This window comes from Eschrichtius robustus, chromosome 21 (genome assembly GCF_028021215.1).
Source record: "Eschrichtius robustus isolate mEscRob2 chromosome 21, mEscRob2.pri, whole genome shotgun sequence".
NCBI lineage: Eukaryota > Metazoa > Chordata > Mammalia > Artiodactyla > Eschrichtiidae > Eschrichtius > Eschrichtius robustus.
The window spans coordinates 12823525-13109227 of NC_090844.1; the positions used below are offsets into that span (position 1 = coordinate 12823525).

Consider the following 285703-nt stretch of genomic DNA (forward strand, 5'->3'; position numbering starts at 1 on the left):
GCATCTCATGGACTACCATTATTTGTTTTTATTAATAATTCTGGATCATTAATACCTTTAAATTGAATCAGATCAGAGGACTAATTTCAGATAGCCTAGAACTGGATCCGAGAACACATTCTCTGGAACCATTTCTGGTACTAATTTCCATATAATCTGGGTTCGGTTAGAGAAGCAGGATCACTTTAAGTGATGCAGAATAATGGATTTGTTTTAGGAATTAGAGCTTCCCCGAGCTGCTGGAGAGTCCATGCAAGGCTGTTGCCTCTGCATCTAGTGATGAGCCTGAAGTCTTTACAGGTTACCTAGGTAACCTAGGTTACCAACAGGGGGTCAGGAAAGCTAGACAGGAAATGGGATCAGCACAGGCAGATTATGACCCATGAGAACAAACCAGAATCTGTGTATCTCTACTGCCCCCAACCCTGCTAGCACAGGTAACCTGCTGGAGAAGCGGGTGGTCTTCACCACGGAGCTGCGCACGTGCCTGGCCCGGGACTCAGAGAAGCTGAGCAGAGAGGTCTGTGGGGAAATGCACAAGCACGAGGCTGGCTACTGCCCCCGGCACCAGGCGTGCCAGTGACAACACGTGCGAGCTGACTTGATGCCTGGGCCCTGCACCTGACCTTCAGAGCCTGAAAATATGGCAGAGGATTCATTTTTGACGTCCAAATATCATGCAAATTTCTCTTGTGGTCAAACCCACCCCAGAAACATGCAGGGAAGAGGATGCTGGGAAAGCCATTCCAGCCTAGCTAAGCTGACACGGTACAGTCACCCAAGCAACAAATGATCAGTACTCCCTGTTGTCATGGAGCTTACATTCTAGTAAGAAAACAGATTTAAAAATAAATACATATACAGGGCTTCCCTGGTGGCGCAGTGGTTGAGAATCTGCCTGCCAATGCAGGGGACACGGGTTCGAGCCCTGGTCTGGGAAGATCCCACATGCCGCGGAGCAACTAGGCCCGTGAGCCACAACTACTGAGCCTGCGCGTCTGGAGCCTGTGCTCCGCAACAAGAGAGGCCGCGATAGTGAGAGGCCCGCGCACCGCGATGAAGAGTGGCCCCTGCTTGCCACAACTAGAAAAAGCCCTCGCACAGAAACAAACACCCAACACAGCCATAAATAAATAAATAAGTAAAATTTAAAAAAAAATATATATATATACATAGATAGTATAAATATGTGTGTGCATTATTTATTACAACCTTCTGAGAAAAGTACTTTATTATCACCATTTTACAGATGAAGAAACTAAGGTAGAAAGAGGTGAAGTATTTTTCCCTGGGTCTCACAGCTAGTAAGTACCAAACCCAAGCTCCTGAGAAGCCCACAGCATTAACTGCTCCTCTGCTTTGTTTATTTTGCATAAAGCCTTCCCCAAACACTCACCTCAAACCGAACGCCCCTTTTGGGTGATATCACAGATTTTAGCAGTTCATGGCATTCACATTCTTTTAACTGTGTCATTCTTATTGATAATTATCTCCTCCAGTTGAATATAAAACTCCCTGATAGCTGGTACGCATTTTCTTTTGGCAGGCTTGCCTCCACTGTTAATAGTGCCCACTCAGCTGGCCCCTTGGAACCTCTTGTTGTACTGACTTAACGCCTCTGTCAGAGCAAGGTGTGTGGACCCGGGGCCCAAGCAGCACTCAGTCGGAAAGAAAGCTTTTCTAAATTGCTTGTGTCCTTTCTTGGAAATGTGCTGAAGCAAAGAGAAAGCAGTCAGGGTGCCTTCAAAGATTCCCCGGGGGGCTGGTCTCATGATAATCACATAATCCAGACAAGTCAGGGCAGGGGAACAGTCAGGGAAGAAAGAGGGGTCAGAGCTGGAGCTGGTCGGATGGTGCCTGGCGTTTACATCTGCTCTGAAGAAGGATCATTGCAAAGGATTATTACACAGATTCCTGTAGTTCATTCAGCCGATGGAAGAGACAAAAACTCCAGGTCTAAATCCTGCGTTTTCCTTTGTCCCCAGAATGAAAAGGACCTTTGTTGTTTCTCATTTAGATTTATTTAACATTCAGCCCAAAGAAAACCGAAGGGGGGGGTTTGACCTGGAGGGGAAAGAGGCCGCCACCCATCTCCCATCATTTTGGCTTTAACTGTTATAGGCTCCCATGAAAATGCTGGAAAGGGATTTGTTTTGTGGTTGGGTTTCCTTTTTTTTTTTTTTAAAAAAAAAAAAAAAAAAAAACATCATGACTAGATCTGCAGTATTTCCTCAAATATGTGAGGGGAAGGGAGCGGTGACTTCCTAAAGGAAAGTATTTATATTTTTAGACTGAAATGTGCTTTGACAAAGCTTTTCTCAAAAAATACATAAAAAAGATAGTTCTGAACAAAGGAAAATACCTCTTAAACCACAGTTAAGGCAGTTTGGCTTATAAAGTATATTTTAATGTCATGAGAGAGAGAGATGAGCAATTTTGTTTTATTTTCAAGGATGACCAAAAAAAAAAAAAAAGCTTCTGGATTTTAGACTCTCTGCCTTGATTCCACTTTTCTTCTGAACTTTCTTGCTTTAGGCTCACACATCAGCGGGGTCCAGGAGAGCCATCCCTTTGGGATGATAGGATCAGGATTGCGTCCACACTGTGAATAATGAACTGGGGATGAGGGAGTGGGGTGGGGGGAGAAAGGGGAGCAGGCCTGGGAAAGATGCTCCTACGAGGACACAACCCACTCTGCTTTGTCATGAACTTACGGTGTATCACAGGTCAAGGGAGTGCTGGAGGTCACCCAGTCCGGTGTTTCTGACCTCGCAGACCATGTGCACCAGGGCGTGGGGCGCAGGAATCCACATGCTTAATATGAAGCCCCGGAGGGTCAGCCCCGTCCGCAGCTGGTGCAATGGCCTTACTTCCCAAAGGAGCGGTGCGTGGTGCAGAGAGGTGACGGACGGGGCTCAGAACAGCAGCCAGTTTAAAGCAGAACCCACTTTGAGACACGTGGCTGAAGCAGGGACGCTGCTGTGCCAACCTGGGTGTAGACAGGTGGACCTGGCCTCTGTGATATGCTTTCTGGGCTCCGGGAAGACACCCCCCTTCCTCTCTCACGTGCTCATCCTGAAATCCATGAAGGAAGTCACAAAACCTTTCCGTCACAGTGGGAGATAAAACATGAATGCTCTTTGAAAAGGTAAGAAGGTAGCATAAACATGTCGACAGTGAAGGCAACATGGAAATGGGCAGATGGTCACATGGGAGGAAGAGGTGGTGTGAAAATACACAGGACCCGAAAGGGAGGCTTGAACAAAGGGAAGGCCACAGATCACAGATTAAAGGCCGGCTAGAAGATTAAATGTTTTCAAATTTTGCATTATCAAAGTTTGCAAACATTCAGGAAAATTAAAAGGATAGTATACTGATTACCTAGACAATGGCCATTTATATTTAAAAAGTTTTTTAACATACCTCCACATTTGCATCAGCTATCTGTATATATATCTGTGTGTGTGTGTGTGTGTGTGTGTAGTCAGGGATGAACGTTTCCTTAAGAATACAGAGTGCAAGACAGGGAAAAATGACAAGGTGCACTGCAGAGAGGTTGTCGAATTTACTTCAGGTCACAGAAGTCAGAGAAGAGGGACTACACCCAAGATTTCAGACTCCGCTCCTTCCACCGGGCAACGTAGCCTATTATTAATTGTGACTATTCATCCTTCACCCTTGGATCATACTTCTGAGTGTTCAAGTTGCTTTCACATAATGCATATTATTTTCAGTGTTGTTCTAGTGAAGGAAAGAAGAAAATCACAGGGAAATGGAGAAGACATCCGGTATCAGTGTCCTGAAAGCAGAGTATCTTCCAGGAGTTAAGCTCAAAAGATGAGGTGTGGTCTTTCTCATGCTGATATTTAAGGTTCTTTTGAAATTTTGAACAGGAAAAGCTGGAAAAATTAATTTGGGGCTGTCATCTCCTAAGGAAGGGCCATACCACTTCATAGGGAAGCCAAAGAGGCAGTTCTATCCAGAACCTGCATTTCCTATTCTGCACACCCATGCTAGAATCTTGAGGAATACTTACCTGCTTACACCCCCTGTTTTAGCCGCCTCCTGCTGCTCTAGGCTACTCACATGCTGTTCCCTCTTTCCAAAATACCTTTCTTCCCATCTTTTCAGCTGGGTTGTGTGCCCCTCACCCCACCCAGTGCTTACCCCTCTGGTTGCATTTTTACTCTGGTTGTAATTTCCTGTTCATTTATTTGTTTCCTCCACTGGACCACAGACTTCACAAGGACTGAAATTGTGTCTTAATTGCTTTTACAGTCTCAGTGCTAAACTCAATCCCTGCCACTAGCAGACATGCAGTAAGATTTGTTGAATGAAACCATGAACTCACAAAGATTTGAACTTTAACTTGGTGTAGTAAGGTTTCAACGCAAGTGGAATAAAGTGTAGCAGGGTTTGTTTTTATTTTATTTTGTGGTTTGTTTTCAAGGGCGAGATGCAAGTGAGGGATTTGGCAAGTGTCTGAGGAAGGGAGGAAACAGACTTCAATGCAATTAAGACAGAGGCTTAAGCAGGTTGGACGGTAGGTGCAAGAGAATACTTGCAGAGCTAATGACCCAGTCTTGGGGGCAGAAAATATAGAGGTTTTCAAACAAAGAGTTTCTTGAGCTCTGTGCTATAGTCAGCTTGGATGGAGGGTATAAGAGAGTAGGTGGACGAAAGCACCAGGGGCAAGAGGAGAATCTGGGCGTGGCCACAGCACTTCCCGGGGAGCCACTGCCTTGCTGGGTTTTAACAAAGGGCAAATGGGATTCGTTCAAAATAAGCTAAAACTCTATGGATAGCCTGATCAGGACCTTTCCAGTTTCCAAAGGAAGAGACTTAAGTTTCCAAAAATTTTTTTAAATGTATATTTTAATTAAAAATGTACATAACATAAAATTCACCATTTTAAGCAATTTAAAAGTATATAGCTTAGTGGCTTTAGTACATTCACATTGTTGTGCAACCACCATTGCCATCTGTCTTCAGAACTTTTTCATCTTCCCAAACTCTGTACCCATTGAACAATCACCACCATTCTGTTTTCTGTCTCTGTGAATAAGTTCTATATTAGGTTAGCAGTATTATAATGGTCACATTAAAGGAACTGATGTATAACTATATTGTGGTCAACAAGGTCAGCACCAAAATGATTAGAAAAATGTAGGTATGTTTGTAATGAATAAGGATTTTTTTAAGTCAAAATAATCAGTTCTTTTCTCCAAAAGAAGATTCATATTAGGTGAATGTTTTGGTAACTCTGAACATAGGCAGCAACTCATTTCTGCTCAGTCCAGTAGGAGAATATTGATTTGAGGATTTTACAACACTAACGTGCAAGTGTGTGACAATTTTTGTTTTGGCTCTTCTGGCCACTGTCTAGACTGGACTTCTTGCTCCTTCCTTTATATGATGCAAGGAAGGTCTTTCCAGAACCAGTTTCTTTTGTAATGACACGTACTTGAGACTCTCCTGGTCCCTTGTCTGTCTTGTGGTTGTGTGTTATGGACTGACTTTCCCCAAAGAGCATTTTGTAGTTACAGAACACCATCCGTCCCCAGTTAAGACATTTATTTAGTCATTTCCTTTAGAATCAGGTCCAAATTCCACTACCTGGTTTTCAAGAAGGTCTGTAGTATAGCACCCAATGCAATTCCTGGTCTTGAGTTACATTTTGGAAAACATTAGCCAAGACCTGTTAACTGCCAGGTGCTGGTGGATGGTGGGTGGATATATAGGTCGTAGAGATGCAGAGAAGATGCACTACTCTCCAAGATCAACTGGGCTCACCTCCTCACCGATCCAGCTGCAAGCTGTGTTCTTATCACGTTTCTTTCACCAGAAATATCTTGCCCTGTCCACGCAAGGCTAGCCATGTTCCTTAGGACCTAGCAAACATTCCTTTTCGTCACAAAACTTTCTCTGACCCTTTCAGTCCTCACTGATCTCTTGTTCTGAAATTTCAGAGCAACCATACTCTCTTCCATACAATTAGGCAAGGTAATATCATCATCTTTAATGTTTGCTTTTTTCAGATATATTGGTCTTCTATCTCCAATATAGTGTAAAGCTCTTTTTCCAACAGTGCTGCAAGCTCATTAAACATTTGTTTGGTGACTGATAATGAAAGACTCCTCCCTAAAATGAACAAATGAACAAACAAGAACAATGCTTTCTCCCCTGTGTAAAAAGAGTATTGATTCTTCTTCTTTACTGAAGTTTAGTGGGATTTGGGGAAGATGTGTTCAGTCAGCTATCTTTGTCCCTAAGTCCAGGTAACTTTTCCAACATCACCAGCTCTTAAGTGGTGGAGCCAGGACCCAACCTTAGATATTCTGACTCCAAGTTCAGTGTTCTTTCCAACACAGCAGAGCCCTTTGGTAAGAGAACAGAAATCCAGTTGCCCACAGCCAGTGGTAGTTACTGAGGACATAAATGGGAATCCAGAAAGGATGACATTATTTTTTCCGGAGGGTAGGAGTTTGCCAACTGTCCAGTATTCTTCTCAAAGGGATGGAGACATTCAAATATCTATCCTAGAAGATCTGTGACTGGACAAAGGAGGAGAGTAACCAATGGCTTGTCTAGAGATAGAGACAGAGCTGTGAGCTAAGCAGGGCAGCATCTGTTTCAGCTTTTCCTAATCCTGGGGCCAACATCTGGCTTCTTCAGAGTCGCAGGAGGCCGTGACATTAGGAGCAGAGACTATGGTGTCTGACCACCTTGATTTGGATCCCAGTGTCTTCTACAAGCTTTGTGACCTTGTGCAAGTAACTCAACCTCTCTGGGCCTCAATTTCCTCATTTGTAGGAAATCTGTAATATTAGAGCCTCCCTGGTAGGGCTGCTCTGAAAAACAAATGAGTAAATATTTGTCAAGTGCTTAACATAGTGCCTGGCTCACAATAAATAATAAATAGGTGTTTTCTGAAAAACAAAACAAAGTACACAGTATTGTTTGTGGATTTTGTTTTTCAGAAATGGCACAATAAGCCATTATGGAATTCGCTTTTTTCATTCAACATGTGTTTTGAGATGCGTTCACTATGATACACATAGATCTAGTTTTCTATTTATTATTAGTGAGAAAGAACATTAACTTGGGAAAGTGTTGCTATATCACTTTCAAAATATAGACATATTTTATAGCACAGGGAGTTCAGCTCAGTGCTTTGTGACCATCTAGAGGGGTGGGATAGGGAGGGTGGGAGGGAGACACATGAGGAAGGAGATATGGGGATATATGTGTATGTGTAGCTGATTCACTTTGTTATAAAGCAGAAACTAACACACCATTGTAAAGCAATTATACTCCAGTAAAGATGTTAAAAAAAAAAAAGAAATCGTTTTGGGGAGAATATCTCATTTAGCTGCACCTGAATATCAATGCTTCACTAATACCCTAGCAAATGCATCTTTCTGGATTTTTTTCAATTTTTCAAGGTAAATTTTTAAAGAGTAAATAGTATGATATTACATCATTTAAACGCAGTGTTGTGATTCTTTGTTCCTCAACAGCTATTTTAAAGTTTTCCTTTTGCTCATGAGTCCATACTTGGTGATGAATTCCATTTCTTAGAGACTTAAAAAAACAGATTTTTATCAATATAACACAACGACACACACGTATAGGCAAATCTTGACATCATTTAGAACAAACCTACTGTATATATCTTTGAACTTCTTCTCATAGTGACAAGAAATAGGTACAACTCCTACGTGTTTTCTGTTATGAATAATATTATTTATTTAATTTTAGCTTAGTTTTCCTTTTTTTTTTTGAGAGTGTGTGTTTAATTATCAAAGTAACACCTACTCATTTTTTTGCACCCCTTTCCCATTAGTCCCCTCATTTTTAAATATAAAAAACAAATACAGGGCTTCCCGACAAATACAGCGCTTCCCTGGTGGCGCAGTGGTTGAGAATCTGCCTGCCAATGCAGGGCACACGGGTTCGAGCCCTGGTCTGGGAAGATCCCACATGCCGCGGAGCAACTAAGCCCGTGAGCCACGACTACTGAGGCTGCGCGTCTGGAGCTTGTGCCCCGCAACAAGAGAGGCCGCGACAGTGAAAGGCCCGCGCACCGCGATGAAGAGTGGCCCCCGCTTGCCGCAACTAGAAAACGCCCTAGCACAGAAACGAAGACCCAACACAGCCAAAAATAAATAAATAAATAAAAAATAAATAAATTTATTAAAAAAAAAAAACAAATACAGAGCAGGATAAAATAAAATGTTAAACCCTTTATCACTTCTTCCCAGTTCCACTCACCAATGGTAACTCCTTGGATCTTGGAAAGAAATGGATGGCATTCTCAAAAGGGGTAAGTGAAGAAAGTTTTATGCAGGAGTATTTGCAAAGGAGGGGGCAGCGTTAAGAGAATCTAACGAGGGGTAGTGAAGCATCCCGGGGGTAGCAGCTGCAGAGAGTCCTGTACTACCCTCTGAAGCATCAAGGAGCAAGGGAAGGGAGTGGTCACCAACCCAGCAAGACCTGCCATTGTAGAAAAGGGCCCTGGAGGGGGGCCGTGGCCTTGGGGAGGGGAACACACTACTACCCACCCCGAAGCCTGACTGGGAATTGTTGGGGGAATAAATACCCCATTCTCTCTCTCCTCCTGGCCTCCCCTGTCTTGCCAATTTCTGGGCCAGATCTAACTGGAAGCAAGAGGGCAAGTCAGCTGTTGGTGCAGCCCATGGCAGTCAGGCTCTTGGGTGGAGAGCAGGATAGAGGAGGATGGAGAAGGAGTTTGGGGGAGAAATGGAGACAATCCATCAGGTCACCTACCCACAGCCTCAGTGACCCCCAGTCTCTGAGAATCTCTCCATGGCCTGTGCATTTGCAGGTTTCCCTGTGTGTCCTTTTAGGGCAGAGGCAACCTCTGTGAAGGATAATCCCTTAAAGAGGAGGGCTGACAGGGTGGATAGGAGCCTGGGGATCTGAGTCTCCCAAATGGTTCAACTCTCTAGCCACAGAAGGGCAGATCTGAGAAACAGATGTTGCCTGTGGGGACATTTTTAATATTTAGAGTCTGACTCATCAAATCCAGGTGGTAATCACTTAGATCCCTGGGCCACCAAGCAAAACTCTGAAAGAGCACTTAGCTTTTAATTAATGCATGGTAAAGCATAGAAGCATTTTCCCTTTCTGGGACTACAATGTTTGGACTGGTCTGACCATACTCAGAACCACGGCATTGTTTTTTTTAGCTGCAATACTTTCCCCAACTCGAACCATGTAGTAATATTAGTGTAGGTATTAGGTGATTTGTAAAGATGCTGAATTATACCAAAATCATGACCAAGTTAGTTTATTTTTATTTTCAATATATTGTTCTTTAATTTTACCCATGGAATTGATTAGGACAGACTTAAAGGGGTTAGTGATTTAGAAAATGGATGACAAATCTCTGTTGTTAAGTTCTCCGAGTTAGGAGGAAAACAGAGCACCAACAGAGAAATCAGATTTTCGTAGAAAGCATTAATTCTAGCTATGGCTGGAGTAACACTTGTCTGTGATCTTCACTGAAAAAATAAGTCAAAGCCTGGGGTATGAGAGGATTAGGGATAGTGATGGGAATATTCTGGAGGAAATGTGGAAGTAGATTAATTGTAATATGTTCTGAGCTTGGAGTCTATACGCTCAGCTGTGCAGAACTCCTAAGGAAAAGGCAACCTTAAGCCCTTCGTGGTAGTAGGTGTAACACAGTTTCCATCAGTATGATTAGAACTTTCCAAACCCTGTGCATTTTTCTCTCTTTCCTTGTCACGGTTCTCAAGCCAATCACCCACTTCTCGGTGCTTGGTTCCTAATGTGAACCTAGTAATCTGTGTGTGGCCCCACCAGCGACAATGACAGACACGCTGTCCCTAATACAAATGGAGATCCACATACCACATGTTTACATATTCCACAGTTGTAAATCACGTGAACAAACTATTAAAATATACTCTGAGAACATACTTTACTGGATTATTTGATCATTTTTATTTGGTTTTAACTGTTTTAACTGCATTATTGAGATATAATTTATACAGCATAACATTCACCTCTGTTAAGTATACAATTCAAAGAATTTTAGTGTGTCTACAGAGTTGTGCAACAGAATTTTAGTGTGTCTACAGAGTTGTGCAATCATAACCACAATCTAATTTTAGAACATTTCCTTCATTCTGAAAAGAAACCTCTTCTCCGTTAGCAATCACCCCCATTTCCACCCCAGCCCTCGGCAACCACTAATCCTCCTTTTTGTCTCTATAAATTTGCCTTTTCTGGACATTTCATACAATCAAAAACATTTTTGATCTGTGGTTGGTTGAATCCACAAATGTGGAATCGGCAAATACGGAGGATCCACTATACTATAGAATCTGGAACCCATCCCCCATGGGTATTGAGGGTTGACTTCATTCCATGGCATGGATGTTCAACATTTTGTGTTCCATTCATCAGTTCATGAACATTTTGGTTGTTTCCACTTTTTGGCTATTGTGAATAATGCTGCTATGACCATTGTGGACAAGTCTTTGTGGGGATATACATTTTCATTTCATTTCTGTCTGGTAGATTACTAGAAGTGGAATTGCTGGGTTTTATGTGGTTCTGTTTCGTTTTCTGAGAACTGCTAAACTGTGTTCCAAAGTGGCCACGCCATTTGAGAGTCCCACCAGCACTGTATGAGGGCTCCAGTTTTTCCATCCTTAACAACCCTTGTTATCTTTTTTATTATAACCACGCTAGTAGGTAAAAAATGGTATATTGTCTGGGCATAGGCTCATGTACTGAGTTCTAATTTTAACGATTTTACTTTCCGTTTTTAAAAAATATTTCCGTTCTCTGCTAAAATTCTCTATTGTTTTTCTGCATCTTTTCCTCTATTTTCTTTAACATATTATAATTATGTTGAAATTCTTGTCTGCTATGGGTTTGTTTATAGTGTATTTTTTCCTCCAGGACTCAACAGACTCAAAATAGTCCTTTTCCTTGGCATGCCTTGGAATTTTTTAACTGAATGCTGGCCATTGTATATAAAATATTGTAGAGGCTCCAGGTAATACTATCTTCCTCCAGAGAAAGTTCACTCTTTTCCTTGTTAAGCAGATAGAGTGGGAGCTGATCGTTTTCGTTCAATAAGGGATTGAGCAGACTCTATTTTGGATTGCAGTGTACCTTTGTCTCATCCATCTTCATGCTGATGCTTTCAACTGAGAGCCTGATGTACATCCTGGAACTCCACCCGGCATATCGTGAGCTCCAATCCTTGTCTCATCATTACTGAAGCCGACAAAAGCTTTGTTCTAGTTTTCTGAGGGTTTCAGCTCGGCTTTTTATCCTCCCGTCCTCTGCAGCTATTTTGAACAGAAAACTGCCATGTTTGAGGCCTTGCAATTATATCACTCCAACTGCATAAAACTGCCAGAAAGTCTACTGGCTTCTCTGTCTATAGGAAGCAGCTCTCTACTACTCAGAAGTCTACTCAGGGAAAGAGGGGATTGGGGGGACTTCCCTGCTGGTCCAGTGGTTAAGGCTCTGCGCTTCCACTGCGGCAAGCACGGGTTCGATTCCTGGTAGGGGGACTAAAATAAATAAATAAAAGACTGGATGTCCGGCCTCTTGTTCATAGCCAGGAGTTGGATTAACCCATTTCCTTAGGGAAAATTGTCTGCAGAAGGTCAGATCACCGCTTCACGGGCCTCCCTCAGAAATTTTTTTTTTTTTTTTAACTTTTGGGTTTATTTATTTATTTATTTATGGCTGTGTTGGGTCTTCGTTGCTGTGCGAGGGCTTTCTCTAGTTGCGGCAAGCGGGGGCCACTCTTCATCGCGGTGCGCGGGCCTCTCACCATCGCGGCCTCTCTTGCTGCGGAGCACAGGCTCCAGACGCGCAGGCTCAGTAGTTGTGGCTCACGGGCCCAGTCGCTCCGCGGCACGTGGGATCTTCCCAGACCAGGGCTCGAACCCGTGTCCCCTGCATTGGCAGGCAGATTCTCAACCACTGCGCCACCAGGGAAGCCCCTTCAGAAATTTTATTACTGTTTTTTTCCTTGCTGCTTCAGCAACCATGTGATGCCTTTAAGCGGACAATGTTTATATGTTATCCAGCTTTTCTAGCTGTTCCCGGCAGAATCACTGGTCTGACATAAGCGACTCCATCCTACCTGAAAGCATAAGGTGAGTGCAAGAGGTGTTATTATATACATGTATCATTTTTAAGGGCTTGTACTGAGAAATTTTTAGGCTATCTAGTGGGCTCTATTGCCAGAAATGGAAGACCTAAATGTACTTTTTTCTTGATAATATGTTTTCTAATAAAATATGTTGTCTTTACTGTATGTATATATTTAATTCTAATACGAAATACAATTTTTAGACATGGAGTGCTTATCTAATTACTTGTTCAATTTACATTTACACCCTTTAAAATATTTAAGTAGGATAAAAAGAACAAAGTAAAAGTGGTGTGCTGAAAAGATACTAAGATTCACAATAACTGTCACAGATGGTAGACAAGTCTTGTTGATTTGCCACTTATTTTGCATTTCTAAATTATCAGGACAATCCCCATTAATAGTATAAAGGAAATATGAACAAATTACAAATAAAACTACTTCAACTTTTTTTTGGAAACAGAGTACATTTATTCATCTAGAATAAATGGGATAAATCCTTAGAAGGTAATGACTTTATCTTGAATCACCAAGAATGACTAACTATGTATAATATGTTTTCTAAACTCTGGTGAGTCATATTGCTAAAGTAACTAAGTGGAAAACACCATAGGAATCGAATTCCATTTATAACTGAATGCCCAATACAGATGATTTTGAAGTTCCACTTTAACAAATACAACATGAATAAGATCATTAAACTTTCTCTTGTGAATGACTGTGTTTCTGTCTTTTAAAATGCTTTGGTATCTGCTTGTTTCAGATAGCAGTTATCTGATTAACCAGAGCATTTTCCTAAAACTGTCTATTTTTAGTCGGCCCTTCTCTTGCCTTTGGAGATCTGCCATCTGCAGTGATCTCAGAGAAGGGAGGGTCTGTTTACTGGAGAATGCGTACTTTGGGCAAGATGGCAGGGTCCTGGCAGGTTATAATTTCCACTGTTGGAGATCTCAGACTCTGAGCATTCACTTCCTTATTTGGAGGAGACAAAATCAGGGGTAGAACTTGGCAATTAGATTTTTTTAAAAAAAATCAACAGATAATGAACTGATTCTATTCCAGTTAGTAGGAGAAAATATATAAAAATTGTGTGTATCATGTTGCTTTGTTATTAATATCGGCGATTGTTATTTCACATGAAATAGTAACAAGGTGTTATATATGCTCATCCACATACTTAGGAAATTAATGACAGTACAGTATGCATTACGGCAGCAGTTTGCCATGTCTTTTTTCCCCACCACAGCCTACATGGAAGATGCCATTTACATGAGGGACCCAACCTCATGGGAACACTAGTGAAATGCACAAACCCAGGCAGGGTAGTTGTAACTCCAGCCCTTTTCTTTCGTATCTAAGAAAGCTCAGCAGTATGCAAAGGATTGAGTACACTCACTACTAGAGGAAATTTGAATCTACCTTAATTTAAAAATAAATCAAAAGGAATCAATCCCAAACGGGTACTCCATTGCTAATAACCGTTTTCTTGGACACACTGCCCAGTGACAGAGACTCGCCAGTGGCTCACATCCCCTAGGCTGGAAAGAGCTGCATGTAAGACGTCAACCTCGTATAATAAGTACTTATCTTTCAAGTCTTAGTTCAATATTACCCAGCGTATGAAGTCTTATCTCATTCTCAATGTCACCTATTTAAGGAACCTCTCCTTCCTTTTATCTCCCTCCCCCTTTTGTACTCCCATATAGTATGTACATGCTTCTACTACTGCACTAAGAAGGCCTAATTCCATTTTGGGGGGATTATTTGTCTGTCTCCTCTCGCAAACTGTAAGACCCCCCCCAAATAAGGATTATGTCTTATTTATTTCTCTATGTGTCATACTCAGAACACTGCCTAGAGTACGACAGTTGTTTGATATATGATTCTTAATGAACGGGAGCAAGATTTAGTAACTGCTAACCATTCAGAGTTAAAGCCTGAGGCATGCATTCTAAGGACATGGACATCCAATATTTAAAATATTTCATTAAGAAATGCATGATAACTTGATGTGGCCAATGAAATTTTTGTTCAAATAAAATGGAATTTTGGCATAAAATTTGGGGTACGTGGAGTTGGGTTTACCATTACAGGCAGGAAAATTGTAAACTATTTTCATAGGGAAAAGTAGACTGGTTTCTACCCTTAACTGCTCCCATGCTCAGCTATAGGAATCCAACAAGAACAAACCATGAATAGAAACAGAAGACAAAGAAAAATATATTTTGCACACTGGGATAGGCTTCTGCCTTTGTAATGAGATGCCAGGGCTGGTGCCATATGAAGGCCAGCGTTCAGAAGGGTCCTGGCTGTGTTATTGTCAACAGAAGCATTATGCAGAAGCATCCAAGAACCAGCCAGAGTTCATTTTTAGGCTACATGAAGCTCTCAATTATGGTGGCAATATTAAATTTTGTCTTAGAAGAGATTCATTCTTTGGGGGGAAAACGAGTGAGGAATCAGGGTAGCATTTAGGAGCACTTTGAGCTATTTTGAGAAAGTGTCTCAAGGCCATCAAAAAGTCTTCCCTGTAAGGAAGATCGATATAGGTCTTGACTAAGGTAAGTGTCTTTGGTATGTTGTGGGGAGAAGTGAAGCATGTGATGTACTTTTGCAGTCTTTTCAATATCAAATTCATTCTCAACCACTGCATCGAGCCAATATCCTCAAGTAAGTGATTCATACATGTGTGGCTTTGATAACAAGACCATCACTAACTCTTTGAAGAAGAGTGGAGGGGGTCTTCAGTGTGGTTGGAACCAGACTGCCTGGATTTGAATCCTGGCTTGAGGACTTTATACCAAGTCACCAAGACCCTGAGCATGTGGCTTAAGGTCTCTGTGGATCAGTTTCTCATCTATAAAGTTAGGATGACAATAGTAACTACCCCATAGGGTTTCCGCATGGATTAAATGAATGAGTATACATCAAGTGCTTACCATGGTACATGACACATTGGAAGCACCATATAAATGTTAGCTATTTTTTATTATTAACCTGGTATAAACAGTGATAGACATTTAATTGAGAGCATCTTTCCAGCTAGTAGGTGAGCACGTAGTCATAAGCAGCAAACAAAATCAATAATACTGCGTAAATTGTGTGCTACAATGAAGGGTGTTGGTGGATTACCCTTGAAGGAATCCTTTAGGGGGCTTTTAATTAGAACAAGCGGTAACCCCATCGTTATAGGAGCTCTGTGGAAACTCTGGACTCCTATTGCAGTGAGGCTTTATCGAGTGGTTTGTGCAGATGTCATTCTTTCTGACACATTAATCAATTGGTGCCTTGAATTATGGACTTAGGAGTCTAAATCCACCTATCACACTTGTGAGATAAAAATAACGTAGGAGGACTTCCTTTTTGCTTTAGAAAAGTTGACTTTCCAGAGATGCCACAATCAGGACGTCACTGAAATCTCGTTTCCTGCTGGGATTCTTATCCATTAGACTTCCCCAAGATGCATGCAAACAATACGAGAGCAACAGCGGTCCAATTATCTATTGTTTTGTAACCAAGCACCTCAAAACTCGGTGATGAAAAACGGCTGCCACTTTATTACGCTCATAGTTGTGTGGGTCAAGAATTGAGACGAGACACAGTGGGGATGGCTCACCTCGGTTATACAAAGTTGGAAGCTTTAGTTGGGTTGACTTGAATGCCCGGAGGTGCCTGGGACGGCTCGATTGGGGGTTACTAGTACGGGGTCTCGGGTCTTCCACATTTGGTGTCTGCTGGGGCTAGAATGTCTCCTTCACTCACGTGTCGGTGCCTGAGCTGGGCTGGTGAGAACGGCTGGGAGTTGGCCAGCACTGCTCTCTCTCCACACCCTCTCCTTGTGGCTAGCTTGGGCTTCCTCACAACATGACGATCTCAGCGTAGCTGTACTTGTTACATAGTGGCTGCTTCCAAGAAGCAGAAGTGAGAACGAAGAAGCTAATCAGTCTATTCCCAGAACTGGCACAGCATCAGTTCAGCTCTACTCTATTGGTCAAAGCAACCACGGGGCCTGACCAGAGTCAAGGGGGTGGAGAGAGAGATGCTACCTCCTGATGGGGGAGTCACACTACCGAAATGGGTCACATTACGGAATTGCACAAACGTGGGAAGTGTTGTGGCAGCCATCTTTCAAAAACACAATCTGCCACAAACAGAAATTCCAAACTGTCGGCCCTTAGGCTGGAATGCGCCTCCCTGAGTGATGACTGTCTTGAGAGTCTGTTATATCCTGGTGGACAACCAGTAACTGATAAGCCTGGACCAGAGTAGGTTTAGCAAAGCCCTCTTTCCCTGCAGGGATGGCAGGCAGTTGACGGCAGGCAGTGGGGAGAAGGGCTGATAAAGCATTTCATTCACAGTGCTCTTTCATTCTGCACAACATCCCACTTGATCTTGAACTTCACTATGGAGAAAACTGAGGCAAGCGTTCTCCCCAGGGGGTTTGAGGGTTTCTTATTTGATGAGCTACCCAAGCAGTTCTTCCTGAACATTTTCAAGTTAATTGGTGCAATAATTCCTTCGGAATGAAGTAATACTAGTTTATTTTGCAGGTTCTTAGTTCCTTTGGAGGCTGTAGTGTAGGCTGAGGAAACTTGGGTTCTGGAGTCATAAGTCTGGTTCAAATTTTTGGTTTATCAACTAGTAGTTGTGTGACCTTGGCCAAATTCCTTAACATCTGTGAACTTCGTTTTCTCATTGGAAAAATTAGAATAATAATTGTTCCTCCACATTGAGTTTTGCAAAAATAAGGCATTTGATAAATGTTAAATATTTTTCCTTGGAAAATAACCAGGAAATCTTACCACTACTTGGGTCAATATAAAGGTCTTGGATACTGAACGTAGGGAAGGAAATAGTTCCTTGCCAAGAAACATTTGCACCTTCTTTCGTGATGATACACGCAAGTGCCTCTCTGAAGGGGATAAAAGACAGGGTACAACTTCTCCAGTGACATCAGCAGTGTGGCCTATGCAGCCTTGGCAAGTTAGGCTACTTCTCATCCTTTGGGCAGGAGTAAATGCCCATCTCCTCCTAGAGACCTCAGTATCCTATCTAATGTAGGTCCTCCTGTTTCTTTCTGGCACTTCTCTGTTTGACACTTTCAAGGCATGCATCTCATGCTATAATTATACTTATGGTTGTTTCCTTGGTTATTGCTCCCGCTGTATCTTTTTATTTTTCCTTGACTGGTTTTTATTATTTAGCATTTGAAGGAATGCCCAATGCATCCCTGTCCTAGCTTCCTGCTGCTGTAGCCGCTGGAGACGGGGGGCTGCAAGAAGAGAGACTGTGGACGGGTGGGGAAGCAAAGAGAGGGAAAGATTGAGGAAGAAAAGAAAGCTATATTTACAGGCAAATTTTGGTGAAACTGACATGGAGTAGAAACGTGCGTGACCCTGAGTCCATGCATGGAGGGTACTGTGGGCCAAATGGGAACTGAGGGTTATTGAAAATGAAAATATGTTGGGTTATGTATCTCAAAAATATTATTGCCATCGTATCTATCTTGTGAAAAAAATCATAATGATTTCACCATATGTGAAAAGTTCTTAACACACTGCCTGGCATTTCGCAAGCAAGCATTAAGGGGCAATGATGATGATAGTGAGGTTGATAAGACAGGTGATGACAGTGGTAAGAATCGATAAAGTAGCTCCTCATCTTCATTCCACTGAGTTCTGATGGTATATACTCTAAATGGCCCTTCCGGTTCAGAGGATCAAATAGTTTTTCTGACATCTTGTCTGTGTGTGTGTGTCTGTGAAGAGCTTGCTATCTCTATGTGAGAGAGAGCTCTTATATTAGAAGTTGCTCTTTTAATTTGTCGCTTTTTTGCAAACATCTAAAAATGGGACCTTTTCATGGTTCATTATAAAAACTGTAGTAGGTAGCCTGTAAGATGACCCCTAAAGATCCCTACTTCCTGATCCTCATACCTTTGAGGATAAAAGGATACTTTCATAGTCTCAAAGTATCTCTCAAAAACATATTTATTAATTACAACGGATAAAATAGTAACTTTATAGTGGAGAGAGTTAAATAGTTTAGAAATGTGTAAATATCATGTATACTTCTATATACACTTTATGGGGGGGGGTATGTAGAAAGAGATAAAGGAACAAACCAAGTGTAGTAAAATGCTAACACTTGGGGAATCTGGGTGAAGATATTCAATACATGGGTATTCTTTGCACTATTCTTGCAACTCTTCACAAAGTCTGAAATTATGTCATAATACAAAAATTTTTAAAATTGCAAAGTAAAAAAAAAATGTCACAAGTATAATATCTTTCCTTCTTCCATTTTTCCAGCCACTACCACTTCCTCTCTTCCTGAGGCCCAGGCACTGAGAAGGGAGGGCGAAGAATGTTGCATCACTGGTGCCAAATTGAGGCTTAGTGCCAAAGCACTAAAAGCCCAGCAAGAAATGATCAGGTCTCACCACTCCGTGGGTGCCTGGGAAATTCCAAGGGCAGGATGCATTCATACGACCACGGCTGCCTCCCTCATGTCAAACCCAGTCCTTGGCTCTCTAAGGCCTGAGGAGCCCCTGGCTTCTGTGACTAGTGGCAACACACATTCTCATGCTGACTGCAAATTTTATCATCTGAGGCGACTTCTCAAACATTTCCTTCCTTGATGCTCTCTCCGGTCCAGAGAAGTGGGCTGAGTGGGGCTTTATCAACTCCCATTTTGCAAATGGGAGGAAATGGGGTTCAGTGACTTGTCCAAGGTCACCTTCAGTAAGATTAAAACCCAGGTCTTCGGACTTGGGTTTAGTAACTTTTTCATGGTAATAGAATCTCAGGATGCCAGCAGCAAACACTTCAGCGATCCCTCCCACCACGTAACATTTTTTCTAGTTCAAGGGTTTTCAAAGTACGGTCCAGCACCAGCAGCAGCTGCAGCAGAGAATTTGTTCGAAAGAAAAAATATTAGGTTCCACAGCAGGCCTACGGAATCAGAGACCCACATCCAGATACCTGTGTTTTGACAAAAGCTGCAGGTGACTCTGTGAAACACCGAAGTCTGAGAAACGCTCCTCTAGGGAAATGTAGCATGAAGACTTGGCGTTAATTAATTAGGGCTCTAAATATACAACTAACCTTTCTCAATGAAAAATAAGCCAAACAGAGTTTGTACAGAAAGAAGCTTAACGAAGTGGGTGTTTTTGGTTGGTTTGTTTCTTGTTTTCTTTTTTTAAAAAGCAAAATCATTACCTTTCCAGGTAAATTTCCGTATCCTCTTCCTAAACGGAGGGTTGGGTAGGTAACGCTGGGAATGACTAGGTTTCTTCTATCTCAGGCCCACAGTACGTGATGGAGATACGGGAGGAGAGTTCCACGAGAGCGTGAGAGGAGGGACGGATGACAATTTTTCGTTGTTGACTAAGTTTTTTAAAAAGCCACTTCCAAGGGCACATCAACCAGTCAGCGAAGCCACTTGTTCCAGCAGGAGGTGGGAGGCGAGGGCGGAGTGGAGCGTGGGGAGGAGCGACACTCACCGCTCCGGACTCGGTGTCTTCCATGTGTCGCCGTGCGTCCCTGGCCCCGCCACCTAAACGCACCCCCCATCCCCCGGCCATCCGCACCCCGTCGACCACCTCCCGCAGCGGACTCTCGGCGATTCCTCCGGCCGAGTCCAGCCAGGAGGGTTCCCCGGACTCGGAGCGAACTGCCCGCCCCCTCCGGCGTCTCCGCCCCGCGCCGGGGCCGCCGGGCGCCGAGGGAGGCGAGGGTGCAGCGGCTGGAAAATGAGCGGTGCAGGGAGGGTGGCCCGGAGCTGCAGGTAACGCGCGCCAGCCCTCGGCCCGAGCGGGCTCCGCACCCCCTCCCGTTCCCCACGTGGCGACCCGCTGCGCCCGCCGGCGGGCTGCGCGCAGGGCCTGCGCGGGGCGTCCCCGGCATCGGGGCGCGGGATGTCGGGGGAAGCGGCCGGCCCGGGTGGGGGGGGCACTAACGCTCTTCATTTGTCGCGCAGCGCCCTTCGCGCTGCTGTTCCCGGGAGCGGCGGGAGGCGGCGGCTGCGGTGAGCGGGGTCGCGCGCGGACGCCGGATGCCTCCGAAGATGGAGAAGTTTCTGCAGATCGCGCCTCACTCTCTGGCCATCGTCCTGGGCCCCGCCGAGGGGCCGGCGGGTGAGAGGTCCGAGGCCGCCCGACCCGCGTCGCCGGCCCAGCCCCGGCAGCTCGCCCGGCACCACATCGGCTACGAGATCTTCGCCGACTTCAAAGCCGAGAACATGCAGCACTTCTGGAACAAGAAGGTCACGGCCGCGGTGGCCGAGACGTTCTTCCTGGGCTGGATCGACGAGCAGGTCCTGCTGATCCAGGGCAAGGAGGAGCATCTGGAGGCGCTGCGCGAGGGCTGGTCGCGCCGGGCGCTGCGGCCGCCCTCGGGCTTCCACATCCGCTGCCTGGGTGAGTCCGGCCGCCCCCCGCCCTGTCCCGTCTTGTCGCGCCGCGGGAACCCCCCCACCCCCACCCCCACCCCCCGCTGCCCCGCCCGAGCCGGCGCGCCGGCCCTGCTCCCCCCGGGCGCCCGCGCCTCTCTCCACCCCCGCGCCGCGCCCGGGGAGGGGCCGGCAGCCTGGGCGAGTGCGGGACTGGGGAGCTTCCTGGCACCTAAACCGCGGATCTGCACCTTGGCGAGCACGCCGCCCCCGGCCGGCCGGCGGGGGCCTCCCTGGCGGCCCCGGCGGGGCGGTGCCTGGGGCCTGCCGGGTGGGCGGCGGCGCGGGAGGCTCGGCGGGGCCGCGGCCGCTCCGGTCTGCGGGTCTCACCTTCTGCGCTCGGCTGGGGCCGGGGGCGCGTGTGAAGACGCGGGAGAAGTGGAGAGACAGCGCTCAGGTAGCTTCGGGTGGCAGCGGGCTCGGCCGCGGGGGGCGGCGGCGAGCGGGCCAGGTGCGCGGGCGCCCCCGGCGCGTCCTTTCCGGGGACGGCGACCCGGCCCGGCCGCGTTTGCCTCGGGCGACGCGTCCCTCCGCCCCCTCCGTGTGGGTTGACTTTTAAGCGCCGGTGTGTCCTTGCAAGACTGCGCTGTTGGTTTCGTTGCCTCCGGTACATGTTTCTTCAAGTCATTTTGTGAGTTTGAAGGAAGGAAGGGACACGAGGAGGACAGAGGAAAGCCTGATCCTCAACAAAAGAGAAAACCGTGTCCGGGGAAGAGAGCCCGAAAGGTGATATTCGCTGCCGCACTTCCAGTGCTGTCTCGACCTGCTGTTTTGTTTTTTTTTTTTAAATTGCATTACTTCATATGTATTTTTCTTCAGTTTGCATCTCTTTTAGACTTTACTTTTTAGTTTTGTACTTTGGGCCCGGTGGGCTCAAGGCGTATATAGTAAATAGCAATGTTTTGTGAAACGATTCGAGGAAAGAAAGCGTTCTTTCTAGTCCCACGGTTTAGAAATTCTTTCGTGACATTTTGGGAAGAGGTCAAAAGTTCAAACGCTAAAAGACTGTAGAGCCGCCTTTTTCGTTCGCCAGGGTTGCTACTCTACCTTCCGCCGAAGGAATAGCTTTTACCTGCTAAAGTGCCCTCCTCTATGCATATGGCAAATTTATAGCATCTTTTTTGTTTTGTGGTGTTTTGTCTATTTTCACATAGCAGAAATCCTTATAAAGCTTCCTTTGAATCGAGTAGATAAAAAGCTAGTAAAGCTTGCATCTTGTATGTTTTATAACCTGTGCTGAAGCTGAGAAGGTGTCTTAACTTTCTTTTTTGACGTTAGCAAAACCCTCAGTGGAGTCCCTGTAATTAAGCTGCCTTAGTAAAGGGCCAAGATCTGCTCTCCTACTGTAGAACTGCAACACACTAGGAAGTAAGAATATATGTCATCACTTGTATGCACTGTAGAGAGTGCATTTTAATAGTTTTAAACTTGACTTCATGCTTATTTTTTACTTTTTATTTTGTAAAATTTCAGGCAATTTGCAAAACTCGTACGGGGGTTCCCCTCCCCACCCTTGTTTGCGAGGTTAAGAGGTTAGGATTCCAAGACCCGGAGTGGATGCCTGAAACCCCGGGTGAACCCTTGTCTATACTATGTTTTTTTCCTATACCTCCACACTTATGATGAAATTTAATGTTAAAATTAGGCACAGTAAGAGAATATCTGAATTGCTAGCGTCATTTCTCTCGCGCTTTGGAGCCATTGTTAAGTAAAGTAATGGTTACTTGAACACAAACACTGCGATACCACCCCTGTTGAAGTGATGCTGGCGGGAGTGGCTGCAAAGTGACCAATGGGCAGGCAGGTAACCTACACGGCATGGATTCGCTCGACAAAGGGACGATTCACACCCCAGGACGGGGTAGAGAGGATGGGGAGAGAGTTCATGAAGCTACTCAGAATGGCACCCAATTTAAAATGTATGAATTGTTTATTTCTGGAATTTTCCATTTAATGTTTTGGGACCTCAGTGGACTGCGGGTAACTGAAACTGCAACTGCGGAAGCAAAACCACAGATAAGGGGGGTGTCCTGTATAATCCAAAATACTATATTGAATCCCCATGAATCCATCATCTAACTTCAAAATTTATCAGCACATGGACAATCTTATTCCATCTATAAATCTCCCCCACCATTTGAAATCCCAGACATTGTATCAATAGCATTTGATTTGTAAATATTTCAGTTCATGTATTGTTTTCATTTTAGCAGAATGTGTGAACTTATAGGAACTGGTGATCTGTCATGTTAAGCAAAGAGAACTGTTTTGGCAATTTTAAAGGTTCGAGATTGCTGTAGTTGATTGACTATTGCCTGTTCCCTTGGCGGCTTGAACTGTCTCAAGCTGACTGGCAGCTGGTGGGTTTAGCAGCTGCACTGGCTCAGCCCTTAACTCAGTACCGTGATGACAAGCAAGGGGGCTACCTCCCGAAACCAGCATCAGATAAAGGGGCATGGGTGATGCCTTCTGGGATCCAAGTGGTTAACTTTTCTGAACTGTCTTGGGGGTTCAGAATTCCTCAGAATTCCGGTTTTGCTTCAGTAATGATGGTAAAATGCTGAATTGTGTGCGACAGTTTATCTCCTATAAAAATTCTCTTAGGGAACCTCAGTGTCTGCTGCAAAGCTTCCTAAGTTTTTGTTGCAAGATCTTTTATAGAGCCTTGAAACTCCGAAGTCTGGGAGCCCCTGATGACTGGCTCACAACCTTTTATTCCAAGTCACAATATATGTGTGGACAAGTTCGTGTGCTCAAAAATACAAGAAACAAAATCCAAACCACGAAGGTGTACTTAGAGGGAGCCTAGCTGTAAATCTGTAAAGACTGAGTGCCATTATCATAGGAATCCCTTGACTGCATCTAATTTATACACAAAAGCAGGAGCTGGTCACTATCTGTGGGACTTTATCATTAGTAATGCATTTCTTGCAGGATAACTTTCAACTGATCCCTCAGACTGTGGTACCTATATTATCAGTTACTTTCATGTGGTTTTGTGATTTTCCCTAATTATTTCATGGGTGTAAAACAGCCACAAAACCAGACACATAGATGAGCATTACAGAAGGCATTATATTTCCTCTTGTTGAACCTGAATTAAATTCATCAATCACAAGTAGTCCTCTTAAATAACTGGTAGGCAAATGCTAGTTTACATTTTATTATATTTATGGTAAATAATTATTCATGAAATTTGCTTGTTTTCCAGGTGGTCTCTGAGAGCCCATCTTAGAGCGTGGTAATAAAATTGTTCTGTTAGATCCTCCCAGTGAGGAAAAGGGAGGAATGGCTTTGCTCCATCTTGAGTTCGCATTCTCCTGTGTGTGCGTGTGCGTGTGCGTGTGCGTGCGTGTGTGTGTGTGTGTGTACTAACCCACCCCGGAGTGGAGAGAGAGGGATGGACAAGAGGTTTGCCCAGACCCCCTTTTCTGGCTGTGCCCCAGCGCAGTTGAGGCAAGCCTACACTTTCACAGCAGGATTGAAAACAAGTTAGTGTTTTGCTTTGTAACTTGAAACGTGCGTCTTGAAGTTGCCAGCAATCCGGATTACTTTTGCCCGTAATTCCAAAAGTATGTGGTTCTAACCACACACATTTCAGGTGGGGATTGGACAACGAGGAGATGACTGTGGATCCAACAAGAAGCAGGGAATTAAGCAACTCAAAGGAAAAATGGTTTTGACTTGGGATATTCAAATCCACTACTTAGAAATAACCTACTCTGGGCATGTAGAAAAAAAAGTTCAGGCATTTTCTTTCCAGGACCCTCAAAAGGGATGTGTGTGTGCAGGAAACTAGGAATGTTTTAAAATTATGCTGCGTATTCTGATTAAACACTAAATTAAATCCCATACGTGTTCATTGAGTGCCCACTAGTGCCCGGCTCTGTGCCCCTCCCGAGATTATAAAGATTGATGAGGCACGCAGTCTTTTCGGAGGTGCTGACGCAAGAGTTGAGAGTGTGGGGAGGGCTCTGAGGACAGGGAGTAAGGAGCAGTTACTTCTGCCTGGTGGGCTGGGAGAGGGGTTCCCAGCAGAGAGGATTGCGCTAAGCCTTGTGCAGATGCCGGCCGCCAGGGCCTCCTCCAGAACAGGAGTGCTTTCCCACCTGGGCAGGAGCACGAGCATTCACGGCGTTGGGGAGGTCCTGACACGTTTGGGAACTGGCTGGCTGGGGCTGGGGGCGGGCAGTGGTGTGATAAGACAGTGGGAAGGGAAGCTTGGGCCACAGGTGATGACTGGGAAGCCCCTGGTAGCTTTTGAGCAGGGGGAGGGGTGACACGGTTTGATCTTAGGTAGAATGAGAATTCTGGGGCCGGTGAGGGCGTTGGATGGGACCGGGAGGGGGTTGGATACAGGTGCACCAGCTAAAGGTCTATTGAAAGCGTTGTGGGGAGAGACGGTGGGTGCTGTGTGAGTGCATTTGTTCTCTTATGGTACCTTCCCACGGTCAAGTCTCTACGTGCTACGGAAGGTATCGCATTAGCCTGCTTGAGTCTAGAGGGCCTTCAAGTCCCAGCCCCAGACCCAGAGGCCCTTGAGCAGAGCCTAGATGCTCCTCCCTCCTGGGCCTTCTGGGGTTTCCCCACCCGCCAGCCTTATTCGGATCCGTCAATCTCCATAGATTCTCCTAATTTCAGACCTCAGGGAGCATGGCTCAGTGTCTCTGTCTTCTCCAGTGACTCTTTATACTTTCCCCATTTATCCTTAGATATTAACATAGGACCAAACATGCTTTTTAGCCTTTAAATCAGGACTTATATTTTAAATTATAAAAATTTTTAGCTGGAGTATCCCTGAAACTCACATAATATTATATGTCAGCTATATGTCAATAAAAAGAAAATTGTTTAGAACATATGGGCATCAAGCCTTTATTCTATTCCAACATCTTTATTGGTTTTCTCAAAAAGTTGCTCTCTTAAAGTGGTTTCTCCAAGTAGTAAATTTTTAAGACAATTGTTTTAAAAATGTATACTCCAAAAGAATTTGTATATATCCCAACCAAAAGTTGACTTATTTAAGTCAACTTAAAATTGAATAAGTGTCCTAAGCTCATGGCTAGGATTGCTTAATGAGTGTTGTAAAGATTTTGGAATTGGAGATACTGTGTCATTCAACAATTGGAGAACCTTCTGTCTTCTAGGATTTGTTCTGGGAACTGAAGTGGAGAACAAGTGAGACACAGCCCTTGTACTTTTGCAGATTCCGTTCTAGGGGGTGCAACAGACATCTCAGAAATTAAACAAAGAAATTAGAATTTCAGAGAGTTTTAAGTGCTGTAAAAATTGAGCAGGTGATAGAGAGTGACGAGAAGACATGAGATGATAGCTAACACTTATTGATCGTTTACTATTTCCTAAGTGCTATCTTTTTGTTAACCAACCTTTACAACTATTTAGGTATCATTATTTTGCCCATTTTGCAAATGAAGACATTGAGGAAAAGAGTGACAAGTACTTCTCCAAAGGTACCTAGTTAGTAAGCAAGAGAGAGGGGGTCTGGACCCAGGCAGCGTTATTTTTGTTTGCTTGTTTCTTTTTTGTCATACAGATAGGATTCAAGTTCAGGTTGTCCTGGCCAAAATTTCCTTCCCAGCCCCCAGTACATACAACCTCCCAACAGTTTAGGGTGCCAGGTAGGCCAATGGCAGCCGGTTTGCTTGGAGGCGGCTAGGTTCTTCTTTTCCATTAGATAACACAAGGGAAAAGGGAAACCAGTGCTGGGTCCAGGATCAGCACGCCTGAGACCATCGTGCTTGAGCTTCCTTTAGGCCAAACAGGTCAGTCCATTGCTTTGTGTGGCTTAATAATCTTTCTGCAGGGCTTACTCACAGGAGGGCGGGTTCTTCATTTTCTGCCCCAAAGCCACATTCCCTGCCAGTGCTTTGAGTGAGAGCCCTATAATGCCCCTTGTTTCGCGTAGCACCTGACTGATGGTGAGCTGTCGGCCAGCAGTGGAGGAGCAGATGGAAATCAGCTTGAACGCTGGAGGAACAGAAAGGAAAGCCCATGAGGCTGGGGCTTGTTAAGCCTGCCAGAGAATGGAAGGTGTGACAGGAGGTGAGGTCAGAGGGGCTGGCCAACTCCAGGCCATGTGGAGCCTCCTGGAGTTTTATTCTGTGCTGACAAGGCATTAAGCATCCAATAAACATAGAGCATTGGGTTGGGGTCTGTAGAATATCCAGAAAAGTGTCAGACGTGGGCCTCCCTCTTAGAGAAGCTTACCTCTCATATTAAAATCTCAGGGTTAAGTTTAAACAGTGAACAGCGATGCATTTCAAGTTTTGTTAATTTCTAGCTAGTCATAAAGATTTTTTTTTTTTAAACAACTGTTAGGTGATAGATGTGTTAATTAGCTTTATTGTGGTAATCTTTTCACAATGTATGCATATATCAAACCATCACATGTACATCTTTAATATATACAATTTTAAATTTATTAATTAATTTATTTATTTTTGGCTGTGTTGGGTCTTCGTTTCTGTGCGAGGGCTTTCTCCAGTTGCGGCAAGCGGGGGCCACTCTTCATCGCGGTGCGCGGGCCTCTCACTCTCGCGGCCTCTCTTGCTGCGGAGCACAGGCTCCAGACGCGCAGGCTCAGTAGTTGTGGCTCACGGGCCTAGTTGCTCCGCGGCACGTGGGATCTTCCCAGACCGGGGCTCGAACCCGTGTCCCCTGCATTGGCAGGCAGATTCTCAACCACTGCGCCACCAGGGAAGCCCCATAAAGATATTTTTATGAATTACCTCACTCTGGCTCAAAGAAATTTTCAGTAAAGGTGTGTCGGTTTCACCGTAATAAAGCGTTTAGAATAAACTTCTGAGACTCAAGGCCTTGTTGTGATAACTGAGAGTCTTTTCAAAAATTTATCTGTTTCACCTCTTACTGCTGAATGCTGGCCTTGAGCATGTATTTCCCCCTTGCGTTAAGAGGTGAATTTACAGGTTATCCCAAGTTCTTTCCAAAGGGGCATAAAACTGAAAGGCACACCTGTGTTTCTTTTTTTTTTTTTCCACACACACACACTGTATTTTATTTTTACAAGAGATAAATAGACTGACACCAAGCATTGTACATGGATGACCACAACAAAAGCAACGATGATTGCACTTACCAAACATGAAACACACTCATACTATGTCATAATATTGACATTCAGTCCAGTAATCCTCCACTGTAACAGCTCCTTTACTTTGCAGTGAAAATTGATTTGTATATTCTTTGCCTCTGAGTCCTTGTGGGATTTTTTTTTTTTTTTTAAATTCAGACAGAAAGTCACAAAAATTATACTCATCCTCATCAGTTCACTCAGTCCCATGTAATTAATTTTTTTTTTTCATCTTGATCTTTTGTTAGCACTTTTATGAGTTCATCAGTTTTTCATTAGAGTTCTGAAAATGCTTATTCATTCAGTTCAGCAGTACAGTCAGTTACCAGAAACCTGTACTTGTCAGAGTCTTTTCCATGAATTTCTTGAAGATGGAACCCTTTTATAGGAACATATTTGCAAAATCATCAGAGTACACCCAGAACTGTCTGTAAATGACAAAAGACTTAAAAATGACCACGGTTAAAGATTTGATGAAAGTTCATAATAATGCAGTTGACAAGAAAATTAATTATTTCTGAGATATACATTTTAAAGTAATAACTAGGATTATTACTTATAACATTATACCAGAACATATAAGATTTTTAGAAATTTCATGTAATGTCTGAAACATTTATATTAACATATTTCCCTACATATTTCCATACAAATATAAGATTTTTAGAAATTTCATGTAATGTCTGAAACATTTATATTAACATATTTCCATACATATTTCCATACAAATATAAGATTTTTAGAAATTTCATGTAGTGTCTGAAACATTTATATTAACATATTTCCATACAAATAACCCAATGAAAGTTTAGTATTAGTTGTTTTGTTTGTTTTTTTATACTGCAGGTTCTTATTAGGCATCAATTTGATACACATCGCTGTATACATGTCAATCCCAATCGCCCAATTCAGCACACCACCATCCCCACCTCACCGCAGTTTTCCCCCCTTGGTGTCCATATGTCCATTCTCTACATCTGTGTCTCAACTTCTGCCCTGCAAACTGGCTCATCTGTACCATTTTTCTAGGTTCCACATACATGCATTAATATACGATATTTGTTTTTCTCTTTCTGACTTACTTCACTCTGTATGACAGTCTCTAGATCCATCCACGTCTCAACAAATGACTCAATTTCGTTCCTTTTTATGGCTGAGTAATATTCCATTGTATATATGTACCACATCTTCTGTATCCATTCGTCTGCTGATGGGCATTTAGGTTGCTTCCATGACCTGGCTATTGTAAATAGTGCTGCAATGAACATTCGGGTGCATGTGTCTTTTTGAATTACGGTTTTCTCTGGGTATATGCCCAGTAGTGGGATTGCTGGGTCATATGGTAATTCTATTTTTAGTTTTTTAAGGAACCTCCATATTGTTCTCCATAGTGGCTGTATCAATTTACATTCCCACCAACAGTGCAAGAGGGTTCCCTTTTCTCCACACCCTCTCCAGCATTTGTTGTTTGTAGATTTTCTGATGATGCCCATTCTAACAGGAGTGAGGTGATACCTCATTGTAGTTTTGATTTGCATTTCTCTAATAATTAGTGATGTTGAGCATCTTTTCATGTGCTTCGTGGCCGTCTGTATGTCTTCTTTGGAGAAATGTCTACTTAGGTCTTCTGCCCATTTTTGGATTGGGGTGTTTGTTTCTTTGATATTGAGCTGAATGAGCTGTTTATATATTTTGGAGATTAATCCTTTGTCCGTTGATTCATTTGCAAATATTTTCTCCCATTCTGAGGGTTGTCTTTTTGTCTTGTTTATGGTTTCCTTTGCTGTGCAAAAGCTTTGAAGTTTCATTAGGTCCCACTTGTTTATTTTTGTTTTTATTTCCATTACTCTAGGAGGTGGATCAAAAAAGATCTTGCTGTGATTTATGTCAAAGAGTGTTCTTCCTATGTTTTCCTCTAAGAGTTTTATAGTGTCCAGTCTTATATTTAGGTCTCTAATCCATTTTGAGTTTATTTTTGTGTATGGTGTTAGGGAGTATTCTAATTTCATTCTTTTACATGTAGCTGTCCAGTTTTCCCAGCACCACTTATTGAAGAGACTGTCTTTTCTCCATTGTATATCTTTGCCTCCTTTGTCATAGATTAGTTGACCATAGGTTCGTGGGTTAATCTCTGGGCTTTCTATCTTGTTCCATTGATCTATGTTTCTGTTTTTGTGCCAGTACCATATTGTCTTGATTACTGTAGCTTTGTAGTATAGTCTGAAGTCAGGGAGTCTGATTCCTCCAGCTCCATTTTTTTGCCTCAAGACTGCTTTGGCTATTCGGGGTCTTTTGTGTCTCCATACAAATTTTAAGATGATTTGTTCTAGCTCCGTAAAAAATGCCATTGGTAATTTGATAGGGATTGCATTGAATCTGTAGATTGCTTTGGGTAGTATACTCATTTTCACAATGTTGATTCTTCCAATCCAAGAACATGGTATATCTCTCCATCTGTTGGTATCAGCTTTAATTTCTTTCATCAGTGTCTTATAGTTTTCTGCATACAGGTCTTTTGTCTCCCTAGGTAGGTTTATTCCCAGGTATTTTATTCTTTTTGTTGCAATGGTAAATGGGAGTGTTTCCATAATTTCTCTTTCAGATTTTTCAGCATTAGTGTATAGGAATGCAAGAGATTTCTGTGCATTAATTTTGTATCCTGCAGCTTTACCATATTCATTAATTAGCTCTAGCAGTTTTCTGGTGGCAGTTTTAGGATTCTCTATGTATAGTATCATGTCATCCGCAAACAGTGACAGTTTTACTTCTTCTTTTCCACTTTGTATTCCTTTTATTTCTTTTTCTTCTCTGATTGCCGTGGCTAGGACTTCCAGAACTATGTTGAATAATAGTGGTGAGAGTGGACATCCTTGTCTCGTTCCTGATCTTAGAGGAAATGCTTTCAGTTTTTCACCATTGAGAATGATGTTTGCTGTGGGTTTGTCATAGATGGCCTTCATTATGTTGAGGTAGGTTCCCTCTATGCCCACTTTCTGGAGAGTTTTTATCAGAAATGGGTGTTGAATTTTGTCAAAAGCTTTTTCTGCATCTATTGAGATGATCATATGGTTTTTATTCTTCAATTTGTTAATATGGTGTATCACATTGATTGATTTGCGTATATTGAAGAATCCTTGCATCCCTGGGATAAATCCCACTTGATCGTGGTGTATGATCCTTTTAATGTGTTGTTGGATTCTGTTTGCTAGTATTTTGTTGAGGATTTTTGCATCTATATTCATCAGTGATATTGGTCTGTAATTTTCTTTTTTTGTAGTGTCTTTGTCTGGTTTTGGTATCAGGGTGATGGTGGCCTCATAGAATGAGTTTGGGAGTGTTCCTCCCTCTGCAATTTTTTGGAAGAGTTTGAGAAGGATGGGTGTTAGCTCTTCTCTAAATGTTTGATAGAATTCACCTGTGAAGCCATCTGGTCCTGGACTTTTGTTTGTTGGAAGATTTTTAATCACAGTTTCAATTTCATTACTTGTGATTGGTCTGTTCATATTTTCTATTTCTTCCTGGTTCAGTCTTGGAAGGTTATACCTTTCTAATAATTTGTCCATTTCTTCCAGGTTGTCCATTTTGTTGGCATAAAGTTGCTTGTAGTAGTCTCTTAGGATGCTTTGTATTTCTGCGGTGTCTGTTGTAACTTCTCCTTTTTCATTTCTGATTTTATTGATTTGAGTCCTCTCCCTCTTTTTCTTGATGAGTCTGGCTAATGGCTTATCAATTTTGTTTATCTTCTCAAAGAACCAGCTTTTAGTTTTATTGATCTTTGCTATTGTTTTCTTTGTTTCTATTTCATTTATTTCTGCTCTGATCTTTATGATTTCTTTCCTTCTGCTAACTTTGGGTTTGGTTTGTTCTTCTTTCTCTAGTTTCTTTAGGTGTAAGGTTAGATTGTTTACTTGAGATTTTTCTTGTTTCTTTAGGTAGGCTTGTATAGCTATAAACTTCCCTCTTAGAACCGCTTTTGCTGCATCCCATAGGTTTTGGGTCGTCGTGTTTTCATTGTCATTTGTCTCTAGGTATTTTTTTATTTCCTCTTTGATTTCTGCAGTGATCTCTTGGTTATTTAGTAACGTATTGTTTAGCCTCCATGTGTTTGTCTTTTTTACGTTTTTTTCCCTGTAATTCATTTCTAATCTCATAGCGTTGTGGTCAGAAAAGATGCTTGATATGATTTCAATTTTCTTAAATTTACTGAGGCTTGATTTGTGACCCAAGATGTGATCTATCCTGGAGAATGTTCCGTGCGCACTTGAGAAGAACGTGTAATCTGCTGTTTTTGGATGGAATGTCCTATATATATCAATTAAATCTATCTGGTCTATTGTGTCATTTAAAGCTTCTGTTTCCTTATTTATTTTCATTTTGGATGATCTGTCCATTGGTGTAAGTGAAGTGTTAAAGTCCCCCACTATTATTGTGTTACTGTCGATTTCCTCTTTTATAGCTGTTAGCAGTTGCCTTATCTATTGAGGTGCTCCTATGTTGGGTGCATATATATTTATAATTGTTATATCTTCTTCTTGGATTGATCCCTGGATCATTATGTAGTGTCCTTCCTTGTCTCTTGTAACATTCTTTATTTTAAAGTCTATTTTATCTGATATGAGTATAGCTACTCCAGCTTTCTTTTGATTTCCATTTGCATGGAACATCTTTTTCCATCCCCTCACTTTCAGTCTGTATGTGTCCCTAGGTCTAAAGTGGGTCTCTTGTAGACAGCATATATATGGGTCTTGTTTTTGTATCCACTCAGCCAGTCTATGTCTTTTGGTTGGGGCATTTAATCCATTCACGTTTAAGGTAATTATCGATATGTATGTTTCTATGACCATTTTCTTAATTGTTTTGGGTTTGTTTTTGTAGGTCCTTTTCTTCTCTTGTGTTTCCCACTTAGAGAAGTTCCTTTAGCATTTGTTGTAGAGCTGGTTTGGTGGTGCTGAATTCTCTTAGCTTTTGCTTGTCTGTAAAGCTTTTGATTTCTCCATCAAATCTAAATGAGATCCTTGCCGGGTAGAGTAATCTTGGTTGTAGGTTCTTCCCTTTCATCACTTTAAGTATATCATGCCACTCCCTTCTGGCTTGCAGAGTTTCTGCTGAGAAATCAGCTGTTAACCTTATGGGAGTTCCCTTGTATGTTATTTGTCGTTTTTCCCTTGCTGCTTTCAATAATTTTTCTTTGTCTTTAATTTTTGCCACTTTGATTACTATGTGTCTCGGCGTGTTTCTCCTTGGGTTTATTCTGTATGGGACTCTCTGCGCTTCCTGGACTTGGGTGGCTATTTCCTTTCCCATGTTAGGGAAGTTTTCGACTATAATCTCTTCAAATATTTTCTCTGGTCCTTTCTCTCTCTCTTCTCCTTCTGGGACCCCTATAATGCGAATGTTGTTGCGTTTAATGTTGTCCCAGAGGTCTCTTAGGCTGTCTTCATTTCTTTTCATTCTTTTTTCTTTAGTCTGTTCCGCAGCAGTGAATTCCACCAGTCTGTCTTCCAGGTCACTTATCCGTTCTTCTGCCTCACTTATTCTGCTATTGATTCCTTCTAGTGTAGTTTTCATTTCAGTTATTGTATTGGTCATCTCTGTTTGTTTGTTCTTTAATTCTTCTAGGTCTTTGTTAATCATTTCTTGCACCTTCTCAATCTTTGCCTCCATTCTTATTCAGAGTTCCTGGATCATCTTCACTATCATTATTCTGAATTCTTTTTCTGGAAGGTTGCCTATCTCCACTTCATTTAGTTGTTTTCCTGGGGTTTTTTCTTGTTCCTTCATCTGGTACATAGCCCTCTGCCTTTTCATCTTCTCTATCTTTCTGTAACTGTGGTTTTTGGTCCACAGGCTGCAGGATTGTAGTTTTTCTTGCTTCTGCTGCCTGCCCTCTGGTGGTTGAGGCTATCTAAGAGGCTTGATGGGAGGCTCTGGTGGTGGGTAGAGCTGACTGTTGCTGTGGCGGTCAGAGCTCAGTAAAACCTTAATCCACTTGACTGTTGATGGGTGGGGCTGGGTTCCCTCCCTGTTGCTGTGGCGGTCAGAGCTCAGTAAAACCTTAATCCACTTGACTGTTGATGGGTGGGGCTGGGTTCCCTCCCTGATGGTTGTTTTGCCTGAGGCAACCCAACACTGGAGCCTACCCGTGCTCTTTGGTGGGGTTAATGGCAGACTCTGGGAGGGCTCACGCCAAGGAGAACTTCCCAGAACCTCTGCTGCCAGTGTCCTTATCCCCACAGTGAAACAGAGCCACCACTCGCCTCTGCAGGAGACCCCCCCAACACCAGCAGGTAGGTCTGGTTCAGTCTCCCCCAGGGTCACTGCTCCTTCCCCTGGGTCCCGATGCACACATTACTTTGTGTGTGCCCTCCAAGAGTGGGGTCTCTGTTTCCCCCAGTCCTGTCAAAGTCCTGCAATCAATTCCCACTAGGCTTCAAAGTCTGATTCTCTAGGAATTCCTCCTCCCGTAGCCGGACCCCCAGGTTGGGAAGCCTGACGTGGGGCTCAGAACCTTCACTCCAGTGGGTGGACTTCTGTGGTATAAGTGTTCGCCAGTCTGTGAGCCACCCACCCAGCAGTTATGGGATTTGATTTTACTCTGATTGCGCCCCTCCTACCGTCTCACTGTGGCTTCTCCTCTGTCCTTGGACGTGGGGTATCCTCCTTGGTGAAGTCCAGGGTCTTCCTGTCAATGATTGTCCAGCAGCCAGTTGTGATTCCGGTGCTCTCGCAAGAGGGAGTGAGAGCACGTCCTTCTACTCCGCCATCTTGGTTAATCCTCCCACACCTGTGTTTCTTGTGCTGGAGTGAAAGCACTCGGGTGCTTTCCTTCCGTTCCTGAGGTCACCACAGATTTGGGGGTAAAAAACCCAGAGAGGTTTGTTGTATCCAAAGTACTTGCTACAAATAATTTCAAACGTTTCATTCGGCTTAAAATATCCCACACAAAGATGTGTGCTCACCTTAAAAATAGAATTTTCAGTGTATGGGGTGGGTTTTAACATAGTCACTTGGATTGTACTTGTATCATTATTCTACTCATTATACATGGGTAAAAACACGTTTTGAACTCCTCCATTCTGTATTACGGCTGTAGACTTAATATAATCACAGGCATTCCTTAATTGGTGGGAACTAATTATCTGATGTATAGTTTATCTCAATGAGGAGGTTAAATAGATGTATTGATAAAGTACAAGCTATCAATACAAGAATATAATCTATTAGTATATATTATATATGCACACACATTTATCCTTGAGAAGGGCCAATGCCAAGAGCTTTGTAGTAAACTTAAGTCACACTGGCATTGGAGGATGCAGCTCTTGATATTTTGATATGTCTCTCTTGATAGAGAAGAGTAAACTTGGACACTGTCAAGGGTCAGGTATCTCTTTAAAGAATTTGGCAAATGATTTGGATAAAGAGGTAAAGAGGATTCATCAGAGTCTTCGGGGGTGAAGATCTCCTAGGGGGGCAGACCCAAGTAATGTGAAAGTCCACAAGATGGTGGTGGACACCATGTGGAACGGCCCCCAGGGCTTGAGATGTTCTTGTGCTGTTAACGCCATGAAAGCATACCTCTGTGCTGGCGATTCTACTCTTAAGGCTCAAACACACACAGTAAAATTCCTCCATTTTCTCAATTTCTTGTGAAGACCCTATAATAGAATTTTCTATAACGAGAGCCCATCTGTCGATGTAAAATGACGTGTCTCTGAAACCGGGATGTCACCTCCTTCTTCCCAATACCAAACACGTGGGGAACCTCTAAAGCCCCCCGGTCTGCATGGATGCTGGCTGATTAATAGTACATCCAAAATAACCTTCTTATGAATCTGTGGGTCCCCGGCGGTCCCCAAAGGCATCCCGGCGTCTCTAAGCGGTGGGCTCAGTCTGGCGGGATTGCACCTTATTACCACCTGAGATCGCTGCGGACTCTGTCTTTAAGATGAGCCCGCCGGTGCTCAGAGGATGCAGCTGGAAGATGGCCGTGGCTGCATCCTTTCTTAGCATTTCCTTCCATCGCTGCCACCCTTCCCCCAGTGCTGTGTCAGACACCCTCCGCCCCGTGTCGTCTACTTTCCCTCTCGGGTTTGGGCAATTTTTCCTCTTAAATCTTGCAACAAAAGATGATGATTTCATCTCTGCCCTTCTGCTTCTAAGTAAAGTCTTCCCTGCCCTGAATTTTTTAGAAACTGAAGTTCTCCTTATGTGTCCATTTCCAGGACACTGGAGCTCAGCACCTGCTCTTCTAAGGAACATTATCTTCGGAGATTCCAGGCTACGCACACCTTTGGAAGTGACCTTCATGAGTCCAAGATAGTGTCCAATGACACTTTCATTCTGAAAAAGAGGGGAGAACCTTCTACATGTTTAATGCCTTAGAGGGGATTGATTTTCAAAACAAAATTTTATTTATTTACAGATATTCCCAAACCTGTGGCTCTTGCCCCTTTAGGCTGCTTTCTGCTCTTGGGAAGGTCCTGCAGCTCCCAGCCACCTGTCAGCCGAGGCTGCCCGCAGCCTGGCCTGAGGCTGGAAGTGTTTGCAGCCACTCCTGCATGAGTCCCATTTCCTCCCCTCTTTGAATTCTCTCTTTCTCTCTTTATTTTAATAGAATAGCTGGGCAAGTGCCCATATCTTTATTATTATTATTATTTTTAGTATTTATTTTTATTTATTTATTTTTATTTTTTAGTCTGCGCCAGGTCTTACTTGCAGCATGCGTGCTTCTTAATTGTGGCATGTGGACTCTTAGTTGTGGCATGCATATGGGATCTAGTTCCCTGACCACGGATCGAAACCGGGCCCCCTGCATTGGGTGTGCAGAGTGTTACCTACTGGACCACCAGGGAGGTGGTCTCTTTCAATTCCCTCTTTGAATTCTTAAAATGACTTAGAGTGACACCTTCTCAAGGCGGCAGTTGTGCTTTATCCACACGGTCACAGACCCACCAACCCTCCAGCTCAATTTCTTAATACTTCTGCTTGTCTGGCCGGGGCCCCTGTGGGTGGGTTGAGCCGGGAGGCTATGCCTGGGCGAGTTGGGATGGACCCTGTGGGAAACGGAAGGGGAAACGACAGGAGGGTGGGCAGGATACAAGTCCATGACTGCACGTGAAAAATGGCAACTGGATACAGAAGAAGAGAAATAAAGGGTGGAAACCGCGTGCTTTATGTGAGGTGCAGGACGATTTCAAGTTGGAAAGAGTCTTGCCAGGAATCAGGTCCTCTTCTCGGCAGTTTGATATACCTGTCAGGGCTGTGGGTCGGGGCTGAGCGCTCTGCATTTTTTCTGCCCATCCTGCCAAGGCTAGGAGGAGCGTTACAGGATCTGATCCGTGGTCCTGCAGGAGAGGGGTTTCTCCCTGCCGTGTGGAAAGATCTGTCCAGTCTGGACAGTTCACGTTAGCTTCTTTATCTCTGCTTCTGGCCAAAAACCAGACACTTCTGGACTCCTCCAGAGGAGAGGAAAGGATGACACAGTTCAGTGAACACTGCCATCCTTCCGGAAAGAAATTCCAACTCTTTTTCTCATTGATTATAGTCATGTTTATGCCATAATCTCATTCTGTTGTCACCGTTTACCCAGATCCTCAAACCGTCTTCTTCCAAGACCACCTCTTGCCCTCTAGGTTCTTATGGCTAGTCCTTCCCCCCTTGGTTCATTCTGTTTGGGTCTTGATAATATCAGCTTGGGAAGACTTGGAAAGCCTGCTGACTTTGCAGTTAATACAGAATCGCAGGAGCCATGAATGCTTCTTTTTGTTGTTGTTGTTATGCGGGACTTTCTAACCAGCATAATTTGTCTAGGTTGATCGCTTTCCTTTCATCAGAGTCTGGTTATTAATTTGTAAAAAAAAAGGCTTTAAGTTAGTAGACTGAAGCCCTAACGTAGAAAATGAAAGCAGTACTTTAGAACCCACATCTCTGAATGCGCCAGATGATGGTGGTTACTCTAGCATCTTTCTTCTACTCTTCCCTGTATTTTTAACATTTCCCCTTATAGTAAAGAAGGAACATTCTAGAGGGCAATCTTTATGCCATTTGCTCCTTCATTTTATTAAATGTTTACTGACTCTATTTCAGATTTGGGGGAAGGGGTGAGTGGGGTAGGGAGAGGAGGAAGAAGAAGAATGAACTTTTATTAATGTTCACTGTGGGTCAGGAATTGTTCTAAGCACTTTCATATATTGTCTCAGTTAATCCTTACAGAGGTCATGCTAACATTCTATAGAAGAGGAAACTGAGGTTCAGAGAGTAACCTTATACGAGCAAGAGATCTCATATTTCAGTCCAGCAATCTGACTCCAGAGTCGGAGCTGTTAGCCCTTTTAAAACTGCTTGTCATTTCCGCTGGAAGAAGATTTTGGCTTTGATCACGATCACTGATAAGTTTTTCTTCTTGTACTGTAATTTCTTCTGAATGTTAAACACAGTAGACTGATTTATATTATGATTTATGAAGCTTGCTTAAAACACACAGCTTTATGTCACCAAATAAATGAAGCAGAGTTTTAAAGACAGTACTGTGGTCTTGATATTTAAAATGCAGAATCAGCAGGTGGTTGCAGGATAGTGGCTGTGCCGGATGTTTATTCAAATGTTGCCAAACAGGAGCCTTAGAAAGTAATTAATGATACAATTTTTGCTACCAACTGAAGTATTCCTTTTTATATAAATAAAGGGGCAGTGTAAAGTATACTGAGAAAATTGTTTTAATGAGAAAATGGGATATGGTGCTATAAGGCAAATTCATCACATTGTTCTTCACTGTTTAATTTTTCTTCTTTTTTGAGGTTTCAGGATTAAATGTCATTTATGTTTTTACATTCTATGAGTAAGCAAATTATCAGCTCTATTTTACTGAATCTAATTTAAAGTCTTTGCTACTCTTAGTAAGGTGTTCCTATTTTCCTAGCCAGGTATTTTTATTTTCTGCATTAAAAGTTACATTAAGAGTGTTAATGTAAGTCTTGAATTGTCCTAACTTAAAAAAAATTAATTTGGTGTGATAAAGTGTATTTCAATTACTTTTGGTTATGATGCTAGAAGAAGTTTTTCTTTTTTTTAAAAATTAACAAAGATGTAGATTTGGGGGATGAAGTATTGGGTAATATGATTTACAGAGTCCACGTGTGATTGTTAAAATATAAAGTCATGAAGGCTATAAAATTGCTTTTGAATACAGCTTTGGCTATATCCCATAAGTTTAATATATAATATTCTCATTGCTGTGATCATTTCAGCAGTCTATAATTAGTATTTTGATTTCTCTTTGGCCTAGTAACTATTTTGGAGAAGTTTCTTTCTCTCCTTTTCCCCATAGAAATTGTGAATTAAAAAAAAAAAGTTGTCATTGATTTCTTATGCTATTTTGCAACTGTCAGAGTGTCAACTCTGTAATACGTATTTTTTTCAAATTTACTGATTTTTTTTACCTAATATAGAACAAGATCTATTTTTCATAGAAATTTGAAACAAGGAATTTTAAAAAATAACTTCTGTTATTAAATTTATATTATATTGTTTAACTCTTCTATGTTCTCATTTTTTGGTATGCTTTATTTGTCAAAGACTGTGATAAGTGTGCTAATGTCACCTTTCCAAAATTATGTGATTTCTTTCACTGTATTACAATAGCTTTAACTTTATGTATCTTGATATTTTGATATCCAACACTTATCTTTACTATTGATATTTGTCTTTTATATACATATAAATATACATAGTTGTATATCTGTGTAAATTATACATATTCATATAAATGTATGTACATTTATATAACATATAAGTACACACTAAACACAATCCTCTCTCATCCCTTTTACCTTGAAATCTTTTTCCAAAATTAATATTGCCATCTCTGCTTTTTGCTTGGTATATCACTGCCACCTTTTTCTTTTTAATCTTTTGTATCTTTTTGTTTCAGTATGTGTTTTATAAGCAGGATATAGAGTTTGCATTTTAACCCAATATGAAGAGTATTTGTCTTTTTAGGACTATTGAACCACTAAGTGTATTATAATAACTGATATGTTTGCTCTTGTTTGAAACTTTTATATTTCACCTGGAAGGCCCTACAGTATCAGCTTTTTACAAATAATTTATGTTGAACTGAAGTAGCGTACCATTTTTACAAAGGAGTTAAGTACCTTCTTTGGTGCTTTGCTTTTGACCTTGTAACTAGAGCAATAGTTTGCAACCTGGTTATTCTATAGATAAGTGAACCCCAAATTGTCTACCACCGATCCTAAGGAAGTGAAGCAGAGAGAGAGACAACCACAGCTGCTAACTTGCAGTTCCAGGAAGGAGCCAGCGTAGACCTAAGTTAGTAAAACATCCACTTCCTGGCCTAGAAACCCCCTTTGGACAGTGTTGGGCTAGAGGCTTGGAGGGTGCTTCTGCTTGACCAGGCCTCCAAGGGCAGGGAGGGCATGGGCATGGCACCCAGTTAGCACTTGGTCCTGTCCAAAACGTCCATAAGACATTTGGTCCATGCCCAAAGGTCCTTGATATTTGGTCCTGTCCAAAACCATTTGTCATGGACCAAATATGCTCATGAAAGTTTTGGACAGGACCAAATGTCCTGCAAGGGTGGAGGCTACATCAGTGTCATTTGGAAACTGGATTTATTCTAAGGAGGCTACATCAATGTCATTTGGAAACTGGATTTTTTGTTTTGTTTTATTTTTGCCTGTCAGTGTATACTGTGCAAGAGTCTTAGATCCAGGATCAAAAGCAGAAAGGTGAGGGATGTTGGCATTGCTGCTGAGTTAAACTGGCTCACAAAGCAAGCAGCATTCTCAGGCAGTTCTAGAAAGAAGTTTTCAGATAGTACAAGCACCAGACTGTCCCTTTGGGTGACAGTTTTGGAAATTGTCACTCTCCCCTTGTGTTAAATCTTCCATCTCTTCCATGTGGAGGAGATTCATTTATGTTTGAAACTACTTATACCAAATCAAGGAATAAATAAAGACAAGAAAGAGAATAGAAGCTTCTTGTAACAGAGGCACATCTTCAGTTTGAGGAAGTCCGTGAAGACAGAATCAGATGGAAATTGCTGATGGCAATAACTCAGCAACATGTGACTAATTACTGTAGGAAAAAGGTTTAATTTGATGAATTATTTTCCTCCTCTTTCTTCTTTGAGAAATGAACACTTTATGGGAATTCCCTGGCGGTCCAGTGGTTAGGACTTGGCACTTTCACTGCTAGGGCCCGGGTTCAATCCCTGGCCGGAGAACTAAGATCCTGCAAGCCATGTGGTGCAGCCAAAAAAAAAAAAAAAAGACCAAAAAACGAACAAATAAAAAACAGCAACAAAAAAACACTTTATATGTCTCTTTGGCACTATGGAAGAAACAAGGCTTAGAAAACTCTGAAGTTTCTTTGTTTTCTTTTCTTTTCATTGTATTTAATTGAGTATAGCTGATTTACAATGTAGTGTGTTTTCTTAAAATAGTATCAGTTTCTTTTGTTCTCAAGTACGTGACTACTCCTTATAATGTGACCAAAAGTAAGAAGCCTGGATTCCATAAAATCCAGCAGTATGTAGGTATATTTGTAGTGAAAATGTAAAAGCAAATTTAGTCAACAAATTTTACATGTAATTTATATGTAACTAAATGGGATTTTAAATTTATATGTACTCAAACTGATGATTAGTTGGTAAAGTCTTATGGTGCATAATACCTTTTAATGTGCCTAAACTATTTAAGTGACCTTAGATTTGTTTAAAAAAAAAATAAAGTGCTGTGCTGAAATAAGTATTACTTAAAAAAATTCTTTTTCTCTCCTCCTCTATTAAAAATTCTGGAACTTTATTAGTAGGAGAGGGAAGGATCGGTTAAATCCTAACAGAATGTAAGTTATTTATGAAGGTCATGTGAATTGGTGAGTTCACATCATTTCAGTGACCGTTTGTAAGATGGGCTGTAAGAATGTAAATCTGGACTGGCCAATCTGAGGGTCAAGAGTGTAATCTATTCAACAAATGCTTTTACTTTCAAGGAGAGGGATTTCGAGTATGCACAACTGTGCAAAGAGAGGGAATGTGGGTAATTTTCTCTGAGCCCTGACCCTGTGTACTCAGAACTTCCGAGGACTTAAGCATGTGGACTTGAATGAGTGAATGTAGTCCTTTGTAATATTGCCAACATGTTTAATTTTCCAAGTAGGTAGGTCATTGTGTCGACTTTGTCCTCATGCCAAAGCGATTATCCAGGCATTTCAGTTAAGCTATTGCCTTCTCAAGTCACAGAAGTTGAAAACGATTACCAGTTATATGCTCACCTATTTTAAAATAACTGGCATTTATATTCTACTTGCTTATATTAGCAGTTCACATTGAATGTGTCTTTCCCATTAGACTGTAAGTTTTTTGAGGATGGAGACTGTAAACTCCAGTTTATATGTCCTAGTCCAATTCTCTATGTGATGTGGATTTATAAGTATAGCATAAGTATACTTGCAAGTATAGTTCATGCTAACTGGCGGCTGGTGGTAATTTCTAAACTACCTTTTGTTAAAGTAGTTAGACAAGGAGGCCATTAGACTGGGGTAGCCCTAGCGTCTTTGGTAGCTTATGTAAGCAAATTGAATCCAGAGTCAACTAGATTTTTCTCGAATCTGAGAATATGAAACTGAAGCACAGCTATTCATAAATATTATAGTTGTCTAGATTTTCTTGAAGCTGAGAAAATGAAACTCAAGAGCAACTACTCATGACAGCTGAATGACTAAAGTTTCTCACATAAGGCAAACATTTAGGTTATAGCCAAATAAATAATTGCTTTGCTTCCCTCTCTTCTCCTTAAACACCTCTGCCCTAGCCCCCCACCAGGGAGCCTCCTAAACGCCTTTTGGTTTTGGCAGTGCCTGATTGGAATCGTTGTTTGCTCAAATAAACAATTAACGTGCCACAGTTTACCATTTTACACATTTTAACATGGGGGCAGGAAAACTACTCCGTGCTGGTGGTGTTGTGGTAAATCTGGTTATTTACTTACTTATTTGGTTGTGCTGAGTCTTAGTTGCAGCAGGCATGCTCCTTCGTTGCGGCTTGCCAGCTCTTTAGTTGTGGCATGCGAACTCTTAGTTGTGGCATGCATGCGGGATCTAGTTCCCTGACCAGGGATCGAACCCTGGCCCCCTGCATTGGGAGCGTGGAGTCTTAACCACTGCACCACCAGGGAAGTCCCAAATCTGATATCTTAATACATTGCCAGTGGTATTGTAAATTGAAAAAAAATTTTTTGGAAAGCATCTTGGCAATATTTATCAAAAAGCCATCTAAATACTCACATAGTTTCATGTAGTAATTCTAGCTTTAGGACTATAGCTAGGATAGTAACCCACAATTACAGAGCACTATATATAGGAAGCTACTCATTACACAGTTGTTAAGAGAGACTGCAAGTAACCTAAAAAGCATGAGTAGAAAATAATTAGGTAAATATGGTTTTATATACTAGATGGAATGCTATACAGCCATTAAGATGTCTATAAAGGTTAGGAAGCAACATGGAAAAATGCTTATGATATATAATGTTAATTGAAAGCATATGTAGTATTTCATAGCAATCCAAATCAGAAGAAAATCTCACACCAGGTGCATAGAGAAAAGTGGGAAAGAATAACTTATCATTATTCTTGGTACATGGTAATTATTTTATGTAAAATATTTTATGTAAAATAATTACAATGTACTGAATAATTACTATATTTTGGGCACTGTGCCAAGTACATTTTTTCACTTAATTTTTTTTTTTTTTTTACCATTTTTAAAGTCTTTGTTGAATTTGTTGCAGTATTGCTTCTGTTTTACGTTTTGGCTTTTTGGCCACAAGGCATGTGGGAACTTAGCTCCCTGACCACGGATCGAACCCGCACCCCACTGGACCGCCAGGGAAGCCCCTCTCGCTTAATTTTTATAAATGGCTCTCGGTGTGCCCATTTTGTGGATGAAGAAACTGAGCTCATAGAGGTTGGATAACCTTGTTCAACCATATTAAGTGATAGGACCAGGTCTGGACCCAGGTCTGTGGGATTCAAAATCTGTGCTTGAAACTGGTGATTCACAAAGTTGACTGTGCATCAGAATAACCTGTGGAACTTTCAATAAATTAATTAATTAATAAGTGAATAAATACTATATGGCTTACCCCAGATCTCCTGAGTCAGAATCGCTAGTGAGACAGTCAGGAGCCTGGGTTTTTAACACATAAGGCAGGTTCTGTGGTGAGTCTGTGACTAGTATTTAGGACCCTCTGCAAATTCCATTTGTTGTATTAAAAAAACACTAAATATTAATATTGTGAATATTAATAGTGGTTGTATTTGGGTAATAAGATTATGGGTGATTTTATTTTTTTCCTTCCAAAAATGTTTCAGATTTTCTTCAGTGAGAAGTGATGTTACTTTGAGTGTAAAAATTTAATGAAGAGAAAAGTTGAATAAAATACTCTATTTAAAGAGTCTCCCTTTTGGGGGGGGAACTATTATGTGCTACTTCTTTTAAAAAGTCCATTCTGAAGGGCATAAGTGGGAGAGATGTAATTATATCCAAAAGAGGCATAATTTTAGCAAAATTCAGAAAATATATCAGTCTAATGGTGATTACAGTTAACAGCCTATATTAAATTTGTTTGAGTTACAACACTGCTTTTGGAAATAAGACTTGGGATATAGATTTTACAAAATAGGTTAGATGGCATGTTAATTATATTTCAGTTAAAAAGAAAATAAATAAATTGGGTAATTGAGAAAAACCACAGAGAAACTGGTCTCTTCAGCTCTTTGAAAAGCAAGCGGGGAAACCACAATCACTGAATATTTTTGTTTTCAAGGAAGGGGAAAAGAGTTCTTTTTCTCATAGTTTGAGAGGAAAGGGTGTGAAATGAGATCATAATTGGAAATAATGGACTTTATTGTTAATGTGCAGCCATGTGACCCCCGTGTGGGGAGGTAAACACAGGAACTTTCAAATCAGGTCACTGCAAGTTACCATGTTGGGTCACCCAGCAGGAGCAACAGTTCAGAACCTGAAATAAATTAAAAGCTTTTGCACAGCAAAGGAAACCATAAACAAGATGAAAAGACAACCTTCAGAATGGGAGAAAATATTTGCAAACGAAGCAACTGAAAAAGGATTAATCTCCAAAATATACAAGCAGCTCAATATCAAAAAAACAAACAACCCAATCCAAAAATGGACAGAAGACCTAAATAGACATTTCTCCAAAGAAGATATACAGATTGCCAACAAACACATGAAAGGATGCTCAACATCACTAGTCATTAGAGAAATGCAAATCAAAACTACAATGAGGTATCACCTCACACCAGTCAGAATGGCCATCATCCAAAAAATCTACAAACAATAAATGCTGGAGAGGGTGTGGAGAAACGGGAACCCTCTTGCACTGTTGGTGGGAATGTAAATTGATACAGCCACTATGGAGAACAGTAAGGAGGTTCCTTAAAAAACTAAAAATAGAACTACCATATGACCCAGCAACTCCACTACTGGGCATATACCCTGAGAAAACCATAATTCAAAAAGAGTCATGTACCACAATGTTCATTGCAGCTCTATTTACAATAGCCAGGACATGGAAGCAACCTAAGTGTCCATCGACAGATGAATGGATAAAGAAGATGTGGCATATATATACAATGGAATATTACTCAGCCATAAAAAGAAACGAAATTGAGTTATTTGCAGTGAGGTGGATGGACCTAGAGACTGTAATACAGAGTGAAGTAAGTCGGAAAGAGAAAAACAAATACCATATGCTAACACATATATATGGAATCTAAAAACAAAAATGGTTCTGAAGAACCTAGGGGCAGGACAGGAATAAAGATGCAGATGTAGGGAATGGACTTGAGGACACAGGGAGGGGGAAGGGTAAGCTGGGACGAAGTGGGAGAGTGGCATGGACATATATACACTACCAAATGTAAAATAGATAGCTAGTGGGAAGCAGCCGCATAGCACAGGGAGATCAGCTCGGTGCTTTGTGACCACCTAGAGAGGTGGGATAGGGAGGGTGGGAGGGAGAAGCAAGAGGGAGGGGATATGGGGATATAAGTATACGTATAGCTGATTCACCTTGTTATACAGCAGAAACTAACACACCATTGTAAAGCAATTATACTCCAATAAAGATGTTAAAAAAAAAAAAGTGTTGCTAAGTTCCTGTTTTTTAGGAGGACAGAGGAAATTGTCAAATTTAAACCAGTTGTATGTGCATTAAAATGTTGAAAAAGTTGTATTTATATTTTTGTACATAATAGGCTGCACGAAATTATCAAAAAGTTTGCTTCCATGATTGGATGCCTGGGCAGCCTTAGCCTCCAGTGTCCAACTTCAACATCTTTTTCACTTTGCAGGCCTGACCGAACAATCTTCAGAATTCCTGGGTGAATTTGGAAGATAATAAATAATTTCATGAGGCGTTAGTCACGTATGGATTCACGAGTGTATGTTTTAAAGAATAGAACACATATTGTATAGCTTTTAAAAGCTGAGTAATGATGTCATTTAGCCTTAGTCATGAAAACCTTATTTAGAAAATGGTGAAGTTTTTTTCCTTCCGGAAAATTCACTTTTCTCCAACACACGAGATTGGATGAAACTGGAACATGTTACCAGGAATCCAATAAAGCTGTGAAAGGTTTAAATTAGGTAATCTCTTAGTTGAAAAGAAAGAAGTTTTCATGAAAGTTATTCTCTTGAAAACTGGGTTTTTACAGCCTCAAGACTTCTTTGGAGAGGAAGTGGAGAAGAATTCCAGATGGTGTCTTTGTCCAACTCTAAGACAAGTCTGAATTGCAGTTGAAGCTACTGAATTTCCAGTGTAGCCCTAGATCACTTTTGCTGTCTGCTGTGATCATTGAAATTGGGTTCCTGGTCTGGGTGCCATATATACCTGAAGTCATGACAGAAGAAAAAAAGGACTGCTATCTTCTTAAGGGAGGAGACCACCGACCACTACAGCTTTGAAATGGTGTCAACATCCTTGGAAGCCTGTGAGCTGAGTCAAAACAAAGAAAACCCTCTGGCTATTTTGGGTCCGACTTAGAAAACACTGGCTTCCAAAACTGCTCAGTAATCTAAGAGAAGACCTCAGTCCTTACTAACTTGGTCGTTAATCGTGTCCAGAAGAGTGTGCTAAACACCAGTGATGTACCTTGCTTGGTAAACCTTTGAATGCTGATTACAGGGTCCATCCTTTGATGGGTTATCACAGGGAAATATACTTGCCAGGTTTGTGAGTAAAAAGACATAATACCTCTATTTTGGAAACTCCAGGGAAAAGACCAACTTCTTTGCGCATATGAACAGTTTTCATCTGGAGCATTGTGTATTTTGTAGAAAAAAATTGAAACTCTGAACACACAGAAACTGATGCTTCAAGGGGTAAAGACCAACATTATACTTCACAGATTTATAGCTAATTTAAAAAATTAAAACCACCTCTTTATTTTTTAAATTTGGTAACACTCTCAAGGCTTCCTGTAAGTAATTTTTAGGAAGTTACATCTTATACACATACACACACACATATGTATTTTTTCAGATTATTTTCCATTATAAGTTATTATAAGATATTGCATATAGTTCCCTGTGCTATACAGTAAATCATTGTTGCTTATCTATTTTATATATAGTAGTGTGTATATGTTAATCCCATACTCCTAATTTATCTCTCCCGCCCCCTTTCCCCTTTGGTAACCATATGTTTGCTTTCTGTCTGTGAGTCTGTTTCTGTTTTGTAGATGAATTCATTTGTATTATTTTTTAGATTCCACATATAAGTGATATCATATAATAATTTGTCTTTCTCTGTCTGGCTTACTTCACTTAGTATGATATTCTCTAGGTCCATCCATGTTGCTGCAAATGGCAATATTTCATTCTTTTTTTATGGCTGAGTAATATTCCATTATATATATATATATATATACACATATATATACATATATATGTGTATATATATATATATGTATATACCACATCTTCTTAAACCAATTGTCCACTGATGGACACTTGGGTTGTTTCATGTCTTGGCTATTGTAAACAGTGCTACTATGAACATTGGGGTACATGTATCTTTTTGAATTAAAGTTTTTGTCTTTTCCGGATATATGCCCAGGAGTGAGATTGCTGGATCATATGGTAGCTCTATTTTTAGTTTTTTAAGGAACCTCCAAACTGTTCTCCATAGTGGCTGTATCAATTTACATTCCCACCAACAGTGTAGGAGGGTTCTCTTTTCTCCATCCCCTCTCCAACATTCAGGCAATCTACTCTTGACACTGGTGGAAAGTTGCATTTGTGAGCTTATTGGGGAGAGATTTTTTCTCCTTGATGTTCCCGAAAAGAGAACTCCAAGAGGAGATTTGGAGAAGGGATTTGATTCAGGAGTCAGACATACTTTTCAGATGACTGTGGTGATCTTCTTATTTGCATTTTAAAAACAAGCAAACATGCTTTTCCTGGTATTACCTTATTTCTTTCATTCACATGCATCAGCTAGCCTGTTTTTTTTCCTTTGCTTCTGACAATGAAAAGAAGCAGCAGTACACTTGATGAAGAAATGACTCATCCTTTTGGCGAGCACACATCCTCAGTATTCTTTAAAAATAGTATGTGATGAAGGAAAAAGATTTATATTTCAAGGTTACTGTAAATATTTTTCTTTGAAAACATTATCCCTCTGATATTTTTCATGGATATATTTCATTGATATATTTAATTTTGAAACTTAAAGTAAAACTAAAGGAAAGCAAGTAATTTTTATGTTTACCAAAACGAGGCATGGTTGAGAAAGCCTGAAAAATACTGCCAGAGTAAATCACGAGTGGGAAGATACATTTCTTCCTCCATTTGACTTGCTAGCTTTAGGGCTGCAGATTTTCCCCTGCGAACGGCTCCTGGAAGAGAAGGCAGGGTGATGCTCTTAAAAAGGATGAACGAATGTTCTAGAAAATACTTCTATAACACGGTTGAGTTTGGGAGGGCTTAGGGAATACGACTTACGGCATGATCAGTATCAGAATTAAAGTAAAACCCTAATCGATATTAGTGGTTATAAAATGATTTTGCATAGTTCCCTCATTATTCTGTTCTTGAGGTGTGTTCTAGTTGCACAGTGAAGAAAATCTGAAAACTCCAGATTATTTTCATTTCCGTAATAAAATGTTCTGTGTCCATGATAACCTGCTTGTGTTTATGCCTCTCACTTTCTGTTTCTCTCTTTTTTTTTTTCACTGTTTGTCCTCATCATGAGGGTCTTACCTCATGTAAGGAGGTCCATTACTTAGCACCCTTTCTGCCCTCTGTGGAAGGCTTCGGGATACCTGAGCGGTAGCTCGCTGGGCTGGTGGACATAAGCCTTTGTCAGACGATTAGCCGGGTTGTGGCGTCAGGAGCTCTAGATGGATTAGCGTTCTCATTTCTGCTCTGAATTTAACAGCTGTGGGACTCGGACCAGTCCCTGTTCTATTGGACCAAAGAAATACATGAAGTAAAAAAAAAAAAATACAAATATAGCCACTTAGCCTGTTTTATGTATTTTTTTTTTTTTTTGGTCTGTCTGCTTATTTATACATAACAATATATTATTAGTTTATATTGTATCTTGTATCTTGCAAAGGACTGAATTTTTCATACTTGGTCTCCAAGTAGGCTGATTGAATACCAAGCTGTTGGGCGAGTGAAATTTGGCTGATTCCAGTTGTGGTTTTTGAGATGTTCAGAGTAACCTTGAAACTAGACGTGAAAACAAGCCGAAGAGTTTTTCCTGCTCACAGCTCTGTTGCCCCGGCCCTCCTTCCCTGATGCTAATCCAATACGCTAATCCAATGTAGCGTAACGACATTATTTTGCTTTTGAACTGTACACAGAGTCTTGGATAGAACCCTGCCTTGGCCGGGTGCCGTCGTGTAGCCATATGGTACTTCACGGAATGCAGATAATGGCCTCATTTTCCTCTCTGAATAGGTGGGAACCTGTGCTAGCAGGTAGGAGAGCATTTATATAAAGCACAAGTGAAAGCATGACACCGGTGTTACTCATGCCAGAGCATCGAGGACTGTTCATCTGTTTAGAAGATTGTAATTCTCTCCCCACTACTTTCTGGGTGTTTTCAGCTGTGACTCTGAAGAGAATTGAGGGTGACCCAGACCCTGGCTTAAAGGTCAGGGGTCGCAGCTTCACACGTTTCTGTGTTCTCTGCTTTGATGTCACAGGTGTCGGCCAGGGGCCTCTCGGGGAGGCTGGTAGGCAGGCGGGTCACCAGGGTGAGGCTGGCAGTGCCGCCCCGTCGGAGCTGCCAGGCCCTGGGCTCCTCTCAGGCCCTGCCTGGCGGGAAGGGAGGGCCCAGCTCTCTCAGGCAGCCTGCCCCCAGCACCCCTGTCCTGTCCCTGTCAAGCTGGACCCCAACTCTAGCCTCAGGGGTCTGTTAGTGAGTAGCGGGGGGCCTGGGTCTCAGAGTTGGAGGTTAGGAAATTGGACCCTAGGACTCCGTGTGCGTCCTGCAGTGGCCCTTCACTCAGCGGGAACTGAAGTGGGGAGAGGTGACGGGATTTGTGTCAAGTCTCACAACCAGGGCGTCCCAGAACCAAGGCCAGTGCCCAGGGCCACCCCGGCTTCTGCTTTGCTCTCCTCACACCCCCTGCCTTCCGGGTGCTGTCAGCCTTTCAGGCTCTGGCCTGGAGTGTCTGTCACCTGCACCCCACACACCTGCATGCTGGTAGTGAAATGGCCCGGCAGGGTCAACGCATCACTGTGAGCCTGGACGGGACTCCTGTGCCCTTCCAGAGGTGGCAGGCCCCTTTGCTGTTTAAGCGTGACCTTGAAAAAAGCTATTATTTACTGGACCCTAGCTATATGGTAGATTCTGAGGTGGCCCATGTGTATCCATGAACACATTTAATCTTCACAGAAACTCAATGAGTTTCTTCTTCTTATCTCCATTTTACAAGAGGCTGAAGTTCAGAGAGGGTACATGTCTCACCTGATGTCAGATAGGTAGAGGGGGCAGTGCTGAGGCTTCCGCCCAGATGTGCCAGCCTCCACAGGGCCTCCCCGGGGCATCCTGCTTCCCACACACTCCCCTGCCTCTGCCCAGCCCACTGTGGTTCCCCTGGAAATTTAATTACGATAATCTAATAGGGGTCCCCTTTCTTGTTAAAATGATCGTCAGGAAGCCACGGCTGTCCAGAAGGAGACTGTCAAAGGCAGACTGTGCAATGAAAGGCTTTCCTTCCCACCAGCCTCTGCTATTCCTCTTTCCTGCCCAATCATGTTGTCAGATGTGTGGCCCACAAGAGGTTACAGCAAAGCATATGGTCATAGTTCTCAACCCAATGCCCACAGGTATCTTATGCTCCCGAGTCCATCTGGTGGACGGTTTCAGCAGGTCTGAAAACTTGCCTGATGAGCAGGACTTCAATGCCTGTGATTACTAGGGCTTTCCTACAGTTTTACTGGGCTCTTTCCATCTGTGCCCCTAGACTGTAAATGACCCCCAGGCGACGGTTTTGTTCTTTGGCACATTTGAAATATTGTAAAGGGTGGTGTACACCGTACATTAAAAAAGCTATAACAACAATACAACTTTGTCCTTCACATGCAGCCTCGGGCCTCCATCTTTTCCCCAGATCTGCAGACGTGTATAGCCCTGTACTTTGTAAACCCGGCTGCCACGCTTTCCAGGAGAAGTGGGTTTTAGCTGTGAGGAGACATAAAGCGTTCAAGTAATTTGACGGTTTTAAGTTACAGTTTCATTGAGCTTCATCCCATAAACTGTCACCTACTTGAAAATTATTTGGGGTTAAAATAATCCTATAATAAATTCAGACTGGCCAGAATGGGAGAATTTAAGCAGGGATACCCCCCTATTAAACTTTACTTTTTTTTTCTGGGTCATAAAGCTAATAAAATATTCTCACCACCTCCCGATGTTCCCCACGTTTTAATATAAATTATTTCTCACCTACATTCTACTTTCCTTTAAGCCAATTTTATTTTCCTAGGCCACGGGCCTTGGGTAATTTCCTTAGATAAATGTCATTACCTCTGATATGAAAAAGCGTACTAGAGAGAGTTAAACAGAGCAGCCAGCCATCTCAGTAAACTTGCACAGCTCTCAAATAAACAACCACAAAAATATTATTGTGTGATCGTTTAAAAAAAAAAAAGACAACCCAAAAAACAAAAAAAAACTTACTTTTTGACAAACTGGTTAACAAAAGCTCTATTTATTTGACTTGTGGGATAAACTCCAGAGGGAAGCAAAGAGAAAAATGTACATTTCATGAAAATAACAGTATGTTAACTGACGGAGCATTTCGTGCTTATTATAGGATGCACGGATACCAGGCACCGTAGGAGAAACAAAGACATCATGCGTTTGACCCCAGCTCCCCTGGGGTTTCTGGCTTCACTGGGAACATGTGGAAGAGTAGACTGCCGGGTGGTGAAGGGTTAAAGCTTATGCAAGCTCCCTGGGTTCCTCAACAGGGATAGGTCCGTGCAGCCAGTCTGTGTTCCTACCCTGGACCAAGTGTGGAGCCCCGAGTTGGCTTTCTTCCTGGCCTGCGTGAGCGGAGTGCCCTCCATCTCCCCTCCCTCCCACATGGCCTTGAGCTTGGGGACGGGGGAGAAACATGGTGGATGATCCTTGGCTCTTAGAGACCAAGCAGGCTGCCCATCTAAGACACTTGCTAAAAAGGGGCCAACTTAGAACTGAGAGTCCGGGCTCACTCCCCTGTGTCGGGAGGTCAGTGATGGATATCTGTCTGATGTAGCTGAGACACTCTTTGCCACCTGCTGATGCTTTGAAGATCTTGAGCTAATTTTTCATGGAGGAGATGGAACGGGTCCTGCAGGGTTTGGTGAGATAATTCACAGGAAGGGACTTAGCTTAGTGCTTAGTACATAGAACGTGTTTATTCCAAAGTTCTCTCTCCTTCTTTTCCTTATGAGTCACGAATCCCCAGCTGGACCAAAAAACCCTCAAGAGATAAAGAACGTGCTTTACGTTCCCCTCTATTCTCAGCATCGAGCTTAGTTGGCTCGATAGGTAACAATAATACAAAAAGTCGTCATAGTAGTAGTGATAGTGATGGTAACAGTAATAGCAAATATATAAAGTATTTGTAATATGCCAGACATTACATATAGCATTACTCATTTCATCTTCTCAACAAAGCTTTGAGGTAGGTGCTGTTGTTGACACAAGATGAGGAAACTGAAGCACAGAGTGATTAAGTGACTTGCCCAAGGTCACCCAGATGCTATGTAGCAGAGCCAGAATTTGAACTCGGAAAGTCTGGCTACAGCCTCTGTACTCTTATAGCACTTGAATAAGAAAAAAAGCCCATTTTATTAATGTGAAAAATGTTGATCATATGCAGAAATAGAGGGAACCATATAATGAATTCCTATTTAGGCACCTTCAATGATTATCAGTACATTTCTTGTCCTGTCTCATCTGTATCCCCACCTCCTCCTCCATCTCCACTTTGGATTATTTTGAAGAAAATCCCAGACATATAACCTCCGTGTTAATACTTATGTATATATCTCTAAATGATGGATTTTCAGTATAATCACAATGCCATTATCGCACTTAAAAATGTTACCGGTTGTTCGTAATCTCAACTATCCAGTTTGTCTTTAAATTATTTTGATGGTTGCATTAACATTTTTTTTTACAGTTCATTGGTTCAAACCAGGACCCAAACAAAAGATAGCCTATTTTTCATAATGATTTTTAAAGCAGAATACCTGAAAATATCTACTTATTGAACTTAATTCAGCAAATATTTATCACGTGTCTGCATTTTGCAAGGCACAGCGTGAGGATGATGAAAGGTATGTCCCAAGAGCTGTCAACTGGCTGTGGTGACTGACTGGATTCAGAAAATGGCAGAGGGCATTGGCTTGTTTTGCCTCCAAGGTTACAAGCTTGGGGTGAATGATGCAGGAGTAGAGGACCTGATGGAGAAAGGGAAGGTGGAAGGAAGAAACAGCCCCCGGAAAATGTGATGGGTATGGCTTGTGGTTTGTATTTAGAATCTGGAATCATATTCTGTCCTACATGTATATTTTCTGCATTCCATTCTTCATCTCTGCCTTTCCACTTGATTCTTCTTTCAGTGGCAACTGGGAAGTCGTGATGTTGGCTTTTTTTTCCTTGAAAAAATCTTGATAGAAATTTGGGAGTAAGCTTAATGATGATCCTGTCTTTGAGTAAAGGAGATAAATGTGTTTGGGGGGAGGAGGGTAAATCCGTGGCATAATCCCAGTGGTGACAGATTTAAGTTTTTAGGTATATGCTTTTATTGTTCAGTCTGGCTCTAATGGACTGGAAAATGTCTTCATCTAACGAGAAAGCATTCAGAGAATGGGAAAAATGAAATTCTGTGAAATATTTCTGTTTGCTTTGAAATTACTCATCCCTTTGTTTTGAGGGCCTTCCTAACTTCAAAGTAAAGTATTGTGATTTACCTTGAGTTTGATGGAATTGGACTTTAAAACTAGACTGAGAATCATGTGTATGCTATAAAATCTACTGCTGAAACTTGCTGCTGCAGACATATGAGTTTCATCAAGTAGGTTTAAGTTGGAACAGGCATAAGAAAGAAAACAATTTGGTTTGGGTGCCAACCGGGAGATTAGAACAGCAATTTGCTTATTTCAGCTGTTTTATTCAGTAGCATTTATAAAGTTGACTAATTTCCTCCACAGATATTTTGCCAACTAGCATTAAGAAACAAGAGATTTTAGGAATAAACTTTTACTCTTTTCCTATCCGAAGAGGTGGTTTTCAGTGTTTTTAAGAATCTATCATTTTTTTCTTTGGTTAGAGAAATTGTATTTGTTTTATGTCCCAATCATTTTTCATACTCATTAAAAGTTATTCTTAAAACTGAATCATGAAACTACAGGATTTTTGGTGAGACATTTAATCTGCTGTGGTTTTTTTTGAATATAAGTATAGCTGATTTGCAGTTTGCATTAGTTTCAGGTGTACAGCAAAATGATTCAGTTACATATATGTTTATATATATATATTTCAGATTATTTTCCATTATAGGTTATTACAAGATATTGAATATAGTTCCCTGTGTTATACAGTAAGTCGTTATTGATTATCGATTTTATGTATAGTAGTTTGTATCTGATACTCCCAATTTATGCCCCCCCTGCTTCTCCTTTGGTAACCATAAGTTTGTTTTCTATGTCTGTGAGTCTGTTTCTGTTTTGTACATGGATTCATTTGTATTATTTTTTAGATTCCACACGTAAGAGGTATCATATAATATTTGTCTTTCTTTGCCTGACTTACCTAGTTTGATATTCTCTAGGTCCATCCATGTTGCAGCAAATGGTAATATTTCATTCTTTTTTATGGCTGAGCAATACTCCACATTCCCACACCACGTCTTCTTAAACCAATCGCCTGTTGATGGACACTTGGGTTGTTTCCATGTCTTGGCTATTGTAGATAGTGCTGCTGTGAACATTGGGGTACATGCATCTTTTTAAGTTAGAATTTTGGTCTTTTCTGGATATATGCCCAGGAATGGAATTGCTGGATCATATGGTAGTTCTGTTTTTAGTCTTTTAAGGACCCTCCATACTGTTTTCCATAGTGACTGCGCCAATTTACCTTCCCACCAATAGTGTAGGAGGGTTCCCTTTCTCCACACCCTCTCCTAATCTGCTGTGAGTTGAACTTAACTTCAGGTCCACAAGTTCTTATTTTTGAAATATTAAAAATATTAATCTCTATATTCAGTATTCTCTAAGACTGCTGTGGGATTGAGTTATAGAAGTATCGGAGAGGAAAAAGAGAAAACATGGAAAAAGCCTGTTTCTGTACCCTTTCTATTAAAACTCTTAGTCTGTTGTCATTTTGTTGCCTATCTTTCTCTTTGTTGTAGCTCTTTCCAACCTCAAGAACCCACCAGTACTTATACAACTAGAAAATTATACATAATTAGAAAATTTCTGTAAGCAGGAAGACTATTTATTGTTCCTTATTTTCTTGTGTTTTTTTAAAAACTGCAAGTCACTAGGATAAGTAGTAACACAACACCTTCTAAATTTCGTATGGAAATCGGTCTCTGGTCCTTGTCTGAGCCCCTGGGCCATGCCCTTCCTGATTCCAGCCCTTTCTCTGGAGTTTGCAGTCACGTGAGCCAATATATATCCTCTGCAATTTTTAGCCAGCTTGACTTGGGGTTTCTGTTACTTACAGCCCAAAGCACCTAACTAACCCTAATTTCATGCACTTTATAAACAGATCTGTTTCCTGTCGGAAGTGAAACCGAGTAATTCTCTTCTCTGGGTCAATGAATTTATGCTCCCAAAGAGACATGAAGAAAAGGGAACAATTATTGAACACCTGCTATGTGTCAGGCCCAAAGGTGTCTTCACAGATATAGTCTAAGTTCGTCCTGAAGATGGGCATTATTGTGCCTCTGTAGCTGTTCATGCAGTGATGAGGCATGTGGGTGCTATTAGTGAGCCCTGTGGACCACTTCTCCGCGGCTGCTGGAGTTAGGCTGATTGGCCTGTTTCCAGGCTGTCCCTGGGTTTTTACCCGGCTCTGGGCACAGTGCCTCAGGGGGCGGTGCTGTTTCCAGTGTCTGTCTGACAAGAACTGATCTCACTTCTGCCCCGAATAAAGCCGTGTCAGATCACCCGGTGCCTTCTCATTTGCTTTATGCCAACTTGTTGTCTTTGCACGTGGTAGAAAATTGGGCCACGTGTAACTTAATGTTCTGACTATAATTAAAAGATTTCCCTCCCAGTGGCCAAATGCAAGCAGAAGTGGTTTATTAAATTCTCAAATGGCTGGAGGACGTTCCAGATGCACTGAGAGATGACATTATGGGTCATGATATTGTTTTCTAAATTCCGCAGAGCAATGAAATGAAGCTGCGGTTGAATACATCTTCCTCTGGGAGAAAAGAAGATGTCGAATGAAGTCCTAAGTGCTGGGTCGGGAGAGGTGGTTGTGACCGTCTTTGTACCCTGACCTGGGAACGGGCTTCACCTTTGACCCTGCCGTCTCAGTGTGCGCCGGGCTGCTCTGGCCTGGCTGCTTGTCGTGCCTCATGTGGAGGTTAGATGAAGTATTTGAGGGTGATAGGGGGCATATCTGTTGGTTGAAATTAGCCGGGGTGGGAAAACATATCTTTTCATCATAGGCCAGTGGCTCATTGACAAGAAATGAGTCATGTGCTTCACTCACAACTGAAGGGCAATAGTTAAGGATCCTCTTCCAAGAATAGGAAATTCGTTATGGCTTCAGTGTCACCTTCCACCATCAACACATTTGGGAAAGTCAAAGTAATAGAGGACTGTTGAATGAGAGTGCTATGTGCAATGTTTAAAAGGTCCTTGTAACAGGCAGGTCTGCATTTTTAGAAAATAAATATTTTTTTGTTAGCTGCCTGTAATTAAATCATTAATGAAGTAAAGTTGTTCTCAGTTCAAACGTACCCTCTCAAGTTTAGATCATTCCTGGACGGGCCTTAGGAGGTATGGGATTCTGGGTCAGTCCCTCTCAGTGGAGAGGCCCCCGAAACTAGGCTGATCTTCAGGCCTGAGTAGCCTGAGGTTGCTGGAGGGCATGGGGTTCTTTCTCCTGGTGGGGCTGAGGGGTGGCAGATTTCAGTGGAAGTTGCTAGAGGCCTACAGGAGAGGAGGAGCTACGAGAGGCAGGGTACAGACAGTAAGAAGGTTGCCCGTGAAAACACACGCACAGAAAACTGGACACATGTAGGGAAAAGCTGGGCGGGAAGGAAGCTCGGCTCTTTGGCCTGTCCTCAGTTCTGCCCCCGGCTCTGCCTTGAACTTGGACTCTCTTTTTACTGGTGCTGCCACGCTGCAGCTCCTGTCAGGAAACAGGGTTAGAGCGTTCCTGAAAGCGCCAATAATTATGTCATAGTGAAAATTAGTTTTGGATGACCCTGATGGAAAACTGAGAAATGTGTAAATGTTTGGTGACTATCAGACTTCAATTATGGGGGAAAGGATGGTCTAGAAATATTTTGTTAGATGTTGGAATTTTGTGGTGAAGCGTTGATTGACCGTCACATAAAAACTCTACTGTGCTGTAAAAAACCAAAACTTTTCATCAATTTTGTTAATCCAGTTTTTGTCGCTTTCTCTCTCTGTGGCCCCAAGCACACTGTTCCCACTTCTGAGTCTTTGCCTGATTTTTTTTCACTACTCTCCCCCAATCCTCCCGATTCCCCAAGTTTAACCACCTTCTCATTACCTCCCTGAGGTCAACTCTAGCAATTCTAGAGCCTATTACTAGTTTCTTACCTTACCGTCATTATACTTTTTGTCTGAATCTTTTCTTGATTAAAATGAAGAGGAGGTAAACTTCAGACATAGTACCCTTATATATATTTAAGGGGTAATACTGAGTGTCTTTTTACCTTCACCTCTGCAGACCAAACACTGCAGTTTCAGTTACTTTAAAACTTCCTGCTACGCCATGCTGCCTTCTTCCAATCTTACATGACTTTGGAAGACTAGTCCATTATTAAGAATATTTTGCAAAAAAAAAAGAATATTTTGCTGCTTTGTTACCAGATTTAGATGATCCAGGGTGATGGTGTACCTAAACTTCCTTCCCTGAGATAGATATGGTTCAGTAAGTTTTAACCTGGATAAGTTTAATTCTTAATAATATTTCTAATTTAACTTATTTTTGGTGCATCTAATAACTGCCTGCAAAAAGTCAGGTCCAGACTAAAGGACCAAAATCTCCTTCTGCTTTTTATGGGAGCTTTTGGTGTTTTGCAACGGATCCGTGTTTATAATGTGACGTATCAGAACTCTCTTCGTGGTTCCTCATCAGAGGACTCAGGACTGGAATCATCAAAAACTGTCAAACTCAGTTTCGGTGATGATGAAGGTGCTGGGGTTAGTTGAGATGCTCCTTAAAAAGTTGTTTCCCCAGCTAAGTTCACAGCATGGGTATTTCTTCCACAGAATAAGATTATTCGTCAGATGTTCCTTTAGCTGTGTAATCCACCCTGCAAGACCTTCAGGTTACGTAGGGAATATCCTGAAGAAATCCAACTTGAGGCCGTGGTACATGAGAAAAAATTGTTACAGGTTGCCACAGCAGAGAAGTAGCCAGTGGACAAAGAACCAATGAAAACATTGTAGGCAGAAGAGAACCTTGGAATGTCTTTCTTTCTTTCTTTCTTTTTTTTTAAATTGGGGTATGGTTGTTTTACAATGTTGTGTTAGTTTCTACTGTACAGCAAAGTGAAGTAGAGTTCCCTGTGCTATACAGCAGGGAGAACCTTGGAATTTCTACAGTATTTTTTTCATTCCAGGCTGACAGCAGTTTGGCCGAAGCAGATAGAAAGAACGTGAGAGTGTGTTGTTGTCACAAGGTCCAGACATGAATGTACTTCCTCTGCTTATAACCAGCTGAGCCTCCTGGGGCAAGCCATGTGATGGCTTCAGGTCTCAGTGTTGCCATCTGTAGAATGGCTTCAATAGCGTTATTTGTTTCATAGGAGAGTAGCATTTCGTAAGCAGTAAAGCATTCACTAGCCTGTGTTTTATTTCCCTGTCACAGCCTAGTATGATACCAAAATATTGCCGTCCTCAATGGGTATTGAACCAATGGGTTTCTGAATACTTTGCACGTTTCCTGTGAACCGTTTTGAGTTCCGAAGTTTGATACAGGGAAAGCTGTTGGGTGGCTGATCAGCTTGTGACTACCTTGTCTGTGGTTTATTCCCTCTGAGCTGGGAGCAGGCTGGGTGTACTGGTGATCTCTGGGGTGAGAGGTTGGCTTCCTACAGTCTGTAGGGTGGAGCCGGGAGCATGGCTGGGCTGCTGTCTCGGCCCGTGTGAATTAGCTGCATGGGGCGTCCAGGTCCTGTGCGCTCACACAAGTGAACGAAGCCGGCGGCTGTAGAATTCCTTACATTCCCCGTCGTCTCGCAAATCATAGTGAAGATCCTGCCTGTATCCCACGTTCTTTTCATCTTCCGATGATATTCGTATAAGGCAAGGAGATACAAAGCCTCTCCTTGAGCATTAGCTGCTTGCTTTGAATTTCTCTTTATTATTATTATTATTATTATTATTATTTTAATTTTTGGCTGCGTGGGTCTTAGTTGAGGTACGTGGGATCTTTAGTTGCGGCATGAGGGATCTAGTTCCCCGACCAAGAATGGAACTCCGGCCCCCTGCATTGGGAGCATGGAGTCTTATCCACTGGACCACCAGGGAAGTCCCTGCTTGCTTTGAATTTCAGTTTGAGACGTTCATTCAACAAACCATAGTTCGCTCTAGGGGTGAGGGCCCTGCCTCAAGGAGCTTTGGGTATGTGGTGGAAGAGACAAGCGGTCTTTACGATCCAGGGCTCCAGGGGCGGTGGAGAGCCCGGGGATGAACCGGTGCTGGGCCTGGGGTGGGCAGGCAGCACACACAGAGCAAGCGACCTTTAGAGTTTGGTGCCCACGGTGGCGTGGAGGGAAACGTGCATCTTGAAGTAGAGAATCTCGGAGCTTGAATTCCAGTTTCTCCTCTTAACTGTGTGACATTCAGGCAAGTTAGTTTGTTTTGAACCTTAGCCTTTCATCTGGAAATGGGCAAAGAAGGTAATAATGTCCAAAGACCTTAACGCAGGGTTGGCAACCAATAGGTTTTAATATATTAAAAATTATTAATCAGCATCTATTTGCTCTCACTCCTTTCCTCTTACTGCCCTTCGTGTCATTCGTTACTGGAGGAAAATTACTGTAGTAAAAACAGCACTGGCATTGGTAGATTTGGTAGTCCTGGCTCTGCTACCAAACTACTGTGTGACCCGAGGGGTATAGAGCTGGTCTGCAGACCTCTGTGGTTCCTGTGAGGGAAAGGATCTGCTTTGTTTCCTCTTTTTCACTATAATGAGTAACGCCGTTATGAACATTTACGTGAGCTTGTGTGGACATACGTTTTCATGTCTCTGGGCTGTATCCCTAGGAGTGGAACTGCTGGGTCCTATAGTAAGTATGTTTACTATGTTTCCATCTTGAGGAACTGCCAGACTGTTTGCCAGCGTGGTTGCCCCATTTTACAATCTCATCAGTAGTATTTAAGGGTTCTGATCTCTCCACATACTCACCAACGTTTATTATTGTCTGTCCTTTTAATTTTAGCCATCTTAGCAGGTGTGGAGTGCTACCTCTTTGTGGTTTTGATTTGCGTTTCCCTGATACCTGATGATACTGAGCATCTTTTCATGTGCCTGTTGGCCATGTGTGTGTCATCCTTGGAGAAATGTCTGTTCAAATCCTTGGCCCATTTTGAGAGTCAGTGACTTTTCATATTTGTTGTCTGGACTGCTCTTAGCTTGTTGGGATTGGCTTGTATCCTCTGAAGAGGCACAGCAGATCCTGCTCTGCTGGTTGGTTGGATCTGGTAGCTGAACAGGGCATCCCAGGAGCAGCAATACCCGAGGACCACCAGAAATCAGAGTCTCTATGCCAGTCAATAGGCTATTTTATGCTGAAGTGACAAGCAATCCCAACATCTCAGTGGCTGAACACCTTTAGCATTATTTCATCCTCATACAAAGTCTGTGACCCAGGCTGCTTCAATCTTATGGTGCAACTCCGGGAACAACCAGAAAGTTGATCAGGGACTGTTCATTCCCTCATCCCGGAAGTGATCTACATCTGTTCTGTTCACAAGCCCTTGGCGAGACCTCCCCACACGGCTCCATCCCGTGGAGAGGGCCCTTGGAGGTGTGGTCCTCGTGTCCTGGGGAGGGGAGACCTGACATCAGTGAGCACCAGTGATGTCTATCCCAGTCACCAACTCTTTCTATGCAGGAGTCCGTGACCTCTTGTGACAGCCTCATGAAATTGGAAAAGGGGGAATGATTTTATATTCTAAAGCTTTCTGAAGCTATTCTAGTTGGCTCCATGAAAGTGTGAAGCTTTACTTGGGGACATTACAGTTGATCTGGAATGTGTGCTTCTAATTTGATTAATGGTAAGGAGGTTCAGTAAATCGTTGAATGGGCTGTCTTTTCTGTCTTTCATATAATCATTTCTGGCAAATGTTTCTTCGTGCACCTACTACGTGCCAGTTACCCTGCTGTGTGCAGGAGGTACAGGGATTAACTGGAGTCCATCCCTGTCTGTTAGGACTCATAGTGAAAAAGTGGAGACAACTATATAGATAAGTAATTACGCCGTTGGGTGAAGGGATATGTACTTCAGTAGCAGGAGGAAAGGACTCTGAGAGCAGAGAAGAAGGAACCCCTGGAGTTGCCTCAGGGAGCAGGAAAAAGCATCCCAGGGCATTCCCTTTTTGTTTATTGTGGTAAAATATACCTAATATAATATTCATCGTTTAATACATTCACAATGTCGTGTAACCGTCACCACAATGTGTACCTAAAACTTGTTACCATTCCCTGCAAAAAACTGTACCTGTTAGACACTAACTTCCCAGCCCAGCCCAGCCCAGCCCCTGTAATCCTTATTCTACTTTCTATTAATTTGCCTCTTCTTGGTACCTCACATACGTGGAATCATAGGTATTTATCCTTCTGTGTCTGTCTGATTTCACTAAGCATACTGTTGTCAAGGTTCATCCATGTTGTAGCAAGTATTAGAATTTCATTCCTTTATGAGGCTGAATAGTGTTCCATTATATGAATATATACCACGGTTTGTTTATCCATTCATCTGTTGATGAACACCTGGGCTGCTTCCACCTTTTGGCTACTGTGAATAATGCTGCTATGAGCATGGGTGTACAAATATCTGTTCAAGCACCATTCACTGTATAAAAACATTTTATTTTAAATTATTAGATAACACATTCACTGTGGATCATTTAGAAAATACAGGAAATTAAAATCACATATAATGCCACTACTCAGAAATATATTTAGTGACATTTAGTGATATTTTTTACATTAAAGAACTAATTATTAAATTTCATACCCTGCTTTTTTTCTCTGAACACAATTTTGTGATCATTAGAATTATATAAAATATTTTTAATGACTAAAAGATAATTTTGTGGGTGTGTCATAGTTCATTTTTCTTACAGATCACTTTGAGATTTAATGTGACTTACATTGAGATGAACATATCTGTACAAATCTTGACTAACTCTGTTATTTACTGAGACGTGAAATGACTGCATCAAAAGATACCAAGACTTCAAGGAGCTTCTCATAAATGGCCAGATTGCTTTGTCCGAAGTTTTCCATGGCGACAGCAGTGTGTGAAGAGACCCTGTCTCTTCAAGGCCAGCACAGGGATACTCTTACTTAAAATTGTGCTACGGTTTTCAGAGAGTTTGGTCTCTTTCTGTGCTGCCCTCACTTGGGGCAGCTCATTGTTCACGGTGATGGATGATGGGACCTGCTTGCTTGTAGACAGAGTAGCTCTCACCACTTTGCCCCACCCCCTCACATGAGTCACAGACTCTCACCACCACCACGTCTCAACTTGCAGAAATTTTCACTTTGGAGACAGAAGTACACGCGCATTTTCTGGGAAGTGCCTAAGGATCACTGATTGTATCAGTCAGGGTTCTCCAGAGAATCAACCAATAGGGTGTGTGGGTATGTCTCTGTGTATATATGTGTTTATAAAAATATGGCGAGTGGTTGATTGAGATTTAATTTTAGAAATTGGCTCACACTGTGGGGGGGCTGGCGAGTTGGGATTTTGCAGGGTGGGCTGGCAGGCTGGAGACCCAGAGAAGAGTGGATGTTGCAGTCTTGAGTCCAAAGGCAGTCTGGAAATTCCTTCTTCCTTGGGCGGCCTCAGTCATTTTCTCTTGAGGCTTCTAGTGATTGGATGAGGCCCACCCACATTATGGAGGGACATCTTAAAATCTATGGACAAAATGTTAATCACATCTAAAAAGTGCCATCACAACATTTAGACTGGCGTTTGACCAAATATCTGGGTACCGTGGCCTAGCCAAGCTGACATATAAAATTAACCATCACACCTATCCAAAAAAGTTGGTGTACCACGGGATTTAGCACTCTCCTATATATATGCAAAAATAGTTTAAAAATGATGTAATTTTTCCTGATAGCCACTAGAGGGCACTCTGATCAAGGGAAATGGAAGATGTGGCTCATCTGCTGTTTCCTTCTAGAACAACCAACGTCAACACTGCAGAGACCCTAGGGGACTTCTCCACTCAAGGCCCTAATTTTACAGTTGAGAAACTTACTTTCACTGCCCGGAAGTTTACACTGTAAGATGACAGAGTAAATTAATGTTAGAGGCTAGAGTTAGAACTGTGGCTTTTTGACTTTACATTTCATATTTTTTCCATTTTAGGGCATTCTAGTAATTTATATTAATTGTCTGATAATTAATATAAATTAATAGGTAATGATCATTAATAATTTAAGGGAAGTAAGTTGAATATGAGTTATTTTGGTTCTTATAAGTTACCTGTGGTGATGAAATGGCACACATATATTTTGTGTATTGCTGAACTAAGAATACATATAACTTGTAAGTATGAATTATGAAGTTATTAACTTTCAAAATACCCAAATTAGTTGATACTGGGTCCATAGCTAGTTTTGGTGAACATTCTAAGGGTTTTGTTTGTTTTTCTTTTTATAAAATACTCCCTTTGAAGGACACAGAGAGGCTTGTGGCCCATGAAGACTCAGCCTGCAAAGCTCCCTTTCTTTTTCCTGAGTGTTTGTGTGTGTGTGTGTGTGTGTGTGTGTGTGTGTTGGGAGTGGAGTGATTAGGGGAGAGGGGATGCAAGTCATGACTTTACTTTTTGGAATCAAGTTTTTTGGACCTAGATTGGAATGTTTGAATACCTTATTGTTAGCAGTAGGCAGTGGGCATGAAAGGCTGAGTTTTTGGAGGATGGATGGGTGACAGAAAATAATGATTCCTAGCTTATTTGGAAAATTCTGTGTTTGTTTCAAGTGTCTTTTCTTTGTCCTTGTAGTTTTACAGCCGAACTCTTGTTATCTGAAGGATGAATTCTTTTGACTCTTTTTGTCTCCTTTTCATTCGAGTGTATTACAGTTATCTCCCCACCAGGGGGCAAGCGAAGAAAAGCAAAATCAGTCTGACATTGACTTTGTCGCTGCAAATCCACTGCAGTGATGCTTTCTTATAGCATATATATATATAGCAAAGAGGGATTTTACGTGTGTGGGGGCCGTGTGTGTGTGTGTATTTGCTATATTTGACTGTATAGAATTGCCACAATTCAACTTTGCCTCTTAGAAATCCTTTCTAAATGACTGTAGCACAAGTAACAGCTTCACTGGGAGTTCTAATACTTTGGGGCTTGTCCCGCATGCATATTTCAGACTTGCCAGATCCCCTCTTCCATGCCTGAGATTTGGTCTTAGTCTATTTATTTGGCCACAGAAGTGCTCAGGAATGTGGTTACAATATGTTCTTAGAGACACTGCAGGCTGTAGGTCTGAGGGAGAGCATTTTCAACCTACTGTTATTAAAGAATCAGAACCCTCCTTAGCATGCGGGTAGGTCCCGTCCCTGCCTCTTACTGCCCAGACTGCTTATTTTAAAGTGAGGTTCATTTGGAAGTTGTCTCACTTGCTATTTTAGAATATTTAGAACAACTTAAAATATATATTTTTTCAGTTTTATTGAGATGTAATTGACATACAGCACTGTACAAGTTTGAGGTATACAGCATGATGACTGGATACCCATGTAGTGCAAAATATAGGACAACTTTTTAGAATAGGTAAGAAGTTCAGAAAACAGAGGCAGGAAAAATAAGCAACTCATTAAGGATTTGCTATTGGATGAACAATGAAAACAAATACAGAATTGACCTTGCCTGAATCAAGATATTGAAAAATAGCAGGTAAGAGAAATATTTACGTTGGGAGTTTGATTTTCCAATGGATGCACACGATTTTGGGGAGTCATTTGTATGGAAAAAGATTTGACTTTGGAATGATGAGTCCTGGCCTGGCTTTCAGCAAGTGCTCTGTTCTTGCCGGTGAGTGGCTTATGTAATTAATTTCCTCGTTTAATCCCTGTAAAAAAAATTTGGTGGATAATGAAGGCACTTGATCTTTTTATGCTCATTACAACACATATTTATTAAAATATAACACACAGATGATTCCTCATTTCCCTAGTAGTTCTTACTGCCTTTCTTGATTTGAGTATTTAAGAAGTATTGACTGCCCCAGGCGTTCTGCAAGACTCAGTCTCAGTATATATGTACCAGGGATTTCCCTGCTGGTCCAGTGGTTAAGACTCCGCGCTCCCAAAGCAGGGGGCCCGGGTTCGATCCCTGGTTGGGGAACTAAATCCCGCATGCATGCCGCAACTGAAAGGAGCCCGCATGCCGCAAAGAAGATCCTGCGTGCTGCCACTAAGACTCGGCACAGCCAAATAAATAAATATTTTTTTAAAAATAAACAAATAAATTAATATGTACCAGAGCTGCTTTTTTATTTTTATTTTTTAAATTTATTTTTTAAAATTAATTAATTTGTTTATTTTTGTGGTGCAGTGTCTGGTGTATTTCGAGTGTGAGACTATTAGGACACAAGTGTTCCCATATTATCATACACAACCACAGTCACATACACGTGGCGAGTTACATATTTACACCAAGCTGTGGTCATTGCAGACCCACACATTCAAGTTCAGACAGTCACACACACGATCACATACAGTCCCATAAGCATATCAAGTTACGAAGTCAGTTACCTCTCCCTCATTCACCCAGGCACCTGGACAGATCCAGCTAATAAATACAGTGCCACCCTCAGCAGCACTCACGTGCTGGGGCATGTGGCTGACTTACCATGTTGGATCTCCTAGGCCCAAAACCACCCTTTCGCCAAGGTTAGGAAGGAGAATCCACGCCAACGTTCACACTGGAAACCTTGCTAGGTTAGAGTTCGGGAGATCTGGAATACTCCCTTCAGCCAGAAACACTATCAAATCATAAGCTCTCAGGCCTGAAAGTCTCCTGGGAACATCCTATCCCACCCTCAAGGCAGGAAGCCTCTTGCAATCTCCCCAACAGATCATTCAGCTCCTGCTTGCACATCTAGTGACACGGCACAGCTGCTTTTTCAGATGGAGCCTAGTGTGTATCAGTTTACTAGTTCCATACTACACGACTAAACTAATTTTTCAGACTCTAAATGGCATAAAGAAGACTATGGCTTTACTAACAAGGCAAACAGGAAAACTCCAAGCCTTACAGTCTGCTGCTATTAGTTTTCCTTTAATTACCTCCCGAAGTACCTGTTAATGACTCATTACTTATAAAAATAAGTTATAGGTGCTCTGCAACACTGTAGTTTCTTTAAGGTTTTTGATTGGGCTGCCATGAGGAAAATGGGCGTGTGACCCTCATACGGGCCTGTGAATCAAATTGCTTTGTGATTTTATATACTTAATGAAGGGTGCTCCAGGGCTGTGTGCAGAGTGGGTTAAGCCGAGGTGGAAGGAAGTGCCTTATGACAAAGATCATGTCTTCTTAGAACCTACCACGTTGGCTGCCTGCGTTCTGTTCTTAGCAAATTGAGCCGGTTGCATTTTAGTCCTGGTTTGTGTGGTTTTCCATGCATAATGGTCCCTTTTCATTCACTGCCTTTGAAGCGTGCTTGAGTTTGCAATCCTCTCTCCTAGATAAAATAAGTCACAGCGAGTTTCAAACTTCTTTATTTGTTTTGGAAAGAAAACCCTTTTTTCAAATAAAATTACACATGGCATCCCAATATATAAGGATGAAAGCAGGAGGACTCCTTTGGGGAGGAGGGATGCACTGCTCAGAACCTTGCCCAGATTTCTCCCAGGGGGACCTCGCCCTGGCTTCTAGAACTCCTCAGAACTCAGTGACGTAGAAGATGAAATTGCTTTTGTACCCTATGTTTTCCACTTACTTTTTTTATACTTGCTCGGCCATGTCTGTGTACAGAAGCTTTTGTCTACCTTCATGGGAACTGAACTTTAGATCAGGGATTGGCAGACTTCTTTAAAGGGCAAGGTAGTAAATATCTTCAGCTTTATGGGCCATATGGTCTCTGTCATAACTAGCCAGCTCTGCCTTTGTCACACAAAAGCAGCCTAGACATATGTAAATGGATGAGCATGGCTGGGTCCCAATAAAACTCTATTTACGGACACTCAAATTTGAATTTCCTGTAATTTTCACATGTGATGAAGTACTGTCTTTTTTTCAACCATTTAAAAATGGACAAACAGTTCTTAGCTCACGGGCCATAGAACTGCAAGCTGGATTTGGTGTGTGGGTCCTAGTTTGCTGATTCCTGCTTTAGTTATTCTATGGGGATTACTTAAAAGAGATTGTGTGTGTTTAGCTGAAGTTCACATTGAGGCATCCGTAGTTTAGTTCAGCTTCTCTGACAACCTCTTTTCTCTTTCTGAGGCTACCACCATATATGCCTGCTTTGTGCCGCGCAGGCTGCTATTTCCTGACGCAAAGGTTCTCTCGAATACTCTGTGCTCAGATGCAGTGAAATACCTTCACACCGGGGGTCAGGGCACCAACTTGTGCACTTTGAGGGTGGCAGGAGGGACACAAACGTTCAGTCCGTCACACTCTCCAGTTTCCTTATTTCCCTTTTCATCAGAAGAGCAAAATGGAAATGAATGCTCTCAGAGGGCTAGTGAGTTCCTGTATTTGCTATTGCCAAGACCGCACATCCTCGGCACCAAAAAGTCACATCCCAATTTGTGACTGAGCTGAGCAGCAGGTTTTAAAGACTGGAAGGGAGTAGGGGTTGAAAAGAAGAAGACACAGAAACCAGGAGAAAAGCTCAGTTGATTGACATGCAGGCTGAAATGTACTTCTTCCAGTAAATACCCATGCGGAACTTTGCATCTTATGACTTGTCACATATTCCTCCTACCCGGCCACCGTGCTAGATTCCCATAATGGTGCAGTTGTGTAGTGTGTGTGTGTGTGTGTGTGTGTGTGTGTGTGTGTTATAATTGCTATGTTATTTGCTATTCATAACAACCCTGTCAAGTCAATTGGCCAGTGTTGTTATGGTGTGACCCCGCTGGCTGTAGAGATCAAGACCAGAAGTGTGGGGAGTTGGACAGGCTTGCCCAAGAGCACATCACAAGTTAGTGACAGAGCTGAGATTGAAACTAGGCCTGAAACTCATGTCCTGTGTAATTGTCACATCATGCTACTTCCTACAACCTCCTGGTGGTTGAAAAATGCTTGTCTAAACCTTATCTTTGAGGCTGGATACAGGGTTTCCTGTTTCAGCTTCAGGTGTCCTGCCAGCTCTGTCATCTTTGATTGTCTTGCTATTTTGTGTCTCAAATTAAGTGTTGGAGAAATTAAGGGGGTGGTAAAGCCTTTTTCCTACTAGGATAAAGTCACCATTCTGTTGCAGTCATTTAAGGCTCAGTCCCCTAGGACATTACGGATAAGCACAAATTGGTTAGGAAATTAAAACTGATTCTTTATTGCACTGGCCAGATTTGTCTAAAATAAAGCATTTTAAAATTTAAATTTTGCTTTTTTGAAATGCTGTTTGAAGCAGAAACTTATGTTCAAGAGAGAAAAAAACAAAACAAAACACAACATGGCTGATAGAAACACAATTTTTAAAAAAGCAAGACATGAAGAAGTCATTTTCTAATGATAGCAAATATTCAGGATAAGTATCCAGTTCTCTCAGGACTCGTATCTCAAGGATATCTTCCCATTTAGGAATAGAAGAATGATTTTACTAGGCTAGGACTTCTTACAGTGTTTGGAGTTTGGGAATTGCATCTGTAGAACTGCTTCCTTCGGGTTGAGTGTGTTTATCTCATCAAGGCTTGGAATGGAGGTGTCTGAACCTTGGGATGGCCAGCTGGTTCCTGAAGCTCGCGTCGTTGTGGGGAAAGACAGAGGGACATGCTGGTCTCCTTGATTTTCATGAGCTGTGCAGCAGGGCTGTGTGCAGCCTTCCATTCTCCTAGATGTTCTGGGTCCGTAAAAAGTGTTGACAGGGGTCCCCGAGAGTTGCTTGAACATCTGGAAGGAGAAACTCTTGGGGCAGCCCCAGTCCTGGTCCCCAGACCTGGATTTCAGTCTCAGCCTTGTCACTCATGGCTATTTATCGTCTGTCACCTTCACTTTCCTTATACATGAAATGAGGATGACAGAATCGGACAAAAGTCTGAGGGTTTGTGGGAAGAATTGACACATTGTTTAGTGCGATAACTGGCACAGAGTCGGTGTTCAGTGAAAGGTAATTCACTTTCCCCCTCCTTCGCATCCTCCTGTTTCAGGGGGCACCAGGAGAAAGGGACCCTTAAGGACAAAGGAGGCCCAAAGGCCCCAGAACTGGCTGGTGAGCCAGGAGTGAGGGACCAAGGGACCCTGGGCAGCTGAGTCCATACTTGTCCTTCTGAAGGGGTGCTGCTTTTTTGCTGGATCCAGATGGAGTCACGAGGTGGGCAGGGAACTGAGTGACTGCCTGTACCTGAATCTGGGCGTCTCCATTTACATTGTGAAAACTTGCATTTAAATGTCTACACATCATAAAATTAGATGCTGGCATGACTGTACAGGTTTAGTGCATGTTTATCCTTCTCGACTACAATTGCTTATTTAATTGTTTATCCTCCTCACATGACTTTAAACTCTGTGAGGGTAAAGACCATGTTATCTCATAGTGTACAGTCACTGGTGAATGAATGTGGAACGCAGTACCTTGCCCAGAGCCAGGAATATAATAGGGACTCAATTCATGCTTGTTGAGAAAATGCGTTTTTTCTTACTTTTTAATTGTGTGTATTTATTTAAAAATTGAGGGCTAACCTAATACAGTAAAGCACATAAAAAGTGCACTAACTTTAAGTGTACAGTTCAATGATATTGTATATATAAAATATATATATATTTATATATACACATAGATACATACCCCTATAACAACCAACCACACTGAGATATAGAGATTCCTGGTACCCCATAAAGTTCATCTCTAGAGGAGGGGTGTCTCTATGATATATTCTAATTTTAACATTAAAATTCATTTACTCAGCTATATTTTCTAGAACACTTACCATGTTACCTAGCATTATACTACATACCAAGGGTGATACCTACAAAAAATAAGATACATTCTGCCCTTCAAAAGCCTCTTGATTTGGTTTGCAAGATAGGACTAAACCTTAAATAATCCAGTAACCAATTGTTTACCAAGATTAGCACTGCAAACCAATGGTTTCTGGATTTTATTTTTATTTTATTTTCTTAGTGACAGAATTCTTTATTCAACGAACACTTACCTGGAGCCTTATATGTAAAACAAACAAGCAAGGGAATGTTTTGGTTGAAGCTGAAATAAGCACTCACCATTCCCACCCAGGGGCATTTTGCTGCCACTGTTAAGGGAGCTCAGAGAGGGAAAAGATTAGGGTGTCTGGAGCAGCTAGGGTCAAGCCTAGACCTGATATTGGATGTGAATGGTGTATATACCCCAGGGTGGGAAGGTGAGGGTAGTTAGAGGGCCTTCCAGCCTGGGAGAGATGCTTGAGGAAAAGGAGCCTGCGGTCTGAATGGTCATGGGGGCACGTGCGTGGGCAGGGGGTTAGTGAGGACCAAGGGGGACACGCCTGGAACAGCCAGTGCAAAAGGGTAAAGGGTCTCCAGGAAGAGAGTTCTTCCTCTCCCAACATTACATTAGATTTCCTCATGCCTTTTGTTTAAATTTTACTCCAAACAAAGAGACATCATCTATTTCCCTTTAGATAGCCAGATCACCCCTAGAAAGTACCTAAGGAAGGGGAGTTGCATTTGTGGACCACTGGGGTCATGGGTGGAGAATCTACAATGCCAGGTGATACCATTTCTGTGAGCCATTGGAAGACTTCAGGACTCTGAACAGACGTCTTAGGACTGTTCGAAATGGAAGTTGCAAAGAAAGAGTGCAGAGACCAAAAAGAAAGAAGCACTAGAGATGCATTTATATTTATAGAATCTAATGACACAAGTGACGGCGTGAGTACTGAGAGTACTCCTAATTATAAATAGGGAGGCTGTTAAAAGACTCAAATGTACTGAGTCTATTTCTTCCAAGGCAAAGAGAGCTATTTGTTCACCTCTCGGAGAGGCAGCTGCTCCCACAGGTGAATAGGTTGTCGCTAAGTGTAGTTAAATGACAGCTTACTAAATGGATCCTACTACCTAAAGCAGTTCTGCTTTGCAACGACCCTGTGTGTCAGCAAGGTGAGCTGTCCCACACTGATTAAATGATGCTCTATCTGGTTCTATAAAAGAACCTCAGAGTTCAAGAGATTGAACTTTAAAAAGTAATCATGAAAAATAACTGTTGTTTTTGACAGCAAAACTGTTCATCGCAAAGAATATTTGCAATTCTTTGACTACTGAATTCAATTTTTTTGTGATTTAGTTCTACAAATTCAACAAATGTGGGACAAACATTTATTGAGAGCCAACTGTGTACCAGGTACTATATGGTGATGAAGAGAAACAGTCAGTGAACAGAACTGTGGAAGTTCTTGCCCTCATGGAGCTTATATTCTCATGTAGTAATTCCAAACTGCTTCCACATTCTCACTGACAAGATGAAATAACTACTAAAAAAGTGTAAGCAATTCATTTGGCTGAAGTATCAGTGGATTTTCAAGTACATAAAATTGGGGAAAGGTAAAGATTTTAAGAAAGAAGTGTATATGAAAGTGAATTCTAGCTCATCATATTCATACACATGTCCACTATTTAATAGCATTATAGAACTTTTTCTCTGCCTTAATATTTCAGGAGAATTCTTTCAGAATTATTAACAGATAGTTTTAAATATCTCATTTCATCTGGAGACTAAATAGAATTTGACAGCCAATAGCCAAAGTCAAGTTAAATGGACAAAGTGTATAAATATCAATGATGTAAAAGTGTGTAATCCGTAGACTAAGAAGGTCTTGGGTAGCTTTCAGATTAAAAAAAAAATGTATCTGTAAACACTTTAGCCATTTCTTTTATGTTTAGCTATTAGAGTAAAGAGGTATCTGAAACCACTGAACATTAAGTGACACAAAGAAATATTGCAGGGTAATAATGCTGTGGTCCAGTGGCTAAAATATTCTTACTTTTTCTGATTTCTTGTGGATTGTAAGGGAGCGGAAGCTGAGAAGCAAATGAGAAGGAAGAGATTAGGGAGTGTTTTGTGAGGATTGCCTACCTGAAAATCAAACAAAGCAAACGTGTTAAAAATAATCAGCACACATGCTCCTCTCTTATTTATAAGAAGTAAATGCTGCTTAGAGAGGGTTTTTTTTAAATTATAATATTTTCCTTAAATAGAAAAGCACCAATATTAAAAAAAGAGAAAAGATTAATTACCCAGCGTTTTGTTTGGAGTTTTACTTTCAAACCCACGAATTCTTGCTTGTTTCCAAACTTGGTGCTAAGGAATTTTTCTGTTCCAGATTCAAAAATACAGAACATGAGTTGTCAGTTATTTTCACATTTCTTAAATTTAAAATTTAAAGACAATTTAGCAAATAACGGTGCAAAGAAACTGGATACTGTTCTTACAGTATATAAGAAACAGGGATGACTCTCTGACAATCTAAAAGGGACAATAAGAAATGTCCACCACAGCTAAATACAAAATAGAAAGTAACACTTACAGAGAAGTACAGCAAAAGTGATACAGGAGTCCAGAAGAGGGAGAGACGGCTTCCGGGAGGGAGAATGGACAAAGGAATATTACTGGAATTTGGCTGGATGGACTTTACACCTACAAAGCTGGGGAAGGTCATTCCATCCAGTCCTGGAAAAGCTTCAGTAAAGCTTAAACCGGGTAGGGAATGGGTTTAGGGAGATTGGAAATAGGAAGAGTCAACAGTTCAATTTTTCTGGATTGTTGAATGTGCCACACAGACTTCTTAGAAATGAGGCCAAAAAGATGGGAAAGAGACACATTCCAGGTCTTTGATGCCAGACCAAGTAGATTGAATTTTATTTGCTAGGAAATCAACAACCGTTTGGGGTTTCTAAGCAGAAGCATGATTAATCGGGAAGCATTTTTAAACAGAGGAGTTGCAAAGTCAAATGCCTGTAAAGATCAAGCAGGTAACTAGCAAAGTGGAGAGGATGTGGCAGGGAGGCTGTCTTTTCTAGGGGGTTGTGGCTGTTCAGTGCTTTAGGAGTGCAGCCTCTCACTGTTTACTGTTCTCTTGTGCATATGTGCTTTGTTGTCCCAAATTACATTTTGATACCATGTGTGCCCATTGACATAGATTTGTAATTATTGTTTTATATAGTTGCCTTTTAAATCACATAAAAAAGGAAATAAGTAAATATACGTGGATATTGACTTTTATATTTACCTATGTAGTTACCTTTGCTAGTGTTTTAATTTCTTCTTGTGGATCAAGCTATTGCTGGTGTCCTTTCATTTCCGCATGAAGAGCTCCTTGTAGCATTTCTTGTAGGGCAGTGCCTGCCCTACTAGGGACAGACTCTCCCAGTTTTTTAAATAGGGGAGTGTCTTAATTTCTCTTTCATTTTTGAAGGATAGTTTTGCTGAATATAGAATTCTTAGTTGACAGTTTTTTTTAAGCATTTAGAATGTCATCACATTGCCTGCCCTCCATGATTCCTGACAAGAAATCAACTGTTAAGCTTATGGTGACTCCCTTGTATGTGACAAGTCTCTTATTTCTTGCTATTTTTGGGATTCTCTCTTCATTTTTCAATACTTTGATTACAATGTGTCTCAATGTGGATCTCTTTGAATTTATCGTACTTGGAGTTTGTTGAGGTTCTTGGATATACAGATTAAATGTTTTGGTCACTATTTCTTCATGTGTTCTTTCTGCCTTTTTCCTCTCCTCTCTTTTGGGGACTCCCGTTATGTGTATGTTGGTATTCTTGATGATATCCCATAGATCTCTTAGGTTATGTTCATTTTTTTGTTTTTGTATTCTTATTTTTAGTCTGCTAAGACTGGGTAATCTCAATTAATCTATCTTCAAGTTCCCTGATTCTTCTCTCTGCTCAAATCTGATGTTGAACTCTTCAGTTCAACTATTGTACTTCTCAACTCCAGAATTTCTATTTGGTTTCATTTTACAAAGTATCTGTTTATTGATATTCTCTGTTTGATGAGACATTATTTTTATGGTTTCCTTTGGTTCTGTGTATATGGTTTCCTTTAGCTTTTTGAGCATATTTAAAATGATAGATTTAAAGTCTGTCTAGTTTAATATTGGGCTTAATATTAAGTTTAATGTTTGCGCTTCTTCAGAAACCATTTCTATTATTTTCTTTTTTCCCCCATATATGGCCATACTTTCTTGTGTCTTTACACGCCTTGTAATTTTGTTTTGGTTGAAGACTGGATGTTTTGAATACTGTAATGTGGCTACACTGGAAATCAGATTCCCCCTCCTTCTCAGGCCTTGTTACTCTTGATTTTTGTGGTTGCTGATCTTTGTTTAGTGATTTTTCTGAAACAATTTTGTGAAGCCTATATTCTTTGTCATATAAAGCCATTGATGTCTTTGGTTAGTGTAGTGTTCAGTTAGCAATTTTGACAGAGATTTCCTTAAACTTCTCAAACCAAAAAAAAAAAGGAAAGAGAGGAAAAGAAAAGAAAAGAAAAAAGGAGGGGGAGGGGGAGGAGGAGGAGGAAGAAGAGGGGAGAGAGAGAAAAAAGAAAAAATTAAATAGCTAATAGCTAGTAGGCTGTGTGTGTTTGGAGCATGCCTTCAATACTCAGCCATGCCATTTACAACTCTGCCCTAGTCTTCACTTCCTGCTTGCACAGAGCCTGAAAGTCAGTTTGAAATGCAACATTAGGACCTTCTCTGATCTTTTCTGTGGTTATACCATGCATATGAACTTTTAGATTCCCAGGAACATGTAGGAGCTTTCAAAATTTTTATTTCCCAAAGTATCTCACTCTTACCAGGCTTTTTGGTACGTCTGTTGTTTGTCCCAAACAGTATCCTTTGCCCCAAGTGACAGCAGATAATTCATTTGCCTTTAAACATTTTTGACAAATGCCTCTTGGGTACTCACCTCTTCACTCAGGGGGAGTTCTGAATTAGATGAAATAAACGTAAGACCTTTGCATCTGTCCTTCAGGGAGTCACCAGGCAGGTCAAACATAACCATAATTATTTGAAAACAACGTCTGCTCTGATCCTTCCAGCACCAGTAACCCACACCAGGGAAGTGGGTTGTGTCTTCAAAACCACCATTGAGCTGGGTAAGGGGGCATGGGGCTAGGGAAGTTAAAATGCCACATATCCCTCTTACTGATATTTAGCCACTTTTTTCTTGATTATGTGTTCCCCTGGTTGCTGTAAAGCTTTAGAGCAGATAAAGTTGATTCTGACAGTTTTTATTAGCTGTTTTGTGGAGGAACTGGCCCATGGAATTCCCTCCTCCACTGTTTTCACTGTTGTCACTCATGTACTTTAAAAATATTATATATATAAAACAAAACATGTGTGTGAGCTAAGTGCCAATACCTTTGGTATAGAGCAAATTGGAGAGGAGAAAGATTGAATGAGAAGAAGGGAAAAGGAAACTGGGGGGATATTGACCAACCCAACCTCAGGCACCAAACACAGCACAGTCTTCCTAGAAAGTTATGCAGTCCATGTGTCTGTTCTATTAGAGGAACAGAGTTTGGTTGCCTGTAATAGAAACTTGGCTAATACTGGGTCAAACAGATAGGACTTTATTTGAATCACATAACGAGAAACCTGGGATGGATAGGCAAGGGCTAGGGAAGTAACCCAATGATGCTGTCAAGAACACAGGCCCTCTTGGTCTTTCTCTTCACTGTCATTAGAATATTGGCTTGCACATCCTCTGTTGTTGCCTTTTGATCTCAAGATGGCTGCTGCAGCTCCAGATATCTCCTGTGCATTCAAGGCAGAGAATTGGCACGAGCCCTTTTCCTGGTGTTTTTGTTTGTTTGTTTGTTTGGTTGGTTTTAAGTTGGGACAGAAAGCTGTCCTCAGAAGACGTCTTATGTTTAATTAGCCATGAATAGGTCACATGCATATTCCTTTCAGTTACTGGCCAAATTGCCATGACAAGGTATGATTCTTTCCTTAGGGCTGAGGAAGGGCCTGTGCTTCAAGAGATCAAAGGATCAGGGTTCTGTAAGCCAGGAAGAAAGAGGGAGGGTAGCTGTCAGGTAGGCAATGGACAGTGGTGGCCATGGGCAGAAACTAGGAGGGGTGGCAGATAATGGTGGGAGGTGGCTGCTTGGAAGGTCCGTACTGGAGCAAGCTGTCATCTTTACTGGGGGAGCAAGGGGGCTAGAAATGAAGATCAGGAAAACAAAATGTCCAAATAGTTATTTAATGGGGGTAAAACCAGAAGGGTCGACTCAGCCGAAGAAAGCCGAAGCCCGTGGCATTTCCAAAGCTGGAACAGGGGCCCGGAGCCCGCGTCAGGGCCCAGATGGAGCAAATAGAATTCTGTTGAGTGCCTTGTTTCTGGCTCTGGTTTTCGCCTGGTGGGAGTTTACGTTACATTTAGAGCTGGCAAGCAGTTTCTGGCAGGTGTGGCAATCTCCGGGCCCTTAGACAACCAGTCAACTCTGGGTATAAACACAGTGTGCCGGGGCTAGCAGATTCCAGCATTGAACTGGAGATTGGGGAAGGGTTTTTCGGGGCCAACTTGGGAAACTGGCAAGAGTCCCAAACTCAGGAGGAGCCAGACTTACTGGGCACTTACCAGGACGAGAGCTTGGGAGCAAAGCTTAGGGGTGAAGCCCTGTTATTTGAGGGAGTGGAGGCAGGCCGGGGTTAGGGAACTAGGAGCCCTTTGATTAAAGCTGGGACTTTAGGGAGGGACTGGCAACTAGCGCTACCTGATGTAAGGCCCCAGGGTGGAGCTGGCTCGGGTTAAATGCAAGGTCTCACATCTCAGGGTGCGATTGGGGTGGGAATTGAAGATTTGGCTGAGGCTACTGCAGACAGGGATCAAGTGGTCCCACCTGGGGAGGGAGAAGAAAAGATGTAGCTTCATAGAGGATAGATACAAGAATATTTTGGAGATAGCACTTATGGGACTTGGCAAGAGGAAGACACGTTGGCGTTTGAGCCTTGGTGGCTGGCTTTATCAAAAATATGGAATGTCAAAGCAGCAATCATTTTTGGTGCTAAAACCCCTTGAGGTGGGGACATTAGAAATTGATTATGTGAGACTGGGCTTGGGAGAGAGAGTACATCTGAAATAAAGGCTGGAGTCATCCACATCAAGGTAGTGATGGAATTGAGACAGGATAGGAGAGGGCATGGAGAAGGAGTTCAGCTTCTATGACATGAGGAGAAATCATTTCCTCAAATGGTTGTCTTTGTTTCCTATTTATTTGATTTCCCCATGAATTCTTTTTCCAGATCTCTCATATTTCCGGTTGATTCTTCTTTCTTAATTTTTTCAGTTACACCCAATTTTCCCAGATATCTACATTTTCTTATGCCTAAAAGGCTTATTTAAATTCTTCAAGGATTAAAAAAAAAAATCAGAGGATACCAACTTTCCCATCCCTCAGACAAGGATTTGTGTTTATTCTTTATGATTTCCCTTAATAGTAATTGTTATTTATGGATAACTCTCAAGATTCTTTAATGATAGTTCTTTAAAAAATGGCCAGAGAAGAATGTGTTGCTGCTTTCTTCTTCATTCTGTAATCATGCAGCAAATGGGAGGAAGGGAGATGCAGTCTTATCACACCCATATCAAAATACTTCTATAGCTTCAACCTTCTGACCACACCCTGTAGCTTGGAAGGAGTGTTCCTTTAAGCCATGAAGGATTCTTTTTTCTGTACTAAGTTAGAGGTGGGATTTTCAAGATTTATATTAATAAGGAAAAAGAAAAATAATTAAAATCAATATCATAAAATAGATGGTTTCATAAGTTGGTGTAAGAGTGCCTAAGTACAAGCAATACATAGGAGAAAGGTGTATGGTCTCAACAGTCAGAATGGCTAAATCTTTATTTGAACCTGTGATTTTGGGGGTAGAGGTGTCCACTAGTTTTTCAAACACACATGGCAAATGTAAAGAACTTTCCAGAACTGAAGTCAAAGCTATAGGTAAGGTAACCAAGTGTTGATGAGATCAGGACACTTTTGAGAGCAAAAGTCAGTGTTGGGAATAATTACACACCGGAACTGTTCGGCACAAAAAATAGGACTTATGGTCACCTGAGTTCTAGACCTCAATAGTTTGTTCACAGGTCACATAATTTAAGGTGCAATGAAATGAAAGTCAGGCATTTCCTCCTGTTCTGGCCTCTAAGTTGAAGTGCTGTTTCGTTATGTAAAATACAGGTGGTTCAAGGGCCTGGAAATGCCAAAATGAGATTGTCGTAGTCGTTAGGCTTTTCCTGTTGCTTTTCAAGTCAAGGTGACGGTGTTTGGAGACCATGCTGAGTGGATTCAGGGCCCAGCCCTGTAGGTACTTAATGACTTCAGTGTGGGCTTTTAATCTCCTGCCCAAGTGTTATCTTACTTGCCCAGACAAGCCTTCCCCATTCTAGGAGAGTGTGGGAAAATTAACACTGCCAGAGCGACCGGGGAAGGAAAGAAATGTCTGAAGCTAGTTATGAATTGCATTAGTATTTATTTTAATGCGGTCTGGAAACGTACAGCTTGAAATCTCTGTGCTGCTTAAGGAGAGACCAGCACCCTTCCATGGAGGTAAAAAAAGAAAAAGAGGATTGAAAAATATACAGAGCATGGCAATCTTTACTGCTGGAGCTAGCTCTCAGGAAACCTGAAGTGCTGAATGTAATAAAATGTTGACAGCAGTTTCACTTAACATGCGGGAACTCTGGACCAGAACGACATCTTTGGCACCAAAGGAAATCAGGAGAATAAAAGCAGTCGTCAGGATTTGAAGTAAAGCCACAGATTATTACCATCTGTACATTTTCCAGACCCCGTGCAAAACCAGAAAGCCAGGACCCAGACCGGAGAGTAAGTATATTGAACTCTGGGGTATGTTGTTACAGGGAAGGAACTCAGAAATTGGTCTGAATTTTAAGTACAATGCTTCATAAAACCTGACAATTTTTTTTTTGTCTGGTGACCGTGTCCTAATAATTCATTTGTGGAAAATCTGGAACATCAGGAGGAGTTATTTGTGTGTTTCTTGTGGGAGCTACCATTGTTATAAACCTTTATTATACCAGGCCTTCGTACTTTCATGGTTTCTCTGTAAATGTAGCGTTATTTGTAAATTGCTCTCCAATTTCAGATTGTTCTTATACAGTGTGTTTTCGTGTTCTTTCCAGAAACTTGTGGAAAGATCATCATGGGACACATTTCAGTGTTTGGATAAATGATTGGTTCATCACTGTCACATATCACTTAGCTAGTATTTTTCTGTTTTTTATCCAAAAGAAGGTACTTTCAGATGAGCCTGCATTAAACATCTTTAGATTAATTTTCTGCCTCATGTTGACTGACATTATAATTTCAGCCAACAGCTACCTTCCCTACAGTTGAGACTTGTATAGAGACTAAGCATAAAACACAAAACTTTTAGACTGTGTGTGCTTTAATCAGGGCTGATGTTTGTTCAGAGATCTTAGACCTCAACTTGTAAACGCCAGCCCTTGAAAAGCTAGATTCACTGAGGGGGGCTGGGGATGGGAGTGGGAAGAGGGGAGATGAGCTTATTCTTTTTCTATAAAAAGAGAATGTATATTTTAAAATAACAAGTAGTGAATAAGAGAGGCCAGTGTATCTAAAATGTTTACATAAAAGAGTTAAATCCTATGGCAATGGGACCATTAGGTAAACTATTTGACATCTCATTGAGAAATAGAAACTTTCTTATAAATGGGTTTGATATAAAGCTCTGAGAATAAAATTTAATGGGATGGTTTTAACTTGGAAATAGCAATTAATGACAGATTGCAGAAGTCAGCCAATTAATTGTCACTTAGTGCTTTTCTATCCAACACATATGAAAGATTGTTTATAAACAGGGAGTATTTTTTTTAATGTGCATACGAATTTCGTATAATACTTGGCAGCTCTTGGCTAGTTTGGCAGCATTAAAATCTTAGCTCTTAGACTAGTCTTCTGGATATGAAATGTTCCATGGATAGATTTGTTCTTTCCTTGCAAGCCTGTAAATCTTAATGTTTAGCAAGACATTCTTCTCTGCAATGTTTTTCTTCAGTCAACTTAAATTCTCAGCATAATTTAATATGAAGTGTTTGGCCAAATTAAAATGAGGGAAGGGTCCCACACCTGTTGAACCCTAGGTTAGCAACTACGTTGAATCACACACATTGTGCTTAATTCTGAAAACTACTCTTCCCAATGTTCATTTTGCAATTAAGGTGTGTATATGAGTCTCTCTTACTGCAGGGTGTGCTTTTGTGTTAGGACAGCCCAATCCATTTCTTTAATTAATGATGCAGATTCTTAGTTCATAGACCAGTCTCAGGGGAGTAATTTAACATATGTGAAAGGGCTCATGAAGCTTTCTGGACTCTTGGGTCCTATTTGATAGATTATTGCTTCAGTATATTAAATGGACCCCAGTGTTCTAAAAACAGTCATATAATTTCCACATGTTCATTTTTTCTTGCTGGAAGGTGTAACTTACAGCAAGAGTAGCTTAGAAATCCAAGCTTATTCTTGAAGAAAAACTAATAGGCATGTTTAGCAAACTTTTAAAAATATCTCAGTGTGTGAAAATCTTCAGTGAAGTTTATGAATATGTTTCTAACATGTTTTTAAATGTCTATGTAAGCATCTTAAAGCTTAAGGGAAGAAGTGCTAAATTGGCATAGTTGATTTCCCCTCTTGCAAAATACTTGTGAGCAGCAAGGTCATATTCAGCAGAAGATATAGTTGGAATGACGGGTTGAGGAATGTTAGTGATTTGTCTGGAGGTGTGCGAGTGTGTGCGAGCCCTTCTCGTCCATCCTGGCTTCTTCTTTTTTTTTTTTTAATATTTATTTATTTATTTGGCTGCGTCAGGAATTAGTTGCGGCATGCGGGCTCTTCCATGTGGCGTGCGGGCTTAGTTGCCCGGTGGCATGTGGGATCTTAGTTCCCCGACCAGGCATCGAACCTGCGTTCCCTGCATTGGAAGGTGTATTCTTAACCACTGGACCACCAGGGAAGTCCCCATCCTGCCTTCTTTTTGAAGTGACAGTTGGCATTTTAGCTGCTTAGTGATGCCAGCTCGATAGGAACCTTGAGTTCATCACGCAAATTCTGGGACCGCTCGGGTCCCAGCTGCTCCAGTGTGGGTCAGGAGCAGGGCAAGCCTCGCCGAAGCTGGCAGCTGCCTTGGCAGGTCTGTTCTGAGTCAGCTTCCCGTCTAGAGTTTCATTCCTGGCCTGGCTGGGGGCTCCCTGATTGGTTTGCGTGGAGTCTTGCTGCAGGGTTGTACCTCTCACAGAAACGTGCTAGGTGTGCACCCTGGGACCCAAGCAGGCCAGCCCTAGGAGATCCGTCTCCAACCAAACCAAGGGGCCACCCAGGGATCTGCCTCCCTGGAAGCCGCCGCGACTCTCAGCCACTTGTCCCCGGCTGACTCGCAGCGAATGGCAGGGTGGTCCAGAATCATAAAAATGTCATCTTGCAAGTAGCTGGCAAGGACCCTGGGGCATGGTAACGCCCTTGCCTAAGATAATGGGGGTGTTTTGCTCTTAGGGAAAAAGGGGAGGAAGGTGTCACGTTGCTACTTTAAAAACAGTTTTTTTTTGCAGTGGTGTCTGTTGAAAAGTTACCGCATATGTATTCATGTCGGTAGCTCTATTCTCTTTGGCACTTATCCTATGGGATTTAAGCCGTCGACTACCAACTCTCATCGAGAATTTGCTATGGAAAGTCCTGAAGGTTTGGTCCGTGCCATCTAAATGAGGAGAGAAGGCACATGAACAGCAGCGAATAATATGAGTGTATAATCAGAGCCAAGTTGTGTGGTGCCGGCCCGAGTGCTGCAGGGGTTCAGAGGACAGAGATGCAGCCAGCCTTCCTCGTCCGTCTCAGCGGTAATCCTCCTGCCTCCTGCGAGGTCATCCCAGCCCAGCCACCTCCCGCTGCAGCCTAGACCCTTTGCTTCCCGTGTACTAACATGTCAGGATCCCGCCTCTGTGAGTTTGAAGTCCTGCCCTGACTCAGCTGCTCCTCGAGCTCTGTTCTTTTACCTCTGCACCACACTACCTAAAAGACTGTGGTGCTTTCGTTCATTCTTTTGTCTTTGTGAAATTATCCTCCCCCGAATCACCAGTAACCTTGGGATGGATGAACTTTTTTCCAGCCCTGCTCCTCTAGCTCTCAGCCATGGCGGTTGTTGTTGGTCTCCTTTTCTCTTTTGCTCGTCTTGCTTTCTGGAAAGTGGCTTTGTTTCTGTTTGGCATCCATTCTGCATCCGTTTGATTGGCAAAACTGCTCCCGCCCACACTTAGGTGAGAATTTCCCAAGTTTCAGGCCCGCCTGTCTCCCTGTTTTCGCCGTCGGATTTGTCCACTCACCTCCTTGAGCTGTCACCGTAGAGGATTCGCTCATCCACTTCTCCAACATGTATTAAGTGCCTCGGCACCAGGCGTGCATCTAGGCGTTGAGGGCGGCACGGTGACACCACATGTGGGTGCCCGCCTCCTGGAGCCTGTGGCCCAGGGAGGAGGAGAGACAGGTACCTAGCTCACGTCAGTACAGTCGGGAAGCCACCCCGTGGGGAGGCATACTGGTCCTATGAGAACCCCTGGGGGCACCTGACCTGACCCGGAGCCCTAACCTCTCTCTTGAACTGCAGGCTCTCCTGGGTGACCTGTCGCCACCTCAAACACACCGTGTCTAAGAGGAAAGGATCTTTTCCTCCAAGTTATGTACCCCCCATACTGTTCTGTTTCTGGCAAGGGAACCAGCTCGTCCCCCACCTACTTAGGCTGGAAACCTGGGCATCACACAGATTTCTGATTGCCCTTCAGTTCCTCACCCAGTCTCTCACCCACTTCTGTCGGCAACTCCTCCGTAATTGCTCTCAATTCTGCTCCCTACTTTCTATTCTCATTGCCGCTGCCAGCGGCCAAATCCTCACCACTGCCTTTCTGCCCTCTTTAATATTTATAAATGGGCCATTTACTGATTCAGAGGAGGTTTACCAAAATTACCCAAGTAGTTCATGTTCATGGTGGAAACATTTTAGAAAATACAGAAAAACAAAGAGAACGAAGGAAAGAAAGAAGGAAAAGTCACGTTTCACCACTCAGATAACATTCCTATTAAAGCTCTGATATTTAACCTCCTAAACTTTTCTCCACGGTATCCACATATCAAAATATTCTCATATGTAAAACTGTGAAAAATATCTTACAAACTGTGATTCTATTCTCTGTATTGTTTTGGAGCCTACATTTTTTTTGGTATTTATATATGTTCGTTCTCCGACGTCTGTAAATATAATTATTTGTAATAATTTTTCATGGTTGAAATAATTTGTACTTTAATCTGTACACCATTTCAATCATTGGTACACCACTGCTAGGTCATCTTCTTAAAACATTTTTCAGTCTTGCTATTCTTCCGTGCAGAAAACCATCAGTGGCTTCCTATTGCCTGCACACACATACACACACACACACACACACACACACCTTCCTCTTTATATAGGGCGGTTTTTCTGACTTTCTTCGTCTTCAGTATTCCTTCCCTCATCAGGAATAAGATTAAACCACATTTTGGTGGTTATCATACAAGAACCCCTTATATGGTACATCTTGCAGGACGGAGGGACCTCCAGAATGATGGAGGGACGGTCATTGGCATGTCCCCAGCACTCGCTCAGCACCTTGCTTCTCCCCCCGTCCATTCTCTCTTCTCCTTCACTGCTGTCCAGTGTCCTGGGGCTACCGATGTGACCAAGGCCCCTCCGAGCCCCGGCTCCTGTGCAGTGAGAGTGGGAGACAGCTGTGTCAACACACGGATGCAATAGGGCAGGACCATGGTGCCACGGCGGCAAAGGGCTCTGATGGGGTGACTTCGGAGCTAGTCTTGAAGTGCGCCAGGAACTTAAGAAGTTAAGCTGGTGATCAAAGAGGATGGGGGAGAGAAGTCTGCAAAATGGGGCGCCATGGGCAGTCCTTGGAAGGAAGGTGGGGAGCCGGAGTACGGGTGTGGGTATGGCCGTGGTGAAAAAGAGATGGCAGGTCCAGGCGGGGAAGGGCCTCTGCAGGGAGCTCTCAATCCACCCAGACAGTCTTCATCAGGCCAATTAAATGGTGAAGCACAGAGAAGCAGCCTGGCCCTTGCTCCCCAGGAAGTCATGATAGAAACCAAGATCAAGTTCTGTGTTTTTATGATTTTGATATTATAAGTCAAATCTGGAAACCCAGATGTTACTGGGCAATCCAGCTTATTTTATTGAACTGACTGGATTTGTTTTTTTCTAGGCTAGCAAGAGACTAGAAAGCCTTTATGATGTCTTAGACTTCCTTTTCTTCGTCTCAATATTTCTTTTATTAGGATTAGTTCATGTCAGTTTTATTCACTCATATAAAGGCAGTTTAGAGTGTGTGTGTGTGTGTGTGTGTGTGTGTGTTTACACATTTGTCAACACATTAAAGCTAGGCAAAACTATAACTATACCTCTTTGAGGAAGAAGCGAAAACCCTTTTTGCTGTTCAAAGGTAACACATAATTCTACAATTAGATATCTGTGTTTTTAAAATCACATCCCTTTTTGCTGATGTCTGTACCCATTTTGTATTTAGTTCACTGTGAATTTTTAACTCAAAGAAAATAACTCACTCCAGCTTTTGAATAAGGAGACAAGGAATTATTCAAGCTTCACAAATAGAATCACAGTGTTTTAAATTGTGAGGGATTTTCCATTTGGTCCAACCTCTTCATTTTACAGAAAAGGAAATTGAGGCTGTCATAGGTGAAGCAATTTGCCCAATGTGATGCAACTAATCAGCAGCTCAGCCAAAATCAGAATCCAGGATTTCTGACTTCCAAGTCCTATGACCTTTCCTTTGCCCAATGCCTCCATCCTACTTAAAAAAACAAAAGGAAAGGAAAAAAAAAAAAAAAAGAAATGGAGAATTGAGCTGACACATTGCTTTAATTCTCCTGCCTCTTTACAGAGTGTGAAAAATCTTGATGTACTTTAAAAGAAACATTTAAAAATGTATCCGGACTTGTAAAGAAGGTCAGGAATATTTGTGATATGCTAATTAGAACGTATCTCATTATGCAGGAAACAGGAAACTTGGCAGAGGGGGATGCTTTTCAGAGTAACTTAAGAAAACTTCAAAGGTAGGACAAAAGAGTGTTCTTTTTATTTATTTGGTAATGTGTGGCTGCCATCAAATTTCTGATAGGGTCTGACACCTTTATAATAAGCCCCATAGAAACTGGGGGATCTGTCAGACACATGGAAGGAAAAGTAAACAATTTCATTTCCATGTGAGTTTCCTCAGATGTAAGTGAGGGCCTTTCCCGCAGGGCTCACCTGCCAGGCTTCTTCCTGTAGAGACTTGTCTGTGCTACCATTAGTCATTTGCCGAGGGATTGTATTTTGGCAGCCACGCTAATCACTCCAAGGTGACCCACTAGTTGGAGAAACAGATCCTTCTCCATTGTTACGGAACACGAATCCAATGATGCGAGTTGTTATTTGGGGAAAAAAAACGACCAAAGCGTATTTTCTCCCCAGGCTGCCAATTTCCCCAGATCTCTCCTAACTAGAAGCACCGTTTCTTCCAAAGAAGTTCTAAGTGCCATGAGGAGAAACACCAGAACTTGGTCAGATTTCAAGTTCAGGAGTAGACCTGAGCTCCTGGATGAGAGAAGAAGCTGCCCCCCGCCCCTGGGGAGTCCAGAGAACCACCCCCCCCCCCCCCACCATGGGAGTGGGTCATCCTGTCACCTTGGCAGGGCCTCACCCTGCTGCTCTGGGGCAAACAGTGCCCCTCCTGCCCACTGTCTGCCGCTGCACCCGACTAGACCATTTCTGGTGTGTTTGATGCAAAGGTGAAGTTGGCCTGGCTGTGAAGTTCATAGGTACCCGAGAAGGTGAGGGGGAAGGAGAGTACTCAGCTACTCTTGGCCTGTGACAGCCTCTAGGTAGAAAAGGTCCCGGGGAAAGATAAGGACACCTCAAGATACCAGTCCTGATTTTAGAAGTGTCTTCCAAGCAGGGTTTAGTAGAACACATGTGAATTTTACAATTCGAACAAACTGGTTTGGGATCCCAGTTTTGCTCGCTGCCTGTGTGACCATGAACAAGTTACTCATTCTCTCTCTGCGCCTCAGTTTCTTCATCTGCGAAGTGAGTCATGGTGATTACTTGAGGGTTTTTTTTTTCTGAGGCTTTGATGCGATGACATAGATGAAGTGCCTAGCAGATTGTAGGGCTCCTTGTGGGCCCTCAAAAATAGGGACAATTATCAGTATTCCTGTATTCATGATGATATAAACACCAGTACGTCAAAAAACAGTTTAAATCAAGACCCCAAAGAGAGCCAAAATATAAACTGGCAGCTCGAGGAATTATCACAAAGTGGAGACATACTCAGGGAACGACCAACCAAGTGAAAACGAGAATGTTAGCAGTGTCCCAGAGGCCTCCTCCTCCCTCCCCATCTGCCTGACTCCCCCTTCCCTTCTCTCCAAGTAGCCACTTCCCTAAGCTTCTAACACTCAACAGATATTTAGGGAGAGTCTCCTGGATTCCGGGCACTAAACCACGGTGGACAAGGTAGACAGGGTTCTTGTCCTCAGGGAGCTTACACTCTAGAGGCAGGAGCCAGACAGCAAAAAGATACATGAATAAATTAATGTGATGTTTTCTGATACTGCAAAGTGTTGTGAAGAAAATAAGACAGGTTAAGGGGCTGGAGAATGGCCACCAGAGGATCCTTCTGAAAGGGGGGGTCAGGGAAGGCCCTTCCTGAAAAGTGACGTTTGGGAAGACCTGGGGAGGAGTAGCCCCCGCGGAGGGAGAAGCCTGGGGTCTGGAGGATGTCTGAAGAGCAGGAAGAAGGCCAGCGTGGAATGAGAAAGCGGTCCTTGAGGAGGCAGAGTCCACATCGTGAGGGCCTGATAGACTATGGGAGGGAATTGGGTTTTGTTCTAACTGAAATGGGTCTTAAGGTCCACTGTCGTCAGTGCCGTGAAATGAAGCGTGGATTGCTTCCACGCTGTACCCCCAACACCGTCTTGCTGAACGCTGGGTAACGCGTTCTCCTTTTGTAAAGCATGTTCACATGTAGGGTCTCTTTTGATCCTCATGACCACCGTGTAAGGTCCACCAAAAGATCTGATCATGTCCTGTGATCGAAACTGTGAGGCCTTAAGCCTTGTTGCAGAACTCCTTACCGCACAAGGAGCACAGCCATCTTCCTGTTTGCATTGGTAATGTCATAATGGCTCAGAATCTTCCTGCCTAAGAATCCAGTTAACACCTGCAGGGGCCAGGTGCTCTCGTGTCTCCCAAAAGGTTATCTGTGGAACATCAATCACAGACAGTGCTCATGAAAGAAGGGGTCCCTGTCGAGTAAATGTGGACATGGGGCACAGTGCCCCCTCCCCCGGAGAGTCCCAGTGTAAAATGTTGTAAAGGCTCTGAGAAGTTCTGCAGTAATGAAATACTTTAACCCAGCCATTTCCCACCCGTGGCCACAGAACCGCTTTTTATACGCAGCATCCATTGACATCTGGATCAGTTCTCGGAATGCCTTTTGGAAAATACCAGCCCGAAGAGTTGCTATTTAGTGTTTACTAAATGGTCTCTTGAAAGAGTTCAATTATTTCGTGAGCCTAAAACTCCTCTCTATGTGAAAGGATTAGAAATCACATTCGTAAAGCACTTCCATATGCTTAGCACGAAGAACCTGGACAAACGGAGATCCAAAGTGTTGAAAACCATAAATCCACTCCTGTTTTGAACACTCCTGTTAATTACTTTGTCCTTTGAACTCACAGCATTTCCATTACTATGGTGCCGTGATGGGCTTGTACTTCTGGATACTAGAATGTCAAAGCCGGAACCAGTCTTATCTGGTTTAAGAGATAAATATTCTGAACCACGCATGGCTTTGATTTTGGATTATTATCTACGAGGATGTATATGTACATAGAAAAGAGTCCATTTATAGATCCCTTGCAATCTTCTGTACCTGTTGCCATACAGATTCCTCTTCTTTTAATTTTTTTCTTGCTCTTACCTAGGGATTTACACAACTATATCTGAAGTTGCAGGAAATGTTTTTGATAGATGGTCACAGAAACCTTCCTGAATTCTGGCAGAGTTTGTGGGAAAGTGCCTGATTCACTTCTAGCTTCAACTTTATAATTCCTCACAGATTTTCATGTCTGCTAACACTTGTGTTTCTCCCCGTTTCCTAGCTCGAGCTCCATCTGTGTTGTCTTCTTCATTTCTTAACTCTGTGGTCCACACTTTTTAAAAATGTTACTTTATTTTAATACTCTGCCTGGAGTTCAGCACTTCTTAAATTAGGTTCTCAAAACAAAAAGTTTTGAAATATGAAGAAACACAGAGGTAAATGGGGCTTTTTACTGCAGGACTTCTCAGTGCCTTTAATATTCTAATACACATTGTTAATCTCCAGAAGGGAGGTAGAACAGTATTTAACTAACTTATTTAACTACTGAACCTCTACCTCAACCCCTTTAATAGCATCTTGTAAGAATGTTATTCTGCAAATCCCTCTTTGCACCAAATCCAAACCTCTCGACCTATATTTTCGTTAACCATTTCTCCAGCATTATGTCCCATTACCCCTTTGATTATCTGTCCCAGTAAAACCAATTGTTTTATAATCCTCCTGAAAAACGTTGCATTTCCCTGGGTTTAATCTCTTCTCATGATATTCTCTCTGTCTTCCCCGTGGATCCAATGATCTTTCCTAGCAAATCTGGAATGCTTTATTTTCTTTCTTCTGCACCTATATCAAAGATCACAGTTCTTCAAATCCCAGCTCCTCTGGGAAGACTTTACTGACCAAACAATCCACTAAGAATCTCTCTTGGAGCTATTATGATCTGTACCGCACCTTTAGCCAGTACAGGCTTTCCTCGGAGATACTGCGAGTTCGGTTCCAAATATTGCAATAAGGCGAGTCACAGGAATTTTTTGGTTTCCCAGTGCATGTGAGAGTAATGTTTACACTATACTGTAGTCTATTAAGTGTGCAATAGCATTGTGTCTAAAAAACAATGTCCATACCTTTGTTGAAAAATACTTTATTGTTAAAAAATGCTGACCATCATCTGAGCCTTCAGCGAGTAATAATCATTTTGCAATAGTAGCATCAAAGATCACCATCACAAATATTAATAATGAAAGAGTTGGAAATATTGCGAGAATTACCAAAATGTGACACAGAGACGAGGTGAGCAAATACTGTTGGAAAAATGGCACTGATAGACTTGCTCGACACAGGGTTGCCGCAAACCTTCAATTTGTAAAACACGCAGTATCTGTGAAGGGCAAGAAAACGAGGCCTGCCTGTATTATGAATATTTACTGACTTGTGGTTTATCACATATATGCTCTCTCTGCTCCTTGGGGCTAAAACCTGTGTGTGTGTGTGTGTGTGTGTGTGTGTGTGTGTGTGTGTGTAAAATCTCTCGCTGAGCTTTGCACACAGTGGAAACTCCATATCCAAAAGGATAGTTTGTATTTTGTTTAGAAGACTGGTTATTCATCTCTCTTACTGGATACTAGGAGTAGGATGGGGCAGGATTGTTGGGTTACCTACCTCTTGGTCAATGAGGTGGGCAGAGTCTTTAGAAAAGGAACGAACAACTGCTGTAGAAATCACAACAAGCAAACATATTAAGCACATAGAAGGGTGAATACAGAACACTGTTATTTTCCCTAAATGAGCTTGCAGTCTGTTGGGGAGATATACACAATTTAATAAAAAGGCCATGCTAGTTGTACCTAAAATCATGATAGGAATATAGAATTGAGGATGGTTAATGTAGGGTGGCATGGGGGGCTATAGGAAGGCAGATACAAGGCACGTAAGGGATGCGAAGAACAAGAGTCACCAAAGAAGAAACAGTGATTTAGGCTAAGAAGAAAGGCGAATTATGAATTCGGAAGGCAGAGAGGAGGGAAAGGAAATTCCAAGCAGAGGGAAAAAATCCTGTAACTGACGCCTAGAAACAAGAAACCTTGGCGTGTAGGCTGCATGGGGAGACATTGTGGAGACCAAGGTGGGGTTTGGGGGAGTCCTGTTGTGAAGGCTTTGAACCACATGGGCACGGAACGGCCATTGGAACAAAGTTTAAACTGGGGAGTGATGCGATCCCTTTGGGAAAAATGGAGGTCGGAGCTGACTGCAGATGAGAAAAATGAGATTGCCACGGGTCCAGCTTTCTTTGTTATTCCCAGCAGACCTGGGTGCTGTATCAGGAGTCGAGAAAACTTGCAGCCTAGTTGTGGGGAGAGAAAGATGTGCGTGCAGGGGACCATTTCAGCTCCTCGTGGGTGGTGCAGGTGCCTTCAGCTCCCCACCCACCTTCCAGGGGCCACACCTTGGCTCGCTCTCTGATAACAAGAGCTCAGCCCCTTCAAGAAGATGAGCTGGCCCTGAACTTGAACACCTGATTGCCGATTCCCCTCGCGGTCTCTCTCTCCAGTGTCTCTAACTGGCAGCCTCCAAGATATCATATTACACCGAGTGAGGAAAGAATGTTCTCCACGGTGAACCTGCTCTGACACTCTTAAGATCCTGTTCCCCCTGGTGTTCTGATTGGGATGGTTCAGACTTCAGAGCTTCCAGGCATGGTGTAAGAGCCATCTGTTTTAATCAGGCATGTTGTATGATTTATGGAGAGAAAGATGATGTCGGGGGAGGGGGCTGGTATATATGATACTCTCCTAATTAGACCCGAGTTATTGTCTAAGTGCAGGGGCCCAGGCAATGATGTGTTTGTATTTTTTTTTAAATATTTATTTATTTATTTGTGTGTTTATTTATTTTGGCTGCACCGGGTCTTAGTTGCGGCATGCATGTGGGATCTAGTTCCCCGACCGGGGATCGAACCCGGGCCCCCTGCATTGGGAGCGCAGAGTCTTACCCACTGGACCACCATTGTTGCTTTTCGTTTAACTGCTCTTTCGCTTAAAGTTTCAAAGCCCCTTGCTAGTGTTTCTAAAACAGCAACAATTTGTATTCTGGGAACTCTCAGGCTTTTGCTTTTTTTACATAAAAACTATTGGGTCGTCCTTACAGTATTTATTTTATGCCTATACCACCTCCCTTCAAGATAAAAATAGTTAACAGTTTCATAACACTTACTAATGCTCTGTATGCCAGACATATGTCAATACAAACTCATCTAATTCTCCTAGTAAAGCCCTGAAGTAGACCCTGGTGTTCTTATCCCCAGAGCGTAGATGAGGGAATTGAAAGAGAGAGAGGTCACGGTGATAGGAATGGTACAGCTGAGATTTGAACCCAGGCACCCAAGATCTACAGTCTGTGCATGTAGACACTCCATCATATTACCTTTCCTCAGATAATTTTCACATTACTATAGTGTAGAAAGATGCTGCTAGTGCCATCTTTTTCTAAAAGAAAGATATATATGTATTTTAACTAATATTCCAGATAGGAATGATGCATTTCCCACTAAGTTTATCTCTTTCCTTCCCAAAAATCCTTGTGGAAAATACAAATGACATCAAAGGTTGCCAGGTGGACTTGTTTGTAGGATGTGGTACAGGAAGTGGAGTGACTTGGAAACTGGGGGAAGTGAGTTTCAGTTTTGGCATCGACTCAGATGAGCTCTGGGACCTTGTACATGTTACTGGACTTTTTTGACCCTGTTTCTTACGAGTACAAGGATTTCAGCCTTAAATTTCCAGGAAGCCATCACACAGGACAGTAAGAGAAAGGGTTTTGGCTGCAGGATCAAACTCTTGAGAGAGTTGCAGGACCAGGGCTGGTTCCTCTCAGGATGACCCGACCTCACAGAACTTTGCTGGAAGTTGTGGAGTCACAAAGAGCAGGGACAGGCCGATCTCCCAAAGAAATGTTACCTTTAGATTAGATTCACCTTTGTATTTTTTCTGGTGTGCTATTTGTCATTTTCATAGAATGATGGGTTTTTTCCAGATTATAAGCTACTACCGTTTGGAACTTTGTCACTGTTTCCTGTTAGCACAAGCATATGCATCGCTAACAGAGGAACAAAGGGTAAAGGAGCTTACATTTCTTCCCCCTGTTGTTAGTTTTGTCTATGAATCAGATTTAACCTGAGCCCAACATCTTGACAACACTTCAGGTGTGACTAGTGGCCTTTGTGCTCAATGGTGATAACGTTAGAGCAACTGCGAGTTTTGAATCAGATTGTTATTCTCATTCTGAATTTAATATCTGATTTGTAAGATTTCTCTTTGGTTTCTCATAGTGTTTTTTTAAATAGATCTTTATTGGAGTATAATTGCGTCACAATACTGTGTTAGTCTCTGTTGTACAACAAAGTGAATCAGCCATATGCATACATATATACCCATATCCCCTCCCTCTTGCGTCTCCCTCCCACCCTCCCTATCCCACCCCTCTAGGTCATCGCAAAGCACCAAGCTGATCTCCCTGTGCTATGCGGCTGCTTCCCACTAGCTAACTATTTTACATTCCATAGTGTATATATGTCGATGCTACTCTCACTTCGCCCCAGCTTCCCCCTCCCATCCCATGTCCTCAAGTCCATTCTCTATGTCTACGTCTTTATTCCTGCCCTGCCACTAGGTTAATCAGTACCTTTTTTTTTTTTTTTTAGATTCCATATATATGTGTTAGCATACGGTATTTGTTTTTCTCTTTTTGTATTGTTGAATGAAACATTTTCCTGTTCAAAAGGGGGTTGAGAATCTAACAGATTATTTGCACCAAGAGAGACATTATTTCATTCTATGGCATTTTGCACCTTTGGGATCCCCTTCTTATTGCTCTTTCTAAGTTTTACATTTAACTTTTCTTTAATATTATTGTACTTAAGAAATCTAGGAATAGAGCAAAATTTAGGCACATGTAAACACTTAATCACCTGGGCCTTCTGGTTGTCAGTAGTAGAAATCTTTGAAGTTTGTTTTCTTATAACTCGTATATTTGGACTGCTGATTTGGCTGTAAATTAGACTTTATTGCAGTCTTGATCGACTGAGACTCTGCACTCACTTTAAAGGGTATAACATATTAGCTCATGGATAGTTAGGGGCAGGTAATATAAGTCTACGTAAAGTATATGAAATGATCAGTGTATTTTATTTTGTAAATCATGATGTCTAGAGTTGAAGCAATTCGTCCTCACGTTTGCTATCTGTGGTACAAACTAGAGGAGAGAACGAAAAGCTATCTTTTGCTTCTAGCTCTTTTTTTCCATGAGCGGGGGCTATTTTATGTGTCAAGGAATCAGTGGCTAAACTTTCTGTCACTGTGTTTCAGTTCTACAGCTGCCTGTAAACAACTTTATCAATCTTAGAGTAAATCAAGGTAGGAATGTGTTCACTCCATACATATTCCAAAGGTGGGTCCCTCAAGTGTTTAGAAAACAGTTTTTCTCTAAACCTCCCGTTTTAATTTCCAGATAGCACTTTTTTAGGAAACTCCACCAAAACTCTGATTGATTTTGAAACTCCCAGATTGCCTTTAAAACTTACCGAGACTGTTTACCGAGCGTTTAAAGAGTGATTTCAAAAATATGACATAGGAAGAGAGGGTGAAAGAATAGAACTTATTAAGCCCAAGAGCCCAAGGAGCAAAGGGCAGCATGGTGAAGGGTGGACATGCCTCTTCCTGGGCTGGGGGACTGAGGGCAGTGGTGCCAAGTGAGCTTTCAGAGAATAAGTCTAATTCCTTCTTGATCAGATCACCATTAAAAGCATAGAAAAAGGTCATAGTCTCTCAGAACAGTGGCCCATCCAACCATGATCCTGCATTACAGTGGGACTGGCCATTACCTGTCCTTTGTCATCCTGAGAACAGATTTCCCTTTAGGAACTTGGGGTATGTTTCCCATCCAGGCTCTTGTCCCATATAGTTAATGCTTGGCCTGTGCCATTACTTTTGGTCCATTGATGTTCACTGAGCCCCTTTGCTGGTCCAGGTTCTGTGCTGAGCTCAGGAGATACAGAGGGAAATAGCTTCTCCTCTGGATATCTCACAGCCCCACAGAGGGTAATAGATGGGGATTTATCTATTACCCTCTGTGGGGTAAATAAGCAATTTATCACAAAGTGCCACGTGTCACTAGAGCGCCCACGGAGAGGTAGGGATGCAGAAGGAGAAGTCAGAGCTCCTTCAGCTTTTCATTCGTGTCATTTGAAATTTGTAGGGAATGAAATTAATATGCCTCTCAAACACTGGAGTATATCCGATGTCTGGGATGTGGGTACTTGCTCGGCAAGTCTGTATTTACCCTAAATGCGTCTCTTTAGCATTATCTCCGTGACTGCAGCCTCTCAGTGGCATCTGGGGTGAAACGTTAAGAAAACATTTGGACATCAGGCGAATAAATCACAGAGACTATTTTGCTAGTCAAGTGTAGTGACATTTTTAGGGAAGACGCTAGAATCCCAGATAGCCATGGACGATCACTTCTTTAAGTCCTTCCTATACACACGGGTTGGTTAACAAAGGATAGATCTGAATCTTACTAGGGCGTCCGGGTGTGCTGGTGAGGTGGCAGAACCTTCTCCAAAGACGAATGTCCTCCCTGAGGTGAAGGGGGCCCAGGTGCACATGAAAAGCTTAGGGAAATAAGGAACTGATAATTAAACTAGAGGGAGGCGTGTCACAGCCGTGCTGTGGTCCTGATGGCTGAGAAGCACTCAGATGCTCAGTTTCTCTCCTGGATGCAGCAATGCTAGTCCTTTCCTCCAATTCAAGACCTTATGGAATGTAGCAAAACCTCAAAAGAGCAGAAATAAGGTGCCTGGCTTAACTGAATTTTCTGGTTTATTAAGAGTAAACCTTTTTGTTAAAGTAAACCCATTTATTAAAAGTAAGCCATTTTTCCCCCTTCTCTGCTCTTGGCCATGAAAATGTCTTTAATACAATACAGTGAATACCCTTGAATCTTCTGGGGTTTATTTGGGGTTTGAGGGATTTCCCCAGGTTCATTTGACTTTGGTATTATTCCTCATGGTAACAGATGAAATTCAGATGATTTTCTATAACTTTAAACAAGTAAATAAACACTGATTATGTATTTATTTGCTATGTGAAGGTTCTGGTTAGTGAAATTAAAGTTTACCAGTACAGTGTGATGCAGGCTGTTTTTAATATCGATGACAAATACAAGAAAGCAAGCTCTTCTGCTGTCTTTCAACAGTTTTGCCACCAAAAAGAAAGAAAATAAACAATAAAGACAGAATCCACTACTTAAAAATACTGTCAAAGTTATTAAAAGTGGCTAGAAACTGACTATTATTGAAAGCTATTCCTAATCCATGTCTGTTATCCGTGGCGCATATAGATTGATGGGTAGAAACAGATGTTCCTAAGGTAGGTATTTCTAAGCTCTTTTTTACTGTAGCCATAGGAATCCCATGAAAGGTTAAAAACTATAATGTATCGCCTTTTCAACTTGCTAAGTTATATTTTCATCGCTGGAGGTAATTTGTATTACTGTATCTATATACCACCTGATTCTACAGTTTGAAAATAGGAAATGTTTTCATTCCTTAGATTAAATCAGTAGAGGTGAAATTCGGCATGAATAAGTCTGAATACTTAGAACAGTAATTTATCATGCTGTTAATTTGCTAACTCAGAATCAATCTTTATTAATTTTGGCTTTACTAATTTTAAATTTTGTGATTAGTTGGATAAAAGTTGGACTAGGGTTATTTTTTCGGATTTGTGAACAGGCTTATTAGATTATATAATTGTATAAATAGAAACAATCAGTGACTATTTAAAGCTACTTAAGAGACCATTCTTTGGAAGTTTTCCTGAACTTGAAAAACATTGATAAGCCATTTAAAAATCACTCCTCTCCGTCTAAAGGAATCCTGGAGACGGTTTGCTTTTCCTTGCTTCTTTTATTTGTGATGTATTAATTCCAGGCGTTATTATGTCAGGACCAAGGAATGGGTTTCTAATTAACAGAGGACAACTTTAAACAGACAATCCAGAACGTGACACGGGAATCTTTACCAACATTTGTTTATGAGTTGATTTGGGGCAGCTCAGAACTCATATTTCCAAAGGAAAAAATCATTTAAAATAGTGAATACATTTTTAGATGAAACTACCCACACCTATTTCATTCTTCAAGCAGCTGTGATGTTATAGTACTAGTATCTTCAAACCATAATGGTATTATATAACTTACTAGAACTCGAGTGCTAGAGCCATAGTATGATTAAAATGCCTATGGTGGGCTGGCTCACCAAAGTAGTACATTAATACTCTCATCATATTAGTAATTTCTTCACCTATATGAGGGGTAACGTTGGCTTTTTGTACTCTCGACGTGCATCACCGTTTACAACCTTGTTTCTTAGGACAGTGCATTCTACGGCAGATTGTGGTTTATAAATTTGAAGTCAAAGAACACCTGTGTGCATATTTGATTTATAAGAATGAGAGTAAACTGTTTAATAATAAGAATCTTTAGAGATTGAAGACTCTTTCTTTGAATAGTCGTGTATCCCACGATTATGATCCCCATGGCATTTCCATCGTGCTAAGACTTTCAACATAATAATTATGAATTTCAGTTGTTTCACTGAGCAGGGAGGGTTTCAGTTATTACCACATGAAGAGTGGAATTGCTGATTAATAGGACCTTGTTTGTTGATAGAACTTTACTCTTAAAAATATAAAAGTGTACTTTCTAAGAGGTTTCTTTTTAAAAAAATTTTAATAGCACCATACTTGTTTCTCTTCTTTTTTTTCAACTGAGGTGTAGTTGATTTACAGTCTTATATAAGAGTATCCTTTATTTCACAGTTTTTATTAATTCCAGCTAGTCTTCCCCTGGCAAGCCCACATTCATGGAGTTTGTTGAATGTAAAAATGTTCTTGCTTGAAAGCTTACATGATTCTATCCTGAAAGTTAAACTTCAGACCTAGAAACAAGGCAGATACTGGTTTTACCTGGCATGTTTAATGCTTGCCTAAGGTTATTTATGAGCTTTGTATTTGATTCCTTATGTGTTTTATCTAATGTGAGGCCGCAGTGATTCTCATTCTGGTGAGTGGGCACCATTCCTGCCCGGGTTTAGGAGGAGGTGCCACCCTTACACAGGAACCATGGTCTCTAGTCCTCGGGGTCAGATCTGGTGCTCCAGGTGTGCCCACGGTTTGTTGGGTTTTGTTTTTATTTTCTTTTTCAATTCTCTTTTTCCCTTTAAGGACTGTGAAATCCCTTCAGGGCATAAGAATTGTTTGCCCTCTTCTTGGCTGCCCTTCAGAGGGCATGTCTTTTTTTCAGTACTTCTGATAGGCGTTTCCTGCTCTTTTTTCAAATTGCTAAACTGGAAAAAGTTTTTGAACCTTGAAAACTGTGTATCCTGATCTACTTTCAGGACCCATGCCAGGGAGTTAAATTACGCTAATTGCTTTTAATCTCCTAGTCACTTCAGTTTTGGTGTGAGAACATTGTGGTATGTGTGAACAGGTTTTTGTGCCAGAAAAATAATCGAAAACCCTTGCTCGGAAAAATAGTGCCATTAGGAGCCAGCAGCAGCACATAATGGTGGCAATTAATGACAATCAGGGACCAACTTACTGCCTGCCGTAGCTGACATTTTTTTAAAGGAGTGAAACATATGAAGTTTATTTTATTATTATTATTTTTTTACTTTGTGCAAGTATTTTTACATCTGCTTGTGATTATTCTGCCTTGTAACTACCACCTCAGGCCCAGTTCTTTTTAGGGGGAAAAAAAATGAATTCCTTATGTAATAAGTTATCATTTGGAAAATTTCTCTGACAGACCGTGAGCTCTTCTTATGAAACATTCGATACAAAAAAAGAAAAAAAAAAAGTGCAGCTGTAATTCACTACAGGAATAGGGGTTTGTAATAGAAAGATAGTGGATCTTATGTATCCAAGTTAGTTACTTTTGTGAGGATGAAAATTTGTGCCTCGTATCTGAATGCAATAATGTAATACGAAGGGTTGCAGCTTAAAAAACCCTATCATATGGATAAACTAGAACTTATACCAAGACAGCAAGGCATCAAGGGGAGCCATTTGGATCTTGCTCAAGATCACTTATTTACTAGAAATATCTTCAGTTTAAGCTCATACTGAAGCGTACACCCTAAAGGCAGAGTAATCGTCAGATTCCAGAATATGTATAAACATTATATGTACTTAAAAAAAAAAACACAAGTGCATTAAAAAAATTTAAATATAAGGAAGAAATACAAAAGCTATGCATCAGAGACCTGAAAGGCATATTTAACATTAATAACAAAAGGGGCCTCTTGCAGATTCTGAAGTGGTGGTTTTTAAAATTAGAAGCTGGGTATGCTGTAACCTAAGAAGCATATGATGTGGCTGTTGCTAGGGTACGGGGACTGCTTTTGCCAAAAGCTGAGTAAACAAACAAGATAAACCCACGTAAATTGATGGCTCTGGTCCTGACAACTCAATGATCATCTGCTTATTTTTTTTTAATTCTGTGTTTTCTCCCCCTCCAATGTCTATGTATCTGACACTTTGGAATTCAGATCTGCTGTCATGAGATTAGTCAGTCATCTTTGTGGTTCTGCTGTTGGCTTTTTCAGTGAAAGTTTGAAGAACGCTGAAAACCCTGGAAACAACCCTAAGACCTAAAAATTTCAGAACAGCTCGTTCCGAGACTTGTGCGTAAGCTGTGAATGTTACTGCTCAGAGTTTTAAAGTGTTACTTATTTTTCAGACGCTGTCTCTTTATTTTGAATATGAAGGGAGTCTTAAGTCTTTTCCCTACATGTCACATCCTGTTGGCGCATTTAGATCTGTCCGTAAGTGTTTTTGTATTGCGCCCATATAAAAATGGGGAGGTCTGGTTTGTTTCTTGGAGTGTTCTTGATTTTAGGAGGGTGTTGAAGACTGCCTTGTCAACTATGAAAGGGTTGTGCTAGCAGCACACGGCATGTAACCTTGCTTCTGAAACACAGTGATTTGGGATTGTTTTCATAGATACTGTGGGTATAATAATACCACCCTTTACCGTCTCGCAGGTACGTTGAAAGGCTAAGTGGGGCAATGTATGCGCACAGGCTTTGAGCTCTTTGGAAGAGAGCTATTTCAATCAGGCGTATAATTAGATTCATCCCATTATTATTGTGCTTCTAAAAATTGCGCAGGGAAGCTCCATGGCAATGCGGTGTTGTGGTTGTATCAGCTCGAAGCTTCCAAGGCTGCCCTCCTTGGAATGGCTTGTGGCTTGTGTAAGTACGTGATGAGTGGACCATCATTCCATCTTCCTTCGAGAAGGGGTGCTCTGACTCAGATGCGGTTCTACCAGCATCCTAGCAGATGGCAAGAAACAGATTGCAGAGACTTGGAGAAAAAAAAAAAAATGGCCTGGGTGCATGCCACCCATGCTTGGAGCTGCAACTTCAGTTGGGATATTGTCTTATCGATGACATTGTGGGAAAGTCTTCATCCCCTGGGAAAAGTGAGCCTTTTGGAAGTCATTTTTCTTTAGGGGTGCCTGCTTTTCTCTGCAACCTCAGGCCTCCCTGCAGTCAGAACTGAAGAAGAAAGTCTTTTGTATGAGAACCATGTGGCCAGAGCTTGGATTTACAGAATTCTCCTGAAGCAGCGGTAGTCTCAGATTGACTCCTGGAAAGCTCAGAGTCTCAGGAGGACTGAGATTATTAATAAGCTTGTATCACTTTTTTGAGTGTTTTAACTTATCATTTTAAGTAATTGTACAGAACTCTTTTTACCAGTATTTTCTCTCGATTTATAGAACTGTGCACAAATACACACAGAGACTCTACAAATATCGTATAGATTTCCACTAGAATTAAATTTGCGTGTTGTGGGAAACTTTTGGTTTCTGTGCACACTTAGGAATAGAGCCACATACGTGTCAAAAGCTCCCATTCCTCGGGCGCCAAGTGGTTCTCTGCTGCCTCGTTCACTGGTCAACATTCTTCCCCAAGTGGTCTTCAGCAAAGCCTGTCATTAGGGGCCTGAGGCGATGGGGATTGTGGAGAAACTAAACTCCAATTCTTTTCGTTATTACTCTCTTTAAAACGGAGGTTCTTCCCTTCTTTCTCTTTCACTCCTCCTCTTCCTACAGGCTTTGATCTTAGACAGGTGATGGTGGATGCCACGGTCAGGGCCTTAGAAGATGGGGCAGAAGGAAGAGGCATTGGGTTCTGTTTTCTCCTCCTTGTTGATAGCACTTCCCGAGGCCGAATCGCTTTTCTAGGGAGTCTGCGCGTGTGCCCCAGAGCAGGTCTTCTTTTGAGGAGAAGAGCCGGGGACTGGGTACCACGGGGCTGTGTGACCCGGGGTGTCCTCCCTCACATGCCCTGGGAGCCTGGCTTCCAGCCTCCGCATCCGTTGGCTCGTCCCTTGCCTTTCACGCAGCGGTAGTTGGTGCCTCTTTGCAAAGCCCTCTGAGAAACTTGAGTGACAGTATGTGTCTTGTCAAAAGAGGGATGAAGAGGAGGGTCAACTTTAAGACCTGACTCTTGAGAGGGATGTCGATGTGCTTATTTTAATCTTGCATCAGTACCTTGGATGCTCTTGCCCCATAGACCCCCAGTTAGCTAGCATGTTTACAGGACCATTTTGCTGATGCTTGAACCCCCATGTGCTCCTCCAGAGGACCACATCTCCTGTTGACCCAAGTTCTGTTTCTTGGGGACACCTGAACCCTGTCCCTGACACACAGGCTTTTTTGACAGTGACCATGTCTATCATCTGAACTTGAAGGGGAGACTCCAAGCAGTCTAAGCTGTTACCCCCGACTTGGCCAGGCTCCAGGCTCTTGGCAGCCTCCCAGATGGGCCGGCCTTCCAGGGGGTGGGCGGCGGGTCCAGGAGCCCGGGCTTCGTTTCCTCTGGGGGCAGTGCCAGCCCTGGCTCAGCTACTTACCTGTTTGGCTCTGATCAGTGAGGGCATGACCAATAGGCTTCTTGGTGTTCCTTGTCTATAACCAGAAAGGGAGCTCCACCAGAGAGGAGTTTTTTACAAATGAGAGTAGCCAGTCAAGTTAAGCGGGGCCAGGAGGAGAGGCTGCCACCTGAAATGATATGAGAGGTGCTAAAGGGCCCCAGCTGTGCAGAGGCCACCCCTCGGGCCGCCTGCCCAGGGGAGGACCTGGGCCCTGCCCTTCTCTCCTACGCCTGGCTACGGCCTGAGCCATGTTGCTTAGCTGCTGGGTCCTCCCTCTCCTGTCTGCAGAGTGAGCAGGGCCGATCAGGGGTTGGCCCGTAGGTGATGTAAACGGGTGAAGTGGGCCGAGGGCACATTCTCGTCCATTGTGGCTTGACACACGTGGCCCTCTGAGTACCACTGTGACTTGGGAATTGAGAATTAGATCTCGGTGTGAGAAAAGTTTCCAACAGTGCATGCACCGTGATACACAGCCACTGATATTTTTGCCCTTCGTGTGGGGGAAGGACCCTGGAGCCGTGGAGTCCTGGAGGGCATGTGGTCCATACAAAGGGTCACGACTCAGCTCCATTCAGGAGTAAAGGCCCTGGGCTATGCCAGTGTCAGCCTGAAACAAACAGATGGCCAGATGTTTCTCCAGCAAAGATGGGTTTATTTGGGATCAGCAGAGAATTGCAATTCAGGATCTACAGCCGTGGGGAGCCACGGGCAAATCCCCACACAGCAAGGGGAGGAGAAAACTTTTATAGAGGGGAAAAGGAAGTTTGAAGGGCCACGGGAAACAGAGTCCCTGGCTTTCCATTGGCTGAATCCTGGCCAGGAAAGAAGGGGAGTCTTACTTCTTCCTGTTGGGCTCATCACAGGGTGTGAGAGCTCCCCCTTCTGGTCTCCCAACTCTATTTAATTGAGGTTTCTGTTTATTAATTTTTTACAGTATCTTCAGATTTTTTTTTGGATGCTGTAAATATGTGAAAATTCCCCCAATTTGTTTCTTTTTTTTTTTTTTTTTTAAGATTTATTTATTTTTGGCTGCGTTGGGTCTTTGTTTCTGCTTGCCGGCTTTCTCTAGTTGGGGCGAGCGGGGGCTACTCTTCGTTGCGGTGAGTGGGCTTCTTGTTGCGTTGGCTTCTCTTGTTGCGGAGCATGGGCTCTAGAGCACAGGCTCAGTAGTTGTGGCACACGGACTTAGTTGCTCCACAGCATGTGGGATCTTCCTGGACCAGGGCTCCAACCCGTGTCCGCCTGCATCTGCAGGCGGATTCTTAACCATTGCGCCACCAGGGAAGTCCCTCCCCCAATTTCTAAAAACACTATACGGATTAAAAATGAAAAAAATAAATGTGTGAGTTGAATTTGACCAATTTTCCATCTTTGGGATAAAAACCAATCCCTAAGTTCTCTTTTAGCTCAGAATTTTATGGGTCTTGGCTTCCTGTTCTCTCTGAACGAGGACCCTGCTGTTCCAAGTGTGTTCTGTGGTCCAACACATCAGCCTCTCCTGGGAGCTCGAGAGAAATGGAGAATCTCAGACCCCATCCCAGACCTACGGGATCTGCATTTTAATACAATCCCAAAGATTACAGTTTGAGAAGCACTGGACTAGAATATCATTTCAGGAAAAGTTCTGCTAAATTATTTTGGAGTGGGGGGAAAACATGAACAGTATGTGAGAACAAATCCAGCCTTTAGATTAATTCACTGATGGAAAGAATGAATGGGTCCAAATATATGAAGAATAGTGTGGATGAAAGAAGGAAACAGACCTGTAACTTTGGTTGGAATATTGTTTTGCATCCTATGGGCACCGGGGTGGGATTCATGGAAGCTTTGAGCTTCTGGTTGAGGATAAAGGTTTTTTTTTTTAAACTCTGTTAAGAATTCTAAACACCTACCTGATGCCACACTGTGCTTAACTCTTTCACATAATTTATCCCATTAAATCCTGACAACAGTATTTTGCATTAAGAATGATCACTGGAATATTTTAGACTAGGAAACTGAGCTCCAGGCAGCTTAGGAAGTCATCCAAGGCCACCTGCTAGCCGCAGAAAGAGCTGTGATTTGCACCCAGGAGAGCTGGATCCCCACCCAGAGAGCTGTCCAGCTCAAGCTCCTTTTCTATAACTTTGCCAAGGCCGGGCCTTGCTGAAGATAGTAAACAGTTTTTGATTGCTTTTGGGAAAGGTTTTCTCTTAGGTCTTCAATGGAGGGTTTGCCCCATAAAAAGTGAGAGCAGTTCCAAAGTAAGAAATATTTGTCACTCCGTAAGGACCGACTATTCTGTTTTAACAATTGTTTCCTGCTCTTAATCCTGGAAGTTGGTTCCTGATTTTGATTTTGAATTCCAATTGCAGACAATAGCGAATCGGGAACATGCATGCAGTTTTGGTGTTGAAAGAAAAGTGAATGAGTGTGAATTTAAAAAGGATGTTCATTGTGCACCTTTTATGAAAAATCTTCCTCTATAACGACTTCTTCAATTTAGTATTTAACATTTCAAAGGATTTTGAAGGACTCTGCCTTCTCAAAAGTTGCCAAAGATTTCAGCTATTGTCATCATTAGACTTCAAAGCGGGGACTGCAGGCGATTTTAATGCCACTGCTTTTAATCCTAACCTTTGTATTGAGATTAGGAACACAAAGCATAGCCTGTAAGGGGTAAACCTAATTTTTTTTGGGGGGGGGGTTTGCTTTGTTTTTCTTTTACCGAAAGAATTACAATGAAAGCCCCACTCTCTGGAATTGTTCTTTACTCATTGATAGCTTTTTTTTGAAGTTGTAAGCTGTGATGAAATCTGCACAATGGTATCTGTCATGTAAAAAATAGCTGGAGTAATGAAAGGACTTGGCACTTAACAACAGTCAACTTCAAGTGCTCACAGCCTGTTTCCACAAAAGATAAAGAGCCACAAATCTCTCTCAAATTAACTTGTATGTGTCATTAGTTTCGTGTTTGAAGGGTATGTATGTGTGTGGGGAAGTTGGTATAAATTAGCTGCAGTGACCTCAGACAGCCTCATCCCACCCTCCACTGACCCATTGCCCATGGGACCCTGCCCGCCTATTATAGCTGCTCTCCCCACTCCCTCTCCTCGTCCCGTCCTTCCCCACCTCCCTGGACCCTGCATGCACCATTCACACACCTTCCTACTCTTAGCCAATACATCAAATGCAGGTATATGTACAGTGTTCCCAGAGAATAAAAATTCCCAGAAGCGTACTATGGAGGCAGCCACAGAACTCCCTCAGTGGGTGGTTTCACCAGCAACTGAACATCTTACATGGGTTGAGAATGCGACAGGCCAGTGGGATACGGTTAGTAACTTCTCTTCCGATGTTGGTTCTGTCGGTAAGGCTTGTGTAGCCGTAAGTTAAAGTAAGGTACATCTCAACGACGTCATTTATCATTAGCAATGTTGGATCCCTAGCATTTGTGTTGCACATTTCCCCATTTTGCAATGGACAGCTGTGTATATTAGCTTCTTGGAGAAATCTGGAGCAGAGTTTTATTTTTTTATTTTATTTTATTGAAGTATAGATGATTTACAATGTTGTGTTAGTTTCAGGTGTACAGCAAAGTGATTCAGTTACACATATTTATTTATTTTTTTCTTTTTCAGATTCTTTTCTATTATAGGTTATTACAAGATACTGAATACAGTTCCCTGTGCTATACAGTAGGTCCTTGTTGTTTATCTCTTTTATATATAGTAGTGTTATCTGTTAATCCCAAACTCCTAATGGAGCACAGTTTTAGGAGTTGCAAGTGGCATAGTTGGTTTGCTGCTGCTGAGTCGAGGGAGAGGGGAGTGGGAACTGTTTGAGGTGTGTGGCTGGCTTCACAGGAGGCTTAGGGAGTGAGATAATAAATAGATGATAAATAGAAGAGGGATCAGTTATACTTGGGAAGAATGGAAATGAGGAATATGAAAAGGTGAGAGCGTGTTATGGTACAAAGAGTACTGAATCAGAGTCAGAGACCTGGGGCTTCCTCCACTTTGGGCTGCCAGCTTGCTGCATGGCCTTGGTAAAGTCACTCCGTGCCTCATTTTCTTGACCATACAATGCAGGTGTAGGAGCAGATGGCCTTAAAAGTCTTCTTTGCCAGCTGTCAGACCATTTGATTCCAATCTAACATATCCAGGCATAAACCAGTCAACCAGCCAACCAACCAAACGAGCCAAAAGACATGATGGGGAAGATAAAGCATTGTGCTAATTTTGCAGAGGAATTGAAAGATACTGTTAGAATTTTAAAAAGACAATGGCATGGCCAGATCAGAGACACAGGTAATTTTTGTCATCTACACGAACTATACCAGAAAAAGTGTGTTTGGATGCCAGGAAGATGGAAAAGATAAGACTGAAATGTTTAGGTTGGGATCAATGTGGGATTTGTGCCCATAAAGATGAGAGATGGAGAGAGATAGACCCAGAAAAGGTAGTGAAAGAGACAGCAGAAAGATTAGACATTATTTTATTATCTTCCTCTCATTTTAAAATTTGAACAACCAAAGTGTGAAATTTTAGCATCTTACCTCTGACACATAAAGAACACTGTAGGGTAGTAGATTTGACTGTTTGGTAATTTATTTCTGAATAGGATTTAGTGATTTTTTTCCCATCTGTGTACACTCTCAGGAGGAAATTTTCCCAAGGAATACATATTACTGTTGGATGTTTAAAACTTAGACCACTGTATAGATAGCAGTTAGTTTTGTCTCATTGGTTGGGTTTTCTTGTTTCAGGTACCAAGTGAAAGAATGAGGGTGAAAATTTCTTTAAATATGACAAACAGTACAGTAGGGTGGTGCCAACCTCTTAAAGATCCTTTTCACCTTCAATGAGATTGAAGTAAAATTATCTTATCTGAGCTCCAAGGGCTGCTGAAGTTACCTATAAGCTCAGAGATTGTCCAGGCAAGAAGTACAACCTCAGGCACCAGGAGGGAGAGGAAATCTTAAGCCAAATCATGGAGAACAAGAAAAGGCTTGTTCGGTGAATTGAAAGGACATCACTGTGGCACATTTTAGGCTCTTAAGTATTTGTTAAATGACTAAATCAAAGTGTTGTTTTTTGAAAACCTGAATTCAACATGGGTGTATATAGAAAAACCTAATAAAAATATTGCAATCTCTGTGTAGGATGCTGTTTAGTCAGAAATGCACAGAGTAATTTTTCTATGTTTAATTGTGTTATTCTCATCCTCACTCAAGCCTATTTCATACCACGATTTAAATTTTCCATCTGATTTTATTCTCTCTCTGGCATGTGAGCCATTACCCATGTAGCTTCATAATACCGGCAGATAATGACCAAAATTATTATAGATAGATATATCTTTAGGCATCTCCATTTGGGAGGTGGAAACTAATTTGAACCAACAACTTTAAAATAACTGATTTCGACTGGTTCGAGCTTGAACTGACCTAGAACTGAATTAATTACATGTAATGAGGGCCCCAGCTAAAGTACCATTCTGCAATATGCTTTATGAGAAGTATGGGTAAGTGCCAGATATTAGGGCTTCAGATCTAATGTACATAAATACCCAACTCACTGTTCTGAAAAATTACAGTGGAATTGTTTGTTCTAAAACAGATTCCAGTCTATTCTCTCTTTATGAGGACTTCCAAATGGAATTTGGGAAACTGAATCCCTGAGATGAAATGCCATTCCCTTGATCCACGTCAGACCTGGCTTTGTTTTTCTGTATATGGAGTTTTCTGTTCTTTGACCCTTTACTCTCCATTTATATCGATCTTTATGGGTTCTTGAGTTCTGGGTTCCCACTTTTTTTTTTAGCAATTACAAAAGTGAAAACAGGGCATTTCCCAGACATAAAACTCTTTCCCATTTCCCAGTAGGTCAGTTAATCCTGGGCCATTGCAAGAGTTCAGAGAAACTTAATTCAGTTAAATTCTATCACTTCATTCCATCCCAGTTCTGGAGTTTACCTCTGGCTGCATAAAGAGGAAACAAAGCCAAGACTTTGGCCAACGTCAGAAAAATATCTTTCTCCCAACATTTAGGTTGAATGCTTAGTTCTTGTAGTTGGACAAATGTGTTGTAGAGTTTTAGCAGCTGTTAGGATTTACTGTGCCTGAGTTGCCCTTTAAACTGCTTGTCTGTATATTTTGCTGCTTATTTTTAAGTGGGCTTCATATTTCATAGTATCTTATAGCTGGAAGAGATCTTGGGAAACTTCTGGTCTGACCCATTTGCTTTAGAAATGAAGCAACGAAGCCCACAGAAGTCAAAGGACTTGTTTTAAGGTCACAAAGCCAGAAAGTGGCAAAACCCAGGCTAGAACCCCAGTTGCCTAACTCCTGTTCCAGTGTCTTGGTCACTGATTTCAGAATAGGATGTAGTGACAGTTTTCACCTCTCTTCAGACTCAGGAGGAAAATTTTCCAAAGAATGTATGTTATTGTTGGAGATTTTAAAAACTTAGACCACTTTATATAGCTGTTACTTTTTTTCCTTTTATTTTGCACAGTTTGTAATGTGCAGAAAAGTAGAGAGAGTAGAAACACAAGCCCAATAGCCAGCTTCGACAATGTTCAATTCATGATTCATCTTGTTTCATCTATATCCCTACCTACTCTCCCACCCCAGATTATTTTGAAGCAATCCAGACATCGTATTATGTCACCCATAAATATATCAGTATGCACCGCCAAAAGATCAGCACTTAAAAAGCATAACCACAATACTATTATTAACTGAAATAAATTAGCAGTAATTCCATAATGTTATCAAATATCCTATAGTTTGTTTAAAAAAATCTGTTATAAATATTGTATGACCATTTTATTTCAAATATATTTTTCCTTTCAAAGGCGAAACACATGCAGTTAAGAATGGTGGGCATTTTAGGTCAATGAAAAGAGAGAGGGGCTATAAAGGACTGTCAAAATCACTGATAAAAACATGCCACGAGTTTACAATCACCAAGGAATTTACTAGATATTCACTTGATTTTGCAGTGTTTTAATTCTCCTTTCTACCTAAACTAGTAAATTTTAATGTGATGTTTTCCAAAGACATTGCAGCTGTTGTCTCTGTATCCCCTCAAGTCAAGTATCAGTGTATGAAAGAAACTTGTTACCACGGAAAAGGAGAAAGTCGTGGCTATTTTTGGTGGCAGGTTCGTGACAGATTTTTCCTTTGTGTCAGCGTATGTGAATACCTTCAGCTCCTAGAGCTCTAGTTTCCTAGCATGGGATATAAAATATTTTATGGTTGGGGACGCATTCTCTTCACTACAAGTTAGGGGAGACATGTTGATTCTTTTGGGAGACATGGTTGATAGTGCATTTCTTATTACTTCAACTCCTTCTGTTAAATGTCTTCAGTGATGGAAGCCAAGAGCCGGTTTTGAATGACGACCCCATCTCATTAACACATTTCAGATGGGCGTGGAATTTGAGTTGCAGGATATAAAGTCCAAAACAAAAAATCTCCTGAATGCTTGTCTGCAGTAATGAGAAAGTTAGGAATTTTGGCAAGCTGGCTAACGCCAGAAATGTTTACAGGAGGCTTTTTCTTCCTTAGAGAAAAATTAGGAAAAGTTGGATCCTGGGGATGAGGAGCAGGAAGCAAGATTTTCCTGCAGGCAGCAGTCATGAAAGTGAACACCCCAGTGTATAAACCAGCTGGTAGAAAAGAAAAAAATTAGCCGTGGAAGTACAGCTGCGTGCTTGGTGTTGTGTTCCTGTCATCACACACCCGAAACTAACAGTGGAGAGAAGTGTGATCTGAAACGCGCCGGAGACTCGCTCTATCTAGGTCAGAGTCATTTCCGGGACATAATACACCTGTGTCATGTGGTTACTGGGGCCACAGCCAGCCTGGAGATTTGCTGAAAGTTTTTCCTCCCACCCCCATCACAGTCATCAGTTGGCCCCGCACCACCTTTCCAGATCTGAACGAAGTCCTCCCTCCTCATCTTTTGCAGTGTTTGTTGTTGTTGTATGTTTGTTTTACCTCTTCTCTCTGCCATTGCATTTGGCTGGTCTAAGAAGGACACGTGTTTCAGAAAAAAAAGAGAGAGAGGGATTACATCACTGAAAAATCCTATAGTTGGAGCAGCTGTTTTGTGACCACCGGGGTCTCCGAAGGCCTGCCTTGTGCCATCCTCCCCTCCTGTGTGCGGCCTCCTCGCCGGGCTTGAGCTACGGTGATTCTCCTGCAGCTGTGGGACTGCGCCGGGGCTGGCTGCCTCTTCTTTGCTGTGCTAGTGGTGCCCAGGAGGGAAGAGGAGATGCCCCAGCTTCTGGAAGCTAAAGACGTGGACGTCCAGCCCGGTGGCTGAATAGCATCTCTGTGTCTCCCTCACTGATAGGCCATCTTCCCGAGGTCCTCCTCTTTCATCCTTTTGCTGTGTAACTCTCTGACGGTGGGATTTGTAGGAAACCCTCCTTTAAAAATGCAAATGTCTTGGGCTTCCCTGGTGGCGCAGTGGTTGAGAATCTGCCTGCCAATGCAGGGGACACGGGTTCGAGCCCTGGTCTGGGAGGATCCCACGTGCCAGGGAGCAACTAGGCCCGTGAGCCACAACTACTGAGCCTGCGCGTCTGGAGCCTGTGCTCCGCAACAAGAGAGGCCGCGACAGTGAGAGGCCCGTGCACCGCAATAAAGAGTGGCCCCCGCTCGCCGCAACTAGAGAAAGCCCTCGCACAGAAACGCAGACCCAACACAGCCAAAAATAAATAAATAAATTAATTAATTAATTTTTAAAAAATGCATATGTCTTTAAAGTTCATTTATTACATTTGGCCAATAGCTCAAGGCCCCAGCCAACAGAAAGTCCCCTACACAGGGGCACTGTAGCCCCCTCTATGCCAGTGTTTGCATGGAAAAGGACTTTGAGTCCAGTGTCCTCTGAGGCTGCTGGCCAGAGGGAGTGAACTTCTCTGGCCCCAGAGATTAGGGCCCAAGTGACAGGGTGGGCACAGAGGATTGTGGAAGGGAATAAAGAGCAGGGGGCAGAAGGAGGGGGCCCTGCAGGGTATGAAAGCCAGAGGCCGTGGCAGCGTTTCAGATGGTTGCCAGAAGGTGTAGACAGATGCCAGATAAGGGTCGTTCAGGTTGGTTCTTGCAAAGCAGAAAGGATGGGCATTGGGAAGGCGTCCTTGGAGATGGGTCTTGTACCCAAGAGATGCTTTGTAAATGGGATGTTTCTAACTGTGGGACTCCCTGGATGTTTCAGCAACACACACGTTGAGAATAAATCCTGCCTGCGTGTCTGTGAGCCCATTAGGGATACTTGGGTACACAAAAGAAGTGGGGAAAGAGCTGGCGCTTGGGCAGCTGCTCTGTGTCTGCAGCTCTTGGCACGCTGTCACAGGGCTTCCCAGGTGTGAATGAAGAGAGAACCAGGCTGGAATTAGGCAGGTATTAGTAGGGCAAGATACATAGCAAAGGAGGGGCAACAACTAAGTCTTTTTCCTCTAACCATCTTTCTCTCAACTACCTGTTTACCCTCTGAAAAGCACTTCCCCAAACACTGACATCCCTCTGCTTGAACATAGAACAAACAATCCTTGATGACAACTCCCATCACCTCCTTTCTTCTCCACCTCCCTCCCTCCTACAAATACTCGTTAAAAGCCTTCTACGCATGAAGAATCATGCGAGGTCCTTGAACAACACGTTCCTCTCCATGTTGTGAGCCTTTTCTATGGCACATCAGCTCAGGACCATTATGCGATGGTCCTGATTCAAGGCTGTGCAGCCCTGCCCTGCACGAGGATGTCTTAGCTGGAGAACATCATTCACATCAGGGTTTTTTGGTTTGTTTTTAAAATTTATTTATTTATTTTTGGCTGTGTTGGGTCTTCGTTTCTGTGCGAGGGCTTTCTCTAGTTGCGGCAAGCAGGGGCCACTCTTCATCGCGGTGCGCGGGCCTCTCACTGTTGCGGCCTCTCTTGTTGCGGAGCACAGGCTCCAGACGCGCAGGCTCAGTAGTTGTGGCTCACGGGCCCAGTTGCTCCGCGGCATGTGGGATCTTCCCAGACCAGGGCTCGAACCCGTGTCCCCTGCATTGGCAGGCAGATTCTCAACCACTGCGCCACCAGGGAAGCCCCACATCAGGGGTTTATACAGTGAGAGAGATAAAGTAATATGTCCTTAGAAAGGAAACTCCCCCCCTACCACCACAGTTGTCACTAAGGCAGTGTAAAGGCTTCTAGAGGCCCAGAATCGACCTTCCTTTCCCCGTTTATAATCAGACGTGTTGCCACTCACGACCAAACCCTTCACCAGTCGTTAGCAGTTACTCTGCTGAGCGCACTACATACATTTTCATATTTATTCTTCACACACGTTAAGAGAAAGCCACTTTTCCCATTTTACCTTGGAGGAAACGATGGCCTAGCAGAGATTTTTGGACTTTGCTCAAGGTTATGCATCTGATAAGTGTTAGATCCAGGATCTTTTTAATACCTGAGGATGGAGGCAAGTATCTTAGACGCATCTGTAACCTCTTTCACCGTGGGAGAAAAATAGGGTGCTGGAGATCTCCATTTTCTTTTTATTTATGAGACAAGTTCATTTTTCAAAGGATGGGGATTCAAGGCTCCAAGCAAGAACGCCCCCCCCAAGCCTATGCCCCCCAAGCAGTACTAATAGTGGCTAACATTTGCAGTGCCTTCTCTGTACCAGGCATTGTCTAAGCAGTTCATGTGGATTAATTGATTTGAATCTTACAGCAGCCCTGAGTTCTATTATTATCTCCATTTTCCAGTTGAGGAAATTGAGACTCGGGGTGATCATACGGGGATGGTCAGTGGCCCAGTGCATTTACCTGGGCAGGTGGCCTCTAGACCCTGTACGCCCCGCCTCTCTGTTGTGCCCTCCAGATCCCAGGTATATCAAGGCCCCGTCCTGCTTGTTTCCTCCTGGCCTTGAAGGAGCGCGGAGGAGGAAGCCTCTGTGAGGTCTGGCGGAGACAGCAGTGCCTAGCTGGGATCTGGATGTGTGCTCCTGCCTGCTCTTTGCCAATCCCGTGGTTACTTCTTATTCTGACTTGCTTATTTATGGGTCCTGGGGCTTGGCAAGGAAGAAGCTAGAGGTTCACACAGTCTGCACAGGAATGAGACAGATTCTTGCTCCTGTTAATGAGAGTTAAACATCTCAAGTGTTGCTTTTCCCCCACCTCTTTCTCCCACTTCATTCTTTTGGAAAGTGTTCAAACCCCGCAATTATGCAGGTGGCCATAGGGCAGAGCTGATTTACCCCTTATTTCTTGGGCTAATTTGGCTTTGGACGAGGGAAAGGGGCAAATGCTCCCTTTCTCTCAAGCACAGAAAACCAGTTGGCTTCTTTCCTGTGTAAGTGATATGCACAGGTTTTCTCAAAAGGGAAGTTTTGCTTTTATAAGCTGCCGAAAAAGTTCTTGAAGCATTATTGGGCCATCTCGCTTGGTTTACTTATTTATTTTTCTGAATGAATCCAGCTTTGGTTTAGGAGTTTGAAGGAGTCCAAGGATTGTCATCAACAACACTGTTACAGGTTGAATTGTGTGCCCCCCCAGATTCCTATGTTGAAGTCCTAACCCCCGGGACCTCAGAATCTGACCTTATTTGGAAATAGGGTTGTTACTGATGCAGTTAGTTAAGATGAGGTCATACTCGAGTAGCGTGGCCCCTAATCCAATGTGACTGGTGTCCTTATAAAACAGTGAAATTTGGACACAGATATGCACACGGTGAAATGCCGTGTGAAGACAGGGGTGATGCAGCAGAAGCCAAGCAATGCCAAGATGGCCACTGAAGCGCCAGAAGCTAGGAGTGAGGCCTGGAGCAGATCCTACCTCCCAGCTCTCAGAAGGAGCCCACCCTGCGCACACCTTGATCTTGGATTTCTCCAGAACTGTGGGACGGTTTCTGTTGTTGAAGCTGCCCAGTTTGTGGTATTTTGTTCTGGCAGCCCTAGCAAACGAATGCACACGAATTCTCACCTTAAACAAACAATAAAAATGAAAACATTAAGTTAGTAAAGTTTGATGGGCCTGAGCCTTTGAGCAAGGTGAACTTTCTTTTTTCCAGCATTGCAGCAACTAAGAATCAGAGGACCTTGGCACTGGAGGGCCCTGGCTGGGGACGGGCACGAGGTCTGCAGGGGCACCTGCCGGGCGCAGCCTGAGTCCAGGGTCACTGGCTCACTTCTGCTTCTCTCCACCGACACTTCCTCTCCATTCATTCTTGACTTCCGGTCCCCTGCACAAGCTCCATGTCCCAGGCTGGTCTCCTCTCAGCATGTTAATTTCTCTCTCCCTTCCTACCTTCCTACCTCTTCCTTTAAGTCTTCCTAGTTTGATAAAGATATGCCAACTGCTTCCTTTCAGCTCTCCCGATCCGGAAGTGAAATCCCCAATGCCCTCTTGCAGAAGAAAGACCCCCCTAGTTTTCGATTCATACCTATCCTCCACCCCTCCAGTGCCCTTACCCTTTGCCTGTATATTTGGATGCCATATTTTATGCCTCCCTGGCTTGTGTCTGCCCCACTTCCGCCATCCATTAGGTCAGGTCGGAGCTGAGGTGGGACCAGCGTGGGTGGGGAAGCCAGCGACAGGTAGGCCGAAGTTGAAGGTGGTACCTTCATTTGGTGGGAGGAGAGCCTGGGTGGCATGCCCACACTGTGAAGGGGAGATAGACCACAGTTAGAAACACAGGTCAACACATAGAAGACTTCAAAACGGGGAGATCTGGCCAAGAATCAGAGATTGGCGAGGAGATAGAAAACCAGGCAGACTGATCACATGGGCCCGGGAGCCAGGGTGAACTCAGAGCAGTGTGTATGGTCTCTGGCAGCGCCTGATGTGTGCGTGCATGCCATTGGGGGACTGAGTAGGATCAGAAAGGGTGGAGGCTTTACCTCTTAGGAGGTGCAGAGGCCGTGAGACCATGCCATTGTGTCATCTGAGGTTAAAATCCCTGGGATTTAAGGCCCCAGTCTATGGAGGGCTTTGAGTGTTGTGCTTTCTACAATATAATGCTTCATCGATGGTACCAATTTTTACTAAAATTTTACTCATCTTCTCTTTGGAACTTTAAAGGTTTCCAAATCTGCTCTGTGTTGGAGGATGGCCACGAGCTGTGCCAAAGGGGATGGGAGAGGTGCCCTGCATGGCGGGCCGGCCCCCTGGAGGGTCCGAGGTGCTGGCTTAGGCAGTGTTGTTGAACAGACACAGCTGCTGGTGATCTGTACACGGGTGGAGGGTCCCAGATCAGTGGGGAAGATGAGGGAGTACCTGGGCATCTCATTTGGTGGGTGTTTTCTACCCAGACCGCAATCCTTTGTTTTTTGCCCAGCAAACACCAAGTAGAGCTGCGTTGCTACTTCTATTTTTCTTTAGTCTTCGGGAAACAAAACAAGCTTTTCTCCCCCAGATAAGACTTTAAGTCTTAATCAGGTAAATACTTACTGAAAATCCTTGACTTTACTAAGTTTTAGCCCACTTGCTCATCTTTGATGGCAGGGACTTCCTGGATATAAGACTGAGCCAAGAGCTCTACATATATTATTTAAGTTGACCACTATATATTTTTACCGTTCTTATTTTAAAGATGAGAAGACGCAGGCTTATAGAGGTTAAATAATTTGTTCAGGGACACAGAGGAGGTAAGAAGCTGAGCCAGGACTTAAACTGGGGCCTAACTTCAAATTCTGTGTTTAGCATTGAACTGGCATAACCAATAGTGTCAAATTCTGAGTTCCTAAGAATTTCTTTTTACTCTTCCTGTTGTTCCAAAGTAAAATTTTACCATGACTTGCTTTATTATCATCTCAAAGTCACAAAGAAATAGAACAATGACTTACCATGTATTTATTGTTACTCTGGCCCTAATCAACTCTTCTAAGTATCAATAAAAGTGAGATGTAGTGCTTTGCATAGCCTTCAGAATGTCTGCATATTTCTCATCATTTTATAATAGCACGTCATGGTGTTTGAACCAGGAAAGGGACACGGCAGCTGTTGAGTGCAGTTCTCACCTTTTCTAAATGAAGATATTGAGTCATAGAGGTTTGGTGAGTTGACTACTGGGAATTATTAAAGGCTGGCATAGAACTTCCGTGCTGGCGTTCTTCCTCCTTACTTAAGTGTTCTTCACAGAGCTCTTATCTTCTCCAGTACCTCGTTGAGGTTGGTGGGTAAAACAATACAGGAGCAGAGAAGTTACGCGACACTTGCTCAAGATGCCAGAGGAAGTTCGTAGTGGAAGGAAGACATGAGCTTAAGAACCCTGGGACCAGCCTGGTGTGCTTTCCATCACCCCCACCCCGTCTCCCTGAGCCTTGCTGTACTGTGCTGCCTCTTAGGGGTTGCCCTCTCAGCAGGTCTCTGAATGGCCTCATGGCCACGTTGCCTTAAGCCCACTGATGAGGGAGGAAGGGAGGGAGGGGAGGGAGGGAGGGGGAGAGAAAGAGAGAGAGGGGACCATCACCATATCATGCATGACTGATTGTGAAAATGGTAAAGGATGTCTGGGAACTTTTGTTTCATGAGTGTGTGTGTGTTTCTTTTAATGGTCTCTATTTTTCTCTTTTTTTTGGTGAAAAACTCAGACTTTATAATTATTAAGAAATTCTTCCTGTCAGAGACAAAAGAAAAAGTGAGCTGCTTGATTCCATTTCCAGCAATATAGCAGACCGTATATCCTCAAAAGCCCCCGGATTAAAAAAAAAAACCACTATAAATTTCCAGGTGAAATATTTCATAGCATTTCTTGGCTCTTCAATCTCGTAAAACGCAAATCTAGCTCCATCCACATTTCTGTACCGTTAAGCTAGCAACTCAGCCCCAAGGGAACTGACCTGTTCATGCTGAGCAAAGAAACTGGTAAACAGGGTAAACTGCAACAAGGTTTGACTATTTAAAACAGTAAAAGAAAGGGGGGGGGACAGAGAAAGGAGAGGGGGAGAGGGAGGGAGGAGGGGGGCAGGAAGGGAGGAGTGGGGAGGGAGGGAGGAGGGGGGAGGGAAGGAGGAGTGGGGAGGGAGGGAGGAGGGGGGAGGGAGGGAGGGAGGAGATGGGGGAGGGAGGGAGGAGAGGGAGGGAAAAGAAGCAGGAGATGGAGGAAGAAAGAAAGGAAGAAGGAAGGAAATGAAACAATAACCTGGGAGCCAATATATGTTTGTACAGAGTTGAATCATTGTCAGGTATTTGTATTGTTTGGGAGAATATGGAGATGGTGATTTATTTTAGATTTTTTTCAAGTTCAAGAATACCTGTTGAAATATCTGGGTAATCACTGAAAGAACAGAAGAAGAGAAGACATTAAGAGAGAAAGAGACTACTTAAATGATTTAGCAGGGCACAATAAAGAACTTTCTGAGCTTCCCAGGGGGCGCACCACCTGACTTGGCAGCCAGGGTGTGTTCAGCCCTGGACCCGGTCGAGGGTGTTAACTAAAATGAATTAAATTAACATTTACTGAGCACTAACTGATTGCCAGGCACATATTTCATTTAATCCTCAGAACAACCCCATTAAATTGGCACTTTTGTCTTCCCCATGTTACAGAGGAAGAACTGAGGGATAGAGCTGTTTATATGACATGTCTGAGGTTGCCCGGCTGGGAAGTAGAGAGGCTGGGATTCAGGCACCGAGAGATGTGCTCCAGAGTAATCACTTTTAACTCCTAAACTCTTCCGCCTTAGCAAAATCCTTGCAGGGAAATCCTTGCCTTAGCAAGATTCTGGGCGGGGGATGGAGAGAACTGTGCCCCTCCAAGATGGCTCAAGGCCTCTCCCCTCTGTTCTCCTGTTCTACGGCCTGTGAGCCACCTCCCAGAAGCCTGCAGGTGCACACGGCTGGAGGAACCTTTTGCCTTGATTTCATGGGTACAGTGCAGTGCTGCAGCTCTTGAACTTGGTCATTTGTGAACTCTGACAAGTGCATAAAATCACTTCCTTTTAAGCTTTTCTGTTTTAGTTGCTGAGGTTATGGTGTTGATTATAATGGTCTGTCATGACACGTGAAAGCAAATTGGATGTTCTCATAATTGATGCATACTTAAGACGTATTTAGCCTCTCATCTAAGCAAGTTATATTTCAATTGGTACAGGATCTAAATTTCAAATATCCCATTTGCCATGCCACCCATTCAGTAGCATATAGGTGCTGGCTCCATGAATACATTTATCTGTCAACACCAAACATGGATGGATTTCTTTAGGTCTGAAACTGAAATAATTTAGGTCTAAAAATGTGTCCTGGCTCTGGAAAACTCTGTAGGAGGCTCACCTCCAAGAATTTGGAGATGTTTAAACACGCAGTGTCTGGAGCCAGGAAGCCAGATCAGATATTCTCTGGAAATCAGCTTCCCTCTAAGATTTTGGAAGAAAACTGTGTCGCAAAACAGTGTCTCCATCCTATCTCTGGATTCAACTTTCTCTTTCCTTTATTGCCTTCTGTCTCTTTCTCGTAGCTTCTTATTTGGGTTTGGCCTTTTCCCATTTCTAGGATATCTTACTCCTTTCTTCTGAGAAGCCACGAAGACAGAGAGGTAGCAGTTTCCTGACTGGCACAAAGGTGTGTCCACACGAAACCCACCTGTAGGCTGAAATGAGGGCGGGCGCTCACCTCTAGTCTAGTCTGTGTTACAAAGCGCAGCCCACGTGCAAAATGTTAGGACTTGGCACTTGTCCCTTCCCCCTGCTGCCAGCACTCAGCTTGGTGGCCTGGAGGGAGCCCCCGCTGGTCTCTTAAGAAGGTAGTCCCTCGTTCTTTGTGGGAACTGGGAAAACAAGGCGGGGGAAAGGCTGGGGACTGCAGGTTATGCTGTATTGTGTATTCTCCTTACAGGAAGCATTTGCCATCAGATGGAATTATCTCAGCCAATTTTTGGTTTGGGTAAATGGGATCATAGCAGAACCAATGCAATATATGTCTTGCCAAAAATTAAACTTTGGCCACAGGTCTTTGCGCCTCTACCCCCATTAGTCAGGGGACAAAGAAGAGTATATGGTGACACCCCCAAATGCTACTATTTTACATTTTAAAATATCTGATCATACTGGCAGTTTTTCTTGTCTCCCCACTTACATTTTTTGTTCCTCTTATAAAGCCAAAATTATACTTTTTGACCAGACTTCTTTCACTAAAAGTAGAGTGATCATATGTCCCTGTTGGACCAGGAGGGTTCTGGTCAAGCGTTTTGTCCTAGTGTAATTAATAGCATCCTTTTTACTTGAAAAAAATGTCCTAGTTGAATAATAAATAACATGGTAACTAATGAAAGCTACTGCAAATGATTATTAGGTTATAGTTAACCCTCTCTGTTTGAAATAGAAGTCTCATAGCACCTTTAAAGTATCAAATGAATAATAATAGGAAGACTAAAGATTATTAACCAGAAGACTAATTACTTAAATTTTGAAATATTGAAGGAAAGTTGGAAAAAATCTCTCCAATGGACTTAGTAGAAATTATTAATCTCATCTATGTATTTTTTATTCTATATTAAAGTTAAAATGTTACTAGTAATTATTAAATGATATCACATAAAAGTCCTATAATTTGCTGGGAGTTAAAGTAGTTATTCTTAAATAGAGTCAGGAATTTAAATATCTTTTAAAAAATTATTGTAATTTGATAGAACAGGAAACTATTGGAGCTTTGCTTATTTTTTCATATATGATTTTAATTGTTCACGTATAACATTTCTTTGAATCACAGGAAGCGACATGTTGAAAAAAAGATTCCTCCTTTAAAATCCATCTGTGTTGTCGTGTGGTTTTTCACTGGCTTGGGAAGCAGCTCTGTGGTGACCTGCAAACAGAATTGAGAAAAGAAAACTTTCAAGATTGATTAGCCTGAAGGAGGTGTGAGGATTTAAGTCTAAATCCCATGCACCATCTGTATAAACCAACCGAGGGAGTCATTTGAGTCATCCAGAGAAATTTGTCTTCTCTTTCACACACACATATATTCATAAAAACTTATAATAACTTAGAAATTGGAGGACTATTCTAGCAATATAAAGATTTCTGTGAACTTCATTCAGACTACCCAAAAGCAGTTAACATATAACCCTAAATCTAGTAACTACCCCCATCCGTCATTATGGGGGCAACAGGGTAGGGCAGGAAAAATCCTAGACTGGGAATCTCAAGAGAGGAATTCTGGTTTTTCAACCTCTGTATGACTTGGGGCAAGTCACTTACTGCCTTTGAGCCTTCGTTTTTTCATCTTTAATTACGATAACAAATGTTACCTTGCTGACCTCAGACCTTACGAGACTCAATAAACTGTAAGGTCCTATACAAACATAAGGCATTATTTATTATTCCTTAGCTACTAGTGGATCTGAGGGAAAACAAAGTAGGTATAATATTCCTTTACGACCCTGAAACCACTTTATAAATCCATGGGCATTTGTTGGGCTTCTGCGAGGAACACAACACTGCAGAGGGCCAAAAATCAACATATCCTGGCACCTGCTTATAGAGGACCCACTTTTAAAAGGCACGAGGTTTCAAAAGATGAACGAAGTGAAGTCTTCCCTGGCCTCTCCATCTTAAGTCGAAAACCTTCATCTTAGCCTTCCTCCCCGGCGTTATTTTCCTCCACTCCACTCATTGCTATTTCGTATTCTGTATAATTTACTCACTTGTTTACCGTTATCTCCCCCCATGAGCATGGAGACTCCTTAATGACAGTTTTGCTCTTATTGCTGCTATTTTGTTTTTAAACTTTGAATCCCAGAATTTGTAGCCGTCTTGAGCACATAGCAAGTGCTCAATGAACATTTGTTCAATGGACAAAACAGTCATTGGTCTCAAGGAACCGGAAAGCCAGGGAGGCAGGGGATATCTCTGTACGGTACCGCATTCTATTACAGCATTGTAAGCACCATCGTGGAAGCCCACAGATTGCTGTATAGATGGGACCAGGGCTTCCAACTCTGCAGGAGACGGGGTGGGAGGCAAAGAGAGGGAGAAGATGGAAAGTTTGTCAGAGCACTGACTGCAATTTGAATCTTGAAGGATGAATGAGAGTTTTCCAGGAGGGCAAGGAGGTGATAGTCATCTTAGGCAAACAGGGCAGCTTCCGAGAAGGTCTGCAGACGGACATTGACATTGCTGAGGAACAGTGAGAACTCGTATTTATATCGATCTTTTAAGGAAAAAGTACAAAAGAAACGAAGGCTTACAGATTGATGCCACGTGTCACTCGGGGACGTGTGAGGGTCCACGAGGTGGGGGCCATTTCTGTGTGGCCCTGTGTGTGCTGTGTTTTACTTTTAGGATGATACTCCTGATAACTGTTTGTCTGTGCTCAGTGAGTGGATTTACAGATCACATGATCTTCATGATTTTGTCATGAGATGAGGAGGAATCATGAAATATCTTCTACCTCACAAAAGTCTACTGGTTCTCTCATGGCAAAATACTTCAAGGAATTGTTCAATGTGAAGATAAGGTATTTTTCTCCATAAAATGATGAGAGTTACAATTTTGCTGACCTTTTCTGACCACACCGAGGCTGAGACCAGTCACTACAATCAGAGGAACCCACTGATACTGTGATTTTAGCTCGTCTTTTGTGATTAGTCAATTATGAGCTGAACAAAGTTCACGGAGACACCACGTTCAGTTGTGCTGAAGTCTCGGGTGGTCCAGGAGGACCTGTGTTGCCTCTGAAGGTTGGCAGTAGAAGCAAAGTTGCTCACTGTTGTCTACACAGGGCAAGTCTGAGATGCATTCAGAAAATGGAAAGATTTACTTAATGAATTGTCACAACTGTCAGTCATGTCAGTCAGGCAACTAAGTTTCTCCTTTTTTCCCCTCAACTTGTGAAGAGGTGTGGTGACTCCAATGGACCATTGTTTCATTCTGAAGCTTGTTGGCTTTCAGTGAGAAGGTCCACTATTCATCTCTTAGGGTTTGAGAAAAATATTAGGTCTTTCTAGAGGAAGCTTGCTCTGTATGAGAGCGTGCCTAGTGGCTCCTGGCTTTGTAAATGCTGGCATTTCGGGGCTCGCTTTAATTCCCTGAAGCTTATGAGTATAACTGCAGGTCCTTCAAATGAACAAATATAGCTGCAACACATGCTAATTTGCCAAGACAGGTTTCTAGTATGAGGTAGATTGAAAGAGGCCACTGGATGTAGAGGCTGCACAGGGAGAACGTGGTGAAATGGGCTCCTTTAGTTGACTGAACAACTTGTTTAAAACTCTTATCCTTTTACTGAGAATATTTTAACCATTCTGAAGAGAGATGCGAAACCCTGACAAAAGAGCCTCATGGGTATTTTCTCAAAGAAGAGGGCAGCGGATATTACTATATACGTGGCATATGCAGAAAAAAACAGATCCCGACGTTTACCTCAGGTAACAAAGTTTGTTGAACAGGAGTCAGGTGCTTTACCATCAGTGTCAAAATCTTGTATCAGAGAAGATGGTTAAATATTTTTATGATTTCCAGCTGCATTCACATGTGAACTGAGGCTTCTCCGTGCAAGTTAACATAAGACTGAAACACATAATTGTCTTATTATTGTGCAGTCTGATTTTTGCCTTAAACTATTTAATATTGATTACTGATTACAAATTGCTTATTATCAAGTTTCAGTTTTGAATGGATAAACTTATTTTTAAGTATGTATTTAAACAAATAAATTAGATATTTGATTACATATATTTAATTTTAATTTTTAATATTCAAATTTTATAACAGTCTTACTTCACTGAATTTTTTAGGGTACCCTTTCTGTATCTCAGGCACATGACACTGGCTTTCTGTGTCTGGCCTCCCTCTCCTTCCCCAGTGCGTTGACTCAGGCCTTCAGGATATAGGAAGGCAGTAGAAACACAAGAATTTGGTGACGGATTGAGTGTAGTGACAGTCATGGGATGGATGGGAGGAGAGCAGTGAGAGATAGGAAGCAGTTGATGCATCCCAGGTCCTCGCTTTGGGAGATTGAATGGCTGGGAGTGCCGTTCACCATGTCCAGAAATGTATTCCAAGAAGCCAGAGGTAGGGAGAACTCGGATGAAGATGGTTAATTGTGTGTAATGAGCAGCTTGAGTTTGATTGTCCATGGAGTATCCGGGCAAGATACTCACTTGGCCGTAGGAAATAAGGATTTGGAGATCAGGAGAGAGGTCTGATGGAGAATTTTTGGAAATCAGTCACTTCTAGGGGTTAAGACAGAGCAGTGGATGTTGAGCTCAGCTGGTGAGACTGAAGGTAGAGAAGGGTGATGGGGGACGGAATCCAGGGAACACCAGTGTTTAATGGGTGGAGGTGGACTTGAGAGGTAGGAGGAGAGCCAGTGGAGAGGGACAGTAAGAAAGACAAAGGAGGGAAACATTTTAAGAGGAGAGACTAGACAATAGCGCCAAGCAAGAAGCCAGATAAGGGCGAAATTTGTCAGCGGACTGGGTAATGGAGAGATTGCCAGTTATATTAGCAAGAAGAAAAATGTGTGTATGTATAATATTTTGGAACTATTTAACAGTGGAAAGTATGAGAATAAGGACCCAAATCAGTAGCATAAATAATAAATACTTCAAAGCTCAAGAAAGGGGAGGATCCAAAATTAAAATGATTTCCCAGTGTCTGTGTGTGGAAGGATCACAATCCATAAACATTGGAGATACCCGTGACCCTGTCTCCTCTGTTTGCCCTCCGCTGCCCTGTCTGTCCTACACTCCCCAGCCTCTCACAGATCAACTGTGCAGGTCGGCAGGTTTGAACCTGGCAATGTTCCCTGTTCTCCATTCCTTCTGTTAGAAATCAAATTCTGACTAGCATCCTCTCAAATGTGCTGTGGCAACCTCCTCCTGACTGGTTTTCTAGCTCAAGTCTGTAAGTTTTCCAGGTTATCCTCCACTCTATGGCTGGGTTAATTCTTTTTAAACAGTATCATTGAGGTATAATTGTATACCACAAAATCCAACCATTTTTAAGTGTGCTATGTGTTTTTATAAATTTATACAATTGTGCAGCCATCACCACCATTCAGTTTTTTTGTTTGTTTTTTTAAAATTTTATTTATTTTATTATTTTATTTTATTTATTTATTGTTTCTGGCTGTGTTGGGTCTTCGTTGCTGCGCACGGGCTTTCTCTAGTTGCGGCGAATGGGGGCTACTCTTTGTTGCGGTGTGCGGGCTTCTCATTGCGGTGGCTTCTCTTGTTGTGGAGCACAGGCCCTAGAGCTTGTGGGCTTCAGTAGTTGTGGCATGCAGGCTCAGTAGTTGTGGCTCACAGGCTCTAGAGCGCAGGCTCAGTAGTTGTGGCGCACAGGCTTAGTTGCTCCATGGCATGTGGGATCTTCCCGGACCAGGGCTCGAACCCGTGTCCCCTGCATTGGCAGGCGGATTCTCAACCACTGCGCCACCAGGGAAGTCCCCACAATTCAGTTTTAACAACATTCTTGTCACCTTGGAAAGTTCCCTCAAGCTTGCAGCCAATTCCCACTGGATTAAAATTTCAAGTCCAAACCCAGCTATGTCTCTCCTTTGCCCAGGATTCAACGCGCCCCTTTCCCTTTTTACTTATGCACAGACTAATTGGCCTCAAATCCCAAACACTCCACCAACTGTCCCGATATACCCTTCCAGCTTAGTGGCTCACGAGTCCCTGACATTTTCCTGCCTTTCAGACAAACAAGACTATTTAGGGTTCCCTCCATCGATTTCTGACCATTGTGACTTTGCTCAGGCTCCTTTCTCCAGCTGGTAGAAATGGAGTATTAAAATGGAGTGTTTGTTAATATAAATTTTAAAGAGCAAAAATTTTGGTGTCTCTAAACTTAAAAGAGTCTTTTAAAAAATGTCTCTAGATCTTGACAAATTCAAATGCACCCTTGAAAGAATCATTTTCCAGTTATATTTGGGTGGAACCTGACCCTGCCAGTTTACTTTTGAGCTTGTTTTATATTCTCGGTCTACCTGATATCAGCTTTTGTTTTCAAACATTAAAAAAGGCGAGGCTGTGTGCCCCCCATGTGTGCAGGTGAAAGGACCAGCTCACAGCAGCTTTTCTTCCACCCTGTACACACAGAGCCACTTCCTGGCTGTGCCTTTGCTTCTCGGACTCTATTCTTTTTTATCTTTTAAATTGCATAAACTATACGTTACATTTACTCCTTTAATTCTTTCTGTACAGTTCAGTGGCCTTAAGTACATTTCACGTTGTTGTGCAACTATCACCACCATCCATCTCCAGAACTTTATCACCGTCCCAAACTGAAACGCGATACCCATTAAACCCTAACTTCCCCTCCCCTTCCCCCGGGCCCTGACAACGGTGATTGTACTGTCTCTGAATCTGACTGCTCTAAGGACCTCATCTAAGAGGCATCATGCAGTATTTGTTCTTTTGTGTCTAGCCGATTTAGCATAAGACCTTCAAGATTCATCCATGTTGTAGCCTGTGTCAGAATTTCCTCACATCTGCTCTTCCCATTTGTTGACGGACACAGGTTGTTTCTACCTTCTCTGGACTCTGTTCGTGACCCTGGGTAACTGCTCCAGTTTGAGCAGGGTGTGCTGGGCACCACTGAATGCTGCAGCTCTTGAATACACGCTAGCTGTGCCTGGGTGTTGTCTTCTTTCTTTTTTCCTAAACCCAGTTTGTGGATGCTCTGTATTTCAGCTGTTTAACTCAGTAGCACCCACGGTATGGTATCAGTGTTCCTTGCTGGCCCCCACTGGAATTCAGCTTGTTTTGTTATTTGATGCAAAGCAGGATGCATAGGTGAACAAAAGGATCTAGACAGGATTCAGGTTTTTTAAGTGCCCCCCCCCGTTAGTGATCAAGCATAATAATAAAATTGGCTATTTTTTTCTTGATGCCTTCCGCTTGCCAGCAGTGAAATGGAACATTTATATATTTACCTCAGGTCTTCACTTTGAGAGCTTATCACCGTGACAATTGAAACAATGGAACTCAAAGATGAACTTTTCCCAGGCCCCCAGCAAAGCCGTGAATGCCTGCTCACCTTGGCATCACCGCGCCGCACCGCCCTCTATTACTCTGACTTCGCTTAGTCTGGCCTGGAGACGGATGTCATCATCCTGCCAGCCTACTCCAGCCTCTCCGTCCTCCCAAACCCTCAGGCCCCCCTTGAGTTACTTCTCCTCGGTGAGTTCCTCCATCCCCAAATAATTGCTTTCTTTGGGAGTAGAATTCATTGACCACCATTATTCATTATAGCCCTGTCGGCAGTGGGTTATAGGTGACGATGTACCTGAGTGGAGAGACTAAGGGAAATTCAGCTTAGATTTTGATAGGGGTGCAAAGACCAATATATACTCAGTCTCATCATTCTTAGGACTTCTCCGAAACATGTTTTACGCCATGGCTTTATCACCTCCCACCACCTGTCTAGATCTGTTTGCCAAAATGTGCTCCAGCAACAGGTGGTCCTATGATTAGAGCTTGATGAGCAGTTGTTTTTTGTTTTTTGGTTTTTTGTTTTGGTAGATTTACAAGGTGCGTTTGCACATGAAAGGCTCTGAGAAGTCCAGCAGGCCTGTTGTAACGTTAACACATCTTCTGAATCTATAATGGAACCCTCTTTCCAAGTCACATTTGTTAATGTATCTCAGGACAAGGGTTCCCCAGAGCACATTGTTTATTGGGAGCTGCAGACCTGCATGCCAGCAGCGTGACCACCGCCCTGGCAACCACACTGGTGGTCCACATAAGAAGAGAGCATCTTCTAAGAAAGACAGTAAATGCTCAAGCTTTCTGATAAAATTATAACTAGCAGTTTGGAGCCTGGGCAAAGGAGGACAAAGATGTATCTACCAAGTACATGGTCAGCTACCTTATTAGCTGCTTTTGGAGGCCCAGGTCATATGAATGTGCATACGTACATACATGCAAATATATGAGTGTATATATGCGTCACATAAGAAATACTCCCAATCTTCCAGCTCGAAAGCCTCTGAAAAAGCCCTCGTCCTTTTGGGACACATTCATTTCCAGATTCCATTTAGCTTCTTAACCTGGGCCACACAACCGCCCAATTTTAAGGTGTGTATATGTATTTTTTTTGACTAAAAGCACATTTGTCAAATGAAACTGTTAATATCTTTTTCAAATTATGTTTCAGGACGCAGCAGCAAGATAAATGACTGTCAGACTCAGAATTTTGATTTTTATTTAACAAATATTTTAATCACAAACTTCGATGCATATATCACAGACGTACGTAAATACATAAACACCTATTTCCTTTCTGCGGACTTAGCTCTCTTACCATACCAAAGTGGGGCTTTCTGTGCACAGCAAAGATCACTTATATTTAGGCCTTTAATGAATGTTCAGTATACCAGAGATACAAATTCAAAATATCAAATTTTCCTTGATTAGAGATACAAATGGGAAAATCAAATTTCCTTCAGTTTTTAGATTCAATGTATTCAGTTTGTAAATTTGGTATTTTAAAAATAATAAAATTAAAACTGTAACTCTCAGGGGGCCTTTGAAAAACATTTGATCAACTCAGATTGAAGACTAAAGTCGTTTTACTCAATAATTAGCCCCATTTAGAAACACGGTTATGGAAAATTTCAAACCAGATTCTTCAGAGTACTTAATCAGGCTTCATTAGTCATCACATCTGGGCCAGTTACTGTGAGCCACTGGACACAGCTATGAACAAAGCAGAACAATGAACTGCAATGAGTAAAACAGAAAACATCCCTTGCCTTCATGGAGTTTACATACTGGTAACTACTAAATTCATTCAACTCTTGTAAATCTAATAAACCAAAGTTTTAAATGAAGAGCACGTCAAAGTCAAAATTCTTCTACCTTTCAACTTAAAATTACAAGTCTAAAATCAGTTACAGTTGACCTTTGAACGACACAGGTTTGAACTACCCATTTCCACTTATACGTGGGTATTTTTCAATAGTAAATACCACATGGTCCATCTGTGCTTGATTGAATCAGAGGAACCGTGGATGGGATGGCTGCTATAAATTATACTTGAATTAACCTGGTTGTTCAAGGGCCAACTGTATACATTTGAATTAGAATCACAAAGCAAATGTGTGTCTAATTAGTATCTCTATCTGATGTGTAAATACCAAATGTACAAATTATTCTTAAGCCTGATTAAAAAATTACAAGTACTGTGAAAGTGATTTGCTGTATCATTTTGCTATTTAATTCTAAACTTTCCTACTAGGAAAAACTGGGATTACACAACTGAGCTTGCTTGATGGACAGTTCAAGATCCAGATACTTGATTGTCTCAAGTAGGTTGAGAGATTTGAAACTAGGACTAGGGACCTAGGGGTTGAGTATGACCAGAGTGAATCTTTCCATAGGACAGATGGACACACTGAGTCTGATTTTAACAGTGGCTGTAATAACAGGATTCCACTTTCTTTACATAGGGTTGGTTTCACAGTATGTTGTTTGCTAGATTCAAGTCTTACCTTCATAACTTCTTTTGATGTTGCCACTTAATTTGGATGGATAAATTACTTAACTGTCTCTACCTCTCCTACTTTACTATCTGATTCGATTCAGCTAACCCAGCCTATTTACCGCCAGATTCTTCTGTGCCTGGCTATTTGGCTTTGGCTCCAAGAGCATTCTGTTGCGTATGGACACTGGGTGATATCGCTGCTCTGCAAAGGCCAGCATTCAGAGGCAGCTGAGTGGGGCTGTAGCTCTCCTCCCAAAATATCCATCAACCCACCCCCATTCCTTCAGATGAACAATGAATATTTTCTCAGTTTTAAGTCAAGTGCGATTCAAATTTACAGTCTGGAAAAGTCCTGGATGACCCCTCCCCTAAACAGAATCCCTCTTCTAAGCCCCTTTTATATAGAAATTCTAAAACTATCATTGCTTCTTTGCTTAAAACCCTTCAGTGGCTCCCATAATACAATAGAATACAAAACCCTTAACATGGCCTGCAAGTCCTTGCGTGATCCAGCTCTTGGCTTCATCCATGATCTCATCACACGCCTTCCTCTTATGCTCCAATTCCAGCCACACTGGCCGCCTTTCACTTCTTCCAACAGAAGCCAAGATTCTTTCCCACCTCAGGGCCTTTGCATGCACTGTTCCCACTTTCTGAAACATCACTCTTCCCACTCTTTGCTTGGATGCCTCCACATACTGTAGGTCTCAGATTAACTGTCGTTTTTCGTAGAGGTGATTCTTCTTTGTAGACCTTAACACAATCCGTGCATTTATTTGCTTATTACCTAGACCGTAAGTTACGTGGGGCCATGTGTGATGTCCTGTTTGCCCAGCACCCATCACAGCATATACTAGGCAGTCAAAAATCATTTGCTAAATGAATGAGTATCACAGTTGTCACAGCAATCACCATTAGCCTTCAGTCGTTAGTAACCATTATAATCATTCATATAACCACTTTTGGCTCATGGGATGTAGGGTAATTGTTGAATTGGATTGAGATATGTAAATGTCACTATCTCATGCATTCATTAATACAATTATTTTTTATTACCTTTATGGTTCTTTACACATTTAGTCTTCTTTAGCTTCTAAAGCTGGAGGCTTTCTGTTCTTAGCAGTCCTCTTACAGTAAGAAGACATTTTAGCAAAATGTGCCTTTTGGGAGACTGTCCTTTTCTAACTTTTAAAAAATGTCACTGAATATTAGCTAACTGGTTTACGGTTAGTAATAAATTTTGATTAATGTAAATACAAGGTGCTTAGTGATTTTTGTTTGTTTACCCCCGGTTTCCCGGGAGATACATCAGTTACACTGGCCTCAGGTTACAGAGGGCAGCCCTGAGATATTGAATGGAAGTTCTAGATTCTATAATGTTTGTTGCTGAAACCTCGCCCCACTCTGTGTTGTTCTTCGAGAACCTTGCCCCCCCCACCCCCCCACAAAGAATTAAAGCCTTGGAAGAGCACCAAATTGTGCTAAAACTCCTGAATCTTAACCAGTTAGAACCCAGTGTGGTTTTTTTGGGGGGGTTGTTTTTGCAGTATCAGCCTGAAAAAATCATAGCTTCATAAAGATTTCGTATCCCTGTCTCTGTACCTTGGCACCTGCGAATATGTAGAACGGCATAAAACATGATTTTGAACGTTGCATCGTCACAAATGGAAAAAAGCGCAAAGACGTAAGAAGAATCGGGTTTATTTTTGTTTACAACACCTAAGCGTTATTGGAAACCCAAACGAGAAACCAAGCTGAAAAAACGGCCGCAGCGCAGCGCGGTCGGGGTTCTCCGCAGTGTGGCCGCGCGCCTTTAACTCGCGGTGACCTCCGCGTCCCGGCCCGGCATCCCGGGCCCGGCGCCTCGGCCGGGGCGGCGCATCGCCCCCTCCTCCCCTCCCGCGCCGCGCGCATTGTTGTCCTTTAGCGATTGGTTGTTGGACCAGAAACAGCTGTGCAGAGCCGAGCCGGGTAGTGGGGCTGTGGACCTGAATGCAGGTTAGCGGGCTGGTAGTGACTGACACCGGGGGCTCGGGGGACAGCGAGGAAGAGCCGGAGCCGCCCTCGCTGCGTTCTCCAGGCGGCGTGGACCAGGTGCCCGGGCGTTTGCGGCTGTCGGCGGAGCTGCGGGTGGCGCCCCCTCCCCCGGATCTAGCTGCCTCCGGGATTGGCGCAGGTGGGCAAGGCAGGGCACCGCAGACTGCCCTGTTCCCACCGAGCGGTTTCTCTCCCTTTCTGCAAGCGGGAGGCGCCATCCTAAAAATATGTAAATATCCGAGCGCGGACTCCTGGCTGGGGCACCAGCCAAGTCCCAGAGCCGCCGCAGGGTGTTTTACATGAAAATGAGAAGCCTGACAGGATCCGTGCTCTAACTTAAGGCAGCTCGGTGATTAGCATGAGGCTGAGCGGCTTCCCGGCTTCCTGTCCTTCAATAGCCATTCTGCGCGCTCGCGACTGAGCAGCGGTGCCGCCGTGCGGGGGGCGATCGGCAGGCTCAGCATCCTTGGCAACCATGGCTCCCGTCGCCGCCGCGGCCAGTAAGTAGGAGCATGCCCGTGTAGGGGGGCACATGCGTGTCGGCGCGCGCGCGCACACGCACACACGCACGCACACCACCCTGAGCCTTGGAAGGAGGAAGATCGACGAGGCGCTGCAGTCGCGAGGACTCTTCCTGGATTCGGCAGGAGCCCGCCGCCGCAGCTGCTGACTGCAGAGCCTGCTCGGATCCTGTGCAAACGCGCCCCCCATCCGAGCCTCTGTAATGAAGACTGCCTCCCGAGGACTGCAGGGGAGGCAGAGCCCGCCCGCGCCCGGGACTGCGGGCCGCGCGGCTGAAAGGCCCAGGGGGACACGACTTGGACGCTGTCATCCCCACGCCTCGCTCTGAGCCGCCCGGTGCGGAGAGGGTCTGCCGCCGCCCCTCCGGCTTCCCGGGCGCCCGATCCCGGGTCACCCCCGGAGGCCTGGGCTTCCTCATTTGTTTGGGTCTTTTGTGCCGTGGCTCACAGTTGGCTAAGCACTCCTGCGCTGAATCGGGCCATTGTCTGCGCTCCCATTGCTTTCACGCTGCAAGTCTCGGCGCCCTCACCCCGCCCGCCCCCTCCCCGCCTCCTCCTGGCCGGGGAGCCTCCTAACGTGCCTTTCCCCCCAGGAATCTGGAAGCTATAAGCCGGCCGGATTGCAAATGAAGTGTAATGCATTGTGGGACGTGTGTAAAATCGGAGCCTTCGCCGTGGGGGGGTGTGGGGGCGTGGGGAGGGCCGGACCCGCCGCTGGCGGTGTAGACGCCGACGAGGAGGGGCTGGGAAAATGCGCGCAGAGTCCGCCCGGGTCGTGCCCGCCGTAGACGGATGAAGCCGCGCGCTGCGCCCCGGCGCTGAGGCCCCGAGGATCGGGGCAGCGGGTCGCCCTCCCCACCATGAAGAAGACCCGGAGCACAACCTTGCGGCGAGCCTGGCCTAGCTCGGATTTCTCGGACCGGGCCTCGGACCGCATGAGGTCCCGCAGCGAGAAGGACTACCGCCTGCACAAGCGCTTCCCCGCGGCCTTCGCGCCCCAGGCTTCGCGGGGCTACATGACATCAGGTTGGTAACCGCGTTCCTGCCCCCAGGCCGGGGCCGCGGGACGTGCTGCGGGCGCCGTGGCCGGGGTGCTTCCCCGGGAGGACGGGCGGTGATGGATGCGATAAGTTATGGGGAAAGCAGAAAAAAAATTAGCTCACATCCACCATTTTGTACCTCCGCAAGATCCACAGCAGGCCCTCTCAATATGGGGTTGGAGAGCTATTAGTTAGGTGAAATCTGGGAGGGGGACGTGCCGGGCGTTTTGGCTGCACAGATAAATGACCGCCAGCTCGGGCGCCCAGCCTCCCTGAGCTTGTGGAAGAGCCTGCGTCCGCCGTTGCCCGCAGTATCGGGCTTGCTCGCTCCCGCATTGTGGCCAGTTATTATCCTAGTGGGTATTTAAACAGCCTTTCTTTCTTAAACGGGAACAGGTTCCATGCACAGTTCTGGATGGTTTGAGTCAGGGAAGAGGTCTCAGGCTGGTCTGCTTGCACGCAGGGAACTGTGTTGCAGCTCATTGAATGCATTCGGTGGGGTAATGGTGTGTATGCGGATTGAAGGCTCACATGATTTTGTGTGGATTTAACATATGTTGCTTTGAATCAGGTTGTATGGAAAGAATGGAGGCTGTGTCATGTATTTGCATGTCAGACAGGAAGGACAAACAAAACGGTAAACGGGAATGAAGGATTTCATCTTAAAAGGCATAGAAGAATTTCTGAAGGCGCCAGTTAGTTCCCTTTGGAAATACAGCGGATGGCTTTGCTGTGTGACTTGGAAACCCAGGGATAAAATACTTGAAACGCTGAAGGAGGAAAATCCTGAAACTCTTCTCGTTTTTTCCTTACTTACTGTTGACCACTTGTATGTAATGATGTGTAAGACACCAATTTTGGTTTGTTTGTTTTTCATTCTGAATGAATTCATTTTCTTCTAAACAAAATGTCATGGGAAAACCGAGATGATATTTGAAAACACATCCTATACCAAATCACTCTAAATCCTGGGAAGATTGCTTTAAGCTTGCAGTTGGTACTCAAAGTCTAGCTCTACTATCTTTCTCCTAAAACAGCAAGGTTTAAAAAAAAAAAAAAAAAAAAACTGGGACCGGTATCTCATGCTTTAAAAATGTCTTGTGAGCGCATTTCCGTGAGTATAAAACCTAAATAAAATAACCGTCTTTTTTACTGCAAAATCTGGTGACATAAGGATGTACTGTTTTGGCAATAAGCCTCCCTTGATTTTCCCTGTCATGAAAAGCCAGATTTGTAAAGGAAGTGACAACTACAGTTTATACTTCAGTAATTGAAGTCAGTCACTGCTGTGGTCGCTTTATTCTTCAGGCTGGTGGCAGTAAATTTTGAAATACACCTAAATCCAAGTGTAACCTCAAAACACGTATGTCCATAAACCCATGTCTACACTGAGTGTTCAGATAATCTCAGGTTTCATATCCTTGGGGTTTGAATGTCTTCATTCCACACTGAATAGTTTCGCCTCTTTTTTGCCCCTCTTCAGGAATCAGTACTGATACCAAGAGTGAGGCTGTAGGAGGGCAGGTGGCCATAATGTCTTCAACAGACCTGCAAGACTCTGTAATGATTTCAGGCACGTTCCCATGGAGCCTGTTTTCACCTATCTTGTCATAGCATCATTATGATCACATTTTTATTCATTGCTAAAGAACTTCTCTGCTATTGCCAGTTTTTCAAGGCATTTTTGAGGGCTTGAGGTAGTAGCTTTTCATTTTCTTTGATTCTCTTATTTCTTGACTTGTAAATAGTAAGCTGGTCCTATGGGGATAGTGAAGGATCAGCTCTTTCAGGTTGGTGGTTGTCTGTGCAGATTTCATGTTAGGTTACTACTGAGAAAAGAAAACCAGAAGGTGGGGGAAGAAGAGCTGTGTTATTCATTCAGCATTTTATGGAGTCTCCCCCCACCACAAGCAAAGTGCCTTGCGAGATTCTCATGGGGCTGCAGGGTTGGATATAATATGGTTTTGTCCAAGGATGGAAGCTGTTATTTATTCTTTATTTTAATTATTAGCCAATATGTATAATAAAAAGGGTTGGGGCTTATGGAAGGATAAAATAAATATTAAGACAAACACCTACAATGAACACTGGGAGAGTAGGTGGAATCTTTCTCATACACATCTTTTTGGGGGAGATTGAGAGTAGCTTGTCAATTTCCTTTTCAAATATGGTTCCTTTCCAAATACCAGTGTTGATAGTAATAGATGGTATATTGAGGCACTTTGAGATCATTTGGGAGAAGTTGTCTTGCCCTTAACAAATGTAAGAAAGCCCACTTATATCAAGTTGGTGACTCTGGATACAAACAGAGCCTTTGTCACATAAAATGAAATAGAAAATGAAGCAGCTTAGAAACACATGAAGCTTTTCATACTTCTTCTTTCTGTTTGTCCAGTCGTTTTGCCATAATAGCTACTAGTATTTATCATACTTATTCTCAGTAAAAAGAGTTTTTTGTTGTTGGGTTCAAAGGACAAGATAAGCTTCTTCAGAGAAATACTAAATGACTTAAGATAACTTCAGTTGAGACTGTTTTTAGAAATCCCCTCCAACAAATATTCCTTAAAAATATGGTGAAAGAGAAATCCCCTCCAACAAATATTCCTTAAAAATATGGTGAAAATCACTTTTTTTTTAAACTTTAGGAAAGGAGAGGTCCTTGGAAATTTGAATAGCTGTCCTTTTGATCTGGCCTACTATCGCACAGTAGGTATTTCAAGTTTAACTCTGTTTATTTAAGCCAAAATTATAGGCATTCCATAATCGCTTTCTAATGAGACAGAACCTTTTCAAACAGTCTTTTTTCACTAATAAGTAACTACCAGTTTGAAATGTGATTTATAGCAACAGGCTTGACATTTAGCCTTGGCTTTTTCACGTACCTTTGGGATAAACTACACTTAAGCTCAAGAGGTTAGAATAGACACATATCAAACTTAAAGAGATCCTACAAACGGACAGTTAGATAGAGAATTCTGAAACTTTAAATTTTGAAGACCATGCCTTATATGACTATTTAAGCCCCTGATTCATGCTACCAAATCGAAAATAATCCTAAGAATTCACAGGCCTCCTGGCAACCAGCAAGTTCACAGGCCATGAGATGAGTTCATTGTTCATCTTGAATATTAATTGCCCAAAGGTAGTTTCTGAGCAGAAGGGGGGAAAATCTTGCCTTTTGTTCAAATCAAGATGAATAATAAAATGTGCATCCATGAGCTGAATAAGAAAAGGGGTTAGGCCAAATGCACGTGGGATTATTCTTCCACAGTTTCTAAAAATTTCTAGAAATTATGATATTAATTAACTAGAGAGAAAAGAAAACTCCCCACAAAGAGGGAAATAGCTGTATAATCCTTAGGGCTTTATATATGAAAATATGCTCACCTACCTTCATGAAATGATTTTCAAGGCACCAAACCTTTGTTAATGAAGGTGTTAGAACCTTCTCTGTCAGGACCTTGTGAACTGTGACCTCTTTATACAAATGATGCTACTTCACTTTCCTCTCCCCAAGCCCTGGGGATGGCCGCTTCTTTATATTTCACATGGCATGCCACCAAGTTTGGGGACATTTCATTGATCAAGATTGGAAAGTGATTTTTTTTTCCACTATAAAGGTCCTACGGAGCATGTGCATAAAAGGTGTCCCCTGTGAACGAGACACCCCCAAAGTCATGGTACTTTTAGATGGATGTTTGTCATTTTAAGGAACAATAAGGCAGACAGTTTTAAAGGATTTGAAAAGAAAGAAAACACAAGCCGCAAACTGACATCTTAAGAAAATATAAACCAGTTTTGTCTGCCGATCTAACTAACATAAATCAGCGGGGAGGAATGGCCAGGACGCCACCTTGATGAGTTATTAGTTTTCATTTTATAGAAACTGATTCTGGGGCACAGTGGATGGTGTGTCCCAGTTCCTTACGTTCTGTTATTTTGAGAGTTTTCTGGGAGCGGTGGATGGGCACCTGAGGTTCTAATCTGGGCCTGCCCCAAACCAGCTGTGTCCCTGGCGGGTAACATGACCTCTCCCCGTCTGGAACGGGCCCTCCTCGCCCGCATTTCCATTACAGAATTGGGCTCCGCAGCGCCTCTGTAATGGGCAAGCCCAGGATTTCTCAGCACTTACACAGAAATCGTTAGAAATAACCTTTACCCTTTCTGCTTATTGGAGTCATGTGCTTCCGTATGTGGGGTGTGTGGGAATAGCGCTCATTTTGCAATGGAGTCTTATTTCCTGTCATCCCCAGATGTTACATTAAGTGGCTGCATTAGGGCTTGTCCCGGTGACCAAACTATTGGGGGTGGGGAGACAGGGATGAAGCCCTGGCAGGTTCTGATCACATGCAAGTTTTCATAAACAGCATCCTGTTGCCTCCTTATACCTCCTTGCAGAGATACATTTCCAGCCTCGCTGCTCCAACTGTGCTTTAATTTGAAACTACCTGTGTTGACTCCTTTCATCAGGCCTGTGGAAGTGAGGAATATTACACTTGGTGGTGAATGACTTTATTCTTTATTTCCCAGGAGAACGTGAATGTGCTTACAAAAGGTCACCTCTCTTGGTATTTCAACATCTTTTACACTCTTGCGAACGTTTTTATTTGAAAAAAGGAATATGAGTATATTGTATAAAAACCTTAGCATTTTTACACCTCCAGAGCAATTGTGGCTTAAATTCTCTATAGCCCCAGAGAGTTAGGGCAATTCAGACAATTGTATGTTCTCTGGTACAAGATTGCTTATGCTGAGTGCAGATATAACCAAGGAGCAGAGTCTGGTTGGATCCTTGCCGGTGGGATCAGATGCCGACTTTTGCATCTAGGACAGGCTTTGTAGATCAGTCATAGAAACTGCGTGATGCCTGGTCTATCAGGTTTAGAGTAGAGGTTCTTGTCGTTCGTAAGACTATAGACTATAGTCAGTGCTAACTTAACCTTCACCACAGTAACATGGGAGAGAAATGACATGGGTAATTTTTTTTTAAGTAGATAGTAAACTTTTCCTTAAGTAGTTAATCCCCAGACTATTTTTATTTGACATCGGAATGCACAACCAGTTGGCCAGAAAATCCCATTGATTTCTACCACCTAAATATTTCTAAAATCTACCCCTCCCTTTTCATCTCTGTTGTTGAAATCCTTCTGTTCTATTACAGTGTCTTCCAAACTGACCATGTCCAATTCTTGCTCTACGTGTCCCCAGAGGGGTTTTGTTTTTTATTTTTTTAATGCCTCCTAAAACAAAACTGGTCATGTTACTTTCCAACTCTTTTCAATGTTTCTCATGCCTATGGATGAAGTCTGAGACCAAGGCTCTTCATGGCGTGACCTCCCCTGCTTTTCCCACCCTTCCTTCCATTCCTCCCCCACCACCCTACACTCTAGGCTCTGGAAACTCTTTACCTTCTGCAATATCTTGTTGCCATTGTGTGCCTTTTGTGATTTATGTTACATCTCTGAGAGTGTGCTCCCCATCTTTAAAGGTCTGATATTTAGCTAATATATAAGGCTCATCCTGTTTAGCCTTCCAGAACAAGCTCATACACCCCTTCTCTTTCTAGAGAGAATCACTCGTATGACAGTTGTTTTGTACTGGTGTTGCAACAACATGGTGACATTGTGTTGTACCTCGGGTTTACTAGCCAGTGAGTTCCTCACTTACAGTATGTGTTTTATTCACATCTCTATTTTGCCAGCAACCACAGAGCTTGACACCTATCAGGGACTCAGGAAATATTTATTGGATAAATGAATAAAACATGGCTTCTCTTAAAAAACTTGGTTGAAGAAATGTCTTGAACTCCTAATGTGAGTCATCCTTTTGTAACAGAAGATTCTACTCTTCAAGGACTTCCTATTGTGGTTGGTAGGACCAGCTCTCAATGAGTCGACCATTAGAAAGCAGGAACACTGGAATATAATCAAGAGTTAAGTGGGGCTGGTTGATAGGGTTGGTGCACGTGGAATAGGAGTTCAGAGGAGAGATGTCAATAAAAAAGGCTGCCTGGAGGGAGGACTTACTTGCTTCTCGAAGGACTGGGTAGGATTTGAAGAGCAGAGAAGGAGGACTGGGGGAAGGTTGTAGAAGCAGTATGAACCAAGGCATTCAGCTGGCAAGGAAAGCATCAATGTGAAATTTGCCATACTGTAACTTTGGGATGTAACTAGAAATAACGTGTAGCTAGAGCCGGTGGGCTCTTGAAATGTAGGTGGAGTTTATGGGGGTAGGAATCAGATTTGTGAGTTTGGGAGAGAAATAATGAAAGGAGCATCTTAGGAAGAGGTGTCTGGCCGTGGCTTACAGGATAGATGGAAGAGATGGGAGTTGGGAGGCTAGGAGACCAGCTGGGAGGTGGTTGAGGGAACAGAGGTGATCAAGCAGTAAGGTGATGAGGGACCACCCCAGAGCAGTGTTTCACAACACTGCTAGGCATTAGCGCACCACCCTTAAGAATTTGTAAACCATGTCCATATACTATCTGTGCTATTATTTACTTAATATTTTTCTTTAACTCTACCCACTTCTATATTTAAATGGATGAAAGAGAAAAATGTTTAATTTTATATGAAATTATGGGTTTCATTTGACAATTATTTTTCTAACCCCCATTACAGTTCATATATTACTATTTCAGTGAAAAATGATTCAACCAGGTGCCACCTGAAATGCCCTCACATACCTGAGTGGTACTCATGCCTCATAGTGAAAACCCGTATCCAAGGAAGGAGGGATGGGCATGAAGGGCAAAGGGAGCATCTATGAGGACCAAGGGCCTGGCTGTCCCTCTAAGTGACTGGGTTGAAGAGGGGAGAGAAAATCAAAGGTGAATCAGAGATTTTTGTTGGAAGAATGCAGTAAGTGACCAGGAGGCTGGGGGAAATGGAGCAGATGATGAGTTCCGTGTTGGACGTAATGGGTTGGTTGTCCAAGCAGAGAGGTAGGCACTCACGTGACCAGTAGAGGCTCCAGGTATAGTTTGGGGGTCAACCACTTAGCAGTGTTAGTGAGAACACGGGAATAGTTTAGCTTTTGTACTTTATGTTCCGCTTCTTAGAGGGGAACAGGTGACTTGCTTATTTTTATTTCCAGCAGATGGAGGGTCAGTTGGATTCCATTAACATTGAGTCCTACTTAGGTTTCTGAAAACCTGGAGACTCAAGGTTAGGATTGCTTGGAGATCATCTGCTCTCTTTTCCTAAAAGTAAAGAGCTTTTTAATGCTTGGATGTTTTTGATTAGTGTTTGCATTTATTCAGAAGCTATTGTAGTGTTGATAAAAGGGATGTGCTTTTGGTATCTCTAGCTCTGGTTTGAAAAGAGTTCAGAGCTATGCAAGCAGCAGCACAGAAGACTAGACCAGCTATGTAAATAATGTATATTTCAAACATCTGTCATATACCGATCTAGTTGAAAATTTATGGCTTAGGTAACTCATATACACAGTTAAAATCTCCATTTATCTTCCTGCTTAAATCCATGATGGCCCCTCCAGGCCAAGTTTTCTCTTTTTGAAGATAAAAGAGAAATATCTGGCAGGTGCCTGTGGGCATTAGAGGTAGCAGGGCTTAAGCCTGGCCGTCTCCTTCTGATGGCCACAGTTTCAGAGGGAGGAACCTTCTAGCTTTGTAATTAACACCCTCACCTCACCCCTACTGCAAGTTCCTGTCTAGTTGATTCCCCTAAGAGAGCTCATAGACCAATTTATTGCTTTCGGCACATCCAACTTTTGCTTTGAAGTCATTTATTTCGTTATTAGATGAAATGAAGGCCCCCACAGCAATTGAGGTTCCGTGGATATTTGTCATTTTTTTTGGCTGTCCAGCATCTGAACCCCCTTCCCCTGTCTGTGTATGTCCCCACTGTTGTGGGTTGAACGTGTCCCCCCGAAAACCCCTGGTAACCCTGAATATGACCTTATTTGGAAATAGGGACTTTGTAGATGGAATTAATACGTGGTCGTACTGGAGTCGGGTGGGTCCTGAATGCAATGTGACTGATGCCCTTATAAGAAGAAGAAAAGAGACACAGACACAGGGGAGACGTCCATGTGAGGATGGGGGTAGAGATTTGAGTGAGAGGTCTACAAGCCAAGGCAGTACAGGGATTGTTGGCAACTGCCAGAAGCCAGTGGAAAGGCATGGAAGGGATTCTCCCCCAGAACCTCCAGATGGAAACAATCCTGCTTCTGACTCTTGGCCTCCAGAGCTGTGAGAGAATACATTTCTCTTGTTTTAAGCCACCCAGTGTGTGGTACTTTGTTTCAGCGTCTTAGGAAACCACTACACTCACCTTATGGACCTTGGGGGGAGGCAGAACCTCATTTCTCTATGTGGAGGCCGAACTTGGCCATGGAATTGCTGTCCTGGCCCGCCTGCCTCACGGTCATGGTTTCACCAATTACACACTGCTTTCCAGACTCTGCATCTGGTGCTTGTGGGGCAGGGTAGGGGGGCTCTGGGGCACGTTCCTTGGCTGGCAGTGGTGTGGCAGCAAGATGGCGTTCTGCAGGCAGCGTCTCGTGTGTGGCAGTGTAGGTGGGTGCCAGCTGCAGGGTTTGTGCTTGGCGTGGCTGCTGAGTTCCAAGCCTGGATCTCCAGGCCTCCCCGCAATCCTGAGTTACTCAATACTTTTCAGTAAATTCCTTTTTGGAGAGGCCGTGTAGCAGAGTGATTTAGAGCAGACATGTAGTCCAGATGGCTTCATAATCCAGCCTTTCCAGTACTGAGCGGGTAAATTTGAATAAATTACCTATTTATTCAGGGCCTCAGTTTCCTTACCTGCAAAATGGGAATAATAATTGTATGTGTCTATGAGGTTTGGGGTGAATTATGTGAATTAATATACGTAAAGCACTGCATTGGTTTCCGTGCATAAGAATGGAAGAACCCCAAAGGAAGCAAACAGACTCTCAACAGGATCTCAAAGTTGTCACTTCAAAATATGCTGTCAAGAATAAATTGCATATAAGCTACACAAAGAAGTATAGTTGAGTTTTACTTTGCAACCACGTTGGCCTCATTTTGTAAAAGCTTCCAGGGTCCTTGTTTCCATCTCTCCAATAACACCCAGTTTCCCTCTTCCTTGCATCTAGCTACTTAGTGTTTAAAACTCAGTTCCAGGGAACTCCCTGGTGGTCCAGTGGTCAGGACTCGGCGCTTTCACTGCCGAGGGCCGGGGTTCGATCCCTGGTCGGGGAACTAAGATCCCGCAAGCCGTGCAGCGCGGCCAAAAATAAAATAAAATAAAATAATAAAATAAAACCCAGCTCCAGTCTTAGCTCTCCAGGAAGCCTCTCTGGCCTGGTGGACTGTTGATTGAGCTGCTCCTTGTCGGTGGTGCTCCCGTAGCACCCTTGTCCGCCTCTGACATTATTTACATACCTGTCCTCATCTTCTTGTCGGATCTTCCCTCTAGACTGTAAGCTCTTTGTGAACTTGGCTCTAGTCTCACTTGGTTTTGTTCCAGCAAGTGCTAGGAATGTAGTAGGCATACAGTAGGAATTTAAGTGTACAGCTACGGGGACCCGTTGTCTTGCTAACATTTCTGATAATTTCAGTGAAATCTCTGACCTCTTTATTTCGCTTCTTTCTTTGACCATTCGTAGTTAGTCCCCTGGGGATTGATGACAAGAGGCCTCCAGGCTCCTTGTGCCCTATCAGGAGTCCTGATCCATTCACACTGGGCCAAAGGAGTAAACGCTGGGGCGTTTCACATATCCACTGGGTTGTACATATCCAAGCTTCTATCTTGGGATTCTAAAAATTCCAGCATGAATCTTCCATGAAATTTTAAAACAATATAGCTTTTTGGAATCCACCAAACTTCTAAGATAAAAAACATCGCTCTAGATTAGATGCTGGAGCTTGTAATTATAGTGGGGCTTCCTGTGAACCTAATGAACTCATTTGAATTTTCATTTTGATTGGTTTTAAAATAATTGAAAGGAGTATTTGGGCCATCTTTCCCCCCCACACTTGCTAAGTGGTTATTTATAATGAAGGCAATGGACAGCTGTTGATCATCTTAAAAAAAATAAAAAGTTTTGGAAAGTCCGCTTAGCCGAGGACTTGAACATGCCCGGAAGAGCCGAACAATGAAGATGGTTGTAGTGTCAGGTGGATTTTTCCACGTTTGTAATAGTGGCTTCTTAGGTTCATAAAGTGCCTTTATGTAGTGGCAGAGCTTTTTGATTTAGGGCTTTGAAGTCAGACGGGACATCGGTGTCCTGGCACCCACCTGCTGCCTGTGTAATCTTGGCGATGTATCCTCTGTTTCTCATTTATAAAATGAGGATACAGTAGTATCTAATTTATAGTTGCTATGTGGATTAAATGAGCAAATGCATGTAAAATAATTAGCAGAGTGCCTGACGCATAGTAAGAACTTAGTACATTTTTGCTACTGTATTATTATTTCTTTGGGGACATAACTCTACGAGAGTGAACCGCTCCTAAATATTTTACACCTGAGGCTGTAGAAGAAGGGAGATGACAGGCGACTTGTCCAGGGTCGGGTAGAGTTAAAAAAATCAGAGTTCAATCTGATTCTTATACTTTGGTCCTCATTTAATCACAAATCAAATATTCCATTACCTATTGATTTGGGTATGTGGTCTTCTAAGAAATCCACAGAATTATTCATTTACCTAAGTGGGCTCACTTGTCCTGGAGTTTCCATCTTAGGAAACATGGTGGAGAATCATTGTATATTCAGTATTCCTGTGAGTTAGAAATCTAAGAGAACTTGGCTTCACATAAAATCAGGGAAATGGTGCCCCGTCTAATCAGAGATATTGATTTGGACTTTTCCAAATAAGGTAAAGAGAAAAAGCCTCTTCCAAGGTGATGGTTGAGCGGTGTGTATGCGTTTGCGTTTGCAATAAAACGAGTATTGCAGAAACGCAACATGAGGAAGGAAAGCTGGGAGGCTAAGGTACATCTTTCAAGGGCAGCCCAGTGCCTCCTCTCTTCCAAATCAAGTGCATGTTCCTCCCTTGGTGAGTTTTAGGTAGTAGTGATGGTCCCCCGGAATCTCAGGTCAGCACGTCCCCCTGGGTTGCGGAAAGGGAGAGCCACACTTTGGGATCCGCTTTTCACGTGTTAAGGTTTCAGCAGCTTTCCTTCTAGCAGATGGTTTGGCAGCAGGGCTCGGGGCTCTGGGATGACAGCCTGAGCTGGGGGAGGAGAGAGGGTTTTCCCTCCTCCGAAGCTTTCAAAGCTGCCACCACCTCCGCTTCACCTCACTGTAGAGACAGACGCGCCGACCCTGGCCGGCCGGGATTTGGGAATCCAAAGCTTCCCATCTTCAACACGTTGCCCCTCCCCAGTTCTCCCTGCCCGCAAGTCCGGGGAAAATAGCTCAAGAAGAACCTCAAGTATTGATATATTAAGTAGCTTGCCTTATATGGTTGCGGCCGACTAATTGAACTTCAAAAGCCTCCCCTAATTGTAGAGCCACGGTATGACAAAAGCCTTGGCTTTTGCTGGTAAAAGCATGGTTTTGGGAGATTGCAGATCTTGTTTTCCCGTATGTTGTACCCTGCTTGGTGTGGGTGGTTTCAACATGTGGAGAATTTCAAAGGACATTTGTTCAGGATGCCAAAGGCAGAGTACGTGATGGTGTATGGTCCTGAGCTAAAGGGCCAGAAATGGAGGTTTGCACTGTCAAGTGCCGCCGGAGGTGGGAAAGTACGTTCTCTCCAGTGAAGCCGTGCAGAGTGTCACTGGGCTGGGGCTGTGCTGAGGGCCTAGGAGAGGTGTGGTTAATCCTTACACAGTGTTGTGTAGACAGGCCCTGGAAGGTTTCTGTTGAGCCTGGTGGTGGGAAGCCGGAGGTCAAAGGTCCTGGGCCATGAGCACAGCCTTCCTCTGTTGGTCTGAGGACATGCTTCCTATCAAGATAACAGAGTTCCCGTGTGCTCCTGAAATGTAGACATGAAGAGGGAGCCTTTTTACCCCCAGTTCACTTCCCCCACAAGGAAGGGAACCGGTGTCTCTTGAGCATGTACTTGGTACCAGCCAGCGCGTGAGAATGACCTCATGTAGTCTCAGAACAACCATTAGTGGAGGCAGCCACTAATGAATATTTGAAGCATCACAGACGACAGCACTGAGATTTTATATGTGCATACACACTCACACACACATACGCTTTAAATCTTGTATGTACTCGGCTCTTAGTCTATATGCCACCTGTTAGTAAAATTAACTTCTTATTTTTATGTAAACATTAAATATTTTCTTTCACTACCCCAGTGGTTCATCTTGCACTTGCCCTAAGGAGCTCGCTTGAGAGGCCTGGCTTGTACTAAGAGGAAAGATTTCAGAGTTCCCTGCCTAGTCTAACGAGTCTCACCTCAAATATTTGAGTATGTTATCGGAAAAGAATCTCTACTCTGCCAGCTGATGTTCTGAGAGTTACCTTGCTTTGCCCAAAGAGCAGTAGAGGCTCCTAAAACCTGACAGGGCGTTGGGGGGCGCGGGGGGCTATTGCTGGAATAGTTCTGTGCTGCTGTTTCTTACCTTTCCTCTTCTTATCACGCTGGAGGGGGTGTCTCATCCGTCCGCTGTGAGTTCCTCGCTGTCTTAATTGGCCCGGTGTTATCGGGAACTGTCCGTCCTGCAGTGAACACCCCTGATTCTTGGAGGAGATGAAATCGTTGGGATTGCACAATTCCTAGGCACAAAAGGCACCGGACAAGAACGTTTGAAACTTCAAATGGAAAGAAGTGCCCCCACGTAAACATAATTTCATTCATTTGTAAACCATTTTCTTCTGCTGACTCATTCTCTTCTGTACTTTTTCTGTTAGGAAAAACTGAAGAAACATGAGATTTCGTGCCGTCTAACTTTTGCCATCTGTCGTAAGAGTTTACACTGAGCAGTCATTCTGAGCATCCCAATAGGCCAGGGTCCAAATAATGGAATAATTTGACAGTACCCAGCACAATAATTTAAAATAATGCTATCAGGGGTCAAAAAAGGAGGAGTTATATGGGTCTGAATGGTATAAGATAGGATTAAGTCCAAGGTAGTCAAGACAATAATAAACTAGGAATTTTGGTGGATATGACTTAAAAAAAGTATCGATGGTTAAAATTGAGTAAATGAACTATATCTTTGATAAGAGTCAGTTAACTGGTTTAGAACACATCAGATGTGTTTTATAAAATCTTCGATTTGGGGGAAAAGAAAAAAACTGTCCTTGTGATTTCCCCATAGGAGGGTCACTGAGAAAGTCCTTTACAGTTTCTCCTAGTTTTTCAGTGGTCAAGGAGGGTGAGTTCAGTAACCCATGGCAACGGAATGAATGTGAATAATATGAATGCATAATCTCCATTTAGTACTTCTGCTAGTAGGAGGACTTGCAGAATTTAGCACCTGCATAATCCTTGGAGTATGTAATATTTAAAGTAATACAAATACAGGAGCAAACTCCCATTCTTTAGAATATTTAAGAACAGTCCCAAAGCTTTATGATATACTGTGTATTTTCAAAAAAACAAAAATTGCTTTTAGACACTACGTAATAGTTAAAAATTATATCTCTTCTTAACCCACCCCCCATTTTATGGCTAGTTAACTAGTGAACGCTAAAATTCTCTATATACTAGACTTTAAAATACCAAACAAATATAACACAAAGTTGTCAGCTCTTAAATTAAAAGATGTAATTTATGGTTTCTCTGTATTTTTAACTTTAGAATCAAGGCACCAAAATAAACTCACAGAACGGAAAAGGTCAAATTTACTTGTATTCAATTTCCTAGGATTAGAATTTCTTAATATTTGTGTAACTATTGTTTTAACTTCTTGTTGCCAAGAAGGCAATCTGGGAGAGATTTGATTAGTAAACCGCTTCCTTAAAGAAAAGGGTTTTAGCACTATGCAGTAAATGAAATGTATGGAAATTACATTCATCTGAGCTAGAACTTGCACAAATTCACTGTGCTCTGCTGCTGCGGGGAGATGACCCCTCAGGTACAAGAATATTTAACTCTATAGGCTCATTCTTAGTCATGTATTTTTTTAATCTTGTTTTTTCACTGTGGTAAGATGCACTTAACACAAAATTCACCATCTTAATCATTTTTAAGTGTGTAGTTCAGTGGCATTAACTACATTCATGTTGTTGGGCAACCAGCATCACCGCCATGCATCTCCAGAGCTCTTTTCATCTTGCAGAAGTGAAACTCTGCGCCCATCGAACAATAACTCCCCGTTCCCTCCTCCCCCAACCCCCAGCGACCACCATTCTATTTTTTGTCTCTGCGAATTTGACTACACTAGGTACCTCACATAAGCAGAATCATACTGTATTTGTCCTTTCGTGACTGTATTATTTCACTTAGCATCATGTCCTTAAGATTCATCCACGTTGTAGCATGTGTCAGAATTTCCTTCCTTTTAAAAGCTGACTAATATTTCATTGCACTGGTGGACTACATTTTGTTTATCCATCAGTTCATGGACACTTGAGTTGCCTCCACCTTTTTGTGAATTGTGAATAATGCTGCTATGGATATTGGTGTATACAAATAATCTGTTCAGTTCCTGCTTTCAGTTCCTTTGGATGTATACCCAGAAGTGGAATTGCTGGATAACGTGATAATTTTATGTTTAATTTTTTGAGGACTCATCACGCTGTTTTCCACAGCAGTTGCATCATTTTACGTTCTCACCAACAGTGCATAAGAGTTCTGATTTCTCCACATCCTTGCCAACACTTGTTCTTCTCTGTTTTTTCTTTTCTCTTCTCTTCTTTTCCCTCCCTCCCTTCCTTTCTTCCTTCCTTCCGGCCATCCTAATGGATGTGAGATAGTCTTAGTCATGGAGTTTAGGAGGTGTAGATATTCATAGCTTCACTGGGCTCCAGACGATCTTTCTTTTTGGGAAAATGAAAGGAAATTGGAGTGATCTCTGTGTAGTTGTCTCTCACACAGAGAAACAGGATGAGTGTTGGAGGCTTTCTTTATAGGAAGGTCTCAATCCCCTGGTTAATAAGCACAGTGGAAGGTAAAGGATGAGCTAATACAACAAAAGGGTTCCTGTTTTTTATGTTTTTTATTTGAATACAGTGTTCTTATTTTTTCCCCCAAATGAGAGACAGCCTTCAGTATGGGTGAAGTTAACCACTAATTCAAATGCTATTCCTGTTTGCAGCATGTGACAGGAGACCCTGCTGTGAGATGTAAAGATATGAGCCCTTCCCCTTGGGTTGCTTAAAACCTAGTTGAGAGCCTGGCATCTCCTTGGTGGGAAGCTGCAGAAAGCAAATGTGGGACTTGCGAAAAGTCACAAGTTCCCACCAGGAGCTAATGAGGGGGCGGCATGAAGTTGTGGTGCATTTGGCAGTATCGGCCCTGAGTTGCTACTGTCCTTGCCTTCTAGATATCCTCACCTGATGCAGCCACGGCAGGAACAGTCTGTGTAGACTGAGGCTCCCAGACACCGCCTGTGGACCAGCGTTGAGCTGGTTCCTTCTGCAGAATCATCCAGGGAGCTTGTTAAGCGGATACATGTCTTGGCCTCATTCCTCCAGTATTCAGATTTGTAGGTGTGAGATGAGGTCCAGAGTTCTGTGTTTTTAAAAACCTCCCTAGGCAGTTCTGATGGACAGTTAGGTGTCGTAGCCACTGATGTTGCATTCCTCGCCCAGGACAGTGGGCCTTTCTGCTCATTCATTGACTTATGCACGCACTTCCTCTCAGGTATAACAAACACTACCCAGTGCTTGTGTGAGGGCCTGAACACGTGGACTTGGCTTTAGAGAATGACCATCAGTTCTTGCCTTCGAGAAGCCCACAGTTCCCTGGAGACACCTGGGAAGCAGTGGCAGGATGCTGTAACACAAGGTGGTGGAGCTGAGTCAGGGGTGCTGGGGCCCCGCAAAGCGGGAGCGCCTAATGGAAACCTAGGGCCCAGGAAAGGACTTCAGGAGAGCTGCACTCAGCCCTGAGTCCCCTTAAAGGTTTGGTGGGAGTCAGCCACTCGGGGAGTGCAGCTGGGAGGAGAGAGGCTGAAGAGAGGAGGCCTCACGCAGGCAAACCTCTCCCTTCGGAGGCTAGTTGGGGGTGGTAGGAGATGACGGCAAATGGGAGTAGAGGCCACGATCTAGAAGGATCTTAAATTTCAAACTGAGGAGCTGTAGTTTCATTCTGAAGATAATGAGTCACAGAATTATTTTGGGGACGCTGGGACTTGCATTAGAGAGAGATCATCCCGGCTCAGGGGGGAGGATGGACTGAGGGACCTAGAGAAAGAAGTTGATCGGAGGAGAGTGGATACAGGTATGCTCATAAGGGTAACAGGGTTAGAATAGTGAGGACCCTCAGGCTGATGGCGTCTGTCTCCTTCTGGAAGCGGGAAGTCGGCCATTGGCTATGAGAGGTGGAGGAAGTGATGGGCAAGATGGTGAAGAGTTATAATAGCTGTGTTGGTACTGGAAGAGGGTTGTGTTGGGTGGACTGATGAGCAGCTTGAAGAGGCCACCTGAGGCCGAAGACCATGAGTTTGTGATGGCATTTAGTTTTAAAGTTAATTTAATTTGATTGAGTATATTTTCATGACTAGTGTTCTTTAATCTGAGTGCAGAAGTGGAAAAACCAGATATTCGGATTTTTCTAGGCTTGGCACTTTGCCAAGGAGAAGGATCAAGAGTGATAAGGAAGTTGATCCTTCTCTCCCTTTGAGTGAAGCTGGAGCCAACGTGTCATTTGGAGGTGTGGTCTTGATGGTGTTCAGGAAGGTGATCCATGGATTCTGCTTTATCTTCTGGATAGTTGTCTGATGATGGTATTCTAAATACTCAAAAGGTGAACTCAAATTAGGCAGAAATACGATAGGCAAAAATTTGAATCTTGTTCTCAAGCTAAGTTGTCCAAAACTCACTTTTAAAGTTGTTTCAAGAATAACTGAAATCTGAGTATGGTATCACTAGGAATTTTTTCTTAAGAACCGTTGGTGTTCTTTTCTAGCTCTAGTCAAGAAAAATTGATCATCTAATTAGGCCTTTGTCAGATGGAACTTGCCATGTATATAATGTTCCACACTAGACAATGTAATAAATATAACTAGGACTAGAATTGCACTAATTTGGGATAATTAGGAGGAAAACTTGTCTAAATAAGTGAAAGACTTAAATTTTATAGAATGTTTAATGAAATGGAGTCATTACTTTCATGTCCTTAGGCTATCTAACGAATGGATAAATTATTTATAATTAGCATATCAATTGTTGCCATATAAGAGATTGCTCCTTTAGTATTTGAAAGCAGGTTATTTTTCCCTTCTTCAGAAATTATATGGTCCCTTGAAACCTTATTTATGCCACTTATTTGTACAAACTAAAGATGACCTTCAGCCTAACTCTATTCCATAATCCCCAAATTCCAAATTTGTAGATTTCAAATTAAAATGAAATTTTGTCTTATGGGAGGATGAGATAATTTTGCATCCTTAAAGACATCTTTGGTCTTTTGCTTTCTTTTCAAAAAGAACTATTTCTTTTTATTTTTTTTTAACATCTTTATTAGAGTATAATTGCTTTACAATGATGTGTTAGTTTCTGCTGTATAACAAAGTGAATCAGCTATACATAAACATATATCCCCATATCTCCTCCCTTTTATGTCTCCCTCACAGAAGTTCTAAAAATTCATAAATAGTACATCATAATACATACATATGACATAAATAGATGTTCAAGATTAATTATTCAAGATAAATTTTAAAAAATAAAATTAAAAAAGTGATATCCAAATAAAAATAAATGAACAATAAAAGTTAAAAATAAGTAAAACAAAAATGATAAGTAAATAAATATCGCAGAAGAAATAAATAATAAACATATTGTTTTCCCTAAAGAATACTTTAGAATTTGTGATGATAATGTCCTTCATTTATTGAGGGCCTCTTAGATGCCAATTATATTCTTCCATTTAATACGACAACCCATCCTATGAGGTTGGTACTATTATTATGTCAATTTACTGATGAGGAATCTGGGGTTGAACGTTTCACGGCTGATAAGCGTCCAAGCTAAGTTTCAAATCCAGATCTAAGTTTTCTTAGTAAAAACCTTTCCTATGTTATCCTCCACCTTACAGTTAGAATAAAGCAAATGATGTTTTTAACCAGATCTGTAAGAGAATTAGGAGACGGAAACTGGGCAGTGAGTAAAATGTCAGCGTACTATGAACAGAAAGGGGAAAAGTGGTGTTAGTGCAAAAATGGCAGCGTGGCATGAGGACCAGAACAGTACATCATGAGGAGTATTATTCATTTGACCTTGATCTTTCTTTTTTTTCTGGCCAGTTATCGATTCTTTGCACGCTGGACTTTTCAGTTTTTCTGAATGTAGAGTCGACATCAGGTACTGACTCCGGGCCCAGGTTTGGGGGAAAGCTGCCCGGCTTTGGATACAGGCTCTGCACGTAGCCAGCTGTGCAGCCTGGCCTCTCGGTGCCCCATGTGTAACATGGGGTCGTAATAGCACCTACTCATTGAATTGTTCTGAGGATTAAATGCCTTAATACATGTAAAACCTTGAGAGTAGCGCCCGGCATGTAATTTGTGCTCAGTCATAGTTAATAGTTATTATTATTAATAATAAATATATGGTCTGCGTATAGCAATAAGGAGCTTTGGGTCTCTAAAAAGGGGTCATTTATTTCTTAGAACTATACCCTTTTTCTTAGAGGTAGGAAAGGCTGCACTGCCTTACTAGAATCCTGCTGACCCATGGGGAGCAGCAGTGTAACATAGTGGGTCTCGAATAGATTGGCTTTGCAGGATAGATGTGGTGTTTTTTCCAGTACATGTGTTACTGATCTGGAAGCAGCAACTAGGACTTAATAGTCATGAGGTTGCCAGCTGACATTTTTGACGAGAGGCAGGAGGGTGCGTGTGCACTGGTGCCACATCCTAATTCATTGCCTTGTTTTGCCCTTTCTGGGACTTACCCAAGACGGTGAGGAGCTGCCATCAGTCTGTTCTCTCTGCTCCCTTTGGAGAGACCCTCCCTCCTCTCTGCAGGTGAGTGAGCAGACCCCCCAGCAGGCCACGGGCTTCCCTCCACGTCGCTTAGAATCTCACTGGCCTCTGTGCCCCTCCCTGCTGTTGACGACGGTCTCGCAGAGGCTGTGATGGGGCCGGCGTGGCGGTCATGGTCCTCCACAGAGAAGACGCAGTTGCAGGTGTGCTCCCAGTTGGCTAGAGGCCCTACGGAGCCGCGGTGCATTATTTCAGTGCTTCTGTTCTGCATTGTTTGCTGACCGGCTCTGTGGCAGCTTCTTTCTCCTAGATTCGTTTTCAGTTCAGGACATCTGTCTTAAGTGCATTTGTTTCTTTTACCTCGGTTAGGAAGGGGAGCAGCTCTGACCCTGGGACACTTTTGTGTCTGGTGTTGTCTCCTGTTCATCGCTGCGTCTTCCCAGAGGCGGCCACTAAATGCTCATAGCCCCAGTTGCTGCTTTTATTTGCAGAAGAGAAGCTTCTTGGGGTGAAAAACAACAGTAATAAAGCACATTCACAAGGTTACTTACTTCAGTGCCTAAAGGAGTTTGTATTTTGCCCTCTTAAGATCCTTGAGAAATTTGTATTTCGGGTGGAGAATACTATGGGGAGGAAAGCCTTGTGTTCAGAGACTTATTAGAGATTTCAGTTATTAATGGGTGATCGGGAAGGAGGTCTAGATTAAACTTGTAATTTTGCTCAGCACAAACTGTACTCATGTGTCCTGTCGATGTGGATGTGGGCCACTAACACCATGATGACCACTAAGCCTGTCACCAGCATCCAGCCCCCTGGGGCTCTTTGGTTCTATTCGCAAAGTTTCTGAGACAAGAGAGAATTAAAAACTTGGCTTCCTTTTGGAAATGGTCCTGAAAAGAACCCCAGCCACTACTTTGGGTGATAGGAATTAGGAGGAAATGAAGATGTCTGAGAAAGCCATAGTTCTTATCCAGAGAAAAACAAGCTTTGGATAAAGTGTAAAATACAAACTTTGGTGATGGTTTGGATCTGTGATGTAACTTAAGGCCAGAAAAAATAACTCCTATAACCATCTCGAGAGTGTACTCAGATGAATATATTTTAATTGCTGTCTTCAGTTTCATACACACGATCTTTGAAGACATAAAGAAGTAACTTAACGTTTTTAGTTACTGGAAAAATTCCATGGAGTATAGTCATATTCAAAAATGTAGAGGTTTGCTGAAGTCTTTGGACCTATTTATTACTAACGATTAGTTTCTTTTGTACAGCATATAGGGTGAGACCAAAAGACTATAGAACTGTACCCTGTATATCAAGTAACTAGCTATAATTAAATTCAATACTTCGTGCTATTTTTTGATTCTGTGGTGACATTTGCCTTCCCTCGAAAAACCCAGTACATATTTAGGTACAAATGTTTTAGGAATTCAAGGAAAAGAATGGCCCTTGGTCTGGTGGGTTTAGAAGAAGTACGTATTCTCTCCTTATACAACGTTAAGTGCAAATATGTTGGGTCATTACCTATCTGAGCGTAACTTTGAGGTGGAATTTCTGTCGATAACCGATTGTTGCGTGTATTTCAAGTATACTAAGTGAGACTGAGACAGTGATAGAATCTCTGTTCATAGTCACACCTGGTTCTTCTGAGTCTTTTGGAAGCATTAAAACCAAATGAACAAAGAGGCTCTTTCTAAGGATTCATAACTCTCACTTCACCCCCCTCATGTACTCCAGAAAAGGCCATTTAGCAGCGCTGGATGGTGGAGGGCCGAGGCATTGATGAGCTTGTAGAGAAATGCATTTCTGAGATAACAGCACCGGTCTTGTTTGCATTATGGCCACTGATTATTTGTGTACATCTATTACAACTAATTATCCTAGCTACATAACTTTTGTTTTTAAGAAGGAAATTGGTTTTCAGTATTCACTTTTAAAGCTTAATAGAATAATAGAAGCTATATTTCTTTCTTTTTTCTTTTTTTGGAGGAAGAAGCTACATTTTTTATGCCATCCATCAGTATTTCTGAAAACCTGGTTCAAATATTGACCCAGATCTACAATGTTTTCTTTCTTTCTTGCATGATAATCCAAGAAACATTTGTGGCTTCTGTGGACGCCTTCAAATCAGAGAGCCTGAGCTAAAGCCACAATAGAATTTTCTATTGGGGGATAACGAAAATGTCTTTATTAGGATCAAAATAGCCTTTAAGATATTCAATCTAGAAACTAGAGTTTGTTGTTGAAGTGACTGTATTAAAACCAAACCCTAGCTTGTTGAATAACCTTTTCTTTTAATTTCCTAAAAGATCTTCATTTATCATCTACTACAATATATTCCTTAGGAAGCTACCTTATTCCTGGTACTCTTCTCTTGATTTACTCAATGATCTAGTGTCTATATACAAGCAATATTTTAGGTGCCAGGAGTCTAAGGACGGTAAAAGACACAGGCTCCTGTTCTCATAGAGTCCGCAGACTATTGGGAAGGAAAGGAACTGAAAGAAATTCACTATTCCTTGGAAGGTAGTGTCCAAGGTAAGGAGAAGCAGGTACTGAGTCTGAACAGTCAGACAAATCAGAAGGGCATTGTACGATACAATTTATCATCCAAACTGGAATGCTTGGGCCAGGGAAAGGGGCACTATTAATAAATACACCAGAATAGCAGGCAGAAGCTGCAACTCTCCCATGAGACACACGGTTACCCTACTTATAGAGTTAAGGAATTTGCATGTTATTCGAGAGGCAGCAACAAAGAGCCACGGAAGGCTTTGAATCTAGAAAGTGATGTAGTAAAACTTTGATTTGTGGAAGGCCAAAGGGGAGGTGTGGAGACCACGTAAGGGCTGTTCCGGGGACCCAGGCCTGAGAAGGTGACCACTGGGAGCTTATGGTGACAGCAGAGAGGCAGAGTGGTGGCCAGACCTAAGATGTACTTTGGAGACCCAACCGACAGATCTTGGTGATGGATCGGATGCGGCAGCTGAGCAGGGAGGGGGGAGTCGAGGGTGGTCCCCAGGTTTCTGGGGAAGAGAGTGACGTCATTTGCTGAGATGGCAGTGGTGAGGAGCAGGGTTGGGGTAGGGACGTTGGTGAGTTCCATTTTGGACGTGTTGTGTTTGAGGCACTTATGCAGATGGACAAGTAGAGATGTTTGATAGACATTTTTTCTCTTATACATTAACCTGAAAATCAGCCTGCCTAACATACTAATATTGTTACGTATGGTTTTGATTCCCCATCAAGACCTTGAGCCCATAGATTTGCCTTGTTTTACTCAAGCAATCATGTCAATCTGCAATAATCTATTTCCCATTTTGAGCCTTGGGAGAAGTAGTATGGCTAGTATGGCTGGTCCTGTTGAAGCAACTTAAAGTTGACTATGAAAAGAGGAGCCCAGCTTCCTACAGCAGCGGTGTTTCTCAGTTGCCTGTCAGAACTGTGGAAGATGTGGGTGTTTCTGCAGCTTTAGACTTAAAGAAACGTCCCACATGAGAGCTCCTCATTTGAACAATGTTTATAGCCTTTTGCAGAATACTACTTCAAAAATACCTAGTATTTACAAAGCACTCATTCTAAACAGCTTGCCTATATTTTTCCATATATCCTTAGAACATACATGTGAGTTTGGCAAGAGGCAGATACACACTCTAAGTGGCAATGAAAAATATAAACATGACAATGCTTTCTGAATGTTTTCTTGGTTAATGTTTATATTATCCTAATATGTACATTTTTAATGGGCGTCAATATAAAGGTTTCTCCTTAAGCTCGTGGAAGATTTCAGAAGCAGAATATCTGTTCTGCATGCAACATGTATTTGAATTTGTGGACAGAACTATCATACCTTTCCCCAATGTATTTTATTATATTTATTTTTTATTTATTTTTTACTTTTATTTATTTTTGGCTGCGTTGGGTCTTTGTTGCCGCACTCGGGCTTTCTCTAGTTGCGGTGAGCGGGGGCTACTCTTCGTTGTGGTGCGCGGGCTTCTCATTGCAGTGGCTTCTCTTGTTGTGGAGCATGGGCTCTAGGCACGCAGGCTTCAGTAGTTGTGGCTCGTGGGCTCTAGAGCGCAGGCTCAGTAGTTGTGGCGCACAGGCTTAGTTGCTCCGCGGCATGTGGGATCTTCCCGGACCAGGGCTCGAACCTGTGTCTCCTGCATTGGCAGGCGGATTCTTAACCACTGCGCCACCAGGGAAGCCCTCCCCAATGTATTTTAAATGCTAGTGATTAATTTTAAATTTGATACTGTACATTTAGCAAAAGACATAATTGGGGATGGTTTCCTAAGCATGTTTAATCTTACTGAAATTAAAGTGATTACATAAAAATCTATTTTAAAGAAGGGGGAGTCTTATGTCATTGTACCCAACTTGGGTATTCCTAATGATTTCAGTTTTGAACATGGTAATTAAAAATGTAGTATCTCCTCTTTGGAAAAGCATTTATTATTTATTTACACCCCAACTCATTCTCCCTCCCCCAAAAGGATTTGAAATGTCTTAGGGAGATATTTAATGTAATATGATTTTTAAAATTTAATAAATGGAAAAATTGACAAAGGGAGAAAGAATAAAAGTAGAAAAGTAAACTGAAGGTAGGGTGTCTTAATTCACAAAAAGAGGATATAGTTGCTGGAAGCGACAAGAAAGTCAAACCTGATTCCATCCTATTTAAAGATTAAATATAAATACCAAATGTAAAACAGATAGCTAGGGGGAAGTAGCCGCAAGGCACAGGGAGATCAGCTCGGCGCTTTGTGACCACCTAGAGGGGCGGGATAGGGAGGGTGGGAGGGAGACGCAAGAGGGAGGAGAGATGGGAATATATGTATATGTACAGCTGATTCACTTTGTTATACAGCAGAAACTAACACACACACCATTGTAAAGCAATTATACTCCAATAAAGATTTTAAAAATAATAATAATAAATATGATATTTAACAGAACAATCACTGCCCCTCCCTGCTGAACGCCCTGCCCCATCCCCACTCTCTTAAATCAGGATCAGACTTATTCGGCATTTTGATCTAAGTGTATAATCATCGTTTATTTTCCTATAGTCTATCTTTTATTTCTGTCTCCTTTCCTGACTTATCTAGTTATACAGCAGTTAGTGACAGAATTAATTAAAACAACTATCCAGATTCTTTTATTCAACAGTTCCTTAATTTAGAGCAGTAGTTTTCAACTCTCTTAGCCTCCACAGACCTCCTTTTTTTTGTACAATAAATACTTTGGTGATGCTTCTTTTCCTACCCAGAAATATCATCTTACCTACATACATAACTTCAAAAGAATAGATTTGTTACCTAATTGTAAAATAAGTGGGGATGAGAAGAAGGTAATTTATAATACAATAATGTTTTGTTCATTACAAAAAAAAACAAACAATTTTTTTTTAATATGTAAATGCTTGGAGAGGGCCACACTGGAAACTCTGATGAAGTCGTCAGATGCCTGGCTCTGTCCGGGGAGTCACCACAAGTGCAAAGGCAGCTGATCCAGCTGTGCTGCACACGTGGCTGAAACCATAATCGCCATGGCCGTTGTGGACACAGTGTTCTGAAATGAGGACTAACTCAAGGCGACATTTCCAACAAAGCAGGGTTTGTTCCACGTCCACTTATAATCCTAGAAAATTCAGCGTTTATTAAAACTGCGTGAAACAGTTTTGTGTTAACACGTAGAATGGAGTTCTAAGTGCAAGTAATTACAAATAAATATTTCACACAGTGGATGTCCCGCAGGACACTGGGAGGTACACGCAGGAACACGTGTTCTGAGGGTCTGCCCTGTGCACGGCAGAACGTCCAGCATCCCGGGAAGCTCGAACACCGAAACACAGTGACACTCTCTCAAGCCTGGTGGCAAACAAAATGCCCTCGCAAATGTCCCAGGCTTCTCTCATGGGTCTCACCCTGCTGAAGGAGAAGCAGAGGAAGATGAAGAAAGGCAATTACAAGTTCGTGTTTAGGGCTGTCTCTCCGTTAGGCCTGGAATGTAGCATTTGGGGATCAACTCCCTAGAGAACTGTAGGAGTGAATACATCTGTCTACCTGTTCCAGAAAAAACAGAAGGGATATTGAGGTGAGAGGCACAAAAGGTGGGGTGAGCAGTCAGAGGCAGGGCATAGGAAGGGCAGAACAGTTTGGTAGGTCAGGGAAGTCAAACCAAACCGAATCCCCAGCACTTGGTAGCTGCGCGATCTGGAAAAATCCTTTCAAACTCTCTTAGCCTTTTTCTTCACCTGCACAAGCACTTATGCCTCATTTATAGGGTTGATATGGGAATTAATGGGATGATAATATATTACAGTAATTGACATTGTGCCTGGGACCCAGCTTGTCCTTAAGATCTGCTGGCTTCCTCTGCTCCCTTCTCCTCCAGAGATTTATAATAATGCTGTTTGCCTTTCCGGATGGGGGGGCAGGAGGGATGTATGAGTAATCTTTCGTTGCAATTTTTTCTAGGCGCTTAATTTTTAAGTTCTTAATTTTTAAGGTAGAAAACCTGATAGATGGTACATGATATACCCTGAAGCATCCTGAATTTTGGTTGAAACGGACCCTCTGCATTTTAGATGTGGATTTTACACTTCAAAACATATCTTGGAGAAGAAAAAGGTTATTTTTAAATCACAAAAGAAATACTTTGCTGTAGGAACTTCAAACATTACCCTTGCAAATAAACTGAAACCTGAAATCCTCATCACCCCAATGAGACTTCCTAAAGGCGGCCAACTACTATAATAGAATTTAAACTTAAGTTACTCCTTCAGTATTCCTCCTGATTTTGGCAAAGCCTGCTCTTCCTTCTGGAGTCTTTCTGTGCCGTGTTTGTGAAACTTTCTTACCTGTCCTGTTGAAGCCATGCTGGTATAAAATGTCACTCTGATCGCTTCAGCCCAGCTCTTCTGTGTCTATAGGGCTGTAATTGATGTATTTATTTCTCTTTGTATTTCTCCTGTAAGCGTTTTGCATCCTTTTTTTCTTTCACAGTGGATCATGAGTTTATTGAGTGAATGGTTTTATTCTAGTGTACTAAGTTATTTCACTTTATTGTAAGCCCTTATGGTGGTGGTGGTGTTTTTGTATAAGAAAGTTGTTCAAAAATGGAAAATACAGACCAAAGCGTTGAAATTGTGATTATTCAGGAATATTCTGTAGGCAGAACTGTGTCAGAAGACCATAAGTGAAAAAACTAGATTGTGAGAAACCAAGAACTTTTTTTGAGTACATTTAATCATAAATAAGTTTATTTAAAGGAGAAGTGCCAGGTGCATGGATCTCTTTGATATCTAGAATTTCCAGCCTGCTCGTATTCCTAGAGGTACCATATAAACGATTGGTGCTACATGACCTTTGGTCTTATTTCAAACCTCATGCAGTATTATCTGTTGTAAACACTTATATGTGTCCTGTAAATGCTGTGTCACCTTATTTCCATTATAACTAATGATTGAAAAGAGTTTTATAAGAATGAACAATCCTTAAATGTAACTTTGTGACCGGAGGATTGATGCTTTTAGGTATGATGAGTTGTCTTTACAAAGGCATCATCTTATTAATTTTAACCAACTCTGAAATAGGCATCATAAGTAAGGAGGGAAATAATCGTGACATTATCTTGAATTTACACGTGCATATATTTTTATGGACTCCAAGTAGTGCATGGGTGTCTGATGCACAGTTAAAGCATCCCTTGATGGGGACTGTGGTGATTTCCATTCCATTTAACGGACATTCACTGGGCTTTTCTTTCCCTGGGTCATGCCCTGCCGAAGAGAAATCTTAGTAACATACAAAGAAAATCCCAAGCGCATTGAAACTGGTTAATGTGCATGATGGTTCAGTTGAGATAAAAACCTGCCATTTAAAAAAAATTATTAACCCAGAATTCTCCTCGTTAATTTCAGTTCCCCATTTAGACATAGCTTTCTTGAAAGGCTGTAATAAATTCTTCATCTGACTTGAAGGAGAGAATTTACAGTGGAGAGAAAACTGTGTCTTCTTGCCTTACTTCAGTGCACGGGGAAGCCATAAGCCCCTTCCTTTATTTGCTTGGGGATGTCAGCATTGGTTTGAGAGCTACTCAGAGTGGGGTTGGCAGATAGGTCCAGGAGGACTTACATTCACAAACTGAGAGTAAGCATGTCAGTTATACCTCAATAAAGCTAAATTTTTTTATTTTAAAAAGAAATGCTCTTCTTTTGAAGGCAGAGCTAGAAATTTTGTTAATCAAGGTAATCTGAAACATAATCTTGCCTTTTGCCGTATACGTAAGTTTTTATACCTTAGTTTGTGAGATACACCCCTGGAAGACTATGTGATAAAAATATAAAAATATCCATTACCTCCAAAAGTTTCCTCCTGCCCTTTTTATTTACTGTCATTGTGTGTGTGTGTGTGTGTGTGTGTGTGTGTGTGTGTGTGTGTGTGTGAGATAAGAACACAACATAGTATCTACCCTGTTGGCAAATTTTAAGTATACAGTACAGTGTAGTTAATACTATGGGTAGTATTCTGTTCCACGGGTGTACACTTATCTCCAAAGTTATCAAGTTGTGTACATTAAACATGTGCAGCCTTTTGTATGTCAATCATACCTCAGTAAAGTGGTTTAAAATATATTTTAAAAAATCGAGAGCAGCATCTAAAAGCTGATAGCAGTTTGATGTTTCGGCAACATCCAAGCACGTTATTAGCAGCCTGTCTCATGAGTCAGGCATGGTGTGAATTGCAGATGGTGTGTCCTCACTGGGGCACCTCATTTTAAGATTAGCTTCTATAACCCAAAAGGCTATAAAATCTGGAAACCATTTATTTCATTGGTAGATGATTTAAACCTAGCTCTAACTTTACTGGATAAATTGTTGGCATCGACTACTGATGGAGGATTAAAGATGAGTTTTGAAAATACAGCATCTCTGGCTTTGAGTAAAAGTTAAAAAAAAAAATCCCAAGCTTGCTGAATTGTTTTAAAATTTCCATTCCCGCTAACGTACCTTTTGTGAGACTGGTTTCTCTACTGTGACTGTTATTAAAACAAAAAGTTTTAATAACATTTTAGAGAAGCGTTTTAGAGACTCATTATCTCCCGCAAGTAGCACTGCCATCCATCCAGTTTAGATTAGAAAATTAACAAGCAAGCAGCAAGCTCATTTGTCACATTAAAAACTTTATAGATACACTTACTTTGTTCAGGGGGTGTGTGTAGACATTTAATATGGGGAATACTATTTCTTCCATGAATTTTGTTTCATCACAGTTACAGAAAGACAGAGAATTACAAGCATGGTAGCATTTCTCTAAATTAATTGTCTATGAACACACTTTCAGCAATGTGCAACATTTGTAAGTCTTTTTTTCCTGTGATTTATTTGTTCTGATTATACTTATTGAAATGTAATTTTATGTCTGCGTATAATGATAAAAATTTGGGATTGCTTTTTTTGTCTTTCATTTCATTTTTCCCCAGAAATTCATTTTTATTATATTTTGCAAAAATATCCTTTGCCACAGATAGTGAGAAGTGCTGGTATAATGAATCCATCTGAAGTTGAAGAAACAAGCAGACGTTTGGTTTGTAAGCTCATTTTAGAAGCACTCCTTTATCTGCCAATCTTAGAAACACTCCTTTATCTAGGCGCTTCTGGCGAATGCTTGTACATTGTGATTTTCCTGTGACATGCAGGGTCCTCATCATTTTTTCTATCCTTTTAAAAGAAAGAGTGTTTTCTTTCCATTTAACTTCCCATCACTTTGTTTACCGTAGAATTTGTTTTATTACCAAAGTTTGCTCTTTCAACTGCTGTGGCTTCTATGTGATAACTTTGGTCTCTAAAACTCATTATGACCTTGGAGACCACACTCTGCCTAATTTTAGGATGATTGTTTTGAAATGTATTTTAGATTTTTTTCTAGCCTTGAACAGTAACACCAGTTGTTACATTATATTAGCTCTGATTTAAAATGCTCTTTTAATAGGCTACTCATAAAGTTTTCAAAGGAGAGCCATGTGATAAAATTGGTCAGAGTCAGCTCCTTGGTACATACAGGGTAGAAGACTGCTTTTGGATTTTAGGCCCAAGGTACCAAACTTAATCATTTGGTACCTTGGGCCTAAGGATGGTGTATTGGTTTCCTAGGGTTGCTATAGCAACGTACCATAAACTGGGTGGCTCATGACCACAGAAATGTATTCTCTTACAGTTCTGGAGGCCAGAAGTCTGAAACCAAGGTGTTGTCAGGGTGTGACACTCTGTGACATTCACCGCTCTAAGGGGTGAATCTTTCTTTGCCTCTTCCAGCTTCTGGTGGCTTCAGGCTGTCCTTGTCTTGTGACTCCAATCTCTGCCTCTGTCTTCACACAGCCTTTCCTCTTCTCTGTATCTTCTCTTCTGTCTCTTGTAAGGACACTTGTCATTGGATTTAGGGCCCACCCAGCTAATCCAGGATGATCTGCTCAAGATCCTTAATCATATCTACAAAGACCTTTTTCTAAATAAGGACACAATCACTTATTCTGGGGGTTGAGATTGAGATATATCCTTTTGGGGGCCACCACTCAATCCACTACAGATGATAACAGCTTTTTTAATAATTACTGAGCATCTCTTGAGTGTCATATTCTAATGTGCCATAGTATTTGCTAGAGGGATGTGAGCTGTGGTAGAATGAAGGGGGCCGATTTTGGGGTAGACAGCCCTGGATTTGGGTTCGGGTTCTAGTGTTCTAGCTCTGTGACCTGAGGACATGTTTCTTAGTTTCTTTGCACCTCACCTTCCTCATCTGCAAAATGACATGGTGAGGAGACGTGATATTCCTGAAAATTCTGAACAGTGTGATAGATATGTCAAGGGTGATCATAATGAACAGTGTTCCCTTATTTGAAGATGCACATTTTTATCATTTCAAAATCAAGGTGCCCCTTGAAATCAACCACTGGTTCCCTGACTTTGTGGATTCATGGTGCCTTTCGTGCCTCAGTAATGTTTTTATGGCACTCTTGTGGCCAAAGAAATACCTCGTTGTTGTGTTTACTAATTAGTTAGGTCCAAATGACTAAAGAAGTGTTTAAACGATGTCCTAACAACAACTCCAGTAACTTCCTAAGGAGACGTGCGCACACGCCGGGCACTGCACGACTTCTCAAACCTGGGAATGAGATTGGTCATTGTCACCCTTATTCATACTCGTACCGATTTGTGCACAATACTGTACTGCCTTTTATCAGAGCCACCACCCAAAAGCCAGCTCCTTGGAGATGTTGCCTTCAGTGGGACTGTAGCACAACCTAATCTGAAACTCTAAGATAACCCCAGCTGGTTGTTGGCATGATGTCCGACAGAGGTCAAGTCACGTTTTCTAATTTGGTGATACTAAATTTACTCCCTAATCAGCGATGTAAAAGCCTGACTTTAAGAATGTCCTAGTCCTCATTATCCTAAGTAATTGACATACTATATTTTATTCTAAACGTAAATTGCCTTTTCTAAATGTCCGACCCCATTTATTTTAATGCTTCAAAATTTTGTTTTCTATTTCCTGCATAAAATAATTGTTCAGTAAATGCGTGTTGATAAATACCATGTCAAAGAAACGAGTTTTCATTCAGGCTAACACCAAGATGAAACATTCAGGAGACACAGAGCTTGGTATTTTGGTTTGTTTTATTTTTGATCTACTATGGCTAACTAGCCAGCCATTTTTTAGGAAGCAAACTCTGATCTAGCTTCTTTTACTTAGCCCAGAGATAAGGATGGTGAGTTAGTAAAAAAGCATTGGTCACCTTTAGTTTATCTTTTCATGAACCAAACCCGTTACTCTAGGAGATGACCGTCCTGAACTCTGGGTTCAGTGTACAGATGGAGTCTTTGAGTAATATGCATTTGTTCATAATACTCATTCTCACCCATTCTTCTGGTTCTCCTCCTACTCCTCAATTCTTTCATTCATTCAAAAAATATTTCTTGAGCACCCCAGTATTTGTGTACTGGGGATCTGTACCGAATAAGCCTCCTGAGCATGTGGTGATAAGCAAGATGGATATCACGTGATACACTTAAAGTACTTAGCACAGCGCCTGGCACATAGGAAGTCACCAGCAAATGGTAGATGGAATTCATATTAATACTATTAAGTTTATGTCTTATGCATTAAAAAGCTCTACCAGAGGGAACACAGGGATGACATACAAATCAATAGATTGTGAATTTTTTATTGTAAACTTTGGCTGGAGAGAGAGTGGGAGACTACTCTGTGAGAAGAGCCGTGATGGTCCCCCTGTTGACATTTGTCACATCATCATGCCTGGCAACTGACTGTTACTCGTCAGTTATTAGATTGCACATGTGTTGAAGGATCTGTCCTCAACCCATTAAAAAATATGTATGGTCCTCAGGGGTATTTAGTACATCAAAAGTGTTTAAAACCCTCAAGGATTAGTAAGTAATTAGCCTTCATCCCTAATGTGTAAACAGCAGAGGAATCTTTGATTTTGGCTCAATCAATGTAATTTTGATGTTAACAGATCAGCAGCCAACAGTTAAATAAACTTTGACATTGAGGGTAGACAAGCACAGCCCAATTTATTGTTGGTCGATCAGCCAGCTAATTTCCTTTTAGTTTAGACATCTGTAAAGCACTTTTCTCATGCATTTATGATACACATATATGCAAATCTTCTTGCTTAAAAAAACAAAACATAAACAAAAATCCTTAGATAATTATAGAGCACTCATGACTCACCCCATTGCACCAGACTTCAAGTCTTAGATCTGGTCTCAAGCGTTCACTGAAGGATCACTAAGAGGCTTCTGATTCTTCTGAGCTCATACCTATGTGATACTTACGCTTCCTTCTTTCATTTTTATAACCTATATACAAAAACCTCTAGTTCTCCAGCTCCCCTTCAATTATATTTTTCCTTTTTTTAAAAATAAATTTACTTATTTTATTTTATAAAATAAATAAAGACCCAGGCTGCGTTGGGTCTTTGTTGCTGCGCGCGGGCTTTCTCTAGTTGCGGCGAGCATGGGCTACTCTTCGTTGTGGTGCACAGGCTTCTCATTGCGGTGGCTTCTCTTATTGTGGAGCACGGGCTCTAGGCGCACGGGCTTCAGTAGTTGTGGCTCGCGGGCTCTAGAGTGCAGGCTCAGTAGTTGTGGCGCATGGGCTTAGTTGCTCCACAGCGTGTGGGATCTTCCCGGACCAGGACTCGAACCTGTGTCCCCTGCATTGGCAGGCGGATTCTTAACCACTGCGCCACCAGCGAAGCCCCTCTTCCTTTTCTTAAAAAAGTAATTCCATATTGCATAATATATATTGGTAAGATGACTTTTCAGGACCTCTGAAAAGAGAAGAAATAAAGTTCTTTGTTTGTAAAACATGGGCCAAATACTGTTTCAACTTGAGAAAACAGATGACAGTCAAAACCTTTGTAGAACTGCAAGGCTAGTACAGGTTCAAATGGAGAGATAGGTGACAGTTATAACGATTTTCTCTATCGTGGGTTTTAAAAAACATCTTTTTTTTTTTAAGAATTTAATTTTGAAAGCATTTCTTATTGACCTGAAGTTAGTTATTAACACTATCCTAGTCATCAAGAAATAGGCCTCTGTCTTTGTATTGCTGTTTAGTATTACAGGTCAGTTCATCTAATTGCTGGGGCTTTGAATTCCAATTCTGGCAGTAGTGAGTTAAAACTTTTCTAGAAAAACATGTGAATCTGGGATGCAGTCAGCTTTCAGAGTGGCATACAAAAGAAACCAAGAGATTCCGAATTTAATAAGGTTCACTATTCCAGATGGAAGTCTAGGCTGGAAGAGAACACTGATCCTTCATTACTAAACACATTTAATCATTTAACTACATTAATTGTTGGTATAGGATGTTATGGGGCAATGACCTTGTGTTTGCAAAGTTGACAAGCCAGGAACACTGTCTTGAAGAGCTGGACCAGTAACTAAGTTATTCAGTTGATAAACTTAGCTAAAGCAGGGAGTCATTTTTTAAAAATCTGAAATATTTTATTTTAACTGAAAATACCTTTTTTGATGTAGGGCCAAGGACTCTCCTTTTCATATAAGTTTGCACAGTTTTTCTTGAATAAATCATCCCCATAATACACCATCTATGATTTCCAGTTTGGGTTTCTGTAAGGAAGGATGAAAATGAGTTAATTAGCGAAACTGGGTGATAGAGTGTTCAGCATAATCATCTGTCAACTTTTGAGTGTTTGGAATTTTCTGTGTTAAAAATGTTTTTAGAATAAAAATATAAAGAAATAAAGTGATCAAGAATTTAAAACATATGAGGAGAAATGGAAATGCAGAAATCATTCTTGAGTTTTATGATAGTTTAAAAATCTACCCAGAAGATCCACTGTACTGCAGCTACTACTGAGCATTGACCTAAGTGCTCTGGATTCAAAGATGTCTACAAATCGGTGCCCCTCTTGAGAACCCGTGGTTTGGTGTACAGAAGACAGACATGTAAACCCCTACAAATTATCAATACGTTACAGTGTCATAAATGCTCTAACAGAGTACATATATACAGAGAGGAGAGAACTAAACCTTCCTGGGAAGCTGGGACATGCATCACCAAATAGGTGACAATAATAAGCCAGAAAAAAATAGTAGTTATTTATGAGTTCATTCCTATTGCAATGTGAGCGTCTTGGCCAGATTGTGCCTAATGCAGATGGGAGCTCCCCTACCTCTCTTATCCTGGAAAATATGAGCATCAGTGCTGAACTGGAATAGTTCATGTGGTACTGATACGTGAGTCTTCCAATCTCTAGCGAAGACTCAAATACTGTGTTAAGGTGATCTCATGCATGCTCATTATACAGCATGCATTTATTATTTAAAAATTTATTATTGAGATGTAATTGGCATAAAACATTATATTAGTTTCAGGTGCACAACATAATAATTTGATATTTGTATCTATTGGGAAATGATCCCCAGAAGCCTAGTTAACATTGGTCACCACACAGTTACAATTTTTTTTTCTTGTGATGAGGACTTTTAAGATCTACTCTCTTAGCAACTTTCAAATATGCAATATTATTAACTCTAGTCACCATGCTGTACATTATATCCCATGACTTATTTATTTTATAGCTGTAGCTTTTGTACCTTTTGACCCCTTTCGGCCATTTTGCACCCCCCCCCCAAGCTTTGGCAACCACCAGTCTGTTCTCTGCATCTATGAGGTTGGGGTTTTTTGGTTTTTTTTTAGATTCCGTATATAAGTGAGATTATATGGTGTTTGTCTCTCTCTATTTGACTTACTTCACTCAGCATCTTAGTGACCTCAAGATCCATCCATGTTGTCAAAAATGGCAAGATTTCATTCTTTTTTATAGCTGAGCAATATTCTATTGTGTACATATACCACAACTTCTTTATCCATTTGTCTGTCATTAGGCACTTAGGTTGTTTCTATATCTTGGCTATTGTAAATAACGCTGCAATGAACATAGGGGTGCATATATCTTTTTGAATTAATGTTTTTATATTCTTTGGATAAATTCCCAGGAGTGGAATTGCTGGATCATATGGTAGTTCAATTTTTAATTTTTTGAGGAACCTCTGTACGATTTTCCATAGCGGCTGCACCAATTTACATTCCCACCAACTGTGCATCAGGGTCCTCTTTTCTCCACACCCTCACCAACACTTCTTATTTCTTGTCTTTTTGATGCTGGCCATTCTGACAGGTGTGAAGTGATATCTCCCTGTGGTTTTCATTTGCATCTCCCTCATGATGAGTGAGGTTGAGCATCTCACGCATTTAAAATATGAGTGAAAAAGTCATTTAAGTATAAATTCTCTATTGGCATTTGAGCACCAGGATGTCTACTAGTAAAGAATTGTTTAGAAGAACTTATTTATTCACAAATTATGGAACTGCTCTATTATAAACCTATCTTTCATTCAGTCAGCAGATACTTATCTAATATCTACCTTGTCCGGACCTTGTAGTAGATACTGGACACATCAGCAAAGAAGATAGACACAGTTACAGGACAACATACAATATGATACCATTTAACTAGCCTCTTATTATGCTCCCCAAAGTACCGGATATCGTTTGTGCATACATTTACCTATGGAAAAGTGTTTTAAATGTACTGGGAGGATTGACATCAAGTTCATGAGAGTGCTTGCCTCTGGGTATGGAGACAATGACTGCATCATCATTACCTGAAAGATTTCATTTCTTCTATAGAAAAAATTGACAAGAATGGGAAAAAATGACAAAATTTCAACAATTGCCAATTTGAGGTCGTGGCTCTGCAGGTGTTTATTACTTTAAAAATTTCTTTGTATTTTAAAAATTTCTCCAACAAGGGAAAACACAGGAGAATCCCAGTTGCAGAATTTGGGGGATGGAGATGGGAGAGACAGAGCTCCTTTTAGCAGAGGACAGAGCTGTGATAGGACAGCCATTCGTTGGTGAGAAAGCAAGGTGACTTATTATTTATTGATTGGAGCATGATTTCTTTCTTTCTTTCGACCAAAAAGTAATTTTGTCCTTTAGATTTTAGAGGTCATTTCCAGGTTGCATGTGTATTTTGAACAAAAGTTAGTAGCGCTCACCTTGGTTCTAATGGGGGCAAGGTGCTCTTGAGTGCCTGTAGAAGTGCACCTAGAAATGGGACCCCTGGCATTTCTCGGGAGAAAAAGTTTTGTGAAGACAAAAAGGTTTGATTTTCTTGGAAGATTATAAATGATGCAGAGGGTTGAGGGAAACCATGTACAGTTAAGTTGTTTTACATCCCTGAAGCCAGAGCACGCCGTTTTAGTGGCGAATCAGGGGCTCTGTAGTTTAGGGTCTAAGACTTTTGGAAATGATCCCTTGTCCTTGTTCAGTACATTCTTTCATCTTTGGTTTGTTTTGCTAGGACGCATCATCTCTCTCCTTGCTAAGAACCGTAGTCCTCTTATCCTTCTTTTAGAATGTATTTCTTTATGCTCTTTAAAAGGCTTCACTCATGAAATGCATAATGTTCTAAATCTGAATGATACATTTTGAATGTAGCTACGTAGCTCCCTTAGGACTCCAGTTTTTTAAATGGAACAATTTAAAATATTTTCTATGCAAATGGGCACTCAGGGTGAAAGTGATTTTGGTAAGAATACAGTCATATTTTCTAGGTGTAACTGGTCTGGTTCTAAAACAAATGCGAGGTATTTGCTGAATTCGAGGTCACAAATGCTTTTTAATTGTTTCAGATGACCTCTCAGTGTTTAATAAAAGAGCAGGATAGCCTAGAGGTTGAAATCATAGGCTTGGTGTCAGACTGACTTGATTTCAAGTTCTGAGTCCAGCATTTATTTGCTGTGTGACGTCAGACAAATTACCCTCCCTTGCCCTGAATTTGCTCATTTGTAAAATGGCTGTCGTAAGAATAACTACTTCAGAGATTGTTGCGGTGAGGCTTAAGTGGGATTATGTATATGAAAAGTGCCAAGCACAGAGCAAGAACGTAATAGTGAATCAAACTTAACTGTTGGTCTCAGCATTTCCTGGTGTGTTAATTGTGTAGTTTGTGGGGCGGGTCTCTCTTTTGCTTCTCATATGATGCACATCCCCAGATGTGCCGTATTGTTTCAGCCCTTTGGTTATGGTACACAGAATTCCACTCTTCCACCAGCTGTATACGTTATTTACTCTCTTTGTGCTTCCGTTTCCCTATCTGTAAAAAGTGACAATAATGGGACCACCTGACTGGGTTGTCATGAGGATGAAATAAAGTAATAGTTGCCTTACTGTTTAGCACTCAATACGTTTGCTGTTTTTGGCGTTATACTCTTTTCTTTCCTTGAAATGCCTTTTCCCCTTGGTCCTTCCTGAAGCCTCCTTGGTGGTCACCGTCTCTGTTGCATGTTTTAGGGTTCTCCCAAGCAGAGCATAATGTTCCCTCTTATGTGTCCCAACACCATTTTGTACATATGAATATTATAGCACTTGGTGCATCGAATTATAATCAGTTGGCTTTTTACTTGATTCTGTGCTCTCCTAAGTTGTTATAACAAGACTGTTGTAACGAGCTTCTATTTAAGAGTAAAATAGATGGCGACGCTTGTCAAGTATAAGGAGCCTTATTTTCTTTCAAAAGTAAAAGCTAGTAGACAGACGACTTTTACGTTGCGCATTTATTATTTGTCCTTAAACTGATGTGTAGCATTTCAAAATGGGCAGGTGGAGTGTTTTCCAATTTAGATTCACATCACTGTTAGCTTAACACATAATTTGGGGAATAATCACTAGGCAGGGACTCAGGGGTTGGTTCCCAGGGCTGTTGCTCTAGGGACCGTGTAGCCTTTGGATAAGCTATTAACTTATTAAAGCTTTATTTTTAAAATCGAGATAATGAGACCTAACTTACTGGGTTGCTGTTAGGATTAAATGAGAGCTGATGTACAATCCTGCTCCTGGGTCTTAGGCGGTACTCAGTACATCTTAGATCCTTTCTTCTCCTTGCTCCCAGTTTATCCACTGCTGCAATAAGATACCCATCCTTAAAAATGAAGAGAAAAATAATATAAGTGATATCTGCTACCTCAGGTTCCGCGCAGTAGTAGCGTTCTTGTTTTGGTAATATTTTGAGTGTCCTAATGGGGAAATTGAAGTTACTGGTGTCGGAGCTGCGGAAGCAGTGTCATGTCCTCAGTCCCCACCAGACGTGAAGGTCAGGCACCAAAGGAAAAAGGAGAGACGTAACATACAGGCAGAGAAGGGGAGCTCAGAAATGACCCCAAGTCATAAAAACTCAGGAGCCAAATGACTAAACAAATACTCAAATAAGCAAGTTTTAAAAGAATTACAGTATTAATTCTCTAAGCGTGGGAATTGAGAGTTATCACTTGCCTTCTGTTCTCCCGTGTCTTTTTTTTTTTTTTTTTTTTCTTTATTTTTGGCTGCGTTTTGGTCTTCGTGTCTGTGCGAGGGCTCTCTCCAGTTGCGGCGAGCGGGGGCCACTCTCAATCGCGGTGCCCGGGCCTCTCACTATCGAGGCCTCTCTTGTTGCGGAGCACAGGCTCCAGACGCGCAGGGTCAGTAGTTGTGGCTCATGGGCCCAGCCGCTCCGCGGCATGTGGGATCTTCCCAGACCAGGGCTCGAACCCGTGTCCCCTGCATTGGCAGGCAGATTCTCAACCACTGCGCCACCAGGGAAGCCCTCTCCTGTGTCTTTAATTTCAAGAAGCTGCCATTACAGTCCTAACATTTCGGATTTGAGACTTGCTCTACTTTCTTTGTTTTAATATCAGTTCATTTCAGATTTTCACCAAATATTTTTATAACTTTAAATCATATTTCTTTATTGAGTTCTTGTTGTTGTTTCAGGCTGGGAGGGTCTTATAAATCTAGAAATGTATCCAGATTATACTCTATGTTTTGTGCTTTCACATGTGCTTCATTTTATTCAGCATTTATGCTCTACCTCTGGCCATGTCACCTTTCCCCACTTCTCTCCCGTTGTGTGCCTACGTCCAGGGGGTTTAAGGTCTCCCAGAGATAGTTAATAACTTAAAAATCATAAAATTTTCATTGCAGGCCTGCTCTTCTCACCATTGTCCAGGATTTTTATTCTATTTGATTAACGTGCTAACTGCACGACACGTATTAAATTACGTCGTTATTTCCTAGAAAGGGTAGCCGAAGCTGAAATTCTTTTAGTTTTGATTTCTCCAGGTAGACTAAAACACTTAAAAATTAATTCATTCCTATACTCAGCTCACATTTATTGTGGGCCTGGCAGAGGTCTAGATGCTGGGCATTTATCTGAGGTGAGCAGAGGCCTCATGGACCTACAGTTTAGCAGGACAGACAGACAGAATGGAGCATGAAGGACACTCAGCAGGCTGATAGGAGATGGAGAAGCAGGAACGCTGACCCAGGCAGGGTGCTGGGATGGAGAGTGTCCGGTGGGGAGGCCAGTGTGGCTGGAGGTCCTGATGGGATGCTTGGTGGCTGGGTGGTGGCTTCAGCTGGGCTGAAGCAACTGACAAAGGATTAATCTCCAAAATTTACAAGCCGCTCATGCAGCTCAATATCAAAAAAACAAACAACCCAATCCAAAAATGGGCAGAAGACCTAAACAGACATTTCTCCAAAGAAGATATACAGATTGCCAACAAACACATGAAAGAATGCTCAACATCATTAATCATCAGAGAAATGCAAATCAAAACTACAATGAGATATCATCTCACACCGGTCAGAATGGCCATCATCAAAAAATCTACAAACAATAAATGCTGGAGAGGGTGTGGAGAAAAGGGGACCCTCTTGCACTGTTGGTGGGAATGTAAATTGATACAGCCGCTATGGAGAACAGTATGGAGGTTCCTTAAAAAACTAAAGATAGAACTACCATACGACCCAGCAATCCCACTACTGGGCATATACCCTGAGAAAACCATAATTCAAAAAGAGTCATGTACCAAAATGTTCATTGCAGCTCTGTTTACAATAGCCAGGACATGGAAGCAACCAAAGTGTCCATCGACAGATGAATGAATAAAGAAGATGTGGCACATATATACAATGGAATATTACTCAGCCATAAAAAGAAACGAAATTGAGTTATTTGTAGCGAGGTGGATGGACCTAGAGTCTGTCATACAGAGTGAAGTAAGTCGGAAAGAGAAAAACAAATACCGTATGCTAACACATATATATGGAATCTAAAAAAAAAAAAAAATGGTCTTGAAGAACCTAGGGGCAAGATGGGAATAAAGACGCAGACCTACTAGAGAATGGACTTGAGGATACGGGGAGGGAGAAGGGTAAGCTGGGAGAAAGTGAGAGAGTGACATGGACATATATACACTACCAAACGTAAAATAGATAGCTAGTGGGAAGCAGCCGCATAGCACAGGGAGATCAGCTCGGGGCTTTGTGACCACCAAGAGGGGTGGGATAGGGAGGGTGGGAGGGAGGGAGACACAAGAGGGAAGAGATATGGGGACATATGTTTATGTATAACTGATTCACTTTGTTATAAAGCAGAAACTAACACACCATTGTAAAGCAATTATACTCCAATAAAGATGTCAAAAAAAATAATTTATTTGTTGATATTCTGAGACTATGTGAATCTCCAACAATGTTTTACCCTATGGTTTTGCCATGCATCGATAATTCTTCCTTGTATTACTTTCATTACAATGGTGGTGACAGATGCGAATTCTGGTTCTATAATTTCTTCTAAAGCTATGAATTGGCATTCACTTGCTTCAAAAAAAGCACTCTCCTTTTCTGCACACTCTGTAATTTTTTGCTTGTTTTTTATCACAATGAACTCATGGATTTTTTTTTTTTATTCAATGTGTTGTAGTCTTTTGCATACATGCTATTTGATGCTTAACTTGTTCCCGATTTAGCTGTGGAAACCCTTTCAGTCTCGTCACTGAGTCACTTGAGGTGTCTCCATCAGTTTTGGGGCCTTTTTGTTGCTTTCTGGCACAAAAAGATGTTCCTGGTGCACTTAAGCATTTCCTGCCTCAGACCCAGAGTCAGTCGTTTCTCTAAGGAAACCTTTTTTCTTTTAGTGGGGAACAGTATTTAGAACCCAAGATCATGAAGACTAAATGTGCTCATTGCTACTGGGGTAACATTGCTTCTAGGGATTTTCAGTGGACAGAGCTGGGGGAAAGCTACACACATACATATTACACACATGCATACATCACAGAGCTCTTTCTCTCCTTTCCCCAGTGTATATTTGTGTACTCCTTCTCCCACAGTATATTTACAAATTTTCTCAGTCTCACCGTACACACAAAGTTGTTTCAGAATCACGACACCCACACCACCATCCGTGGTTCGCTTTTCCTCTTATATTATATTTAAACTTTCTTCACTCTCTTAACTCAGCTACCTCTCATCCATCTGCTTGTCCAACTTCCAGAATTATTTGAGGGTTTCATCTGCTTTCATCTTCTCTCTCATTCTCTTCTTTTATATTCCTCTTACTGTCATTTCAGAGGGAATTGGGAGCTACTGTTGACAGTCTACCATGTTTAACCCAGAGCCTCATCATAGATATTTCCATCTGTTGGTTACATGGAGTCAGAAGACAGAGAGAAAGGAAACAATATTTACCTTTGATACCCGAAATGGCCATGCCAGTCACCTCTCCTTCAATTTCACAGCTGGTATTCTTCCCATAGCCCTCCCAGACAAATTAGAATTCTCTGTGGCTTCCTTGATGTTTCCATTTCTAACCATCTCAGTGGGTGGGACTTCTTTTCCGTGGTAATTGCTGGTAGACCTGAAAATTCAGAGATGTGGGTAATACTGGAGAGGAGATGCCCTGCCTGTCTGATTCTGTATTTTCATTGTGCTTGTGGGCTGAATGTTACCAGTCGGGCAGCCCTGGGTGACTTCAGACAGAGAAATGAGTAGACCTACCTGACAGGAAGCAAAAAACCAAGCTGCCTACCCAGGCCTGATTTTGATATCTTGATTTTCCCATTGAATTGAAATGAGGGCCGACTTTTCCTATAAACTATAACACTGGGGTTTTCAAAACCACTTTCATGTTCGTTATCTCTGCTTCTTGACAGTGAACGTAGGTTCACATTTTAATGTTCTTTCTACTATGTTAAGTGGAGCACTGAAATAGCAAGAGAAATTTTGACCTTAGAATTCTAAGAATGCCTTTGGTATCAACTCCAGTCATGAGGTGTAACTAGAAATAGAAGGGGAGTTTTTAAAAGGCCATCTCAGTGAGGCAGCCATCATCTCTGAAAGAGTTTGGAAGGCTTAAATTATTTCTCTGAGCTGTGGTAAACAAAAGCTGGCATTTTTCTTTCCATGGGTTTTCAACTGCAGAGCTGCTGTTTTTATCCTGCTCCAGCAGTGGTACAGTTTGGTGGTCAAATATAAAACATATGGCAGGTTCATAGGCATGCTTTATGCTGAGAACCTCTTCTGGCACTTGCCATATTGGCAGTTTTTACAGGATCTTTTCCTCTGTGCTTTATTTATTTATTTACTCTGCTTGCATTGTGGAATTATGGGTAAAAGGCTGCTTTAAATCGGAATCAAAATTTTAAAAAAATACTTAAAGAACATTTTTGACCAAGAACATAGCGAACATTTCAACATAAATCATCTTTGCCGAATTGGCTTGTCTATTTCAAAACAGGAAGACCATCCTTCTCAACGTTCACGGTGTGGTTTTGCTTTGCTGCAGACTAGGTTTAGCGACAAATTCCATCTGGCTGAAGCTACATGCAGTCTGTCTATTGATTGGTTATATTGGGACTTCATGGGAGTGTCCTTCAAATCGCTTTTCCCAGCATTTTTAAAAGCTCCGTTGGGGGCAGAGAAAAAAAGAGAGAGAGAAAAGAAAAAAGGACCCTGCATTGTTTCAGTTTGCGTCCAACATGCAAAAACATAGTCCTAAATTTTTGATTAGCTAAGTGAGTGGTGAAAAGGGAAAGTAATATAACAAGCCTCGGTGAGCAGCTGGGATGTGTTGCCATGACGACAAGTTCAGCAGGCTGCCAGCGAGCATGTCAATGGGTAATATTGGGAGAGGGCTTTGAAACAGTGCCTGCTAGCCACAATGTGATTGGTCACGCCTCTGTTGTCTTTGTGTGAACCAGGGCATGCTGGGTAAGACCTACAGTGAATGCTCAGCTTGTCTCAAGGCTGCAATGAGGTAATGCTTCTGAATCTTTGGGGATTATGAGCTCCTGCCTCCAAAAGACTGCAGTCTCGAGTGTTTTCATTCCTATTTGCATTAATTACTGACTATAACATGTTAAGAAGTTTTACGGCTGCTTTTATTCATTCTTTTATATGTGCATGTGTGTATTATAGATAACACGTGTGTATGTTGCATATAGAATCTCAAGCGTATTCTAAAAAACGAGATCACCCTCCATATTAGTCATTCTTAGAGTCAACATTTCTTTTGATTGCTGGCATCAGTGGCAGTATCTACTGATGGATAAATGATGTATTAAAGTGCATTTACGTTGGGTAAGCAAACTTGTTCATTTCTACAGAATATTTTGGCGTTGATTACTTTCGGAAGTCTTTTATTTATAAGTCTTTCAATAGATATAAAGGGGGTTGTAAAGAGTGTTGGTTTTGCCTGGTCAGGAGGTGTAGTTCATTTTAGATTCCTTGAAACTGGCCGATTTATATCCTAATATTGATCTTATATAGTTTTTTGGGTTTTGTTTTTTTTTTTACTAATTAAACATAGTATCTGACTGTTCCACAGTTACATGCTGAATAATGGTTTGACAGTTGAAACTTAAAGCTCTAAAGGGGAACTGTATTTACAGATGCAGAGATCTCGAAGTGTTTATGGCTGGCTTGTGAAGCAAATACATTAAGGTGCTGATGTGACAGAGACACATGAGCTAAAATTCTAAGCCCTAACTCTGCTCCTCAACAATACCGTGACTTGGATTCTCTCCAGGGTTTTTTTCAGGTGGCTAGAGACTGTTTTATCACATTCGTAAACAGTAACCTAGTGCCCTGGAAAGGTTAGGGCAGCATCTCCAAATGCTGTAGGTATAATCAGGGGGAAGCTGAGTGGATGACCCGGTCCGTCTTGTCACAGATGCAAAGGAGGGGAACTGGTTCCTGGACAGAGCTCATCGAGCTGTGCGTATTGCGACCCTGTTGTATTTACCGCACAAAGAGTTCATAAAAATTTATAAGCCTTCAAATGGATTTTTAAAAAGAGTAAAAACCTTAACGGTAACAAATGGTTTCCGCTGCTCCTGCATAATGCAGTGAACTCTGCCAGCTACCTTGCTTTATTTGAGGTCAGGCCACGGGCATGTGGTTGAAACCGGATGAGCCTCTAGCACACCATCACAATTCACGGAATCCGAGGCCAGGCAGCAGCAGTCAGAATCTGGTCTTGTTGCAAACCACGCTTTCTTTATTCTTTGAAAGAATTTAAAGCCTGCTTTCACTTTACCCCTCTGGATGTTTTCTGTTTATAAGTAAAGTAAACAAAGACTTATAAACAGAGCCAAGGATAAATAAATGTGATAATATATCTAGGTTTTAAATAATTGGGTTCAAAATACTTGTGGCACCAGTAGGACCTTGGGTTGTGACTTTTCACCAACATGTTGATACTGTCTAGTGGCCCAAATGCCCGAGCCAAACAGCCTGCATTTACTCCATAAATAGGGAGGCCTTGGAAGGAGGCCAGAGTCCTTTGTCTAAAACAGAGCAGGATGCAGTGATCCTGTGAAGCATGCGAGAAAAATCCACCTGTTGATAAGACAGGCACTTTTTCTCTAAGAGAAATTTGATGTTCTGTTACCTTCATTTCTTTGGTGATAAGTTACTAATGTAGCTTCAAATCTCAGGCATGCCTTGCTAATTGAAACAGTTTTCAGATTCATTAATGAGTCAGAGTTTTCATAGAATTGGATACCCTGTAATACAGTCCAGTTGTTACTGGCAAGATTTGTTACCTTTGCTGTCTTGCAGGCTGTAAGAGAGTCTTAATTTTAAACTTGGAAATCATATTTATTCATCCTTATGAGAAGGCATCTTTCTTTTGTGTGATTCCATGCTAACTTGTTTCCCTTCACCAAGCAGTAAAATTCGAATCTCTTTTATTTCGGGGATTTAGTGTGTCTCTGTGGGTCAGATTATGATATTGCAAAATCTTCATTATTAAGTCACTTTAGAGCATTTTACATGCAAAATTAACATCTTAAAGATGAAATGAAAAGTCAGGAAAGTTGCCGTTTAATTTACTATTTCACAAGCTTTTTACGAGTTTGGAAGCCCTCTTGAAGAGGAGGAATGGCAAGTTCCAACTAGCATGAGTCATTATAGCCTGTGACAGGCTCCACAGTAAATGACTTCTGATGGATGCGAAGCCTGATGCTTAGAGATTAATGGCAGATACAGTATTGCAGGGCCTCCCTTGCATCAATAATATTATCAAATGAAGCTAGTTGCTTAGCAAAGGGCTTTGCTCAAAAGTGACATGTGATTGATACTACCGATGGTTTGTAAAGTTTTCAAAAATATGACCCTTTGGGCAAATCTAGAGGGGAAAATGTGCTTTTAGATAATTTGAGGAATTTAAGAGATTAAAAAATACTTTTCTTTAAAAATTCACCCTTTATCACAAGCCCACCGTATTTAGAAAATGGGGTTTATTGAGCAGTGGAAACAAAAGTTTTTGCAGGAAAAGCAAAACTTTAAAAGATGGAGAATAAAAATTAGGGGCTCTGGAAGGTAGGCTATCAGAAGTTTTAAGGCTTTGGAATTAGACAAACTCCTAATTGTTCTACATTCCTTTAGTGTGACTTTTGGTCACTTATCCTTTCTAAGTTGATCCTTCTCCCTTGACCCCCAGTCACAAAAGTCACTGCCTCCCAGGGGTGGGAGTGAGGGGGACCCATGTACACTCCCAGATCTTTATTCTAAAGGAAGTTCTTTCAGATGGAAACATGAGGAGGGTAATAACTCTTATCCCCAACTGAAAAAAAATGTTGTCTCTGTTCTCATGGACTTTATTATGACATCAAAAAGTTTCATTTGTATAACCCTTAACTTCATTAATCAAGTGCTATTAAAGTAATTGTTATAAGTGGCACAACTTCTTGTGATAGGGAACTTAGTGTTACATGTTGATTTCCTTTAGAAATGTTGTATTCTTTCTAATATGATAAAAATAAAACCTTAGCAATTCACAGCATGCTAATTCAGCATGTTAATAATTGAAACAGCGACTAGTATGAAATGTACTTCTCCTCCATTCAAGAAGAGAGGGTTTTCTAGTTGAGTCAACAGCACTGGAAATTACACAAGGGAGAGTATCTGCTTTAGGAAATAAACTTTTCAAGTCACATCAGTTCTTCAGATGGATTATTAATATTCAAATGTCATGCTTAGAAAGGACTACTTTTCAGGTCTTTATGATGTAGAATCTCCTTTATTATGGTGTAATTTACCCATCTGTGTGGTTTTAACATGTCAAATCCTTTTATATTTGGAACTATTATTGTTTAGATTGACTACATGGTAAAGTTGTATGTAATATATAATGTCATGTACTGGAATAGCAGTTGCTGACTTTATCAATTACTACATGTTCATCTTGGCATCCCTGAGTTGATCATTTACTTGGAGGTGGACAGTGCCATGTCTTTATTTTCCTTTCGCTCCTCATGGTACCTCACCTAGTGCTAAGTATAAAATAGGTGCTGATACGTATATCTTATCAGGCTGCTAAAAAAAAATGGTGGGTTTTTATGTGGAAAAGTGACTCTTGACCTCAGACGCAGGAAATGGAAGGGATCTCTGAAATCTTACCTATACTGCCGGTTGAATTTCCTTATCATCAAATAGTTTCTCATCTCTACCTAGTTCCTCCTTCAGTCAACATACAAATCTCATGTTCTTGAAATTTGAAATTTCAGCAAGAAAGGAAGTATTGTGGTTGAATTAAATGTAAACAATTATACCGTGTGTGTGAATCTTTTAGCCATTCATTGCTCTTGTAAGCTTCAGCGCTTTCTTGGTAAGAGGGGATGTGGGGTGGTGACGAGTGTAGAGGTTTGGAATACTGATCAGAACCCCATTTGAATCCTGGATGTACCACTTACTTACTAGGAGACATAGAACAGATTACTTAGTCTTAGCTCTTTAAGTGAGGATTATCCCTACATCACAGGGTTGTATTGATTACGGTTACCTGCATAAAGCACCTGATATATAGTACCTGCCATATAGTAGCTGCTCAATAAACGCCAGTGCTCTTTATCTCCTGTTGGCATTCAATTGCTCCCGTGACCAAATTCTTCTAGCCTTCCTGAGATATTTTTCCTGCTGGGATAGGAGAAAAACGATTTGTTCTTCAACTCTGATATGTTATTCTAGAGGGATATCTATCTGATACGATAAGAGAATTTTAATCAGTTGTGTTTATGTAACATCTTTGGTTTTATCTACTTGAAATTAGGGATGTCATTGATATCAACGTATTTAGAGTATTTGATATTGATTACCTCCCTATGTTCAAGTGGATGAAAGCAGGCATATTAGATAAATACAGGAGTATCAGACAGGAAGAGTATTCTGGTAGCCATGCTTAGAGTGGGTGGAAGAAACCAGCAGGAGGGTTTTCCGGTGGTCCAACAAGGCAGAAATCTGGCTAACAGCAAAGCAGAAGAGAAGGAACAGATTTAGAGACATCCAGATGGTGAGTAGACTGGCTTTATTGACTCTTTATACGATGGAGTAGGGCAGACGGTCAATGAAGAGAAAACAGGAATCTTCCATTCACGGTGTGTCTACCTCGATGACAGTGCTATAATCCAGACTAGGAGATACCAGAGGTAGCAGGACTTATGGGAAAGATCACAAATTCTGTTTTGGACATGTTGAGTTTGAGGCACTGGGGACATGCAGATGGAGTTGTCTGTTAAGGACAGAGGAGAGAGAGATGAGTCGGGAGGTCAGGGAGAGTTTCAGGACCAGAGAGGGAGAGTTGGCCCCCATCACGTCTATAGAGCTGAGAGTTACAACCGGGATGGTGGATGGGAGCGCCTCTGATGGGGATTTAGCGGGGCAGAGAGGAGGGTGAAGGTTGGAGCCCTGGCAAGAACTCCTTTCTAGAAGGAGCCAAAGGAAACTCAGACCCAAGATGTGAATTTAGAATCCAGATTTCCTTTTAATGATTTACACATGACTGGTTTCCCCAAAGAAATTGATAAGTCAGCTGTTTGGAACTGAAAAGCCAAAGCTGGAACGAACCACAGTCATCTAAGTCAGCTCTTCTGCATTTGACTGACAGACTGATGGGTCTCCCGAGTCCATCGGAGACCCTGCCGTTTCATCACGCTGCACCCTTCCAGGAACTCACTTTCTCCAGAAGCTGTGCTCAGCGGTGGTTATGTACTCGGGCCAAACCACACAATTCAGTTCATGAAATAAAAGGACTACAGATGTCTGTGGAGAATAGAAGACACTAAACACTAAAACAGAAACATAGAATTAAAAATAGTTGTTAGGCATCTTCAAAGTGAATGCATAAATAAGTTTATAATTCGAGGGACTGATCTAGGACACGTGTGGAAATTGCAGCTTAATCTAAGTATTTTGAGAGCTATTAAAAGAAGCATATTGTTCCTTTGTCAAATTTTCCTTAAAACCTTTTCCCTTTCCCTTGATATAACTCTATCAATATCATAGTTATTATGATCATCTGTTATTAAACCTGTTTATTGACTGGGACCCTAGGAGTTACCTAACTCTCCTGGATTTCATGTATAACCTGGAGATAATAGTATTTATTTCATAAGGTTCTTGTGACAAATAAATGAAATGGCATATTACAGCCCCCTTGATAATGCTTGGTACATACAGGCACTCAATAAAGTGTAGATACTGTTATTAATAGGAGGAGGGAAGGGAGAAAAATTCTGAAGTAGTAGGTGGGCATCAGAAGTGAGAGGAAAGTGGTTAAAGATGATTGGGGTGTATGCACACAAGTGAAAAAGCTTATAGTGGGTACCATTATCAGAAAAGTGTAAACGGTGCAAGAGGAGGAAAGGGGAACTGATAGTATTTGGTTGTCCTTAAGGATGAATGAAGGACGGTGGGAAAGACACTGGAACATACACTGGCCACCCAGGGGGTTGACCATAGCTTGACAGTTGGATATTTGGGTCCCAAGGTGTACCTCACTTAGATAACTTGTTGATTGCCCTGTGCTCCAATTGTCTTGCTGGTTTTGTTTTAGTTTTCTGAAGTCAGACATAGTTGGCTTCTAGGATGTAGTGAAAATGGTGATACTAAGACGGAAAGTAGTGAGAATCCTGTATTGGATTCAAAAGATCATCAGCTCTGGATTATGAAATATAGAGTGCTAAAAAAGTAGAGAACATTAAAACTTACACACCGGTGACTTAGAAATGTTAATCTTGGAAACTGAAAGATGAAAGTCCAGTTTTTTAAAAGCAGAGAAAGACTAACATGAAGAAGTCAAAGCTTAAGGGAAAACAATGAGGCAATCTAGTAAGAAAAAAGTGATTAGTACATGCTGATTAAGTAGCTGAAAATCATGCCTTTTATGAATCAAGAAGATATCAGCGTCAGTAACACTTTGCTTTCAAAATGCCGGGCCTCACAAATGGGGTGTGGGATGGCTGCAGGCTGTGTGTTAGGACTGTCAATTTAGGATTGTCAACACCTATATCCTTCCTCCCGTCAATCTGAAATCTAATCTGATGGTTCTCACAGAGACCAAAAGCATTTCAGTAAGATTTGCGTAGACCAACTTGAGATCACCGACTTTTAGTTCTGGCAAGAAACTACTTTTTAAAAAAAATACCGTCTATTATCATCATAAAAGAGAGGACATTTAACATGAAAAGCGAGGACATCTCACTCGTACATATACACACGAACACACACACGCAAACAAGAGGAAAGAACAGCATGGTAAAAGGCAGCTTTCAATCAAGTAAAGTTATCTGTATGAACAATTTTCCATGGCGTCCTAATTTTTCCTTCTTTTTATTGTGAACTGGTGACATCATCGTCCAGTCAAGCACAGAAGTAGGGCCAGAATTTGGAAAGTACTGGTCCAGCCGTCTGGACCACCCACCTCCCAGGTGACCAGCCCAGGACAGCTCGGGAGACAGAAATCCTGCCACTTCCACTGCTGCAAGCCCGGTGCTGAAAAGACTAACAGTTTTTCCGGACCACTTTGTGCCCCAAAGCTGATTTATCAAAAGGAGCTTTGTTGCCAGGGAATTTTTCTTTCTTTCTTTCTTGAGACTAGGTTGGGTTGGTGGGGGGAGGAAGGGAGTAGAAAGGATAAAAGGTAAATAGTATAATACAAGAAGGTGAAATTTTAAATACTTGCAAAAGTACATAACATCTTTGCTCTATAGCAGCAAGAATATGTTAGATTCTAACATAAAGTAATAGTATATAGTATCACAATGGGAATGGTGTCGTCATCAGTTGTTTGGTCTTAAAACAAGCATTTTCTGGGGTGTGGAACTTTAAGTAGAGGACAGTTTTGCTATTCCTATGAGAATTGACTCCCTTATTTCAAAATATGAATGTGGTAGACATGCTGATTTTTAAAAATTAACAAACATTTACTAATCTGAACAGATTATTAAGAGAACAGTCTCTTTCATCAGTGTTTGTGGTACTTGAAAAAGACATTAGCAGAAAAACAAAAGGACGATAAAAATTTGAAAACTTGATATGGCAGTGATTGTATCAGCAAGGAAAAGAACAAAAGTTAAAATGTGGAAGAAAAAAATGTACCGTGATTCTTCTTTGTAAAGGAGCATACAGATAACTTTTGCTGATAAATTTTATAAATTTAGAATTATGTTATATCAACAGTTCAGAAACACTTAACTTTTAAAAAGGAGTTTGATTTGTATTTATTCCTGGTGTATTGACTCTGGTGTTATAATGTGCAGGCTTTGCAGTTTTTAGATGGTAAATGTACATTCCTGGTGTTATGGAAACTATTGATCTAGGGCTACAGATTTAAATAAACCTTATGAAAGAGCTCATCAGTCACCCATTCCCGTCTCTATATAGACTGTGCACGCTGCTCTTTGCCCAGATATGAGAAAATACTTTATACATCCTTCCCAGCTCTCTCGTTCTCTCTCTATAACTCTGTGTGTGTGTGTGTGTGTGTGTGTGTGTGTGTGTGTGTGTAGTTTCAGCTGAATTTTCTATCCTGAGTTTGACTTAGAAATCAGATTCTACTCACTTTATAATTTCTCATTGTTTCAGTAAACGATGGTGTTGAATGTCGCATTTCAGACGTTGCCAGTGGCCTTCGTGCTCTGAATACCTCTCAGAGGTGTCCCCACCGATAACTCGGTTTCGACGATTCCCCAGGCCCAGGGCGGGCAGTGGGAGCTGTGCTTTCTCAGGTGGCTGGGGGAGCTCCTCTGGGCGCCACACTGCTCGGGGCCCCATTCCCCACCCCAGGTCACATCATGTCCCCCACCTCACCTGAGTCTGCCCTGCAAGGGTCACGGGGCGATCACGCAGAAGGAAGGGCAGTCACCACATTCGCTTAAGGAAGATGTCGTGGTGACCCCCACTCGCAACGTGGGGGCCTCCACGTGAAGCAGTTTGAGCTGAGTGGCCTTCATCCCTTCCGCATTTTCCCCACCCAAGCGCTGCTGCCAGTAGCCAGAATTAAAATCCTCATTGGGCTGAGCAGGAAGGTCTATCCACTCTATATAAACCTCGTCCAACAAATGTACTCATGCTGCAGATGGGACTTTGAGCTTCCACTCAGGAACAGAGTAGATTGTATATATACCTTGCCCGCTCATCATGCGATCCACTAACAGTTCCTGTTCAATGGTGCCTTTGGCAGCCCCGTTATGATGAAACTGCTGTAGCCACGTCATACTGTGTGATAGGCACAATCTGACATGTGATGTGAACACTGCCTTCATAGAGCTCTTTTTAATGCAACCATCGGGTGGCATCCCCCGGTGAGGAGGCCATTAGACTTTAGGGGTCAACTTATTTATGGCTGGGGGTATAATTGTTGGGAGGTAACATTGGAGAGTTTTTGCTTTTGGTGCAGTTTTGTGAGTGGATAGAGGACAGAAGCTACTCAGGCTCAGATATGAACCAATTTGAGGGATTCGCCTCTGGGGACCACAAGTGCCAACAGTGTGAAGTAAAAGTAGGAGGACAGGACATACTTGAGTAAAAATCTGAGTGTGTCTCAGTTGTAATGGCCTCAGCCAAGGCTGCGGGGGGAGTCTTTGAAGCACCCATTGCTTCTCTCTGTGAGGCGTAGATGAAAGAGGGAGGGTCAGAGAGGCAAGCAGGGCAGGCAGTAATTACATCTGTTGCTAATGATCTGGTTTGTGGGTTGCGTGCATGCCTCATTTCTCCTGGTCCCTCTGACACTGATAACAAAGCTCATTAGTCCTCGTGCCAGAGCATGGACTTGGCGAACGAGAGAACAGCACCACGTCAGTCACTTTAGCTTCTCATTAGTGAGTCTAAAGCAAATGTTATGCCAAAGAGGCCAGGACCAAAAAAAGGAGGTAAATTCTAGTTAACATGTCTGTCTACTATTTTCACAGAGGTGGGCAGGGGGAGTTGTTTGGTATGTTGGCAAATAGATGAACTGAAATGATACCTTTTTGAGGCTGAACGTTTTAAAAAGAACTCAATTAAATACATCCTAAAATAAAAGTAAGTCTCTATAAAAGGAAAACAAAGACCAACGTTAACGTATTTGCTTCTATTATTAACTGTGCGTATTTATCATTTATTTATTATTACGGTTATTTAAACAATGAAAAGTAATTACAGCACGAAGAAGAGTCCAATTCTGAGCAGGATGGGATAAGTACCCTCCACCCTGGCTTTCCCACTGACTGTAGCAGGAGCCCTGGACAGAAGACGTGGAGCAGCTCTGAGAACTCTGAAAAGTACGTGGTAGCAGGCCGCTTGGGGAAGGAGATGAGAATTGAAAGTACCACCAAACTGGTTGTGAGTTTCCTGTGTCCCCCTCTCTAGTATCACGTGGCATAGAGGTAGCCCAGAGCCCAGTAGGACACACTGATATGGACAAAAGATCTTCAGGATCAAAGTCCTCTCTTTCTGGCCTGAGGACCAGGAGAAGGAACTCCTATGTTCAGAGTGAATTTTTCCTCTTTTTTCATTCTCTCCTGTCCAACCTGCAGTCAGTCCTGCAGAGGCAGCAGCAGGAGGTGCTGGGCAGTCATCTAAGACTGTGCAGGTAGGGGAATCCCTCTCTCTGATGAGAGGAAATGTAGTCCCAGGAGTGTGGGGTGAATTCCCATTGCTTTCTTCCTCTCTCTGTCCTCCCACCACTTGGCACCAGACTGAGACACAGTTGCTGAAAGTACTCAGCTGAGCAAGGAAGCTAAAGCCCCAGGCTCTGGCAGAAGGGCCATGAAAGGGGGCCCCAGGGAACTGGAAAGTGTTGGGACGATCACACAGAGGAGGGAGCTCGGGAGAGCTATCACGTAAAATAACGTATGAACTCCGGCTCGCTTCGGATCTGTGCGTGTGTGGATCTGACCCTAAGTAGCATTCCAAACGCTTTGAGAGCTGAAATGTGAACTAGACCACCACAGGGGTCTCAGATTGACCACTGGATGACATGTGGGACAGATCCAAATAACATTGCACAAGCTTTGAGCGCACGGACATTCACATCACACCTGACAGAAGGCGATTTGGAAATGGCAGTTGGAACTTAACCAAGTGGATCACCTTCTTAAAAGGAAAAAAAAAAATCAGCATCTTCCTTAGGATTTAAAGACTCAGAGTTTCATAACACAATAATTAATATTATTCAAAATTCCTCAACGTATGAAGGAGGAGGATAACCTCAATTTGTATGGGGACAGATAGTCAACAGTTGCCGATGCTGAGGTGTCACATGCTGGATTTATTAGACAGGCTTTAAATCAACGATTATAATTATGGTCCAAGAACTGTGGATAAACACTCTTGAAAAGAATGGGAAGGTAGAGTGGAAAGGAATAGAGGGTATAAAGTAGAACCAAGGTAGGGTTTTTGAACTGAAATATGTAATAACCCAAATTAAACATGTACAGATGGGCTCAATAACTGAATGGAGATAATAGAAAAGTCAGTGGAGTTGGAGATAGATCAATAGAAATTATCCAATCTCAACAACAGAGAATAAAAGATTGAAAAAAAACAAAAACAAAAACCCAGAGCCTCACGGTGTGTGGGTCAATACCAAAGATGTCTAACATTTGTGTCATTAAAGTTCTAGTGTGATTTGAAAAGATGTTTAAAGAAATAATGACCAGAAAGTTCCTAAATTTGGTAAAAGACATAAACTTCCAGATTCAAGAAGCCCAGCAAATCCTAATCAAGATAAGCAGAAAGAAATCTATGCTCAGATACATTGTAAACTGCTGAAAACTAAAAAGAGAAAAATCTTAAAAGCATTTAGAGAAAAACAACGTATAATAGAACAACAAGTGGAAAAGACTACAGATTTGTCATTAGAAACCACAAAGCCCAGAATGAAATATTTTTAAAATATCCAGTGAATATACCCTTCAGATAAGAAGGTGAAATAATGACATTTTCAGATAAAAGAAAACAAAAAGGGCTTCCCTGGTGGCGCAGTGGTTGAGAATCTGCCTGCCAATGCAGGGGACACGGGTTTGAGCCCTGATCCGGGAAGATCCCACATGCCGTGGAGCGACTAGGCCCATGAGCCACAATTGCTGAGCCTGTGCGTCTGGACCTGTGCTCCGCAACAAGAGAGGCCACAATAGTGAGAGGCCCGCGCACCGCGATGAAGAGTGGTCCCCACTTGCCACAACTAGAGAGAGCCCTCGCACAGAAACGAAGACCCAACACAGCCATAAATAAATAAATAAATAAATAAATAAATAAATAAAATAAAGCAAATACTTAAAAAAAAAAAAAGAAAGTCCTTGAGGCGATTGGTTCAAGATGGCAGAGTAGAAGGACATGAGCTCACTCCCTCTTGCGAGAGCACCGGAATCACAACTAACTGCTGAACAGTCATCAATAGGAAGGCACTGGAACTCACCAAAAAAGATACCCCACATCCAAAGACAAAGGAGAAGCCACAATGAGACGGTAGGAGGGGCGCAATGACAATAACATCAAATCCCATAACTGCTGGGTGGGTAACTCACAAACTAGAGAACACTTATACCACAGAAGCCCACCCACTGGAGTGAAGGTTCTGAGCCTCACATCAGGCTTTCCAACCTGGGGGTCTGGCAATGGGAGGAGGAATTCCTAGAGAATCAGACTTTGAAGGCTAGTGGGATTTGACTGCAGGACTTCGACAGGAAAACAGAGACTCCACTCTTGGAGGGCACACACAAAGTAGTGTGCACATTGGGACCCGGGGGAAGGAGAAGTTACCCCATAGGAGACTGAACCAGACCTACCTGCTAGTGTTGGAGGGTCTCCTACAGAGGCAGGTGCTGACTGTGGCTCACTGTGAGGACAAGGACACTGGCAGCAGAAGTTCTGGGAAGTACTCCTTGGCGTGAGCCCTCCCAGAGTCCGCCATTGGCCCCACCAGAGAGCCGGGTAGGCTCCAGTGTTGGGTCGCCTCAGGCCAAACAACCAACAGGGAGGGAACCCAGCTCCACCCATCAACAGTCAAGTGGATTAAAGTTTTACTGAGCTCTGCCCACCAGAGCAGCACCCAGCTCTACCCACCACCAGTCCCTCCCATCAGGAACTTGCACAAGCCTCTTAGATAGCCTCACCCACCAGAGGGCAGACAGCAGAAGCAAGAAGAACTACAGTCCTGCAGCCTGTGGAACAAAAACCACATTCACAGAAAGATAGACAAGATGAAAAGGCACAGGGCTATGTACCAGATGAAGGAACAAGATAAAACCCTAGAAAAACAACTAAATGAAGTGGAGATAGGAAACCTTCCAGAAAAAGAATTCAGAATGATGATAGTGAAGATGATCCAGGACCTCGGAAAAAGAATGGAGGCAAAGATCGAGAAGATGCAAGAAATGTTTAACAAAGACCTAGAAGAATTAAAGAACAAACACCTAGAAGAATTAAAGAACAAACAAACAGAGATGAACAATACAATAACTGAAATGAAAACTACACTAGAAGGAATCAATAGCAGAATAACTGAGGCAGAAGAACGGATACGTGACCTGGAAGACAGAATGGTGGAAATCACTGCTGCAGAATAGAATAAAGAGAAAAGAATGAAAAGAAATGAAGACAGCCTAAGAGACCTCTGGGACAACATTAAATGCAGCAACATTCGCATTATAGGGGTCCCAGAAGGAGAAGAGAGAGAGAAAGGACCCGAGAAAATATTTGAAGAGATTATAGTTGAAAACGTCTCTAACATGGGAAAGGAAATAGCCACCCAAGTTTGGGAAGCGCAGAGAGTCCAAGGCAGGATAAACCCAAGGAGAAACATGCCAAGACACATAGTAATCAAATTGACAGAAATTAAAGACAAACAAAAATTATTGAAAGCAACAAGGGAAAAACGGCAAATAACATACAAGGGAACTCCCATAAGGTTAACAGCTGATTTCTCAGCAGAAACTCTACAAGCCAGAAGGGAATGGCATGATACATTTTAAGTGATGAAAGGGAAGAACCTACAACCAAGATTACTCTACCCAGCAAGGATCTCATTTAGATTTGATGGAGAAATCAAAAGCTTTACAGACAAGCAAAAGCTAAGAGAATTCAGCACCACCAAACCAGCTCTACAACAAATGCTAAAGGAACTTCTCTAAGTGGGAAACACAAGAGAGGAAAAGGACCTACAAAAACAAACACATAACAATTAAGAAAATGGTCATAGGAACGTACATATCGATAATTGCCTTAAATGTGAATGGATTAAATGCTCCAACCAAAAGAAACAGCCTTGCTGAATGGATACCAAAACAAGACCCATATATATGCTGTCTACAAGAGACCCACTTCAGACCTAGGGACACATACAGACTGAAAGTTAGGAGATGGAAAAAGATATTCCATGCAAATGGAAATCAACAGGAAGCTGGAGTAGCAATACTCATATCAGATAAAATAGACTTTAAAATAAAGAATGCTACAAGAGACAAGGAAGGACACTACATAATGATCAAGGGATCAATCCAAGAAGAAAATATAACAGTTATAAATTTATATGCACCCAACATAGGAACACCTCAATACATAAGGCAACTGCTAAGAACTATAAAAGAGGAAATCGACAGCAACACAATAATAGTGGGGGGTTTTAACACCTCACTTACACCAATGGACAGATCATCCAAACAGAAAATTAATAAGGCAACACAGCTTTAAATGACACAATAGACCAGATAGATTTAATTGATTATTTATAGGACATTCCATCCGAAAACAGCAGATTACACTTTCTTCTCAAGTGCACACGGAACATTCTCCAGGATAGATCACATCTTGGGTCACAAATAATGCCTCAGTAAATTTAAGAAAATTGAAATCATATCAAACATCTTTTCTGACCACAACGCTATGAGATTAGAAATCAATTACCGGGAAAAAAAACGTAAAAAACACAAACACATGGAGGCTCAACAATACGTTACTATATAACCAAGAGATCACTGAAGATATCAAAGAGGAAATCAAAAAATACCTAGAGACAAATTACAATGAAAACATGACGATCCAAAACCTATGGGATGCAGCAAAAGGAGTTCTAAGAGGGAAATTTATAGCAATACAAGCCTACCTCAAGAAACAAGAAAAATCTCAAATAAACAATCTAACCTTACACCTAAAGGAACTAGAGAAAGAAGAACAAACAAAACCCAGAGTTAGTAGAAGGAAAGAAATCATAAAGATCAGAGCAGAAATAAATGAAATAGAAACAAAACAATAGGAAAGATCAATAAAACTAAAACCTGGTTCTTTGAGAAGATAAACAAAATTGATAAACCATTAACCAGCCTCATCAAAAAGAAGAGGGAGAGGACTCAAATCAATAAAATTAGAAATGAAAAAGGAGAAGTTGCAACGGACACCGCAGAAATACAAAGCATCCTAAGAGACTACTACAAGCAACTCTATGCCAATAAAATGGACAACCTGGAAGAAATGGACAAATTCTTAGAAAGGTATAACCTTCCAAGACTGAACCAGGAAGAAATAGAAAATATGGACAGACCAATCACAAGTAATGAAATTGAAACTGTGATTAAAAATCTTCCAACAAACAAAAGTCCAGGACCAGATGGCTTCACAGGTGAATTCTATCAAACATTTAGAGAAGAGCTAACACCCATCCTTCTCAAACTCCTCCAAAAAATTGCAGAGGAAGGAACACTCCCAAACTCATTCTATGAGGCCACCATCACCCTGATACCAAAACCAGACGAAGATACTACAAAAAAAGAAAATTACAGACCAATATCACTGATGAATATAGATGCAAAAATCCTCAACAAAATACTAGCAAACAGAATCCAACAACACATTAAAAGGGTCATGCACCATGATCAAGTGGGATTTATCCCAGGGATGCAAGGATTCTTCAATATACGCAAATCAATCAATGTGATACACCATATTAACAAACTGAATAATAAAAACGATATGATCATCACAATAGATGCAGAAAAAGTTTTTGACAAAATTCAACACCGATTTATGATAAAAACTCTCCAGAAAGTGGGCATAGAGGGAACCTACCTCAACATAATAAAGGCCATATATGACAAACCCACAGCAAACATCATTCTCAATGGTGAAAAACTGAAAGCATTTCCTCTAAGATCAGGAACAAGACAAGGATGTCCACTCTCGCCACTATTATTCAACATAGTTTTGGAAGTCCTAGCCATGGCAATCAGAGAAGAAAAAGAAATAAAAGGAATACAAATTGGAAAAGAAGTAAAACTGTCACTGTTTGCAGATGACATGATACTATACATAGAGAATCCTAAAGATGCCACCAGAAAACTACTAGAGCTAATCAGTGAATTTGGTAAAGTTGCAGGATGCAAAATTAATGCACGGAAATCTCTTGCATTCCTATACACTAACAAGGAAAGATCAGAAAGAGAAATTAAGGAAACAATCCCATTCACCATTGCAACAAAAAGAATAAAATACCTAGGAATAAACCTACCTAGGGAGACAAAAGACCTGTATGCAGAAAACTATAAGACAGTGATGAAAGAAATTAAAGATGATACAAACAGATATACCATGTTCTTGGATTGGAAGAATCAATATTGTGAAAATGACTATACTACCCAAAGCAATCTACAGATTTAATGCAATCTCTATCAAATTACCAATGGCATTTTTTACAGAACTAGAACAAAAAAATCTTAAAATTTGTATGGAGACACAAAAGACCCTGAATAGCCAAAGCAGTCTTGAGGGAAAAAAACAGAGCTGGAGGAATCAGACTCCCTGACTTCAAACTATACTACAAAGCTACAGTCATCAAGACAATATGGTACTGGCACAAAAACAGAAATATAGGTCAATGGAACAGGATAGAAAGCCCAGAGATAAACCCACGCACATGTGGTCACCTTATCTTTGATAAAGGAGGCAAGAATATACAGTGGAGAAATGACAGCCTCTTCAATAAGTGGTGTTGGGAAAACTGGACAGCTACATGTAAAAGAATGAAATTAGAACACTCCCTAACACCATACACAAAAATAAACTCAAAATGGATTAGAGACCTAAATGTAAGACCAGACACTATAAAACTCTTAGAGGAAAACATAGGAAGAACACTCTTTGACATAAAATCACAGCAAGATCTTTTTTGATCCACCTCCTAGAGTAATGGAAATAAAAACAAAAATAAACAAATGCAACATAATGAAACTTAAAAGCTTTTGCACAGCAAAGGAAAACAAACAAGACGAAAAGACAACCCTCAGAATGGGAGAAAATATTTACAAACGAATCAACGGACAAAGGATCAATCTCCAAAATATATAAACAGCTCATGCAGCTCAATATTAAAAAAGCAAACAACCCAATCAAAAAATGGGCAGACGACCTAAATAGACATTTCTCCAAAGAAGACATACAGATGGCCAAGAAGCACATGAAAAGCTGCTCAACATCACTAATTATTAGAGAAATGCAAATCAAAACTACAATGAGGTATCACCTCACACCAGTTAGAATGGGCATCATCAGAAAATCTACAAACAACAAATGCTGGAGAGGGTGTGGAGAAAAGGGAACCCTCTTGCACTGTTGGTGGAAATGTAAATTGATACAGCCACTATGAAGAACAGTATGGAGGTTCCTTAAAAAAGTAAAAATAGAATTACCATATGACCCAGCAATCCCGCTACTGGGCATATACCCAGAGGAAACCATAATTCAAAAAGAAACATGCACCCCAATGTTCATTGTAGCACTATTTACAATAGCCAGGTCATGGAAGCAACCTAAATGCCCATTGACAGACGAATGGATAAAGAGGTGGTACATATATACAATGGAATATTACTCAGCCATAGAAAGGAACAAAATTGGATCATTTGTAGAGACGTGGATGGATCTAGAAACTGTCATACAGAGTGAAGTAAGTCAAAAAGAGAAAAACAAATATCGTATATTAACATATATATGTGGAACCTAGAAAGATGGTACAGATGAACCGGTTTGCAGGGCAGAAATAGAGACACAGATGTAAAGAACAGACGTATGGACACCAAGGGGAGAAAGTGGTGGGGTGGTGGTGGTGGTGGGATGAATTGGGAGATTGGGATTGACATGTATACACTGATGTGTATAAAATTGATGACTAATAAGAACCTGCTGTATAAAAAAATAAATTAAATAAAATTCAAAAACAAAAAATTGGGGTTCCCTGGATGGTGTGTGTTACCAATCAGCCTTCTGAAAGACAACAAAGAGAAAATTGCAGTTATCCAGAGGGTGAAGCATTTTACCTGGAGCCTTCTTGGGGGAAAGAAGTGGATTGACCCCATAAAAATTAGTGAAGAATTCTCTGAGCAGTAGCCCTGGTATTCCAAACATCCCTCTATCAATATCACCTACCTGGAGGAGGAGCACAAAATTCTAGGCAAGCATGCAGTCCCCACTGCAGCAAGAAAAGGACTGCAAAGGACCTCAGAATATCTGGTTTAAGGGGCAAATATTTTAAATGACATTAAAAAATTTTTTTCTAATTAAAGAAGTAACACATATTCAGTACAGAAATGTTAGGAAATTTGGAAAAATCTCAAATCTGGTCAGCTGTAATCTCACCAACCAAAAGATAAACGCTTTTTGTGTTTGCAAATTTCCAACCAGTATTTTTCCTGATTATGTTTAACACTAAGATGTGTGAGGGCTTCCCTGGTGGCGCAGTGATTAAGAATCCGCCTGCCAATGCAGGGGACACGGGTTCGAGCCCTGATCTGGGAAGATCCCACATGCCACGGAGCAACTAAGCCCGTGTACCACAACTACTGAGCCTGCACTCTAGAGCCCGGGAGCCACAACTACTGAGCCCACGTGCCACAGCTACTGAAGCCTGCGTGCCTAGAGCCCGTGCTCCACAGCAAGAGAAGCCCCCCACTAGCCGCAACTAGAGAAAGCCCGTGTGCAGCAACGGAGACCCAACACAGCCAAAAATAAAATAAATTAAAAATAAATTTTAAAAAAAAGTTCTTGATTTTGCATATGTTAATTTTTAAAATTATGTTTTAAAAATTATAGGTTTTCATGGTCAAAGTGAATGATACCTGATAGTCTTGTGATTGCTTCTCAGTGAACCAGATCGTACTGATCAGTAGAACTTTCTGAAATGATGGAAATGTTCTCTATGTGCTGTGTCCAATATGGTGACTACTAGCGCCATGTAGCTACTGAACACTTGAAATAGAGGAACTAAACTTTTAATTTCGTTTAAATTAAGTAACCACATGTGGCCAGTAGCTACTGTATTACACTGAGCAAATATATTGTATAATCGCTGTGATCCTAGGCAACAAAGAAATTCTCTTATTTTCATCTATTCATTATAGAGAGATAAAAGCGAAATATGACTGGCTCGTAGCTTTTTGTTTTTTTGTTTTTGGTTTAATTGACGTGAATTTTACTGGTATTTACTTTTTAATTAAAAAACAAATGCTCAGAACTTGATTCATTCGAAAGGCTATGACTAATATTGATTTAAATAAATTAGTTAGAATGTATAGATATGTTGGTCAATAGGCCCTATTATACTTGCTGTTTAGCATAATGTTGCCAGGAAACTAAATGAGCAATTCCTGCCTCCCTCAAGAAGTTATTTGGCTCGTAGTTTTTGACATCAGGATTTTATGATTTTTTTTCCCTAGCTTTATAAACACTTTATTAATAAAGGTGTATGATCTAAATTCTATAAGACGATTTGTGGAGGTAACCCTGAGGATTGACGTCAGCAAAAGAAGTTAGTGGATACGGAGAAGTGTGTGATAATGAACCCAAATAATGTTTTGTTTTCAGTCAACAAATATTTGATCATTTTAGGGGCTGAAACCACTCTTTCGGGTACTGAAGATACAGTGAACCCTGTTATCATTCTGGTAATAGGGATAGAGTAGCCATTAGTTGCAGTCAGACCAGGGTGTATTGAAATGTCAGGAAAGCAGTCCATGGAAAGACTCAACTTCTCTGAAGCGTGTGTTGGTTTAGTGGCTCACCCCTTTTGACAGATTCTATGGGAGCCTGTAGGAATATGAATATAACCCAGTACGCCGAGTTCAGCTTCATGATGGAAAGATTTGGCCGCTATTTCTTTACTTTCCACTCCATCTGGACTTAGTTTCAGTCATTTTTCCCCTCTTATTCATAGTTTTCTTGGGAAAGTATTGTGATACCTTCTTTTCATGTGTGTTTACTTTTCATTCCTTAGTTAATTGGAAGCACCTTGAGGTCAGAGGTTAGCTCCAGAGATATGTCTCCTTTGAAAAAATATGGCAGCTTTTGCAACTTTCATATTTTTTTCCCTGATTCCATCTTACAGAGGAGGAATGCAACCCACAGAGAGGATAACTTGGTCATAATTAAATAAGCCAGTGATAAAGTAATTCAGTTTCTCAGCTCTTTGACCTTCTAACTAATTCCAGCTAAAAGAGCTCTAGGACCCAATAATGGTATATCTTTAAAGCAACTGAAATACTGATGATGACTTTGAAAGCTAATTGGGAAATACCTCTTTCAGGTGTATTTTCAGATGTAGTTGTTGCTTCTCAAATTGAGAGCATATTTGCCTCCAGGGACCGGGGCCCTATACTGCAGGTTTATACAACCTCAAGATCAACGTGGAGGTCTTCCCAGAGGGTCAGTTCACTTGTAAATTTTGGAAAGTAATGTTGAATGTTGTTCAATGGATACAATTTTTAAAAATTTTATTATTAAGACAAAAGCGATATGTTAGAGAGTATAATATAGAGCTTGTATGAATTTCAGGGAGACTTCCAAACAGAATCTTTTTTTTCTGTGTATTGCAAACTTCTCTGGGCATCCCTTCACTATCCTGTGCAATGGAAAATACTGAGTAGAAATGTCTGAGATACATTCAGGTGTGTTGGAAATGAATAGTCCACAAATCCAAATGCTGTTGTAATAAAATCATAATTGAGAAGGGTAACCTCTCATTTCCCCACACTTTTCCATAGTTTTCTTACCACTTAATATCAAAACATGACAATTTAGACTCTGTCTTTTAAACTGAAAACTCACAGGCTCTCCGTTTTTCTCACTTTCATCTTTTTCCTTCCTTGCCTTCTTTGGACATTGATTAGAAGAACAGAGGGCAGAGAAATAATCTATCCCACAGTGTAGTATGGAGAATTGCACACCTGCCTCCTTAATTTATTGTATTGTATCCGAAGTGCATCGGCGAAGCCTTAGAGTTTAATTTTCTTTGAATGAATTGTACAGGGTGTTGTGGAGTAGTGGGGAGATGTCTGCACTGAGAATCAGGAGGTCTGGATGCTAATTCTAGCTTTGCTACTAACTCTGTGTTACCTTGGGCAAGTCGTCTTCCCCACTTGGCCCCTAGGATTATCTTCAGTCACGTGATAATATGCTAGATGACTTTCTGTCTCCTCCAGCTCGAAAATGCTATTCTGTGTTCCTAATCCTATGAGAATTGACCGATCCAAAGATGTTTGAAAATTTTATTAAGTTACGTAGGATAGCCATGCTCTTCAGTTTGTGTTCACACTGATGCTCTGTAACACTTGGGATACCAAGTGTATTTGCTCTTTAAATATTTAGTTTCCTTGCCTATACCATGCTGCATCAAATCCAACTTAATTGAAATTGTTCCTTCCACCGTAATAAAAATGCACATAACTCAGTAAACCCTGGGCTGTAAAGGCCTTGAAATCATTGGAGCTTTCTGTTTTTGAAACCACTTTCACTGAAGCTTTAATTTGTGCCTTTTCCCCAGCTTTTGTGCAACCAGGAAAGTTTGATCTGTTAATGGGTACCCAAGGATTTTTGTTTAGAGGATTTCGTCTCTTCCCTTTATTTGTCAATTTGAACTAATGTTCTACCCTGGGCACTTCTCCAAATGTCAGACTATCACCATAGCACGGACAGTTGGATAGATTCTGGGCAAGTTGTGTTAGGTGTACATGGTACTTCTAGAAATGCATTTCTGATTTTCATGCTGGAAATTTTGGACAGTCCCTTTGTGAAACAGGAAAGTACCTCATATCTCTGGGCCTCTCTCTGTTCCTTGTTTAAGCCCTCTTTGCATCTCATTTGGTCTCTCACAATAATTGGCTCTTCCCTTGTCTCAGTAATTAATTATCTTCTCTCTTTGGATGCATCCCATACCCCATTGCCAGAGTAACCTAAAGTTTCAGCGTTAGTAGCACCACTCCCCTGTAAAAGCTTTTAATGCCTTTCTCCTAGAATTTCACGTTCTTCAAAATCTTATCTAGCCTGACTTACTCTTTCGCTTCATCTCTACCCATCTCCTTCGTGACTCCACACTAGTCATGCCAGATAGACCCTCAGCCATGCTCCAAAACCTCCTGGACTCTCTACTCCACATCAGCACTGCTCCACTGCCTGGAAAGACGTCTCCAACTTTTCTCTTCCTCCCCCTTTCCTTACCCATCTTTGGGGTCCCTTAACTGCTGCCTTGTTCCTGAAACACTGCCCAGTTCTCACCATGCTTCCTTGCCATCTTTCTCTTGTATGAGAAATAACCATCTTTCGCTGTTCTCATGGCACTCTGTCCCTCTTTGCCTTGAATGACTCAGATGTTGATGCAAAACTGTGAGGACAGGAGCTGTAACTTCTTCATCCTTGTACTGACCTCAGCGACAAGCAGAGAGTCTTCCACGTTGTATTTAATAAACGTTGGTCGAGTTGAACTACATTGAATTAGGGTAGGTTTAATATAATATTGCTACAGACTAGGATTTTTTTTTCTTCCCTATTGGTACAGTTTTGCAAAAGGAAGAGAGTCCTGGCATCACAGACTTCTTTCTCCGTGGTGATGGGAGGTGGAGAAGACCCGGGGGGGGAGCAACGTCTGACCATGCCATCAACATAGCTTCCCTCTAATGAGCTGCCGTCAGCTTATAAATACTTGTTTTTAGAGATTGTGGGGTTCACAAAGGGGTAATGCTTCTTAGGGGGGAGATTGATTAAGGCTATAACAAATAAGTTAAATTTATTGCAAATATCAGGTGGGTCATTTTCTTATTCATTCAAAGACGGATTTGTTCTTAATCGGATCTTAGGACACCTCTTCTTGCCTCCTCTCCTCTACTCCCCGCTATGAACCCTCTTCTCCTGCCTCATGCGCCTCCCATCCGTACTTCCATACCTTGGTTCATACTGCCTCTCTCCAGGTCATTCATTCATTCAGCACAAATTTATTTATTGCCTGCCGGTGCCTAAGCACCCTTCCAGAATGTATCTGTATGAACAAACTTGTGCTTGCCAAGGGAGCATGGGGGTGAGGGAGGGATGGATGGGGAGTTTAGGATTAGCAGATGTACACTATTATGTATAGGATGGATAAACAACAAAGTCCTACTATATAGCACAGGGAACTGTATTCAGTATCCTGTGATAAACCAGGATGGAAAAGAATATAAAAAAGAATGTCTATATGTGTATAACTGAGTCACTTTGCTGCACAGCAGAGATTGGTACAACATTGTAAATCAACTCTACTTCAGTTTAAAAAAAGAATACATCTGTAAACAATAGAGCGTGCAAAAATCCTTCTCTTCATGGAGCTCACGCTCTAACTGATGGAACACCCTTTCCCTGTTGTCCAGATGCTAGGACGAGCTTGTCCTGCCTGGAAGCCATTCCTGACTGCTTCAACCTGCTTCAGGTTCTTTCTCCTGCATTTTTAGGGGCACCTGTTACCTCTTCCTCCCTTTTGACAGACATTGTCTTGTATTCTTGGTGCTTTTTATGTGTGAATATCTTATCTCCTCGAGTTCATTAGAAGCTTCTTGAGAGTGGAGACCATGTCATTTGTTCATGAAAAAGTTTGTGTACCCATGTATATACCCTGTCTTACGTACACTATCTTAAGTATTTGCAGTTAGGCCCCTAATAGATATCTTTAATTGATTTGAGGGCATTTCGTGGCTCTCTGTTTTATCAAGTACAGTCGCCCTAAGACCGTGCTATACCATTAGTCATCAAAGCGTTTTTTAAAGATCCTGTGTGACTGTGTCACTACTGGTGCTGCCACTTAATCCTCTGCCAAGGAACCAGTCCCATGCCAAGCGCAGCCTCTGCCTACACCTCACCAGCCGAGGAGATCACCTCTGCGATATTCTATGTGAGGTTCATAAGTCTTGACTGTAACACTGACGCTATTATTCAGAGGAGCAAATGGTACCAGGCGGAGGAGGAGGACTGCTAATTATGTCTGTAGTTGATTCTTGTGTTCATCTCTCCATCAGAGACTGGCATCTGAGACATCAGAATGCCTTGATTTCTTGCCTTGATTTCTGAGTTGAGGCTAATGAGTGTCCGTCATAAAACTCATCTCCTTATTAGTAGGACTGCAAAAGGAGGTTATGGCTTTGGCGGGTCAGTTGCACCGCTTTGCATGGCCATTCGATGACAGTCCGTGGCTGAGGCTGGAACACGCTCCGTTAGGGGCTAGAGAACTGAGCAAAGGCACCTGCTTCCAGCCTGGGAGCCTCACCTTACTGGCCTCATGTGCTGACGGAGGGAATTGGCTTCCATTTAAAGGTAAAAGTTGAGGGATGGAGTTCTGGTTTTTTAAAATTTTGTTTCCAGTGGCTATAGTCGACAGGTAGACCTCTGGGGCCTCCTGCCCCAGGTTCAAATCTTGCCTCTGCCACTTAACCAGTTGTGGAGGCTTGAGGAGGGCAATTAATTTCTTTTTAAAATGGTGCTAATAACAGTACTTACCTTAGTGGGTCCTTGTAAAGCTTGGATGAGTTTTTATAGGCGGGCATAGTAGGCCCACATAGAGATGGAAACATACACGCTTGGATATTAGAGAATATTTATCCACTTACTTAACCTTTTCTATGTCATAGAGGAAACTTGAGTTTTTAGCTGTGGAGAGGTGGTCCAGTGACCTAGAGTTGCTTCCCTAGATGCTCTTAGATTGCCAGAGGTCAAGATATCTCGATTTAGATCTTAAGTTTATATAGTACATCATTTCCTTCTTAAGGTGCAGGGTTTATTTATTGGGCATGCCTTCGGACCTTAGAGCGATCAGACTATGCCTAAGAGGAATGGGCTGAGTTAGGTGGATTTCGGTGGATTTATAATGACTACCAACGTAAACAAGCTCAGAGAGTGTTGAGCAAAGGTGAGCTGTCTCGGGAGGAGGCCCTGGCGCTGGTCCGCAGACTGAGTCATTGTCACGGCGGGGAGCTCAGGTGGCGTATCCAAGGAGAGGAATTAATGCATTGGAAGGCAACATCACAACCAGACCGTTTCTGATAAGATGAATATGGCATAATTGATGACGTTTTCTTTCTTTTTTTTTAATTGCATAAATGAGACCTGATTTAATCGCAGATAATGTGAAAAAGTTCTCTAGGGGTTGAAAGTGTGACAACAGCCAAAAGCCTACCACTGTCTTAGACCAGGTGAATATAAAGTCCAGAGTGGGGGAGGTGATGGTGCCGTGGGGAGACACAGTTAGAGTCTATCTCGTTCTTCATATGACATTTTTAGAGGGAGTTTGATACGCCCGAGCGGGAGCAAAGGCGAGGAACCAGGAGGGCAGAGGATTTGAAAAGTGTCAGGTGGTAGAAGGAGCTGAAGAAGCTTTATTTAATCATGTTGAGATGGAACGTACCAGCGGATCCATAAATGCACATAGACTTACCTACGGTGTCCCAGACGGTGGGCAGCTAGAGAAGAGACGGCTTAGAATGTAGGCACGGGATTATTATTTGTAGCCATCAGATGAGTTATCAGACAGAAGAAGGTTCTACGTTGTTCAGCTTTCCGAGGGCAGAATGGGAACCACCGTGTGGGGTTCCAGGACTCAGCTGGCGGGGGAGGCCTTCACCGGAGGATGTGCCTGGCTTGGACGAGGCCCGAGCTCTGAGGGAAGAGGTCCTTGAAGATGGGCTAAATCACAGATGCGAAGACACCCTGTGATTCTGGTGGAGCTTTAGCCTGGCAACCCTTCTAACTCAGAGATTCGGGATAGTCTTGCTGAGCGATGCATTACATTTTTGTACTTCCCAGCTGCAGTCTCATCCTAGACTTCATCTTTATTGTTCGTTAGCTACTGTATTCACGAGGATGTGGGAGAATTTGCTCTGCAGACATCCTCAGCTACCCAAATCTACTTCATTTCGGAGTAGGGGATAATTTATCGGTATCTCTTTGGTTCCTGAGTGGAGCTAGTGAGAGGTGCCTGCTTGGGTATTATTTTGTTTGGGGGAGTTTGGGCAGAATTATTACCAACACAACAGCATTCATGTCCTTCTTAATTATTCTTTTCCTCTCAGACTCCATTTTTTTGTGGTCTTAACGGGATGGTTGATATTCCTCTTCTCCTTTCCTCTCTCCCCACTCCCACCCCTTTTCCGTCTCGAGGCATTTCTGTGTCGTTTCTTGTACTGTAAACAGAGATGAATCATTTTCTCTACGGTTCTGTCGAAATAAGTTCCTCTGTGTGTCCGTGTGTCCGTGGGTGTGGAAATACAATGTGTACACGTGCCTATGCATGAGTGATTCAGCGTGGGGCTCATCAAGCGTGTGGTGCAGTACAAACAGTGCAGTGAAAAGGATGCTTTTGCATAGATCTGGAATGGCTTTTTTGTGCCTTACCGATCTGAGGCACAGAAATTCTAAAAAAGAAAAGAGAAAAAGCAGAGGAAGCAGCCTCTGGGTGTAAAAGGGTGTAAAAGAAACCCTATGCATCACCCCGCCCCCCTCCCCGCCGTGGTTTCCGTGGTGTTGGGAGCTCAGGGGCACCTCACGGGGAGAAAGAGCTCTTGACATAGTGACCTCATTCCCCATGCTGCCCTTCTCCTGGCAGAAGCTGTGCTGGCTCCCGGGCTGTCTCTGCTGCAAGGCGGCCGGCACTGCATTGGGAATGATGGGACCCAGGCTTGCAAGGACTTGCCCGGCAACTGGAATTTATGACAAATAGCTCGCTGCAGCTAAACTTTGATCCGGGGTACAGTCGAACCGCCTTTGACACACAGGAGGGAGACACGTCCTTCTCTGCAATGAAAAGCCAGCCTTAAAAAAAAAAGAAAGAAAAAACAAAAGAGCACATGTGTCAGGTTTATAATTATGAACTGGTGAGTATATGATGCCAGATCATCGTTAATGTGTGTGTGTGTTTTCTCCAAGCATCTGGAGGCATTTGCCCTTTTCCCTGTTTTCATGATGAAAAGATCTGAGTTGGTGCTCAATGCGTGGGAGGGGGCCTGGGCTCCTTGGAGAGGAGGATGTGCCCCTGGTAGCCCGGGGCCTGGGGTGCATTCCCAGCCCAGAGCCTCCGCATTGCACAGACAAAGGAGCCCGTACCGACAACCAGAGGCTGTAGCTTTTCTTGGAATGATGACTCATTTCAGCTCACAAAGGATTCTGGGCAGAGTAATGAGAAGTCAGGTTGGCTGATCCGTCCCTATGACTTCACTTTGCAGAGAACAAGGCAGAAGAGGAGTGACACTGCAGATTCCCAAGGCACTGCAGTGGGATATTGGCTCAGGACCAGTGGCCATGATAGATGGGACTAGGCATGGGACGGGATGCCAGCTGTTCCAGGCAAATAGGAGGAAAGAATGGGAAAGAGGATTTTTTCCCTCTAAAGTCATTACCAGCAAAGTCCGTTCATAAAGCTTTTTAAAGGTGCTTTTTGCCAGCTTTTGAGCTGAACTTGTATCAGTATCTCCAGCCCTGAATTGTCAGAAGAGCTGAGAGTTCTGGGACTCATTTCTTTTTTCCAAGTAGACGTACCAAGGTAAAGTACCAGATTCCTGTTGGGTGCGACATGCCCTCAGTAGCCAATCCGAAATGCTCATTTAGGATATTATGACTTGAAAGTTTACTCTTTTTCTTATTCCAGATTCTAGGACGTCCGTTTCTGTTACTGGCTCTTTCTTGTGCCTGAATACTACCCCCTAGCATGCACCAGGCTTTAGCGCCAAAGCTACCTGGGGGATGGAGCCAGTCCAGAAAGGGTCAGGTAGGTCTCCCCTGCTTTTCTTTCAAGAGTTGTTGTGTGCAAAGAAATATGGTAAAATGTATCCATATTTTGTATGGATATGGATACAAATGTATGGTAATCAACCCCCTCAATAAGGGTGCCCTGTCCTCTGAAACATGGTCTTGCTGTGATAATCCCTCCGCAGCCTCAATCTTAGGCAGTAGAAGTGCTTCATGGAGGTGCCCACTAAATGCAACCTCGCCAGCATGATTCATGTCACAGCCTCACATCAGAAACTAGAGTCAGCTGTAGGAGGTGCAAATAAGAAATAATTAAACTGCTCCAGATTTCCATCAGCTGTAATATCTCTTTCACTCCTCTGATGGAGGCATTCAGTAAATATTATTTGAAATTTTTTCTTCTCAGTATAGTCCCTAAATTTGTGTGTTATTTGGCCTGTTAACCTACATGCAATGCACTAAAATCCAAGAAAGCCTGCTTTATATGCTCAGGGACTGCTTCCAACATCAGACAGAGGTTGCTATTAACTGCTGAGGAAGTAAGCATATTTCATCATAGTCCGTTGTAGGATCCAGATGATTACAGAGCTGTTTTCTTACAACATCCATGGGCTTTTCACACAAAAGCTTTTTTTTTTTTCTTTTTAAATAGTGAGGTGGTAAAATTTGGTTCTTAAATGTACATTACATGCTACGTTTCCAAAGTGAAACTTGGCAAATCTGAAAGCATGGTTTTACGACTTCATCAAATTTATGGTTTTAGCGCTTTCCATTAAAAAAATATTTCTGAGAATGTTAAATGCATTTGTAATAATAATTAGAACATTTTAGAATAATGCAAACCGTACGTTGGACAGGCCCCTCAAACATCTCTTTTCTCTTTGCTCTCATATCCACCCCCATAGCTCACCCTTTCACTGAAGGAAAGAATGCTTGTTTCCTTTCTTTGTGCCTAGTACTTGACATTTTCAAAGCAAAGTTGAGGATGTTGAGTCAGTTTCAAAGGATGTTTGATCACATCATACCATGTTGAGAATATAATGTCCCCACACCCATCAGTTCTACTCATCGTTAAATACCTTATTCAAAATCTCCCTCCCACAGAAGGGCTTTCTCTGATACTCCAGCAGGAGGTCATTTCTTAGTCCTGTTATAGAATTAACTCCTCTAGATAGACAGACAGATAGATATAATTAGACCAAATTCCTATTATAGGAATTATAGGAGTTAATTTGCTAGCCATTCAAGTATTTTCTTCTTACATCTCTTCTAAGGATATTTTAAACAGTAATTTGAACATATTATAATTGCTTATATTGCTACACATTTATGTCATGTTTCCCCACCTAAATTATAAGCTCACTGAAGGCAAGGATCAAGATTTGTGCCTTTCTCTACAATTCCCATCTCCTAGCAGTTCTCTACACATGGAAAGCACTCAACAAATAGTTGATTAGGAAGAAAGGCAGTGCAAAAAGCATTAATTTGTCACAGAGGGTGCGAGTGATCTATTTGTTCATTTAAATAGTCTTCCCCGGGTAGACTAATGTTGGGGTAGACCTCAAGAGTTAAGTATGTAACTCTAGAAATGATGATTGTTCTTACCTTGAGATATGATTACAGATAGTGCCTTACACTGCTTGTAAAGGATTGTTGTTGTTAAGAACAGATGTGAAGGTGAGTCCCTTAAATATGGACACTGATTATGGTTTATTTGAATAGGAAGAATAATATTATTGGACAAGCCATCCTTAAGTAAAGAGTATGCTAAACTCTAAAGTTTTGTGTGGAAGTCACTCTTTTGAATCCTACAGGACGTTTTCCTTAGAAGAGATAACCATAATTACTTTTTGCCTCCCAGGTTCCATCAGAAATTATTTAGCTCCTAGCATCACTGATCTTTAGCACTAAGAGCATTATACTTAGGTGCTGAGTTTCCTTTCCCTTTCCCAGGTAAAGGATTGGCCCAGACAAAATCTTAAAATAGGCCAACTTTATATACTTGCGACTCTCTATCCAAACAATTTCCCACCTTCTGTTGTTCTTCTCTCTCCAAAGTCCCTACGTAATGCATGTTTCCCATTCCCTTCCAACCCAATAATACATCCCAAATGCTGTATGTTTATAAATATATCTTAACTTTTCTGCCTCCCAGGCAAAATATTCCATTCACTCAGTGCCCATGCTCACAGATAAGAATCAAGAGGTGAGCAATCTGATTAAACTAATTCATACTAGTGTGAGATAGACCACTACCCTCCTAGCCTTTCCATGCCTTAGATGATTTTTTAAAGGCTCTTTTTTTAAAGATCAAATGATTTTCCTATTAGTAGAAATTCAAACACCATAAAAGAGTAAGTTGAATAAATTTAGATAGGCTTGGGGACAATAATTTTAATACTAACTGCTTATTAAATATCTATTAGGTGTCAGGGACCATGTCAGCACTTAATCCCCTCAATAACTCTACAAGGTGAACATCACTGTGTACACCTTACAAAAGAAGACAGTGAGACTCAAAAAATGAATTAATTTGCTCCAAATCACACAGCTAATGCGGAGCTAATGCAGAACTGGGCTCTGAACTTAAAGTTTTGGCTTACAAAGTCCATGGCCTCTACCACTGTCTTGTAATGCCAGACATTGGAGAGAAAAGTTACTTCTGGTACAGTGAGTTGGGAGTTTTTTCTGTGTGTGTGTCTGTCTGGCCTTTTGTACTCTTTCATCCTTGTGTACTTGTCTGTAGTTCTGTCAATGACAGCTTGAACGGGTGGTAGGTGTTCCTTCATTGGGGAGTTGGTGGCAGTCATTCTGTACGATTTGGTTGTAATTTGGGAACTATCAACGTATATATTTGAACTGTATTTAATTAAGCCTTCTGGTTCTATTACAACTGTATTTTACAGAAATTGGTTGCAGTATAGTTGGGACCTAAACAGATGAAGCAAAGAAAACAAAGGTTAAGAATCAGCTGTGGTGATTCTAACTTAAAAAGAGTGGAAGAGAGTGACCCTGGATATTTTACACTGATTTATTGAACTATAGTTGAGAAATATCATCAGCAGAATTTGGAGCATCTGATATGTCTCTGGTGTTAGGCTAGGTTCTGATACAGAATGGAGAAGGAAGAGAAGTATGTGATAGCTTAAAATAGGGCTTTAGATTCTGTCCTACATGATGTGCTTATAATGAAGAAAAAGAAGACGCTCTGTTGCACAGGACTCTTGTTAGCCAGGTGCCTTACAGAATTGCATGACATCTGAGAGCTCTTATTACCTGTTGTCATCTAGGACTGGTATTTCATCATGATTTTATTGCTGGTGGTAAATGGCCTTCACTTAGCCCTGGATGAGGGACTAGGGAGCAAGGAGGCTGCTGTTGATGGGAAACAGCTCAGCGGTTAGCAGGGTCTTACCTTGCCTCGTCTATATGTGTAGTACCTATTTACTCAACAACATTTGAGTGCCCGATGTGTGAATGTTTTATTCCATAGTGCCTAACATACACCCCACTCGGGTTATAACGTGGAGACTTCTTAGCAAAGGTTTGAATTATGGAAACGGATAATTGGCCTGATGGCTCGTATTTTCATTGTGACTTTTCAGCTACAAATCTATTGCAGTAGCGGAACGGTCCAGAAGTGTTCGATGTCTATGATTAGAGAGATGTCTGTTATCATCCTTGGTGATGGTGAAGACAGCTCCCCAACTACGGAGTTCTCACTTCTCCCTGTCCATTGACTGCCTTCTCTATCCGATTCTCCACCCTTTGTGGCTTGTCCATCTCTGCTTATCCTATGACAGTTTTTCATCAGTAGTCAAATCTCAGTAGCAAGAGTAGTAGCTAATATGACTAATGAAAGCTTGTAGCCTGGGGAAGATAATGGGTTTCTCCTGTAAACCAATGAACCAGTTGATTTGTCATTACACTTAGTGCATCTCTGCATTAGACAGGCTGCTAAGCAGATTCAGGTGATACGGTGGACGTTAACCCATGTGTGTGTGTGTGTGTGTGTGTGTGTGTGTGTGTGTGTGTGTGTGTGTGTGTGTGTGTGTGTATCTGCCATCTGCCACCATGACCACTCTTATTTAACTCTCATTAGAAGTTTCTTAGTAAGTCACAGCTAATAGACACCATTAACTGTAGTATTATTAATGAGAGCCTCTTATTTACATTTTCTTTTGAATTAAAACAATTTATCTAAATAGTAAGCTTAGGACTTAGACTTTCTTTAAGAGAACTCCATCAAGTGTTGAAATAAAGCACCAGGGAGCTTTAGAAAAGCTGTTAGAGAGTTTCTAAATTTTCCAAAAAATTTTTTTATTGTCAACTTTACTGCCATCGACGATTGCAATGAAGACTCAGCCTTAAATTTCTGAGATCAGTGGCATTTAAGCCAGACATACAGTAAACTGGTAAAAATGCCTTTTTCAATGCCGGGTGCCTTTTAAATATCAGACACAAACATTTGAAAGTCAAGTATAATAATTTGGTTTCAAGGGAAAGCTGCTCAAAATGAAGCAGCGTGTGAGTTGATGGGGGTCGTGTGTTCTGCCCTCCTGTAAGGGTATTTCGGTCTGCAAGAGGGTGTATAGGAAGCGGATGTGTGTTTTTTTAGAACAGCTTTTTAAAAAAGAACCGTCTGTTAAAAGAACCAAAAACAACACCTATACATAAAATCGGGGTTAATAAATTGAACTAAATTGTAAAACACAAGATTCGTCTGATGTTCTGCCTCCGAGAAACTGTTCACTTAACCTCAGAGAGCTTATGATTTCCCCAGGCCCAAGGGTATTGAAGATAAAACTTGGCACATTCGTCGTTCTATGAATACTTTGTTGAAAGGAATAGACCTGTATTATCACTGTGCCCACTGTACATTTTACAGGCATGTTTGACCATTTTTATGAGTCACGGTATATACTGCATGTGGTAGTTTTATTGGCATCTATAATTTTAACTTTAGTGTTAATTTTGGCAGTCCAGAGAACAAAAACAAGCACACTTTGGTCCTGAGTTACTTTGAGTTAGAAAAGAGTAAATTATGAAGCCTTTTATTACAAGGGAAAAAATTAATAGCCAATCTATTTTGCTATCCTTTTTAAAATTACAGCCTGCTTTTTCCAGTTGGATGAGCATTAAACTAGTTTTCTCCAGCAAGACGGAAATAGAGGTAGACAGCAGTACCATATTATGCTTTTATGCCAGAATTCCGCTGCATTGATATAGAATCAAAGAATTTGAGAGTCTGAAGCAATCTTTGAAATTATGTCATCCAAACCCTCATCTACAGACACAGAGTGGTAATTATATTTTGTTATAAGAGACTGGGCACTTATCAAACTATCTCCTGAATGCCTTTTTATATTGGCAGTTTCCCAATGATAAATTAGTACAGTTTCAGAACTACATTTGTAAGTAGGTTGCTTTGGTTCATGAACTTTGTTAGGGTCAAAGGTAACTCTTCAATCCAGAATACAGAGTGAATTGACATTTACGATGGAAAACAGTATGTAAAAATAAAGAGCAAAACAGGATAATTCAAACGGAATGCTGGTACCTGGGAAAAAAAGATTATTTAAAGAAGGCTAAGATAGAAGATGAACTTTGGGGACCTTTCAAGGTTGTATTATAGTTTATTGTGATGTGATCCACCTGGAAAAATTACAGCTTTCCTTTTCGTATTTGATGGGTATGAAGATGGGTACTTTAAGATGAAAGGAAATAGATTTATGCTTGTCTTTCTGGTAGGTATCTTTTGGAAAGCTATGGGTATCATCTGGGAAGGGGTGAACGTAGGTTGTCATGGAAGTCACATCTTCTTAGTTGTGTCCCTCCCCCGCCCTGCCCCCCGTGCGTATGCAAAGGTTGGGGAGCACAGAGAACCTAAATTAGTGACTGGGGAAAATGGCATTCATAGAGGACTGAGCTTTATTATAGTTCTTACTTTTTTTTTCCTACAAAAAGAACCAAGATAGGAACAATTTTGGAACTCGAATGCCCAGAGGTTTGGGGTATCTAAGAGGCACTCAAATAAATTTCTTGAAAGGATGAATTATGTGAGAGGGAATTTTTTGAAAGAATTCCAACTAAAGTAACTGGCCAGAAGTTGGAAGGGAGAGTAGATAGAGGGGGTGAAATAGTAAAAATGCATGGGCATGACAAAGATATTTCTGAGGTGGAAGTCACCATCTGTAGAAGATAAAAGACAGAGGAAGTCGGCACATGCATGATATCTGCTTCTTGTCCCAGACCCTCCTTCTCAGTTGCCTCGCGGTGGTAATAGTCACCAGTTTGTTCCCCACAGTTGCACAAGAGTGATTTTCTAACACAAACGTGTCATGTAATTCCCCTGTATAAACATACATAGGGTTCCCATCAGCATAAAGGATAAGAGCTCAGCCTTCTGGTCTACCAGGAGACTACATTTCTCTCCATCTCACCCCCAGCCTGCTCCAGCTGTGCCAAAATAGGCCCTCAGCATCCCCAGCTCAGCACGCTGCGCCGTGCCCTGCACACGCTCACTCCCGCCTCTGGTACAGCGGCTGCATCCTTCACTCTCCTCATCACCACCGGACACATTTATCTTTGTCCTCATACTTCTTAACTGACTGTAGTACCTTAAATGAAAGAAGTGTCCAAATATTCACTGAGGTATTTGAAATCTAATGTGAAATGCTCTTAAAATCAACAAAGTTTACTTAGAATTGTAATATTGTCATGCCTTCTTACATTTTAAATTCATTTAACAGAAATTTATTGAATGCCTGCTCTGTCCAAGGCACTGTGCTTGGCTTGATCTGAATGATCCTGGATTTGACAAATGTTCCCTGAGGACTGGACTTAAATGGATGTTTGTAAGAAAATAAAGCTGAAATAAAACTTATTTACCCCTGCTTTCTAGAACAATAGGACAGAATTATAGCAGTTTAGAAAGAATTGGCTAGCCCACAAAGTAGCCATGAGCTTTTACAGGAGTTGTCTTTATGAATATGTTCAGAACTAATTCTGGCAATAGAAAAATCCATCCTATAAATTATAGACAAGTAACAATTCATAGTTTATGCAAAATGTGGTCGTTTCTATAGATTATGATGACCAATAATATTTTAGCAGTATTTACATTCCCTTGTTTTCTTCTTTGACCATAAATGTGGTCCAGTTGTTGGAAGAATTTTCTAGTAGCATATTTTAAGAATGACTTGTTGGTTCCTTAAGTAGGTCTGATATAAGATCCAAAGAAAATCATTGTAAACTTGAATAAGATGTTGTGTTGTGTTGATCGATACCTATAATTCCTTTTATATAGATCTTAAATGCATGTCTTAACCCTCACTTAATGTATAATTATTTTTCTGTGGTAACTGCTATGTTTTGGGCAAAATTAATAGGGAGAGTCTTAGAAATTTCATGGTTAAGTATATTTGGTCTCATTAAATTCTGTGTTTGTTTTGCAATTATTTAGCAACATATATGAATAAAATCACAACTCTTTGAATACCCTGAGCAATTCCTTGGATCCTGATGTTGTAAATGGATATTCATTCATTCAGCAAACAAGTACTGGGTGTCTGTTGTGAGCTCTGCATTATTCCAGGCACTGAGAATGTAGGAATGGGCGGTTCACGTTTCCTTCTGTCATGGAGCTCCTATTCTAGTGGGTGAGACAGACGGTGTACCAGCACACACATTCAGAGAGTGAAGACAGTGACTTGAAAGGACCCTGGTACCAATTCCAGTCGGGGGGGGCTCCCCACTCCACCAGCAGTTCTCTGACGCCAGCTGAGTGTCCTACAATTCATCCCAATTCCAACACCATCTACCTGGAAAGCATCAGATCCCATGGGTTAAGGGCTCAGTCCACAGGAGTGCCCTCACCCCACCCTGCCCCTGACCACAGATGCCACTCGCAAGCCCAGATTGTCACCTGTGTTCTGAAAGACTGGTGATAGATTGGAGGCTCGCACCACCCCGTCCTTGGGTTCAGTTACTTTGCTAGAGCGGCTTACGGGGAGAAACAGTTTACTTACTAGTGTGCCAGTGTATTATAAAAGAACACAAGTCAGGAAGAGCCAGGTGGAAGAGATGCATAGGGCAAGGAATAGGGAGAGGGCACGGAGCTTCCATGCCCTCCCAAGGTGCACCGCCCTCCCCAATCTCCACGTATTCAGCAACCTTGGAAGCTCTCTGAACCCCATCCTTTGGCTTTTTATGGAGGCTTCATTACCTAAGCATGCTTGGTTAAATCATGGGCCATTGAAGATTGATTCAACCTCCAGCCACTCTCCTCTCCCCGGCGGAGGTCAGGGGGCGGGGCTGAAAGTTCCAACCCTGTAACCACGTGGTTGGTTCTCCTGGCTATGAGTCCCCATCCTTAGGTGCAGGTCCAAAAGTCACCTCACTGATGTAACAAAGATACCTTGATCTCTCTCACCACTTAGGAAATTCCAAGGGTTTTAGGAGCTCTGTGCCAGACATGGGGATGAAGACCAAACATGTATTTCTTATTATAAACCATGGTATCCAGTAACATGAGAGAGAGTGCGCTGTGGTTTTAGGACAGCATTAGATCGGGTGCCTGGGCAGGGCTTCCCGACGAGGCCCTGTTTAAATGGAGGCCCAGAGGAGGAGAAGCAGCCCGTCCTGCAGAGATCTGCGTGAGGAACATCCCAGGCAGGGGCTCAACACAGGCAAAGGCTTTGAGTGGGGAAAAAGCTTGGTGAGTTCAAAGAACAGAGGAGGTTGTGAGCATGCTGTAGGGAGGAGCGGGAGAGGGGTCGGGGGATGGTCCCGGAGGTGGGCAGACAGGCTCAGGCCAGCGCAGACCTGGCAAGGAGTTCCGATCTCCTAGGCGCAGTCGGCAGTCACTGTAGGATTTCATGCAGGGAAGCGGCGTGTTTTACGCTTTTCTAAGAAGACTGCTCTGTGGAGAAGGGAGTGTTGGGTAGGAGAGAGGGCTGGGAGGCATCGAGCCATTGTCATGGGCCAGGTGAGGGGGGACAGTGGCCTGGGGTAGGGGTCGCGTGGCAGATGGAGTGGAGGGAAGAGACCCAGGAAGCATGTGGGTGTAGAGGAGACAGGATGGCCGGTGGGGTGGGATGGGAGTGAGAGGTAATTTATCTTAGTGCAGTATAAAAACAAGAGGACGTGGAGATGGTCACTTAGAGCATCCGAATTCCATTTGGTTCTCTCTTCTGAGTTAAATGTTATTCCGAGTATTCAGTATTATAGTGAAACTGAGCTTTTTCAATACCAATGCGTTTCAGAGACACTTAAAGCTTACTTGCCTCTTACAGTTGGCTGCAATGACTGAAAACAAATTAACTTAGAAGATCACTAAACGTTTGATATTTGTTAGTTAAACTAAACAAAGAATTTCAGCTAAAAGCAAAAGGACAAGCATGCCCTCAACTCGTTAATTTTGCTAATAGTCTTTCCTTTTTTCAGAAAGCTCAAGTTCCCTATAACCTATACAAAATTAGAAAATAGACCTGCATTATTTTTTTAAAATCCTATTTAGTATTTTTGTATCTTTAGTCTTCTGAGAAGTCCATAAGTATGATAGGCAAATTCTAGAAGATGTTACCCTCCCAAATGATGCACAGGTCCAAAGGTACTGGAACGTGCTTTGATCTCCCCCCACCCCCACCGCCCTTGTTAGCTGACCCCATTGTCTTTTTCATCTGACTTATAAAATTATTCCAGGGACTTCCCTGGAGGTCCAGTGGTTAAGATGCCGTGCTTCCCAGCCGCATAGCACAGGGAGATCAGCTCGTTGCTTTGTGACCACCTAGAGGGGTGGGATAGGGAGGGTGGGAGGGAGGGAGACGCAAGAGGGAGGAGATATGGGAATATATGTATATGTATAGCTGATTCACTTTGTTATACAGCAGAAACTAACACACCATTGTAAAGCAATTATATTCCAATAAAGATGTTTTTTAAAAAAAAAAAGATGCCCTGCTTCCACTGCAGGGGGCATGGGTTCCATCCCTGGTTGGGGAACTAAGGTCCCACATGCCGCGTGGCGTGGCCAAAAAATCCCGGGTGACTTTGAAGTCCACGTAACCAACCTAGCAACTCTTAAGAAACCTGCCTCACTGCGGCTCATCCTCTCCTGCAGAAGGTGGAGGGACAGAGAAGGATCCACAGGAGAGATCTTTAGAGCGGCTATGGCTGAGCCACGCGGCCACCATGGGGAGGGGAGATTTGAACATGAGTAGCTCCAAACACACCCCTCTACTGCATCTCACCACCACCGTTAGTTCATCCTTTACACAGAAGCCTTTAGAATACGGTTGTGTTTGAATGAAGGGTACAACAGTTTTTCAAAGATTTAAATACACTCTTCTAGGCAGTAGCAAGCTTGCCTACTGAGATGATCACAATCCATATAATTCTGTCAGTTTTGAGTCACCAACATGAACTGAGCTTCACCAGCCAGTGAGTGAAACTCACATCCTCAGCAACAGCCCAAAATTCCGTGTTCCAGCTTCTGCCCTCTGCTACCCCCAACAAATATTTGCAAGCATCTCTCAGAGGTCTATCTCTTTATGAGACTTACATCCCACAGGCCCCGGCAGTCCGTGGGTTCTAAGTTAGGTCAGTTCCTGGTTTCTGCTGTTCTGGATTTGTGTATATCCCCCCTCTCTCTGGCTGTTGAGGAAGTGTCTCCCTCTTGTCATACCCATCGTACGGAGAAGGGAGCCACAGCAGAGCTGATTGGAGCCCCGAGGGATGCAGGAAAGAGGGGAGCGTTGGACTGAGCTGGGCTTGGGGCTGAGGGGGGTCAGGCTTCAACCTTTGACACTGGGGTCCTGCAGCCCCGTCTGGTGCACCTGTTAGACTTCCCCCCTCACCTGTCGGTTTTCATTCCCAGGTGCTGTTGCCTGGTTTTATCCATCAAGCCATTTCCCATCCATTCCATCAAAGCAGGGTTCACGTTCTTTCCCAAAGGGCCTCAGGATTCCCCCATCAGACTAGGAGTTGTGGCTGGAGGCAGCAGGCTGGTCCGCCCCAGGGCACCCAGACACCTGCCTGGAGGGTGTTGCTTAATGCCACAGGTCGGCCCAAGTCCGGTTCTGGTTAGTCACGGTGATTTATAACAAGAGTGAAATCACACTTGGAAACAAGAGGAGAGATTATGTAAATCCATGTGGGAAAGAAGCTTAGAAGCTCACAGATTTTCTACTCTGCTGATGGTTTCACCCCCTTCCTGAATGGCCTTTCTCAAGTGAAACCTTACAGAACCCCAAGGAGGAAACAGGTAGCACCCAGATGTCAGGAGCAGATTTCCCTGCCCTCCCACCCCTCTCTCTGCTGGGGGCACCCCTCCCTGCCCCCAGAAGCCTCTCTGGGGAATGCTAGGGATCCTTCCTTGGAACATGACTTGAAAATCACCACACCGTGACGCCAAGATCGCAGAAAGGAAGGCAGTTATGTGCATTGAATGTTGCCGTCCGTCTCCCCAAGAGCCATGTCTGCCCCTGGCTTCTGGGTCTGCAGCCTCCCCCCACCCGCATTGGCTCTTTCAGATGCAAATGTGTGCAGGATGCCAGAGCCCCTCCTGGGTGGTAAGATCGTCCTCCACGTGGCCACCGGAGTCCTCTTCTTGAAATTCATATCTGACCTTGTCATTCCTTAAATTCCTTCTCTGGCGCACCATCCTTCATAGAATGAAGGCCTTGGGCACTCAGCTCTTTGCTAATAAGAGTCGCTATATACCTGCCCCCCTTCTCTGCTGCTCCCCAGAAAATACCCCTGTGCCCCACAGCCACCCGGCACACTCCCACTTCCGCACCGGATTCAGGCTGCACGACCTTGGTAAAACCTCCTCTCACTTCCTGGTTCTAAGCTCCATCCTCACCTCCAGGTGGTGTACATCCCTCTACCCGCTCTGCCCCAGAGTTTATTTTTCAGCCTTCTCTGGTGCATGATGAACGTTAGTCTGTCTCCTCCGCTTAAATGGAAACTCCTTGAGGGCAGAGATGTTGGTGGGAGGGGGCTTATTCACTTTGCCAAGTGACTCCCAAGCCCCCAGCAGATGCCTGGGGCAAAGGGCACCCAGCGTTTGAATGAATGAATCCTCAAGTTCCCACAAGTGTTATTTGTCGAGATATGAATGACAGTTATTAAACAAATCAGCTCCGAGTTAATAAGAGCAGAGATCATTTGAAGAGGCTCCGTTGTTGCAAGCCTTTCAGTAGCAAGTCTATTTAAACGAGATCTCAGGGGTTTTTTTGTTTTTTGTTTTATTTGGCTGTGTTGGGTCTTCGTTTCTGTGCGAGGGCTTTCTCCAGTTGCGGCAAGCGGGGGCCATTCTTCATCACGGTGCGCGGGCCTCTCACTATCGCGGCCTCTCTTGTTGCGGAGCACAGGCTCCAGACGCGCAGGCTCAGTAGTTGTGGCTCACGGGCCCAGTTGCTCCGCGGCACGTGGGATCTTCCCAGACCGGGGCTCGAACCCGTGTCCCCTGCATTGGCAGGCAGATTCTCAACCACTGCGCCATCAAGGAAGCCCGAGGTCTCAGGTTTTAAACGCAGGTCTTCTTCGTGGAAGCAATTGAAGCTTCCGCCGTTCTGTGCACGTCTTTCCACCTGAGTGGACGTGGCTGTAACGCACCTCAGTGTTGAGGGTTGATTGTATTCATTGCACAAGGAACAGGTGAGAGTCACGGGAGGGGCGCGTGTGTGTGGAGGTGTGTGTGTGACAAGTGGCTGGGTCTTAATGAACCACTTACTTGAAAATTGTCTTTCTACAGGTGATGTGTCACCAATCAGTATGTCTCCCATCAGTCAATCTCAGTTTATCCCACTCGGGGAAATCCTTTGCTTGGCCATCTCCGCAATGAACTCGGCAAGAAAACCTGTCACCCAAGAAGCACTGATGGAGCACCTGACCACCTGTTTCCCAGGTAACGGGAAAAGAATGAGGCACTTCCCAAATGGATGTGTGCTCTAGCTGCCCTGGGACTTCCTATGGACAGTTCATCCCATGTTTAAGTTCAATAGGAAAAGAAAAATCTTTGACAAAACTGACCAGTAACTTTTCTTAGTTCTGTAATTAAAAACCAAGGCACTAGTGTCACTTCAAAAATAATTTGCCTTCTTCAGCTGTAATAGTTTTTAATTGGCACTGAGGGAAAGAAATTAAATCAGAATCCTTGAAGAATTCTGTGAAAAACTACCATAATTCCATTTAACCTTTACAACACAACCTTCTTAAAGTCCGTGAACATCTTCATTCATGGGACTGGGTCAGAAACAACTGAAAATTTGAGTCCTAAGGGATTCAGCTACAAAGAGAGTAATGTCAAAAATAAACATTATCTTGCATGCTAGTGTCACGGCCTGATGAGTTTTAAGAGTATGCTATTTGATAAATTAAACTGACCTTATTTTAAAAGAAAAAAATTAAATAAAATGGTTCTTTTTCCTTTTAAAATTTTTTTAATTTTTAAATTTTTTTATTGGAGTATAGTTAATTTACAATGTTGTGTTAGTTTCAAGTGTACAGCAAAGTGATTCTATATATATATATATATATATATATATATATATATATATATATATATATATATATTCTTTTTCAGATTATTTTCCATTATAGGTTATTATCCTATATTGAGTGTAGTTCCCTGTGCTATACAGCAGGTCACTGTTGTTTACCTATTTTGTATATTGTAGTGTGTACATGTTAATCCCAAACTCATAATTTATCTCTGCCACCACCCCCCCCACCGCTGCTATCCCCTTTAGTAACCATAAGTTTGTTTTCTGTCTTTGAGTCTGTTTCTGTTTTGTAAATAAGTTCATTTGTATCCTTTGTTTCGATTCCACATATAAGTAATATTGATATACATGTATCTGTCTTTCTCTGTCTGACTTATTTCAGTTAGTATGATAATTTCTAGGTCCATCCATGTTGCTGCAAATGGCATTATTTCATTCTTTTTAACAGCTGAGTAATATTCTATTGGGGGGAGAAAATACACACACACACACACACACACACACACACACACACACACACACACACACACACCCCTACCTCACATCTTATTTATCCATTCATCTGTTGATGGACACTTAGGTTGTTTTCACATCTTGGCTATTGTAAATAGTGCTGCTGTGGCCACTGGGGTGCATGTATCTTTTCAAGTTAGAATTTTCTCCAGATATATGCCCAGGAGTGGGATTGCAGGATCATCTTTTTCTCTTAAGTATTATAAAAAGAAGATAATAGCCCAGCCGCTGTATGAGTAGTGTCTGATGCGTCCAGTGCTAGAAAATGTTAGGAGTGGTGATAAGCCGAGGAATTCTCATGTCCTGTCTCAAGAGAAGCAGCCCACTACTCAGCTCCAGTGCATTGTATCCGCCCCCCCAAAAAATATAGAACCCTGCCAGAGTTGCCAAATCTTCTAATGTTTTATAAGACAATCTGGAAATACAGTTTTATGTGAAATCTATAAATTTCCTTAAATAATGGCAATTTGCATGTATGTGTGTATTTTAACATGTGTATGCTGACGACATACAAGTCGAATAAAACACATTATTGGGCCATCAGCTTGCCAACTTGGCCTGATCTCAACCCATACCTAGCTTGAAACAGAGCTTACGTTAAAAATGAGCGACAAACACTTGACATATTTTTCACTCGACCTAGAAGAGACGTTAAACCTCAGTAAAATGAGCTGTTGGCTGTATTTGTTAGCTTTTGCTACACAAATGCTGGGTAACAGTCACAGAACATCAGTGGCGTATGACAATGAACATTTATTTAGCTCGTGGGTCTGTGGGTTCTCCACGAGTCAGCTGGTCCAGGCTGGACCTTGCCAGGTGACTGTTCCACCTGTACTCCGTCCTCTTTGGAGAAGGGAACCTATTCTGCTCGTTGGGGTGGCAGAGACCCAAGAGAGCAAGTCCAGGGGCTCTGGGGCTCTTCAGACCTCTGGTCATGCCACGCCCACTAACATTTCATTGACCAAAGCAAACCTGGCCAAACTCAAAGTCAAGGTGTAGGGAAATGCAGCCCACCCATGGGGAGGTGGCAGAGGGACTACTTTTAAATAGTCAACCACCGTGTTGAGTCTCCCCACTTTTCCTCTTGCCCCAAAGGAACTTTATATTTCTCTCCCAGTGATTTTTTTCCTCCTTTTGGGGTTTTCTAATTATGACTTTTGAACAACACGGGTTAGAACTGTGCAAGTCCATTTATCCATGAATTTTTTTCAGTAAATATAGTATCTGTATTTTCCTTTCATAGGTCTTTAAATTAACTAAGGGTAAGGGAATGTTTGTGTTCAATTAGAGATCACAATATGTGGAATCAAAACCAGACTATCTCAGCTTCCTGCCCTTGGGTGAGTCATTTATCAATTCCTCTGTTTTTGAGGCAGAGATAGCAGTACCCGGATTTTTGACCACGAGGGGGGGGTCGGTGCCCCTAACCCCTGCATTGTTCAAGTGTCAACTGTAATATGTTTTGAAATTACATGTACTCTTTAAAAGCTCTGACATGAGTCCACCCCTTCAACCTACTGATTATCTTAAATTTTCTAACATTTTATCATCTCTGAATATTCTTCACTGTCTGTCTTTCTCTGTTAACTTCCAGGCAACTCCTTTTCCGTTCAATAGTAAGATAAGAGAATCCCAGGTGAGATTACTTAAGGGGACAAATGTGTTCATGAACTAATGCTCTTGTGAAGGAAGGCTGTTCTTTTTGGCCTTTTACCTGGGTAGCCTCTTCTGACATCAAACATCCCAGCTGCTTTTAAAATCCCTCTGTTTTTATGTAGGTTCATAAGAGATCCCATAGCTTTTCCAAAGTTGGTTACATATCTCCCATTACGGGGCCATAAAATAGAGAACAGAGGGTTTCCCTGGTGGTGCAGTGGTTAAGAATCTGCCTGCCAATGCAGGGGACACGGGTTCGAGCCCTGGTCTGGGAAGATACCACATGCCGTGGAGCAACTAAGCCCATGCCCCATGACTACTGAGCCTGCGCTCTAGAGCCCATGAGCCACAACTACTGAAGCCTGCAAGCCACAACTACTGAAGCCCACACGCCTAGAGTCTGTGCTCCACAACAAGAGAAGCCACCACAATGAGAGGCCCATGGCACTGCAACGAAAGGCAACCCCCACTCGCTGCAACTAGAGAAAGCCTGCACACAGCAACGAAGACCCAACACAGCCAAAAATAAATAAAATAAAATAAATTAATTTAAAAAAAATAGAGAACAGAAAGAACACAGAGCAAGTATGTAATAGGTAATTGTGGGTCACTGCCAGACAGCTGCTAACAGTATCACTAAGTTGGAATATTTTGTAGAGAAATCCATAGAACAACTCTTTGCTTTATGGTAAGTGACCCTAAATCCCAAGGCCTTGCATTCAGATGGACCAAGAGGAGCTAACTTAACCTTTTTCATATGATGATTTATTGGTCAACCCTAGAAGTTTGCAAGGACACCATACAAACCTGAGTCTAGGGCAGGGCTTGGCAGACTATGGCCTGCAGGCTGTGTGTGGCCCTCCACTTGTTTTTGTAAATAAAGTTTTATTGGAACACAGCCACACCTGTTTGTTTATATATAGTTTTTGGCTCCTTAGGCTACAGTTGCAGAGTTGAATAGTGGCAACTGGGAGATCATATGGCTCATCAAGCCTGAAATAGTTATTACTATCTGGCTCTTTACAGAAAAACTTTGCCAACCACCGGTTTAGGGCAAGGTGGTAATTATTTAAAACTTTGTTCAGCAGTAGCTCTGTATTTTAAACTACTATTTCCCGAAATGAAGTTTTGTTTCTTGCCTGCCTGCCTTCTTTTCTCCTTTTCTTATCTCTCTTCCTCCTTTTTTCTTTTTTTCCTTTGATTTTCTGCTTTTCTTTTGCTATCATTTAAGTTACTTCAGAACAGAACAATTCAGAAAACTTAATACTGTTCAAATTCTGTTTGAAAAATGTATTTCAGTGCAATTCTAAAACTTTGGAGGGATTCAAATATCATTATTTTTTGTTTTTTAAAGGTAACACTATTTACTTTTTATTATTTTACTACTTAAAAATAAAGTTTTGAAGTCTAACTGAATATTATTAAAACATTCAAACTCTTATTTTTAATGCATATGTTATAAATAGAAAGAATAGTCTAGATTTTGACCTCTTCCTGTTTTGGACATCCATATTCTAAAGTAAGTTTTTATTAAAAAGTCTTCTGGTAAAAATGTCTGATATGCTGATACTTAAACCTTTTTATCATCTTTCTATATTGGTTAAATTTTTGAAAACAACTTTTATATACCAGTTCACATTATAGAAATAAGAATATTTTTAAAAGGTTTGAAAAGAATAATTACTGCTTCTCACCTTTCTAAATAGGTCCTCATACTATTATATATGGAATGGATAAACAACAAGGTTCTACTATATGGCACAAGGAACTGTACTCAGTATCCTGTGATAAACCATAATGGAAAAGAATATAAAAAAGAATGTATATATGTATAACTGAATCACTTTACTGTACAGCAGAAAGCAGCACAGCATTGTAAATCAACTATACTTCAATTAAAAATAAATAAATTTTAAAAATAAATAAATAGGTCCTCATCCATCCAGAGTGATCATTTAAATTGGACTACTACTTGTTAAGTTATTACACCTGGATCTTCCCGGGAGGAAAGCTGACCCTCAGGGGAATAGAATTAGACCTATAAGTCTGCTTATGGGCTTGAAGTTGACTTTCGAGTTCCCTGGAGACTAACATTATCTATACTGTGTTCTGTCTCCAGTTCATCCCTTTACATCGCTTCCTACTGAATTCCTCTCAGCCAATGTCCTTCACAAACACGAAGAAATCATCTGAAGAAACCCATTAAGTTTTCAGTCTAAAATGCTTACCATACAGAACATGTGCATATGTGCTCTGTTCCAACGATTGTCATATTTGCAAGATTAAAGTGGTATATAAGTCTAAATAACCTCCCATTGGCATGCAGTATATTGAAATATCTGTTTTTGCTTTGAGAGATGTAAAGGTGTAGGAAAGGGGAGAGGTCAGATTCCAGCCCTGTTTGAGTGTAAAGCTTACCTTTGCTCCTTACGCTATCGAAATCCAAACTCATGATGAACTTTGGGACTAGAATCTGGAAGTGATGGAATATGCAAACCTTGACAATCTCTGTCACAGCCATCCCTTTTTCAGGTGAGCCCTACAGATTTCTAGTGGAATCCTGGGTTTCATAGACAACTGAAGATACCAGTCATTATACTGGGGCTTAATAATAAAATAATAATCATAAATATCAGTGACTTTCAGGTAAAGCTTTGAAAACTCACAGGTAGGGGTATGGAAAATGGATTGGACAGGGAATGTTTCTAGTTTGTTTTTTCAAATTAAACATTATTTGATTGGTACACTTGAAAATCCAAGACATCAAAACTTTAAATGTAAATTCTCTCTGGAAACTCTTTCTTATTCCTTCATTTGGGAACACTCAGAGAGCTTATTCTTACTGGTAAGTAAACATGATTGCATTGTAGTCATGATTCCATATAGTTTTGTGAGTTTTCTAAGATGAGCGCTTGGTTGGCCTCCAATCAGCAAATTCTATAAAACAGTGAAATTTTTGTTTTATCGTAATAGCTATTTTTATGAATAACTCTTCGGCTTTCCTTTTTTATAGCAGCGTAGTAAACCAGTCAATCATGAATTCTTCTAAATGAGCCTTACCATTTTTTGAAAATTTTCTGTGTGACTAGTGCCCCCTGAGGTTGTTCAGCAGAAGCAGAACAGTTAGTAGGGTTACTAGCAGGGGCGTAGAAGCTTCTTTTAAGTTGCTCCTCTTATGTGCAAGCATTTTCTTTATTATGTTGGCTCTCACGAATTGCAGATATATAGCTTGGGTTGTATCACTAATTCAATTGGAACTCATTTTTGTTTTGTACAGAAACAGCCTTAAATTTTTTTAAAAAATTTGTTGTTTTACCAGCCTTAAAAACCAACATACATTTGCATACATTGCTCAAGAGTAGAACCTTAGACAAAAAGGAAATCATGCAGCTCAAAAATTAAAGAATTATATTAAACAATACATCATTCAGAAGCAGTGTTATCTTTTCTGCCTTGATCATAATGGGTGCCCTCTGAAGAGGGTAACAAAAATGGGTATGTAACTTACTCATACATGGACTCTCTCCCCTTGAGAACTGCAGGCCATTTCTAGTGTTTTTGTATTTTACTTTCATAGTTTTGGAAGGATTGGGGGAGCCTAAACTTCTCAGCTTACCCAGCTGTTCTAGGCTGTTACACAATGTTCTTTGAAGGTAATAGGGGTTTCCATGGATCCTGACCCAAAGTTGAGACTACTGATACCTAACATTTATGAGTGCTCACTGTGTCAGGCACTGTTCTTCATACACTAAACTCATTTAAACTCACAACAACCCTCTGAAGGTAGGTACTATTATTGTCCACATTTTGATGACAGTCAGTAGAGGCTCAGAGAGGTTAAGCAAGTTGCCTAAGGTGATACCAGCTGTAGTAGTTCTCTAAAACAGTCATAACAAAGTACAGGTGGCTTGTCTTACAGTTCTGGATGCTACAAGTCCCAAATCCAAGTATCAGCAGAGTTGGTTGGTTTCTTCTGAGGGCTGTGAGGGGAGAATCTGTCCCAGACTCTCCCCTTGGCTAGTAGTTAGCTGCCTTCTACCAGGGTCTCTTCACATTGTCTTTTCTCTGTGATGTCTCTATGTCCAAATTTCCCCATGTCATAGTGGCTTAGGGCTCACTCTGATGACCTCATTTTAACTTGATTATCTCTATAAAGACCACATGTCTAAATAAGGTCACATTCTGGGGTACTGGGGTTTAGGACTTAAACATATGAATGGGGCAGGGCGCGCTTTCAGTCTCCACTGAAATTGCCATTTTTGTGGGTCAGACACGGTTGAATATTGCCAGGATGATTCAACCTGACCTATTTCCAAATGACATCATTCAGGTCAGTCTTAGAAATATTACCACCCTTGATTTGCCTGGCACTGAGGAAGGGAGAATACTAAAGAAATAAAGTAAATGAGCTACAGCCTAGAGAATTTACGGTCTCTTAAGAATGTATGTTCTTAATTATCTCAAAGTAGACAATGCTTAAACGTGCACACAAAACCTTTTGAAAAAAATATCAGTCCCTGTACAAAGGAATATCTGTGATTTTTTTCTGGAATTTCTATTCTAGCAAAGACAGCAGTTTGGGACTCAGTGACCAGATAGATGCAGAGCCTCTAAGCTTTCACTGGTGTATTTATTAGAGCTCTCTGGTTATGAATTTGAGAAACCACCTTCATCCTGCTGGCTTATGCCAACAAGGAGGAAGTTCTCCCCTGAATTTCACCAATCACTTTCAAATTTGAAGGCGATGATTTCAAAATTGGAGAGTACATCCTAAACAATGGTCAAGTCTAGTTGCCCTTTGATATAATTTATAAAATTAAGTTTATTAAGTAAACTTAATCTTAAAATGAGTGTATAGAGTAACCTCAAGTGTACGTGGTAGCCTCTATGTATTTTAGATTTGTTTTTCAATACCAAGATGGCTATTTCAACCCTGTTTCCCTAGTTGCTTTTATTGAAAAAGTCTTTTTTGTAAATTTATATCATACCGAAAACGTTTTTTCTTCATTTAAAAATATTCTGTCTTTGGGGGCGCTTCCCTGGTGGTGCAGTGGTTGAGAATCTGCCTGCTAATGCAGGGGACACGGGTTCGAGCCCTGGTCTGGGAAGATCCCACATGCCGCGGAGCAACTAGGCCCGTGAGCCACAACTACTGAGCCTGCGCGTCTGGAGCCTGTGCTCCGCAACAAGAGAGGCCGCGATAGTGAGAGGCCCACGCACCGCGATGAAGTGTGGCCCCCGCTTGCCGCAACTAGAAAAAGCCCTCGCACAGAAACGAAGACCCAACACAGCCAAAATAAAATAAAATAAAAATACATAAAAACATTCTGTCTTTGGGAATTCCCTGGCAGTCCAGTGGTTAGGACTCAGTGCTTCCACTGCAGGGGGCACGGGTTCGATCTCTGGTTGGGGAACTAAGATCCCACATGCCGGGAGGCCAAAAAAAAAATTCTGTCTTCAACGATTCAGTTCAGTAAAGGTTTTTAACAACAGTAGCCACCTAACCCCATCTATCATCCATGTCTCTCTTCCCAGCCTTGCAAAATTAGTAGGATTCTGTTTTAGTCCATTCGGGCTGCTGTAACAAAATACCAGGGACTGGCTGTCTGAAACAACAGACTTTTATTTCTCACAATTCTGGGGGCGGGGAAGTCCAAGATCAAGGCACCTGCAGACTTGGTGTCCGGTGAGAGCCCCCTTCCTGTTTCGCAGACAGCCATACCCTGGAGTCACAGAGAGAGAGAGAGAGAGAGAGAGAGAGAGAGGGCTTAGTCTCTTCCTCTTCTCATAACGCCACGTCACAGAGGCTGCACGCTCATGACCTCATCCAAACCTCATCTCCTCCCAAACACCCCACGTCCTATTACTGTCACATTGGGGTTCGGGGCTTGAACATGGGGATCGGGTTGCTGGGGGGACCATTCAGTCCAGAGCATACTTGGAAAATTCCGGAATCAACAACACGTCCCCTCTTCATTCTCACGAGTGTGTCCTTTGGGTTTCAGGTGTTCCCACCCCAAGCCAAGAAATTCTCCGGCATACGCTGAACACGCTGGTCCGGGAGCGGAAGATCTACCCGACTCCAGATGGCTACTTCATCGTAACCCCACAGACTTATTTCATAACTCCTTCCCTCATAAGAACTAACAGTAAATGGTACCATTTGGATGAGAGGATACCTGACAGGTCTCAGTGTACCTCTCCCCAGCCCGGGACCATCACGCCCTCTGCCTCAGGCTGCGTCAGGGAAAGAACGTTGCCCAGGAACCACTGCGACTCTTGCCACTGCTGCAGGGAAGATGTGCACGGCGTGCACGCGGCCACCCTGCAGAGGAAGCCCACCAAGGACTGCAAAGACCCGTACTGCCCTCCTTCCCTCTGCCAGGTGCCACCCACTGAAAAGAGCAAAAGTACTGTCAACTTTTCGTATAAGACAGAAACTCTCTCCAAACCTAAAGACGGTGAAAAGCAGTCCAAAAAATTCGGGCTCAAGTTATTCCGGCTCAGTTTTAAAAAAGACAAGACCAAACAGCTAGCCAATTTTTCTGCCCAGTTTCCTCCCGAAGAGTGGCCCCTGCGAGATGAGGACACGCCGACTACTATCCCTCGGGAGGTGGAGATGGAGATCATTAGGCGTATTAACCCGGACTTGACCGTGGAAAATGTCATGAGGCACACTGCACTAATGAAGAAACTTGAAGAAGAGAAAGCGCATAGGAGTAAAGCCGGGTCCTCCGCCCATCACAGCGGAAGAAGTAAAAAGAGTCGGACTCATCGCAAGTCCCACGGAAAGTCTCGGTCGCACAGCAAGACACGAGTGTCCAAAGGAGACCCGTCAGATGGTTCCCATCTGGACATCCCGGCTGAAAGAGAGTATGACTTTTGCGATCCTCTTACCAGGGCTCCCCGGGAAGGCTGCTTCATCATCGAACACAAAGGTGATAACTTCATCATGCATAGCAATGCGAACGTGATTGAGTCTCATTTCCCCATGACTCCAGAATGGGACGTGTCTGGGGAATTGGCCAAAAGGAGAACTGAGATGCCTTTTCCTGAGCCTTCCAGGGGAAGCTCCCACTCAAAAGTGCACCGAAGCCACAGCCATACCCAGGACCGAAGGTCCAGGAATGAGAGATCCAACAAGGCCAAGGAGAGGTCCAGATCCATGGATAACTCCAAAGGTCCTCTGGGTGCTTCTTCTCTGGGGATGCCTGAAGACCTGGCTGAAGGCTGTAGCCAAGATGACCAGACCCCCAGCCAATCCTACATTGACGACAGTACTTTAAGGCCTGCACAGACTGTCAGTCATCAAAGGGCTCACATTTCGTCCACAAGCTACAAAGAGGTGTGTATTCCAGAAATAGTCAGTGGCAGCAAGGAACCTCCCAGTGCTTGCAGCCTCTTGGAGCCAGGCAAACCGCCCGAGGGTTTGCCATCCTTTGGTGAACTCAACTCTTGTCCAACAAAAACAGCTGCAGATGACTATTTCCAGTGTAACACCTCCAGCGAGACGGTGCTCACGGCGCCGTCACCTCTGGGAAAGAACAAAGAGGACCATGACACTCTGACCCTGGTGGAAGGGGTGAAAAAGCTGCCTCTGTCGGACAGGCAGGCCCCACATCCCTCCAGGGAGCCTGTAGGACACAAGGAGGAGTCGCCAAAGGGGCCGGGCGGGGTCCCAGCGGCTTCGGGCGCTGTGGCCGAAGGGATTGCCAATGGACGCCTCATCCAGCATCACAGTGCCGAGCCCAGCAGCCTGGACAAGAGGAAAGAGATATTCAGCAAAGACACACTGTTCAAACCTCTTCACAGCACCTTGTCTGTAAACAGCTATCACAAATCAAGCCTGTCCGTCCTCAAATCTCACCCGAAGACACCTGCGGACACGCTGCCAGGCCGATGTGAGAAACTGGAGCCGTCCCTAGGGACCTCGGCTGCACAAGCCATGCCAGCTTCCCAGCGTCAGCAGGAGTCAGTGGGGAACCAGGAGGCCTCTTTTGACTATTACAACGTCTCTGATGACGATGAGTCTGAGGAAGGGGCAAACAAGAACACAGAGGAGGAGAAAAACAGAGATGACGTGGGCACCATGCAGTGGCTCCTGGAAAGGGAGAAGGAAAGAGACTTGCAGAGGAAATTTGAGAAGAACCTCACCCTGCTTGCCCCAAAGGAAACCGACAGCAGCAGCAGCCAGAGGGCCACCCATTCAGCGCGTCTGGACAGCATGGACAGCAGCAGTATCACGGTGGACAGTGGATTCAACTCCCCACGGTAGGAAGAGGCATCTCTCTGCACACACATACACCTACTGGGGCCTGGGGCTTTATATAGATAATGCGGAAGGTTTCTGATTTCACAGTCTCAGTTCTGTGAATGAGGGTTAAGAGTTGTGTGAGTTGTGTTGTTAACAGCCTGTTTCTGACTTCTTTTTCAGGAATTGAAACAAATGTTTCTGCAGCTGTAGAGATCACCAATCTGGACTGGTGGGTTGGCTCCTTCCCATCCAATCTAAGACCAACATTTCCCAGTATTTTTCCTTCGATGTTTATATTGCCACCATGCTGATAAAGGAAGGGTTTTTTAAAGGTCCTTCAAAAAATTGTAACTTTTTGAGTAGAATGAGTAGTCAGTGTGGAGGTGGGAGGTAGGGGTTGGGAATAACTTGATTGACTCAAGGATGGGGAGTCCTTCTAATGAGAATATAATAGCCAATTTCAAAACCTTTCCAGTGGATCTAGAAGCTTGTTACTATTTTAATCCAGACTTTTTATGCCGCCCTCACCCCTTGCTCTCATACACCTTTCTCTCACCACTCAAAAGTCTGCAGACACATGGAACCTGTTCCTGTTACATAAAGATTAGGGGGCCTGTGCTCCATTAGTTCAAAGCATGTGCCAGCACTTTTCTTTCTCCTCCTGCAGAACTAACACCATTTAGGCATGCTGATCGTGGTGCCTTCTTTTTAGTAGGTGCTGGTAATTCAGCAGAGATTGACAGCTAAGAGTGTACAGTGCCCGATGGCCACGTCCAATGCAGTGAAGTGGTTCAGGGGTTTAGAAAACAAAAGGGAGTCTATGCAACTTTCCTTTTTTCTCCTTAATTCTTCCTTCTCTTCCAAGAGCAACTTGGGACCTGATTCTGCTTCTAAATTCTACTCCAGATTGGTGACTCTGAGATGCAGAAATAACATTGAGAGATTGACATCTCCCATTAGTTGTGATTCCCAACTTTTTACAATATTTATTATTTTAACAAGTCCGAGATATGATTATGTAGTTCATATATTTATTTTAATTATTAAGAATTAAAATTAGTTATGTTGTAATCATTTCACTCTATCTATGGATAACATGGGGACAGAGCATCCCAAAATCAGAATTGGGAATCGTTATTCTGTTTGTCCCTTATTAGGCCTTTGTTGTTTCTTAAAGGGCTAGTTCTTTTTATTATTATTACTAATTTTTTTTTTTTTTATTGTCGTGTAACCTTCTTTTCCAAGTTAACACATGTGCAGAAGTCTAATGTCTAAACAAACCACAGAGATGGCACTCTGGTTAAAGTGGAGACCAGGAGCCCCAGAGCTCCTCTGCCCATCCCTCAAGGACCCTAAGAGACTTCAGGGAGCCATGGCACTCAGTCTGAAAACTACTGGCCTATAAGTGACTTTTCTAAGACGTAATTTTTTCTAAGTATTTTTTAATCCCAAATCGAATCTAAACCAATTATTTTATATATTCTTTTCTCTCTACTTCCCTCTTCTACTCTTGTTTTTCCTCTTGATTTCCTAGTAGGGATACCAGATAAGCATAACTGAAAGTCTGCCATTGATGGTAGAAGTTCAGTACCATCGCTTATGGAAGGTGTGGGTCATTTGCCTGGACGTTATGCTCTGCTGTTTCTTATTATATAGCCTCTCCCTGCCTGATGCTTCTCCGCACCAGTTTCTAGCAATTCATTTGGCCCTGTTGGCCCCTGGACCTCCACGGAGGGAAAACCGCAATACTCCAGAGATAGCTGCTAAGGAGACCTTGAGAGTAGTTTAGTGGGTTCTAACTCAAAACCTTACCACTGCATGATATTGAAAGTTTTTTGTTTGGGAACAAGTAAAAAGAAATGTTGTTCATGTAATCATTGAACCAATCTCTCCACAGAATATATTTTATTATCTCTAAATTTGGAATACAGAATATGGAATTTATGAATGGGATTATTTCTTGAACTAAGCTTATTTGCATTGCTTTAATAATGTACTCAAGGTCAAATGTGTTGCCCTGGTAGAAGAAAAAGGTCTTCCTAAGGAGACAGTCTTCACCCAGGAGCTATGTACCTGCCCACTGTTATTAGGTGGAATTTTCTCTACAGAAATGGGTAGATCACCCATAAATTTCATGCAGTTAGAGAATCTACAGAACAATTCCTAATTTTACCCCTTTCATAATTAATATCCTTTGGTTAGAAGCTGGGTGACAAACTTATTTTCTATATCTATTTTTAAACTACTTTAAAATTTTATTTTATCTTATTTGAAGTATTTCCCTATACTTCAATAAATTCACTAATTTACCTTTCTGATGTATGAGGATGGTCTGCGAAGGAGAATATTTGAGTTACAGGGAGTTTAATTCTCCAGTGTGAGGAGTATTTTAGCCATATAGTATTATCACGCTGACACCTCTCCACCACTGCAAGATACAGGAATCTTAAGAGGGCCGTTTATTCAGATTTTTCAGTAAATAATTGACAAAGCAACTAAGATCTAACCTCCTCCCCACCGCCAAAAAATAAAAGAAAAATCAAAATCAAAACAGATGATATTCATACTCTCAGTCTTCAGTGTTGGCTCAGAGGTCATGTTCAGCCACGTTTCCAAAATTCTTTAGTCCCTCTTGTTGGGAACCGAAGGGCACTGAGAGAAGGAAACAAGGCAGAAATTTAAACTATGCTGTGAGGTCTAATATTACAAATGAAAAATCCTAACATGCAAAGCCTGCTATTCCAAATCTGAGGCCAAAAACCGGTTGATAAACATAATATGAAAACCAGAGGGATTCAGGCTGCCAGGGATGTGTCTGCATAGTGTACTGTGCCGTCCAAGTGTGGGTCCAAGGGCAACGTGTGCAGGAAGAGGAGCAGCAGGGCCTCTTGGTTCAGTTTTTCTGCCTATAAATTCCTGAGATTTTATTTTTAATGTTGTACTCCATTAGTTCTCTTTTAAAAAGTAAGAAATTTTAAATTTGAGGTCTGTCGTTACTGCTAACCTTCCATCTCCATTAACTGTTTCACCATCATATTCACGCCTTCCATATGACTGTCACACATTGTACTCAGTGTCACAGCAATAATGAGATATATCCTTTGGAGGCACTGGAATGCTGTATGTATTTATCACTTAATATGTTGGCTGTGATCAAGGGTGGTCTGAGTACAGATAGCTCCTACCTTAGACCACCTGTTGCGATGATGTGTGTTGATGGTGCCTGGCACAGTGCCTGGCATACAGTAGGGTCTTGATAAATTAAACTCCCGCCTCAAAAGCTGGTTTAAAAGTGGATCCCTGAGACCTCAAAATGCATTTTACCATAGAAAAAAACGGCATTAGTCGTGTATAGATTCCCAAGCCTACCCACAGTGGCTGCTTAACTCATCAGATGCCAGATGTGCCACAGAAATAGCTTATGTTTGTCTAGCTTTTTGGTGTACAGATTCTTCATTATTGCTTATTTCTTCTTCTGAGTCACTCAGTGAGTAGGTATGACACATAACTCGCCCTATTTTAAAGATGAGGAAGTCAAATGCCATAAAAAGTTATTATTGTGATTAAGAATGAAACTGAAGGAGCGTGCCATGACCTCTTTGAGGTTCTACATGTTTATTGCCCTTCTTCCTTCCTCCACCTGACCCTCAGTTGTAGTCCTGGAAAACCTCTGATGAATTTTCTTAGAGGAGGTGTAAAGCAGGTAAGTAGGTAAGTCTAGCACTTTCCATTGCTTTAGTGATCATGTTTTGGAGTATTCTTTAGGCATGCCCAGATTTACGATAAGCCTCATGAGAGAACTTAACTTACTTCTATGAATGTATTAACCTTCCAGAGGTGCCCTCTGCAGTCAGGAAGGGTCCAGCTGTCTTTTTGGTAGTCAGTGAACAAAATTCCTTTTAAACAATTAACTCTTGGCTTTTTGATGAGAAGCAAACTTAAGGCCACAAGGGGGTTAAGATGAAATAACCTGTCAGGAATGGCTACCAAGGTATAATGTTCAGACAAAATTGCTATCAGTTTAGGATGGGAATGAAAGTGAGCTGGTGAGGACGTCCACTATGTAGTTTGACCTTAAATCAGTGATGGGGACCAACATGTAGAATATTTTGTACATCTTGAATCTATCCAGTAGAGCGGATGTTCTGAGCATCATTATGATTTCTTCCACCTCTTTGTAAGCTGATGTTTCTTTTGACCATTTTGAGGACCTTGAACATGAAACCCATTCAGTTCTGATCAATCAGGCCAAGTAATCTTATTTCTGCTATTGCCCTACACATTTGACATGTTAAATGTTATGAACCTCTTGGAACAATAAAATAGCTTCAAGTATTTCTAAATTAGAAAAACTAAAAGTGAAATCGAAATACTAAAGCCTTTAAATCACCTCTGTTCTATAAGAATCCTTTAAAAAATAAAATATTTCTACCAAATCAATGTAAACAGGGAAAATCTAAGATTCCTTATCTGAAAATAGAATGTATTTTTTTACTATAATGTTATATGTTTGAAACAGAGGTATGAAGTGTTTAAAAAGAATTTTCTTCCCATCAGTGTGGCATACTGGCTAGTGGCCTGCTTGAAGTTCACCGCCAAAGTCAAAAATCTGCTAATCAAGAATAAAAACAAAATCATTAGGGTAAAATTATGGAGTTTATTCAGGAGCAGTTCTATCAATGAGTTTCAAGCCTGAAATGAAATCATTACCTATGTATATTTATGAAGACTATTCTTTTTTAAAAATGAACACAATAGCCATCTATCACATCAAATCTTGAAGGTGTTTCCTTGAGTGTGAAAGGCAAGGGAAGACATTTATTTAGCTGTATAAAAACCCTTTATTCAGTATGCTGCTGATTATAACCTGTCTTGTGAAAGCTGCCGAAGTCCAAGTTGGAGGAGCATATGTGAATAATCAGTATGAGATGGTATATACATGACACGATGAACCGTCAGAGGAAATCCATTAACTGCATCATTTGTTCTTCCTCTAGGGCTCAGTATATAATTATTTATGTTCCAAACCAAACCAAACAAAACCAAACAAAACCTTTTTACTCTTTTAGCACTCGGGAGAGCCTGGCTTCCAACACATCAAGCATTGTTGAAAGTAACCGTCGTCAGAACCCTACCTGGAGCCCGGCCCATGGTGGAGCTGGCCCGGCCTTCAATTTCCGAGCAAGTACGGACAGCCCCACAAATGAAGCTGAGAAATTACAGAAACCTTCCAGCTGCTTGCAAGCTTCTGTTACTAGTGTGTGATAGTCATTCTGCCTCAGATCTCCTGTCTCATTCGATACAGCCAAGTTTACGACACTGGGACTGATGTTTACATCTTTGGAAAGACAAGCATCTCAACGGCAGTTTTTGTGTTGACTTAAACTGTGCTGCTAAGTAGGCTAGGGCAAAAAACAACAACAACAAAATCTTTATTTCAGAGTATTGCTTTTCACATTTATGGCTCTGTAGCAACAAGAATAGCAGTAGGGGTGATATGTATACTTTTGCTTCACTAATTGTAACTGAGCACACATAGGAAAGTCTAGACACTGTCAGTGTAATATGCATTTTCGATGTCATGCAGTTGCCAAGTCCATTCTAAAATGCCACAGATGCGTGTTGCTCCCAGTCTGTGACCAAATGGTGCCACAGAACTGATCCTTGACACTTCCAAAAACAAAAAACAAAACAAAAGAAACTAAGCCTCCACAAAATGTCAAATGCAAGGGTCTACCTTGAGGGAAATCAATGCCAAACTGACTAAAAGGGACCCCAGCCCTTTGTGTGTGAATTGTTTAGGCCCCAGTCATTTTGCACTGTGAGTTTTCGTGACAAGATTTTGCAGGAGCCCATGGAAGTGTGTCAGAAGGGGTCGTGATCCAAATACTGGGAGTGTTTGTTTTCAGGATTTTGTTTTTAAGTGTCACGGATGCTTGTCTGATTTTTTTAAACTTCCATAATCACAAACAGGAATATAGGCCTTTGAATCTGAAATGGACAAAGGAAGGGTCTCCCAGCCTGGCTGGGGCACAACACTAAGTGATGGGAGAGGTAATGGGGACTTGTAAAGGTGTTCATCAGATACTGAAGGAAGATCATTTCCTCCTTGTGATACTTAACGGTGATGCTATCTTACTATAATAGATATGATAATTTGTTTAAAATCAAAGTGTTCTTTGTGATACAAATGAAGACTACGGCCTGGGGACGTTATTCTTTCTAATGGAAGGACATAAATCTATTTTATGTAGTTTTAAATAGAATGCCTAAATTAGGCTGTGGGAGATAATTTTTAGTGGTTATAGGAAAGAACAAATTTAGGGAGAGTTGAACTTCAGGCCTTTTATTCCTGGGAAGATATCTATAGAGAAAACTTTAAAATACTTTTTGATTAGAAATATACATGTGCCCATGTAATTAACAACAGAATGTGATCATTCTGCAAGTGTGGTGTAATCCTAACTTGTATGCCCCTAAAATTTATCAGAATAACAATTATGCATACATGAACTATGCCAGAGTAATGTTTACAGATACTTCGTAACCAATTTCAGGAGGCATTTTTAGGTAGATGTATAGTTTTTAGCCCAACTTATTTCAGAATGGTTTGTTAATATTTTGCTTTGGTTTACAATATGTCATGTTGAATACAAAGAAGGTTCTCAGCAACAAAGGGATTACAAATAATCAAGATTCAGCCTTCTAGGAAAGAGGCACCTCAAAGTTCCCATGTCTTATTTTATGAGAACCATGGAATAAATCTATACATAATGGAAAATTATTCACAAAAGGGTTACATGTGACACAAGTAAATGGTCTGACAAAAAGTTTTATTTAGTTAAGTGGCATGAGATGTTTAGAGCCATATACCGTAAAATATATATCCAAATATTTTCACCTCAGATTTCAAGAATTGGCATAGAATCTGTGAAACACTTCTGCTTCGGTATTAGGTTGAATCACTAGCCATCTGTTTGAAGAGTGGAGTCATATACACAGTTGAACTCTTTCTTGAAACATTTGGATCCTTCCTCATGCTTTTTCAGATATCTGGAAGTTGCATTGGGTCAAACTGGACTCATCAAGTTTAGTATACATTCCTTTTTTTGTGCTTATAGTGAAACGTGAGCACGTTTCTTGGCAAACTCCCACACCTTTAAGATGCTTAAGTCAATTGGTTTTCAGTCTCATGCCTTATTTCCTCCAAGGCATGCCTTGATTGCTCAGAAATGCACTCTTCTCTCACTGCTTAAATTTGTCTGGGAGGAATGATAACGTATCAAATAGACTATATACAGAGTCTGTTTCCTTGGGGAGTTGTATGCCACACAATTACCAAATTCGTCTAAATTCTTTTTTTTCCCCAAAGCCCTGCCCTCCAGCGTCTGTCTTACTATCAGTTCATACATAAATAATAGAACCATTGAAACAATACATCAGCCTCTAGCTGATCCTCCTAAAGTAGCCATTATAATAATCAAATTCTGTGTGAACAGGAAAGGAAAGCATTACCTTTAAGAGAAGCTTTAAAATATGAATTTATCAATATTTCACAAGAAATAGGTTTACAGAAGACATTGGAATAAAATGTGTACCACTCTTTGCCTGATGCTATGAGGTACATGATTAAAAAAAAAAAAAAAAAATCCCTTAGACCAGCAGCCATTAGCATAGAAATGATGGATTTCAAAGAGGATATGATGTGAGCAGACGTTCCATGTAGAAATATGCCCATCTGAATCGAATGGGGATTCTCGAACGGGGGAGAAGTGGTGGCGGGAAGCACATTACAAATATGACCCTAGATGGTCTGCAGTGATGTTCTCAGTGACCCACTCCAAGCTTTGCCAGCATCCTTTTCCTCCAGGAAACGATAGCTTTGTGGCCCATGGCTGCTTATCTAGACTTCACTTAGAGTTTATCAACTGAAAGGTTTACAAAACTGAATCTGGTTGAATCTCTGTGTAGTGTTCAACTTTAAAGGGTCAACCCATCTGTCGGCATTTTGCACACGTATGTATTATTATGATACAGCATATTACTTTATGGTAATTTTTATTTTTACATATAACTACCTCCATAAATTTGATGAAGCGGCAGCAGTGCGTTCAAGTGTATTGTTCGGAAAAGCAAAGTTGAAAACTTTCTTAACCATTAGGCCATGGCGTTCTGTGTGTGTGTCAGTGATTGCCTATGTGGACCTGTGACTGTTTCATTGCCATGGTTTTTCTCTGACGGCATTATTTCACTCTCAGCTGTAAACCTGTCTCTCTTCTTCCCCACAAAAGCACACTTGAATTTGTTATGAATGAAAAGGAAGTTTAAATTTCTTGTCTCCCCTGCCCTGGCTCCTGCCCCCAGTCCCGGACCTCATTCCTGCTACGAGTTCTCTCCGGCGAAGAGCCAATTGATAAACATAATTTAGCAAGCTATTTACTCCTATAAAATCTGATTTGAATTCTAGGTTTTCGGTCACAAGACACACCAGAAATTTGGACTGCCAACTTTGAAGCACTTTGGGCCTCTCTGCCTTCACTACTTGCATGCTACCATATTGAGCTCAGACTTTGTTTGAATTAAAAGAGCTGTGCTTTGTATCCACAACTTCTGTTCCATAATTCGTATTTCATTTTATATATTTTGCACATCTCAGGGGACCTTCATAAGCATATGAAAAGGGGGAGGGGTCCATCAAAAAAAGGAAACAAATAAGAAGAGCAGAAAGAGGGCTAGCTGGATAAAAGTAACAAATGACTGCTTCTACAATGTTGTGAAGTTCAAGTTCAGGAAGCATCCATTGAAAGTTAATCTGGAGTCACAACAATCTGAACACCAGCTGTTCCCCAGTCTCCCTTTTTCATAACCCAACCAGCATTTCTAAAATATAAATTTAAATTATATTGCAGTCACCATGGGGAGAAAAAAAAAAAAAACCTGTTCAGCAGTAACGAAAGCATTGTTTGTTTTTTAGGTTGGCACAGCTTTGTAAAATTCTACCCAGGATAAACCACTTATCACCACAAAGTGTACTTGAAAATAAAGTCTTTAACTTAAATGAAAGGCATATTGCTCACAGTACAATAGTGATCTTGCTTTGAAAAGTCTTACAATTTATAACATGGGCAGTATTTGGAGCTTGATGAAAAACCAACAACAACCTATGAGGACTTCACAAACTCATTCTGGGATCTCAAAGTGCTTCCAAAGCATTCGGATTCACAATTAACAAAGCAGGCCATATTTGTCATACCCATACTTGAAATGAATAAACAGAAGGAGTGACATAAGATTACCCAGAAACACAGTGGCAGCTATCAGTGATCTATTTTCTATCTGTTTGATAGACCATCATGAGAAATCACGAAATACAATGCTATTTTTCTGATGTGTGCTAATAAAGTCAAAGAAAATGAATACAACTTGATACTTTTGTCCATTTTCATTTAAACAGTTCAGGGTGTTGGGAATTTTACAGAAATCCACCCAAATGCTATTGTGGTCCAAGGTAGATCTGGACATACACCCTTGTTTACAGTTTCATATTGGGCTTCTCTAAATCCCGTGCTAAAATACTGTCTTTCAGGAACACGACTGCTCCTGGCAGTGGAAGGTGCTGAAACAGAAATTTTCATTAAAAACGTTATCAAGCACTCTCCACAGTGCTTCTTAGCACAACTAAAATTCACTACACTATATTGAGCCCTACTTTGAAGAATCTGGATCTCCCAGGGCAGCTGATCTAGTTCTAAGCGTTTTTTCTCAAATTATGAGATAAAAGATCCTGGTCGGGGACCTTCTCCGTTTATCACAGGCCAGTCACAGAACCACCTATCAGCGCGCTGTCAGGTGACAGTGGACCCCCGCAGAAGTGATCCCTTCCTTCCCCCTCCTCCCCAGCCCCCCAGGCCCCTCCCACACATACTCTTCTGTTGAGCAAATTTCTGCACACGTTGAGGGTTTGAGGAAGCTAGAACACAGGAAAAATGAATGCAAAAGCCACGGAAGACATTGCTTTGCTCTGGGTTAGTAAAATATGGGCAGGAAAGAGATTACTATCAGTCTGATCTTTGCCAAATAAGATAGAAGAATCAGCCATCGCTCTGTCAACTCTCTCGGAAGGTTTTACAGTATTAAGGACATCCAATATTTTGCCATAGATTTTTATTTGGGAGACATTTCATAGGTTACATCTATGAGAAAGTTCGTTATTAAATTTCCCGGTGTGTTGGAAATAGACATTGGCGTCTCCCTGATGGAGTTAATCTCTGCGTCTTTTACAGCAGCACCCCAGGGAGGGATTCCCCAGCCAATGCTCCTCTCACACAGAATCCTGTGTTCTTACACTTGCTCTAGGACTTACAGTTGCTGATTTGCAAGGTTCAGAATTCTACAAGGCACAAGGGGAACTAAACCTTCTTCTGATGATTGTATATTTATGATCAGTTACAGGGCCTTGTCTGCTCGTTGCTGGCTTCAAATGTGAACACACACACACACACACACACACACACGCCCTGCCAGCCAGGGATCTGGAAGCCAGTGTAAGGCTAAGAGCTTGGTTGGTCCACGTCCGGCTGCCTCCCTCCCTGTCCAGAGGCTGGTTTTGGCATGCCTATTCCCTTGCGCCCACCAAAAAGAGCTACCAAATCTGAGATCTGAGGTCTCCTCCAACACGAATCCTCTGCAGTTACAAGAAATTCATCTTGATGTACGCACTCACAGCTCCTTGCTTCCGAGGTCCACCCTCCCTGCCTCCTTCCCATCCCCCCACATACATACCGATACACCGCCATTGTTTCCACATTGGAAGGGCAAAGCAGTGTGTGGTATTGTGCACACAAGGATGGGTTAGGACTAAAGCTGCCCTAGGGTCACCTTCATGTAAGTATTGACAGCTACAAATTAAGGTCCTTAGCGTAGTTGACATAGATACGACTTTCTAGAAGAGAATTAAATTTCAACATTAAGATTAAAGGGATCATAATTCTGCAGGTATCTTTCTCTGAGTGACTGAATGTGACTATTGCATTAGGGTAAATGAATTAAGAAGTGCAAGTGGGATTTACTGTATGTTAGAAAGGAGTTTTGCAGCCAAGACTGCCTTGAATAAAATGTGTTTGCACTGAAAAAAAAATTTTTAAATTACTTGGTCTCTGGTTGCTGTAAAGGTCATCCAAGATGGATGTTCTGTTTATATTGTATAGTATTTCATATGAAATAATTACAGTTCATGAAATGTCTTCCCTAATGTTACTGATTTATAACAGCACATTTGTAACATGGTTTTTATCGTGTCAGTGTACCATATTGTAAATGATGATTACTTGTCATGCTTAGTATAATAACTTAAAAGAAAAAAAAGCACAGGGATTTTTGTAAGTCTATATTTGAAAGTCCCTCCATATGGTAATATTGTGTTCATGTTTATGTAGTGTTGTGTGAAATATCCATTTTGGATTGTGTTACTTTTTAAGATATTAAATAACATTTGGTTATATGTCTAAGTGGATTTTTTTTTTTTTAGTACTTGAGAGAAAATACCTTACATGAGACCACTTTATTTCTCTCCTCAATTAATATGATGTCATAACAAATTTTTATTGCACAATCTTGGTTATTAGAGCTTTTGAATTAAAACAACTGAAAATGGAAATTTCTGATCAAAATTTTTCGAGGAATGTTGAAAAATCCCATTTTTAGCTAGCTATTCAAATTTGAGACTGAGTGAGGCTTATGGATGCATATAGTTTTCTAAATGAAATTATAATGTGGTTGGTTTTTTTGTTTTGTTTTGTTATCACTCATATCACAACTTCTACCCCCAAATAAATGTGATCCCCTCTCCAGAACATACTCAGAGGCTATTCACATCTTCCAGTGAGGCCCTTGCACAAGTTTGGAGTGCTTCCATGTTTAATTGCCCTCAGAGTCTATTCTGCACTGCTTTGACTCTCCCCAGTGGTGGCGAGAGTCACCACCGTCCTGGGGGAATGGACCTGATTTTTTCAAACCAAAAGTAATCTGCTGTCAAGCAAATGATTAAGCTAGGAAACAACATTATTAGTCAAAAACAGTATGGAGCTGTAAAGTTGAGCCTAATTATCTTGTAAAGGCAATACCCAAAGCAGGCTTCCCAAAATGTTTTGAAGTGTCATGACAGTGTCATTTGGGTAAGTGTGGAAAACCCAAGGTGACTACTTTGAAGGACAAGCCTTATTTTAGTTATGTTAAGTTTGTATGTATTTTAAACTGTCTCAATACAGACACTTCATTTTTTTCAAGCATGGAGCTAGGAAAAACAAGAATACTGGAAGTACATTGTGAGTTTTATGCTAGGACCAAAAGCCTCTGTGCTGGAGGAAAGGTAATTGTCTGTTCCTTTGAGAACCTTCCAGTGAGCTGCACACATGAAGGAAATGTAGTGACTCACTAAGAAGCTGGAAGGCAGGATTCTGACTCCTTTGCAAAAATGGTCACAGTTCATAAAAATCTTTTCTTTCCAAAGGAAACGGTATGGTTTTAACTTATTTTTAAGTGTTTGGAGTGGTTGGGGGTTTTTTCCCTTGTAAAGAAAATCCAAGCAGAGTCCTCGGTATTTGCCATCTCTGTTGTTACAGCTGTGAAATCGAGAGCCACTGAATAATAAAGTTATTCACCTGACTTTAATAATTTATTTAACTGTGAAATCTTATCCCTACTACTGGAATACTTGGATTTAGTGATATTCCCCCTCTTTGGGTTCCGTGGCTCCAGATTTTTCCTGTAAAGCAAATAGCTAGTCATCTAACACATGGAATAAGTGTGTGTGATTAATGTTCACAGAGCCTACCTAACACACCACGCAGGAATTTCAAGAAAGATTCAAGAAAAATTCAAGGCACCTGCACGCAAGATAGGCTGGGTAGGGTTTGGGGTGGATCTTCTTAGAAGCGTTGCATTAGAAGTATGATGGTAAGAGGGGGAGGGAGGTGCAATGTGTTAGATAAGAGAAGTAAGGCCAGAGATGTTAGTTTGGAAATTCAAAGGGCAAAACTGAACTACTGATGTTCAGTGAAGAGCAGATTCTCTCTTCCTCAGTCAGATCTAGGACTAGTGTCTGTAGCTCAACTGGAGTGGACGTGCCAGCCTGGGCTTGTCTAGGTGACCGTGTACGTGGGTTACTTAGGCAGCCCCCAAAGTCCTCAAACACGTGCGTCCCAGGCCACTTCACGTCCCCCTTGTTTCTCTTCCTTCCTTGTTACAAAGTTCCGGACATCATTTTTCTTTTCTATTGCCTTGGGTTTATTTCACTTTATTACTCTTTTCTCTATATAAAACTAAGAATTTTTGTTTGTTGTTATGCTTTCTTGTCTATTAATGTTTGAACTCATTCCTGATCTCAATTTTTTATATAATAATGTAGTATATAATAATATGGAATAGAATATATAGACTATAACACTAATTATATTAATAATAACTATTATCTTATGTTAATATAAGACATATGTTAATATAATATTGTATATTATTGTATATCTTGCACACAATTGTATATAAATTGTATATATTATATTAGATATAATAATGTAAAAGTTATATACATAGTAATTTTGTATATAACTACAATTGATTACTAGCACTTTAAATTTCACATTTATAGTGCCTTACACTCCTTGTATCCAAAGACTACTGTCTTTCCTCAAACTCATTTCCACTCACCTTTGCACCAAGAGTCTTTTGTTCTCCAGCACTTAGATATAAATCTACTACCAGCTGATTCATCAAAGGCCTGAGAAATCACCAGAAACTTTCAGAGATATAAATAGATAGATGATAGATAGATGCTATAGATAGATGATAGATGATTGGATGGATGGATGGATAGATAGATGATCAGTAGATAGACGATTAGATGGATGGGTAGATAGACGATTAGGCAGATGAATGGATGAATAGATAGATGATAGATAGATGATTAAATAGATACATACATAGATATTGCATTAGACCAAAGATCTCTGTATTTTTTATAGTCTGTAAATGGCAACAAAACAAAAGGAGATGTCATGCAGAAGGATAGAGTGTGACTCCGTTTTAATGATGTATTGAGAATTTGTTACCTTGGGAAATTATTTTTATTTATATTTATTTTTGGCTGTGTTGGGTCTTCGTTTCTGTGCGAGGGCTTTCTCGAGTTGCGGCGAGCGGGGGCCACTCTTCATCGCGGTGCGCGGGCCTCTCACTATCGCGGCCTCTCTTGTCGCGGAGCACAGGCTCCAGACGCGCAGGCTCAGTAATTGTGGCTCACGGGCCTAGTTGCTCCGCGGCATGTGGGATCTTCCCAGACCAGGGCTCGAACCCGTGTCCCCTGCATTGGCAGGCAGATTCTCAACCACTGCGCCACCAGGGAAGCCCGGGAAATTATTTTTGAACCCTCTTGTATCTGTGCTTCAAGCCAGCATCTGCCATTCTTTACTGTATCTTATATTGCGGGGGGAAATTCCCCCTGAAAGGCGCCTCCTTTAACATCAATAACAGCTCAGTGGTTCTAGCATTAGAATGTCATTCTTGAATATCTTCCACAATCACGACATTTCCCCTTTTGCTCTCCCATCAGATTGCAAAGGTAGCAATTGGTGTCACCTACACAGTCCAGCTTCATATTGCTTGTCATTGTTGACAAGACGTGTGACAGATTAACAAATCTTAAATGGACTGGAAAAGACAAGGGTTTTTTTCTCTTTCGTCCCTTCATATGTTTTTGATGGCAGTTCATGGGACATCTGTGTTGAATGTCAAAGGATCGATATTCAGACTAGGAAGGTTTCAAGATTCTCAGGGATAGAGAGATGACCTTGGAAACAGAAGATGCCATTTCCAGTTGTTTCCCTTCCGTGTCTCCTGTCTTTAAAAGGGATCTAATTAGATGGATGGGCAGGGGGGCTCCATCTGGCCGCATAAGAAGTCAGCCAAACGGGCACAATAGAGCTTATCTTTTGCAATTGACTTTTGCTCTAGCCAATTGATAGAACTACCAATACTTAGAATTCCCTAAAGACTTCAACAGTCAGAATATTTTGTAGATAGCTTATTGAGAGCAAAGCACTTCCACTGCATTTTTTAAATATTTAAAAACATTCTTTACTTATTTATTATTATTTTTGGCCGCACCGTGGAGCATGCAGGATCTTAGTCACCTGACCAGGGATTGAACCCGTGCCCCCTGCAGTGGAAGCACAGAGTCAACCACTGGACCACTGGGGAGGTCCCTCCATTGCATTTTTAAACAAACATTTTACTACAGTTTTAGAATTACAGAATTATTGTGACCACAGTACAGAGAATTCCTGTATACTCCATTACCAGTTTCCCCTATTATTAATATCTTGCTTCAGGATGGTACAATGGTCATAATTAATGAACCAACACTGATACATTATTAGGTAAAGCAATACTTTATTCAGATTTCCTCAGTTTGTCCCTACTGTCACTTTTCTGTTCCAGGAGGCTGTCTAGGACACCACATTATATTCGGTCATTATGTTGCCTTAGTCTCCTGTGGTCTGAGGGAGTTTCTTAGACTTTGTTTTTGGTGACCTTGACGGTTTTGAGGAGTACTGGTCAGGAATTTTGTACAATGGCTCTCAATCTGGGTACGTCTTTTCTTAAGATTAGGCTGGGGTTATATGTTATGGGGAGGGGGATCACAGAGGTAAAGTGTCGTTGTCATCATATATCAAGAATGCATATTATCAATATGACTCAGCACTGTTGATGCGAATGTTGATCACCTGGCTTCAGGTAATGTGAGGTCTCTTCACTGCAGTTACTCTTTTTCTTTGTTTTCATACTGGCCTCTCTAGAAGAAAGTCACTAAGCACAGCTCACACTTAAGGAGCTCCATCTCTTGAAGGGCAAGTATCTAAATAGATTATGCGAAATTCTGTGCAGGAGATTTGTCTCTTCCCCATTTATTTATACAATAATTTATTCACATCACTGTACGCTCACAGATACTTATTTTGTGTTTTGAATTATAGCCCATTACTACTTTATTTATGTTATGCCTCAATTTTTCCAGCTTTTGCTATTGTTTGCTCCTCTGGTGGGCTTCTGTATCCCTTTGGCATACCCCCATCATTGTGGTTGTCTGTTCGTTTGTTGAGCATGTCCTAACTTCCTGGCACTATATGATGCTCTAGGCTCATTTTGTATATCCCACTCCAGTCTCAGAATCAGTCACTTCTCCAAGGAACCCTAGTTTCTTTTATTGAAAGATGATATTAGAAACCAAGATCTAGGTGGTCGGTGTGCCCACCAGTACCGGAGAGCCATAATTTCTAAGCCCTCTCAACTGATAGAACAAGGAGACAACCTGCGTGCATACTAACCTGTGTACGTGTACCTGTCTATAAATATTTCCAGATGGAACATCTGTATCTCTAGTAAGCTGAATGTGAGTTCATACTGTTGTATCCAGCTCGAATCCATTACTGCGTAGACCGTTCTGCCTACCCCCACCCCGCTAATCTATAACCTCCACTCCAGCAGTGAGAATCCTGGCTCCCACCATCGCCATCCGTTCTCTTAATTGTTCAGTTGCAGTGTATGTGTATAATAGTTCATCCATTGCATTTTATAAAACGGATTAGATAAATATGGATAAACATGAAAGTGGAAAAAATGGAAAGTTTCCTCAACTTATCCTTACTTAATATGACAGTACTGTGAAGATCATAAACTTATTAATGGGCTTAGTAGGTCCTAATGGGATTGCGCTAAAGAATTTTAAGGGTGAGAGGGGAAAGGGTCATGATTAATATTATTTAATATGCCTCTTTCCTTATGTCACACTGTCAGTACTTGGAAAGAAAGTGGTATGTTGACTTAATAGCAATATCCATATGCTTGTTGATAAGACACTACTTTCTTCTCCCTACTTCCAGTCTGACATATCTGAATTGTAACCATATTTCAAGGTCCAGATCAAATGCCTTCTCTATCACAAGGCCTCTCTGAACATCCCTTCCCACTTCCATGTCCTGACAAGAGTATGGCCTCTTTCCCACTCTTGCAGTAAATTTATCATTTCCAACCCTGTGTTCCCAATTTTTGTCTTCAAGTCAAAGCTTCGGACTCCCGCCCAAAACCATGACCTCAGCTAAACAATTTATGGCACTTTCATACTACTTATTGGATTTCCTGGGGTTGGGGGAGGACCTTCTCCTGTGATTGTTTCTTGGTGGCCCTTATGAGCTTGGAAATCTTCGGCAGGCTGGGCTGTGCAAGAAATGGGCTCGGTGAGATGGCTTCAAGCAGGATTTCAACAACCTTGGGGACTTTGCTCGTGTCTGCTTCTGACCTAAGTTGCCTTCCAGAGATGGGCTTACTAGCTGTCGCTGCTGCTTTGCCTCGGTGCGTCTTCCCTTTCACAAAAGAACACCAGTAACGAGGGCATGGCTTTTGAAGTGTCACAAAGTTGTTCAAAGATTTAAAGCTAACGGGAAGCTTTAGTCCCTTCTTCCAAGGGCATCCCCATCCGTTGCTCTTGGGCTGTGACTCGGGAGCCATTGAATGAACCACTGGCATGTGAAAGGGGCAAAGCTCACTCAGTGGAATGTGGGGAGTCCTTTTGCGGGGGAATAAGAGGCTGCTGGTGAGGGGTGGGTCTTCCCCAAAGTGGTGGGGTTGTTTGTGGCCACGGACACAGTATGTTTCCTTTTAACCGTATCTCAGATCTAAAGACAGCTGACTATTGTTTATGCAAACAATCCACAGAAGTATAACAGAAAATTTGCGTTCTCGATTTCAGGGGTTTTCTCTCCTATCTTAGCCACATGTTTTTCTTTCTGTTTCTTGTCATTTCTTCCCCGAACCCCCTGCTCCTTCTCTTTTTGCATCTGTGAGATCTTGACTACAGCTAATTTTTCATTTTAATATGCTCACTTCTCTCCCCTCCACCCCATCACATACTTTTAAAACAAGTCCTTGATTTTCATTTCTTGATGATTTTTGTCATATCTGCCTACAAGAGTGCCCCCAGATGTGACTAACTCATTTTGTAGTGGTGACTATTTTAAAAGCCTAACCAGGGAGTTCTAACAAAGCCCTTGCTATTACTCCCAAATACTCAAATTAGCTAAGAAAAAATTTTAAGCCTTGCTCTGGGTTGACTTTATACCAAATTCCCCTCAAGCTCTAGTTCAGCCGTGGTGCTGGGGATTGGCATATTCGGCAGGTGTGCTGGAGCCGTGTTATTCTCTGTGGCACCAGGGTTCAGAAATGGTGATGTGGGTCCTACCCTGGGATATGGTTGTGGGTCAAGGTGACTTCAATGATGACACAGTCTAGTTCCCTCGGGGAGATTTTGCAGGTAACTTGAATAGAGTCTTCTAATTCCACTCTTCTTAAAAGTCTTGCCTCTATGAAATCCACCTCTTAATTTTAGTTTTCCGTATATTCCAATTTTTCTACAGTAAGCGTATGTTACTTTAAAGTCAGAATACTGTTTATGAAAACATAAAATGTTTAAGAATACAGTTAACCAAAGAAACATCATAAATTGTGAGTGAGGGGCATCCTGTGTTTGAATCCTCCCTGGGCAACTAAGTCTTTCCTTTCCCCAGAGTACTTTCTGGACATTTCACCTCTGATGGGGCTAAACTCTGAAGCCTGCAGATTTCTCTTGAGTATAAAAAGACTTCTTAATTTTTCAAGTTGCAGATCTATGTGCTTCCTGCTTTCCAGAGCAAAAACAATCTCCTGGTCCCAAAAAAATGCAATCCAGAATTTCTTCAGAGGAGGTAGGATTAAGAGGGGGAAAATCCAGGATTAAAGGTAAGGACTGTTTCTTCTTTTAAGGGCGGAGTAAGAGCCATCATGTAGGGAAGACAAATGAATCATGTGGACCCAGTATAAGCTGGTGCTTGATTCTTTTTCCCTAGTCATTACTTTCGTAATTGAATATTCTTCCCAAATGATCTGTCACAACTAACTCATTTGCCCTCAGAATCTAAGTGAGAATCTTCAGATACTTCCTACTGTACCTGGAAATCTAGTGCTTGTCAATTCATGTTGCACTTAATCAATTCTTATCATTATTTGTAATAAATATATCTCAACTATAGACTTTAAAAAATATCACCCCAAAAAGGTAGTCCATGAAAGCAGATGCATTTTTAAAATTTAGGGCCCTGTAGTTGTAGACTAGGTTTTACAAAGCTAGATAAATACATGAGGTTTAAATTGTTTTCTTTCAGTTTTATTGAGATACAGTTGACATACAGCACTATGTAAGTTTAAGGTGTACTTAAATAAGGATTTGACTTACATACATCATGTAGTAATTCCCACAAAAAGATTAGTGAACATCCATTATCTCATATAGATATAAGATTAAAGAAATAGAAAAAATTTTTTTCCTTGTGTTGAGAACTCAGGATTTGCTCTCTTTGCAACTTTCATATATAGCTGACAGCAGTGTTAATTCTATTTATCACGCTGTACATGACATCCCTAGTACTTATTCGTCTTATAACTGGCAGTTTGTACCTTTTAATATGCTCATTTCTCTCCCCTCCACCCCATCACACACTTTTAAAACAAGTCCTTGATTTTGATTTCTTGATGATCTTTGTCGTCTCTGCCTACAAGAGTGTCCCCAGATGTGACTAACTCATTTTGTAGCGGTGACTATTTTAGAAGCCTAACCAGGGAGTTCTAACAAAATCCTTGCCTATTACTCCCAAATACTAAAAATCAGCTAAGAAAAAATTTTAAGCCTTGCTCTGGGTTGACTTTATACCAAATTCCCCTCAAGCTCTATCTAGTTCAGCTGCGGTGTTGGGGATTGGCATATTTGGCAGGCATGCTGGAGCCGTGTTATTCTCTGTGGCACCAGGGTTCAGAAATGGTACCTTTTGACAGGGACAAACTGCCTTCATCCATTGAGGTTTAAATTTGATCATACCCTGTGTACTGCTTGTCTAAGTTCAGAAGTTAATAATACACTGTTTGCAGAAGGAACCTAAGTCAAAAGAAAGATTTACGCAAGTATATATGCATGTATTATAATAGCATTTGAATATTCATTTTGATTCAATGGCTATTTTAAGTAGCAAACGTTCAGTGCTTTCCTTCTGACTGCTAGGTTCTAGGGACACCAAGTAAAAAGACTTGGTTATTGTCTTCTAGGGGATTCAGAGGAGAGGTCAGCCCCTCACCTGGAAAAGCAGCAATGCAACCAAGGTGCAAAATGCAAGTGGTAGCAGGGAAAGCACACCTGCCTGGAGCAGCTCCAGCTTCCAGAAACATCCCACCTGCTCACCAACTGTGGGGCTCCGCAGGCAGCCTCACGCATCTGCCCGCTAAGGCTCCGTGTTACAGTCTGTTACAAAAACGGGGAGGGACTCTGCCTTCACAGTGACATCTTTGAGGACTTCATGAGACCCATGAGAACACATTGGGTAAGATACCAAAAAACCAGTACTGGGCGGGTTTTGGGGGAGACAGTGTACTGTTGTGGCAGAGGTATTCTTACAGGGATTGAAGCTGGACTTTTAAAGGAGGCAAGAACAGAGGGGTCTGAAGAGTATTCCAGGCCTGGATAACAAAGGCTTAAAAGCAGGAGCGGCAAAGATACCTTTGCAAGACAGTATCTTTAGACTTCATGTTTGTCATCATAAATGTTGCGAGTGTATATAGGGTGGGAGAGAGGAGAGTTAACATTACGTAGAGATTTCCTAACACCATCTTGCTACAGAACATTAAAAGTGACCATGGGAAGATGCCACGCTGGAAGTTTGTCACACGCTAGTGCTGGATGCCTGCGCCTGCAGGTGGATCCGCCCCCCACCCCTCATTTTCAATTATCGTCTTAAATCTAACTTCCTCCGGGAAGGCCTTTGTCTTAGTCCATGCCCTGTAGTCATGTCAACACTCTCATGTTCTTTGCTTTTCTTCCTCTTTCCCTGTACGCGTTGTGTGCCCCCAGTTGGATTATAGAGCCCTTGAAGTTGGGAAGGTTTTCTAACCATGTCACCTCACAGAGCTTGGCAGAGTGCTGGGCTCCAGGTTGGTGCCAACGTGTGATGCTAATAAGATGTCTGCGTATGTTAACATGGTCACTGATTCTGACCCACTCGCAGTTCTATTGGTAGGTTTCAGTCATTCACAAAGTAGTACACTTGCACTTGGGTAGAGAAAAAGCCAAATGTATTTATAAGACTTCTACTAAAATACCTGTAATTTTGTGCTATGTTACCATACCATAGTCATTAATGTAAAGTGGCCATGGTCTTACTGTATTTGATGCTTGATTTGAAGTGGTTCAATACCAAATTTGATTCTGAACCCAAAATACATGTCTAATTATGTTACTCCCCTGCTTAAATCCTCTCTGTGATCAAAATTAGGTTAATCAGATCCAACTCTGTACTAGGGCTTGTGAGGTCCCTCCTGACCTGGTCCCCACCCTTATGTCTCTACCCTCGCCTCCCATCATTGGGTGCTCCAGCCAGAACCTTCCCCCAGGCTTCTTGCTGCCTCCTGATCATTTCAAAGCCTAGGATATAGAACTGGAACAGTCTTTCCTGCTCTCACCGCCCCATCAGAGCAGGCATTCACTACTCCATCTTTAGCTTTCACTGACCGGGACAGCTAGAAGTTTGTGCCTGCTTGCAGAGCCCGGAGAATGGGTTCTTCTATGGGTTCCCTTGGCCCTGGCACTTACGCTCAGAGTTGGGGATTACTTCTCGTCACAGCCTAGGTTCCCCGGGATGTGGGCTCTGAGATGAAGATTTTTCCAGGAGGAGATGCTCTTAGGATGGGTCCCCATGGGGAAGGAGAAGAGGAGAGAAACAAGCCTGACCAAGGAGAAGTTGGTCTGTGTCAGTGCTTGTCAGCTGAAGACTACCAGGCACACACCTGGAGTCCCACAAGGTGAGTCTGTGGCTCGTGGCAGGGACGGAGGACACACACCGCAGAGAACCATGGGCCTCTCAGTAAAAGAGTGTTAGAGAGAACCAAGTATAGGATTTGGGCTTCAGTGGGCTGATGTGGGAGAAGATGGGAGGTCCACTCCAGATTGGATGCAGCCAGTCCAATCCACACAGAGAAGTGGGAGCACTCCTATGATGGGGTGTTTCAGTAAATCTTATCTCTTGGGGTAAATCTGTAATTGGTGAACAAGTAGCAGTCACTCATTCTAGCCGAGAAGGGGTTGGGGGAGAATTTGTTATTTTTTTTTAAGTGGGACCGTGGCCTTGCCTTTGTGTTTAAACGAAATCATGACGAGGCCTTGCTTTTCCTATTTCATCATAGTCTCAGAGTATCTCCTTTGAGGTGGTATCCGGTGAGCTTGCTGACGTCCAAAAGAAGAATAAGGTGTCCTAGCTGTGGGCGCCGGGCCAGCTCCTGATTATCGGGCGCTGGTGTTTTTCTTCTGTCGCAGTTGTGAGGCCAGCTCATCAGAGCCCTCCGCTGACCCCTGGAGGAGGCTCCGACCCCGGGAAGACCCCACAGAGTGGACTCCTGATGGGGCGAGGGAGTCAGGCCTTCCATTCCCCCAGTTGTCGGTCGGTGGATACAGGCTGCTCCCAGGAAAGAAGGGCCTCCCGGGCAAGGCAGTCTTTTTGGCCCAGACAATTCCGGAAGGGAGGTCCAGCTGAGGCCTGACTGATGGCAACACTCCCAGCGGCTCAGACCTTCGTTCCGGAGGTGGGTGGGGTGACGCATCCCAGCGGCCACTCAGTCTTTTCTCCATTTGACGGTAAGTTCCGTGACGACCAGGGCTGAGACCCTCTTGACCTTCATTGTACCTGCAAAGCCTAACACAGTGCCTGGCCCAAGCTAGGTCCTCCATAAATATCTTCAATTGTGCACGTCATAGGGTCTTGAGTTTCTGCCTAAGTGTTTTACTCCTGGTCTTCGAGTGAAACCTCTTCTTTCCAACGGACGGCTCATTTCCTGTGGACTGTTCGTGCAGCCTCCAGAATGTCTAGAGCGATGGTTCTCAGTGAATGGGTTGGGAGGGCATGGCGTGAATTAGTTGCTGGAGAAACTTTTTCAAAGTACATATGCTTGACCCCCAAGAAGACTCAGGATGCTGATTCAGCAAGTTTGGAGTGGTACCCAGGCAGGAGCATTTTGGAAAAAACTTCCTAAGATTGAATTTGTTTCCTTCATCACCTGCCCCTTCCCCCTAAAGAAGAAGTAGCTTTAAGTTTGGCTGTGATTTCTTAAAATGACCTTCAAGAATCAGGGAACTTTTTTTCACCTTTTTTTTCTGCTTCCTTAGACATAATTCTTTTTTTTTTTAATTATTGAAGTATAGTTGATTTATAATATTATGTTAGTTTCCGGTGTACAGCAGAGTGATTCAGTATTTTTGCAGATTATACTCCATTATAGGTTATTAGAAGACAATGGCTATAGTTCCCTGTGCTGTACAGTGTATCCTGTTGCTTATCTGTTTTATATACAGTAGTTTGTATCTGTTAATCTCATACCCCCAACTTGTCCCTGCCTCTTTCCCTCTCCCCTTTGGTAACCACAAAATAATACAAACGAATGTATATGCAAAACATAGTTCTAAAAAGCCAAACACGAAATTATGTCACTGACAAGCTGAAGAGCGTTCTACGGAGACATTTTATACGACCACTAACATTTTCCAAGGACAGGAAATCCTTTAAAAAATTCCTTCCTACAAGTAAAAGAATCCTATTTAAACTGAAAGCCTCATCTTCAGGTATCCTAATGACCATCTGGAGATGTTAAGGTTTCTACTACATGTGAAGAACATGCCTGCTGTTGGCATATCCTCTTCACCAACACAGGCCCCTGGAGCCATCGCTTCTGGATTCAATGTCACATTCACCCTTTTAAATATGCATCTATAGAAGAGAGTGCCACACCCAAGGCTGCCCCTTGGCTGACATGAGAAGCAGGTGAATTTGTCTTGAGTTCCTATTCCCTGCTCATCACTTCTTTTCTACAGCCCTATCTCTCGGATACAGGAGGAAAGCCAGTAACTATCTAGAAAAGTTCTCTTTTCCAAAGCTATTCGTGTTATAAAAGAATCTACCATAGGAGGATGCTGGCGGGCACAGCCCGCTGCCTAATTTCACAAGAGTCTGTTTGTGTGTCTTTCTGCCCCGTTGGTCTGTAATGAGCTTCTGGAGGGGAAGGCCTGTGCCTTAGTCATCATTGTTTTTTCTGTGCTGACACAGACATAGATGTTTATGAATGAATGAATACACGAGTGAATGAAGGAATGCATGCATGAGAGTGGCAGAGGGAATGTAGGCACTTAGGGTAAGGTGACCTGGGGCAGAACCTCAGATCCATAATGGTCACCTGGAACTCATTTTATTCTGTCTTGTTTCAAAGAGTGGCTAGCTAAATGAAGAGCCTATGAAATAAAGGTCCATTCTTTCAAGAAGTTTCTAAGCAAAAACTTGTGGCTCTGTTCCTGACATATTCTTGGGGCGGGGGTGGGGGGGCATTCTTATCAGTATTCCTAGGGAAGCATTATTATCAGTAATTTTTTAAACAAAAACACTGATATTTGAAAAATATTTGAGATGATAGAACATATTTATATATTTGAAAAATAACGAGTAAAATTAGAATTAAGCTTATAATACAAATCTCTCCTGAACCATCACTAACCTTGTCGTTGAACCACTGACCCCCTTGTACCACATGACCACTGCATTGTACTTGGCCGGAAAGATTCCAGCACACAAGTATGTATTCACACATACAAACAATAGTGGTGCCGTATCACACAAATAGTGTGAGGAATGGGAGAGCCATTCATAGGCGGGGAACAGATAAACATTTGGAATATCTGGTCTGTTATGCCTCACTGATGTTAATTTTTTTTAATTAAAAATGAATACATGTTTATTATAGGAAATCTGAAAATTACAAGAAAGCAGAAAAGAAGCAAACGAGAATTACGCATCGTCATATCACCCAAAGATGATCACAAGCATTATACAGTATGTATTTCTTTTTAACATTTTTACGATATCTTTAAACAAAATTGGGACAACATAGTCCAAACTATTTTTGTTAACCTGCTTTTTTCCCCATAGTTATCATGAACATTTCTCATGACTTTAAATATTCTTCTGCCATATTCCTCTAAATGGCTGCATAATGGGTCTTTCCTTGAATCATTTTCCTTCTGTTTCTCATTGTCGGACTTTTCTTTAAACATTTTCCTGATGTTGCAATTTTTAGGCTGCAATATACATCCTTGAAGAAATCTGAATGTTTCCTGAAATTAGAATTCCTAGGTCAAAAGCTATATGCATGTTTAAGGCTTTTAAAATATATTGTCAAATTACCATTCCCAATTTGTTGAGTCCAATTACACTCCCTCCAGAAGTCATAATAAAACTTATTTTCTAACATATTTAAAGGTCAGTTTCATTTTGGTATTTTTTGCAACTGTATCCATTCCTTTACCATCTATATTCAAGGGTTAGGTTCTGGTGTATAATCTGGGGAATTAGTCTGCCTATTGACTGAGTCTTTAGCAGGCAAGGGTATCACACATCTCCTAATTAAGTTTTAATAAAATAGTATTAGGATAACGGATTTCTTGACTTTTTCGCCTTTAGAAGTACACCATGGGAAACTGAGTTAGTCATTTCTTATAAATATCTTGAGAAAAAGGAACTCTTTTGCTTATATATCTTTCCCATCTAGATGGCCAGCAACAGCATATTCCAATTCAGAATCGTTCCCCCTTCGTCATTCTCAAGTACAAAGCACAGTGCAAGTATGATTAGGTCTCCAGCTTGGTAGGAAAACATTTCCAATACAACCCAGATATTTTCAGCCTGTTTGTACAGGCTGAATGAAAGCATTTCTAATTCCCGTGAGGATGCCACCTCTCATTATGTTTTTCATTTGAGTCCAGAGTGAAAGCTGCATGGAAACTACTTGACAGTATTCTTCTCTATCCGGAACATTAGACTCCCAAGATACAACATGTTTTCAGAATTATTATTCCCTTATAATGAAGAAACTCAAGGATACTTCAACCTGGAGGAGCTTTTTATTTGACATCTTTCTTTCAAGGTAACAGCTCTGCTGCGGTTTGTTTAGCATGCACCCGCTTATTAGTGGTAGCTTTTTGTGAAAACACGCTTATCAAGAAAAGGATGATATATAGCGAAGAGCAGCTGCTCCAAATCACAAACTATTCATAAATAGCTTCCCACCCCCGCCCTGAGTGAGGCCCTCTGTTCTCAAGTTATAACAGTCAGCAGAAAATGAAAACCCTGTAGGATGATAAAGAGGTGAAAAAATATTTCTCCCTAGTGTTTCAAATGTTGTCTTGTAATGCCGTGCACTTTCACTGAACCAGAAATTGTCTGTAATAAAAGAATATTGGGGGAAAATGTTTAGATTCTCATTGAATGCTAGAACTTAGAAGGAATGCTCTGCTTTTACTGTTAAAGATTAATAGCTGAGCATATGTCATAAGCATCAATAAAATGAGAGTTTCTGGTCTCGAGCCCCCGAGAAACAGTTACAATTTTTAACACATAAAAGCTGGAGACCTTTTTTCCCTAATTTAAAATAACAGTCAAATTGGCAATAAGCAAATGATTGCTTTTAAAAAATTCTATAACTCCTATAAATATTTCGTTTTTTAAGTCATCAAAAAGAAAAGAGCACTTCTTTCAGCTGTCTTTTGACTTAAAACCATCTTATCTATATATCCAGGGAACAAAGACTACTGTTTCTGGCAAGTATGCTGATATCTTTCCTGGTTATTAGTCATCTGTTTATATGTTATATCAACCATACTCCTACATGTACTCTGAACTTGGAGTTTCCTTCCTTATGAAAGGAAATCAAGGCATCGCAGAAATCATTTCAGAATTGTCCCAAGATCTGTTGAGGTTGAAGTGAATTCTAAATGGTCAGCCGTGACGGCAAATTCATTGTCATCTCTGGACTCTGATTTTCTTCTTGAACCAGCTTGTTTCTGCTAGAGGTGAATTGAATGTCAGCTTTCCTGTAGGTTACTCTTTTCAAGCTATTAGTAATCATCAATATCTACAGAAAAGAATCACAGTTGTAAACGGCTTGACTGAGTCTAGAAAACGCCACTTTGTTCTTACCCTAGCTGACTAAAGTCTCAAAAGTCCTTGAACTTTTTATTGTTTCTTTCCAGTGTATGCATAAAACCAAGAATGTGAGCTGGTTTTCCTCAGTCTGAGTCTTCCCTAGAACAGGTGCGGCTTGTGCTTATCTGGATAGGGAGAGTCCTGAGGACTCCCACATTGACATTGCAATGAAAACTTTCCCTCAAATCTCTAAATTCTCTCATCTGGCACAATAAATTAGAAAAGCCTGCTGTTCCCTTTGGTAGGCTTATGGAGTGCCCCCATGTTAGATTAACATCCAGAAATCATCTCTTCTCTGGTGGAGCAGAGGCAGATGATGAGTCCCAGATGTTTCTGCAAGACTGTCATTCCCAGACATAATAGACGACATCAGGGAAAGAGCTGTGCGCTTTCTTTTTCTCTCTTCCTCTCTTTTTTCCTTCTTTCATCTCCTCCTCCCTTCTTCTTCACTCCCTCCCTCTCTCTCTTACACACACACACGCACACACACACACACATCTTTTTCTTTCTTTTCTAAAGGATTCAGAGGGTTTGAGGCTTAATAACCTCACTTGATGGATAACTTGCCCCACATTTCAGTAATCACAGCTGGCACTAAGGGCGAAAGGACTTCGGGTTGTCTGGAGATAGTTCAGATGCAGCAAACTTGGACCTCACATAGGAATGTGGAGGGGACTGTGGGATGAACAGCGTCGCAGGGCAGTGGCTTGCTGGCCATTTCTAGCCTTCCTCATGGCTGTGCCTCCTGCACTTCTACTTCCTCAGAGCTGTGGTTGAGTCCTTCCTACTTTCTTTATCCCTTGTTGCCTTAAAATCCTAGGGAAAACTGCCAGGTCCCTAGAAAATTTCAGTTAAGTCTCCAGCTGCCTTAAGGAAAGTGAACTAGGTAATAATTGAACCTCCCTTATTTTCCCAGTATTATGCCGGCCCTTCTCCTAGATTAGAGATGATGCCTTTCAAGATGCATTCAGCAACCTGATTTCACAGATGAGGAGGTCTAGGATTCATGAAAGCACGGTGGTCCTGACTTACGGCCCAAAGCTAATAAGATTGTGAACCCAGGCTACAAATCCAAACCTGTCTAACTTTAAAGCATGTGTGCAGGGGCCTGTGGCTATTAAGTGCTCCCAGCTCGGCGGATTGCAGGCTGTCATCAGCATGACGTCACCGAACCCCGCGGAGTTGGCAGAAGCGCTCATTCTGCCCTTGGGGGCCGCGGCTGGAGCTCAGCGCTCGCTGCCGGTGCCGCTGCAGCATCGGATTCCTCCTCCTGATGTGGGGGAAGATCGTGGACGGGACCGAGGTGAAGCGTGGGGCTTTCTTGTGGCCACGGAGTTTATCAAATGCTTCTCTAAGTGCAGAGCGCTTTTATTGCTCTCAAGCTTCATCCACCCGGGGTGAGTGGAGTTTATCTTTCTCAAATTACGGCGTTTCCCAGAGTAGAGCAGAACAGAGAGGAAAGCCAGTGCCACGCTAGAGCGCTTCCTGCAATGCTTTCACGAGAGTAGACTTGCTTCATAACCTTAAAAATGTGTCAACACTGTTTTCCTAGCCTGTGGTTTCCGATCTAACTGGACGAGTATTCGTGGTGCCTGGAGGTTTATGCGCACCTGTACTTGGATGGAACCTCCCGAGGACTCGGGCTCCGAGCGGGGAGGAGGAGTTAGAAAGATTCTCCTTTCCCCTCTTTCCTGCGCTCCATGATTTAGTCAATCAGAGTCTGTTGGGTAGAAGGTAAATTGAGACTTTGACTCCCTTTGTTGCTGGTGAAAGCAAGGAGCATTTCAGAGCTTGGAAAGACTGAGCCGACCCCTTGTTCCATCCACGACCTGCATCCATTCTCCCTTACCGCGTGTGCCTGCATCCGATGTCCTCAGAGCCAGCCCTGGAAGCTAGATATCTTACCTAACTCAGCACTGCTAATTATTTTGGTCACACTCTCAGGATAGTGTAAGATGGCTGGCATCCTCTCCTTTCCAAGAAGAGGCGATTTGGACTCGGAGGTCGAGTGCTTTGTGCACAATAACACACGGCAGAGTCCGGAATCAAATCCCTGCCAGTCTCACCCCAAAGCCTAGGTTTCTCAGTGGTACCAAGCTGCCGCCTGTACTTCCGGGTCAGCGGAAAGTATCATAGTGCCTTCTCTTTATGTGACTCAGTCAGTTACGAAGATCATGATTCCACTGTCTTTGGTGTGTAGCAGGCCAAACCAGGCTCGCAAAGGGTCGCAGCAGAACCCATCCACAGGCTAACCACAGTGTTGCTTACAGAAGACAGACTTCAGAGCAAGGTAAATTCCACAAAGTGCCTTGTTTCTACGAAGCCAAGCCATGAGGAAGTTCCTTTTGAAAACTTTTTTCCTGTTTATAACATTACACAATCAGTGAAAGAAATCTAGGAAAATACAAGGGAAAAGATAAAAACCACCTATAATAACATTACGGTATACCCGGTTTTAATATTACTATTTGTACATATATATGTATATATGCATATACATATATATCTTTTAATAAATATATAATGTATTAATATAGCTTATATATTTAATAGATGCATAATATATAATATATTGTATATATAAAATATATATCTTTTAATAAAATTAGATTAGTGTTTTATATATATATGGCTGGGGTTTCTTTTTTTTTTTTTTTTTTAATTAATTAATTTATTTATTTTTGGGTGTGTTGGGTCTTCGTTTCTGTGCGAGGGCTTTCTCCAGTTCTGGCGAGCAGGGGCCACTCTTCATCGCGGTGCGCGGGCCTCTCACTGTCGCAGCCTCTCTTGCTGCGGAGCACAGGCTCCAGACGCGCAGGCTCAGTAGTTGTGGCTCACGGGCCTTGTCGCTCTGCGGCATGTGGGATCTTCCCAGACCAGGGCTCGAACCCGTGTCCCCTGCTTTGGCAGGCAGATTCTCAACCACTGCACCACCAGGGAAGCCCTGGGGTTTCTTTTAACCATGACATTGCCTCTGACCATATGGCCAGCCATTAGCCACTCCATGGATCAATTCAGGGTCTTACTCTAGGCCATCTCCCATGGGCAGTACAGGCAAAGTACTGCCCATGGGAGGATTTCCTTTCCCCCATGTCCAGGGCTGCCCCTAAGTGGGGCTACAATGACTGATAGCCCACTTTGGGCTGGTGCTGGCATCTGGTCCAGGGCCATCTAAGTCTGGCTTGAATTGCTGTCTTTCTTCATCAGCTGGTCATTGGGAATTTGCCATGAGGCCATGGGTACCGGCCGAGGCTTGCCAATGTGGCCAGGGCAAGCATGCTGGGTTGCGACTGGCTTGCTCCTGGGCCTAATTTGTGCCTTTAGGAGCAGTTAGGCATCAACCTGTATATATCACCTTTCTGGAATGCTTGAGCACTTCTTGAAATGTCCAATTCTATGGCCAGGTGGACCAGAAAACACCAGTTCATGAATGGCAAGTATCAGGTGTCTGGTCACCTGGTGGATCATAGTGAGTTGTCCCCCTAGCACCAGGGTCTAATGACAAGCCGGGAGCTGTTACCTCCCAAAAGGAGACGAGTTATTTGTTGGAGCCTAGCTTTAATCATAAATCTTAAGGTCCTTTATTTTTGATCTCCACTGAAGCTTGAGATAGGCTCCAAACATGTCCTGTCCATCAGCTGGTGAATGGATATGGTGTATTCATACAATGGAATGTTATTCAGCCATAAAAAGAACGAAGTACCAATATATGCTACAAAGTGGATGAACCTTGAAAGCATTATGCCAAGTGAAAGAAACCAGACACAAGAGACCACATATTGTATGATTCCATTTATATGAAATATCCAGAATAGGCAAGTCCATAGAGACAGAAAGCAGAAAAGTGGCTGCTGGAGCTGGGAGAAGGTGGGAATGAGGTGGGGAGGGGGCATGACTGCTTCCTGGGCATGGGGTTTCCTTTTGGAGTGATAAAAAAGTACTGAAATGATTCAATAGATAGAGGTGATGGTTGCACAACATTGTCAATATACCAAACACCACTGTATAATGGTTAAAAAGGTGAATTTTATATTATGTGCATTTTACTGCAATTTTTAAAAATTCACAAAATTACATATGAGATTTCTTTTTGTAAACAGCCTTTTATTTATCCTGGCGTTTTAAGTTATTACTATTTTTTGCATAGCTTTTCTTTATTATGTCCTCAAGCTTTTCAAATGTTCTATAACAGTAGGTATTTCTCTTGTGCCCAGTGTTTTCCAGGAAATCCCCCTTTCACAGCTCTGATTCTCCTGCTGTAAGCTTGCTTACTTTCTCTGCAGACTTGTTACATGGAAATTTCCTTGACCTACCTCCATCTGTACTTTGCCTGAATGTCTGTTTCCCCTCACCTTTTATTTTCCTGTTCTTTGCTTAATTTAAGCATATCTTCAAGTAATTGCAGATTGTCCCATCTGGAAATGACTATAATCCACCCTCAAAACTGATTATTTGCCTGGGTTAAGTATACTTTTCCCTCTACTTTTTCCTAGGCTGCAGTGTTGCTTCTGTTTTCTGATATTTTGTATGTTACTTGATTTTTCTCCCAAGAAGTTATTAGATTCTTCTTATTATCCATAGTATTCTGAAATTTCATTATGATGTGCTTGGATACAAGTCTTTTTTCATACATCCATTTGTTCATTTATTAAAGTGGGCTCTTTAAATGTGGAGACTGATTTTTCAACTCAGAAATTTTTCTGTATTATATCTTTGCTAATTTTCACTTCATTTTCTCTAGTCTCTCTTCCCAAAATCCCTATTTGTTAGATGTAAGACCTCATGTATATTTCTCTTAGTTTCTTATAGCTTCTCTTACACCAGGTCTTTGTCACTTTTATTTTTTAGGAGATTTCCTTGACCTCTTCCTCCAATTACACTACTGATTTATTTCATCTTGGCTCCACACTTTTAATTTGTAATAGTTTTCAAATTATTTCATACCCATTCCTTTATCAAAACATCCTGCTTTCATTTTATAGATACAATGTAATTCTTCAATGTCTTTGGGAATGCCAAAGTTGTATGTTTATTTAGTTCTTTCCCTATTTTCCACATTATCCTTTCCTTCTGGGATCACATTTTCAATCTGTTTATCATGAACTCTCTTTTTTATGCTTTTTATTGCTCCCAGGTTGTCCATTCATATTTAAGAGTAAGATTCTAAAAGTAGGTTGAGAAATTTATTTATTGGGATAAGGTTGGGTTTTTGTTTTATTTTGTTTTGTTTTGTTTTTTTAGGTCCATCAGTCAGGAAGGCAGCTGTTATGCTGGGAGCCCATCAAAAGCCAGAATGTGGAGGTCTTTTGAGGAGAGGGTGGCTATTTCATTTTCCAAAAAAGAAACTATGATTCTTCAGCTTTGGAATGCTTAGGTTAATAGTATTCTATGTAATAGAATTGATTGCTTAATTTACTGATCTTTAAAGAAGCCACATGTTTGCGGCCTCAAGTTTCACCCCCCTTTTGCCATTCTGAAGTCTCCAGTTCCTAAGCCCCGGAGGAGTCCTGCTGGGCATGCCATCTCTCCGTCCCTTTGATCCAAATTCCCACAGGTAGGCACTTGCTGCTTCTTCCTCCTCCTTGCCTGGTCCATCCATCACTTTCCACAGGCTTTCTGCCTCACAGAATTTGGTGGAAATCCTTCATCTGCACATAGCCCCTCTCCAGTCTCTTTGACACTGCAGGTTAATATATTTTTAATCTTTTATTATCCTTACATTATAGGGAGTCCCAAGAGAGAAGATTTTTTTTTCTTTCTTTTTGCTATGATTTAACCTGTCAATTTATTAATTTCTCTCAACTGCAAAATGATCATTTCTAAAGTCACATGATTTTTAAATTCTGTTGTAAATCTCTTCCCTACTTATGAGTTGACCTTATATCCCAAAAGCCTGTGCTTCACCACGTTTCATCGTCTCCCTCAGACTTAAAGTTGAGTGAGTGAATAATTTCACTTTTTTTTTTTCTAAAGGGACTGATTTATTTTTACCTGATCCAGGATCGCCCTAGAGTTGCTTTGGAGAAGCATTAACCATTATGTAACAACTCCCCTCTCTCACCTGGGTCAGCCTGCACAGAGTTACTCATATGAAAGTAGCTTGAAAGCAACTCAGTATCTGCATTTAGGAGTGTTTGCCCTTGTGATTTGCAGTTTAGGTCTTACGTTCAAAATGTCTCCGATTTTCTCTGTCAATGGCATCTTAATATGTGTAGCACGTCTCTCCTAATTTTTGAGACTTTAGTTATACTCGAGTTTCTGCTGTTCTGGACAAAGACCGCCTATCATTCTGAAATTTCCTTTGGCATTTTCCCAAAGTGAATTTTGACCATACCACTGACACTCTATTGAAGTCAGATGATTTCACATTTGGTGAAAACCTGTCTGGATATTTTGTGTGATGCAGAAAGACAGAAGTTTTATTTTTGCTTTGCTTTACTTTTGGTTCTGTTGATCTATATAACTTAAAACCAAGTTAAACTAATAAAGTGTATATCTAACAAAAAAATTTCTTCATGATGCAATAATACTGACAGGAAAAATAGCTAACACTTAGCTCTTGTTACATGCCAGGCACTGTTCTGGAGAATTTGTGTTAATTCCTTTAATCTTCAAACGACCACGTATTATTACGTTGTACAGATGAGGAAAGGGAAGCCAGGTACAAACCCAGGCTGTTGGGCTCCAGAAGGACATTTTTGTGGGACGTTGTTTTCTTTTAGAAATTGTCCAGAAAATACCTGGTCCTAAGGAAGAGACATGAATCCTGGAGTTATTCTGGTGGAGAAACAGGAGGAAGAGGTGAATAATTATCTCAGAAATCAGACGATGATACACTTGTTCGTTAGGAATTGTAAAAGTTCTGTTAAAAAAAAACCAGATAGAGGAACCACCAGAGCAGAATATCCAAAGAGACTAAGCCTTCTTAGTTTTAGGATGGCGTGCTGGAGGGTGCCATGGAAGGAAGGAAGAGCAGCCCAGGGCAAGGAAGATTTGGAATCCCCAGAGAGGGGGCAGGTTTCCAAATGGTGGCTGGGATAAGCCTTTTAGAGAAGGTTAGATTTGAGCTTAGACTTGAAGGAGGTCAGGGCGTTAGCCTTCCTCTATCTAGGGGAAGGCTGTTCCCAGCGGAGGGAATTGCTAAAGCAAGAGCACCCAACGCGTTGGAAAAACAGCAAGGAGGCCCCCGAGACTGGGCAAGGGGGAGAGAGGAACCCCAAGAGGGAGCAGGGAGCCAGAATGCTGTGGGCTTTGTAGGTTGTTTGGGGGCCTTGGCTTTTACTCTGAGTGAACTGGAAAAGCACGACAGGGTTTGACATGGTCTAACTGAGATTTACAAAGACTGTGCTGGCTGCTGTGTTGAGAAGAGATTACAGAGGGAGAGACAAGACTTGGGTCAAAGAGATTGTTAGGAGACCAGCGCAGTCACCAGGCTGGAGGTAACGGGGACTCTACCATTGCAGGGGAGGAGGTGAGAAGTGTTCAGATATGAATGTGTTTTGAAGTTGGAGCCAGAGGATTTCCTTATATTGGATTTGGGTTGAGAGAAAACTCAGGACTCAGGATTGGACCCCCTGGTTTTTGACTTGAGCGACTGACATGGCTGCCATGAGGACGAAGGGGAAAGTTGTGGGTGGAGCAGGTTTGGGGCTTTGTACCTGTTGAGGTTGACACGTCAGGTAGACATCTGAATGTCAAACAGGCCGTTAGATTATACAGGTGTGGCGTTTGGAAGGGAAGTATGGGCTAGAAATATAAATCGCTCCCATGAATACTTGTCTACAAGTAATTCATCTAGTTTACAATTGGGCATGATTTTTATATTCGGAGCACTTAGGAAGTTAAATAAAGTGAGAACCTTTAAAATCTATAAACTATCTCAAGTAAATAAAATAATTGTAGATTCTAAGTTTAATAATCATATGGACATAATGTGTTTTATAAATATTTTATAAATATCCCCAAAATTCATACGTTGAAGTTCTAACCCCCAGTATCTCAGAATGTGACTGTGTTTAGAGGTGGGCCTTTAAAGAGGTAATTAAAGTAAAATGAAGGTATGGGGTGGGCCTTAATCCAATATGATTGGCGTCCTTCTAAGAAGAGATTAGGACACAAACACATGTGCAGGGAAGCACATATGAGAACACAAGGAGAAGACGGCCATCTACAAGCCAAGGAGAGAGGCCTCAGAAGAAGCCAACCCTGTCGACACCTTGATCTGAGACTTCTAGCTTCCAGAATGGTGAGAAAATAAATTTCTCTGTTAAATACCCCATCTGTGGTTCTTTATTATGTATTAGTAAAATAATACAATAGGTATCTAATTGAATTTGAAATAATTTTGTAGTTTCATTTTCGGATTTTTATGGCAGTTAATTTTTTCTTTTTTTTAATTTCACAGCATTTTGTAAGCACTGAATCTGGGCATTGAGCCTGAGGCTGAAATGGCACTGGGGGTGTGATTAAGACAGAGAAGGCTTTAAGAGAAGGCTTGGAAGTTTAGACTTTCCTCAGAAGAGGATGGACTTTCCTGGTTTTTGATGTGTATCTGTAGGGATGAAACCTTGGTGTTTTCTTTATTTTCAAGTTCTGTCTTTTCACTCTTTTCCTGTCTGGGTGTTGCCTTTCACAGGGAGAGCAGGGGAAACAATTACTTTTTAACTCCTTTCAGAATAAGGCTTTATTAGCATATGTATCTTGCCAAAGGCTAGGAGAGTCATTGTAATTTAATATAGTTTATTACCCAGAATCTGGTGTGTACTGTGTGTCGATTTAAATTTGTTAGTGGGCAAGATATTGTGAAAACAGTTGTTAGGAGATTTAACTTAGTGCAATTAAAAGCCAGGCAGTTGGGGTGCAGCATGTTTCTGCCTGTTCATTACTCACAGGTAAACAGATGAGTCACTCGGTAGTGTGCTACATATCATCATCTGATCAGTGTTGTAGAGCCATGAAAGAGAATATGGTCAGCTGGGATCCGTGCCCGGAATTGGCCTTGCAAAGATATGAGGGTCCGGAAAACTGGCCCTGAACTGCTGGTGACATCGGATATTCCTTGAAGGGAGGATAAAATAAAACATTCTCATTCACTCTCAGAGATAAGGCTTAGAACGGAACCAGCTGGTGGAGATAGCACTCACCAGTGGGAGTCTCGGCCCCCTGCGGGCCAGGAGTGAAGCACCCAGTAGTAGCTTCCAGAACATTCCCTGGAGCGCAGCACACAGAAAGCCTTGACTATGTTGGCTAAATAAATAGATCTGATTTTTTTCTTAGGAGTGAGTTTTGTTAGGAGGTAGGGGGAAAGAGCCTAGAATGTAAGATCACCACTTTCCTAGTAAAACTAACGTCCTAATGAAAATTAAATAAATCCAGAACTGAGTATGAGAATCCAAAATCCAGAATCAAGGGTTAGAGCCAGGAGGAGAATCTCTAGGTGGAGAGGGACCCCCGGCCTCCCTTCTTTGTAAAGGTTTCACTTCTGCTGGGGTTCTCTTATGTCACTGGGCTCTGCTGCCGCCCCGGCCCCAGGGGTGTACGTACTTGAAAGTTCTTGCCCAAGCCTGGGCACCACTGCCTTCTCCATGTTCCTGTTAATACAGCTACAGTGGACTGGGCCCTTCAAACAGGGTTCTAGAAGGTGAAGCAGATGAAAAAGAAAACACTGTACATGTGAACATTGAAACAGGCTTACATTCAAAGGCTGAGCTCATTCCTTTCCATCTCCAAAGACCTGGCACAAACCGGGTCAGCCTGTCTGCGTTGCTGAGTCCCAGCTCTTGGCTTACCTTCCGAGAACATACTCACCCATCAAGATCGTGGCCCCGAAAACCAGGGTCCCTTTCTTTGTCCTATCTGAGGCTCTCCCTCCAAATTCCAAGTTCAAATTTGAGGCTCCCTCCCCTGATGACTGACCCACGGCCCCAGTTACTCTTTCTCCAGGGAGCCCTCCATCCTTAGAAGCAGAGAGGGGCCCTGTGCAGCACAAGGCACCCGCATCAGCACCACAAGCCAGAGTAGCATTGAAGGGCATCTATCAAACACAGCCAAGGGAGGACCTGCCAGCTCTGTTCCATGTCACACGCAGACCCCAATACATTTGGAGGTAGAGAGGAAAGAAAACAGCTCAGTGACAGACAGCTGCGGCCACCCAAGAAACTAGCTTTGCCTACTTTACAGTTCAACCCCCGGCCTGCTCTGCATTTATGACATTTGAGCTGGTAACCTGAGGATTGAAGCGGAGAGATTGTGTCTTTAAAGTGGTCGCAGGAATGTCAAAAACAAGTAGCAACTCCGTTTTGATGGTTTTTCACAGGGAGTAGGCAGCCTGGCCTCCAGTGCCACAACCTCCACGTGTCCTTGTGTCCCGAGTCAGGTCCCCCTTCCTGGGGAGGAGAAGGCTGTCTCCGGAGAGCAGGTGGGTCCACTTCTTTCTTTCCTGGTTGGGATCTTGGATGTAAAGCTCTCAAAACAATACTGGCCTCTCACACCTGTCTTTCCCGCAGCCGGTTTGTGGGTTTTCCTGGGCCTTTCTGGAGCTGTCATTGGCTAACAGATGACAAATGGTTTCATGTTATAATCCCCCCTCCACCAACTTTTCCATCAGCACGACACCCACCTTTGTAATGGGCCCCAACTTGCCGTTGTCCAAACATGAGCTACTGAACTGAAAACTCAACTTTATGATTTAGTGCACAGGGTGTTTTTTTTTTCCTAAGAAATTTATCTGATCTTGGCCAGGTTTTAGTTTGTCATTATGCTGCATGTAATATTCTTAGATTAATCTTCCTTCTCACTCTCTTAGCTTTGGTTTACATTAAGTCATACCTTGTTCAAAAATACTTTATTTCTTCATATTCTGAATACTAATATTTCAGATAGACATGGACAATCTCTTTGAAATGGGTCAGAGAGTCTTTATTTGGCCAGGTAAGGGGTTGAGGAGAAATATCTTCCTGTCATATGTAAGATATAGAAAGTGCTTCTCTGAGTTTTCGTTTAGTTTTGTTTTTTTTAAAGGATGACTTGGGCTATACTTGAGACTTCTTGAGAGTTTGAGTCCGTCTTAGGATAGATCTTGGTTTTCTCGTCATCTGGCACTTTTATCTTTTACTACTTCCTGTCTCAATTTTATTCGGTGCAGGGCAAAAAAAATGTCACAAAACTTTAACACAAAAACATTAGTCGGAGACGAACTCTTTGTTCTTTGCCAAAACCTAGGAGAGAAGGGAGGTTCAGTATTTGGATTTTTCTCCTTTTTCTTCCTATTAAGAGCTCTTCTCTGGAAACAGCTCAAGACCACTGACTCTCCTTAATCCCACCTGTCTTTGAATCTTCATGACTTTTAGTCTAAATAAAGTAAATGTCCTTGAATTTCAGTTCAGTTTCTAAATGGGGAAACCATGTGCAAAGTCCCTCTGCGGGGCTTTTTGGTATTTTAAACTTTTGTTCTCTCCTAGATGATGACAGTTCCTCAGTGAGTCTTGACAATAATTTCTAAATTAGCCTTGTCTGAACTTGTCCTTGGTAATCTCAGGTATTTAATTGTGAGTGTCACAGATTCCTAGCATTTCCAGTGCAGGTGTCAGATTAAAAAAGACAGTTTGACATCCTCGTTGCATGGGTCATTTTAGTCATTTTCCACACCAGGAGTAAGGTAATTAATATTGTCCCCTCATTGCAGGGCTAGAGTAGTGACTTTGTAAATGTGACACTTCCATATATGGGCTGTGATGCACGTTCTACTGGCTATTAATCTAATGTGGGACCACAGAGGGTACCATGCTTAGAGAGCCATACCGTGGAAGGCAATGAGATAATTCTATCGAGAAGCGGGACAGCCAAAGCTAATACACAGTCCTGTCTGCTGAAATGTTTATGTTGCATAGTTCTTGAAAAGTGAACGGAAACCATGCTTTTAAGTTGGATTAAGGGAGATTGTGTTCTGGGAGAAATCAGATGCGCAGTGTTTCAAGGAGAAGAGTTTGGAGCTTAGAGTCAGATTTGTTGTTGTTCATCTTCTTACAAATTGCTTCCCAAAGCTCACGGCTGGTTTTGAAATCCTTCGGAGTTCTGGACGCAGTAGGAGAAGAATCAACCATGGGAAATAGAGATTTCTGGGTACCGATTCTGAATTTGTTTCACAGTCAACATTTTTCAGTGCTTCCCAAATATTTATCCCTTTCCAGGCATCAGAATGCTCAGGTCTCTACCCTTTTCCCAGTTTGAATTTCACCTGAGAATTTAAATAAGCGATCAGTAGATTGCTTGGTGAGCAAAGGATTCAGAGGCAAGGGAAGTGAACTGTTTAAGGAGAGGCTGCATCCAGGCGCGGGAGTGACCTGTTACTTGTGCCTGAAGACAGCAGCCTGGCCACCTCTTCTGACTCCATCTGTGTCCATCGATTCCCTGCTTGTCCGCATGGGTTGTGCCTCATCAATCTTGTCAATCACCGGTTATTTGGCCTTTCCTCTGTTTCCAAGTTTTGGATGTATATTCACCCGCTAGCCCAGCTGTGCACATGAAAAAGTTTATTGAGCGCTTGCCTGCCAGGCTTTGGCTCCCAATCGTTCTCCAATCAAGGCACCATACAGTTGATTTTCTGTCTCTTTATTAAATCATATCCTAGTCCCTGCCTTCTGAGATTGCCCCATATTCAGTTTAATTGGATTAGAGAGAGTTTCAAACTCAGTTTAGTGAATGAAAGTTTACTGGGCATAGACCATTGAAACTGAAAACATCCAATGTCTCTTTCAGAGGTATTCAAAGGAAATCAGAGCCCGGTGAAGATGAGTAGAATGGAAAACTGTTTCCAATTTCCTAAGTAGCATTGCTTACTTCATGGAATCATATAATTACGATTATTTTATATTACGGAAAAATTTCCAGTCCATCCCATTTCTCACTGTGAAAAAAAATCAGTGAATGGTGCATTTTGGACAAAATTTGAAATGGATGAGCTATTCCTTTTCTGATTACCCGCATGTAGAGTTGATGGCCATGGATAAGAGAAATCAGTGGCCAACTTCAGAAGATCCCAAATTAATGTTCTCAAATAGAGGAATACGTAAGGATCTGAATTTTTTTCCAGCTTTACTGAAGTATAATTGACAAATAGAATTGTAAGATAAAGTGGACAATGTGGTGATTTGTCATGTGCATACGTTATGCAAGGATTCTCCCCAATGAGTCAATTAAGGCATCCATCACCCCCCATATTTAAATTTCTCTTGTGTGTGTGAGAACATTTAAGTTCTACTCTCTTAGCAAATTTCAATTATAAAACTGTTATCAATTGTAGTCACTGTACTATACATTGGGTTCTCAGAAATTATTCATCTTATAGCTGAACGTCTGTTCCCTATTTTCCCCACCCCCCCCCCCACCAGCCCCTGGAAACCACTTTTCTACTCTCTGTTTCTATGAGTTCAACTTTTTTTTTTTGAAGATTCCACATATAAGTGATACCATGTGGTATTTGTCTTTCTCTGTCTGGCTTATTTCACTTAGCGTAATACCCTCTAGGTTCATCCACGTTATTGCAAATGATAGGATTTCCGTCCTTTTTCTAAGAATATATATATATATATATATAATTCACTTATATATACATTATATTTATATATATATGTATCTCACATTTACTTTATCCATTCCTCTATTGACACACACTTATGCTGTTTCCATCTTTTGGCTTTATGAATAATGCCACTAGGAACACAGAAGAACAGAAACTTCTTCGAGATAATGATTTCCTTTCCTTTGGCTCTATACCCAGAAGTGGAATTGCCAAATCATATGGTAGTTCTATGTTTAATTTATCCAATGTGCTTTAGATACATAGAAGATGCCTTTGGCGCCTACCATGTCTATAGCCCCTTCTGGGGAGTTCAGAGGAGCAGAGAAAGGCAGCGAGCAGAGCCTCTAGGCAGTGGAAGCCCTGGGTGAGTAGAAGCAGGAAGGAGAGTTGGCTATTCAGTCATGGCCTTGGAAAGCCTGGATCTCCAGAACGACAGAGCTGTAGCGTGGAGAGCCAAGGGCAGATCCCGCCAAAGGGACTGAGGACGGCATCTCTAGAAGTGTGTTGCCTTTAGCTTCCCTGCCAGGACTGGATGCAGTCTGGCTGTGGTGCCACCGCGGGTGCCCTCCCCAGCCCAAATGTCTGAGAACGAGGGCACCTGAGTGGGTCCCGCTCCTCACTGCGTAAAAGAGCGAATTTACCAGCAAGTGTCAGGAGCTTCAGGGGATCAGGGTCCTAGGAGGGTGGCTTGGCCTGTGCCGAGCCCTGTCCTGTCACTGAAACGTTGGGGCTTCACTTTCTCATCGTACGGCAGTTTTTTGAAGAGGGCCCCTCGTCTGTAGGGGCTCCCTGTGCGCGAGGCACAAGGCTGAGCGCTTTCCACGCTTGTCTCTTCCTGTAGCTGCAGCAGCGCTGTGCGGCGGGGTCACGGCTGGCACCCCACAGGCGAGGAAGCAGGCACGGAGGGCCCGGGGACTCGCCCAGAGTCGGTCACGAGGGGAGGGATAGGGCCAGGTTCTGCATCCGAATACGATTAAATACAAAGCCAGTATGTTTAACCACTGTGTTGGGCTATTCTGTGGTCTATTTTTGTCATCTATGCTTATCATGGGTATTGATATAGGAGTCTCCTAGAGACACCATGGATTGAGAGTGTCAAACACGAAAGCAAAACACTTTGTGTTTTTAATAGGATGTCACCCTTCATGTATGAAGATAAGGCTCAACTCTGTGCATACAGCACACACGTTGAGCTTTCTTTTTTTTTTTTCTTAAAAACAGTAGAATTTTGCTTATTCATCTATATTCTGAGTGGATTTCACTTGTCTTGTGCCCAACAGCTTACGTGTTGCAATGCCTGGCATTTAAAGAGGAGCTTCCTGAAATAAAGAACGGAGGTGGGTAGCCTAAGGGGAGAGTAGGGAAAGACTAGAAAGGGGATTTTCTCTTCGCATCCAGTGAATGTGATATTTTCTATTCCAAACAGTAAGTCTAATTCACCAATTGATAGGTCAGGGAATGATTGGATAAAGATGGACAGAGAGAATCACTGAGTTGTCCATAACAGGGCTGTGTGTGTGTGTTATGTTGTGTTCACCAAGATAAAATCTTCCCAGCCAGTTCCCGTGGGTGTTGGGGTCCAGGAAACGTGTGTCAGGATTGGGGGGAGGGGGTCACAGGACTAAAATGCATATGATTCTCAGGGAAGAATTACTGGTTTTACAGTTAATGGAGATGGAAATTTGCTTTTAATTCGACATTTTTCTTTTCTTCTTTATACTAAAAACCTTACTTTATAATCTTATTACAAAGGTAACACACCTTCATTTTATTTTGTTGTGTTTTTTGGCTGCGTTGGGTCTTTTTTTATATATATATAAATTTATTTATTTATTTATATTTTATTTTTGGCTGCGTTGGGTCTTCGTTGCTGTGCGCGGGCTTTCTCTACTTGGCGGCGAGCAGGGGCTACTCTTCGTTGTGGTGCACGGGCTTCTCATTATGGTGGCTTCTCTTTGCTGCAGAGCACAGGCTCTAGGCGTGCAGGCTTCAGCAGTTGTGGCTCGCGGGCTCTAGAACGCAGGCTCAGTAGTTGTGGCGCACGGGTTAGTTGCTCCGTGGCATGTGGGTGGGATCTTCCCGGACCACGGCTCAAACCCATGTCCCCTGCATTGGCAGGCGGATTCTTAACCACTGTGCCACCAGGGAAGTCCTAAAATCTTGACTTTCATTCTTGGTCCCTTGATTGTTCCTCCGAAGTGCGAATAAGAAATTTCCAAAAAGATAGAAAGCCCAAATCTAGATCTTGCCTTCTCAACACTTGCTGCCCTTGAGGGAACTGACTTTTCACTGTCCCTGCACCAGCCCCTATTTGCCAAGGGACAGCGAAGCTCTGGGTGGACCCCTCTCCTCCCTCCCCTGCAGGCTCTCATGGTTTCAAATATCACCTCTTGACTCCAAAATCTGGATTTCCAATCTTAACAGTCCATGTCATCAATCTTCTACAGAAAATGCACTGTTCACTCCACTTTCCTCTCTCCTTCTATCGTGCTAAGACATCTCTATTACCAAATGCCAAGACTGTGACAACATCCTCTAGACTGGTCTCCCTCACTCTAGGGCCTTCTTCTAACCCATCCTTTATCCTGGGATTAGTTTTAATTTTCTAAAGCAACACTTTGAACGTTGGCCTTTTCCTTGTGCCTCTTTGGTGCCTCTTTGATGCCTCCAGGGTAATGTGCTAACACTTGACTCTGGAAATCAAAATGCTTTGCAGTCTTGACCTTATTTACTTGATGGACGCACCTTTCTCATTGCGATCCGGGTAGGGCAGAAACGATTCGCTTTTACTGCAAATCCTCATGTTCCCCTGCGTCTCTCAGCCTCTCTCGCTGTTAGACTGGGCCCAGGTGGCTCAGTTCTGCCTGAAGAGATGTGGGTAGAAATAAGGTTTGTCATTTCAAGGCTTGGCCTCGACAGCCCCTACCTGGCTCTCCAGTTCTCTCTTCATGTTTCCTGGTGTCTCCAGAGGCCACTTATTTAGAAGGTTCAGCTACAATATGGTGGCATCTCCATCAGCCTGGGTCCCCGAGTGTCCATGTGGAGTAGAGCCAAGTTGACCATTGTTGGACGTGTAATATGAGTAAGAAATAGGTTTGCTTTTGTGTTAAGCCTTTGAGATTTTAGGCTTAGGTTGTTAGTAGACCTCTTGATTCTAAGTTAAGAGGCAGGAGCACTCTTTTTTTTGGCCATGCCCCACGGCTTGTGGGATCTTGAACTCCCTGACCAGGGATCGAACCCGCGTCCCCTGAATTGGAAGCATGAAGTCCTGACTACTGGACCGCCAGGGCAGTCCCTAGAGGTGAAAACACTCTTGAGCAGTTACATCAAGATGTGTGTGCATGTATGGGGTCAAGGGTGCATGGGGTGGGGAAAAGCTTCTTACACAGCTAATAAGTGGCAGGGGTGGGATTTGAACCCAGGTCTCACTCTACCATCTGAGAGGCACACTGCTCTCGAGACATTGAAGACTCAAGTCTGCAGGGCTAGCCCACAGAACTACCCGAGTTTCCTGGAATGTCTCTGGGGCCCTCATTCGGTTCCCATGTTGCTGACTCCCTTGCCTCAACTTACCGCCTTGTGCCTTGTTAGGTCTTTCTAGGTTCAGCGGTGGGTGTCACTTCTCCTGGGAACGTTCCCTAACCCGAAACTGAAGACATGAGTCTTTTCCCTCTCACAGCATCCTGGATATGTATCATAGTAGAGTACTTCCTGTCTGCTAATTATCTACTTCCTGTGTTCACTGATGAAGTCATTCTGGGCAGCGTGGAGATCCTACCCCTGTGTTCCCACTGCCTCCTTAATTTGCCCATCCTAAACATTTGACACATGTTTGTTCAATAAATGAATGAACACGTGTCCGAATGACCACATCTAGAAGATGCCTCCCTGTTATTACGCTGTCTTGCATTAGAAGAAAGGTGCGCTAAGTGTTTGAGATTCTTCTTTTTTATCATGGTTACTTCAAAGGGTTGAAATTTTCTTCTTTCCATTACCTCTGGCTATAATTTATTGACAACTTCAGCCTAAAATAGTATCTAGCAGCTTTTCACTGTGCCTGTTTGGGGAACTTCCTGATGGCACATTTCAGAAGGTGAATTACTTATAAATGCCCCTTGCTCCGTGTCTTAAACAGGTGTCTGCTTTCTGCTATCTTTTACGGTTATTGAAGGCACTAAAGATTTTAAACCTTGCCTTTTTGACCTGAATCTGAAAATGATGGCTTTCTCCTCCCAGTTCTAATTCTGACACTTGGAGTGACAGAAGAGGGAGCTCCGAGTTAGGTAATCGTGGCCCACCTTTGGGGAAGCTTCTCCTTGCTCTAGGCCCGGATGATGGACGGCTCAGTAACTCTTGAGGATGGAAACGAATCTGCGAGGGAGCAAGGATCCATCGGTGTTGAGCACCTGGCCGGAGGACCGTCCTGGGTGTGGAGGAGGCGACTGCCAGCATGGGGAGAGAGACCGCAGAGCCCCCGCCTCCAGCGTAACGCCCGGACCTCCCAGGCGGTAGGTCCCCTTGCCAGTGGTGGTGAATCCGTCCTCACCGGCGTCGCCCATCCAGAAAAGGACGTTGTGGTGCAGAGGGAGGGGAAGTAGCAGTCTCTTGAGGCCCCTGGTCCGCACCCTAAGCCCTTCACCCGTGGAGGGCTTCCTTGGTTGTGCCCAACACGGGGAAGAACGGGCCGGGCCCCCTTGCTTCTCCCCTGCGGCAGCGTGCACGCCCTGATCTGTGGCTGCCCGAGAGGCTGATGGAAAGGGAACGGGGGCCCTCAAACCAGGTGCAAGATTCAACCGCTCCCAGCTCGTCCTTCTGAAAACCACCGGATCCCAGGACCTTGATGCATGGCAGAAGGGCCGCAAGAAACTGGTGAGACAGAGGCCCTGTCGCAGGTGGAACCGCCCACAGCGCGTGGCCTGGCTCCGCCACTGGGTTTGCACAAGGCCAGGACAACCGGTCAGTTCGGGGAAGGCCGTCACCTGTGCCCTCAGTCAGCGGGCCGCTGGCGCAAGGCCCCTTTCCCCCGTCCCTCACCCCTGCTGACACCCCCACACACCGATGGTCTAAAACTTTGCAGGAGAACCCTTGGATTTTTCTTCCTGGGAAGGTCTTCTAATGTTCACCCTGGCTTTCTCCTCTCAATTTACAGAGACAGTGAGAGCCACAGAATTCAAGTTATTCCCTGAAGGACGGAGCCGGGATGGGAACTCCGGCCCATCCTCCTGCTACCGCATCAACAGACCACATCTACCAGCCGAAATGTGGTCCCCTGGCCACACCCCCTTTTTGTCATATAACTGCTCCCTGACTTTCTTCTTCCAAATGACAAGGGCTTTTATTTTATTTGGTCATTTATAGTTTTTACAATAATGCTAAATTAACATTCAGAATTCTGACAAAGAAAAAAAATAGCAGATAAACCAAAAGCACAGCATTTATGTTCTTATTATTTTTATCACTAATTATTTTATTATCATACTTAAACTATTTCTTTAAAAATTATTTTAAAATTATTACATTATTATCATTAGTTTTGATTGGTGTAAAATTTGCTTAACATAAATTTAACCATTTTCAAGGAAGCGACTCAGTGGCATTTGGTACAATTGCAATGTTGTGCAACCATCACCTCTATGGATTCCAAACCATTTTCATCAGCCCCAAAGGAGCCCCCATACCCACTAGCAGTCCCCCTCCCCGCTTCCTTCTTCTCCTTGGCCTCTGGCAACTATTAATCTGATTTCTGTCCCTATGGATTTACCTATATTCGATATTTCATACGAATGGAATCACACAATATGTGATCTTTGTGCCTGACTTTTTTGTTAATTATTTTAAAGCACTGTTTTCTACTTTAAGAAGTAGATAAAGTGGAAAACATTAAACTTAGTAGGATTATTAAGTGTTCACTCCTTAGTAGACTTTCATGTTCAAGGGTGTGGTGGTATTTTATTCATTCTTTTTAAATAAATAAATAAATTTATTTATTTATTTATTTATTTTTGGCTGCGTTGGGTCTTCGTTGCTGCGCGGGGGCTTTCTCTAGTAGCAGTGAACGGGGGCTGCTCTTCGTTGTGGTGCGCGTGCTTCTCATTGCAGTGGCTTCTCTTGTTGTGGAGCACAGGTTCTAGGCGTGCGGGCTTCAGTAGCTGTGGCATGCAGGCTCAGTAGTTGTGGCTCGCGGGCTCTAGAGCGCAGGCTCAGTATTTGTGGCGCAGGGGTAAGTTGCTCCGCGGCATGTGGTATCTTCCCGGACCAGGGCTCGAACCCGTGTCCCTGCATTGGCAGGTGGATTCTCAACCACTGCGCCACCAGGGAAGCCCCTTTTTTTTATTTTAAACCATGCTGTACTTTACATCCCCAGGACTAATTTGTCTTATAACTGGAAGTTTGTTCCTTTTGACCCCTTCACCCATCCCCCACTCCCCGCCTCTAGCAACCCCAATCTCTTCTCCACATCTATGAGTTCATTTTTTTTTAAGAGGCCACATATAAGTGAGATCATTCGGTATTTGTCTTTATCTGGCTTATTTCCCTTAACATAATGCCGTCAAGGTCTACTGAGGTCCAAAAAATAAACAAATATTTCCTTTATCCTTGATGCATCCCTCTGCCTGGGCAAACTAGTACCACTGCCTTATATGTATTTTATTACTATTATTATTATTATTATTATTAATATACTTTATTTTTAGAACAGTTTTAGATTCACAGGAAAATTAAGCAGATAGTACAGAGAGCGTATAGGAATATACTACCCTATGCCCTTCACACAATTTCCCTTATCATTAACATCTTACATTAGTACAGTACAATTAATGAGCCAGTATCAATACATCATTATTAAAATCCATAGTTTATTCAGATCTCCTTAGCTTTTACCTAATGTCCTTCTTCTGTTCTAGGATCCCATCCAGGATGCCACATTACATAGAGATGTCATGTCTCCTTAGACTCCTTGTAGCTGGGACAGTTTCTCAGACTCTCCTCGTTTTTGAGGACCTTGGCAGTTTCAAGGAGGACTGGTCAGGTTTATTATAGGATACCCCGTTACTGGGATTTGTCTGATGTTTTTCTCACTATGAGTCTGGTGTTACAGGTTTTTGAAAGGAAGGTCACAGATGTAAAGTGCCTTTTTCATCACATCATATTAAGGGTACAGATCAACAGAATTTATGACTGTTGATCTTGACGTTGGTCACCTCGCTAAAGCAGTGTTTGTCAGGTTTCTCCACTGTAAAGTTACTCTTTGTCCATCCCTTCCTGACTTTTAAATTTCAAAAAATCTTACACCCGTGACTAGATTGCGCTGCTTATGTAACCAAGTGGATGCTTTGTGTAGACACAGCCTTGAAGGTTTGCGTGGCCTTGCTGTCTGTTCTGTAGTGCAATGGTCCAAATGGAGGCAAACATATTCAGAGGTTGTGTGTGCCCCAAACTGCAGCTGCGGTGCTGAACACAGGGAACGAACCACATTGACAGGAGAACCAAAGTTTCTGCTGGAACGCTGGACACTTCCTGGGAACAGCCAGCAGTTCTTCTCTGCTTGAATTCTTATTTAAAACTCTTCCCCGTTTTATCAGTCATGGAATCACAGCCAGTATGAGCAAAAGCAGGAATGCAGGAGCAAATAACAGGGTCAAAGTTCATGTAGTCGTTCAACAAACGTTCTTACAATGGGCCCGACATTCGGCAAGGGCACTTCATCTGGATAATTAAGCTCCCTGTGACAAACAGGGATTGTCCTTCTGCAGTGTCACAAACAACGCTTAACAAAGCGAGGGAATCCATTTAATACATGGTGTATAATGGAAAGCCCAAAAGTATAGCTGCAAAACCTATGAAAATAGTCATGCTGTTGTTTCCATGAAAATTCAAGTAATGAGGGACTAACTCAAGGCTCTTGACACCGAGATTTAGGAGTAAACCTTTGCCTGGATGTTTTCAGTTAGAGATAAAGGGTAACAAGGTCGACTTGGATGGTGGAGAGATTATGCCCAAGGTCCCCTTCACTATACTTGGTGATACCTCCAGAGTTCTTTGGTGAAAAACTGGAACATAGTACTTGCCATTCATAAAAACTTCTGAAAAGAGAGGACAGTAGGCACCCCTCCTTATCAAATAAGACTGAGAGGGAATTGAATAAAGTTAACTGGGTAATTGGAGACTTTGCACAATTATGTGGAAAATAACTTTCTGGGCCAGGAGCTTCAAATGCAGCACATCACTCCACTGACCCACGCTTTGGCTACAGCACCAGAGCATGGGAGCAGGGAGAGAGGGGAGGGAGGGCAGAGCATGTGGAGAAAGAGAATGTCTGGCAGCTAGGCTGGGTAGCTTGTGTCTTGGGGGAGGTCATTCTGGGGCTCATTTGAAGGCACAGGTGACAGGTGACGAGCAGCAGACAAAAGCCATTGAATAGTAAACACACTTAGAAAGGTGGTCGAGAGGAAGACAAAAAACACCAACCTGATGGCTGATTATCACCACCCTGATCATCATAGTATGATTAACTTGTACAGGGCATTCTGGTCTCCAAGGGCTGTCATATCCATTTTCTCAATAGATCTTTAGGAATGGGGATTTAAAATTGGTCAGTTCCTTTGAGTGACGTAACTGTTACGAACTGAATGTTTGGTATCTGCTCCGAATTCATATGTTGAAGCCCTAACCCCCTAACGTGACTGGAATGAAATGTAGCCTCTGAGGAAGGAACTAAGGTCAAATGAGATCATAAAGGTGAGGCCCTGATCCAGTAGGATTAGTGTCCTTATAATAAGAGTCATCCGAGAGCTTGCTTTCTCTCTCTCTCCCGGTACAGACACGCCGAGGAAAGGCCACATGAGGTCACAGTAGGAAGGTGGCCATGTGCAAGCCAGGAAGAAAGCCCTCACCGGAAACCGAACTGGCTAGAAACTTCGTCTTGGACTTCTGGCCAATGTCTGTTGTTTAAGCCACCCGGCCTGGTATTTCGTTATGGCAGCCCAAGCAGACTAAGACATTAGAGGCAGATGGAGCCTTTCAGCTGGAGCTTCAGGACTATGCCGTACTCGCCACCGGAGGTGAGGAACTAGGCTCAGAGACTTAAATCAAAACCTTATATTGGGGGGTTTCCCTGGTGGCGCAGCGGTTGAGAGTCTGCCTGCCAATGCAGGGGACACGGGTTCGAGCCCTGGTCTGGGAGGGTCCCACATGCCGCGGAGCAACTGGGCCCGTGAGCCACAATTACTGAGCCTGCGCGTCTGGAGCCTGTGCTCCGCAACGAGAGGCCGCGGTAGTGAGAGGCCCGCGCACCGCGATGAAGAGTGGCCCCCGCTCGCCGCAGCTGGAGAGCCCTCGCACAGAAACGAAGACCCAACACAGCCATAAATAAATAAATAAATAAAATTTTTTAAAAAACCAAAAAAACCTTATATTGGGGTACTTCGCAGTCACTGCCAAGACATGTTTCAGTCTCCTTGGAGAGGGTGAAACGAGCACTGTGGTGGCTTTCGGTTAATGTCTCTGGTCCACCCGGTAGGGGGACCGGCTTATCTGGGTTTGTCAGGTTTCATCACTGTGAGCCCACCTCTGTCCCTGGCAAACCCAGACAGCTGGTCACCCTGCCACCCAGTAATCTGCCCTGCATATCTTCATTTTAATCACCTGGTTTATGAATAATCTGGATTCTTTTTAGTCTGAAATTACTAACTGACCTTAGAGTGGGTCTCTCTGCCTGCTCCCGTAGGGCGTTCTAATGACGGAGCGGGCTGCAGGCACAGCTCCGCTGGGAACCACCTTAACATACCAAGGTCAGGTATTTGTCAGGAAACCAGGAAGGCCATCGCTACCATCTAGTGATCCAGTAACACCATTGCTCTCATCGGCTGGTCACACTAACTCTGCAGAAAGCAAAATGCCCCAAAAGCTGGGACTTGGGACCAGAGAAAATTATGGTAGAAAAATTGGAAAGCTCCCAGGCTTGTGGGCGAGTTGGGGAATTCCTGAAGAGGAGTTCCTGGGAGAAACTGAGTTGCATCAGGGTCCCTAAGGCCTGGCTCTAATGCTCGGAGCAGGAAGGACGCTCCTGGAGAGGGGAGCAGGAGAGGGTGGGCTGATCCCATTTCTCGTGGAGTCGCCTTTGGGACTGTCAGCTGCTCCTGTGACTCCTACTAGCTTTGATCTCCAGGACAGGCCAAATGGACCCCTTCCATTTCCTTGAAATGGTAGGATTTATTTATGTCTATATCATCTCTGTAGACGTGTATGATGTGGGTTTCCAACACTGTGTTTCTTCAGCTGCACTTTCATAATTTATTCTGCCAGGCTCGGCCTATGCTTGACATACCAAGCCATTAACTTGAAATCAGAAAAGATCTGTGAGGCCTCTACATTCTTTCCTCTGATTGTCAGGCCCTGCGCTAGCTGGGAATAAAGTCACCCGGCTGGAAGAGGAGAAAGAATTGGTCTAAACGGTCATGGAAAAGTCTAAACAGAAGATTTTCTTTCTCTCTCCACTTGCAATGATTTATTTTCATGGTTTTACGAGACTTTAATGAGGAAACCTTATCTCTATGCCTGGTAATTATCAACCAAATTTCCATTTCCTGTCAGAAAATCCACAATAAGTAAAACAAAAATGGTGGAATCGGGAGACTCTTTGACCTCTGCGACCTGTACGGCTGAGGAAAAACTCACTGCCACACGGAGGAGGTGACAACGAAACACGTGCGTGACTTCCCTTGTACACCGCTGCTGCATCCGGGTTGACGTGTAACTCAGTCAGTTTAGTGTAACTCAGTGCAAGCAGACGAAGTTGCCCTGGTCCTTCTGAATGCTACCCCACGACATAGCTGATGAGAACAAAGGAAAGTACAATTTCCCTCTTCATGAGTTAATGTAATTTCTAGTCTGGTAAACAGTTCCTTCTGCTGGATGAATGAGGTCACACCTGAAGCAAAGGCCTGACAAGATGCTATGGGCTCTGCATTTTGAAAAGCTGAGTTTTGGGTTTTTTGTTTTGGGGGGTTTCTTTGGCCACAAATCGCAGCTCTTGCGTGTACATAAAGAAGCTACCATTTGGGTCACTCAGTGAAATTGCCATGATTCAAGCCATAAGGATGGATGCTCCCAGGATCTTGGGATTCAAGCAGAGCGCTTGTCAAACCTCCCAAACCTCTAGGATGGAAGAGGAGCTCAGACGAGCTCACCAGAAAGATGGAGGCCCGTGACAGTGTTAGGATCTTCTTAGAATTCTAAGGTGCCACAGCACCCAGAGCAGCCAGGAAGTCGGAACACATCAAATCTTTATTTTCAGTTCCAGTTAGTTAACAAGGTGAGAATCTCTTTTTCTTACACTTTTCTCTAGGTGTAAAATTTGTCATGCTCCCAAATAACCTATGGATTTCTTTCTGCTTGTTCTGTCATTTGAAAAGAATTATGCTCATACTTTATTGTATATTTATTAGCATCTGGGCCAGTGATAAGAGAACAGTGATAAGAGAACCTGAATAAGAATGTAATGACTTAACTTTAAAGAAATACTCTTCAAAAAAGTATTTTCAGGTCACTGCAGATAGGACTGGATAGGCTTGTCTCAGGTTCAACAAAGTGAACTCCAGGAGGAAGTGAGATGGCTCTCGTTTGCCCTTGTCCCCCCTAGAGCTGGGTACCAACTCCCTCACCCCACATCTGCATCCCTCCCGTTCTTCCCTTCCCCACAGGGGTAGGTTGGAGCAGGATACCAGAAGACAGAGCTGCTCTATAGCACGGGAGTGGCCACCAGCTTCAGACGTCGCTGCTATTTTTATTATCTTTTCAGTGGTTAATTAATTTATACCCTTTGACTCTATATATTGGAGGGGTATTCATGTCTGGCAGGCTTTTTGGGCTAATGAATGAGCTGGGTCAGGCCTTTTTTTTCCTCCTCTTTTCTCCCTTGAGGAGCCATTACAATTTAATCACCCTGTTAAGATCACAGTGAAGAACGGGGCTCTTGACACACCAGAATTAGCCAGAAGGAGCACACGCCAAGATCAAGCACTTCTGTAAATTAAGACCCAGATGGTACACTGATCTAGAACCATACTGTCCAATAGAAATACAATGTGAGTCACAGAAGAAAATCAAAATTTTCTGGTAACCTTATTTACAAAAGAAAAACGAAACAAGTGAAATTCATTTTAATATATTTTAGTTCACAAAGTATTTCCAAAACATTACTATTTCCACAGTTATTGGATAAATCAGCATTTATCCAATGTAAAAATGCTAATTAAATCTTTTCTACTTTTTTGCATTAAATCTGTGAAATCTGGTGTGTCTTTTATTCTTATATTAAATCTCAGTTCGGACGAGCCACATTTTAAGTTCTCAGTAGCCACATGTGGCTAGCGGCTACCCGATTACACAGCATGAATACACAATATTTATCTGCTCCAACTAACTACACAGCCTCAGTCACTTACCACTTGCTGTGCTGGGTACACAAGTGACTTAGCAATGGTGTGGAGTCGGCCCCAGAAAATTTTGCTTCCCCTGTTCTCTCCACTATCCATTCTGAAGCAGAATTTAGAACAAGGGTTAGAATTCAGATAGGCACAGCCCATCTCTGCCTTCAGAGAATTATGCGTTAGTTCACCTGCAGCCTGTAAAAGTTAGATCCCCGATTCTCAGAGTTGGGGCTGCAGAAGAATCAGCTTAGTTAAATTCAGATTACTGGGCAGAACTCCAAGCCAATCGATGATGGTTTCTGGAGGTAGGGCCTGGAAATCACCGCTTATCAAAATCACCAGGTGATTTTAATTCTCCCTGAACTTTGAGAACCACAGGCCCTCAAACAACATATGACGGGGTTTCTCTAGGAACTTCCGGTTGCTACTCATCCAGGCCTTTGTTCGGCTTCACGCGGCAACTCACATCACACTGGTCCCAGGCCCACGGAGCCTGCTGGGAAGGCTGTCGGTCAATTTCCGCCCTGCGGGTTATCATGGCCCGGCTCTCAGCCAGTTGCATCCGGAGACCTGTATAACACCCACGACAACTGAGATACATCTCTGGGATGTATTTTTAAGACTCCAACTCTCCTTTTTGAACTTCTACCCTCTATTTTCGTGTGTGCCAACATAGCTGGGCATGTGCAACACATTATGCTTATACAACCACCGTCCCCAGGGGCTTTCAGGATGTTTATAAACATCTTGTCATTAATCTTCATGGCACCCTTGTAAAGTAAATAACTAGTGAGATTGTCTTTATCTGGCAGGAGGGAAATTGAGGCGTTCGAGAGTTGACGTGTGAAGAAAATTGGGGTCTACGGTATAAACGGTTTGTAAAATCACTTCTCTTTTTGGTGGCCACCATGTGCCTTCCCTTCCCTGACCACTGAGCTCTGCCGTGGTCATGGAAACCCATTTGGAAACACTTCCGATAGAAACATTCTCCTGGACGTGTGCCAAGTTCCTGCCTCGGGTGAAGAGAGAGGATCCTTCTATGTCTATGTTGGGAGACTTCAGGTGGGAGGTATGTTCTTCTGTTTTGTATTTATTTGGAAAGGAATGATCTCTAGATCCCAATTCCCAGGAACCAAGGGGTAAGCATTTGAAATGAAGGGTGGCATCTTGCCGTGCTTACGTCCTCTTGCTCCCCAGCAGAGCTGGCGGAATATGATTAATTCAGGACTCCCTGGGTGCCCCGAGTCCCCCATAGGGACCTCTGGGTGCACATTTCCTCATGTGGCCCCAAGGCCGTTTCTGTCTGTAGACTTGAGGAATCTTTCTGCCAAGAGAGACAGATGTGTGTGTATAACTACCTCAGAGAAGGTGTCCTTTAAAAAAGATTTTTAAATTGCTTTATTTTGGCTGCCTGATAATCCTCTTTCAAAACATATACCTTAATACATTTATTTTCTTATGTGTGTTTTCATAGCATAATTTTGTTCTCTGTCTTTTTAAGCTCTATTTTTTCAATTACAAATTCATTATAGAAAATTTGTAATATATAGAAAATATGAAGAAGAAAATCAAAATCACCTACAATCCTACCACCCCCAGAAATAAGAAATACCTTATACTATTTTGGTGTAATTTTTTAAGGTTTTTTTCCTGGCTTTTGTTTTTTTGGGGAGGTACATATTTGAGAGGACATGTGGGAAGTGGTATTTAAAAAATCACAACATGGGTACTAGGAATACTACTGGATATATAATTGTTTCTAAGTCTTTTTAGCAGTTAGAGCTAGAAAATATATATTTAAAGATAAAATCCCTAAGAGTTTTTATTGACATTTCTTTTTTTTTACTTTCCACATCACTGTTTGAAAATGATAATTTTTTAAATTGAAGTATAGTTGGTGTACAGGATCATATGTTACAGGTGTACAATATAGTGATTCACAATTTTTAAAGGTTATACTCCATTTATAGTTATTATAAAAATGGGATATATTCCCCATGTTGTACAATGATATTTCTAATTCAAGTTCAGGACATAGGGGTTTTATTTACCCTCTTCCAGTTTATATATGCATCTCTTTTCTTCCACTCTGCAAATCCTGGTTCTCAATGACACAGGAATGATATAATTAGAATATCCCATGTTAACTCTCATGCTTTACTCTACATTACTTACACAATAGTCTCAGGACAAGAGTACAGATATTCCCACCACCAATAAGACTACTGACAAGAGTTAATTTTTTTTTTTTGCCAAGTCTCTCCCCATTTATCTTCCCTCCATTTAAAAAGTTATACCATATCTACATTGCCAAAGCACATAGACACTGCACACTGCCCTCTCTCCCTTGTTCTGTAGTAACTATTTATTTCATGTTCATCACTAAGCCTTATGTCCATGTGTCCTCGGTCAGTTTGGTTGTCTGAAGCTTGTTCTCCAATAGATTCATCAGAAAAGACTCGTGGGCACAGTATTTCCTAAATTCTTTCCTATTGATAACAATTTGAACCTTTCATACTTGAAAGTCAGTTTTGCTGGATATAAAAATCCTTGACACGCATTTTCTTTTCATTAGTATCTCTAATATATTAGTCCATTTTCTTCTGTCCTATTGTGTTGGAAAAGGCATTTTTATTATAAATCACTTCCTCTTTTTTGCTTAGATGCCCAAAGGATTTTTTCTTGGTCTTAAAATCCAGTAATTTGTGGGTTTGATATTAGTGGTTCTGGTTGACAGTCTCAGATATGTGAAGTATTCTTTCAGTATATAGTGTTAGTTTTTTCTCTTTTTAATTTCAAAAAAGTTTCCTTGCATTACAGTTTTAATATTTATTCTATTCCTTTGCTTTGGTTTTCTTCTTCTTGGATTCGTGTTACTATATATTCAGCGTTCTTTACTTGTCTTCAGTATTTGTCACTTTCTCTTGAGTCTTTTTTTAAAATCTCTTAATTTTGATTTTTAACCCTCCCTTTTACCTTATATTCCTCCTAAAGCATTATTTGTTGTGATTACTAACTCTCTGGTCCATCTAGCTTAGATTTTATTTCTGAAATTATTTTTATCTCTTACTCTTTCTTTAGTTCAACCCTTTCTGCCTTCTTATAATTTGATTTATGTTGTTCTTTCGTATTGTTTTCTTAATGTATCTTGGCTCATCTTGAAATAGTAAGTCATGGTTTCAGTCTGCTTGGTGATCAGGTCTTTCTGGCATGATTTCACTGATTGTTGGACTATTATTCTGCTCCTTATTATCATTTAAAAATAGTATCTTAATATGGAATTTGACTTCAATACTTTTTACATTTTTATTTGAAATTAGTTTTTCTAAACTTTAGAAGGAGATGTGGTTCAGGATAGTCTTTCTGATTTTATATGGTATCTTCTTCTGTTGTTTTCATGTAGTGTTAAAAAATATGACATTTCTGGCTAGAAATTCCTGGCTCTCTTTTTTTCTGACATGCTTATCTGGACCTTCTCTTTCTTTCATCTCTATTGTCCCTTTCTTGCTGGATTTTGATTTAACTTTCAGCAGCATCTCCTCAGTTTAGGGTCTTGTCCCAGCATTGAGACCTAACTGGTCAGTTTCAAGGGCTTCTAGTGGATAGACTGCCCCATCCCCTCCAGATGTCTCTGTGGGAGTGGAAGGGTCCTTCTGAACACCACCTGGTTCTGGAATATGGTGGAAATTCAGCTCCTGCCTGTCCTGCTGACACCACACTGAAGCCAGACTTTCCTAAGCAGCAGAAGGGCAGGGGTGGAAACACAGTTATTCCAGGAAGGGGATTTCGTAAACACCGCTTTCCTCCCTCTGAAGGCTTTTCTCCACTTCCTCCTGTCATCCACTCCTCACGTCTCAGTAGCAAAGGCAGATCAGACTCAGAAGGCACGGGGGGGAGGGAGCCGGTGACTGGGACTCTTCCTCGTTCTCCACATGCTACGTCTTGAGCGTCCAAGGCTCTGAACCCCCTTCTGCTGTCTCTTCCAAGCCGTAGGGAGATGACAGTACAGGCTTGTGTTAGCATCTTGTTGAAAAGTCGAATTAAGCATGGTGAAGACAGGGCTCATTTATCTTTTCTTCCTTTCTTCCCATCTGCTGCACTTCCTCGTGTTCATGGCTGAAGAGGGGGCCTGTTGAAATGTTGAAAAAGAAACCCCTGCCCTCTGGATTCCGTGTCACACATTAGTCATTTGTCAAATCCTTCTACTTTCTACAAAATGTTTCCTAACTCTGGCTTTTCCAACCCATTGCTACTGTGAAAAGCTCTGTCCAAATTTAGGTGATCTGACCAGAGTGTCCTAACCTTTTCCCCTCCTTCCTTCCTTCCTTCCTTCCTTCCATAATTCATTCATTTCATCAGGCAATTATCAACTATTTTGTGGCAGACTTTGTTGGTGCTGCAGATTTGGTTTGGAGACTCCAAAAAAGAAGATTCAATCCTGGCATTCTGCTTAGCTTACAGCCTAGTTGGAGAACACTTGACGACAAATTATTACAAGGCAATGTGACTTGCTTTGCAGTAAACGAAACAAGAAAAGAATGTGAAAGCACAAAAGCCTTACAGAGAATCTAGGCTCTGAAGGATAAATGAAAGTTTGCTAGATGGAGAGTGGGAAGGTCCATCCCAGACATGGGGCCAACGTAAGAGAGTTGACAATGGCACATTCAGGGGCTAAGCTGAGAAATTTGAGATGAAGCATTGAGAGATGTAGGGGGAAGTCAAACTGTAGAAAAGGATGGGAAGCAGAATTTGGAATTTAATTCCATAGGAAAGAGAGACAAGGGTGGTTTTTTAACCCGGTCAGTAATGTGATCAGCCTTGCTTTTGCTGCCAGATAATCCCGCAGGCCAGGCAAAGAGCCGACAGGCGTGGGGACATCAAATGGCCAAGAGCAAGATCCCAGAGCAGGCAGTGGGTGAGGTTCCTGACACCAGCTCCTCTGCTCTAGAGCTGATGCCTTCTTTCAGTAACAGGTGTTACTCCTGTTTTCTCCGAAATTCTCTCCATGCATTGCCCATAGCAACTGGAACGTTTTGTTCTACAGAAATGAGAATTCAACTGTGTTCAAAAATGGAAGAAATGACATATGGAACTATATTCAATATCTTGTAATAAACCATAATGGAAAAAAATGGAAGAAAGGAAATGACTCTATTGTGAGTTCTGTGAGGATAGTAATGGTCTTTTTTCCTCTATGCATCCCCAAAACATAGCCCAGTACCTGGTGTGAAGGAGGAGCTCAAGAAATCTTTGATGAACTTGACTGACTACTCCGAAAGCAATTTGAAGGGTGTATTAGTTTCCTGTAACAAATTACCAGAAACTGGGTGGCTTAAAACAACAGAAATGTATTCTCTCATGGTTCTGGAAGCGAGAAGTCTGGAATCAAGGTGTCAGCAGTGCCGTGCTCCCTCTAAAGGCTCTAGGGGAGGATCCTTACTTGCCTCTTCCAGCTACTAGTATTTTGATGGGTGGGGTTGCATGCGGCTGGTGTAGAGAGTGTACAGCCGGGGGGCCTAACCTGGTCAAGAGGAGTGTAAGGAAACATTTAGCCCGAGTTCTAAGGCAAGGGGACACTTACTAGATGAGGATGGGGGTACTAATCAAGGAGGAGAAAGTGATGTGAGGGAAGTGCCCTAAGGCAAGAAGAGCTTACAGAGTGAAAGGGAGAGTGACATGAGATCAGGTAGAGAGAACGGCGGACATGGTGCCAGCCCCAACGAAGCTACAGGTGTGAGATTAAGACGGGGGGAGTCAATGTCGGGGTTTGGGCAGGGACGTGACCTGGTCTGACTTGCATTTGAGAGAGACCCTCAAATGGAAGAGAGGAGAACGAGCTGGAGCCAGCCCTAGGCATCTCAAGGAAGCCTGTCAGGAAGCCAACACACAGTGATACGCAGAGCTTCTGGCTGGGATGCCGGTGAGAAGGGGCGTGTGGGCTGTTACTGGTTTCCAGGGTGAAGCCGTAAGGACGCTCTGGGAGAGACTGAGTACATTTGAGTGGTAACATTGGCTACAGACTGGACTCAGGATGCCACAGGGATCGTGGTTATTGCATTTTCATGGAATATTCCCAATAGGCAAATCTGTAGAGATAGAGTGCAGCTTAGAGGTTGCCTGGGAGCCGGGTGGGGGGAAAGGGGAAGTGAGTGCTAACATGCTCGTGGATACGGAGTTTCTTTTTGGGGTGATAAAAATGTTCTAAAGTTGATTGTGGTGATGGTTGCACAACTCTGTGACTCTACTGATGCTGTTAAACTGATACTTTAAAGGGAAGGACTGCATGTGAATTGAATCTCGATAAAACTGTTTTATTTTTAAAAAGTAAATATGCTTAGTATATTTAAAATCTAATCTCCTTCCTTCCTTCCATCCATCTGTCAAGTTTATAAGCTTGAGATGGAATATGCTTAGTCCACGAAATGAAGTATAATTATATTGTCAGCTGGGTGATAAGAAAAAATAACAACCCAAAAAGGAAAGGTTTGTTTAATTTGAGGAACTA

General features: G+C 42.1%; 2 protein-coding genes across 3 annotated transcripts; one reads left to right on the top strand and one right to left on the bottom strand.

The window, feature by feature from the left end:
- Positions 1 to 10045: 10045 nt before the first annotated feature.
- Positions 10046 to 20634, bottom strand: LOC137755821 (taperin-like). Its single transcript, XM_068531903.1, has 2 exons — positions 19390 to 20634; positions 10046 to 12160 (listed from the first exon to the last, which is right to left on the bottom strand). Exon 1 carries the CDS (start codon positions 20136 to 20138, stop codon positions 19455 to 19457), a length of 684 nt encoding a protein of 227 aa, XP_068388004.1. The 5' UTR covers positions 20139 to 20634; the 3' UTR covers positions 10046 to 12160; positions 19390 to 19454.
- STOX2 (storkhead box 2) lies at positions 19613 to 234655 on the top strand. Of its 2 annotated transcripts, XM_068531901.1 has the most exons (5): positions 19613 to 19957; positions 20150 to 20588; positions 214875 to 215027; positions 223800 to 226065; positions 231118 to 234655. In XM_068531901.1, exons 2-5 carry the CDS (start codon positions 20225 to 20227, stop codon positions 231311 to 231313), a joined length of 2979 nt encoding a protein of 992 aa, XP_068388002.1. In that variant the 5' UTR covers positions 19613 to 19957; positions 20150 to 20224; the 3' UTR covers positions 231314 to 234655. The 2 variants fall into 2 exon arrangements, with proteins under 2 accessions (XP_068388002.1, XP_068388003.1); XM_068531902.1 differs by lacking the exons at positions 19613 to 19957; positions 20150 to 20588 and adding an exon at positions 125778 to 125987.
- The last annotated feature ends 51048 nt before the right edge of the window (positions 234656 to 285703 follow it).

Coding starts and splice junctions, on each gene's coding strand:
- LOC137755821 (XM_068531903.1), bottom strand. CDS start 20,138: ATGAAGAGCGTTAGTGCCCCCCCCACCCGGGCCGGCCGCTTCCCCCGA.
- STOX2 (XM_068531901.1), top strand. CDS start 20,225: ATGCCTCCGAAGATGGAGAAGTTTCTGCAGATCGCGCCTCACTCTCTG. Junction 20,589..214,874: donor CTTCCACATCCGCTGCCTGG/GTGAGTCCGGCC, acceptor GTCTTTCTACAG/GTGATGTGTCACCAATCAGT. Junction 226,066..231,117: donor AGTGGATTCAACTCCCCACG/GTAGGAAGAGGC, acceptor TTACTCTTTTAG/CACTCGGGAGAGCCTGGCTT.